Source organism: Ammospiza caudacuta, chromosome 3 (genome assembly GCF_027887145.1).
Source record: "Ammospiza caudacuta isolate bAmmCau1 chromosome 3, bAmmCau1.pri, whole genome shotgun sequence".
NCBI classification, from domain to species: Eukaryota; Metazoa; Chordata; class Aves; order Passeriformes; family Passerellidae; genus Ammospiza; species Ammospiza caudacuta.
In genome coordinates this window covers 44,055,174-44,343,531 of record NC_080595.1, presented here as the reverse complement: position 1 = coordinate 44,343,531, position 288,358 = coordinate 44,055,174, and the positions used below count along the sequence as shown (strand labels likewise).

The 288,358-nt window shown below is 38.4% G+C and overlaps 2 protein-coding genes and 1 pseudogene across 4 annotated transcripts; all 3 read right to left on the bottom strand.

Annotated features, from left to right (window-relative positions):
* Window positions 1-106,556: 106,556 nt before the first annotated feature.
* SMOC2 (SPARC related modular calcium binding 2) lies at window positions 106,557-243,733 on the bottom strand. Of its 3 annotated transcripts, none has more exons than XM_058801730.1 (13): window positions 243,504-243,733; window positions 198,380-198,551; window positions 186,135-186,241; window positions 184,928-185,027; window positions 177,267-177,314; window positions 173,235-173,285; window positions 172,397-172,471; window positions 148,144-148,330; window positions 141,499-141,581; window positions 114,361-114,463; window positions 113,196-113,470; window positions 110,723-110,766; window positions 106,557-108,023 (listed from the first exon to the last, which is right to left on the bottom strand). In XM_058801730.1, the coding sequence occupies exons 1-13, from the start codon at window positions 243,576-243,578 to the stop codon at window positions 108,000-108,002; spliced, it is 1,344 nt and encodes a 447-aa protein (XP_058657713.1). In that variant the 5' UTR covers window positions 243,579-243,733; the 3' UTR covers window positions 106,557-107,999. The 3 variants fall into 3 exon arrangements, with proteins under 3 accessions (XP_058657713.1, XP_058657714.1, XP_058657715.1); XM_058801731.1 differs by having other exon boundaries at window positions 110,723-110,763; XM_058801732.1 differs by having other exon boundaries at window positions 113,223-113,470.
* Window positions 243,734-279,604: 35,871 nt separating this feature from the next.
* Window positions 279,605-284,663, bottom strand: LOC131555433 (sulfotransferase 6B1-like). The gene is made up of 7 exons (XM_058801468.1): window positions 284,603-284,663; window positions 283,909-284,048; window positions 283,371-283,460; window positions 281,695-281,821; window positions 281,195-281,289; window positions 280,612-280,768; window positions 279,605-279,735 (listed from the first exon to the last, which is right to left on the bottom strand). The coding sequence occupies exons 1-7, from the start codon at window positions 284,661-284,663 to the stop codon at window positions 279,605-279,607; spliced, it is 801 nt and encodes a 266-aa protein (XP_058657451.1).
* A 1,149-nt stretch (window positions 284,664-285,812) lies between these two features.
* LOC131555923 (sulfotransferase 6B1-like) overlaps window positions 285,813-288,358 on the bottom strand; it is an 8,144-nt pseudogene continuing 5,598 nt past the window's right edge.

Sequence of the window (288,358 nt, the reverse complement as noted above, 5' to 3'; positions counted from 1 at the left end):
CAAGCATCTCAACGTCCCTCCTAAAGTGAGGGGCCCAGAACTGGACGCAATACTCCAGGTGAGGCCTCACCAGTGCTGAGTACAGGGGAAGAATGACCTCCCTGCTCCTGCTGGCCACACCGTTCCTGATACTGGCCAGGATGCCATTGGCCTTCTTGGCCACCTGGGCACACTGCTGGCTCATGTTCAGCCGACTGTCAACCAGCACCCCCAGGTCCCTTTCCACCTGAGCACTGTCCAGCCACACCGTCCCCAGCTTATATCGGTGCAGGGGGTTATTGTGGTCGAAGTGCAGTACTCGGCACTTGGACTTATTGAACTTCATCCCATTAGATTCTGCCCATCCAACCGTTCCAAGTCCCTCTGCAAAGCCCTCTGTCCCTCTAACAGATCAACACACGTTCCCAGCTTAGTGTCATCTGCAAATTTGCTAATAAAGGTCTCTAAACCCTCATCCATGTCATCAATAAAAATATTAAACAGAACTGGCCCCAGCACAGACCCCTGAGGGACACCACTGGTGACTGGTCACCAGCTGGATGCAGCACCATTCACCACCACTCTCTGGGCCCGGCCATGCAGCCAGTTCTGAACCCAGCAAAGAGTGCTCCTGTCCAAGCCACGGCCTACCAGCTTGTCTAGGAGTATGCTGTGGGAGACAGTGTCAAAGGCCTTGCTGAAATCCAAGTAAACAACACCTACAGCCTTCCCTGCATCCACTAGCCGGGTTACCTGATCATAAAAGGTGACCAGGTTGGTCAAACATGACCTACCCCTCCTAAATCCATGCTGGCTGGGTCTGATACCCTGGCCATCTTGTAAATTTTGCGTGATGGCGCTTAATATAAACTGTTCCATTATTTTGCTAGGTACTGAGGTCAGGCTGACTGGTCTATAATTACCAGGATCTTGTCTTTCCTCCAAACCCATTCCCCATGTCATTTCTTTCATCACTGTTGACAAGTCTTCCATCTTTCCAGATACTCAGATTTACAACCATGAAACTACTTTTCACTCCACACTTCCTAATATTTGAGTCCCCAGTCAATTTTGTCTTCTTTGCTTCTATAATCTTCTAAACCTACCTATTTTTCTTCTGTGTCACTCATCATTTTGCTCTCATGGCTATCTCAACCTCTTTTTGTGAACATTTCCTAGCACCCAGCTTCCCCTATGCAGCCTACCTAATACTCATCAGCTAAAAATAATTTCTTTTTCCCCAGCTGAATAATTGTTCCTTTTCTGTTCTAAGTCCTCTTTTCTCTCTCACTCCTTCAACATTCAGTTCAAAAGCCATGACAGAAGTTTTGTACTGCTGTACCCTCATTTCTTGAATCATGTTGTGTTTTTTTGCCCTTCCCATCCCTCTTGTTTCATTGCTGTATCCTCCCTTCCCATCCTTGCATGTGGAATTTGGGTCATGCTTCTTCCAGTGTGCAAATTCCCCATTTCTTTCACTTTAATCTCTGCTGACATAGCACCTTTGCTGTTGTTTTACCCTAGCATTTCCTTTAATATCCTGCTTATAGTTTTCCACCGGAATTGTTCATGCTCCTCCATATCAGAAATCACTCTTCATGTAATTAGACAACTTTAACATTTAAGCTTAGAGCTTGATACCATTCAATTCTGTTAATCTCTGTATTGTACTTCTTCTGTTCATCTCTATCTTGTACTTCTTCTGTTTAAATTGCATCCCCCTTTCTTTGAAGTGGGTGTTCTGGTACAGGAATTCTGTTTTATCACTTAGCAGCTATTTGGAATTGACAGGGCTAATCTGCAGTCAGAATCATTACAAACGCCCACAAAATCATTGGTGAGATGACAAGAATAACAAATGTTTCTCTTCATCCTTCTGGGGGACCACAGCATCCAGAGTGACCCTCCTTTGTTCCATGCATGTTCCAACCTTCTGCCTTGCAAACACTCCACTGGCTTTTAAGTGCATCCTTTGTTGAAGATAATGGACAGAAATCTGGCAAGCACCTTTCCGCAAGGATTGTGAAGAAGATTTCTGAAAAATTCACTGCTGTGGAAGTTGCATGTACAAGTTTTTTTGAGGTGGAGTGTTTTGGAGAGAAAATACAGTGAATGCTTAGTACTCCCCTCTTTTACCTTTTGCCTTTAGTAGCAATATCCCAAGAACAAATACTGATGCTTTACCTTTCAAAAACACACAACCTCAGAGGTGTACATTTTATATTTACAGAATTTGGGGAAAATAACCTCTATGAAGTATAGTGGTGAAATTGTAAAATTATTTGAGAACCTTACCACTATCTTAGATTCACTTAACAACAAAAGCCTGTCTGCATAAGAAAATAAATTATCTTATACACTCAGCAGTATAGGTTGCTCCCACACACTTGTAGCAAATGTAATTGTTAATGGCAGCAGCCACAAACTTTGTAGCTGAAATGAATTTGACGGGTGTGATCTGTTTGTTTTAATTATAAAAGCTGTTACTAGTGATAGGAGTATTACTTTGGAACAGGCTTGTCAAACATAACTTCTCTCTCTGTAGATATTTTCAGTAAGAGATCTACTTTTCAAGCCAATAAAATTCCCACCAGTCTAAAGATGAAACATTATATTCTGTGGAGAAGTTCTACTTCGCCTTCTGAGCATCTAGCTACATGATGTGATATATACATACATACATATTTATTTAAACATCATTCTCTTCTACAAATCAGTTCATTTTGGCTGCAATCCAGAAATACTTTGAGGCAACTTAATACATGACTTCAACAATAAGTGGTTTCTCCTTGGGTTTCAGTCTGTTTCTTTCATGGGTAATGCACAAGGATAAGGGTCAAAGTACTTAAGTCTTTAGCCAATACTAATTAGAGCTGAGAAGATGAAGCCTTATTCAAACCACTATCTACTTCAAACTTGAACAGAAAGTTAATATTTTTCAGAAGAGATTTCTGAATATTCATCTTGTGACTGTTAGCTGAGACTGCTGAACATCGCACACACTAACTTCACTTGGAAGTGGATGCACCTCCACTTCCCTGTGTTCAGAAACAACATGAATAGATCAGGAACCCCTCCATTTCAAAAATTTCCAGGAGCAGAAAAATTAAGCCTGCTTTATTACTGACAAGGTTCCTTGGGAAAAACTAGCATATGATACAGACTAAAATGTGATATTTTCCCAATATATATTAATCTACAATACTTCATACACTGTCCCACCTAGATAAAAGTTTAACATTCCAGCTTACATTTCCATACCCATTCTCAAATCATATATAAAATAACATGCATATGCATATGTTAGAGAGCAAAACAATTATTCACAACCATGTGGGATGAGAGAAGCTGTGAAACAGTAGCTGTAATAAAAAAAAAAAATAATGCAGATATGTATTATTTTCTCATCAGATTATTGTAGATTAAATGTTATGGTTCCACAAAGAAAATACAAAATAATATAAAAATAGGACAACTTTTATTTGTCTTGTAAAAATATTTGTTGAAGGAATAAACTCCTTGAAACCTTAAAGTTTACATCGCCACAGTTTAAACAAAAACATCTTTAAGGCACTTGGCTTCAAAGATTACTTCTGTGTGTGGGAATAGGAGTTCTAGCAATGGGACCAGTTTCCTGGGCAGGTTTGATTTATATGTGATTTGTAAGGCAGACTTGCCAAGTTTATGCTCCCTGTGCAATGTTGAGGGCCAAGGCCTATTCTGGTGCCAGCCAGCACAGCCCCACTGTTTACAGACTTACCTAATAAAAATGAGCCAAGCATGTGTCTTTCAGAGTTCCTGGAATAGTCACTTCTATACTTAACTATGAGAGTAAAGTATTCCAATGAGATGTTTGCCAGACTGGTACAACTAAGCCCTGGTTCTAACTCAGATGAAGCTTACTGCAACGTATATGTTATATATCAGTTTTGACATGGGTGTGCTCAATTAGAAGCATAGGTTTATTTAAAGCATTTTGGTCTGGAGGGATCTAGTACATATTTGCAGGAAAGATCATAACATTCACTGGCATATGCATGCAGACATATGCCAAAATAAAAAAAAAAAAATACAAATATCAAGTAACTGCACAAGGTAATATTACTGGCACCAGCAATTGAAGTCCAAAGCTTAGGTAAATCCCCATCCATAGCCTTTCCACCACATGTACTGCTGTCTTGGTGACCTCAGTCCATAAAATTTTCAGTTAATTTGGAGAACCAGTTCCACAAAGGACATCCCCCTATTACCCTGGTTTGAAGGACAAATGGGATTCAGATATCTGCCAGAGACAGGACCGAGTCATTTCCACCAAGTGTGTGTTGTATTAGGACTACTTTCACATTTCTTCAGGATGAAAGACATGATAGTTTTACGTGTGTATAATATTAAGGACATGGTCTGGTGAAGCAGGCATGCATCAAGCATCAAGGTGCCAATCAATATGTTCTCAAGGGGTTTTCCACATACAAGCTAGTCAGGGCTTCTTTTTTATTAAACACCTCTTCCCTTGAAAACACTGATTTCTTGAAACTGTAACTCTTCAGGAAAAAATATAGTTTTTTCAAAAGCTTTTTGTGAGGAGTCTCAGATTTAGGATGACATTTCTCACAAGGGAAGAAGATAGCTATGTCCCATGCTACATGGTGGTTTGGAGTTCTCAGGCGAGTGGTGGTGAGGCTCCAGAAGCTGAGTGTAGCAGCTTTTCATTATGAGGCTTCTGCGTTTTACCAAATTTCAGAGGAAAAAAAAAGAGGTTTTAGATTCTTCCTAACACAAAATGAAAACAGAAGCTGAAACTTGGTGTGCCTGTGCATGTGCATATGTATGCTGTGTAAGCACATGTATTGTGCTTGTTCTTGTTTCCCAGCCACTGCTATCACACAGTTGATGTATGGTTCTGGCTTAATATTAATTTTTTTCAAGGTTAATATTTTCTATGAATCCATCAACACAAGTCCATCTAGCTGCTGGATGCTCTGGGACTTAGAGACTCTGTGAGGCAGCTGTAATCTGCTTTCTGTACAGACTGTTTTGTGCCAGACATAGATAATTTTCACAAATTCCTAGACAGAAGTGTCTTGTGAAGACACAAAATGTCCAGATGTGAACTGAGGTCTATATTGTCAGCTGGGGAAAATGGTGTAGCACTGACTTCAGCTTTGCTATGCTGAAGAACATGCAAAGCCACAGCTTGCATTTGAGCCACCTCTTAGGACAGCACCACAGTGCATGATTGCAGATCCTTTGAACCATTCTGGGTGTGTGGCAAACTGGGAAATTTCTATTTGGCATGAGGCCATCCTATGAAAGCCACATTTCTGTTTTCCGATGCAGAAAATTTTGCTAGTGAATGTTCTGGGTGAATTACAGAACTTAGGCATTTGATAAAAATGCCTTCAATTCCTTGCAAAAAGGCTCCATGCAGATGCTAACCTGTAACTTTCCAATATGTAAGTATGAAATATCATGCCAGGGACATATCTTTCAAATTACTGTTTAGGGAACAGTGTCATAATCAAGGGAGGAGAAGAAAGAAGCTTTCTACATAACAGAAAAGTTGTCCCATACTCTTGCCAGAATTTAAATCTGATTGTGCAGGTCTCCCAAATGTTTGATGATGTGGTTCACTGAACTTCATACCTGAATAAGTTGTGTTGGTTTTTTTTAAATTCATAATAAATATTTTTTCTTTTAAAAAGACTTAATAATGATCAGCTGAATTTCAATGTGAAGCATGTCATGTGATGTCATTAAGGAACTAATTTTAAGAACAGATGCTGTAGAAATGCTTTTGATGCAGTTGTAGTTGTGTTAAAAAGACACAATCATCACCTCCTAAAGACAGAAGGAGTTTAGAAATTTCATTCTGTTGCTATCAATGCAAATAGTTTATGCATTCTCTCTTTCCAGATAGCTAGAGCCTTTTCCTTTGGGCTAGCAGTAGAACAAGTAGGAATTCCTCGACCCTCTAAGACTCCTGATTGTCAAGATTCTCATAATTAGAGAAAAAATGTTGTTTCCAGGATAAAGCTGGAGATCCACCACCTGAACTTCTTACACCTCTTCCTACATTGCTACTGATCTTTTGGTGTGACCTTAGGGAAGCTGTGTTATTTATGCGATGCTTTAATTATACTGCTTGGAAATAGAACATTATTACATTTTCTTTTCTTTGTTCAGCCTCTAAACATTTTTCAATTAAGAATACTATATGGCTGCAATCTAGGGAGTGTTGACCTCAGCTGCAAGCTTTCTGCTAAATTCAGCTTGTTTTATCAGACCATCTAAAAGTAAAGGATTATTAAATGCTGCTGATGTATTTTTAAAAAGCTTTTCACTTTGAAGTGCATCAGGTTCCAAATGCTGTTTACTCCACTGAGGCTAAGAGATCTTAGGATGACTTTTTGTTTGTAGTTTCCTAGTGCCTAAAATTCTTTGAAAATTCTTGTTGTTATATTTTCAATTAGCCAGAAGCTCCAAGATGACCCTGGAGCAAACTCTTGGAAATCTTTGAAACTCAGGAAAGGCCTCTGAGGCCCAAATTCTATTCAGCAGACAAGCCTTGTGTGTGGCTTTTTGTGTTTTATAGCAGAGTTTCCCACAGTTCCACTTCTAATATCTTTTAAAAATTATTTTAAAATAAGCCAAAGAAAGAGAAATTGCCTAACGACATAACAAAAAGTCTGAAAGAAGTGAAATAGTCTGTGATTCAAAACATGGTACTGCAGCTTTAAATACCTTATCAAATTGTTGAATCCAAGCCAAACTTCAATCATATTTGCAGATTTGGGTTTAAATAAACAGTACTGCAGTTGAAAATGGAACACTCTCACTTCACTGTTTACACTTCGGAAAAGCCAGCTCTGGAGGCCAGCTCTGTTGTGAGTAATAGTTTCAGACTCATTTTGTTTTTTACTCCCTTTACACTCGGGCATAGAGGTAAACAACTACATATAGTTAGGCCAAATATATGACCAGAAGTTCAGTATGTACTGCTTGTGTTTCTACATGACACAATTAGACCATCTTTCTGAAGAGAAATTGCTTCTTTAATGTGGTGATATGTGCATGAAAATACAGAAGGTTATATAAAAATATATATAAGGCATACTTAAGTTTGTCTCTCATTTTTTCACTTCTCCTTAGACCTGTGTGCAGAAGATGTCTTCCTCTGCATTAGTCAATAAAAGCCTGGCTTTCTATTGGAACACTGAATGGCTTAGGAGGGTTCACCTAGGTGTGTGCCACAGCACTAAAACCATGTTTCCACCTGTGTGTGAAAAACTGTTTAAAATGTTGCAGTTCAGGCAGACAGTGCTGAGCTAAATGGTTCTGACAGAAGCTCGGTGGAAGATCTTAGCAAAACAAGTACCTGCTCACCATTCCCTGCACAAGGGCATGCGGCTCTGCTAGCTTCTTGCCAGAATTCTCTCTTTTTCCAGAGTTGGTAAGATGGATTTCTGCACTCTCTCAATGAGCAACCAAGCACTAATAATTAGCATCTTATCTGGGAGGTTACTGGCCTTTTCCAGACCCAGGCTTAGCTCTCTAGACGTGCATATCCTCAATGGTGTGCTAGAACGCTTGCTCATCATGCCTATTTTTCTAGCAAACATTTCAGTAGCAGCAGCACAGATTCATAAAATGCCTTTCTTTATGTAAGTGTAAATAAATAGGTTTTGGAATTTTTCCTTTCTTCATGGTTATTGACACTTTAACATGTTTTGCCAGGATTTCATCTGTTACAGCCTGAGGACCACGGTAGTAACTGTGCTTTATTATGAAGGTGAATAGATCCTGCTGTCACAACAAGCAAAAAACTCATCATTTAGATTGCAGGTACCTTAGACTTCATGGTCACTTAATTATATTCAGTTTTGTACTATATTTGAGGTGTTTATTCCCACTCATGATTGCTTTTGTATAATGGCAGAGTCATAAATGAGTGAGATCTGAAATGCTCTGTGTATGACTACATGAACATGCACAATCCATTGCTCTTCTTACCAGGCATTTCCTGACATCCGACATTTTCAAGGAATCTTATCTTTCAACAAGATTTGTAACAGGCAGTTCAAGTCATACAGACACTCATATCTTAAGCATCCTTTCCCCTGACCTTAACAAATGCACTCTTGTCTGGTCAGAGTCTTCAAGAATGCTCTTTTAATGATCATTTTCCCAGCCTGTTTCTTTGATCTTGATACCCTTCTCTTAGTGCACAATTGGCTCCTCACCTCCCCCTCAAACAAAAGTGATATCTCTTCAAACATCATTCAGGGCTTTCTTCTTATTTATTATCACAACATCAACTTCCACCTCTGATTGACTTGTAGTGTTAACCTTGTTAATTGTTGCTTGCTGCAACAATTTTCAAACAAGACCATTTTAGCGCTTGCTTTTAATTGGCCCCTCACAGTTGGACGAGATGTTTTGGCTATGACAGTCACTTATTAGTTCTCTTTTGAATCTAAGCAGTTTTGTTGGGCTTTTTTTCCCCAAAAAAATGGTGAAAAATGCTTTAATGCTGATGGTGTGCTAATACTCTTCATGTGTGCCCACAATGCCTACATCCTTCTCTTCTGTCCTGCATTGTTTGTGTTTTGAACAGGTCCTGTCCTAGGAGGTTTTCCAGTAGGGTCTTAAACGTGGCCAAGATATTTGTGTGGTCCAGTAACACAAATCAAAGTAACAAAGATCTCTTCCCCTCCTAATTAGGTTAAAAAGCAGCCATTTCATAACCCCTTCAGGTGGGCCATACCCATCCCACGTTACCCTGACATGACCACATTTACATTAAAGGAAAAACTCGTGTGCATCCTCTTCCAGCTTATGATCCAATGCCAGCAAAGTTCTTGACATGAACATTTTTGTGTTGCCAAAAGGGAATTTCAGTTGGGTTTGGTTATGACTTTTAAGTAGTTGAAGTACACCTACAAAACACTTTTTCAGTCAGAAAACACTTCCTGCCCATTGTGGTTGCACTAAGGGCTTTTAGCAGCGCAACTGTGATTACAGATAGAATTCTGTGGTGCACACAAGGGCTGAAAACCTACCAAAGAGCCCCTGAAAAATCTGAGAAGTGACAGCCTGGCTCCATTGGCATTCACAGGAATTTTGGCATTATCGTGAGTGAAGATAGGATTTCACAAAAGTTGTTTATGAAGCCTCATACATGGAGGCCATAAACTGGGAGCATATCATAACATCCAACCCTATAAATGTCGTGAATCTACATCCACATTCTTTTAATGATGTTTCTGATGTAGGCCAAAGTCAGAGCTGATATGAGTACCAAAAGAAGAAAAAAAAAATATATATATATTTCATTTCAGTGATCTGTTTTAGATTTCTAACACTGAGGAAAGCTCAACCCCTCAGAAAGGGCAGTAAAGAGATAAGAAGATAATTGTAACACATTCCCTTGAAATTCAACTGAGAAACTGTGGAATTTCAAGGGAAACATGAGGCTATTTGAACACTGCCACCTACCTAAACCAAAAGAAGTTTTCAGGCCCTAAACTTCTTTAATTTTGTGGGTTTTGTTCAGACAGCTAAAGTGGCAATCAATAAGACTATTTAACTCCTCAATCTGTTTTTTGTGATAAAAGGTCAGAGTTGAGAATGGGCAGAACATAGGCTGTTCTAAAAGGTGAGCTGGGTATATGTTGGATGAAGTTAGAAATGAGTTTTTTGATGAATCCAGGATGTCTACTTAAAACATAAATGTAAGCAAACATAATTCAAAATTTTGTTCAAAATGGTAGAGAGATAATACAAGTTTAATCTTATATAGGTGGCAGGTACATTAAACATTTTAAATTCTTTTAGTCAAGTTTTGCCTGGGGACTTCTGAGTTCAGAAGAAAAATGAAGGTGATTTTAGAAAATATGGAAGGAAAGTTAAGTGATCCTTGTTAAAGCAATGATCCTTTCAAAGATTCCTCTCTTAGCTGAACGATTTTGATGTGTGCTTCATTTACTTCAGTTTTGCACATAAAGAAGTAAGAAATCTGAGTCAAGATAGCATGGGGGAAATCACTGGGGTGAAAATAAAAATAGAATCTTTTGTAACTTTCATGCTGACTTTTATTTTAGCAGCGTGCCAAAAACAGGGACTTCTGAAGACATTCCAAAAGAATGGCTTTTTAATTATCCTACTGTTATATTGCTCAGTCATGAATCTTTTTGACAGTCTAAGTGCAAAAAGCTAAGAAAATGTATTTATAATCTTCGCTCTTTTCCTTCTCTCATGCATGGTTTTTTTTCCCATATTGGAGTAATAAATACTGGCATCATAATAGGAAGACACATTGAATGGTTCACTAATGAGTTGAAAGAGCTGAAGGCAGAGACTTGATTCAGAAGAAAGGGGTGTCTGTGATGGATGAGACAACAACAGTGACTTGAAAGCAGGAGCAGGACTAAACACACTCAGGGTTTTTGGGCTTTTGTTAGTGCTCGCTCTTTCTTGCCTGGGGGACAGTGATTTCAGTCGGATTCAAACCACTTGTCCAGATCTTTGGAAAGACCTGGCTGTGGCATGGCCTCCAGCAGAGCTTCTCGACCCTCCCCAGCCCCAGCAGATGGGCTGTCTGCAGCCAGGGACTGCTGTGTGTGCGCACTGGGCTCCGCACAAATGGAAGGTGCTGCTCCTGCCACACCTCCCCAGCAGCACCACCTTGCTGATCATGGGACAAGGCTGGAGCAGAACTGGAAGGACAAAGGAGATGGGGATGCCCCAGTGCTGCCTCTGCACTGCCACACAGCAGGAGTGCCTCTCCTGCTGCACACAGCTGGGCTGAGCAGGGTCAGAGCTGGCTTTGGGCTGCATTGCTCTGGCTGCATGGACTGCTGCGTGTCCTGTGGCTTCCCAGAAAAAGAATAATATGCACAGATACATTGCAGATTAATATGCACACATACTTCCTATTTACTTGTGATGAAAGGGACAAAATACCCTCAACCATCTTCTGCTAAGATTTTTCATAACCTTCATGTTCATATTTGATTTCTACAGTTAAATAGACATCATGTCTGATAACAAGTCCACAGACCACAGCACTACCTAATAAAATAATTTGAAAATCCTTTTTGAATTTCCTCTGCATGATGTATATGGGTAATTGAACAACTCGCCATTTAGTTTTAAGCATTGCAATTGCTTTTGACAATATCCTTACCTCAATCTAAGTTGCACCAGAGAGTTCTAGGGTTATTTCAGAGAGAATGGAAAGACTGCAGAAGGAAAAACTCTCATCTCTGATAAGAGGTATCCACATTAATGAATTGTCACTCTTTTTCTGGGAGATAACATTGTATTTCCTGCCAGTGTTTGAAGTATAAATCAAGGGTATTCAAGTAATTACTACAAAAATGTAGAAAGCACTTACACCAAATGTAAGGGTTTTGTCATCTTACAAGAGGCTCCTGTGCATTTAATTATGAACAGCAGATTAAATATTAATGCTTTTCATTCTGAGATTTTTTTAACTTTCTGCTGCAATTGGGGCCATGGATTGAAGCTCAGTTATGTGTCCACATTGAATGAAAATTTGCACAAATCAATATAAAATGCTTAATTGCTAAAGAATGCATTTATATCCATATATCCATATTATATATATATATATTTATATATATATGTCATTCACATTATTGTAGATTTCTCAAAAAAACTATTTGTGACTTCAGTTTTTGCTTTATCAATTAGACTTAGAAAAAAAATTAGAGCTTATTACTTAACATTTCCTTAGTAATAATAATGAAATGTCTGTAGCACCTGTTCTAACTGTTCTAAGGATGGAGAACCAGCACATTATTCCTTGAATATCTTTAATTCAGTATATTCCCCTGAACTTCAAAATGTCTAATGACCTTGTAAATATTTAAACATAAGTGTGATTTTGACAGTAGTTGTTTGTATCCTGTCTCATGTGTCAGTACAGTACGTGGAGAGTAAAAAAAGGCACCTTTCTCCCAGAATCTGTTCTTTTGAAAAGCTGACCTTGTTTATTCTCCAACATCAAAGATTTTTTTTCCTGTTCTGTTTTATGGTTAGAAAACATTGCTTTCCTCTCTGCTTTCATATGAATGGTTGGAATCAGTTCATCTGTGCAGTCTGAGATAGGCCCTGCATTTTAGGTATTTATCAACCTAGGACATACTTTTTCCAATCTGTTTGCCAGCAAGTTACAGTCAAATTTAACAGTGAAACAGAGCTACAAGGCAATAACTTCAGAGATCCTGACCAGGTTCTGTCCTTGGCTTGTGTTCTGTCCTTGTCTCACAGATGGGATCTAGGAAAGTTTAAGCATTTTTGGCAGGAGCTGAAATACCTTCGCTACAAAGAAGTTGAGAAGATTTGGGCAATTTGGTGTGTGGGGTTTTTTCTCTCCTATTTTCTTTTTAGAGTACACTGAATGCCTGCTGGGACTTGGGTCATGGCCTGTTTCGTCTTGCAGTTCACACTGGCTTTAGCTGGGATTTTTTTCCTACTTGTATTAGATAGGAGTTTTGCCTAGGAGCTGGGCATTCAATTTTTTGTAAGCCTTCAGGTCCATCCTTTCTCAGGAGTCTCAGAAATGCTAGCCTTTAGTTTCTGTTTTTGCCCTTCTAAAAAGGTTATCAAAGTGTGAAGTTCTGGTTAAAGGTTTATATGTAAGACTTGTTTTCTACAACATTTGCTTTGCTTAAATAAGTCTGTGCTAAAACTTCTGTAAACATCTTCATATAGTTTCCCAAGATGTGAGGCTTGATATTTTATCTTTTTTAGTACAGATTTTATCGGCAAAATATATGCCTGATAAAATTTAACAGAAGTTTTCTGGTTTTGGTTTAAAAGAGTGTTCAAAGCACTGATAAACTTGACAAGTGACTTTGAAATTTTCTGTAGGTGCTTAATGCCTGAAAGTAAAGATACAATGTCTCTCTGAGGATCTTTTTTGCAAGAAAAAAATGTTAAACCTTGTGCTTGTTCTGTTTCATGCACTTCTTCAGTTCATCTTTAATGGGCACTATTCACCATTTTCAATATTTTTAATTTTTTTAAGGCTCAGAAATCTACACAAAGCATTTAAAAATTGCATTTCTCAAATTTTAATAAAATACATATTCCTCATGTACAGAGCTGGTTTTACATTAATGTTGAGATGCTGAAAATAAAGAAGTGGCAGAAATTTCAAAAGTACTTGTGCTATTTTATTTTCAGAAATATCAAAATCTGAAAGAGCATCCACAGTTTAGCAAAACCAAATATCTGTCTTTTTTTGCGTCAATTTCTTTTTGGCTCCATTTCAGAAAATTCTTGCTCTTATAAAGAAAGTTGCCCAGCAGATAATAGTGCCCTTTAGCCTTTAGGTGTTGTAACACAGTAAGGGTAGGGTATTGATGGTATTATCTCATCTTTGGATTTTGGTGTCTTGGGGGGATGTAACAGCAGGATCCCAGTGCCCACAAAGAAGCCATCAACGAGACATAGCAACCAGTGCATGGTGGAAGGATGAGAAATAACAGACATAAGCTGAAAGAAGAGATTCAGATTGGATTTAAGGGAAAAAAAAACCTCTTATACCATGGCAACTTTTCTCAAGAAGTAGAGGAGCCTACTCAGAGAGATCGCTCTGTCTCCATCCTTGGATATTTTCAAGGGCTGACTGGCAGTTGTCAAGCTCTGAAACGACCATGTCTAACTTGAGAGCAGACCATGCTTTTAGAAGGAGTTTGCACTGGAGAACAACTGAGTTCTTTTCCAACACAAATCCCGCCTATGATCATGCAAGGACTGGCCTCAAGAGGAGCTAAGGGTCACCTGGCCAGTCCATCCTATGAACTGGTGGGTAAAAGAAAAGTTGTAAATATAAAAATAGGTTCTTTTCTTATGACCCAGAAATGTAGTGCACATGGCAAACAGTGGCAACCAGGTACAATATAAATCTGTTACAACACAGAATACAGTGAAGTTAAAACCAGAGAAAATAGTGCCTTCTGGCACTTTCCTATTAGACTCTCCATGTGTCCAGATGCTTCCCTCTTCTTTCAGCTCCTCTCACCCTGCCACCATCTCTTTCCCTTCAGCTACAGTCCTTTCCATCACCCCCTGACCAAAGCAGATTCCTTTCAAGGAAAGAATTCCACTTTTGAATTCTGTTACTTTCCTCTTATTTCAAGTAATTGTAGTATTGTCTTTTCTTCCATCAGTGTTCTCCCTTAGGGGAATTCTTCAAGCCTTAATTCTCATACCACCCTTTTTCAAATAGCTTAAGATTTAATGCAAAAAACCTGTTTGTCAGCTTATGTTTCCAGCTACAGTTATTTCTAGCCAGGGTGTTTAGGAAGTCTTATGCTTCCCTTCGCAGGTTGTAAAGTTGTGGGTTTGGCCTCCATGAAATATCCTTAGTGTAATTTCTGCTTTGCCTAGAGCTACCCTCAATCAATCCCCCTGCATTTATCCTGGAAAACACAGAGCTGCCTCACACCTCTGAACATCTATAGTTCTCTGAAGCCATAAGTCTGAGAATCATCATCCTGAACTATTTAATAAGTTTGGGTTTGGGGCTTCCATTTATCAATCCTTTTTTTATTAGACTCTTCTTTTTTCCTGGCTATTTCTCCAGCCTAACTTTGTAGGAGTTGCCTGTATGGCATATGTTTTCACGGTGTGCAAGAAAGGGGAACTTCTGCCTAATCTTTACACTGTAATAAAAACAAGTCAAAATACTGGATGAAAATGGTTTTGGTATGTATTCCTTGCAATTCCAGAAGTCTTGCACCATCTATATCCAGTTTCCAAGTTCCCCACTTTAAAATTTCTGTCAAACATCCATGCAGTTTTGTCTGCTTTCTGCTGCTGTTAACTGGACATCAAACTAGTGTTCAAATATGCCCATGAAATTTTGAGTTAGTTTTCATGGGCCATGCTTGTCAGTGAACATGATGAAATGAGAGAAGCAGTTCCCATCAGGTACCAAATCATACTTTGAACCTCAACACAAGCATAGAGCTTGAGATGGCACAAATGAAATTACTACTAAGACAATTTTGTCTCAGCTTCTGAATTCTGACTGTATTCAGACAATACTGAAGTAATGAGTTCTAAAATAATCTCTCATAAACCATCAGTAAGCCTGAGATTTTCTTGAATTCCATTTTCACATACACTGAAAGTCTGAAGGACTTATAATATTTTAGAGCTTTTTTTTTTCACTTTATGCTGAAATTTTCCTTCATGTCTCACATTTCATGGCTGTTAGAGCTGTGGTAAGATTGCATTTTTTCAGGATTTCCCACTTGCAGAGGGAGCAAACCACTACATGTGCTTCTACGCAGCCACGGACTGCTGCCCAGCTTGTGTGTGTGCTTGCAGAGCCAAGGTGACTGCTGATGCTGCCAGCCAGCACCACTGTGCAGAGATGTCCTCTCTGAAGCCAGCATCGATTGCCAGCACCACCTCCTAGTCCCCTGATGTCAAGCAGACCTAGTGCAGACTCCAGGTCTGTCCACATCATCTCTGTCCTTCCACTCCTGCTGATCAGCACACCTGCCCCAAACAGACTCCATCATCTACCTCTGGATAGAACTGCAGCCTTGCCTGCTATGCCTTGCCTTTACAGTCACACTGGTAAACAATTTTTTTCTAAGTAAGGAAGGGTCTGAATAGTCATATTTCTTGTTTTCTGATACAACAGAGACAATGCCACTTCTTGGAATGGTTCCTAAATTCAAAATATCTTTATGATTCCTCATATTTATGAGTTTAGAGATGCTGATGCATTAGAGGGAAATACCTGCTCAATTATATTTTTCAGCAGACAAATAATGCCTTTCACCTTCTTTTGACCCCCAAAACTTTCCATTAATATATTTTTGCTTGCAAACACCCCAAAATGTCTGAGCTAATGAGGAGGCAGAATAGAAACACTATTTGGCACCTGTAACATGATCAGTCTGTAGCACAGGTATGTGTATCACTGTGAAGGTACTTCTGAGCTGGAGTACAGTACAACCTTGAGCATACTGTAGAAATGGAAAAGAAGAAAAATCAATTTTGTGTATTTCCTGTAGAAGGAATCCCCTGTTATTTGATATAGTAAAATGGATATCTTTCGCCTGAACACAACACACTCAGATAAACACATAAAAGAACTCTCACCTAAATTTACTCTGATTGTTGCAGGAAAAAGCAGCTGGACAAAATGTGAGAAACTGGACAAAGCAGGAGATCAGATGCCTGTTGAAAAAATGATCAAACTGTACCTGATTCAACAACATTTCCTGGAATCAAGGTATCCTGGGCTGCATCCACAAGTGTGCTATCAGAGAGTTGAGTATTCTCTGAGTAGGTGAGACCACATGTGTAGTTTTGGGTTTTTCAGTACAAAACAGACATGGACATACTGGAGAAAGTCCATCAAAGGACCACCAAACTGGTGAAGTGGCTGCAGCACCTGTGCTGGGATATCTGGGAGTTTAGAGAAGATAGCTCAATGACAACTCATCAATGAATTAAATATTTCACTGGAGGTTAAAGATGGAGCCAGGTTCTTTCAGAAAAGAACAGTGACAATGGATACAAACTGAAACATAGAAGGATTCTTTTCTACCTCAGAAAACACTTTTGTACTGCGACGGTGACAGCATTGGAACAGGTTACCCAAAGAGGTTGTGGAGTTTTCATCCTTGAAGATATTTAAAAACCACCTGGTCCTGATCCTGGGCAACCAGCTCTAGATGACCCTGCTTAAGCAGAAAAGCTAGGTCAGATAACCTCTACAGATCCCTTCCAACTTCAACCATTCTGTGATTCTGTAATTGCTGCCTACAATTAGAGCAAGTTACAGTAAATTAATATAATACTCAGAAAGAGGTTTGGCTAAGACATAACTTTAAGGTTGGTTGCTTCATCAACATGAAATATTTTTGATTTACCTACTGTATACAGGGTGATCAAAACAAAAATTTTCCCTCTCAAGGGATAGATCAGCCTTTTACTTTTTTTGTTCAGTGTTCATTTTATTCTGTACATTTTATTCTGCCATCAAAACCAGGTAGGTGCATTTTACATCTCTTGGTGGAAGTTGACTTGAACAAAAATGAAAATCCAATAGATTTATCAAAGGAAAAGAGCATAGTTATTTCTCTGAAATCTGCTCAAAACTTTCCTTCTGTCCATAAGTAACCATAAATCTACCTGGTGTATTGACAGCCAAATGTTTTCTGACCTGTGCCAAACATAGTCAAATAAATTTTAACTCCTTTGATGCACTACTTTACCAAAACTGAAGCCAGATGTTCAACAGGTGACCTGACAGAATACCATTACTTCCCAATTACCATAAATAAAAGGAAAGCTGTCACAAAGAGTGTGTGAAGATATATCATTCTAACATTCCTGAAGATTTAACCCTTCCTGACCATTCACAAATTGAACATCTGAAAGATATTCCTGGACTTAGTAATTAGACACAAGGATCTTGACATTATCACTTCTCACTTTTCTCCATACTTAGATACTTTGAAATTAGGTGTTTGTGGGGATTTCAGTCATTTCAGAAGCTACAGCTGTCATATGCAGACAGGCAAACAGACCTGCAGCAGCACTTCAGAGCCATGCAGAAAGTACAATTCGGCCTCTTATTAGGCTCAGTAAGAAGATAAATAGGTAGACTAGTATGCCCCTTGATACATTAACAATAATCCTGTAGTCTTCTCTAGTACAGCTATTTTCCAATGAGTTAGTTTCCAGTGAGTTAGTGAATATAACTAAAGCTCTAGGGGTTTGCATTTTGTGTTCCTCTCTGCAACACAAGGGAGGATCTAGAAGTATTTTTCAAAATGCTACTTTTAGCTTCATGCATGGGTACATTTATGGAATTGCACTGTGCTTGTGACATACAGAATGCTGGTAATATAGGTGATCTTAGCAGTGGTGGGATAATGCATAAAAATTAGCATAACATCATTAGAAATGCTTATGTATATTGTGGAAAACAACTCTTACTCTAGGATGATGACCAAAAGAAATATTTTTCAGAGTCCACTAACTTCTTGGATTCATTCTGTCTTGGGCTTTTAACTAGATCCCATGAATTCAAAATATTGATGGAACATCAGATCTTAAAAGTGGTTTAGAGTGGTTACACTGTAACAAAGAGATGCAAATACAGACTCTTTGAAGATGAGTTTATATAAGTATTCACAGAGTGAAGACATGGGTAATGAAATTATGCCGTTTTTATCACTCTGGCAATTCAGTTTAAGCAGTAAAGAAGCAGGTTAAGAAAATTACCAACTAGTATGTGTGGTTAGTGCTTGAGATCCAGATGGTGTAGAACCAGCTGGTGGAAAGTCACCTGTTAATTCAGCTGATGTCAGCTGGAATAACATCGGAATGGATTTTTCATTTTAGATTCCCATGGGAAACAGGTGCGTAATAGCCACTTCAGGTACATGAACCCAACATACAGCTCCACCAAGGAAAAGAAAACATTTCTTCCTTACTCTGAAGTACCTAAATTCACAAGGCCAAGGAAGTGCCCTCCACATCTATGCTTATCTCAGGCAAGGCCTCTGATTAGCTGGTGGTACTGGGGAGAAAGGAGAGATGTCATCATTACCTCTTGTGACCAGGAATGATTTGTCCAGCCTTTCATTTTTTTATATTAGTAATAAGAGCACTGTAGGGAAGGGAATGGAATGGAGATATTCAGAATCACATTGTCCTCAGTTTTTCTTATAATTTTCAGCAAATACCCATTTACTGTGCTTTCTTTTGGTGTTTCTTTTTCTGAAGCACTTTCTGTCTCTGCAATTTTTTGAATAGACGTGTGACTAAAAGAAATGCATTAGTCAATAGTGTCCAAACACCTAGAGGTTAGGCACAGCTTCAGTGACTTCAGCCCTGTATTTCACTCTGGCTATCCCCTATTGATGCTTACCTTGACCTCTGGACAGATCTGTACTTTCATGAGCATACTAATTTCCTACACTTTTTAGTTAGCTTTTAATCAGCAGCTAGGAATAAATGGGGTTTCAGCAAGATGATACAATAAAGCTACACTGTGGAAAAAGTCTGACCCTCACCATTGTCCTTCTGAATTGTAATGTGAGCAGGCACAAATTGATGTTCCACTCTACACCTCACAAGCGCACAGGTGTGAGCATGAACACAGACACATCTGTCTATGAGAAAAAGTACCTCTATGACTCTGAAATCCCAATATCCACTCCCCTCATAATCCATGAAAAAGCCATTTGAAGCCTATAATTTAGCCACGTGGAAAGGATTCTGCCTGTCTCCACCTCCATTAAGACTCATTATGGACAAAAGACAACTCACAGCCAGAAATGCTCTGTGACTAGATTTAATTCATGAAATAGTATATTCCTGTATGGCTTGTTAGCAGTGAAGCAGCAAGAATAGTCCAGGATTACTTGCACCTGTCTGGATTTAAAACAAAACAAATAGAACAGCAACAACAACCACCTTCCTTTTCAACCTAAATGTTTCACAGAGCTCTGTAGCTTCGTAGTCACCAGAGGGGGACAAAAACTCATAATGCTGAGAACTTGATTATGCTTTAATTTGCCTCAGTCCACAAATTCTTCAATTCCCTGTCTTCTCAGATGCTGGCTCGCATTTGTACTCAAGGCAGTCTATTCTTCTTTTCTTTTATGGTTTAGTATAGCCTTCTTTTAACTGCTGTAACTTATAAAGGTGTGTACTAGATTTCAGAATTGCTAAACACAACAAAATTAAACATTCATGAAAGGATCAGATATTGAGGTTTCCTCATGTTCCTCCTACTAACACCACACAACATTCCTTTTGATTTTGTTTTTCTGAATGGAAATATTGCTATCCAAGTGGTCTTTCAACTCACACATGGCTTCCTGCTATAGCCACTGACATTTCATGAAAAACTCAGATGTTGCCAGAGAAAGATTTCCCTAAGCTTTACTGAACTTTCCTGGTACTGTTTTTCTTTGCCTGATCTTTGTTTTACGGTACTGAATTATTAAGTTGGCCTTTTTTCCTTATTCAGCATTTCTGTGCAGAAGATATTATGTCTGAAACACATTGAGCAATTGAGGCCATCAGGCTGTACACCATGGTTGTGAAGAAAAGAGTGTATGATAATCCATTAGTATCTTCTTGTGGAGTTACAAGAAGGAAAAATTATTATTGGAAAACTCTATTGATCCCACAAGTCAAAACAAAACCATTCCTCTGACTGTGCAGAAAGATATGCAGTGTCTATATTAATTTATATATATATAATTAATTTTACAGACCCTGTGAATATAGACTTGATGGAAACAGAGCTACACCCTTCAGGAGTGTGCTGTTTCTACTGCTTATTTTTACTTTTTGTTTTATTTCCCCCCTCCTATCTCGCTCTTCAATGCATTTGGTTCAGCATTCCTCTGATCATAATGCCCTCTTCTTTGAAGTAATGAAATTTATAGATAGATGCATATATGATCTTCTAGAAGATACCAGAGGTGGCCATGCCCAACCAAGTTTTACTTTCTTTCATAAGTAGAAAAGGATGAAAGCAACAACTAGTAATTTCTCCTTGGAAAGGTTTTATCTGATAAAATAAAAACCTTGCTCACACACTTCTTTCTCTGGATGAAAGTTTGTGATTATCTTTTTTTTTTTGGAAACATTCTCTCACATGAGGGTAAATCGGCCATGTGTACTTTTTCTCTCAGTGTGCACTTACCCAGAAGGAAGAACAGTATCATAATCATGCCACATGCTATCTTCAGACATGCATCTCCCCTGCTGCATAGTCTGGTATTTAGTATAGAGCATCATGAATCATTTGCTATCTCTTTTATTTGCATGTCATTACCTAAGATACATGCATTAAATTCTCAGTGCTTTTTGGACTCTCAAAGACACAATTTCATGCCTGACAATTCCATAAAATATATTAGATATTTTCATTTCTTTTAAATTTAAACCAGAAACCTGGCTTCAGTGGATGTTTCAATTGGTTTTTTAAATCTCTCCAAGCTTGCGACATTTGTAACTGCTCAGATGTTAACCCAAACCATTCACCCGTTCACCTTGGTAACAGCATACTTTTGGTTTTTATGTACTGGGCTGGACATCAAAGACATGTTTTTATTGCAGAGATTTTATTAGCCAAGTCTGGATTTGTAACAGACCCTATTCAGCAACAGCTGATTGTATAGACAGCTCTTCATTGGGATAAAAACAGGTGAACTGTGATCAGCCAAGTCCCAGATTGAAATCTTCTCTCCATCCTTGCTCACCTTCAGCTCTGTACTCAGATTTTGGCTGGGATGGTACATTTTATGGAAATAAATGCTATATTTGCTGTGCTTCTTACCATGGGAAGCTTCAGTCTTCCTACAGGAAGACCAACACACACACACAACCTCTCCAATGGAGACTCTCATCATCTATACTGTCTTATCCAAAAAGAACCTAGTTAATGATGGATGTATGGAACAGTTTATTCTTTTTTATGAGGGAAACAGATGTCTTTAACAATCTGCATACATTGCCTTCCCTACTCTGTTTCGACTGAGCTTCTGGAGGTTCATATATGTAGCACTGGCTTGCCCTGCACTTACTCAAATCATTACCTCCTCCTTCATTCCCTACAGAAAGAAACATCTGGCAAAATAATGGCTTCTCCCTAAGTTCAGTCAAACCCTCTTTCCCCTCAAGCCCACACTCCCAAGGTCTCTACACACACATTGAAACATCCATGGGACTGCATGAGTAGGGCTGAATATATTGCCTAAGCTGTGTAGCCACTACCACAACCATGTGGTTTAATACAATCAGAAGCTCTCGATGAGCAGGAAGACGTGAAGCAGGTACTCAGAAAATCTGTTGACAAAAGATGCTTGAACTATAGATTCAGAAACTTAAGCAGTGTCTACCGTCATTTTAATTTGTTGAGCTTCATATAAGAACCCACTTCTGTCAAACAAGTCAGGATACCAGCTGTTTCAGTAGATGTTATCAACCAGATTTTATGGTGAATGTTATTTCCCTATTACTTCCAAGAGAAGTAAATGGAAGAGAGTGCTGAATGACAGTTTAATAGCAATGATATCTTATATTTATATAGTGCCTACCATCCCAGAGCAATTTACAAATAATATCCATAAAGCAGTTACTCTGCCCATCCTTGAAATGCCTCTATCTCTCTGCTGGAAGTTGAGATCCAAGCATAAAGTTGACAAAGAGCAGATCAGCAGGGGAAAAGGAATTTTGGCTGAAAATTCACAGACTTGGGAAACACCATCTCTTATGGAAAAAAAAATAGCCCACAAGAAACCAACTCTGTGGAAAGATTGAACTCCCCATAGAACAGAAGATTCTGGTCTTGTAAAAAATAGTTTGATCACATAGAAAGCTTCTTGCAAGTTAATTTTCTGCTGCTGAAAGATAAAATACCAAATTCTGCTAGGTTGTGAAAATGTGTTGCAATGGAATGTCCATTAGGCAAACACAAGCCATGCCTTCCAGCTTAAAGTCCAAATGAACATGTACTTCCAAAGGCTGGTCATTGCTGTTCATGAGTCCGGGTTTACTCACAGGTACTGTCAGTGCAGCACACAGAGTTCTGTACCACACTCCCTTCCACTGTGACAGCAGCCAATTACCAGGTATGCCAGCAGGCTGCAGGACCTGATCCGAAGTCTGTGATGGAAGCTCTCAAAGAAATACCCCCTCCAGCATTTGTGTCTATGGTTTGAAAGGAAAAACAAGAGCCATGCTCCACCGCTATGAGAGCTGTACTTCATAATTATTTTTCTGTCTCAAGTTGGCTCTGGGTTGTTTGCAGCACAGTAGTGATTTGCCAAAGCGCTGGGGGAATGCTTTTTTGTCACCTTCTTGTTTCCTACTGGCAAACTGAATGCAAACAAGTACATGCTTGGTCCATTCAAAGTTATGGGAAGTACAGTTGTATAGTTTGGACATCCTATTCCTTGGGATTCAGGCAAATCATTTGGAAGTTGTGCTCTATATCTCCCTTCTGTTATGTCCCATTCTTAAGAGAAGGGGAGCACTCAAGATTCGTAGATACTTGTGGTCAAAAGAAACAACAGAAGTCAGAGCATCCACAATAGCTGCAAAAAGGCCAGAGGCATTAAACACTCGGCATGGAAATTGGTATGTTAGTTCCTGACCTTCTAGTACAAGCATGCACAGTTGGGTTTAGATAAAAGAGTAGAGTGAAAGGAAGAGACAAAAAGAGAAATGAATTAAAATGGGGGGGAGAGAGAGAAGGAAAATGAGAAAGAGAGAAAGAGAGATCACTAGCTCTGAATCCAGTGTCATTCCAGTTGGGGGTGCCTGCACGCCTGGGCTTCATGGGCCTGCCTTTCTATAGACATTGTTTTCTATAGATACGTTTTCCCCACCCTGGAATTAAGTTTCTTGCTTCCGATCCAAATTAGCTTTGTGCAGTCCGTTCTTCTGGACCTTTCTGGAAATGATTCAGCGGTCTTTGGTGGTCTTGATTTCTGTTCCTACTGTCCATGTCTGCTTCTCAATCTTATTCCTGTACTGTACAACAGTGAACTGTGTCATGCTCCAGGACATTTTTCCCAGAGACATCCTGCCCTACCCTCATATTGCCTCCTTCTCCAGCCCTTCTCCATCCTGCTCTTTCTCACAGTGTGTTATTACCAACAAACTTTGGCTGCTATTCCCAACAATCCTTGGTTGGCTCCACAGCTATCTGGCTATCGGCATTTCAGACATACACATTAGCCCCTTATCATCTGGGTCTCTACACCTTCTCAGTTTCTCACTCCTCAAATGAGTAGTTTAACCACTGTTTTATGTGATGCTATCTGAAAGGTTAAAACATTCATCTGAAGATGAAGCAGAGTACACAACCATCTGAAGTGCATTGTAGTTTAATGAAAAATTGCAACAGTAAGTGTAACATAAGTAACAAGTGTCCAAATCCAAAATATTAAACTGCAAAAGAACTTTATTTTTTTTAAAATCTGACTCTTCTTCCTCCTTCATCCATTGGTAGTTTCCCCAATGTAAAATATTTCCCACTAGCCATCAGTCTCTGGGAAAGCATTTAAGAAAGAGAGGTGATAAGGGAAGAATGAATTGAGAATAAAATGTTTGCAGCTGAGAGTGAAAATTAGCTGGTTTAGTGCTTCAGTATGTAAACTAGGTTGGGCTTTGAAGCAAATTCATTAGAACAGGTTGACACAGTCCAAATGACAAGTGGGGGAACTCGTCATGGTGACATTTCTCATGGCTAGAACAGAGGAGCAGGTTAACTTGTTACTGAAGGATTAAGTGTTCATCAGTTACGTGTTGACATGTCTGAAAAATATTTGGCCCCTTTGTCTATGATTCGCTTTAATTCTGCCAGCCCTTTTTAACCCTAAAATGCCTTAAACTTCTGTCCTCTCCCAGCTTTGAGAAATACTATGACACCAAATTTTATTACAGAATTTACTGTAGGGCTTTAGAACACCAGCCTACAAAGTAAACTTTCAGTCTGTAAAGTAATTAATTTTCATCTCTTATTTTCAAATATATTGGAGAGATTGTTTCTGAAAAAGACATGCCTGTCATCATGAACTAATGCAGTCTGTGGGGAATTCAGCCATTTGTATGTTGAGTTCTTATACTAAAATAAAAAATGAAGAATAAATAATTCTTTTTCATCCAAACTGATATTAAAATTTGGTGGCTAGAGATCCCATTCTGTCTCAACCATGATATGAATACAAAGGCAGATAGGAAGAGGGTACTGTGTAGAGTTTTTTGGCCAACTCTAAGTATTTACTAATAGAGATCCTTTTTCTTTTCTTCTCTTCTCTAGTTTAATTTATTGGCCTACCTGCCTTTTATATCCCAGGGTTTTATTTCTTATTGTGGGTTTTTGTGTTTTTTTTTTTTGTTTTTGTTTTTGTTTTTGTTTTTGTTTTTGTTTTTAATGGGGTTTGTTGTAGACTTCTTTTTAGTGGTGAAATATAAGATAAGACATAAAAAATATTAATCAAATTATGAACTTTGTAAAAAGTTAACTCCAAAAAACATTATAAGACAGACAGGACTTGTGAAAACCATTAGCTGTTACTTATGAGGAGCTGCAACCTTCACAAATCTGTATGCTGAAATAGAGCATGGAAGACATCAGATCAGAATTCACACTCTTTAAGGAATTTCTCCATTACACAAGCTTTGTGATCAGGCATCTACAGTCCCTTTCCCCTACACCTTGAAATTTTTTCTTGCATCTTGCAGTTTTTAGAAACCTCTGTTATGTGGCCAGTGTTGAGATAGACTGCAAATCTGACCAGCAGGTTGCCAGTCACCCTGCTCACTTTTTATCTAGTTTTGATTGACACTCTTGCAGGTCGTCACTCTGCATATCATTGTCAGAAAAATTGAAGTAGCAGAGCAAGACAGATAGCTGAGACACATCTTGCTGCTGCTTTTGGACTGTGAACAAAGTTTCCTGGCAATTTCTCTGTTGCTGGGTATTGGGTGCTGCAAACAGGGTGTAAATTCTGTTACTTTGGGGATGTTGTTTCTCTGGAAACAGATTTTCTGATTTCATGTTGTAGAGAAAAGGCCAGAGGGATTATGTGTTGAAGAAGATCTTTTCTGAGTTATGCAAACACACAGGGCTGCTGCTATCTAACAGGGTGGTCACTTCAGTAGAGATAACAAACTTTATCTGAACTCAAGCACACTTCCTGATAAAGTGGGCTGTACAGCTGCTAGGTGATATTTACAATAGATGGATTTAATAAGGAAAAGGAAAGACTGTTTTTTTTTGTTATTACTACTTGAGTTGGAAAGCAAAGAATGACTTCAAGCCAAAAGACTCCCAGCTTCTCAGTATATTTAACTCAAACCATGAATGTCCACTAATACTTCCCTCTGATATTATCTCCAGATTCCCAGTATAATAGTTCATCAATTCAATTAAAATACAGGCACATTCTGTTTTCAATCTTTAACTTGCTAGAACACTGACCAGCTTTTTGGTTTTTTTAAGGACAAAAATCAAATTATTTTTCACATTTTTTATGCTCATTACACTCTGTAAGCCTCTTTTCTAAGGATTCTGAGATATATTTGTCTCAAAATATTCTCTCCCAGTATTCCAGCATCAAGAACACCTGCTCTCGATATACCTACCCTTAGTGAAGGCTCCCTTCCTTTTTTTTGATAGGAAGAGGTATCATAAAATATGCCTCTATGAATTTAATTTTAAGACTCATATTTAGAGCTGTGTGCATTTCCAAACCTACTTTTTCAATCCGTATAACAGAAATTACAACTTCCACATGATGAAATGTAAGCAAAATCAGTAAGTTATCTAATGCTTCTGGGCAATATCCATCTATTAAACAACATTGAATTGATCAACGAAAGGTAAGAGTCCTTCATTGCTTGCGACAGATTTCCAGTAAATGTCTGGATAAGAAATAAAATACTTATATTTGTTTTAAATCTTCATCAGTGGTAAGATGACCTCTAATAGGCTTGAGTAGTGTAGACATGAAAAAACTACTGGAAAACTACTTCAGAAACAATTGAGGATATGGAGCTATGATTGTAGGAAAACAATACCAAAACACTCCTGAGGCTGTGGAGATGTTTATTTTCCCTCACTAAATATATGATCAGACTTTCCATATATTTGCATCTGGTACCTGAAAGTGAATAAGATCAAACATTTAAGTTAAATGGGTAAAGAGGACTCCTCAGTGTTAGTAAGAATTCATCAGGCTGAGAGGTACTTCCAATGACATTAAAACCTGGTTTTTATGTTTATTGTTCTTCAGTGCCCAGTGTTTTTGTTTATCTATTTGCATTAAGTTAAATTCCTCATTAATTGTGTTATGGTACCTCTACCTACTGTGCCTTTTTGGTACTTCTCCTTTAGGCAGCTGGGACTTGCTGCTATCAGAAACCATTCTAGTTTTGCTATGAATTTGAAGGCACTGGTAAAACTTGGGCTTCCTCTCTTCCTCCCTGCCATCTTCAAGGAATAAAAGGCTCACATTCTTTTCTAGTCTTTTCTTTCTACTCCCTGATGTCTACTCTCAGGTTGACCTCCAAGTGAGTAAAAAGGCAAAGGGAGTTGTTTACACATTGGTGCTATATCTATTATTCCTCCTCCCAGAAAGAGTTCTCCACTTAGCAGTGTATGGTTCTGCTAAGGAGCTTTTATTCATCAAGAAATTGTAGCCTCTGGCATTTTAAGCAAATTTCACTGCATTCTTGCAGTACTGATTCCAGTTACGGAAGGAATTTGTAAACTTACAAGGTGAGTGCTAAAGGAGACTTTTTTAGGTGGCACCAAACTACCTTTTTACACACAAAACATTTAGCTCTTTAAATGTAGTTTATTTTTACATTTTCTTGCCTTTTTGCCTTTTTTTTTTTTTTTAATTTTTATTTCTCCTACATACTCTATGCCTTTGCAAAACCTAATGCCACAACCTTTTCTCTCCAGGTCCCAAATTATTCCAGGTCTTCTCCATTTCTTGACAGCGTATTACACTTGCTCTTACCCCTCAAAACTCTACACTATACTACTCTAGCCATGTGAATTTCTTAGAGAATTATCTAGTCTTTTCTTACTCCCCACCCCTTGGACATGTCTAAATATTTTAGGTTTTTCTCATGACTGATCCTGAACATGACTGCATACCAGAGGGATCATTTTCACTTTTGATTTCTGGGACTATTCAAAAAGTACTTCAAAACTCAGTTTGCACCTCAACTCTAGAATTAAACATCTCTCTCTGTATTGTATTTCCTATAAATCAGCTATATGTACTTAGGCCAAAGTTTATGCTAAGCCTTTCATTTCTGTAATATGTTGGTAGGAAGAAAATAAACATAGAGAAACTATCTTAAAGTGATCTGCAGCCATTCATCAAAGCAGAGTTTTCTTGAAGACTTAGTAATGAAAATCACAAACAGCTTCCGTGCACTAAACAACACCAAATGCTTGCCCTTAAGCTCTAAGGAATCATGGAAACAGTTCCTCAGTGCATTTCCCAGTATTGATCCATAAGAACTTTCATGCTGTCAATTTTGCATAATTCTCAGGTTGAAATGAACTCAGAACATGCAACATGAAACTCAGCCAAGAATTCTGCTTCCCATAATCCCAGCTCAAACCCATATATCATACCCATATAGCCTAACTTCTCTCAAAGCAGTTTTCACAGAAGGCATGCAAGCATTGACTAACACCATGCTGGATTCCAAATTTGTAATATGGTTTTGGTTTCACTGTGAACATTTTGCATAACTTCAGCTTTTTATATTAAAATGGTTTATGTGGTCTTCAGAGGGGTCTAAAGGAAGAAAAAACAAAAAGTTCATAACTTCCTTCATAATGTTGGACCCTGAAGTCACACTGACTTCACAGCTCAAATATTAATAATTTTTGAGAAATCTGCAGCTGAATTTCTGGGTCTTGCAGCAGATATTGCACATCTCTTACAGAACAAATGATTTTTCCACACCATTCAAGTGATTAACCAGCTCACGAGCAGCTCTACATGGAGCTATCACTGAAGCATGGAGCCTTTAGCTGTCTGAGTACTCATATAGAAAACATCCAGAGGAAGGGCACCTTCCTAGTGGGTTAAGGACCTCTTGCAAGAAATCCTGATGCACAGACCATATGGATGTAGAAAGAGCAGCATCACTGAGTTCAGAGATTTATAACTGAAAGGTCATTAGAGAGGCTATGCCTTTCCTACACTTTAGCTAAGCTGCTTAACAGCTTGCAGCTGTACCTACAAGTGTCCTACAGAGCTGGGAGCTCCCTAGACTACCTTGGCTGTATCTGCTCTTTGCAACACTTAAAGATCCAAACAACACATTAAACCCAACAATTTTGTTGGATGCATAGCAGGAGTGTTCAAACAAACAGTTAAGTGGCTGTTCTCAGCTATACTCAACAGCAGTTATACATTTCTGAGCGCAAGCCGAAGAGTCTTGCTTGATCTTCTCTGCATATAAACTGACTTATTTTAGTTTGAAGTGAAAAGAATGAAGAATAAGGTCTCAGATGAAATTTCTACTAGGCCTGAAAGTCTATTTAAGAAACTATTATACATCAGCAATTAGATATAGCCTTCCATGAAATGATACAGTTCTACTATAATATATTTGCAGGTTCCTCAAGATGAGGTTGACATCAGGACTTAAATACATGTATTTGTGTGGTTATCTTTGCTACTTTCTTTTCTGGAAAAGGTAAGTGTAAGTACAGATCAGTATGAAACCCATAAACAATTGCAGCTTATGAATTTTGTGTTGCTATATCTTAGGCTCTAGCTACAGCTTTGAGAAAAATAGAACTAATATTTGAAGAGGGAAGAAGTTAGAGCATGTTGATATAGGAGAACCATGGGGAACTTGTGATTCCACAGGTGACATATCTAAAGACAGTCCTCACCTGGTCACTGGGTACTTGTGAAGCCTTGAAGGCATTCAGAAGGCACTGGTGTCAAGAAGGATAATTTCAGCAATCCTCAAGCTGGGGGTTGGCTCACAGTAGCTAGGTGGACAATATCTAATTCTCTAACCTATGCTCTCTTGCTGTGTGTGTCACATTTTTCAGCTGGGCTTTGCTGCAATTCTTCCTTCTACAGAACATACATTAAGCTCTTCAGTGGAAAAAGAATATTGTGAAGCTGACAAATTTGTTGCAATGTTTTGCTATTGATAAATCACATCAGAAGAGTGTGAAGCAATGCTAGAGATAGCTCTTCAGAGCTAGAGAGGTGTTTGGGGCCTACATGTTCACTCTTCAGTATTTATTCAGGACAGAGTTATTGATTTAAAAATTTAAAACAAACTTTGTATGAGGAAGTTGGACTAAGGCAAATAAACAAATGCACTTAAAATTCCCAAAATGAAGGTATTAAGGAGAAAACAACTGCTGAGAAGGAAGTGTTTACTCCCAGCTATGTTTTCTCACCTCAGGTGTGTTCACACTCTGGTTTGACTAAATGATCGTAAAACATCTTCAGCATAAACAGTATATTTAACAAAGATAGAAGTGGCCTCATTTAGATGTGCAGTAGTTTCTCACACCTCATCTGCTTTCAGAGAATGACTGGTAACTTTTCTTAGTGGATGTGCTGCACACACATTCCAACTCTCTGATGTCAGTAGCAGCTGCACCAAGGGCTTTGCTGGTGTGTGGCATGGCTAATTTGCCAGAGCTTGTCAGATAAGAAAACAAACTCATTTCAGCAACTGTGAGTTATTCCATCTAAAGAATATCCTCTTGGGCTCTTGTGTTGGGATTCTGTGAAAAATCTTGTTTCACAATTCTCTTTCCAAAATTTAGACTGACTTTGTTTCAGATTTTTTCAGGCACTCACACCATGCCTATATAACTGAGGAGAATTTAGCATACAAGACTTAGCTTGTTTTATCAAATTTTCTCAAAGAAATTACAATTTTGGTGGCTTGTACAGGAATTGCAGACCAAGCTACATTCTGTTCTCAGACCAGCTTTATGCACACATAGATACTAAGCATTTTTAGACTTTTCACTGTCCAGTTATGTAGCCACAGTACTTTCCCATGTAAAAGTACAGTAAATTTTAAAGCTTCCTATGAGACTCCCTAAGATCTTCAAAGTCTTTTTGATGAAGACCTTCCTTCCTGCTGGTTGCTCTGAGCTTCTTCCAGACACTATGTTCTCTTTCACTGAAATCACAATGAGTCTTCTTGAGACGTTCATAAAATCATAGAACAGTTTCAGCTGGAAGACACCTTAAAAATCTTCTACCAAGGAGTTCCAAACTCCCTGTCATGGGCAGGTAACCTTCCACTTCACCAGTTTACTCAGAGCCCATCCAGCCTGGTCTTCAATGCCTCCAGGGATAGGGCATCCACAACAACTTGTCTGGGAAAACTGTGCCCATTCTTCATCACTCTCACAATAAATAATTTCTTCCTAATGTCTTACCTAAATTACTCTCCTTCAGTTTAAGCCCATTGCCCCTTGTCCTACCGCTACATACTCTTGCCAGAAGTCCATCTTCAGCCTTCTTGTACCTCTCTTTAGGACTGGCACACTGCTCTATGGTCTTGCCAGGGCCTTCTCTTCTCCAGGCTGAGCTCCTGCTCTCTCAGTTTTCTAGAAGAGGCTTTCTAGCCCTGTGATCAACTTAGTAGCCCTCCTCTGGATTCATTCCAACATGCAATGTCTTTCTTGTGCCTTGCAGATCCCCAGAGATCTATGTGGAATCTCACAAAAGCAAAATAGAGCCGGACTTTCCTTCAGCTATTACCTAATTAAGAATCAGTCAGCTTGGCCAGATGTTTGACTCCCTACCATCCATTTCCCTCTTTCTGCAGGATTTGGGAATATTCATCTATCCTCTGCCTTTGTCCACTGCTCCCAGAAAGACTTCTATGTTAGCTCCTACTCAAAACTGCTTAGTCTTGAGTGATCAGATGCAGCACAGTCCAAAAACTTTCCTTCAGAAATGTGACAACAAACCTGTCTTCCAAACATGCTGAGTTACTGGAGGCTTCATATCTAAATTCTGTGGCAGTTAATGCTGGAAAGGTTCCCTGAGCTACATAAATGCTAACAATGGATTTTTAATACAAAAGAGGGGTGTTTTGCTCTCTTGCATCAGAAAATATCAGATGACAAATATAGCAAAGGCCATCTATTTTATGTAAAAATAAGGGATGTAGAATTCTGTTTAAAGGAGACTTAATAGTAATTCTGGGACATGACATACTGTGGCATACATGCTTACATATACAGAGAGATGTGCCCACTGCCAGTGGCCAGGAAGGCCACTGTCAAGGAGGCAGGTAATATACATAAAACAGAAAGTGTAGAGAGCAATGGCAGGGAAATGTTAAATACACAGGAGCCTGCAGGAAACAGTGTCTTCTTAAAACCTCAGTTGTGAAGCCCCAAGAATTTAGCCAGAAACACTGGTATTCCCTCACTTCCTTCATGATGAAATCAAAATAATCACAGCTTGTAACTAGTCTTTTGCAGAAAATAAAAAATTAATGAAGGGAAGGGAAGGGAAGGGAAGGGAAGGGAAGGGAAGGGAAGGGAAGGGAAGGGAAGGGAAGGGAAGGGAAGGGAAGGGAAGGGAAGGGAAGGGAAGGGACGGGAAGGGAAGGGAAGGGAAGGGATCTGTGTGGCAAGTGGTACCCAAAGGTGAAATATTTCCTCCTTGTGGAGGCTGTGTTAAATAGAATTAACTTTAAAATATATTTAGCTCTTCTACATTTTTAATTTTTTTCCCGTTACATGCAATGAGTACATTTTGTTTAACTTTTTTTCTTTTTTTTATCTCCATCATTTCTGGTCTTTAAAATTTACAGTGTATTAAAATATGTAGTTCTCATCTTCTCTTTCAGTATGCTTTTATTGTCCATGAAGAGGAGAAAGAGAAGGAACAGAAGAACACAATTTAAAACAATAGTAACTCAATTGTTCCTGTTATACTTTGTATTTAACAAGCTAAGTTAAAAGATGAGAGAACAAAAAAACCTTTTATAACCTGAGATAAAATGTAATTACAACAGGAACTTTTGATATTTCAGTCAATTCTAATCCCATTATAATAGATCCAAGATAGAAACAACTTGAACTCAGAGTTCAACATGCAGATCCTACATGCCTAATCCACATTTTTATTGAGTGTTCCAGTTATTCAGCAGGTATAATCCAGCAGGCTAAATGCTTAGCTGATCCATTGCTAGCCTTCAATAAACACGTTATCTAAGCAAAAAGATCCAAGAGTATATGGAAATCTGAGTTGACTCAGACTATAGCGTATCTCACTTTACTTTTAAAAAATAATACAGAGGGGAGAAGCAATGAGTCTGCTGGGACTGGTTCTAGCCCATTTGAACTCAAATTAGCAGAAAAGCCTCAGTGTGATGAATGTTTCCTTTGCTGTGATTGCTTCCCTATGCCTGGTCAGGTCTGCAGAGTTGGAATTGTCAGAAAGAGAAGGAGAGAGGTCCTTCTGTTGGGGAGGTATTTGAGGAGTGGCTGCCCTCCCTGGGCAGTGACTGACCTGAACTTGTAAGATGCTGAGTCCCAGACCTTTTGAGTATGAAAATTAATTTCTTGTACCTAGAACACAGCAGGAGCTGACCTGCTTCTTTCTTTTACTACTGGATTTCTCTTTGGAAAAAGGTCTCAACAGCAAACGTCTCACGGGAGGCACCATAGAGAGTGGTTTGGATGTCATAATGCCCAAATCCAATGAACATTAAAGATCTCCAAATTTAACCTGCTGTAAGGCTCACCTAGGACACTCCCTTATTATCTGAGACTCGAACAGCAGCCCAGCTTTGCAAAACAAGATCCTTAAGACACAAGGATCAGTGACAAGTTCAAGCTGACATTTTATTTCAGCTGTTACTTCTTTTCTGCTTTCTGTCACTCCAGTAGTCCCTGCTGGCCAGACTTAAAATAAACTTTTTTGTCTCTGGAAAAATTAATGACATTCCTGTGGAAAGCAGGTTGGTTGAAAAAGTGCTATCAAGTCCAAAAAATAAACAGGAAAGTATTATTAAGAGAAAAATAATCTTTGAGAGAAACTGATTTAATGATTAGCAGTTCTACTTTACTTTACAGACAGAATTCCTCCAATGATATATGGAAACCCTCTGGGACTCTCAATTTTTTCTAGATAATCCCTCCTGAATGGTAAAATACTGCTATATCCCCTGCACATCACCTTTTGAACTATACAGGCATTTTACTAATTGACCTCAAGAATAACTCTGGCCAAGATTATCTGAGGTGCATGGCTGCCTGGCTTCCAAGAATAAAATAAAATTTTTGCTGTTTTGTGGGGGCTTTTCAAATTTTTTGTTCTAAGTTTGTCCTGGAGGCCTTACTAAACAAAACAAAACAAGCAAACAATAAAAAAACCAAACCAAACCAACAACTTCCCCCCCCCACCAAGAAAGCCTCAACAACAGAGAGGAAAAACCCCTGAGAATCAATGTTTGCAAACCATACATATTCTGTTACTCCTCTGATGTTGCCCATTGTATTGTGCATTCCTTTAATCACATAATTACCATTTTTCCACAGTGCATTCAGTGCACAAGAATCAAAGGGAAACCCAGACATTTTAAATCACATTATTTTTTTAATTGGCTATAGAAGATCCTTTATATTCAAGGAAAGGATGTATTTTCTTCTAAACCTATCTTTTAGAGGTGAGACTCATACAATGGGGCAACTAAAACTGCAGCCATGGAAGAGCTTTACTGCTTGGTATTTCTCGGCATAGCTCTCTAAGTTTTCCTCCACAGAGGTGAAAAGCAATAAAGATTCACTTTTATGTGACTTTAATCAGCATCAATTTAGGCACAGGATAAAGGCTGTGAAATGGTTGTCAATACTTATAAAAGCAGCTATACTGTTAAAAGAGGTACATCAAGTTCCTGGAACCTGTCAGGGAGCAAAAATATATTCTATTTGGTCCTCTTCTAGAAGGGTGGAAATAAAATACTGACAATATATTTAATTAGTTGAAGTCAGAGAGTAAAACCAGTGCAGATAGTCTCTCCTGTGCATAGCTGCAGTCAGCATTTGGACAGTTGTAGGTATTTACACTACTAGCTCAAACATGGGGCCAGCCTGGGCTAACCACTGTAGGTGGTTAAGAGGAGAGAGCCCCTGCCTTAATGACATTGAGGAAAAAAGACAGTAAGACATAGAATGAAAAACAATCCCAATATTCCTTATTTTTTCCATTCATAATTCAGGTATACAAGAACTCAGCACTACTAATCAAAACTTCTGAGTTTTCAGAAATCTCAATCATTACAGAAACCAAACTTCCTTACTTCAATTCTTCACTTCTTTGCTACTTTATTTCTTCACTTCTTTACTTCTTTTTCACTCTTCAAAATACATTTTTCTGGAGCTATACAAATACATCATAACTACATGATACCATGGTGTAGTGGTGTATCTGTACAACCCATTGTGCTATGGCTTTGGCACAGGACTGGCCAGGCAGTGGCAAGGATTTTGAAGTTACACAGCATACATTTTTCTGTAACCTGCTGTTTCCATCTGGTTTTAATCTTGCAGATGCTAAACAATACATAACATGAAAAATTTAGGCTGGATGGTGCTACTACTAAATCTTTGTCACATTTAGATTTCTGGAGTTCACATCTTCATGTGTAGATCACCTTCTCAATTCCCAGCAAACCACTTCTTGTGACCCTTGAAATCCTGCTTCCTGTTAGGTTTTTCTTTCTCCTGAACTCCTTGGAGGAATAGATTGCTGCTATGAAAAAACAAAGTAAGCAGAAGAATACCAAAGTTGTCTTGTATGCAGTGAACAAGGGCATATAGTCAGAATGTGACTGGAAGAAATTTCAAAACTTATACATTTTCCCAATGGTTGGAGATGGATAAGGCGCACTGATACCTGAGTGGTGGCTGAAATGAAAAATAAAGGTTGTTCATAATAGCCAAGTCAGCAAAATCAGCAGCTCTCTGCAAAAGTCGAGATCAAATCTGCTGAAGATCAAATTCTGCCAAAGAACTCAAGGAATGAATCTGTGACTGATTTGGTCTGATCTTTACTCTTCAAGACTGACCTAAAACAGAGGCATTTAGCCTGCAAGTCTGACACTAGAGAGGAGTAAAAGACGCTGTTTAGTTTGTCTGCAATCCCACACAGCAAAGGACAGAGATACAGAGGAGCTCGCTGCTTGTTTAGAAGAGTTCTTGCCTGCAATGCATGTTTACAGGGACAAGAAAAGCCTGTCAGATGCAATGACAGCTAATTTTATCCTGTCTGTGAAAGGATTTGAGAGTTTCAGTAGAGGCAGGGAGGCCACAAAGGGAAGGCCTTCCTCAGTTTAATGGTGGGTCAAGTATCCTTCACCACAGTGCCTGCATAGCACCAAGCCAGTGATGGCAGAGGACATTGATCCTCAGGAGGGACACAACCATTCCACAGACCACAATTTAAAATGTTTCTATTAGGACAGTAACAGCTCCTGATCCCTGGCTGCTGTTTTGTGGCTTGCAGATTCATGTGAATGTGCATGCCTGCATGCCTGCCTATCCACCCATCCATGCTTCTACTGAGCTACTAACCTGTCAGAGAGAATGTTATCTGATGGCTAAGCCTCCAATTTCCTGCCAGTTCTGCCACATAGCTGTTGCCTGTTTTGAGGTGCTAATTCTTTCTCAGAAGTGATGCAGGTTGTGGTCAGTGCTGTCTTCTTCATAACACAGCAGCCTTCACATTTTCTTTGGGTTTTTTGGTCCACTAAGAGTAGCACTGATCAAAACAAGGACAACGTCTTAGAAAAAAATTCAGGATGCAGTTTCGCATTTCAACAAGATACAGAAAATCCTGTCTGTTATTGACAGACATGGGTGAGCAAATTCTTCTTGTCTGTAGGGAGTCTCAGTAGAAACTCATGGGACAAATTGAAGCTAACTATCAAGGGATGAAATATGATGTATACCAGTGATATCTGAAGTATTTTTTTAATGTAAAGACCTACTAGGCATACACTGTGCCAAACATGTGAGACACTATTCAATATTTTTTGAAAAGAAAAAATGTGCTGTGAAAAAGCTGCTTCTTTCAAACAGAAAATTGAACTACTAAATCAAAACAAGTTGCTTTCTCAGAGACACAGGGCAAAATTACTTCACCACCCAAGTCATGTAATTCTGATCCAGATTTGAATCTTCAGCTGGCTAGAGCATTCAGATCAGTAGTATTTTGTTATGGAGATATCAGCATATACAAGGACTCAGTAAACTTGTATCTTAAAATATTGATATTACATTTGTGACAAGGACTTGAAGTATTACTTTTGACAGACTCTGAATATTTCATTCAATTTGGCATATCAGATTCCAGAAAACTCAGGCAGGAAGTTGCTTATATGACCTCTTTTCCAATCATCATAAACTTACATTTACTCTGAGCCATTTCCCTTTTTTCAAGTTAGGACTAGTGACTGGGCATACTGTGATTAAAAAAGTCAAAGCATTATTCCACATTACTGAATCCATTGAATTCTTTAATGTAAGCTAAGCAACAGCATCACAAAGAGAAGACTTTCAGTTAAAAGTTCAAAGTATATAGAGGGATTTAAAATGTCTATACACCCTGTCAAATGCTAAATCAAATGGAATAACCTTATGTATACATACTTTACAACTCTCAACAGCTTTCTGATCTCTTTCAGGATAAAGACATAAAGCAAACAAAAGTTTCTTTCTTGTCAGAGACACCATCTAGTTTGAAGAGTTTCAACTCTGAATTCTTTCAAATACCTGTCTCCTTCCCCCTATGGTTATTTATATCTGGAAGGTAAAAATCTGGTCACTGAGAAGTTCTGAGTTAAACAAAATATTGGAGAACAACAAAATACATTAAAACCTTACAGGAGTAGGGAATTGGATAAAAAGTATGTTTGTGTTTCTTTCTGTATTCTTTAATGTATGTATACATAACAGTTAATTTATATTTATATTTATAATCTATTTATTTATTTTCTATATACAGCACAGTTGCCCAAATTTGCCTTCTGGCTAATGAAGAGTTATAATTAGAACTTACTCCATAAAGTCAACTCATCTCTCAGTTATCTCAACCTCATATTTATTTATATTGCAAATTTATTTCCTGTACCATGTTATAAACTAAACCCTTGGGGACTGGTTTTCTGTTTGGTTTGTGTTTAGCTCAGGTACAGAATGGTTTTCAACCCACATGAGGATGAAGTCACTAGAAGCAGTCAGTACCAGGGGCCATGATGTTGTTAACCACCATGGAAGGAGGAGCTCCCACAGATGAGGCCATGCATGGGCTAAGGGCAGCCACCAAAAAGCTTTCTTGGCTGATGAGATGCTTGGATTACTGCACACTACACTCTTGGGCATCCTTCCCTCAGGCACTGTTGCTTTCTTGCCCTGCTATTGCAGAGGGGCAATGCAGGGAACTCTCAGTCAAGTGAGAATTCACCCACTTATCCCTGCTTTGGTGGCCCTGCTATCTCCCTATGTGCATTTGTCATTGTATGGAATTCTGGGAACACTACAGTGTGTGCCAAAATCTGCTTTTATAAGACATTGGTGCCCACACTGGCATGATTTGCATTGTTTCAAGTCTGCAAGAGAGTACAAAACATTCCTAGACCACCTCTCCTTACCTCAGCCACAGGATGATCTTAATGCTGTAAAAGTTATTAGCTTATTACCTGTATTAGCTGAAGATGTCTGTATTTATTTAAGGGATGTTTATAATATGTATTTTCCTGTCCCCAGTGTTTTCCTATTTTAATGAGTTTTAAGACTTTGTGTCTAAAGAATATATAAATATGACACTCAGCCTCGACTACACAATTATGACCAGTAATTTTATAATATCCTACATCAAATTTTAAATTAATTTGGAGTTAACATGGCGTGTCACACCAACATTTGGCTGTACAGTTAATTAAAGCTGGAATCTTTCCCACTCTGTGGGAAGTTTTGCTCTATTGAAGACCTTTTCCACTCATATATCACCTGTGTTAAAATGCAAATGGCTTAAATATAATCAAAGCACAGAATGTGCTGTGATAGAAAAAAAAAAAGCTGGTTCCATCAGCATGAAGCAGCAGTTCTGTAGAATTGAAATGAAAGATTTCAACAGCTATGTTTTCTTACCGCTTGTCGGCATCATGTAATACTACCTCTGCTGACATGTCATTTTAAACAGTGAAGAAATCATATCGACTGGAAAAACCCACCAGATTCCAAATTAATGGCAAAATAAAATAAAAAATAATTTAAAAAAAGAAACAACCTCTCTGATTTTGAGAGTGGTCCTTCAGGATTTTCAATGATGGTAATTGAACTTCATGACAAAGGAGTTCCAATAAAATTAATTTTTTCTCAGGGCAAAAATATCTTAGTATTATTTTATTGTTGAATGTGTACTTTACTCCAAGAGGAGAATTAAACAATGTACAATTGAAAATGCCATACACAATGCAGTCCTAATTTGTTACTCTAAGCTTTGTTTATCTTGCAATTATAAAATATTTTTAATCAGCGCAGCCTTTACACTGCCCATGTATATTAATTGATGAACTTTGGTAATGCAAGAAATCATTTTAATTTTGTAAAATTAAATTTACAGAAGAATCAAACACTGCTTTTGCTGAAATACAAAAATGTAATTGTTTTTTCCCAAAATGTTCAAAAGGACTTCTTTTAATCAGTTTTTTCTCTGTCTTTTCTTTTTTACGTCAGTGAACACTGCTCAACTAGTTTATGAAATTTTTCATATAAAATTATCCATAGATGTATTTGATTTACCAGGAAAAAAGTTAATTTTTTCATACTATGTATATATGAATATATCATGAGCTATTTAACCATCTTTTGGGCATGTAATATATGTTTAAAAGGCAACATTGTTATGAAAAATGAGAATTTTAAGGAATGACTCTAATGTTCTGTATCTTTGGAAAGGGCCCTCTTAGCCTTTTCCAACTCTGGAAAAAAAAAGAAAGAACAAAAGAAAAAAGAGCCCATGGTGTATATTCCTAACATTTCATACAAAGTTTACCTGTGATATTTTTCACCAGGTGGGAATGAAAATTTGTTTCCATATGGAATACCTCTGTAATTACAGAAAAGTAAACATACATGAGAAAAGGAGACAGAATAATGAAAGATGACACAATTTATAAATCTCTCTGTATAAACTTTGCAGAGAAATACATGGAATTATATATAATGTGTTAAATGTGAAGATAAATTAGATTTGCAAATGTAAGAGGGCAGTGTTAAAACACATTTTGCTTTAACTTCAATTAACATGTTGTCATTTAAAGGCAGTGCAGCCAGTAGTAGAAGGATAAGGGGCAGTTCTTGGCTTCTAAGGAGGAATGTTTTCATTCTCTAAATAAATTGGAAAGCCTCAACTGATTTGCATTACCCATATGACTTTCATACAATGCACACCTATGAAATTGCGTGCCTGGCCTTGCAATGATGCATGGGCACACAAGCAAGCATTGTCAAATTCATGGTCCACTGCCTGATCCCTAAGAAGAGAGCAGTGGAATGGGACTGTTGCTGCTGAAAGTGACCTGGATGTTGCTCCAGTAATGAGAGCCAAAGGGACACAAGGCAAATTTTGTGGGAGAAGTAGGGAGGGGGGTCCTATTACTGCTGCTATTAAGATGAGTTTGATTTTGGGGATAAGAAAGCAAAATCTCTGACCTGAACACCTGAAAATCTGAAAACTTCTGGCCTGTTGCAGAAGCAGCAAATTCCAATCTACAAACTAAGCAACACACTAAATCAAAACTGAGCTGTTATAAGCTGTTAGATGCATTTTAGTCAGTGGGGTGACTTTAAGTAGGTGTCTCAGCATAGGGGAGAAAGGTGCCCCAGCCTCTTACACTTTTGGGCTGATAGGATGAGATTAATTAGCTGAATTTGAAATATTTAGCGTAAGCTAGTCAACTACGTTCTCTTTTTGACAGAGGAGACACAAAGAGGCATTTTGTCAGGACCCACCCTCTAAATATAAGAAAGCCTAAAAGCCACCTTTGGTAGACATCCACCTCTCTCTTTCATCTTAGGAGTGCAATAAAGTGGCTTTGACTAGAAGCCTGTGTGGTCAGTGTAAGTTGGAAGAGTTGAATTCCATCATCACTCATTTTTGTCCTGTATGCCCTATAAAGTGTCATAAAGAAGAGTGAGATCACTGTGCCTGTCTAAAAAGATGATGAGTATTACCTGAAGGATGCCAAACAGTTAATGTGTTTTCAAAACAAAAAGAGATGTTGCTAATCTGTGTTAAATGCTTATTTATTTTCTGAAAATATGGAGAGTATTACTCCCAAGATTTACTGCATACTGTTCAGTTCTGCAGAACAGTTCTTTAAATCACATAAAATGACTTTTTTAATGACACAGAAATTTTTGGGGTCTTTTTTTATTTAAGGGGTTCTTTACATAGTGAGTGTCTTAGGAAAATTAAGATCCCAAATCTTACATTTGAATGATGCAGGCAAAATTCAGATTGAATTCAGCCAGGGTGGAGGACAAACTGAAATATCTGGATGCAAGTAATGATCATTTAAGCATCTGTTACTGATGAAAGTATTTGCCCACACCTCCCCAGCGGCTTGATCTATTTGGTTTTGTATACTGCAAATTGTAACCACGCAACAAGCAAGTTGCTAAGCAAAGAAAAGCTGTGGGATTTGAGCCACCTCACAGGAAGGTGCACACAGTCTCACACAGAAGTGTTTGCGAGCCGTCCGAGTTGTGCTCATCTCAATGCAAGAAACAGTGCTTCAGAAAGATGACTGTAATTTTTCCTTGATGACTCTTTTTGCCCCCATACAGATAGAGTGGTCATCTGCTTTCCCTTGGCATTCCATTATTACAAATTTTTATGTGTTTCCGTTCTCAGGGATAAGAAAATTGAAGAAAGCAGCCGTAAACTGTAAGTGTATTGATGTACAAATGGACTGATTCAAGCTGAAGTGCACTGCCCTGTTTACACACTGAAAGGAACTTGCCATCTTTCAAACCATGACTAGAGGATGGAAATTTTCATTAAACTGAATTCAGAGCTGAAGATGTACAAAAGACTGAAAAAATACTGAAAAAATCTGAGAAACTCTTCAACTACTCCAAGATACTAAGTCATCCATGAGGTTTAAATTTTCATCTGCACTCTCCTGTAAAAGGGAATGCAGATATCAAAGTGACTACAGTATCACTCCACGTGGCAATTCAGGGACGGAATGTTAGGTCTTAGGGCTGAAAAATACTCCGTTAAATATATCAAACAGATTATAACAGAAATTAAGTTGAGAAGTTTCTAGGTAATACAGCTTTTTAATCTATCCAAGTACAACATTTTTTATGTCTTTATTTATGTGCCATTAGTGACATTATTTAGATTCTATATAGATCTGACAAAAAAAAATATACACTATCATCTTCTTTTAAAAATTGTGTTCGAATATTTGAAGTTTGTGAATAAAGAATTAAAGCTAGGAAGTCATCGCATCTTTTCCAAAAGCATTGTGACAGTTCAACACTTTTAAAAATAATGTTATTCTACCCACATCAAATTTTCTCATGCTGCAATAACATTCTTTTTTCATATACTGAAGCTCTGAGAACTTTGGCAGTTTCACATCCCCAGGGTTCAATATTTTTTTTTCCTTTTTTTCCTTTTCTTTTTTTTTTTTTTTGTTTCAGTTACTGACGGTTCACACACATGCTGAGTTTAACTTCGGGTTTCTGAGCTCATACAAACCCTAAAACTCAAAGCAATCCTCAGTCATAACCATGGCTTGGAACAAAAACAGCAAACTTTCGGTGGAACTCAGAGATAGGATTAACTTGATGTGCAATCTATACTTTAGAAGTTCAGCCTGAGCTCATTTCAAGGGTCAGTAAAACTTGGAAAATCTTCTTGACAAATTTGGGACAAATTGAGGATTATGAAGACAACTCAAAACACACCCATCTCGAAAGAGGCAAATAAACCCTCCTGTATGTCTTCTGCCCTCCAAACCAGTTGCTACAGAAAGAAGGGAATTTCACATGGCTGTGAACTTCATAAAAAATATACACAAATCATTCAAATGAAAAAAGCTTAATTATTCTTATGCTTTTTACAGTTCAGCTATTCGATTTGACCCACATTCAGCTGAGGTACTTCTAACTTATGCTTACATTAAAGAAATTCAGGCCTATAATTCAATGTCAATCAAATTGTATGAAATCTCTCTCAAACAAATGAGTCTTTATTTTTTTCATGTTTGAAGGCACCTAACTACATATGATCATATTCAAGTTATGTTTAAGTCCAGATCTTAAAAATAAACCTAAAAAGAAAACCAACTAAAAAAGAAGTGTCCAGTCTTTCATTATTTACATACTTAATGTTGTTTGATTCAGAAACCACAATATAAATGTTTTCTTTTAAAAAATCTGTAAGCATCAAGATATATATAAATATTCTACAAAATGATCAGTGTGTTCCCACCAAAAACAGATGCCTTGCAAATATTTGGCTTGTTTTTAAAAAAAACATTTAAATCATTTTTTGAGGTCTGGCCATCTATACATCCAAAGTGCAAGTGCTTTTAGAAGAAATACTTCTAAAATATATATTTATTCATTTTTCATATGTCTATATGAAATAGAAAGTCTTTACTTAGTGTTGAGAAAATCCACTGTGTTGCAGGTGTACAGGACTTTCCAAAAATTACTTGGGAACAAGATGAATTTATCCAAATGGCCCCTTTTACAGGAAAGTTTATTCTGCTCTTCACAGCGTCCCAGCAGCACAGTGAATACCTTCAATTTTCCCAGCTCCTTCCAAGGGGACCATTCCAAATTGTCTCCAGGCACGCAGTTCTGGATGCTCCCGCAGCCCCAGCGAGCTCAGAGAGCGCCAGCAGCGCAGCTGTTCGGCATGGGGCGCAAAGCTCGGGCTGCTGGCAATCACAGCTGCTCCATCCAAATCTGGGGCAGGAGCTGCCCTGGCTGCAGTGCTTGGCCAATACAGCAGGTGCCATAAAGGAAAAAATATGTGTACAAGTAAGCCTTCTGTTTGGTAATTGTTTATCTGGGTCACCTGCTCGCTGAGAAGGACTGACTTGCTCTTGGCACCTGTCCTCGGAGCAGTGTGAGTCTGTCCCATGCGGCTTTGCTTCTTACAGGGATAAAACACAGCTTCAGTACGCCAATAAATTAAGCATAGGAGTTTCAACTTTCATTACTTTCCTAAGTTTTCTTTTCCATGCTTTTGCAGCAGTCACTGATCCATGCTGGAGCACAGTCTTCTTATTATTTACTCTATTTTTGAGGTAGCCATTTCAGGTCTCTAGTTGCTAAGCTATAGCACATCTAATAGGGCCTTATCCAGAAACACTCGAGGGTGTTAGAAAATTAGGGCAAAAAATCTTAACTAATTGTAAACTGATGAGGCAGAATCCATCCCTCCTTATTCTGAAGGCCTAAAATTTGGGTGTCTAGTTTAAACTAATCAATCTTACATCATCTCAACAAAGGAGATACTTTGCCTTTTTTAAAAAACAGTTTGTTTATAAGTTGGGAAGATAAAGTACCCTTACAAGGTGCATATGTATTTTCCCTTAACTTTTATGGGAATCCTACACAACAAACTGAAACAAGAAGCCCCTTTTGGGTGAAGTGGAGCCCACCATTGGTATCTGCATCCAGTGTGAATCTACCATGCTGAAAAGTTATTTCACTGAAGAGCTTCTTAATAGCTCAGCAAGGAATAAATAGTCTGAGCTGGCTAACAGCAAGCAGCCTCCACTACACAGAGATTTTCAGCATAGTCTCCTCAGCTGTTGTGAAATATATGCCTTTGCTATTATAAAGTGGCTTTCATGAACAAATACAAATGTGTAAAAAAGATGTGTTAAAAGCAAAGACAAATGAACACATGATGAAGTAATTAGAAGCAGATGACAATATACTGCTGTTTGAAAGGAATGTTTTTCACTTGGTTCTATTAATGTACAGAGGCCTGCAAAGCTCTTAAACATCGAAGAAGGTTTCTAACATGCAGTAAGTTGCAGAAAAGAAGCAAATAATTAAAAAATTTTTCCACTGCTCTTTCAACAATGTACAAGCATTATTACAAGGACAATATTCTTTTTCTGTACTTCTCCTAACTTAAATCACATTGCAAAGCATAAACAGTACATTACACATGAAAACCTAATGTGTATGCAGAATCATTTTTATTGAGAAGGTAATCTGCCCATGCTTTTCATGTAAGTTTTAAATGGTTTCTCTTCTACTTTCGTTGGCACAAGTGGTATTAAGCACACACCAGGATTTAACCACTTTAAGTCATAATATTCTTTGGCCAAACTGCACTGACTCAATGGAGATTGTAATTTGGGCTCCTTTATTTTCAAGGTCCTTTCATATTTCAGAGGATAGCTTACTGTTCAGATCTTCTCTTCCAGAAAATCAAAATCACATTTTGCTATTTCCCTCTCCAACATGATGACCAGTCCTGGATTCCCTTTTGTTAACACCCAAGGACATGTGAGGGAGGACCTCCTGCAAGCAGCTTTGTGTATAGCTGATTTTTTCCCACTAGTGTCTAAGACATAAATTTCTAAATATTACACAATAATGCACATTTAATTCCAGCTTTTGGGTAGAAGTCAAACATGAGAGTTTCGTGACCAGAAGGTCAGAAAACAGGCAGGACCGTTTCCTGGCAACTTAATGGTATTTGGCTTTATAGCTTAATTTCATAATATGCAAAGACTCTTCAGCAATCCTAATTACATTCTTAGCAAGGAAAGAAAACAATCTCAGATACTGGATTAAATCCTGGAAATGGACAGTTCTAGCAATATGGTATATAATCTTCTAAAAGTGGGTGAACTGTCAAACAGAATTCCTTCCTAAGTAGGGAATATTATATTTTTGGCCATAGGCCTTCACCAGAACTTGTAATGTGTTAGATGAAAAGCTCAAAGCACATGGCACAGACAGTTATTTGTAGAAAACTTTCCACTTCTTCGTGCTCTGAGACTAATGTTAGGATCAATTCTCATGGATTTCAGGAGGAAGAGACAGCTGACCACAGATTTGGCTCAGAAATCCACTCTTTTACATCAGGGGCCATTCTTTTCTAGAGGGCAAGTAAATATTTTTACAGACATGAATGGAACTGGACACTAGATGATCTGGGACATCAATCAAAGTTAAATTGCTTCTTAAATGAGATGTGGAAAGAAGATAAGACTATTTTATTCATTGCTAATATTATGATATGTTTGTGTAGAGCAGAAAGGATCGCACAGCACTGCAAAAAGATTATGCTGCAGAGAACTTACAATCTAAATGATAAAAAAGACTAAATGCAGAAAAACTACATTTGCTCCCTAGCGTCATCTGCAACAGGACAAGGAATGTTGGCTTGTCAAGAGTAAACTCTTTTATAAAAATATCTTCTTTCTTCTTGGCCCCAATGTTTTCCACCCATCCTGAAAAAGAGAGCCTACTATAACTGGAAGTAAAATTGCGAGACCATGAGGGTTTATTGATCTTTATGAGGTTTGTGAATATCAATATATTTTAAAACAACATTTAAAAAAAAAAAAATCATACAAATAGGTTTCTATATTGAAATCTAAGATGAATAAAATTGTAAACAATTAGTTGAGTTGGTTTTAAGCTGTTAACTCAATAATTGCTTAATATTTGTATCAGTATTTTGAAATTTGTAAATATGCTTACTTTAGACATTCCTTCCTCTTTGGACAAGCCTGGTAACTGGCAATCTTCTATGTAAAATACTTAGTAGTTCTGATATTCCAATAGCTTGACACTTACATTTCGTGACTCAGATATGGTCAAAAGGTGTCCTTCACTGCATCATATTAAATTTTGACCACTCATTTAGCAAATTACAGAAAGGCAGCTATCAATCATGGACTTTGCATTTATTTTATTAGAGAAGGTCCAAATACTGCAAACTTTATGTAGAAAATTTTGCATGTAAATTAATTTTAGCCTTGCATTTCCAATGAGAAGAAATGAGAACACATCTAAGGTTTTTAAACATAGAGAATAGCTTCACAGCTTATAAATCTGCTGATTTCAGCCAGTTTTGTCAGGATGACGACTGTCCAGAAACAAATACAATCATACGGAGTCTATGGAAATGGGTGTTTTCATAAATGTTTAAGGGATCATTCACATGGCCAAAAAAGAGACAGAAGATAGAAAATAAAATGTTCTGATAGTGGTACCCAAGATAGTACATAGGTGTTGAAGGGCTCGAATATCCTAAAAATTGTTAAGGTTCCTTTTTAAGTTGAAAGCCAAGGTGTGGCTTTAAATAGTCACTTCTCTGACTCCAGAACCTTGACTTTACTGATGCCTGTCCTTCAGCATCATACCTTGCGTCTATCACTTCTTATTTGAGCAGTGTAAGGCTGTTTAAACAGGCATTCTTGTTCTCAGCAGAATGGAGAGAAGTAATTCCAGACCTAATGTCTCTCTAGGCTGCTTGGTTTTGTCACTGTAAGTTTGCTCAGCATAAGGAATGCCTAACCTGTACTTTCCTTGAAGATATTCCATCTGGTGTGAGCACAGAAGGAGGCAGCATAAATCTGCAGTGTCGCCAGGAAAATTCTCAGTTACTGAGGTAACATTTGGAAGATTTACAGCTTCTAGAAACTATCAGGCTGAAGTCCTTAAAACCCTGGGGAAAATGTCCTCTTCTTATACTTCAAAGTTTACACAATTTCCCTCCCGCCTTGTTTGTGTGATTCAGACTCGGTTGCTGCTCTTACCAGCTGCCTTTATGGGTGGCATATCCATGCATTGTGTGGGAAACGACCCCACGCAAGTACAGGGTGGACAAGAGGATCTAGTACTTTAAGGCCCTTTTCTTCAAGCTGTGCTAGCTGTCATCATTGTGGTACGACTCTTTGAATTCCAGACTCCATATATGAGAGATAAATGAGTGCACAAAACACAAACCTAGCAGCAACTCAAGCCTGCCTCCTTAAGCTGCCTTAGTAGTCCATGGAGATAGTGGAAAGCTCCTCAGGGGGTTGTTTGAAGTAGACAGTTGCCCTCTGGAACTGCTACTGCCTTTAGGGAGTGAAATGCATGAGAAAATCTTCCCAGGAATACCATCATAGATTCAGAATATCCCATGTTGGAAGTGACCCACAAGGATCATAGAGTTCAACTTTGATGGCTGATATTAGGCTTCGTGACTACTTGCCCCTAATTGTTGTGGTCAATTCTTTTTGATTCACAAGAATATTTCAGTCCAAAGAAAACCACAGGTGCCTGCCCTTCAAAAAACTGCTGGTTGAGGACTCTAGATGGCTGAAGCTTGTGTGACCAGAGGTTAGAGAGCGGCTGTCTGGCAAAAAAATGCTATAAATCCAATTTACTTCCCAGAGCAGTGTGCAGGAAACTAATTCATCATAAAAATCTGCAAAAGATATTTTATTTTACTCAGTGATTAAAATGTTAATTATGTTCATTCTTTAAAAGAAATAAAACCAAAAACATGCTAATGCAGAGACTGACTTGCTAAATACAGCTTCTGGAGGAGCAAGGGTGAAGTGCCATAATTCAGAAATTTTGAGGCCCGTTGTGACAATTCAACACAGTTGTTGGTTATCAGGAGTTTCTACCAAATGTTGTGAGATAGAGAACTACAATCATCCCCAGCCTCATAGGTTTCAGATCAGGAGCATCATATATTTGGTTGGCCAAACTGGAGCCAGAGAGCATCATCAGCCATAACTTTCTCTTAAAGCTAATTGAGTTCACCCATTTTTTCCTTCATTAGATGCATGCAGGGAATTTGCAACACAACATTCAAGTCTCATCATCATAAAATGATACTCTGGGCAATTCTGAATTACACTCTTCATCTCTACTTCATTCTTTCCCAACCCTCTGTAAGGTGGGTGTGCCAGTATCTCAGGAAGTTTGAAACCACAGACACATGAGGCATGTATCTCAGGGCTTCTCTCATGCACACACACGCAGACTGATCAATACAATATTACTGCCAATGGAGTAAACCTTAAATGAAATTTCTCACTCCTGTAATAGGAGGAGAATCCAGCCTTGTTATAAATGCTCCAATTTCAATGAAATCCTATTCATGGAGCTGCATCTGCAATGTAATTACCTGTAATTTATTATGTGCAACTTTGTGCTATCTGGGTGGAAAGCTCAGGACAATAAACCATGTTAAACAATAGCTACTTTATCTTCTTTCATTTTACCAAGAAGTATTGGTGGAATACAATTACTCTTAGAAACTTAGCAAGTCTGAGCTCTATGAGGCTGAAAATAAAAATAAAAATCCTTAACACAATTAAAAAACAATTATTTTGTAAGAAAAGTTAGTTTTGTTGGGTAGTGTCAGATGAAAATGGACTTCCTTTTTTCTACTCCTATCTAAATCCATCTCTAGCAAAAATCAGTGCAAAAGGAGGCATTAAAATGTATTTTATTTTTCTGTACATCTTTTGTTTTATATTTGAATGTATTTCTCTGTACTCTAGCTTGCTTGAACAAATACTTTTAGTTGTAAACACTTTCAATTGTTTAGACAAACTAAATGTCAGCCAATGCTAAATGCATTTGCAACAAGAAATCACCAAATCAAAATAATGGCACATATATCTCAGGCAGCATTAAAGGACTTTAAACAGCAGTGTATCCAAAACAAAATTTTTACATCAAACATAGAAACACATGGGTAATCTGTTACATCTGTTTAGTTAAGTGATGGCCTTAATTACTTTTAGTCACCCATGACTCTCACGAACTGTCTCCACTTTAAATTTAGATTCAGACATTTTTCCACTTCTCTAATTAGGATTTACTCATGTGTAAACAAGCTCGACATTGGTTTACCCACATGCATTTATGTTTTTTACTGTGTGGCCTTGTAGAGCAATTCCTGCATGTTTTCTGCCTATTCATATAACTAGCCTCCTTGTACCACATGTAAACCACAGCAATAACTTGTTGACCAGTGATTTAAATTTTTTTCCCCTCATAAATAGGTTTTAAAAGGAATATCTATAACTTAAACCTTGTTTTTCATAACCATCTTTCTGATAATCAAAAAGCTGTGCCTTCTCATTCACCCCTCCATCCAAATATCCAGAACGGGTATGTATCTGGGTTATTTTTTCTCTTCTCTTTTCCACATTGTACTTGGAGTGGATGGAGCATGGAGAGATTTCAGCAGGCAATTGAAGCTTCCTAATAAAACTTCTGCTGATCAGCATGAATTTCGTAAAGGGTTACACCCTTGTGGATATGGTCTTTTATTCAAGTCATCTCTGAAATGATTTCTCTCAAGCACAGAATAAAACAGACTGAACACATATTTTCAGGTTGAACTCTTAAATGAACGAGATTAGGCACAGAACATTGATTTGGTGGAGCTAATGCTTCTGAGAATCCTGCAAAATAACATATTCTGGGACGTGAAAATGAGACTTTAGCATCTTGTCAGGATTTCTCTCCTTGTAGTATTACCTCAGTGCCCCATGTAAACAGGCTGACCATCCCATGAACATCTATGATTTTGAGTGTTCCCAAACTGTGATTTACCATGTGTTCACGACCAGCATTACTCATTTGCAGAGGAAAGAGTTAAAGTATTGAAGTAGCTGCTCTAGAAGATGTCAGCTGTGCCAAGGGCTCCACAGCATTACATCACAGCAGTGAGAGAAGACAGAAGCCAATACATTCATGTGACACCTCATATGACACTTCCCACCAAGCAGATACTGTAAGCAACAAGGTCAGAGTGCTTTATACTATTTTTCTCATTTAGTTTTATACACCTCAATTTCTGACCTCTTTCCATTTGCTGCAACATTAACTACACCTAAGTGCTCATTTTACAGCAGTGAAATGTAAGTTATATCTATTGTATAAATTATACAATTATATGCTGGTTTACGTAAACTAAAAAATTGTAATTAGAACAATTTTCCTATTTAAAAAGCTTAAAATTTGTAATTTAAAAAATAATTTAAAAAAAATAATTTTCCCTTATTTGGGAAAAAAATTTTGTTTGTGATAAATTGTGTCTCCTCCCTTCTCTCAAGTGTAATCTTCTTTATGGACTACCTGTAATTGTAGTTTATATAATATGTAGTTTACCAATGCTAGCTGGTATCTGGTTGCTACAGCCAACACAATTTGAACAAAATAAAAAAAAAAAAAAAGGAAAAAAATTAGAAATTAGGAAAAACAAATTCCATTGACAATAACTGCATTATATGCAGGTCAAACTGACACAATCAGGTTAAGACAATTTTTTATATAAAGTACATTTATTGATACCTGGAGCTTCTCACTGGACTCACACAGCATTTAGAAATTCAAAATCTGTAATTTAGATTGATCCATGATGCTATTTTTGAACTATTGCTAGCAAATAATTCTTTCCATGCCATTACCACTTGATGTAGCTCTCAAATTTGACCTAGTCCTTCAATCTGTACTAAGAATTTTAAATCCAGACACACGTAACCAGTTTGAGCAGATGAGGAATATTGTTACTCTGAAACTCCACTCACAGAAGACAGCCTTAATTTATGAGATCAGAAAGAACCCAGGTTATGAGAAGTTACACATCCATATAACATATGGGGGTATTTTAACTGAGTACCATCTCTTTGAAGTTTGCCTAAAGAATGGAAATGAATGACAATTTATATCATACTTGCTCTGTTCAAAGTATTACCAAAAGGCTTTGGTAAGAGAAAGGGAGGGAGAAGAAACGATAATGTTTGTGGCTGTGTATATCTTAGTGTAGGGAGCAGGCGGTGAGGGCAGCTCTTAGCATGGTTAAGTTTTGTAAAATGAAAATAGCAGTTGAGGAAGGCTTCTAAAAACAAAAAATTCAAAAGGTATTGAAAAGATATAAAATGAGAGAAGAGAAAGCACTTAATAGACTGAGAATCAGTAGAACAAATGTGAGGTGGTTCCTACTCAAACACTTTATTTTTTTTGCAAGGAAGCAGCAAAAGCCTTTAGGCCAATTTTAAAGTCACTTGTGAACTAGCTTAGCCCATATCAGAGTAGTATGGCTTGCAAATTGGCATCTTTGTATTTGTCCTTCTCTGGAGTCTTTCTTAACCCCTGTGGAAAAGACCACACACAAACAGCATGGGCTCAGAATGGGCAGTGGAAGGAACAGAAAGAAAATGATCAGGTTTTGACCATGGGAGAAAGTAAGTTCAAATATTCTCAGAAAAATCACTTAAAAATATGTAAATAAATAAATTTATTAAAAATCCATTTAGATTTTTGTTTGTTCTTTGTTTCCTAGACACAGCCAATACTGGTCTCTTATTTCAAAACAAAAGAAGTACCACTTTTTTCACCCAACGTCTATGACCAAATTCATCTCTATTTAATTTCAAGGATGCCCAGGTTTTTGCTAGCAGCTTCTATGCATCCATCCTATTCTTCTTTTTGCAAAACTCCACTTTTGAGTGAAGAAGTTCACAACTATAGTTTTTGGGGAATGATTAACAGGCTGGTTTATTCTGCGATTTCTTCTGCAGATTTTCTGGTGTTTACCCCAGACAGTTTTGCCTACTAGCTCTCAGATGGCTGGTGCCTTTTTTGTGTCCTAATAGAGGTAGGTGACAATACTTTCAAATCAATTGTGATTTTTCTGTTCACGTAACTCATAACTTTTTTTCCCCAGGTTCCCTCTTTCTCTGATGTGACATTTATACTATGTCATTTGTTGGTTTGTTTTAGGACCCAAGCGTGGTTCCTCCAGAAGTGGCTCTGAGCATCTGGACTCACTTTTCTACCATTTTTCTCCTGATCAAATCATCTTGTGTATAAAACCCAGTGTATTCTATACAACCAAAAATGTGTTTCATTTTCTAGTGAATCACTATGGCTGCCAAATACAACCCAAATGGCAGTCTGAAAAACAGAGTCTCTTAACGGGAATAGAGAATGCAAAAATGTTCCTCTAAGGCACCTGCCAGAAACCTGTTGATACATCATCTTTTGGAAAATATATGGCAACAGTAATTTCATGGATAGTGAGAAATGTTGCCTTTACAGAGAGTTCCTTTATTTCTTTGGTCTGTTCATAAAAGCATCTCAGTCTTTCTACCCTCACCAGTTAGTTCACCTACTTGGCTAATTCTTCCAATCATTTTAATGACTTGGAAAATGTTTGCTTATTTATTTTGCTTGAATTTAAAAACAAAATAATCTTATTCAAGGCAGGAGTCATGGGCTCCTAGTAAAAATTGGCCTAGCAAAACTTTGCTGAAAGATTCCTTTGTAACTCAAAGACACCCTGGAATTTTTAGGGGCTTTTTCCCCTCCCCTTTCAGTGTGTGTACCTTTAGATAAAATCATTAGATGAACATTAATGATTATCTCACCAATGGATACCTTTCTGCAAATAACTATCTTTATGGAACTAAAACACAACATGGAGCAGAATGTTTTTTTCAGGGGAGGATGATCTATCGTGATTAGGAATGACTTGCTAACAAATGTGCAGGTTGCATAGGAGACCATCTCAGCATTCATGGAAGTGCCTGCTCACCAGACTGGTTAAGCCTGCTCATAGCATCTGTCAGGCTATGTTACCTAATACAACTTCCAGACAGGATCTAAAAGCTGAATTGGGCCAACATCTCCTCACCCACTTATCTGATCTCAACCCCTCAGCCTTGATGGAATGGGATAAGGGTGGCTCACAACAGAATCACAGAGTCATTTAGGCTGGAAAAAGACCTCTAAGTTCATCAAGTCCAACCTTTGACCAATCACCACCTTGCAGACTAGACCCTGGCATTAAGTGCCATGTCCGTTTATTTCTTGAATACCTCCAGGGATGATGACTCTACCATCTTCCTAGTCTGCCCATTCCAATGCTTAATGAACCTTTCCACTAAGAAATTTTTCCAGACGTCCAACCTGAGCTTTCCCTGTGGCAGCCTGAAGCTATGTCCTCTCTCCCTGCCACTGGTTGCCTGGGAGAAAAGACTGATGTCCACTTGGACACACCCTTCTTTCAGGGAATTGTCAAGCATGGTAAGGTGTTTCCTCCCCCAGCCTCCTTTTCTCCAAACTAAACAACCTCAGCTCCCTCATCTGCTCTTCATAGGACTTAATCACTAGAAGTTTCAGCAGCTTCATTGCCCTTCTCTGGACGCACTTCAGCAACTCAATGGCCTTCCTGAAGTGAAGGGCCCAGAACTGGATGCAGGTTTCAAGGTGCAGCCTCACAGGGCTGAGTAGAGAGGGACAATCACTGTCTTGGTCCTGCTGGTCGCATTCTTCCTGATACAGGCCAGGATGCCACTGGCCTTCCTGGTCACCTGGGCACACGCCGTTTGTCTGCTGTGGACCAGCACTCCCAGGTCCTTTTTTGCAAGGCAGCTTTCCAGACAGACTTTCCCCAGCTTGTAGTGCTGCCTGGGGTTGCCTGGTGGCCAAAGTGTGGGACTTGACACCTCACCTTGTTGAACCTCATGCAACTGGCCTCAGTCCATCTATCCAGCCAGTCCAATCCCTCTATAGATCCCTCCTACACTCCGGCAGCCAAATGATTGCATAACTCACCTCAGGTAATATTTCCCTGCAGATAAATTTTTCTTCACTTCAACACAGAATCTACTTCTTTGGTGCATGGCAGGATATGTCTGGGATGTGTTTCTAAAATGATGTGACATCTTCTGCCATTTAAGGCCACAAATTAGTAGAAGGAAGAGCATTGAGGAAGATTCAGAGCAGAATTATCCATTGATCTGAATAATAATGGCATGTGCAATTACTCATGCTGGGACAGAAGTCACAAGAACCATTAATCTTCATGCTTCAGGACATAATTGAGCAACAGCTGGAGTCAGGAATAATTTCCTCTATGGCAGACCATTGCACAATTCTGTGTATTAGGGATATTTATGTCTACATTTGAGAAGGCTGGCATCAGCTCACTTGAAGACAGAAGGTCAAATTAGATGGTCCTCTGGTTTCTTCTGTAGCAATTATTATGTTTTTACACTGATACAAACATTGTAAAAATCCCAAGCTGTCTCAGGCGTCATGTAGGAAATAATGGCTGCTTCTTCATTCTCATTTTTTCCATCTGCTTTGGATAACCTGGAAATTAATACCAGTTGAGTCTGTGGTAACTTCTTGAACCAACAAGTAGCAAAATGAGGAAGTGGAACTGCAAAAGACCATGCAGCAAATAAACATCTTCCATATCAGTGTGTCTACTTTTACCAGAAGTCGATTTTAGCGAATATACCCTATTAGGAAGACCCATCTCAAAACATGTTTCAACATCTTTAGCATCACCTTGGTCTCACTTTAACTAATCTCACTTTGACTAGTTGTATCTATGTGATTTCTTCTGGCAGGATTTCCGTGAACCACCAAGTGGAAATGATGGGAATGGAAATTCAGATAAGAATAAGTAAGTAAATTAAATATAAAAATTATGGAGGTTCTGTGCTGCACTCTTCTTTAAAGAAAACCCTGATGATGTTGATAGTTTTGCTAATTCAGTATGCAATGTTTTATGAGTTAGTAATGCAAATTCAGTGCTAGCTGATTAGATTGATGCTGATAATCCAAAATAATAATGAAAAAGGAATTCGGTCTCCCCCAAATATTTCCACTTTGCAAACTATGCAAAGTTTTGGGACTTATATTGCCACTCTCATTAAGACAAGGAAACCACAACTTGTTTTGAACACTAGCAGAGTAGGTAAATTTTCAAATTCTGTTCCACTTCACAGTCATAATTTAACATTTCTTTTAGCTCATATCTTCTTTGACTCATCTGTATGGTAGCAACCAGACTCAGCCACTGTCCAGTGTAAACACAAAAATCCTGAATGAAGTCAGAGGAAAGCTCTGTAATCATCTAGTATAATTTGAAATTGATAGTTTTAGTTCCTTCTCTGCCTTAGTCAAGTGTTGCTTGATTTTGATTCTGCCTCTTAAGGATAAAATTCACGACTGTACAGATCATAAAACTATTTAATAAAAAGAATACCTCTGAAGCTATTTATTATTTGGCAACAACAACAACAATAATAATAATAATAATCATCATCATCATCATCATCATCTCTATTAACACTGGGGATGGCTTTTCTCCTGAAGAGGGGAATTTTAGTCTCCAGAAAATGCCTATAGTTATTCTGAATGTCCATCCTCTTTTCACAGTAACAAACATGAAGAAAAATTTATACTATGGGAAATTATTTATTGAGGAGATTCTGAGTAGCTGCAAGTAATCATCCTGTGATAGAAGGCCCAGGCAAACTGAAGCAACAGGAATTCAAAGGCATTCAAGAAATTTCCTTGTATTTGAAGTTGAAATAAATAAAAGATATTGCAAATAACATATGTGGTTAAATCAAGTCACTTTACATTTATGTAAGGCGCTATATTCGGGGTATTTCCAGGAAAGCTGTTCTGAAAGTCAACAACTTTAGACTTAATTTATATTCTATCTTCCCATTTCCAGGTTTATGTGTTTCAGAATTAAATAGTTGATTACTGGAGGAAATACATTGAAATTTTAGTTTTAGTAAAAAAACCTTTGAAATATTCTATAGAGAACATGTAATATGGATTATAAAAATATGTGCACTGTAAATTACAATTTCCAAATAAGCAATCTACAGAAAAACATTGATCAAACAAATTAATGTTTAAGCTAAAATATTGTCCCCATTTCTTTTTGTGTATCAGATGAAAGGAAAATTAAAGTGGAGAAAAGAAAATTAGGGGAAGGCAACTTAATAACAATTTTTCTTTCTGTCTCCCATCACACTTTTTATTTCACCATTGTTGATATTGTTCTGTTCTGTCATCTGTTCTACATTAGATTGATATCTCTTAATGTGTTCTCTAAGCAGTTCTTGTGAGAGATAAAGGGAGACTGAAAGCAACTGAGAAACATAAAGGCATTGTGATGGGAAAGATGGGCACATAATAAATCAGAAATGATTAGAGGTTTTTGAAGATGTGAAAGAGCAAATTTAGCATGTTGGAAAATAATTCTAGATAAAGTTTTGCAGTTTAATATCTGCACTAATTTCCACGAAAATTAGTAAAAGAAGTAAAGTCAAGTTTATTAAATTTCAAAGAAGAAAAGTGAGGATTCTACCCCATTAAGTTATTTTTGCTGATGCTTTATTATTTACCTATACTGACTCTGCAGTACCATATATCATAAGCCTTCATAATCTTAAAAGTTCTTGATTTGCTCCAAGAATATTTTATTGCCTCCATATATTTTCTAATTACAAGCTTTTAGTTTTAAGGCTAAGGGGCATCTCCTTAAACTGAGTTCTGATTAACAACTCTCTGCATAAAGAAACATCAGCTGTTTCAATTTAATTTATCCATGACAGATTTTAGGGTTGAATAGGCCCTTAAGCAGCTCATGTTCTTATACAAAAAGACTGGAGTTTTCAAGAAGGACAATTTAGAGATTTAGTGTTGACACAGGTTCTCTGGCTTTCTAAAATACCTCAAAAAAAACAAAAAAAAAAAAACAAAAAAAAAAAAAAAACAAAAAAAAAAAAAACAAAAAAAAAAAAACCAATTCAATTTCTGGAAATATTTTGGAACCTAAGTCAGACAGAGAGATATACCAATTCTTGAGTTCCAGTTTCTCAAGCTGACCAAGACCAACTTCTAACACCAACTTCTAACACCCATACTTAATAACTTTAATCACTTGCATGACATTATTTAAGTTAACTGGAAGATTTCGTATCTCAAGTGAGCACATACCTTTATAAAATCAGAGACACACTACATGTGCAAATAAATATTCTGATTTAACTTTTAAGTATTTTTTTAAAAGTAAATTAAGAGTAACAGAAAAGAAATTATTGTTTAGGGTTTTTTTTTTAATCAGTTCTAATTATTTCAAACATTTCTAAATGCAATGGATACGCAGGTAAAATAATTATGCCATTTGTACTGAAAATGTAACTTTATTGCGTCCAACCCTGAAACAGCAGGGAAACCTTCCACAATGTCAGATTGTTCAAAGCCCCATCCAATCTGGCCTTGTAGAAAATATCTTAAGGAATTTAGTGAATAAATTTAAAATATAAGTTCCAATGTAAGCAAGGCTGTACGCATCTACTTCCCTTCTTTTCCTAGATCAGTATTTCTTCCCTTGCCTCTCCCTGCTCTGTAGTTTGTCTTCTCCTTAGCCCTGTGATCTGTATTTTGTATGTGAGAAATAGTATCTCATTGCTAAAATCAGACAGCTCATCTCTCTTGTGCCTTCAAGCCTACTTGGACTGGTTTGAGCAGATAACTGATGATTGAGATCTAGGGTATCTATCAGTTCAGATGCTATTCTTCTGCTTCCTGCATGTGAAACCCTTCTTGAATTAATTTTAACGATACAAAAAAAATTCCTTAACTGAACAAAAATGTCATACAAACATATGGAGCAGATGATATTGCTAACTCAGGCCAGATTCAGAACTAATCCGATACACATAAACATGATGTCTTTTAGAAGATGGTAAATAAATAGAAAACCACTATATGGAAATTATTTAGTCACATAACATTGAACAACAGCCTTGTTTAGAGTGGCTAATAGACATGAGAGTTATGCTAGGCCTCATTTAGACTATAGAAAGTCATGTAGGAAATCAATCAGTTAGGAAAATGTAAAGTCTTCACAACAGAGATAATTTGGCTTCCTGTGTCAGGAAGTCAGAGATATTCTTCAGAGCCCTATGCTTGCCCTTGCTTGAATTAAAACATGTAAACCACACTAAGGAAGGAGCCTAGAATTAATTTAATTCTGACTCTCCTGTATATACTTCTTTACAAAAGATATAATGTAAGTCTGAAAAAAGTAGGTAAAGACAGTTTAATGAACTCTAGTCTTTCTTTCACAGCTTGCTGTATCTCTGTAGTCATGTCCATGCTGAGCACTTTCTATAACCATTCTGTTATTGAAACAGCACTTCTAAAGATGCCATGCTGGTAGACAGCAGCAGAGACATTGGTACATAAAAAGCAGCTAGACTTTTGTCATCTCTTCCTTCTTGGAGCAAAGCTGGGTAGCATGGTGGGAAGGAGGAACAAAGGTCACAGTTTTCAGTCCTTGACAGTATTCCCACCACTGCTTCTGCAGTGTTTCTAAATTGGGTAGACAACTAAAATCAGACAAGGATGTCAGGTAAGGGCCCTATATCACTTGTTGAGCTGGCTGAATGTAAACCTTTCCAAACTAGAGACATATATCCACATTATGGTGGCACTGTTACCATGAGCTATCCTTCAACCAGGCACTTGCACAGCACTGGGGCTGCAGGCTGCCTGTAACCCCATATTTCTAGTTTTAGCACACAGATCCAAATTTTGTGACAGAGTAATCTGCTTTGGTCTTAACCAAATTCTTCTTTCCATGTATTTTTGAAGGAAACTGAAACTTGGACTCATATCTTAGTTTTTCTGCGAGTCCTGTTTCTCATCTTTGCAAACAAGGCAGAATAGAGTAGGATTTTGTGAAGAAAAGTATGTTCTTTTTTTTTGGTCTCAGCTCTTAGGAATAGCATGTCTTAGAAGAAGGATGAAAATTATGCACACATTGATTCTAAGTTGCAGCACATGAGGAAAAAATTCAAAACTGTACTGTCTTTTATAACCAATGGCAGAAATTTCACAGTTTCCAAAAGCAATTTAAGTTACTGATGCATAAACATATTGAGATTAGTCTGTGCTCTGTTTATTTCTGGTGGAATGATGAAAACCATTGAGTGAAGGCCAAGTATCAATCTTAGTCAGCCACACTGTGGTGAAATAATTGCAGCTTCATTTATCCAACTCAATCCGCCAGTCACGTGTACTGTCCTGGTAATTAAGTATTTAACATCCTTTGTTCTTCTGCCACAAAAAGCTGTGGCAAAGCAAAATTTGGATCAGGATGCCTTAAAACAGAACAGAAAGCTGTTTTTATGATTATTTGCAAAAATTAATTCCTTATTTTGCAAAACTCAGGGAAGCAATTATGTCTTTCTGCACCACTGTCAAAAATGCAGCACTTAATTTTCCTCTATTCAGTGACTGGCTTTTTATTTAGGCATTTGCAAGTGAGAATATCTCCATAAGGGGTCTTTGTGTTTTTTCAGTCTTTTTGTTTTTTTAAGTGTAGAATATGTGGTGTGGGGGTAAGATGATTACTGTAACAAGGACATCTATTGGACATCACTCAGAGAATGATGGAATTCCCGGCATTTATGATTGTAAAACTAAAATATACTTATGGCAAAAAATATTCAAATGGGAGCAATTCTTCTTTCCAGGTATATGGGATAGATTTAATTTTTTTTATCCATTGCTTAATTTTAAGGAAAAATTACATAAATTGTATTTGAAAATATTGTCATTGAAAAGTGCTTCTTAACATCAGCAGAAAATAATTTGTTGAATTTTTTCCTTTTTTTCCATTAGAGAAAACCAAGAAACAAAAATCAAACTAAATTGTGACAACCTACTTCAATTGCACTCCTATCTTCTGAAGCCAGGAGTGCAAGATTTGCTGCCATGTGTGTGTCCCATGTCAGTTCAAACCATTTTTTGCTCTGTGATTCAGGTCAATGCCTTCAACCAAATAGCTGTAAAAGAGTTTGTACATAATGTGTTATCCTTAAAACTGGTGGTTTGGAAACATGAAGGTGATTTGATTTTTCAAATAATCTCCTGTTTTTATAGGAGATAATAATAATCTCTTTCAAATAATCTCTGATTTTTATAAAATAAGCAATGTGTGTGTCCCACAAACCCAGCAATGTGTGGGGTTTTATTATCTTTATTATTGTTGTTGTTATTAATATTACTATTAATAATAATAAAGAGATATGTTTAGAGGTTATATTTGTTTGTTCTTTTCAAAAACTATGAACTATGCATTCAAAATACCATTCTGTAACAAAAGCCTTTCCTCTGTGAAGGTAAAAGACCTGCATGGCCAAGCCAATTTAGGTAGACTGGAAAGCTGATAAGAATTGGCAAGAAGCTATGGATTAGATTTGATGAAACAAAGAAATCAGGAAAAGGCTACAAAATCTGAGACAGCCCTAGAAACACCAGGAAAATTGGAAATTGGTTCCTTACTGAAAATATTTACAGCGATGAGACAAACACATTCTGCATTTTAACTCTTGCATGCAGTAAAGGAGGTGTGCTGGTATAAACACTCAGATTCTGGTTTTGTGAGGATGCTCTTCCCAAAGGTGCTGTGAGCTAGGCACTGTCTCTGGATGCCAAACCTGGGGAGGGGAGAGCAAGCCTGATCTGGAGGAGCATGAAACCCAGGCACAGGCAGCAGATCTCAGCAGTGACACAACCTCAGGAGGCCTTTGCAGCTCAGCCAGCCTAGGTGGGAGGTCAGGAGCCAGAGACCACAGGGAAGATTTATTTTTTAACTCCACTGACTTGACCTGCAAGCTCCTTGCAGAGCAGTACAGAAAGACATAAGGGGATTTGATGAAGCATGGGATGGGGTTTTTGCAGGATTATTTTAGGCAAACATACTTGTCAAATCCTGTTGATTCAATAGGTTCTTCTCTGAAATGAGATAACAAAACAGTTTATTAGTCAGATGCAATTTTTCTCTTCTGGATATTTTTAGTCTTAATATTTTTTTGCTAGTGGCAAACCTGTGCTAGTGGTTTGAACATCAATGAGTGTCCTTATACTTTATTTGCTTTGAAAATACCTAGAGGGATATTGTGCTGTTCTATCAGCCCAGAGGAATACTGTATCAGTCCTAAATTCACTGATGCTCTAGATATTTCCCATGATCGGACTCCCTTAACAATCAGAAAGAACCTACAGTACTACAAACCTCTTCCAGAATCCAAGAGATAAACACATGTAAGCAACCAGAGTACCTAGTGAGCAGGTTTCATATTTTTAGCAGAGGGTGGATAACTCCTTCAGATCTGATGCTCAAATCCAATGAAATTTGCATTTATTTCCATTTCCTTTTCATGCAAAGAGAGTTAATTGCTTCATTCCTTTCTCTGATCATCTCCAGGGTTATTTTTATGGATTGCTGAGTTACAATATTCTCTTGTGTCTAAAAGAAAGACTAAGGGCAGTGGTTAAAGCACAAAGATGCTCCATTCTGTGAAAATGCATACATTTTTGAAAAAAATGATTAATTAGGCCATTTTAAACTTGGTTTATCTAACATAAGAGATGTGTCAGTATGTTAGTTCTCAGTTGCTCTCTATAAAACACTAAATAAATGTTTATAAATTTTTTTCTGCTTTCCCACATCATCATAATCTGTCTGTATTTTATTGATATGAATGAATGTGTGAATGTATTTATGTATTCCCTTGCTTTCAGCAGCTGACCAGTACATTATCAAATAACTACTTATTTGGGGGAGTTTAATTTATGACAATTTCCATATAGCTAATTTTCAGAAAAGGCTGACTATCTAGTGTTCCAGGCTGTAAGGCTGTAATAAATTCAGCATTTAGAATTGTCAGTCACCCCTACAGATCTTAGCCATACATTACCAAAAGAAAGGCTTTTTTGTTCATGGTTTGATTTAGTTTGTTTTCTGACTGAGTGCGAATAAATCATGTCAGCTGCAAAAACCCATTGCAGGGTGATTCCAAGGAGGAAATGGACACATTCTCTTGTGTTTTAAAAACATAAGGATATGAAACTTGATATTTATGAGGGATTTCTTGTAATGACTGAAATCTAGAAAACTATTGGAGTGTCTCTTACATAGTAGGAAAGAAGCTGGTGTCCTTTTTTCAAAATTAGCAGATGAAGAAAGAAAAGGACTGACAAAATGATTCACATATCCTGTGGCATACCAGTCACTGTTTTTTCCAGATGTCTTTTCCTGATGGAAGAATGAAGGGTTTAAGCTGGTACTTATACTTATGCGCAGACAAGACCTGCACACTATCTCTTTCTGTCTCATCTTTGGACTTCAAATTGGTCTTAAACTTCTTGTGGCCCCTTTGTTGCAAAGTATTTTGGTAAAGTTGTGCATCTTGCTGGGAAGATATAATCCAGAGTTCAAACCCACCTCTTGTGTTTATCTTTCTCCATCCCACTACAGATTCAATCAGACCTATACATTCGTGAGGCCACTCAGGCTTTAGTGACATTCTGGTTTATAGCTTTTTTTCTCTTTCTGGGAGAATTTTAAACAAATTAATCCCTTCCCTTTTCTTCCCTTGCCTCGTTTTGGTTCTTTGAAATATAATATATTTAAGAAACTCCTGGGATCTGAATCATACCACCAGGCATGTGAGTTCCCTCAGGTTTATAACTCAGCCCCCCAGCCCTTCTGGCATTGAGGGCTCAGACTGAGTCATACCCCTTGTGTTAAGTCCTGAGGTTTAAGTCAAACACTGCATAGCTACAGATCTGGCCAAAATGTGCAAAAAAAACCCAATTAGCACCTATGGGGATGTTTTTAGCCTTTGAACAACAAAATTAAAAACCAGTCTTTTCTGGTGATACCAATGCTTTAAGGACAAGTATGTAGTATGTAGGAAAAATGGATTATAACTTTAATGGGAGCTTAATTAAAAGAATTTGGAAGATCTTTGTTTGAGCCACATGAAATTGCTCATACAGATATCAATAAGTGTTCTTGCAAAGCTCTACCAGCACCTATAACAATCCTCAGACCAAAATTCTGGGAAAAAAGATAGGAATAAATTATTCTCACAGTACTCTGAAAAGTTGTGCTAATCCAACCCCATAATATCTCATAGACACAAAGAGAATAATATCCAAATTAGTGCCACATGAGATTGTAACATTACCAATTTCAAAAATCTCTAACCAATTTTGAACAAGATAAGTTTATAGAAATAAACTTAGATAAAAATTATTAACAATAGTGGGGAATTACTTAAGGATATTGTCAGCCATTAGTCAAGAAGCTGTAACCCCATAATCCAAAGGGGGGCTGATTAGAAAAGCATGTTTAAGAGGGAAAAATAAAACAGCTCTTTAAAACATATCTAACTATAGTAAAATGAGGTAAACTGGAAGAAATTATTGTAAACCAGAAAACAGGACTTAAAATCAATTGGATAAACTAAAGACTGTGATGAACAAATAGAATTCTTGCAGAATGAATCATATTCTATTTTTCAGTGGTAGAACTGTCAATTGTATTATAAAGAAAATGAAACAGTTTAGGACATGTTATCAGAAAATGCTTGAACAGAACAGGAAAATGAAAAAGTCAAGATTTTTCTTTGTTTAGTACACAGGGGGAAACAGAGGATATGTTTATATTGTACAGATATCATAGAAAAAATAATAGAAAAACAATTTGATTTTTAATTAATTTTCAGAAGTTATCTAGTATATTTCATAACCTTCAAAATACTTATATCTTTCATGGCATAATTTTTTCTACTGTGTTTTTACAGACATCCAGCACTGAAAATTTTACAGTCCCATTTGGCTTCCTATTGTAGTGTTCTGTTGTACTTGCCTATACCAAGTTGTTTCCTATCTAACTGTTCCAAATATCTTTTAGTTCCTGCTCCAGATTAGGCCAACTGCTTTTTGACCAATCCACCATGGTCACTTAGAACAATTAATGCTTTCATCCCTGCAAAATTGTTTACACAATTCAGCATTGTTATTATGCCTACTTCATTCTACTTTTTGTTAGATGAGACAAATTCTCACATTTTCTATACTGCTGGGTGTTTTTGTCAATCATGTTTGGATTCCCTTCTATATTTTCATGTCTTTCTTGAAATGTGCTGTTCAAAATGGAATTCCAGCCACTGTTAAGAGCAGGATTATTTCCTATGTCTGGTCTAGTTTATACATCCCACTTAATGTTTGTCTTTCCACAACAGCCAAACATTTCTGATTTGTGTTCAACAATGATACAATCAAATTCTTAGATGAACTTCTAAAACATGGCTGCACTCCTGGGTTTTTTTTCCATCCTGTATCTGTGTGGCTAATTGTTTCTTAAACTTGCAACTACTGAATTACATGCAGTCTTTTTTTAGATAATTTCTTCAGTTGGCTGTAATAATTTTGATTTATCTTCCTATTCTTTTAGCCTCCAATAAACTGCAAAATTTCATGAGCATGATCTCTCTTCTCTCCTCAAGTCACAAAAATATTGAGCATGCCTAGATTCAGGGCGGTGTGACACTGGGTAAGTCCTATCACTGACTATTGCTAACAGCTATCTGGAACTGCTATCCATTTGATTTTTGCATGCACTTTAAAGTCCACACAAGATTTCCTTAGGATCCTCAGAAGATGATCAAAAACCTCATTAAAAGGAGAATATACAATGCCATTACTGTATTAGCTGCTCAGTTACTGTGTGAGCGAAATAAATTAGGCCGAATTTGTTCTTGGCAAGTTTCTATTAGCTCTTAGTCTGATGAAATAGTTTCCACTTTGACAGAAGATACTAAACAAAAACTACTAAAACTTGACATTTCAACCAGTGAATAAAGGTTAACTTGCATCCAAGATTTTAAAAAGAGCTTGTTGAGTGTCTGTTTAAATTGCAAATATAATTTTCCAGTAAGTTTGGAAAGAGAAGGGAAGTTCCAGTAGAATAGAAGAATCCTAGTGTCACGCCAATATTCATAAAAGCTAAATAGAATGAACCAGTTATAATCCTTGCCTTCCTAAGCATTAGTCTGGCTATCTAAACAACTGGTGAAGAAGTTCACTAATAAAGATTAGGAGAAAGTGGTGTAATAGAAACCAATTAAGATGGCCTGAAATTTTGCTTTCACAAAAGACTTTGCATTTTAACAGTAATAATATTTTGATTAATTAAAATGCAAGAATTCATATAATATTGCAAAACTTTTGTGAAATGTTTGCCATGCTAGTGGGTTCCACTTTATAAAAACAAACAAAAAACACAACCAAGAAATATACAACAACATAGAAAAGCATAAGAGAAAACTAGTTAATTGAGCAGCAACTGAAATGTGATTGTTTGCAGGAAGTCATCTCTGAGTGGGTAGGTTTCAGAGGGAAATCCAAGGATGACGATCTAATGTTAAATTGTTTTCCATTTGTATTGCTTTTCTGGGGAACCATATGAAGTCGTTTCTGACAAACTTTCAAGGGACAAAATTTTAATGGAAATATTGATAAGACAGAGAAATTTCCTATAAGCCACATAAAAAGAAACCATAAAATATTTTAAAGATATCACCTATAAAATCATATATTTATATTATATGAGAGCAAAAATAACTATCTCAGAATTTTATGCATAAGTCAAAAGTCTCATAAAGCCCTGACTTTGACCAGTTGCAAGCTATGGTGATGAATGGATCACATTGCAAGACTATGGGCAAAGGATGTCATGTTCTATAACTGCATGAATAAGAATATATTGAGCTGAAATAAGGAGCTTATTATTTCTGTTCAATGAATTCCTGTACTTGGCACAGTTCTAAAAATAACATGTCTGATTCTGATCATTACAAGGCTGGTTAAAACACAGGTAAACATGTCTTGTTCTTGAAATCACAATATTTACTTTTACAAAAACATAGCTAAGAAGTCACTTGACTGAAGCAAAATGTTAAAAGTCTTTATCTCCATACAGTGAGCATTTAAAAGATATTATTATTCTTTGGACAGTTTTGTCCTATTTCAATGGTTGTGAATAGCAGAAGGAAAACCAAAATTGTGTAAGCATCTAAAATGTAAATATGTAAACAGTGTGTCTGCGTACTAAGGGGAAGCTGGCCAACCTATTCACTTAGAAAACTGAAATAAATGGAGGAAAAATATATATCTATTCCTTAAACTTTCATATTTTTTAATACAATGTAATAAGAAATGCCTGTATTTCAGTCTCTGTAAAATGGAAATAACTTTTCATTTCCACTGTTTTTTCTCCATATGGAGTCTCCTTTCTTAAATTACTTTTGTTACAGATTCTTACCTGCTTTTTGTTTTTCTCTTTTACTTTTCACATAAATTAATTAAGATGGATTTTTTTCCCTACAGTTTCTCAGATGGGCCTGCAGAGAAGGGAATAAAAGCAGCCAAGACATAAATCATTGAGCATATAACTGGTACATGACTAGCACATCTTGCACAATCTCAGAGTGAGCAATAGATCTGAATTTGACTTCTGAGGTCCTTCAGAAACTAACTCCATATCTACCTGTGAAAAAATAACAGGTGGGATGAATAGTGATGGTCTTTGTGCTCAACCTGTTAGATCTTCCAGACAAGAATGAACAATAACATAATCTCCCATGAAACCACAAATAGTGCAACTCATTTGTTTAAATACACCACAAAAAGTCGTGTAGAGGAGTACGTTCTTTGGAAACAAAAGTGAGCTTGCAGTTTTGTAGGTTTTTTATAACCTTTTGCAGACATAAACATTAGTCACTTTCTGAGTTTTTCCTGTAATCGGTCCTAATTATATTTGTACAGTATGTTTTCATCATTAAAATGAACTGAACTTGCAAGAGGAATTTTTAAACTGCCAGTATTGAAACAAAACCACATTGATGCAGAGTCCAATGTTCTGCTTAATGAAAGGTGTACTTTTATGAACACTTACAACTTGCATAGGATTTTTGTGATTTTTGACAATTTAGAAGTCAATTTTTATGGCTTCCATTTCACAAATGTTTTTATAAGACATTACACACCCAAAAATATATTCCTCTCAGTTACAGAGAACTTTAAAACCAGTAGAATAAAGCATTGGTTCTCTAAGAACTTCCAAAGACTGCTGCCTTGGTTATAGCCTTGGAAACAGGAGATGTCATAGTCATCATTTACTGATTAATCCAAAAGAACAATAATGCATTTTTTTTACAACAGAGATAGTCCATTTTTAAGAATTGTGGACAGCTGCAAAGGAGATGAAAGGAAAATGCAGGGTTGGACTGACTGACAAGAGGACAGTATTTCCTATGCGGCTTGAGCAGCATCTCATACCTATAATGTTAATCTTGAGACATGCCTCTGGCAATATATTCGTAGCATAAATGAAAATACAGTGCCAAATACTTACCTTGTGTTAGGTGGAGCCTGCTGAAACTAGTACTTTATGGAGTCCATCCTTAAAAATTGATCATCCATTTAAAAACTGAAATCCATCAGCGCAGAAACGTCAGAACACACCAGAGGATTTGACAGGAAATCTCTTTAATTTTTACTACATCCAGGAACTAAAATTCAACACTTAAATATTTGATTAAAAATCTGGTCTGGGCTTTGATAGATCTGAGTTGTTCCAAATATTTTGAATTAAAGTGAAAGGACATGCACCCAGATCATTTAAACTTATACTTACATTCATATTTAGGTATACCATGTTTGGTTACTCCAAAAAGACTGTTTTAGCAGATGACAGGTGCTATGCTGGTTGCTTGGGGAAATAGTACATAAACCATCCTATGCTGTGACATTTGATATAAAATGTACTAGATTAAAAAAAAAATTATATTGCTAATAGCTTATGACTTAGGTTGAAAAGTTGAAAAGGAAAGCAGGAGAAAAGTAGCTTTACATATATCTGTGGGATTTAATTGCCTTCACTTGCATGTGAGGCACATAAATGTGTTGCCATGTAATTATAATTGATTGCATGCCCACAGTAACGCTGCTAACTTGCCCATGCTGCTTTTGGTGTCCCCAGAATGGGAGAGAGCTCCACATTCTGCCTTTAGCTGTATGTCACCCTTTTTATTTCTGAAACATTTTTTCTAAACCAGAGGAAACAATTAACAGATTTTACAAAAAGTCATTTCATGCCTACCAACAGCACTAGACAGCTAGAGCAAATTTGTCCGTGTGGTATTGTAAAGTGCATTCCTGGAAGCTGCTAAGCCCCTACTAATACCATTTAAAAGTACCAGACTGCAAGGCTGAAAGACTTTAATTAGATAGTTTAAAGTTAGAAGGCTTTTAATTGCTACAATCTAAAGTCCAGCTGAAGAGGAAAAGAATCATCCAGCTGCACATCCCAGCCTTGCATTTGCCATGTTCCGAATGCCCATCTGTGGCTCTTAGCCATTACAATTTCACATCTGTTAAAAATTATTTCTGAAAATATCTCTTCTGAATGATTTTCTACTGTAGGAAGACATTGAAAGGTATTTTTGATTTGGGTTAATCATACATATGCAAATTTTCTGGAATGAACTCAAATATTAGCTATCAAAATATTTCTGTTAAATTTTTGTTTTCCAGAATGTTTTTTTAATGCAAGACAGGTTTTATTTCACAAAAATAATTATAGTTTTCAATATATTCTGTCTTCAAAAGCATAAAAGTTTAGATCTACTCGATCAAATTTAATTTGCAAATAAAAGTTGGTACTTTGTCAAATAAAAAGGAGATGGGAGAGGGGTAGTTTCAGTATAAAAAGCTGAAGCAGGGGTAGAAGGGAAGAGAGAATGTAAGTTTGAGATCACCCATGATTATTTCCTTTACTCACATTTGAGCATTTTGAGATTTTGGCTGAGAAAGAAGTGCTGAAATGCTGTGACCAAAACTGAAATTGTGGTATTTTTGGACAGAGTGGAAACAGGAAGGATTAATAACCTCACAAAACAGCCTTTTTCTCTTGAGAATTCTAGCTTAATGTTGTAGTTTAATGTTGCAATATTCTTTTCAACTTGAAGCTATAAAACAAGACTACTGAAAGATTACTTCATATTGCAAGGTAAGGCAATATATTTTAGTGCAAGAATAATGCAAATGTGTAAGTTCATTTGTGTCAAGGGAAATGTGCCTGTTACATGGCAAAGTTCTGAAGTGTTACATCTCAGAACTTTAATTTGAGAGCAGATGCCTGCAGAAAATATTCAGGACTTCAAAAAAAATGACCAAGTTTCACAGGGCCCTCAGTCAATTGCCACAGAAAGATGACCTCTGCAAAAATTTTGCATCCTCCAAACTAGAAGAGGTTTGGGATTTCTTCCTCTGGAACAATACTAATTTGACACAATTTTTCCTTTAGTCCCTAGGTCATACCTCTACCATGCAGCACTCAATTGCTGAAAACCATCAAGAACTTTGTCGAAAAGAATGAATTTCAAGGACACATGCATGAAAGTTTTCCTGAGTATATGCCTTCCTAAGATGAGTTGAAATCCACAACTGAAGTTTAAATTTTAATACATTTTTTTTTAATCTACTGATTTCAATTTCTTGATTAGCTTTGTTCTTACAAAATTTGGGGCCATAACTCAGCCTTTTAGTTCAAAGCCTTGCCTGGTTTGACACAGCCTGAGATTTGAGGACCCTCCTCTTCTCAGGACTGACAAAATCTTTGTGGTTACACGTGTATCGAAATTTTAAAAATATCTAGGTGCCATTCTTCAGTCCTGAAAGCGAGTAGGTTAGATTAGCCACTCCTATACTTTCCAAAACAGGCTGGCCAAATCCAGCCTGATTACTGCTAATGATTGCAGGCCTGTGTGTGCTCCTGATTGTACCTAGTTACATCCCAGGAACTGTTTGAACAATTTCTCAGCACAGAAAATCAAGGTTCATAGCTTGTGCCCATCCTTGTCTATGCCTGTTTGATCAACCTTGTGCATTCCTCCTGAAGAGCAGAAAGCACATTTGATGGAAATCAAAAAGTCACCAACCCCAAATGATGGCTTCTGCTACCTGGATATAGTTACATGTTCTACAGAACTTTGGTGCAGCCAAACAAAAAATTAAACAAATGTGGGGATAATGTTTTTCTTTGTTTCTTTGGGGCATTTTAGCTGTCTGGCAGGATCAGAAATAAAATATTATCCCCATATGTTGTTTATTTCCTCTGGATCTAAAATGTTTTGCTTCTGGGCACACTTAGCGAAAGCCAAAGATACAAGCTGCAGGAAAACTGAGGAACAGGATAGCTGTGCTCTCTCTTCCTTCTTTATATAGCTGCACTTAAGGAGCCTCAGGTTCATCTTTCTGTGTTCTGTGATCGAGAGCAGAGATATTTTTTCTGCTAATGTTTGTGATTTGCAAGTAGAGAGCCTTTATCCCAGGCTCCTGACACTCTTCCACTTAGATAAAATACTGAGGTGTTTAGACAGGGGTGACTATGAGAAACAGTGTTCTGGTTGTTTGTATAGAGTGATGTTAGGAAGGTCTAGTTTGTAGTCCATGTTCCAGATGGATATGCAAAAATCTAAATAGTTATTTTTACAGCTGCAAGACCTTTAAAAATTGATTACTGGTAATGTGATGCAAATAAGGTCGCATTTGCATGAAATTAATTTTCTAGATTTAATACATTTTTTCTTATCCCAATTTTTTTCTGAAGACAGTGAAAGCCCTCCTTCATGCTGTCATAGACAACATTTCTCCTCACTTTCCTGGTCACAAAACATCACTGAAGCCAATTGTTCCTGTGAGAACCAATTTGCCTTTACACTGTGTATAAGCATGAACAGATCCAGGTCCTGGTGTCAAGTTACCAACTTTGTGCAATTTGACAGGTGGCCCCAGCTTGTTTCATGTACCAGGGTTTCTGTCTGCTACTCTACATCACCAAATTGAAGGGATTTGTATCTGTCTTTAGGGCAGTGCACCAGTGGTAAACTTGGGAGTTCATCAAAGTGAGGCAACATCTCCCTGCAGCCACTCCCAGGGCATGCACTGTAGTTTGGGAACCACGGAACTGGGCAATGGTTACAAAGGGCTCTGAGAGGTAATTGCTATGTCAGTGCTAAATATTATTATTATTTTTCTAGCTATCAAAAGCCAAAAGATAATTATATGATACACAATACATCATACTAGAGCGGAAGACATACTTGTCCGTGGTTTTGGTTACAGTTTTGTGGAATCAAAATGGAGGGGAGCCATATCTTTCACCGCCCATAAAATGAGAACAGCAAAAGGAGGGTTGATATCTAATATACTACTGGTAAAGAAAAACACATGAAAATGTCAGGGAAAGGAATTTTTGTGAGCTGCATCTGGCCAAGATTTGGATCTGACTGACCCTTGTGGCTTGTCCTCCAACCAACACAAGACCTGAGGCATCTCCCACTTCCTCACATGCAGAAGCACTTGCAGAAAAAAGCCATGCTTGGGGAAATATGGAAACTTTGTCTCCTCACAACAGTGCTCCTCATCCTGGAGATGCTGACCCTCACATTTAGCAGCATATGCTGACAGAGACCTTCACATTTACAAGTCTATACTCATGAACACATTTTTGCCAATTAATAAATTTTGGATTTCTACTCATTGCAACTAATTTCTATTCCTCATGCAGAGGACTCCTGCATAACTAGGCTTCATACCTCAACCCTTCCCAAACTATATGAAACATATGAGTGATGAGTGATCTGCAATCCTCACTCTGCAGAAAAGGAATTGCACAACAGAAACAAAGCCCAGATTTTACACCTGGATTAGATATCTCATTCTTTGCTGGATTCCAGTGGGTATTGGGTGCTTCCTTATCTCTGAAACTTTAGGGAAGGGCCAGAAATCACACAAGCTACATGGGACCGCTTGGAATATTTCCAAGCTTTTCTAGGTCCAGATGGAACAATCTAGGCAGCGGGATAGGATCCTGATCTTTTAAACTCATATTAATAAGATCTTATTTGCAATTAATAAAGCAAATGAACTCACTGGTTTGAAGGCTGACAGCAATAAGTTTACTGCAAATACAGAGTTGCATGCTTCGATGCTATAACAAACACAAAAAACCCTGTGCCTGTAATGAAATTATTACTGTTGGCCCTGTGGGATCTACAGAGCAATATCAGAAATGCTGGTTAAATGTTGTTTGTACACTGCACCCCTCCCTTAAACACCAACCTCTAATAATATATCACAAAACAGCAAGTCAGCATACAGATGGCTAATAATCGGTTATTTTGTGGGTAGTCTGGCCTAGCTGAAAGTGGGTCCAATCCTACACAGGCAATACTAATCCTTGCAAATACAGTCAGAACCTATTTGCAGATAAGGGCAGGAGCAGTCAGGACCAGTTCAGGATTTTATGGTATTTAAATGCCCAGTAAATAATCTGTAATCCCAGTCCTGCAATTGCCACCACATGACTGGAACTCAGAAATAATGCCTCATTCTTAAAGGATGCTTTTGAGCAATGCATCCTGAGTGGCTCCAAAGACAGAGACATATCTTCACCCTTTTTTACAATGTGGGAAACCAGTGCACACCAAGATGCAATAGTACAAAATGAAAAGTCAGTAGTCTAGACAGGAATAAATCCCAAGCAACCTGAGCCTGATATGCTCTTCTCCAGTGCACTGGGGGAGCTTTGAAGAGATAGTTGTGGAGTCATAACTTCTACTTTCATATCTACTATAAAATCCATTGCACTCATAATAATATCATTCTGTACATGCTATAGACTCATTTATGTCTCCAGAATTGCTTTCATTCAGTAGACATGAATGTATTTTGGGTTTTGTTTGTTTGGTTTTTTTTCATAATTTACCTGTGAAAGAAAACAACAAGTAGAGAGACATTAAAAGTGGAGGGACGTGAATTATGTCTTCCCTTACTCTTAGGCCCTGATTCTTCCCATTTATGAATTAGCTAATACATGAGAAGTAATAAAGATTTTATTAGGATGTTAATGCTTCAAGCTAAGTCAGTGAATAAATGAGGAATATTATTCTTATAACTCTGCTTAAAACAGAATTCAAGCATTTCTGAAGTGACTCAGAGAGGTAAAAGATCTACAGGAATTTGAAAGCTGTCCTCATAAACACTTTTCTGCCTTTTGAGTGTAGAAAAGCCACCCATGATTGAGTGCAAGGTAGATGAGGATGAATCATCAATTAAATTTATGTTGTTTTAGCTGAGCAGTGTAGATATGGGGTTTTTTTTCAAAGAGGCACTAAATAGTGATTTCTAAAGTAAAATCACATTCCTCTCCACTGCCCCACCCCAATGTTATTAGGATTTCTTCCAACTGTCATTGCAGTGTCTGAGTGCTCAGTACAGCAAAAAAAATCCATTTAGTCTTGGCTTGGGTTTTCAATGGGAGCCTGGTGGCTCAGACTCCAGGGAAAATGGAAGCTCTTATTAAAGTACTTAAATTGTAATCTTTTCTAGGACTTGAAAACATTAACGCTGACCCATTTCCCATGAAACAGGATGAAGAGTCAGCGTAGTCTCACACTTTTGCAGAGGCCTCTACTCATCCCATGTCTCTTCTCTGCCCAGTACTACAGATAGGATAATTTGGTGACGGGAGTCCTTCAACATCTGACTACATCTGTATAACTACATGGGTCAATTTATCCCACTCACAGGTGTCAGTTCACTCCACTCACTCCAATTCTCCTTCAGCACTTCCCATATTCCCACATATTCCCAGCTGGAGGTTACTGTTACATCTTGCTCTTCTCCTGAGCTGTTTCAACAAGGAGTGACCTTTTCAGGGAAAATGAACTGTTCTGGTTTAGGAGATGTACACAGCTGTTCTTTGCTAGTCCCTGGCCGAAACAAGATACAGGGTATTTACAGCCATGCTGTCAACACAACTGTGGAATAACGGACCAGAGGCAGTAATTTTTATAGCCTGTACAAATTAAGCTGCAGGTCACCTTTCCCTTGATACTTCCCTAGCCTGGTCATCTGTGGTTTTCACATACCTATATGTATATATATATATGTTACATGTATATGCTTTGCATATGTATGTGTATATGTATCTCATAGATATGATATACATACATACTTTTTTTTTTTTTTTTAATATAACAGTCTGGAAACAGAATCCACAACGGAATGATCTTTGCTTGAAGAAACAAAAAAAAAAAATTTGAAAGAGATCGGAATAACCAGGCAGAATGGAAAATCCTTTCAAAAGACAACAATAGTATAAGCCCTCAAATAAAAGGTTGTGTTGCCAGGAAAAATTACCTTTGAGCCAATGTAACAATAACAAAAACATGAAGAAACTTTTAAGAAGAAAAATACAGAGAGAGTAAAAGAAATGCTCTAAAGACTCAGAAAGAATAAGGACACAAATCGAACTGACAGGCTAACTGCTGTTTTGTAAATCTCTGCACTAATAATTCAAATGTAAAACCACTAAAAATTGGGAATGTTTTAGCATGGGTTCCCTCTTTCCACACATTGTCACAAAAGATACATAACTGAACCCAACTCCCTTAATTGCATTAATATTACCAGCCACAGAGAAAATCTGAAGAAGATTCAAAGAGGAACGATCTTCTCTGCTGGTTGGAGGTGGCTAGAGGGACTTCACAACAGCAGTGACCCCTTGAAAGAAGGGCAGACAATGTTCAAAGCTCCTGCCTGAAGGTATCCATTGCATAATGGGGTAAGTTCCTACAAGTCCACTGAACTCATACCCAGCTGGACACAGAAACATTTGTCCACAGGCATTTGAATTCAATCCCTGGGGGCTCTGAGGAACTGGTCTGGTAGTAAGGCAAAAAGTGGTAATATTAGCAAAGAAATTAAGAGTTCCTTTTATCATGGTGCTCTTCCTTCTTCTTGCAGACAGGCTGCAGAGAGTTTGCCAAGCACCCCTACTGGCACAGTAACCTGATTAGCATGCTCAGGCCTGCAGGACCCTGTGTGCGCTGGAGGGTGTGTTTAAACCTCTCCCTGCACAGACTATGAGTCTGGCCAAAGCGATGCCGACCCATCCCTGGCATATTATTTGTGTGTGTGTGTGTGTGTGCGTGCATGTGCACTGCTAAGGCTCCCCTGAGAGGCCACACAGAGGCTCAAAAGGGGTGCAGAAACACTGAGAGTATCTCCTAGAGGGACAGAGACTCAAGGGGAAAATGTGTTCCTCAGGCACCAGCTGTTGAAGCCCAGCAGCTGGAATCTATCTTCATGGATCTCTGAGATCCAGCAAAAACTCCAGAATTTCTAACTTCGTCCATGCTAGAGCAAATACCAGATCCCAGACAAAAATGAGAAAAGATGGCTGTCAAAACTCCCCCATAGGTGAGACTACAAGGTTGGGTATTCATCTAAAGAATTGTATGCTTGTGTGAAACTCTTCTGAAGAGTCTAACCCTTTTGTTTCTGTGTCACTGGTCTGAAAAGCTCATAATTTTGTTTTCGTTAAAATTTTGGAGATTCTTGCTTCTCACAGGTCTGCTTGTAACATGATGTTCTCTCACAAAATAGTACCCCTTGCATGTGTCAAATGCCTATCAACGTCAATAGCTACTATTATTTTAGGGAAAAATTCTTAGGGATAAGGTCTGAAAAACCTACAGCTTTCAACCTGAATTATCTGCACACTGAACCCAAACTTCCCAGTGCCTGCAGCCATTCAGCCATGTGGTAAGTGCAATTTGCCCATAGCAGCACCCAGTTCACCCAGATTAATGATACTTTCTGTTTGCTTTTTTTCCAGGCTGTTTTAGATTCTCCCCTTCTCTTAACCATACAAATGGACACTTCATTTTTTGGTTGGCAAGTGGTGTGGAAATCTTACACACCCACTGCTTCTGAGCAAGCCTCCAGGATAGGTTGCTGTTGCCACTGGTATTTAACTCTCAGTGGCCAGTACTATGGAGATACCTGAGGGACAGTAATTCTTAACTTGACATAGACTTTCCTCCAGTATGGTGCTTGACAGTCTGGACCTTATTAAATACAGGTAGATGAAGACCCAGCAGAAGTTTTTATTGTCCTTAGAGTCAGATTTAGGAGCGACATCTGGATCATGGGCTGATCCAGCCTTGTTGTCCAAAGTTAACTTAATTTCATTTGGAATGTTGTATTCAAAATATCACTTAAAGAAAAAGAAACTGAGAATACTTAAATACTTAAGGTAAAAAAAGCAAAATAATATGAAAAACTGCTACTAGCCTAATTTTTACTGTCCATTATATTTCATGTTGGATTATTTAATTAATGAACTTGTCTGCTGCTAGTTTCATACAGTAAACGTCATGCATTTCATTATTCATTTGTTCATTGGTGTGGTTTCTTTGTTTTGATTTTTTGTTTTGTTTAATTTTCCTCTGTATCCCCAGTCCACAGAAGGCAAAGCATGATGTTCAAAAGGCTGTTTATATTAAAAAACAACAAAGCATTAGACCAAAACCACAGTCCTGTGCTCATCTATAGCTAACAGTTAATAACAGATAAACAAGGTCTAACAAAATAAATGCCTGCATGACCATTTGCCCAAAGCACAAAGTCAGATTTGGAGGTCTGGAAAAGCTGAGTTGTTTATTCTCCTAAGCACACCTCTGGAGCTAACATAGTCACTAAGGAAGAGAAATCACTGATCATGTTTTGTAAAGAAGGTTAGCCCACAAGATCCCTAAATCACCCAGGCAAAAGCAGAATTGATTACCAAGCATGAAAAAGAGTAGCTAAATTTCTGCTAAATGCATTTGTATTTATTCTTAAATTAAAACACATTTTCAGAACTGGCTAATTGATGTCTTAATTACAAATATGCAATCTGTTAGAATAAATTAAAGGTGGAAAATACAAAGACTAAAATCTCCATCTAATCTAAATTAAAATGAGTCCATTTTATTTTTTTTTTTCAGAGAACATTACATTTTAAGAATAGAAGTCTGGGAGTTGGCCTGCATAAAATCTGAATACTGATTTAACTAAATCAGTCTAGAGTTTGTATGACAAAGTGAATCAAGTAGATACTGTGCAATAACCTCTTCTGGAATAATTTCCATTAGAAATGTTGTTCTGAAATGAAAGCCTCTTTATTCCACAATCATTTGGTTGCTGCTGAAGTGGAGCATTCTGGTCACATTCCTCAGTGACAAAAAGAACTTAAAGACTTATTTTGTAATGTGCAAGAGATGTGAATAGAAAGAAGTGTTTTATTGATAAAAATCCAAGACAGATTGTAAATGTCATTCTTTATTTGCTTTTTAACAGCCAATTGTCTATGAAAGAATCAAAATAATTTAAAATATGCTATATTTATTAGAATAGCTATTGAGCTGTGACTACATGGAATTGATATTGAGATACAAAGGTACCACTGCACAGTTTCTAATAGTAAACCTAAGATTGTGACAGGAGTCAGAGGGATTCATATCCATAACAGAGAACAGCCTAAACCAACACCACCAAAGTAATTAAACCAGTTCTGAAGCTGTGCACAAGAACAGTTCCTGCTGTGTTAGGAAATATGTGGTCTATTCGCACTGTTCCTGTCTTGCTCTTGCTACTTCAGCTGATTTCTTCTTCAGCCTTGGACTTCATATCTCAATCTTCCTATTTCATAAAAGTGTGCTTAAACAGTTCATTTTCTACAGGGAAAATATTTCAAAAGGACATGGTAGTCCATTTTGTAAAGTCTTCTCTTAGTAACAGCCTAGTCAAATATTTTGAGAGTATTGCAATTATTTCTATTATGACACAGGGATGTTGGGAGGGAGCAAGGTGTTTCTGAGCCCTGCTTATCTCATCATTTCTGTTTCAACGCTACCTTGAAGCAAAACAAAAGTGGCTGTGAGCCAGGAATAAACAAAGCCACGCAGAGACCAGGCAGTGTAGGGTCAAGTCATGTCAAAGACCAGATAATAATAAATGCATAAGAGGAGGAAAAAGATTTAAGCTGGTCTAAAAAACCCTATACTATAACACTGGGCATGTATATGTTTATTTCTGCAATGTGAACCCCTGGGACCCATATTCACATCACCTCTACCCACAGTTTCCTGTAATTGATGTGCTTACAGAGATGGTTTCTGAATAATCCCAGAGAAATTAGAGAGGAAAGAAGGAAAAGAACATGCCCTGTCCTTACCCATCAGATGATCTTTCCACTGTCATTTTATGTAGGTACTGATTTTCTGTTAATTCACTCACTTTTTGTGTACAAATGTCAAGGAAGAGATTTTACAGACAAGTACATGCTGGATTAATCAAATAAGTGATGTCGTGTAATGCAGTGCCTGTATTTAAAACTGGAAGCTCTAGGCTGTACATGAAGAACAGTATCTTGCATGTAGGTTTTGGAACAAAAGTGCATTTTCTCCACCCTTGGACCCCAAGACTTAATTTGTCTTTGAAATCACAAAAAATAACAGTCAAAAAGCCCCCTGACATCTTTTGCAGTGGGCCCATAACTATTTAGGGGAATGCAACAAAATAATGTAATCGTAGTAAAAGATTGGAATATATTATGCTGAAAAACTATCATGTGAAGTCAGAAAGGAAAAATCTGAAGGGAAGAGAGAGCGGGATCTATCTTATGCCCTTTTCAGTGTATCATGATAAAAAGAACTTTCAGAGAGCAACATAGTTAATCTAATATTATCCACCCCTAAGAAGAGATACCACTTAAAAAATAAGAGGGAAGTGAACATGTTTTGGATAAACACTAATTTTGACTATATTGAAATCAACAGCAAAACACTTACTGTCTTCCATGGGCTTGCATTTCTTCCAAAGCTCTCTTCTAAGTCTGCTAATGTGCAAATCACTTAGGCATGCATGGAATGCTGAATTATCAGCCTGTCTTTTAGCACTACAAAAAAGAGGAAATAGAAGGTGGGTAAGATGAGAGGAAATGGGTAGTAAATTTTGAGGAGGCACAAGTTAGAGGAAAGTAAGGAGAAGAAAAGCAAGGAGGAAGAAGAATATTTAGTTACAATTTATGACAATACCAGGAGTAGATAAACAGCTCATGATGATGGGAAAAAAGTGGGTTGGCAGACCCAAAGTCATCACCAGGAGGAGAAATTTTAAGTGTTTGTTCAAGTGAGTTATTAAATAAAGTGTTAGGAGTCAGCAGTTATGGTATCTGGTGGTCTAGTTTAAAGCTAATTTATCTGCGGCACTTCTTTCATTATACCAGAGCAGAAAAATGCCAAAATGCCACTTTTCAGATGACCACAGCAGTGGCAACCTTTGTCAAATAAAGAGTCATCCAGGCTTCAGATTGGAAGGTGAGGAGAAGGGTGGAAGTTCTTATGAACCGCATAAAAAATGGTGGCAAAGCCCACCAGTTTTAAAAATTAGGTAGGTTTATGTCATCTGCAGGCATCAAAACTTTCCTGAGTCCTTTATCTTCATATATTTCTTTAACAATTCATAAATACCAATATGTACATGTAGATACTCCCAGGAGGGCAGGCTTGGGGATGATGATGAGGAGTGAAGTGACCACACCTGATTTGTTCACAGGTAATCTTTGGGTAGGAGGGCTGGCTGTTTCCAAACCAAGGAGAATTCTCCCTCCTGCTGCCTCACAATCAAAGTCAAGCTGGCTAAAAGTGACAGACCTATTTTGTTTGAAGTCACAGTTTCTTTAATCTTGGATGGAATTTTCCCAGGAAAATTCACTGGTTGGACAAGTTCCCAAAAAACAAATTAAACTACCCTCTGTAAAGTTAAGATTGGGTGAAGAAGGGAAAATAAAGAGAAGATATTCCCAATTTTATCCTGAATGTATTCAAGGGTGGCTTTTTGGGGTAGAAGGGGAGTGGGATGTTTTTTGTTTGTTTTGTTTAGCGTTTAGTATTTTGTTGGGGTTTTTGGGGAGGGGGCTAGGGAAGGCTTGTGGTTTAGGGATTTTTTGGTTGGTTAGTTTAGTTTAGGGTTTGGTTTGGTTTTTTGGGGTGAGGCAGGGACACACAATGCAATATTTTGTCTGACCAGTTAAGTAAAGTACAATGCAAGTAAAATGACCCTAATTATAAAATCTGTTGGGAAGAACTAGAACTCAGTTTTCCCTGAAATTTTCCCATCATAGAATGGTTTGTGTTGTAAGGGGACCTTAAAGATCATCTGGCTTCAACCCCTCTGCCACGGACAAGGACAATTTTCACTAGGTCTGGTTGCTCAAAGTCCCATCCAACACAGCCTTGAACACTCTCAGGAATGGGGTACCCACATCTTCTCTGGACAGCCTCTGCCAATGTCTCCACACCCTCCCAGGTAAAGAGTTTCTTCCTAACAGCTAATCTATATCTACCCTCCTTCAGGTTAAGGCCATTCCCTTTGTCCTCCCACTATACTCTTGTAAAAAAATCATTACACTGATGGTTCAGGTCTTCTGGTAGAAGCTCTGAAATAGATATAATGCCAAGTTACACTATAGGCAATATTATCTAGATACACTCAGAAGAAAAAAGAATATAAGAGATGCTAAATTACCAGCTCCAGTTGGTGCTCTATTTACCCTAGCACTATAATGGGAAAGAGAAAAAATGATTGGCATAAGAAGCCCTTTGTTTATACAAACTCTTGGAGAGTTCTTCAATGATGACATTTAAGTGTTGTTTGGGAGACAAAGTCAACAATGGTATTCTGGTCATTCAGGCCATATAGCAATAGGTTACAAGTTCCAGGACCTGGCAGTGGAGTTAGACATGCTTGTTTGAGGGACAGGGTGAGGAAATAAAAATATAAGCAGTACCCAAAAGCTAAACTTCAACTGAAAGTTTGAAGAAAAAGGGTTCATAAAATGGTAGAAAAAGCTGCTAAAAAGGATCATGACATGATGTTTGCTCCATCCCATTGCCCAGTTGAGAATCAGGCATGTCTGATTCTTGTCTTCAATGCGTTCAGTCTGCTCATTAACACCTTATACATAAGCTTCTTCTACAGTCTGTGGCACTTCACTGTGTCTCTAAGTGGAGGGAATTTTGCGGTGTCAAACCTGAATCTTCACTTCTACAGATCTAATTCATCATTTCTGTTCCTTTCCTGGAAAAAAGACAAAAACACTTTTTTGTTTTAAGTGAGAATATCATTATGTGATCTCCCTTTTTTTCCAGTCTCACAGACACTAAATACACACAATTCTATCAAACTTGCAGACAATCTGCAGTCTAATCACTTTCATTTAATGAGATATAAGTAATTTTAGGTACTGTATTGACATTCTATGCCAGTTGTTTTTTGGGGTTTTTTTCTGCTTGTTTTATATTTACATTTTGTCTATTAAAAAATAATACAAGAATAACAAACCTCCAATCATGTCATTTGAAAGACCCACACAAACAAAAGAGGGAACTAACTAACAGGTTATTTTCCAAAAATAAAAAATCGAACCAAAAAAAAAAAAAAAAAAAGAAAGAAAAAAAAACCAAAAAAGTTTAGCTGACTCATTATATACTGATGAGATGTTAAAATTAGGAAAACTCTTTAAAAGCCATCATTACATTGCCTCAAGTGGGCTTCCAATAGTGACCTCCCAGGTCTCATGCACGAGCCTGGCCAGCTGTAGCCCGGCAGCCTTCAAGCCTGCCTGTGTTGCAATGGGCTGCCTGGTTGCTGCCAGGCACAGCAGATGAAGGTGTCCTTCCATGCCACTTTGACAGTGAAAGATAGAAATGCCTGGGGCAGCACATGAACTTTTCACTTGCAGCTAAGCAGAGTTTTTGGACCAAGGGGAAAACATGCTGCCATTGTGGTATTTAAATTGCCTATTCTTGCACTATATGGATTACAAAAATCTCAATTTCAGGACTTTAGGAATATATTTTTCAATTTCAATATTTCAATTTTTCGATATTTTTCAAAACCTGCTTTCTCCCTCAAGGCCCATATGTACCAGAACAGCAAGCAAGAGCAAGTAAGTCTGTGGCTTTTTAAGCTATTTTGTGTATCTGTTTCAAGCATCATCAATCCCAGGTATTTGCAGGCTTCTGCCAAAAATTTTCTGCTTTCCTTTAGAAGCAAACATTGAACAACCCAGGCAGGAAGGAAGCTCAAAAGATTATCTGGTTCAGCCTCTAAACAACATTTCTTATTCATCCTATTACCATTTACTGGTATCTATCTACCATTTTTCAAGTTGTCAAATGATTATGCAATTCCTAACAACTCCCTAAACATATTCTGAAGTCTTTGTGGCATTTTAAAAGAAGTATTAAAAGGTAGTAGTTTTTTAGTAATACAAGTTTACCATGATGCAAAAGGCAGTGGCAATTCCAACTTTACTGATAGCTGCAAAAAGACTGGCCGAAAAGCCTTCGAGACTTCCAGCTCCTGGTCCCATTAACCCAGCAGGCAGTCTGCTAGCACAGCAGTCAATTGAAGAGCAGCTTCTGGCAAGTGCCAGTGCCTTTGCTATAGTACAGTAATTGTGCTTACCAGCTCTCAAACATACTTGGCTTCATAAACAACAGTTTCATTATAATTTCTCTATCTCAGTTTGGGCAGAAATGCACACAAACTGTGTCCTCTCACATGACAGGTTAGACCCCTACACAATATAAAAGAGGGTTTTGTTTGGAAAAATCTTTTCTGCTGTACCATGCCCTGGTCTTGCAATGAAGTGGTCAAGAGGAAGCTCCTCTGTTTATCTACCTGCTCCCATTCCCCCTGAGACATCTCCTGTAAGATGATAAGGGCTGTTGCTTGATTCCCTCCATTAGAATGTGTTCAAATGAATCACACAAAGGTGACAATGTCTTTACTTGGCCCCTGAGGAAAAATCATGTTAGGAGATATGTGTTAATTTAGCATTTTCTGATCTGGGACTATATCTGAACATATTCTAAATTCAGCTTAAAGTTCAAACATAAGACAATAGATGAACAAAAATTTACTTGGATTTAAATTAACTTAGGTAACTGTCCACACAGACTTGATACCAAGAGAAGATATTTTTCATTTTTTTTCTGTTGCAGGGAAGGCCTGATTTAGGCTGAATGGGCACCATGTTTAAACTGAAACTAGATAGCAGATCCACAGACTATGAGATCCTACAACACCAACAGGCCAAATTATCTGACTTGGCTTACATGTTTTCACCAGAAAATCCTATCTTCTGGAAAAATAGCAAAGGATTCAATTGAATAGAAAAATAGAAATTATTCTACTTCCTTGGGTTGATCATTCTCATTATTAAGTCCATGTCCCATGATATGCCATGTCCCTGCCCATATTGTGGGGCTCCCCCCATGCTGGCCACAGGCCAGGACGCTGTGCCAGGCCCCAGGGCCACCAGCCCTGTCTCAGTGACTCCGCAGCAGGCCTGGTCCCAGCCCCTCTCAGTCCTGCCAAGCCAGGTCCAAATCTGGTCCAGACCTTGGCCTGTCTCCATCGTCAGGAAGGTGCCTGATGCCCAAAGATGGGACTGCCCCAGTGCCCCCAGCTGCCTGCACCTTGCTGGGGTGGCAGGACAGGTCCTGACTGTCATGCCTTGTCTCAACAGACCCCCATGGGCAGCCCCCTCATCCTGCAGGGCCTGGCCTGATTCAGGAGAGTCATACTGGGCACTTCTTCTCTAGGGAGACATCTCACACCAGTTAAAATGTTTCTGTGTGTTCTGTTTGGTTATCTAAGCATATTGTACTGTTTATTTTTCTCCTTGCATAGCAATACATCTCAAACTGCTTTCTGCACCTCTTCTGGTTCTGGAAAAACTTTTCAAAGCTGTGAATAATTGTGCACAGCCCTGCTTTTTTACAAACTGTCTATATTGGAAGCAGCAATAGTATTCTCTGTTCATCTTCACAGGTAAGAAGCCAAAGGTCCTTTTGGATATGACTTTAACCAGAGGCTTACACTTGCTTGTTAGGTAAATGCACTAAAAAGCCCACCCTGTGACACTCATGTTTGCTTGAGTAATGTGGCTCGAAAGCAATATTTTTTGCTTTTAAAATGTGCATTTTGCTGTGGAGACAAGGTCCAGAACTCAATTTTCAAGTTCTTTTCTTTCTGAGGATGCCTTTACTATTTTAATGGTGATGGCCTGAGGCTTCTAGACCTGGCAACCATGAACAGCTTTTCATCTTTGTAAAAATAAACTGAGATCGTTCACGGAGTTTTCCATTGTTTATCAGCCCTAGTAAATATTTGTGGGTGTCCTTATTCATTAGCTATTTCAGATTTGCAAAGGACTCTTTCCAAAATAAAAGAGAGGGAAAAGAATCAGGGGAAATATTTAGAATGCCAGCAGTAGCAGCAAGCAGTGTAGTGAATGCCAAGGCAGCTTTAACCTTCACTGTGGTGGGTCTCTTGTGTCTTCCTGTTCCATTCACATTGTCTTTTCTGCATCCTGGACAACACTGCCAATTAAAACAAAGCCTTTACCTTGCAGCTCTACTTGCAAACAGGATTGATTGAGGTTTGCTGCTGGAACAGTTTAAAGTAGCCAGGAAACAGGCATCCAATCCCAGCTGCAGTAGGTATTGTTTAAGGAAAGAATCAGAGCCATTTTTTCCTGGTCATGGCCTTCTCATCAAATAAAGAAAAGTTGCGGTGTTTCAAGAACATGCTCTCACTCTGTATGGAGTTTTTTGAGTATCCCATCCATAGTCCTCCAGTCTTTGGTAGAAATTTGAAAGCACTGTACTGCTTTTACTGAAAAAGTATCCAAGGAGTTCCTCAAGTCTGTGCTCATCTCTAGGGCCTTTTAAGTACAGGCGTTATGTTGTAGGTGGAAAGAGATAGAAAAAGTATTACTCAAAACTTTGATCTTCATTTTGGGCAAAAACTCATAATGAACCTGAATATTGGTTTTTGGGAAGTGCCATCTTGATGCATTATTTTTGGTATTTCATTTGCTTTCACCTTTACTGGCTAATTAGGTCTCTGAAGTTATTTACTTCATACAGAGCCCATCCCTCACTCTGCAGTCCATGAGTTGGCCAGAAAAGACCAAGGTCACCGAACCACAACATCTATGTGGCAACAACTCCAAATATAATCTTGCAGGATATTTTTTTTAATAGAAAGTTCATTTTTCCATTAAAAACAGATTCTTTTCATTCCTCTACCCCAGGTCACCTTTTTTGTTTATTCCCAAATAATTTAAACAGGACATTTTCAGATTGCCCTCCCCATATTGCAAAAACCATTTTACTTAATCTTATTCTTTTCTGGCAAACACAACTAAACATTGGGTAATTTTTTTCCCATTTCCTTTATTCTGTAAAAATTTTTGTTTCTCTTAATTCCTTTTTTTTTTTTTTTTTTTTTTTTTAGTTCTTCATTCCTACTTATAAAATGGTACCAGTGGAGGATTTCACAGGAATTCATTAAGCTGATTTCATTATTCCAGTTATCTTACATCTTGGGTAGTTGAATTATTATTACTAAAATTTCTTTTAATTCATTTTGATAATAATTAATCCCACTTATGAAAAGAAAACTGCTAAACCAAACCAAAAACAGAGTGAGTTAGAAAGGCATTTCAAGAGGCAAGAGTAGAAAATATTATTATTACCTTTTCCCTTTTATTATTCTGTCACTTAATGAAATCCACAAGTTGTGCTGTCCAGCACTTGTCCACGCCATAAGTATTACCACACCACTCTTATCAACTCCTTGGTTGTTCAAGTGGTTCAGGTTTATGCTGCAGATTGAAAGGTCTTATATTCTTCCTTCTAACATTTTTCAAGTTAGATATGGCAAATTTTGGCAGGTGGATGTGCTCTTATCAGATTTTCAAATAAATAAAAAGAAAAAGCAGGACATTCATTTATGGAGGAAAAAAACTACTCAAAGAATATTGTGTCAACCCCAATGCACTTAGAATTAATTACTACCATGTCTTGACTGTGAGACCAAAACGTGTCCTTCTGTGCATGCAAGCATAATTACACGAGAACATACATGTTGCTCCTTGGAAATCCAGTATTATCCACTGCACTAACATAGGGAAGAGGAGACCTTATTAAAAATACATACATAATTTTCATTTTTAATATAATGTGTAAATATTTACTTTTTAAAGTATGGCTGTGATACTCAAGGGAACTGGCTTGTCTTTTGGGCACTCCCAGAAAAGTCCTGCTCAGCAAGGCTGTAACAATACCATCATTTGAGAATGTCAGAATAACAGGTCACATACCAACCTCAACCACAGTATTTCTGGTTTTTGTGATCTGCATGTAATACCACTGCTTAGCATTTTTGCATGATTTTGGGAAAGGTGGAAAGGAGGGAGGAATTTTGGCAGAGGAATTTTGGCAATAGGTGTGCAAATTCAAATTCAGAAAGGTAAAAATGAGAAAGCCTTAGTCCCACTGCTGGTAAGAATGGAAATAAAGCACATACGTCTTAGTCATCCTGTCCCTTTTCTATATATGAAACAAATCTAAGTTTTACCTCCAGCTGCAAACTCTGTCTACTTGGGAATATAAATTATTGTCACAGCTTATGTAAGCTTGATATATTTTGGTTGCTTATAATGAAAAGAGTAATTTTATAGAAGGCTAGGTAATATTACTTTTGTTCATTATGTACTTCTCCAACCTGTTTCCCAAGATGATAATATTTATAATAGAACAGTTGTCATTCTGAGTTTTTCATTACTTCCCTTGAGATAGCTGTCGATGCAAACAGCCAAAATCATGTATCAGAAACTGCATTGCTGTTCTCCGAGAGATCCCAAGCTACCAGCATGTGGTTCTCATTTGGAAAGAGTGAGAAGGGGCAGTGTTCTCATAATAGCTCCAAACAAAAAACATTTACTTGAAACAGAAGGGTACAGTGAGAGGTGATGTCCTCAGGAATAAATTTTGCATTTTTAAGCCAATAGTGGTACAAGAAGGTGCATTCATTTGCCACTCTCACTACCTGCCAAGGTATAGAGAAAGGTCACCTATATGACCCTAAATAACTGATGAAGCACAGCTGAAAGAAGGAGCACGTGCATTAGTGTATCATGGTACCAGGTTCCAAGCATATCCTAATTGAAACTAAAGTTTATTTAAAGATCGATGAAACATTATATAAGTTGTTTTCCAGTCTACTGCCACATGCAGCAACATTAAAACTACACTCATCTAATTGCCCTACCTACAGCCATGAAACCATTTATTGTTGTCTAAACATGATGAAAAAATTGTAATAAATTTTTCCATTCTAACACAATTGATGTTTTTTGACTATACTAGATATACATAAAAAGCAGTCATAATTCTGACGCCTACTCAGCCCTACTGTTTAGTATAAATGTAAATCCTGTCCACTATCACCCTCCTACCAAGGATCACAAAAATTATATGTACTTAATCATTGGCTAGAAAAAAAAAATACCTGGTCTGAGTTAAGCAGAATTTATTAGCTAGCTTCAGCATCTGAAAAGATTCCAGTCATAGACCTAACTTATTTTAGGATTATCTATAGCTTAGGATTATCTATACCTAAGCAGAAATGGTATGACAAAGCAAGGAAGCAGAGAAGTTTATAAGATAGGTAGCTTACACTTAATAGGAAAAAAAAAAAGAAATCAATGGCTACAAAGTCTCTTAAGGAAATTTGGCTAAATAAGAGGAAATGTAGATCAGGGCAGAAATCATGGGAATTACATTTAGGACATACTACTGGCTTAAGCTTAAGGCATGCTCTTGCTAGACATGCTACTATGAATTTCTGATAGACAAAGACAGAATTAGAGAAGTAAAAGGAAAAATTTATAATATCTGGCAAACAGTTGAATGCATTACAAAAAAAGGTTGTCCTCAGGTAAGTAGAAGTAAGCCACATTATTTTTCAAAAGAGACAATTTCTCTGCTTTGAAAAAAAAAAAGGAATTGCAAATAAGTCTAACTTTTGTTAGAAATATTTGTGTTCCTGAGTAGATGTCTCCTTCTGCACTGAAATTAAGTTCAGCTTTAAGGAATTATTTAGTAAAAACAAAATCTTCCTTGAAGGGGAATATGCTTTTCCTTTTTCACTTCTCAGTGAAAATTCCCCTGGCTGGCCCAAGTAAGGATGAGAGTGTTTGAACAACTTCATTTTTTTTCCTACAAATGAAAATTGTTTTCTGTGCCACTTTTTATTTGGATACTTTTTAATTCTTTGAATGTTCTGAAAAAGGAACGTTTTCAGCTTGCATGGAGATCAGAGTTTAAAGTGACCATGTTGTTATTTTTGTTATCAATATTTTTGATTCCCTAACGGATTAATCCCTTTTGGCACTAGTATAGACTACGTCCCAGGACCATGGCTTGGGATGGAGAGTCAGAGAAAATCATATATACTGTATGAAGTCTTGCAGGTAATTTATTTGTCTTCTGGGAGGTTCCTAAAAGAACCCCCTTAAAAGAGGGGACAAAAATAGTTCCCAAAAGCTTTCCTGAACATGCTGAGGGAGGGTGCATATTCAAAGATATCCCATGAAACTTAGATGGTCTAGTTAACCCCCCAGAGCCAAACTTTCAAACATGAGAGGCTTTGAGAAGTTTATGGGGAGTTAGGTACAGGCAAGGGAAATAAGGCAGGTGGTGCAAATTAAAGCAGATCTGTAGCTACTCTGTCTATGCTGTGTTTGAATTAGCAAAAACAAACCTCTAAATACCAGAGAACAAAAAAAAAAAAAATTATTTTAAATATGAGAAAGTCCAGAATTTCACTCTTTAGATGGATTCAATGGAGCACTTCTTGTTCATCCACTGCATTTTGCTGTCTGGCAATGTTATACATTACAAAATCCATGCTAGTTAAGACGCTTTTGTTACTGATTTTTCTCTCAGGGTCTCAATGAGACGTACAGTCATGGCTTTATTGTGTTTCCGACACCCCATGAGACAGACCCTTATAAATGCAGATGGTATACAAGGATGGGCACAGAAGGGGACTTCAGACAAGTAAGCAAGTATTCAAAGGAGAAATCTGGGCAGAATGAGAAGGCTGCAGGACTGATCACAATAATGATAAAAAAGCAACCCTCCATGTAGATTCCAGGGGGAGGTAAAATAGGATGGGGTGGGAGTGACAGCAGGGATTTCTGCCAGATGTAGAAAGGAGAGAGAGGACAATGCTGGCTCATGGCAGGATGCCTGTTTTCCTCCTACCAGTTTTGAATGACTTCCAGGGAAAAAGTACACTGAAGAATATTTCTCCCTCGAGTGTCTGTGTTGCTGCAGTATGAAATATAAGCAAGGGGGTTTGGCTATATCTTCAAAACGTGAAGGAGAATGAGTCAAAAAGCTTGTGTTATCTTTCTGCTAGTGAAGGGAATTTTATCCAACAGCATAATGAGAAATTGCCTAGTTATATTTTTTTAAGTTTGCAGCAGAAAGACAAAATACCAAATTAAGTCACAAGGACTCCAAAAGTGAAAGTTGTTTTGGTTTGATGGGGTTGGTTTGCTTTTTTTTTTTGTTTAAATTTACTTGCCCAGTAAAATGCTTTAGGGTTGTTCCCCATCTTTTAATTTATTTGTTCCATGAGCATGATTCTTTCTTTCTTGTGTTCCAATAGTTAAAACAGCAAGAGGGAAAATAATTTTTTCCAGTCAGAAATAATTTTTACATTACCTTCACTTCCAAAGAAATTCAGAATGGAAAATAATGCTCTATAGAATAGAAAATAATGCTCCATTTTATTATATGTAACATTTCAAGCTGAGAAAAACAACTCCCTAAGAAAGCAATGCTGTGACTAGAACAAGAGGAGACAGTTTGTCTGCTTCTTCCTAACATGAAGAAAGTTCCTATAGGCTACTGGTGCTATTGTGCCATTGCTTTGCAAGAGGGACCAAGAAAGAAACTGCAGCCTTCTCCCCCTCTCACACTCCTGCCACCCATGGTGCAGATTTAAGCTAGGCATCTTCAAACAGAAAAGGTTCAGACAGAGGGACCATAAATCCAACTGAAGTTTTTCTCATGGCAGTATGTTGTTAACTTACTGGCACGCCACTGGGTTTGGCTTTGTTTAACAGGCTGGCATTCTACAAAAAAATAAATCAGGCCTTTAATTTAGATGTTAACTTCATTCCTTCACGTTTCAATATTTTCATTCAAGGCATTTAAAATGTACCCATTATTTTTGCAGATCACATCATCAGATAGTATTAATAACAATAATACCTAATTGGCTTTTATTTTGGCTACAGCTTATTTCTCTAGTCCTAATTATTATAATAAAAAATAATGTGTGTTGATTGTTACACAAGAAAAGAATTAAAGAACTTTATTTCTACACTGGAGTTTTGTTCCTGCTTAGGTATGAAATTATTTATTCTGACACAAGTTTGTGAAGCTGGAGTCCAGTGTTGGCCCAATTAAACTAAACCCACTGTAAATTCAGCAGAGCAGTGTTTGCACGTGACAGGCTTTTCTCCTCTGAGAGCAAACATGGAGCAATATTTCTCTCATACCCAAAGTCTGTATTTGGCTCCATACAGATTTGGGTTCTATGTATCAAACCTGAGTCTGACTGGAGTGAAAACTGTCAGGTTTTGTGCTAGATCTGAACCATAGCTCTCAGATTAGACTGGATTTCTGTTTCTCATAGAAGTACATTATATCCCTGCAACAATATAACAATTTTTGGCAAGTTAGTGAAATAAAACCCCAACACAATGTGCATGAACACATCTCTAAAAATGTCCTGGGAGACAATCTGGTAGTTGAGAGCAACAACACGATGGGAAAAGATTACCATCAGTATACCAACACAGCTGGCATAATTTCTTTGAGAAAATATCATGCTCTTCATGGCACAAATGCAAACAGGCTCCCAAAGTTAATTCCTTGTATTTTTATAATTTGACTTAGAAGATTCCAAAGAGAACGGCAACAGAAAAATTAGGGCAACAGTTCTACACAATGTATGGAAAGAAAGTATGAAGATCTCAGAAAGAATCCTTTTCTTCAACAACAGTCTGTCCCATCAGAAGAAGGCTAGCCTGGAACTTCTTGAAGCTTGTTTAGTCTGGGAAAGAATAATTGTACTCCATAGTCTGATTATGGTTTCAAATTAATTTTCATGTGTTTACTGCTCCCTAAACAAATCTATTCACAGGAATTAAGAAAACCACATACAAAATCTATAAATTAGAATTTTTCCAAGAGTAAAGGGGGTGTTTTCTAGCTCCACTTAATTATTGAAATGTAATAAACATAGGCAGGTGGGGAGGAAGTCAAAGTGGATAAAATAAAGCCAGGTTTCCATGTCATGGTGTTGGGCAAATTCCAAGACTAATTATTCATCGCTTCTGTGCAGAATGTAGCTGTGATTTTCATTAAATTCTGCTGAGGTGCTGCAGAACTTAATTTGTTTCAAAATGCATTCAGACTTGCTCATGGGACTGCGGAATGGCACACCATAAACTTGGTTTGCAAGCACACTTAAATGTATCTCTCAGCTCACGTTTTCTCAACTGCCTTGAGACTGAACAAAAATTGGAAGTGAGGTAGACCCACCTCTTGGTAGACCCCAGTTAAATTGTGCTAGTTATTGTCATCATATCTGAATGTGATCAGATATGCAGACACCTCTGGCACATTTGGCTAATTATATTCCAGAATCACAGAATCACAGAACATGCTGTGTTGGAAGGGACCCACAAGGATAACTGAGTCCAATTCCTGGCCCTGAACAGCACCATCTCCAAGAGTCACATCATGCACCTGAGAGTGTTGTCCAAATATTTCTTGAACTCTGTCAGGTTTGCTGTTGTGACCACTTCCCTGGGGAGCTTGTTCCAGCACCCAATCTTCTGGATGAAGAAACCTTTCTTAATATCCAGCCTAAACCTCCCCTGACACAGCTTCAGGCCATTCCCTCCAGTCCTGTGATTGGCCACCAAAGAGAGGAGATCAGTGTCTGCCCCTCTTCCTCCCCTCACAAGGAAGGTGTAGCTGCAATGAGGGCTCCCCTCAATCTCTTCTCCAGGCTAAACAGACCAGCTGACCTCATATGACCCTCATATGGTTTCCCTTCAAGACCCTTCATCATCCTCCTGACCCTCCTTGGGATACTCTCTAACAGTTTATTATTTTTCTTATATTGTTTTGACCAACACTGCCTCCAGCACTCGAGGTGAGGCTGCCCCAGTGCAGAGCAGAGCAGAGTGGGACAATCCCTGCCTTTCCTGGCTGGTGATGCTGTGCTTGATGCCCCCAGGACAGGGTTGGCCCTTCTGGCTGCCAGGGCACTGCTGGCTCACCTTCAACTTGCCAATGACCAGGACCCCCAGGTCCCTTTCCATGGCACTGCTCTCCAGCATCCCATTTCCCAATCTGTCCATGTATCCAGGGTTGCCCCATTCCAGATGCAGAGTCTGAGACTTTCCCTTCTTGAACATCACTGGTGATCACCCAGCCCTCTGATTTGTCAAAGTCACTCTGCAGGGCACTCATTCCTTTGAGAGAATCAACAATGCCAAAACAATAACAGCCCCTTGCCTGTAATGCACAACTGGATGGTGTACATTAGCATCCCCTGATTTCCATATTAGGAGATGCTGAGCCATGCCATCAAATTTTTTGTGATGACCTACCTAACACAGATAAAAAGGTCTTGCTATAAACTAAAACCTCATTCTCCTTTTCCTCTGGGTCAAGCTTGTTGTCCTTCTCTTGCCCTTAAACCTGGCAGCTTTGTGAGATAAGATTTTCTTAGCATTCAGTGAGGGAATGAAGGTTGGAAAAGAAAAGGAGAGCAAAATCCATTATTTATTTGTAGCAAGAAAACCATAATTTTACAACTCAAAGCACTAAAGAGGGTTTTTCCAAAGTCATATAAGATACTCAGCTTTGGAGCCCAAATTGACATTTCTCTGTCCAGGTGATAAATCTCATGCCATGAATTGACTTGAAATTCCTAATTCTGTCTGGCCTCCTTTCCTTCTCAAGCAACTATTTCCTCAGGTAATCCTTCCTGAAGGGACAAGTATAAAGTGCAGATATTGTCATTTAAAGGAAATTATTATTTGCTATGGAGGGGCTTCTCTTCACTGGAACAAACATGTTGCTAGAATGGATGCCAGGCATAGGATCTAGCCTTAGCAGTCATAGAGGGTTGACATTTGTTTTTCACAAATTGAGTTAGACAGTGATCAGACATTCCAGTTAGACCTAAGGTAAGACTTAACTGAATAGCTGAGTTCTGCTCTCTTCCAGAGAGTAGAAGAAAATGGATCATTTCAGGTGAAAATTTTCTCATGCCACTGGCTCAGCACCTTTAATCAAAACTCTAGCGGCATTGGCTGAATATTTCTTAGAACATAGCTGAGCAGATTCCCTTCTCTCTGGTTTGACATACTCCTTGTAAGCTACTAGGAAAGGTAACCATGGCAGCAAGCTTCTGGAAATGGATTTATGGTCTAAATATTCATTGATTTTTCAGGTCTGTGGAAAACAGTCATTTCCACGAGCTTAACAAGATGTGAGAAGAGATTGTTATCTGGAAATGTTTACAGATTAGTGTAAAACCAGATGTAAACATGGAAGCTGCTTATGAGGTGCTGCAGCTGAAACACCAAAATGCTACATCCAGCCAACTCCCTGATTAGTTCATTTCATAATTAACACAAGCAGGATTAGAAACTAGATCTTGCTCCCCCTGAAACCAGTGATCATTTTCTCTACGATGAATAGCACAAGATCACAGCACTTAGAACACAAGCTGAAACTCAGTTCTCTACAGGACAGGTGGAAGCTCCATTTAAGTCCTCATAAAACCCTTATGGATTCTCATGAGATCAAAGTCATTCATTTACCACCTGTCTGTCTTGAAATCATTAAGCCTCAGACAGTCATTCTGACTCTCCTGAGTATAACACAGCACAAATTTGTAGATGTGAACAAGGCTTGGCTTCATGAAATTTAGGGAAGTTAAGCATTCTTGTTCCTGATGTAACTATCCACAGTTCACAATAAACAGCCTCACAACAAAGTTTTGTACCATGGCTCCACTGCTGCCATGGGAAGGGAATGGGATGTTCCGTCAAATGGCTGGGTATAAGGCTGTTGCCTCAGGTATGGTTAGGTGCATCTTGGACGCACTCAGATTTGGAATTTTAACCCTAAAGAAACTCTTCTAGTGACAATTTCTGTATTTTAAGGGAAAAGAGCAAAACATGAATGCTCCAAAATAACTGTGTAATGAATTTGCATAGTGCATTGGACAAAACTAAGAATGTACATTTTACTAAGCTAAACACATCATTGTATGTTAGATAATGGGGAATGAAAAGAGAAAAGCAGATAAAAAACTTTTTGATTTTTCTTTTCATTTTTTAAGTTGCAAATTATATTTCAACTGAATTGTGTAATTGTATGTTAATGTTGGTTAGGAAAAATACGTACACTTTATCAGTATATGATTGCTCCTAGCCCAAGACCAGTAATAAAGTTTTTCTTTAGAACAACATATTCTTCCAGCAGAGTTTCTAAGTAATCGTTACAAACATGTTTTAAAATAATAAGATCCTAGGCAGTTTAAACACAGACTCAATTTTGAAAAAACTGCTTTGTTACTGTCCCCTTACAGCACTAACTAAACTTGGATATAATGCTCAAGCCAGTTCTCATTTATTATCCCTGTTTGAGAAATTGCACTTAATATTAATATATGAAACAATAATCTAAACCACAACAGACTTCTGGTTTCATTTTACTCAATAAAAATAATTTTTAAGCTAGTGATAGTATATTTTATAGACACTGGCACAGCAGCAGGGGGACAGATGCTCCATCTGGAGGAAAGCTTTGAAAGATGCTATTATAAGCATTCTCTGGCTAGCTCAGTTTCAATATTTTGCTATATAATCAATCAGTGAATGTGAGTTATACTTTGGGACAAAGATTTAATATTTATGATGCTAGGCACCACAAGAGGAGATCTGTTTTTTTAGAGTACTCTGTAGAAATGCTTAGAGCATCACAACATTCTTTTGGATAGTTGTTTTAAAGCATCTAAGTCTGAAAGTTTTTCTTCTTTCCTATAAATTGTTTTTCAGGACTCCCGAGCAAGTGTGATACGTTTATGTGTTTTCCTAAAAAAATTTGAATTCCTCAGACTATTTCAGAACAAGGAGTCAGGATCTTCAAGATATTGTTTCCACATGTCTCTTGTATCTTATTAGAGACCAGTAAATTCAATCACACATGCCAAACCATCAGAAACCAATCCCTATGCACTACATACAGAAATATTAATTTTTTTCATAAGACCCTTTCCAGAACTTGGTTCTATGTCCATGTATATAATTAGATTAATGAAATTTGTCTAAACATCTCCATTGACTGTCAAGACCTCTTTGCATTCCTGGGAAATGCCTAAACAAGTTAATGTAAGATGTGAGGCAAGATTCCCAGCTAGACACAATGGGTGAGTCCAGATGTAAGCTCTCAAATGAATCTGCAAGCCCTTCCCAGGAGTGTCTCACTTGGAAAGCACTTCAATGAATTTCTGTTGGTTTGCTGAGTTGCAGTCATGGGTGGCTCTCAGCAGGGTGAAGAGAATGTTTGCCTGCTTATGGAGAGGGAGCAGGGCAACAAGCAAAGTTTCTTTGGCCAACTCAATCTCTGGCAAATGTCAGGTCCTGAGTCAGTCTCTCAAAAATTTCATCCCAACACAGTTACATCTCATTGCACAAAGGCAGATAAGAAGAAAACAAGATTTATAGTGTCAGTCAAAACAAGGATGGGTAGTATGTTTTTTCCCCCATTTTTAGCTTTCAACTAAAAGAAGAAAAAGTTGCCATTGGGCTTTGGTAACAGCTGAATGGCACAATATTTGCAATCTTTTAATTTTTTTTAATTTAGTTTAAAGAGAGGATAGAACAAGCTTGAAATCTCAAGTAGCATGCCTGAAACTAAATATAGGAGTCTGTATTTCCTCCTATAAAACAAACAAAAAAAGTAAGTTTTACAGATCCAAATCCTACAAGCTAATCTCACCTCTAATTAAACCTTAAACTGAACATTTCTTTTAAATTAGTGGCTTTAAGGGTATTTTAACTTTCTTCCTTTGTATTGCACATCTATTTTGAAATTCACAAGCTGTAGAAGCTAAGAACCACATAACCCACAGTCTGACTTCCTGACATAGGGATCAATCCAGATAGATCCTTGCACAGTCACTACTTCTCCAAGCTCAGAATTCTGTCTGAGTCGGGAATATTTTCAGGGATATACCAACCATGATTTAAAAAATTAAATTCTGTTACCACAGAAGCACATGGAAAGTCTTCCCCACATCCTGCCTGTATAATTACCACCTAAACATTTGGCTATGATAAACCTTCGGCAAACATGAAGAAGGAATTCTTCATTTCATTACATGTCACCAGATAGAGACTCAAAAGGGCAAACAAACACACCATAACTGAGGAAATCAGCAACGCTGCTACAGATACCAAAACACAAACCTGTAGTATCAGTTAATTTGCAAATTGGGAGAAATCAGATTTTCCAACAGACCTCATGGCAGAATGGATTTTTTTTTTCTGTTCCAATTAAAATGAGTGGTAGTGGATTAATGTATAGTATTATCAATACTATCAGTATTCTTTCTACAGTGGTAATCTCAAGCTGTGAACTGTATTTCTTGATGGTCCATCACTCCATTTCTAAGAAATCCACAAAATTGTGAAGAAGTATCTACTGATAGTACCTTGTATTGACTGGACAAGAGAAAGCAACTCATTTGAAAAAAAAATTAGATTTGCAAACTGAAAAAGGTTAGAAATTGCTATTACAGGAGTTTGCTATACTGTTCATTGCTTTAGTAAATTGACTGGACAGTTGACCCCTGACATAAGCTGAGAAAAATAGAAGAGAAATTGACATTGATCTAACAATAACATTTCAAAAAGACTCACATAAAAGGACTATGAAAAAATAGCATTTGTCCTAAGAATGTTACAACAAAATTCGACTTCATTCATCATCTTTTTTATGAAGAAGGGTACTGCCTGAATCCTTATTTGACTACCAGTTTGGTGAACATATGGAATTGCTAAAAGGTCACAAGTGTGTAATGTGCTTTGCCACCTGCTGACACCAGGATGTTAGACTCCAATCTAGTGAATGCCTTATGTAGTGTTGAAAGTGTTAACTATATTTTATCCTATGTTTGGTGACCCTCGTGGTCATGGCAGATGGGAGCTTCTACATGTTTTTGAAATACAGATTATGGCATTATATTAGGAGGACAATAGATTAACCCTGAGGGTTTCAGTACATTTCCCAAAGAAATAGAATTGGCAGGTGTATCTTCTAAACCTGCAAAGAAAATGGATTTTCATTGCAATTTTCTTTTCATCTCAGGTTTCATACCAGTTCATCACCTGGAGAGTTACCAAAAACTTCCTGCTATACATCTTGTATTTCAGTTGTCAACAGACCACAACAGGAAAATATAATATGAATCTTCCGTGCGACGTATGTGCTTGTCAGGCAGGCAAACAAAATGTGCTTCAAGTCAGCTGAGACGTTAGTTAATGATCCATTTTTCTTTTCTGCTGGTATTTTTTTTCTGTCTTCTGGCAGCCAATAATCTTCATTAAACCTCACCAGAACTTTTGCACAGAACTATCCACCCCAAACTTCACCATCACTCTATGCAATTAAAAAAGCCTTACAGTAAGTAAAGACTCTCTACTTTTGCTGAGATTTTATATAGGTTTCTGTTTTCAGAGTAACCAACTAAATTAAATCTGAAATAACCCATATTAACATATTTCCTCTTCAGAATCAACGCCCAAGGCTTTCTAGAACATGTGCAATGCAGTTTGTAATGCAAACTGCAGATTTGCCATGCTCCAGGAAACAGATGTGTGTATAGCCTGCACTGCCAACCTTGTTCGGTTACTGGAAACAGGTTCTCAGAAGACTTGTGCAAGGATGGTGAAACTCAACTGGGATATAAACACTGCATATAACTTCAGTGACTCCATTCAGCAGGAGAGATTTTACTCACTATTAGAAGCAGTGCACATAAACCTAACTTCTTGACTGACTGCTAAATTTGAGATTATGCACTTGCTCCTAACTCAACTTTCTTTATATCCCTCACTGTAATTTGCTGACTTTTCAGAAAATATGGTTCAACATTTTTTTTGTCCTGATGATGGCCTAAACCATTACATCAGTACAGATGTCTGTATTACACATTAGCTACTTTTATCCTAGCTTTACTCAAGAGAAAAAAATAAAATTCAACTTTAAAAATGTATCTGGTCTATAAAAGCAGCATTGCCATGTTCTTGAAATCACTATCTTGGATTCACATACACCTCTTCACTCAGAAAGTCAGCCAATAAGCACAGATATGTTCTTTTGCAACTGGGGCTAACTATCCCCTTGTCTGAGGTCTTAGTGTGAATTAAATTGAAACTAATTGTTGCCCTAACTTACTGCTGGCAAATGATCATTTCTCCTCCCTGCTCATGGAAGACAGTCCTTGAGCTCCTCTGCAATCCAGAGTGGGTTCCATCTGTTTCATCTGTTTATTCATGCCTGTGCTCATTAAGCCTGATGGAAAGGCTGCTGTGAGCCAGGGACTGTTTGTAGGGATGGCTCATGCTGGGGCTTGTCTCGAGTCTCACCCTGTGCCCGATCCCACAAAGCCATGATCTAAAGCTAGTGCTGGGGCCCTGCTTTGAAATGGACCCAAGCACTGCACTTAAACCTGGCAACCAAGCAGATGTGCATTCAGCCCTTCTAGCAGCACCCTCCAGACAGGTTTTTAAGGCAAAGAGCATAAGAAACTCCAGAGTGAACCGATTATCACAGTGTAATGCCCTCACCACACTTCAGCCTGAGGTGGAAGGGGAAGGGGCAGCAGCACTTTGCAAGCAGGTAAGCTCACAGCCTGCATCCACTTACTGCAGCCCCTGGTTCCAGGGAACCGGGCACACTTTTACTGCAGAGCACCTCCACCCCTACCTGTGAGACCACTGCATGTTGACTCTCACAGGAACAAGATGCAACAAAGTGACGCTTCCACTCCCCTCTCAGATCTGGCTGACTCTTTAAATGCACACTGGTCTCATTAGAGTCCCAGGCTCTGGTCTTAAACACTGCTTTAATGTTCCCAGGGAACTGGAGCACAGCTGGTCTGCACAGTGTTTTAGGGAAAGGTACGGAACTTTATATGGGAACAGAAATCTGCCTGCATGTTAGATTGTCTGAATAATCATAGGTTCTGCTGTTAACCACAACACTGAGAGTGTTTATTGAAGGCAATTCACAAAGACAGGGGGCATTTTATTTATATGCAGAAACATCTGTAGCAAATATATCCTACTTCACTATCTATTAAATGCTTTCTTCAAAAACTGAATTGAAAATTCACTAAAAGGCAAGCTTACAAGCAGTTGAAAAAGGTGTTTTACAATTTTCCACATGTCATTTTGCCTTGGCACTTGCACCTCAATAATATGTATTCCATTCCCCACTATCTTTGAAACAAAGGCTGTTAGCCACACAAAATTTTCTCATGGTTTTGCAATAGACTACAAACATAGGGGGTTTAGGACAAAAATAATGAACTCCCTTATATTTATGACAGGAACCCTAACAATGGAAAACTGCTCTGTGAAGTCCTGTAGCCTGATGAAACCATGAAGTACATCAGCTTGAGCTGAATTATGCTTATAGAAATGTTTGTAAAAGGGGATAAATATTAATAAAATTTAAATACAATTATTCCCTGACAGAATTTTTGTTCTCTTGAAATAATTATTTTCTTTGTTTTCCTTGTTTGTTACAGAAAATACTGATTAATGGAATTTTGATGAAAGATAAGGATAATCTAAATTCATGAGGAGCAAAATATGAAAATACCATCAGCAATGCATTGTCACTAATATACAAATGCTGCATGATTGTCCTGTTACTTCCCTCTCAAATGTGTTTCCTATTGTACAGAAGAAGATTGGCAACACTATTTAACAGACAGAAATCGGTAGAAGTGTGGTCAGTGTTTCAAGCCCCTAAGAAAAGAAAAAACCATGATAAAATAATAAAATGAAAGATACACTAACAGTTGCAATTGACCAAAGATGCTAATGTACCCATTACTGACTTCTCCCCCCCAACAAGGCACCAACAATACAAACTAAAGCAAAACTTACAAGGGGAAATTTATCTGAAACTTTCTATTTTTTTTTATGGCCCAGGCTATAATAAATGATTTCTTAAGCAAAATCCATCAGATTGGTGCTGAAAATTATAAGGAAAAAGGGGGAACGAGTATATGATGATTGAGTCTCAATATTTATTTATACATTTAGCTTCTAGTTTAAAGAAATGCTCAGTGTTTCTTATTAAACAGCCATGATGTTGGGGCCATCTCTTTTCAGAGATGTCTGTCTCATCATGGTGCCTGGATCCCCCTTTCTCACTGTGAAGAGGACATTCAGCCCTGGGAAGTTACATCTCATAGATTTCAGAAGAGAATGAAACTTCCTATTTTAAAAAGTTAAAATTGAGCAGCGGCTCCAGAGTTTAAAACAATCTTTCTGTCACTGTTCATTCCCACTCCTTCCCCACTCTCCTCACCTTCAACCATCACAAGCAAACAGGAAATCTGTGCCAATTGCCATTTTCTTCCATTTTTCAGTTGTACCGCCTGGTTTAAGGTGAAAACCTTTCAGGCAAAATCTGATATGGACTGGCTACACTGCCTACTGCCAGGACACAGATTCTGAACAGTTCAAAGTTTCTGGGCTTCAAATGGTGCAGCAAGTGCTGCCTGTAAAACAGGGTATCTGGCCACTATCATTGCAGCCTCCTCATCGTCTTTCACCTGGTCCCTCTCTCCCATTCCCCTCCAAGCTATTCATGGGCATGCAGATGGCTCTCTCTCACTTCAAGCTGCACCCAGGTGAAGCCCCTTCCCAGCCTCTCCTACAGCCACCCCAGCCTATGTCAATTTGCTGTTTGCATCAGGACAGCATGTGATAAACTTGTTCCTGTATCTTCTCCATTGCAGTGCTGAAAATCTAAAGTGCTAGATGTTACTTGCTGTTAGCAATTTTCTAAGTAATTTTCTAAATGAATTTTCTAAGTAAATTTCCAAAGGTAATGAAGTCAAACTCCTTGTCATCAGGTCATGGAAACATTTAGTACCTTGAAAATAGTTCTAAGCTGAACATGTGATATTTTCTAAGGGCTCCAAAGTTTTCTTGAGCATCTTTCTTGCAATCTGTTTCTGTGCCTTTTTCTCTCTCGCAGAGAGAAACCTTTAAAGATTAAAGACTTTGAGAAGCATTTAAATCATTAGTTTTTAGCCACCCCAAGAGTGAACATAAAGGAAACCACAAAAGAAAAAAAACAGACAATGAGAATTAAGAACTTTTGTACTCCTTTGTCATCTATGTGTTGATTAAAGAAAATGTTAAACTGTAGGGTATCACCAAAGCCTGCAGAGGATTTGTTGGTGAAATGAATGAAAGAAAAAACTAAAAAAACACAGCTAATTAAATTTTGCTTGCATCTTTACTGAATAAGAAATACAAAAGGAAATTTATCTTTGTTGTGGTTCCGATTTCCTCATCCTGCTCAAGTCTGCTCTTAGTTTAGAAATACCCTGGTTTCTTCTTTCACATTTTCATTAAATGTTGCTCAGACTTCCTGGATGTAAAGGAAGCCTTTGGATTTGCCATGAAAACAATGTCTTTTGGAACAAAGCACTGGAGTGACTGGGATACCAAGGAACAAATTCAGACCTTATACATGGATAAGGAAACATCTAACGGCAGGATAAACCTCTTGTACCAATCAGAAAGTGATGCTGCATGAGAGATGCTGTGCCCAGAAAATTGAAATTTGCAGTCTCATTTTCACCTGTGTCCCTTCTCTTCTTATTCTCCCCTCAGTCTCTCGGACTTTTCCTCCTCATGGGAGCCTAATTACCTTTCTATTTCTTTCTATCTTTAGCATTTCTATCCTTGCTTTGTTTCCATTCATACCCTTTTAAGCCCTCTTCCCATTTCAACCTGCTCTCTCTCTGTTATGTGTTCTCTTTGTCTGCTCTTCCTTCATTTTCACATCTGGCTTTAGCACAGTTCTGGCCACCTTCCTCAGTGCCTCAGGGTATCTCTGTATCTCCATGATCCTATTTAGATTTTTCTCTTTTCTCTCTTCTTAAGTTTTTTCTTATCTTTTTTTTTATTACCCTGTTTTAACTGCATGTTCTTTTTTTTCCCCTACCACTTCAGCCAGCACCTCTTCCTTTGCATATTTGATGAAGCAAAATATTTCTTGAGACCTCTGCAAGGCAGCAGTGATACAATTCAGGTTCCTGGGACAACAAGCTACAGAAAAAACCTTCCTTCCTCGATGCTGAGCATTCAATAAAAAGAACTGTGCTCCAGGCTGAGAAGCACAGCTCCTTTCTGCAGAGCACTAAAGAACTGATGTGTGCAGACACTGCTCCATCATATGGTGCTGAGTGAAAGGAGGAATTAACTGGTGGGGGTTAGCTGAGCACATGCATCTATTGAGGAGTCATAGCATTTCTCAGATGCCCTGTAGCTGTGACTCACACTGCCTCCCACTCAGTTGAAGCATGATGTTCTCCCACTCTGAGCACGGATTTGATGCATTAAGAAGCAGGAAGTCAGGGTTCCTCATTGATGATACAGGGCAGGAGTTTTCAGTTGATCACAGCCCACCGGGGTAAAAAATCTGAGCTATGGAGTAATATCCTGTACTTTGCAGTATCTGTCACCATGTTTAATCTTGTGTTCTTTGTTCTGGGTCTTTGTCCCTCTGGGGGACAAAGCAGCCTGGGGGGGTCTCAGAAGAATGTACCCAAGCTGCGAATTCAGGAGGACTGATTGGGAAGATACAAACCAAGAGAGCTAGAGGTACTCCTTGGGTAGTGGTCAAAGTGGATTTTGGTCCCCACCAGCCTTTGAGTGAAATGACTGTTAAAAGTAGAGATACTCTAGAATATTTTAGGGTTTGAGTATGTTTGCAATCAGCCTTATGACAGGCTTGTTTTGCAAGATGGAATAGTGCCCCTTATACTTCTGCATATAATTCACACTGCTTCAAGTGTTTTGCATAGATACAAACTAATATAAATACCCTTACCCACATTGCAGTTTTCTTCACCTTTCACATGCATTCAGTGCTAAATCCAACCATTCATCAAGCCCCAGTCTCGTTTTATTTTGCTTCACACAGGGATAGCAAGGCACTCAAAAACTCAGATGAAGCATGAAAAACCGTTTGGAAACTTGACTGCTTTTAAACAAATATGATTTTTAAAAAAAAGTTGGTGGAAAAGCAAGAATACTGCTACCTTTCGCAATATCCAATTTTGTGACAAAACAGGTGTCCAAATGTCAGTTTACCATGTTGATATTTCATGCTTGTTAGTTAAAGGAAAATAAGTTCCAAGATAAAAATAACCACTAAACCAAAAAAATACTTTTAAAAGTGATATTTCATAGTACACCTCAATCACATTAAATCAGTCAATCACGGTTTAGTGAAACAATATTTCTCATGGAAGCTTCATTTACCACTATTTTCTTTCATTTTTTTTCTGACTGACTACTTAGAACAAATAGAGGCAACTTCATGGATTCACTTCACATACTGAGTGGGCTTGATAAATCTATTAACTGTTACTAGTGGCTTAATAAAAAAAAATGCACCTATCCACTTACAATCCCACAGACTGTGCTGATCTTCTGTGAGTGGTTTTCTTCATAAAGTACCCATTCAGCCAAGAATGGATCCCATGACTGCTCAAAGGATTCTGTATTTGATATGAAGCAAGAAATCCCATGCATTGAATTGATGTTAAGTCAAGAGAATATCTAGGGAAAGGATGACTCAGATGACTCTTTTTTACGTAAAAGATTGTTCATATACACAGAATGGAATCTCAATTCATTATCTTACCTTCCAAAAAAGCTCTGTGTACCACCAGTGACATGAGTCAGAGGGCAAAATGTATGATGAAAAAGGGAAGGTGGATGTAGTAGAGGCAAAATACTGCATGTATTTCTATCATTAACTTAGATAAAAATAGACCTCTCTCCCTTTATCCCCCTCACTGGATGTTCTAGGGGAATGAGTTATTCTCAATGCTTTCCACATGAGCTTTTATTTAAAGAAAAAAAAAATGTATTATTGATGCTTTTTAAACAAAGGGCATGTTTTCACTTATAAAAACTGAACTGAAACAATTTAATTGGACAAAAGAGTACAGTTTGTATCAATAATTTACTACAATCATTCTAATGTTTCAGACATCAATAAACTTAAAAGTTGGTTCCTATTTAATGTCAAAGTAATTACTCCAAAATTGAACCAATTTGTCATCCTAAAAGAAATCAAAGCAATAAACCTCTCACTTTCAGCACTAAAGACTCTTACTTAGAAACATTAGTTTCTATAACTTAGCTATATAATACACCAGTGTAAATATTTATAAGGGACAACTATATTATCTTTGACAGCAAAGATTTCTTAAACTCCATTAATCCATTTTCTATTACTACTATAAAAAGAAAATATTATTTACATCTATCAAATCGTGGAAACACTTAAATATCTTTAATGAATCAACCTGTATTTTTATTTTCCTTCCAGCTTTCTAGGAATGTCTGCTTTCTCCACTGGCTTATGGTACTTATGAAGGGCAAAAGTGTGGTCTAAATAAAAAATACAATGTATTCCTTTAGTTATATGCAATGATTATTGTTAAAGTTTCTCTGTTTCAGTCTTTCAATATCTAAAATGTCATTTGGAGCACTCATCAGGGTCCCAATTCTACAAAATGAGCACCTGAAAGATAGGTATTTTGTTAGACTGAGAAAAGACTGACAATTAAGTGGGTTTGGTAAAAATTAAACTATGAAATTGCCCTAAATGTAGGGATAGGAAGAAAATTAGTAAGTTTCCCAAAGTGTTGACAAAATATGGAGCATTTCTCACTGTGTGGCCTGTTAACTAATGGACATTGCTACAGGCTGGACTAGTCACTGAATACATACACATTTTTCAAACTTTATAGTCTTCTATTTATAACCTTATAAAAGTTCTAAACAAATATGTTCAGCAATAGCTGGAACTAGAACAAATACAGGTCAATGAGAAGCAGAATGTAAGTTTTATTTTCAGCAACAGGATTAAATTTGAAATTAAATTGTTGCACATGGAGTAGGATAAAAACTAGTACTAATTAATTACTGTGCAAATAAACACTGTAGTGTGAGCCTAAGGGCCTATTCACATGGATTCCTTTTTGGTATCAAGGCTGTTTCTAGTTACAAATAGAACATTTGTCTCAGTTTAAATATTCCTCTGGACATATGGGAGATACAGGAAGCCAAGGTGAATTTAGCAAGTTTGCAAATATGATTCCATTAGGGATCTGGACTCTACCTGGCAGTATAAGAAGTCAGTACTACTTATATTCAAGTGGTGTAATCACTGTTAATTGACATAAATCATGGAAGTGATGACACAGAAATGCATACAAAGAGAAAACACCAAATGTTTCAGTCGTTGTAGAGTTATTAAATGACTCTATGTTGTTGAAGTCTTTGGCTACCTAAAAATGCCTTTAGCACTTACCTGCACTTCCACCACTGTTTAAGGCTACTCGTTATATAAACACGTTGCTAGTCCAAATCTGCCTCCCCACAAAACCTCTCCATTTAAATGGGGTGCATTTTGAAACCATTGACATGGCAAAATATTTAGCAGCCTACATTTATATTGCGTCTAAAGGCCAAAGTGATGGAATTAAATGCTTCTTGCAAAATGCTGCTATTAACCATACTCTGACCACCTAACCAGGCATTGTGAATTCTGAGGATTTGCATCTCTCTCCTCATTGCTTCCAGCCAGGCTGAAAGCTGCCCTGCAGCTCACACTCACATGGAGGGGAAAAGATGCCATCTCTATCTATGCCACATTGCACTTTGCTGAGAAGAAGCAAGAGACCAGGTTGAAGCTATAAGGAGAATTCGAGGAAGCAATGGTATGAATAAGGCATGAATGATCTTAAAAGAGAATTCAGTAAAGGCAAGGGAAGTGGACAGACACCAATGCCAGGTCATGAGGTTTCTTGTAAACTCAAAGCTGTTGTGAAGTCATCACTGTATGTATCTACTTGCAAACAAGTCTCTCTGTTTTTGCAAAAGAAAAGTCACCAGCATAGTTTGATAACATACTAATCTTTAATCTATAAAGAAGATTAATTTCAAAGTTTAACATTATAGAAGAATAACAAATACTTTTTAAAACAAAAATACAAGATAACACAAGTTGCCTTGGTTTCTCCTGTTGCCAGAGCTTAAAGTACACAATTTCTGGGATACAATTCCATTGCATACCATGTTTCCTATTACTTCAGAATATGCTGGAATTGAAACGACACCTTTTGGTACACAAAAAACTTTTCCAGGTACAAACTCAAGCAGGGTGCTATTATAAATAGCTGGTCACAGGTCAGATCCTCCACATTATTCAAACAAACTGTAATGAAATCACTGCTTGCTGCTACATTCCTGCCTTCTCATGTCAGCTTCTAGATGCCAGTAGTCCTTCTACCACTTCATCGATCAACCCAGATGCTTGTAACTCACAGTTGCTCAAGAGCAGAACTTCTTTTCATTTGGGTCCCCTTCTTTAGATTCACATCCAGAAGTTCTTATTGCCCTCAGACACACATATGAAGAAAAAGCATTGGGGGAAAAATGATGGAGAAAGTATGAAAACTTTTGAGAAGTTTCTTTAGTCACCAAAACAAAAGCTTCAGGGAGGCAGTGTGAAAAGCCCCTCCTCTAGTGGGCCCCCAGGCAAAGCCAAAGGATTGATAAGGATAGCCAGGTGTAGAGGAAAAAGGCTTATCCTTCCCTGTCACAACGGAAAGATTTACAATTCTGACCCATACAAACTCTGCTCCTGCTTTGCACTAACCATGGAAGCATGCTTTTAAGGCCCAGGCTGAACCAGACTGGAGTGACACTACAATCCACCTTACTCCTTTTTGGTTTCCTGTGTTAACAATGCAAGTGAAAGCAAACAGGAGAAAAATCCTACCAAAACTTATCAATAAGGCACTTCAAAAATTGATAAAAGGATACATTGTTCTATAAGCATCCCAAGTAGAATAACTGGTTTTTTAATCCATTAGTGGTTGTATTCTCATTGAATGATCTTTGGAAAGCCTAGTAATTACAGTAAAAACAAAATGAAATAAAATATTGCCACCAATGAAATATCTGTTCAGTAAAAAACTGCAAAACCAAGTAAACAGCAATTTACACAATTCTCTCAGTCCTGCAAACCTGAAACATTCAACACTGCTTGGACAAAATTGAGAATACAGTAGATTTTTCAGCATACCTCTACTTAAATGACAGTATTAAGAAAAATAAGGCATACTATTGAAACCAAAAATACATAGGATCAGGTTTCTGTGCTACTGCTTGCCAAAAAGTTATTTTTTTAAAAAATTGTTTAAATGCAAACTTTTACATCTCCAACATGTTTAACATATTTCAGACAACAAAAGAATACACATACATTGTATGTGATAATTTTTCAAAACTAGCCATTACTTTTTCACAGATAAAAAAAAAAAGTCTGTTTAAATATTTCATTTCTACAAAGTGAATTTACATTTTTAAGTACAAAGTGCAAATACTACAGTTGTTTTTATTGCCTTTTGGTGAGGAAATCTCCCACATGTCAAAGAGATCTGCCTTGGATTAGTAAGGTGTTCATCCTTGCTTCTTCGAAACTTGCTGAAAGGAAGTTGGGAAAATCTGCATTATTCATGATGTTTTCAATTAGTCCAGCATAAAATTCTATCTCTGTTTTTCAGCACTACCCATATTCCACTATCAGAAGACAGTTATGCATAAATATATACAGGGAATAAAAAAAATTCCTGCCATGTAGTCCTTCATGGGATCTACAAGCAAGGGTGTGAGCAGTATCTTGACTACTTACCTATGGCCCTTTAAATCCACACCTGTCAAACACAGTTTTAGCAACTGCCTGGGCAAGTCCCTGGTTCAATATACCTCCTATAGCACGTGATGTATAAGGAACAGCCTGCTGGCTGAAGTCTCACAAACAATCTGTGGTTTCCTTACAAACATTTTCCTAGGCTGCAAAAAGCAGCACTGACAGCGTGTGGGCATGTATGTGTCTGTTTGCTGGACAGGGTGGAGCTGAGCAAGGGAAATGTACCTGGCCACTACCCCAGTCCAGTCAGACCCATCCCCTGTTTGGCCTCTTGTAGAGCAACCGCAGCTGTGCCACAGTTAGCGTATTAGTGTTTCTCTGTCTGCTTTCTTTCATTAAGCTGTTTTCTCTACAAATGTGAAAAAACATGTGCCGAAGCACACATAAGCATATATTTAACTAAACTTCTGCTAAATAATAAATAAGTAGAGAGTAAGGATTTGAGTGTGTGTCTCCTGAGTGGTGCCAATCTGATCAGGCCTTCTCAGGTGGGTGGTTTCCTTTGAGCAGCTCCTATGCTTTTCAGTAGCTCCCTTTCAAGTGCGAACTTCTGTGATGAAAACCACCTTGTGCATTTGCAGCCATGTATTGTTCAAGTATGAAACTGCCAACAGATGGTTTTCTTAGCCAGCCTTAATGTAAGGCTATCATTTGTCAGCAACAGCTCTTAAAATAATTGATGCTGAGTCAGCAAAATTATTGGACAAAATTGAAAAACGTAGATGTTCTAAGGACACTTTTATTTCCAATTCCACAAGTCAGTATCAGATTACAAGAAAGGGGAGAGGGCTTGTCATGCTTCAACTGCAATGCACGTGTGCCAGTAATTGCCATTATATAATTAAAATAACCCCTCTGAAATGCTCTGGGAGTTCTGAAAGGATAATTGTTTTCAGGCTGTCTTGTTTAAGGTGTAAGTGGTTGTGGGGAAAACCTGAAAAATTAAGACCACAAACACTTGTTTAAACAAACAAACTTATCACATTATTGTAGCTGTGAGAATATTTTATATTCCATCAAAGGTATGTAGGAGGTTTCTGGTAAAAACCACAACCAATGTTGAGCTTGCCCTAGGAAGTGCAAACCTAACATCAAACAAAGCAGAGATTAAAAAAAGGGAGCAAATCAATAAGCAACTTTGAGAGGAAGATTTCTCTTGGCTTGTGGGTAGATTCACCTGGGGTTCAGCTTCTAACAAATTAATCTAGCTTTATGACAGACAGGAAGACATTTACCACAACTTGGGTTTTGGGGTATTTTTAGCCAAATTCCTAATTTCATAGGTGCAGCATTACCTGAGCTGTTCTTATAATATAGTTACATGAATAAATTTTAAACCATTTTATCATTAACTGATGCTTTTGTAGGCATTAATAATTTAGGTCCTCTAATACAATGAGGTATAAGAATAGTGTGAAGATGACTTTTTGCTAGACCACTCAAACTACTGGACTCACCAGTCCTCCTTTAAGACCATGCAAAAGTACTAGGAAGGTATAACAATATTGCCCAGAAAAAAAATTTTTAGCATAAATGGTTATAAAAATAGACACATACAAATTAAACCCCACTTTTTTTAACCTATTTTCCTGGCCTTTCACTGAAGTCCCTCCTTCTCAAAGTGCACCTTTCTTTAAAGGGTTAAAAATTCTGTTTTTGTGCCTTTTGCATCTCCAAACAGCCTGAGTAGTCAAACCTCCTTGGATGACATACACTGGTGCTATTTGAAAAACAAGATCAAGTCTTTGCAGAAAACTGATTTTAAAAAAAATCTGGATTATGTTGTCAGGGCACTTGGCATTTTATTTTTTCCAATCATTCTGCAATTTTAGTTTAAACGCAATTAGACTGATGCAAATCCTAGTTCTTCAGCGTATTTTGCACAGCCAGCAAAGGCATCTGAAAGTGACAGCTCTTTCCACTGCACTAAGACTTTAAAAGCTGTTTTAAGCCATCATGTAATAATGCAGTGGGGTTTCTGAAATGTATAGATTTTCACAGGACATGGGAAATGCATGGCTTTGTTCATTTCAATAAATGTCAGTTTGTGTTTATAGTGTGACACAAAGGAAAATTGGCAGAATTCAGCTAAAGTAAAAGTTAAATGAAGATGAAGCAGTTCACATTTAAAAGTGCATGGGAATGCTGTCATGCAGGAACGCAAAAGACTCAAGAGGGCTCAATTACACTCATCAAATTATCACATATGTCCTATATGTCAACTTACACTTTCCTAGGAACTTCCACATGCAAGCCTAATCCACTTTGCAAATTATGCACATTTACTCTGCACCTGTAATTGACTGATTTAGCTTTCCAGACATAGAACTTAATTGGGATGTTGCTCTACATTTTTCCGGTAGCTCTGCAGAAAAGCAGATTAAAGCAGTTTGAAGCAGTAATGATGATTAAAACCCCAAGAAATTCTTCCAGGAGAGGCAGAAATGGAGATCTTGCTCTCCTTAGTACCCACCTGCCTGCTGGATGAAGTGCTCTCAGTGTTGGTTCTAGGGACTGCTAAAGGAAGGAAAAGAAAACATTATAAATATGGTTTGTTAGTTATCCTCAAGAACTGAAGCCCTCATTCTGAAAAGCTAATTTTTAGAGCAGGGTAAGTGCACAGCTTTCAATAAATGAGAAAAAATATTTCAGACCTTTCATTGACACAGCTACTTTTTTCTTTCCTCAATACAGGTATTGCTTATTTCAAGGAGTTATATGAAAGTTGAACAAGAGCATGTCTTGCCAGTAAACATGTCAAATTTGCTTAGGAGATTGCTTAAGGTCAAGGTTGAGCATTTCAAACTTACTAAGTCTTTAGTGGTAAATATAGTCTATTATCCCTGGCAGTAAAGGAGCACGGACAAGCAGAGTGTATGGAAAGCATTCACTTTGATTAAAGATATCAGAAACAGTTCTACAAAGCAAAAGATAAAAGATAAAAAATAGATAAAAGATTAAAGGTATCACAGAAACAGTTCTAAAAACCAAAAACATTGTTTACATTGCATCTGTAAAAGGACAGGATTATCACTGTTTTTTAAAATTTCTTAGATTCAAAGTCAGTCCCCCAAATAGGGAAAAATAAACCCCCAAAAAGCTAATGAATTTGCTAGCCCACGAATCTTCCCAAGCTAACTTGTGAGACTAGGGAGGAACTTGCTGTCTTGGTTTTCCATGTCAGTCTGTGAGTCAGACAAGCTGTACTGGAACTTAGAGAAAAAAAACTGGACCTTGAAAAATGCTACAGCAGCTAGCAACCCCATCAGAAAACCTGCTTTACAACTCTCTGGCTTTTATATTGCTTCAAATTATTCTCACACAAGAAACTTGAGACTCACACGAAATGATACAGAGCCACTTCCTTAGTGTAATTCTGACACCTCAGGTGACAAGAATCTCATATTTTCCTAGAGATGTAACTCTAACTGCAGCGAAGTGGTAATTGCTTTCATTTGTGCAAGTGAAAGAAGTATCAGAAAGGAATTTTTAATTATCAAGTAAAAGAAACAAAACAGAATAATGGTATTCCAACAAAAGTAATTTTTGTTGTCCTGTCCTTAAAACTATGTACTTCTAGTAAAGCAATCCGATGATTTGGTTAAGAACTTTTTTCCAACTGGATGCCATTAGTTTTCCAATGACAAACTTCTGGGATTTTTTTTCCTTCCAAAGTTGAATGTTCTCATTATTGAATAGATTTTTGCAGAAGATCTGTTACAGAACTTCGGCTGTGGTAGTCACAATTTTTACTTCAGCCAAATCTGTGTGTGATCTTCACATGATTTCATGCCTCTTACAATTTTCATTTCCAAAAGAAACAGTTTATCCTAATATTTTGGGGGTTTTCTACTGGAATATGAAGACAAAAAAAACTTGGGGTTTGCTTTCAGTCTTGCTATGGCTTTCCTTTACTGCCTGTGTAGTGATTTCGGACCAAAATTTCATCCACAACAAGTCCTAAGAAAGAATGCCTGCTGCAGCAGGACAGAATTGTTTCACTTTCCACATTCATAGATAAAAAATCTATCTGACCAAAAGTCAGATAGATAAAGATAAATATAAAAATACTAAAATTCATCCACTTTCATATTCTTTTTTTTAACCTTCATCATCTAAATGAAAATTGGAAGGTATCATTATGAGGTCCACAAAAGAAAGCCCTAGGAAAAAAATTCTGGATTTGCTCAATACTTGTTTTGAGAGATCTGTTACTGCGAGCCATAGACAATTTACTTCATTAGTAAAATGCAGACCTCTTCTGCCTTTCCTCTTCTAGACTTGAACACAACCAATGAGACCTTTGTTCCACTGTCCTCGCTTCATTTTAAGGTACCAGAGAAAACCAGTACCTATATTCATTCTTCCACCACTTCTTAAAGCATGGGGATCTACTGCTGCTGGTTAGAACTAGTTTTTTTTAAATTTTTTCTCATTTTCAGGAATTGTGTGATTGAGCTCTGCAAGTTAGTTGTTCCCCTTCCTACTAGTTTGGCAGCAAGGTAAGGTGGCTGTTTATTAGCTGTTATTCCACCTGTCTGGCAGATGACCACATTCCTCTCTGCATCTCTAAACTATATTTGAGAAATGAGATTTCATTAGAAAGCTCAACCATGTGCTTCCTTCCAGGAATCCAAAAAGCACGAGTGTGATACTTCCACTCACTCAGAACACAGTTCTATACTAACACTAAACTGGCTTTTTGAAGATTGTTATTATATCTTCTTAGGTTTCCTACCATAATACATTTAATGGTTAGAATCAACGGGAAGTTTTTGATTCTGTTGGAGCAAAGTGATCCAGAAGCAACTTTCTTGCCATCTTCCCTAAGCAACAGCTGCATTAGCTGCAGACAGGTGCATTTTGTATAACTGAGGCACATATAAATATCAAGCTTCATATGTTTGAAGAATTTAGTGAAAAAGACAGAGAGAAAAGGTTCTTACTATGGCGTTTCTTTGTTTCTGCTTTACCTTCTTCTTTTGTTACTCCCAAGCAGCCCATTAATTCTTGAACTGACAAGGACTTATCGTTGTTCACATCACAGTATTCCACAAACTTCTTCACGCATTTTTTGGGCTTTGATTTCTTTCTTAGGAATCTCTTAAATGGCTTGATTTCCTTCTTGCCGATATCACCACTGGAATTTTTATCGAGCTGTTTAAAATACCAATGAACGACTCTCTCTTCCAGAGTATGATTTGGATCAGGCTCAGAAACACTGGAACAAGAAAAAAAGATAATTTAGTCTTAATTCTGATAATGAATGCCTTTATTTCAGAATAGTTACATCACTTTCAGATGGCCATCACCATTGTTATCTAATATTCCCTGGTTTTGGACACTAACTTGTAGTGAATCTCTCTTTTTTTCACTTTGACCAACAATATGTTCAATTTTACACTAAGGGCTAGAATCTGCTTTTAGTGTACTCTCTGAAACCCTGTTGAGTACAGCATCATACTCTGCAAACAGTGCTTTCTCCTTAAATTTCCCAAATCAGAAAAAAGGGGAGAGAGAAATAAAAGAGAAAAAGACTGTTTCATAGTCAGCAGATGCATAAAATGTGTGAAGTAACCGAGGTTGATCAACAATCAGCACTGCCAAATACCAAAGCTCCAATTACAACCCATGATGGATTCTCTTAGAGCTACAACACCTAAATGTATTGAATTACAGGATAAGCTATAAAAATAAATGCTATCTCCTCAGATAAGTACCTGACCCACAGATGCCCTAAGTTTGACAGCACTTACACATTTTTAACTTTACCTGTGACTGTTGACAGCATTGGTCTGTTTTGCAAGCAACTAGGAAGAATATGAATTAGAAAGGTAGCACACATTCAAGAAATAAAGCCTTGAGAGGAGAACAAAGACTGACACACAGTTGCACCAGCAGCTACAGATAAACCCTGAGCTGCCCTGCTGGGAATTCATCTGTCAAGTGTATCTCTGTTTAGTGAACAGTCCACAGTGGTAATTTTGAAGTAAACTCTCCTAGATAGGTTCTTGGAAATCCACCCTTTATGCAGGCTCCTCAAAGCCCTGAACAATCTGTTCACCACTGTAGGAATCCTTTTAAAGACACACAAAAAGATCTGAAACCCACCGGCTGGAAGACAATGATGGATCAGAGACTGCGTGCACCATATCTGTGGACAATGCATCCAAAACACTTGTTAGGAACTCATTCTTCTTGGCCCCAGGACAACCTAGAAAATGAGATTTTTTTTTTTTATTCCAACAATAGTTTAGACTTTGAGATAGATATTACTCCCTGTACACAAATTTCCATAAATTGTGGACATGTTCATAACATAATTCAAAGAAAAGAACTTAAATTCAGGTTCATATCCGTAACAGAGCAGGATTAAAAAAAACAACCCTTTGAACTGAAGCAAGTGTGAATTTGTTTTGCATACTTTGAGTCCTTTTATTTAATTTTTGGCCATTATTTTTTTCTTCTTTCAGATGTCTTTAACATGTGTGTCACAGTTTGAAAAAAACAGCTTTGAAGCCATAAAAGTTTGTACATTATAGAAGACAGAAACATGGATTAGAAGTTGACAACACAATACCTATTTCAGATTTCCACTTTCGCTCCTCTTATTTTCCACTGGCTTTCTTGACACACATATTTTCAATACATTGGTTTTCCTCTCTGTGAAATAACTCCTTGTGTCCTTCTTGGACAGGGGTTAACTAGCCCTACATGGCACCTAGCCCAATCAGCTGCTGTTAGCTGGTACTTTGGTTCATACTGTGAGAGCCTGTGGTGATGTTAGATCATCCTCCTCATAATCACATTCCCCATGCTACAAAGTTCTTCTCTGAAACAAACTGACAGCATGTTTCAGACACATAATATGTCAGATAAATAGATACTGAAAGATCCCCTCTTCAAGCAGCACAGCTGGAGCAGATAAATTACTCTGACAAGCACATGGATGTTGACACATGGAGGTTTGTTTATACAATACACCTGCTTCCTCTCCTCTTCCCTAGAGCCCTGAGCCAAACACCAGGTCTTCCTCTAACCCTCCAAATAGCTGAGTTAAAGTATAGGATGATCCATGATCAGTGACATGGAGATTACAAGCTTGAAGCTAGAGCCCACGGCAGGACTTTCAAAGACAATTCTGTGCTGGAAGCCACTTACTGCAGCTCTGTTTCAATATGAAAAAGGGAAATACTTTGAAGTGTTGTGGAAAAGTAAGATTAGTTAGTCAGTAGGGATTTTGTGTTTTACTACATTTCTCAGCAACCTCTGGAGCAGGCAGTAGGACTACATGAGCCCGAAAAGCTTCATCTTGCCCAGCAAATTATTTTTTAATACATCCCATGTTGATCCAAGGAAATAAACCTGTGTTACATTAGCCCTTGTGTTGCAGTCAGAATAGCTCAGCTATTATGTACAGCAGGAGTACCCACTAGATATTATTGCCTAACACATTCATGTAGTTATGAGTTCCTTGCCTTTGGCACCAAGGATATTTTGTTTCAGTAACTGTAAAAGGTATATAAAAGGAATTCACTGAGGAAAGTTTCACTGCACTAAAAGTACACATATGAAAGCAGTTGTCGCTCTGTTAGATATGTCCCCTTCTCCTTAGTATTTTATCAGTTGTGGGGTTTTTCTGTCACAACTGGAAAAAAGAGAAAAAAGAAATGAAAAAAAAAAACCCAAAAACCAAAACCAAACAATCCAGCAGCTATAAGTCTGAGTTCAGGGAAGCAAGCACTTCAATTTTCCCTGAAAGGGACGAAAGCTAGAAGGGTGACAAGATATTAATAAGGGAAGGACAGAAAACTGCACCAACAGGTTCCATTCAGTGCATGTTCTCTAATGCAAAGATTTTGCTGCCAAATTAGGTTCAGGCATTCCAGCCATGAAAGCAAACTGTGTATTGTCATTTAAATGAGGTCACACAACTCTGCGAGCCACAAAAGCACATCTGTCCAGAGACGAGCAGGCAGAGGCAGGCAGTCCCTGTGCAGCAGGCACATCCAGCTGTGCCAGCATGCCACCCTGCAGGAACCAGCACTGAGTAACCCACTGAGCTCAGCGCTCCCTCCTGCTAGCAAGGACAGCACTGTGGGCCAGAGCTGGTTCCCTTCAGAGGACAGCTGAAAAGTCTCTCTGAGGATCTCCACGTAGGCCTGTCTTGAATGTTATGAGCTTCATTCATTTTGTGTTGGAGCTGTTATTACCAACATCAGCCAGAAGCCTAAATTCTGCTCCAGACTTAAGTTGTGAATTGATATAGGACTTGTGGAAAATGCAGAAAAAAAGACCTCAGCATGTAACAATGCAGCGCAACATGGAGCAAAGGCAATTTGACTTTTTTCTTTCTCTGTCCTTTTTTTGGATAGTTAATAATGTCCAATTTGATTTAGGAGCTCCACCATTTATGAGTATAATTCTGAAACATCTGGAAGAAACAAAAATCTGCTTTAGGTAGTTTCCACTGCTGTCCGGGGAGCTGCTGAGTGTACATATGCTACAGATATAGAGATCAAAATCCTCACTTAGCTTGCCATTTATGAGATACAGCTAAGCAGGGGAAGGTATCAACTTCTAAATTCACAAGAAATTGCAGGAAGAAAATTCCACAGTTTAAAGCCTGTCTCTGACAATTTTCCCTAAGAATAAGAAAGGTTTCTAAATGTGTATTTCATGAAGTTGCAATAACAGCTGACAGCAATAGAAATCTCATAGAATACAAAAATTGTTGTTAAAACAAACACAATCAGTTGCTGTGAAACATTCTAAATTACAACTCTACTACTTAACGTAAAATGACACCCCACAAAATCCTCATCGGTCAAATACAGAGAAAATATTCAGGTTCTCCCAATTATAAGTTTTGCTGACGTGTGGGCAATCACACAGCAATTTACCCCACAGTGAAATCTCTGTTCTTTGCAGGTGTTACTAACTCAGAATAATTCTCTGGAGGCTTCACGCTGAGCTTTAATTTTTCAACAAATTTGTGGATGGCAAGACTGGAGGAGCTTTAGCTTGATTGTAATGAATAATTCACTCTTATTGGGCTAAATACAGAAAGGGAAAGACTAGTCTCTTGTGGGAGCCTTATGCTTCTTGCTCTGGTCTATAGGCTTCAGTTTCTTCTTCTCCAGCTGCCTGTCCTATGTGGATTTGACAGCTTACATACATAGTAATTTGTTGTTAAAGGGTGGAAGCTGAAACCACATGGAGTTAACATACAGGTTCAGAATGCAGACTGAAGTGTTTGCTTTAAAGATAGTGTTACCCAGAGTAAACCTTAGAGCAACAAATACATACAACAAATGACAGGAATACACAAACACCTCATTTCAGCTATAATATAAAGGAAATCGGAGAATCAGCATTGTGCATTATATCTCTCATATACACACATCTCTCTATACATATAACTACTTTTAGCACTGGGAATGGATTTTTGAAGTTAAATATGTGGGAAGTTTTTCCACAAACATTCTAAAATATGCACCCTAGTGCCTTGGAGCTCCCTGCTTGGCTGATAATAATCTACTACTGTCTTGAAAGATTATCTTTTACAATATATCTGAAGTTATAGCTAGAAGAGCATTTTGTTCATTTTTGTAAAAATGGGAATCCAAGAGATAAGATTTACCATCTTAAAAGGGATTGTACATTAATCTAACTGCAAGAGAGGAAATTGTCTTGGGTCAGTCACTCAAGTTATTAAAGGCATGACAACTTCCAATTAGCAAATCTAAAGTTTCTTTTTTATTCCCTGTTTGCTAATATGAACATAAAGCTTAGTAGTGCACTCAAATACAATGACCACTGAAATTCCTCTAAAGACTCCAAGTAAGTTTTTGATCTGCCTAAAAGCAGAATGACCAGAACTATTATGCTTCATTTGTACCTTTGATTTCACTGAAAAACAGTGTTATACAGAAGAAATAAATTTAACAAAATTTTTCAGTTGTGCTGGTTATCCTGGCACAGTAGACAATAGAATAAAACTTTTTTTTCTTGGACATTTATTCTATACACACATAAATGTATAGTCATGACTTAATTTCTGTTGATCCATGTGAACCACAAGTTTGTGTTTGTGTTTGTCCAGACATGCTGAGGGACCTCCTCATTTTTTGGAGGACTTCCTGAGCTCTTCCTGACTCCCTTTCCAAAAAAAAAAAAAGAAAAAATATCCTTCAAAATATGAGCCTGGGAAGTTGTTATGCTGCTGAATACTAAAAATGATGCTCTCAAACCATGTCTCACAGTGACAAAGTCACTGCCTTTATAATTTTATTTAACAGATGGACTTGATGATCTTAGAGGTCCTTTCCAGGTCTTAAGAACTCTCTGATTCCATGACTCTATGCCTCATTTCAGTCTTTCCTCACTGCAGCTGCTGGTAACTTCTCACGGACAAAGACTATCTACTTCTTATTTTGTATCCTTGAAGGCTTGAGGACATTATTACCTCTCCTTGCTAACATCCCTCAGGTACTACAATTTTTAAAATAATTTTATTTTTTCTCTTAAATATTCATAATATTTAAAAGAATTAAATTAAGCTCAGAGACAAATCTTCTTTCATATGTCCTTACCCAAAATTCAAAAATAAGTAAATAGAATACAATGGATGTTAGCTGTAGGGGGCTACTGATCCATTGCTTTGTAGCCCCAGATCTCCATGTCTTACAAGAAAGAAGCACTATTTCTCAACAAATGCAGAAGTAGATTTCAATTCTTAACATGTATTTAATTTGTTGTTACTATTTTTAAATTATCTTTCTGTTCTAATTTCAAGGGACACACACACACTAAAGAGTTAACGAAGAATGCTCTCCCAAAGCTCTACCCTTCAACCTTAGACATTCATATCATACCAAAGTTCTTTGAGAGGGATTTGTTGAACTTGCTGAAATGAGATGTCTCACCCACAATAGTTATTTAAGTTCAGTATAAAGGAACCCATTCAGAAGGCATTCATCCCAACTACCTGAGAGATTTTTTTTCCTTAGAATAGAGCAGAATCTCCCTTAAAATGTTTCACTTCTTCCCTATTAACTGAGGAAGCCCAGACAGATAACTTATATTCCCTGGTAGTGTTAAACAGGTTGTGATTAATTCTGTATGTGTCTGTGCTACAAACAGATTTAGGCTCTAACTACTCTCCTATTCTTTGGGTAAATGTGGAAGAAAGAAGGGATAATATTCATAGCAGAAACACAAGATCCTATAAGCAGCTTTTGCAGGCAACTGAGTGACAAAGACTAGGGCATTTGTTGATAGGAAAAACAGTCCATTACATTTATTTCAGTTCCTGTACTATTATTATTAAACAAGAATAAGAAAATAGTTTCAGATCATCAAAGCATAAGACAGGCAATGTGAAATGGCTAACTTCTGATGACTACTTTTTAGTTTGGTTTTCCCTCTATTAAAGACTTTTGAGAAATTAATTCCTTCTGGCTAACAGCTCTGAGATGTCACTATGACAACACAGAGAGATGAATCAGTTGAAACATGGTAATCCTTTCAGAGGCCATCCAGCCAAAAATCAATGCTAAAGTTGAGAAAGTCTTTGGATCTTATTTGCCAGTCTTAAACATTCTCTTGTAGACCTTTATTATTCTAGGTTTGACTGCAAATAGGAAAAAAGGTCTACAAACTCAGATCATAAGGAGCTGTGCCTCTGCTGTTTGACTGGATACAAGGAAACTGATATCTCTATTTGGCAGTCAATGCCTACAATATCTACTTCACTTTTAGAGGCCAAAGACGTCTCAGTATGCTGAGAAGGATCTCACCTTCTCAGCATTTAGATTCACAGTCTCTGTGCCAGTGCCAGCTTGCAGCCTTTAGAGGCTCATCCCCTAAGGCTGAGCACAACCTGCAATGCAGCCATGTGGGTCAAGCTCCAGTGGAAGAAACACAAAGCATTTAACTGAAGTGCTGGCACAGTGACAGAACTCAATCATCCCACTGATTAGGACACAGAGAGAAGTGTTCAAAATTTAGAAAGGTACCCAAAAATGTGTAGAAGAGAAAAGCAACTAGATCTGATTTTCAAAACATTATACTTCTGCTTTATATACCATATTTGATGACTGCCTGGACTTGAGATAAACAGCTGGTACCTCTGACTGCAGCAACACTTTTAAGAATAGCTTATTAAACTGAAATATTTTGGAATCCCATTTTATATAGCATGACTGAATCTCCTCATTATCACTCTGAGAGTCTTAACAATTAGCAATCAATACTGCTTAGAGAGTAAAAATGCAGTTATTTTCAGTAGACATTTATTACTTCCCATTTACTTGTATTTTCATCATGTTGTTATGTTTCCTCTCAGGAGAAGGGCATGAAAGAAAACATATTTAATTACCTCCATTTAAATAACCATTAAAAAGGAAAAGCCATTACAAAGAATGTATGTTGATGTAATTATGGAAGTGACCTCAGAAATCAGGTGCATAATTTTGGTCTCTTGATGGAAAAATTGAACTATGGGGACTTGACTTAGTGGGGATGTTTTTCACATTACTTAATTAATCTAAGCAGCCTGCTCCTTGGAAACCTTCATGAAAAACAGCCTTTTCTACCAACTGATGTTGATTTTAACTTCTCTGGCTGTCTCTTATTGAGACTTTTACCACTGGAAGCATAAGCTGAAAATCCTCAAAGCACCCACTATCATCTAAAGCTGCAAAAAAGGTCATTATTCAGACAGTAACAACCACTGGCCATTAAATCAGAAGAAGGAAATTCAGAGCTGTTGGGTCAGCAGCACACATTCCTATTAGAGTAGTTCTTTAAGAGTCCCTGTGCACAGAGTGGTACCTTCATGCCCACATGTGATTCTCATGTGTATACATAATACAGGATGGATGGAGATGGAAGATTAGCACTCCATACAGATACCTTTTTGTGCATGATGGATCTTTTCAAACAGACCTTTGAAACACTGTACATTGCTTGTTTTGGCAGTTGTTTTTTTGTTTTGTTTTGTTTTTTAAAAAGAACAAATAGAGATGGTACAGAGCAATGCCAACCTGTGGCACACAAATGGAGTATTTCACAGAAGTAGTGACTTGGTGTCTCTTGAATCTGGAAATAAAAGCAGTGGCAGAACCACCAAAAGCAAAACTAAGTCAGTACTAACAGGGCCCAAAGCATACTGTTGGATGGCAGGGGATGAGATGGAAAAAAAAAAAGACGGGGAAGGGAGGAGCAGAAAGGAGGAAGAAGATCTAGCAATATTGCAAGCAGTCATGTAAAACATCAGTCTTTGCCCTTGCCTTATTTTGCTCATACCTGTGAGTACTGAACTCACATTAAGACACAAATTTTCACCAGTTTTACCTGATTACTTTTTTCTCCCTCCCTTCCATAACTGGCAAGTAACAGATTTAGAAATTGGATATGCAATACGGAGGGAGGCTAGAATTAATGGCAGGCAGGCAGGCATGGCTATTTTTTGGAACATTATATAGTGAATTGATTTAATCAGAATGGATTTTTACAGCAGTGATTAAAAGAGATTTATAAAATGGAAATCCTGGAAGTAGCTGAAGTGAAACAAGAGTCAGTAAGTACCACTAAAGCATTACTTGAACACTGTGGAATGAAACAGTCCTTGGAAACCTGGCATCACAAAAGTCTCCCTTTCTCTTTATGCAGTTTTTAATTTGGGATCTGCAATCGTGTTACCTTTCTGGACACCTTCCATTAAACATGATCGATTTCCTCTGCAAATATAATTTCAAATCTCACTGGCTCATCCTTTGCTAGACAAAAAGCTGTAAGATGACTAATACAAAAAACATAAATACAACTTACAAATCCTCAATATGGAACTCTTACAAGGTATAAAATTACATAAGAATGAAATGCCCTTCTTCTTACATAAGAATGAAATGTTGAAAGAGGTGGGAATATGACAGACTGACAAGGTCCAGGCTCTAATAATTAGACACTATTTATTTAAGTTAAAGATGATGGCCCACTCCTAATTCAACATTACCCAGGGTTGATAGAGGTCTCTGTAGCTACAGCAGGTTCTCAAACCAACTTCCTTTGCAAATAGACCTCTGTTTGGAACAGATCCTCCAAGTCAAATGTAGTACTGTGTACTTCATTAAACAATAATAAACTAAATGCTCAAGTAATGATGAACTGGATTTAATCCCACAAAAAGCAGGCAACTGAGAACTAACCATGCTTAATTTGAAATTTACAGTAAGCACTGAGGAAATGAACACATCTTACTTGGTAGCAGAGATCCTACAATGACAGAAGCACAATGGAGCAAATTAAGGATGGAGATTAATGTAATTATGGTTCTAAAGTGTCTGCCAGGAAGGATGCAATGCAGCTGACTTCATCTAAAACAGTTTACAGTGTGTGGTTTGATTACAAAGTGCCTTGGGTTGCTTTACAGCAGAAAGATCCAATTCCATGACAACACTCCATTAGGGATTAGGAGGACACTTTCCTCACTGAACCACTACACTGTAGGTGAGTTTTCGTTGGGTACAGTGTGGCCTGTTTCCTCTGTGCATGTCCAGCATTCAGTCAGGTACTCAACTAAGGATATCCTGCAGCCATGCCAAGGACTGGATTTCCTTGTGTTTGTGCAGAAGCCCACCCTGTCAGCTTCAGCAGCTGTCATGAAGTGTAATGCCAACCAGGATCCCCAGAATCAGCTGACCAGTTGGTACTAACAGGTAATATCTGAAAGGGCTGAGGAGACATTTCACATTATTGAAATGTGAAAACCAGTCAGGCTTACTGACTGTGGGACTCTACAGGAAACAAACAGAGAGGAAGAAATACCCTATCATGCCCTCCAGACATCAGGCATGGTCTACAAACAAACATGACCCCATTTTTTACACAGGCTGACATGGCATGGCATGCTGCAAGACTGAGCCAGTGTAGGCAGTTAGGGCAGTGTGTGTGTACAGTTTCTGGAGCAGGCCATGGAATCTCATTTGTTGATAACACAGCAATAGAAACACACCAGCTATGTTCTCTGGTGTCTTACTCTGTGCTGCTGAGTGAATGGAGAGAGAGGGAAACAAGACATTGCTTTATAACTTGTGCCCTGGGTATTGAAGGTGATAGGGGAAAATTCAATCTGAGTGTACAACAGCAGCATCCCAAATGCTCAGACCCAGCACAACTCAGTCCTTCTTGAATACTAACCTGACTTGTAGCCACACATTTTGCAACAGTGCTTGCCTGTTGGTGAAGGCAACTGAAATAATGACTCTGTAATTCACACACCCCACATTTCCATTCTAACTCTACTGGGAATAATTCTCTGGTATAAATACACATATTCTAATGCTGATTTAGTATGCAGAGGTCATTTTCCATTACAAATGAATGAATGTAAAAAACTTTTATTCAAAGCTAAGAAGCCATGCTCCATACCTACAGACAACAAATACTGTGAATTCCAACGCATACAGACTTTCAGTCTGTGAACTTCACATGACTAAGGTAAACAAGCCCTATGCAGATGACTTTAAAAGGGTTCACATGCTAGATTGTCAAAAATCACTTGGTGTTCTACTGCTGGCTAAAACCAGGAGGCAAAAAAGAGAATGTAATGAGCAGAAAAAAAAAACCCTAAACAATTAAACCTTTAAAAATGCCTAGGATTAGATCAAGAAATTCAACATGTATGTGTGGATTACAAGAAAAAGGCAAACAGTTACAACCCATCCATTTCTATCAACTGATATAAGTACATTTGCAGAGGATTTAACAAGTTTCAATTATGTGTGTCATTGCAGAGACTAGAGCTTAAGCCAGAACAATTTTTGTGGAAACAACATGAATATATGATAAGGGCAATGAAAGTAGGAGAAAAGCATGGAAATTGGAGAGAACCAGGTAGAAAATCAAGGGAGAGAAGAGAGACATGGAAACCAGTGGAGAGAAAAACTGCTTGAAGTTCCAAGCAAACTTGCAGCCTGTGCACTGACACAGACACCTCCAACAGCACTGACAGAATATTAATCTTCCTCCCCCATTCTCCACCAAACAAAGCTGTGATTCACTGAGATAGCTCTGGCGTTCATTGAACTGGCTTCTGGTGATTTTGTTTTCTCTGCTTCTGCCAAAGCCATGTGGATAACATGGCTGAATCTCTGCATCTTTAGCTGCATTTGCAGGGACAGAAGGGTTTTATATCTTCCTATTGCTTCTGGCACTCTTGGTATGTGGCCACGAAGTAGCTCTCTCTCAGCCTGGCCAGGAAACAACAATTCCATCATGTGGAAATAGTCAGGATTGGGTAGTTTATGTTTTACTCTGGTGCAAAATCAGCTTTTTTATGCCTTTTTTTTTTTTTTTTTTAAGAGCAAAACAACCTATCCCATCTTGGCCAAATAGCTTGGTGATGAGGGCACGCAGCTGAGATGGAGGAGACTGAGGTTCAACTCCCTGATCCAAACCAGACAGAGCAGGGAGTTGAAACCTGGCTTGCTGTTATCCCAGTGGAATACCCTAATCTCTAACACTAGAGGGTTAGGTTCAGTTCCCTGCTCTGTCTGGTTTGGATCAAGCATTTGAACCTATGTTCTTTCCTCTTCAGCTGAGTACTCTAATCATCAAGCTATTGTGTGTCCACAGAAGGGTTCCTTTTGCTGTGAGCAAACACTCAGAACAAAGAAAATGTCAGAAGCCATTCCTATTGCTACATTAAAACATTTTCTTCAGCAGGATAACAATAGCATCAGAACTGGACAGCGTGTTCTTTAAGTCAGGGCTTCATCCTGCATGGCATGAAGAAATGCAAGTAGCATCTTCCAAAAAGCCTGGCAAGTGTGTCAACAGTGTTTTCTCACTAGATCAAATGAATTCATGAGCTTAAAGAAAAGCATGGACTTCAGTGCTTTGCTGGACAAAGGCACTGTACTTCATAGTCTGAAGAGTCAAATTTTCAGTAAATTTTTTTTTGCCTTGCATGTTTTGGTCTTGAGTCTTGTTGCCTCACCAAAAAACAGAGTTGTGTGAATGGATGCTTAAGCAGCACTTTATCATTCCTGTATACAATAAGCCACTGCTTATAACCTTTTTTAGCAAATAAAAAAGAGAAGCCTGTTGTTCCGATATAAAAACACATTAAGTCTGCTCAGTTTTATTTTCTAACTTTCAATCCATTCTATTTAAAACTGAGCATTTAAGCTTCACTATTATTCAATTTAAATATTTCATTTAGAGGACATCAAAAGAGTAGACAATACAACGTCCAGTGGTATAAAGTTGAATTCAGAGCACACTGGAAAAAACAGGCCACTGGAGGTAATCAAATACTCAGATGCCATGGAAAAGAGTGGGGGGAAAAAAAAGATTATTTATAGGGGCAACTATTTATTTATAGGGTACTTCAGTGGTTCTACCTCAACCTGACAATTTCCATTCACAACAGAGAGCACAAACTTAATTCGTCACTTTTGTTTTTCATTTTCATAAAAAAGGTTTTACTCAATTGTCTAAATTTTTAATAGAAAAGGAATTTGGGGTTATCACACAAAGCCCTCAAAAACATCAACAAACTTAATGAGTTGACTTAGTAAAGCACCTAGGTTTGTCTATAATATCGAGTGTATCTTGAGTTGTTCAGATGGAGCAGAAACAATCTGATCTATGGATTTCGTGAATGTTTGAAGATAAAAACATCTATCAAGGCAAGGGGAAAGGATGGGAGTTCCAAATTCAAATTTTACAATCATTTTTTTAGTGAACTTTAATCTGTTTTCTGGTTTTTCTGCATGAAAAGGATCAGTTTTCATCTCTCAAGTATTTGAGAGATTCCATTAATCATGCTGATACGTTTGGAAATGGTTACCAGGAAACAATGAAGAAGAATATAAATGCCTAGCTATCAAAGCCCATTTTAACAATAAATTGCTCTTCTTTTATGACAGGCATTTATCTGTTGACTCTACTAAAAATATAATGAGTATAGAATGTTCTCACTTTATCTGCCCCATATTACAATGTTCTGCTTTATCTGTAAACAGAGATAAATCACTATGAAGAAAACTTGGGGAATTAGTCTTTTGCTGTTGAAGTACAAATTTTGGTTGGCAACAAGAAAATTAATCCAATTCCTACCTGTCTCCAAATTACAAACGTTACTAAGCAAAAGTTCTGAAGTTAAACATCTGAGAGAGAAAGAAAAATCTGTGTGAGGGAGCTTGACTTGAGCCCATGCACGTGGTATGTATCCTAACTTTAATAAAAAAATTTAAAAATTATTTGTAAAGAAATACTTTTTCTAAAAAAATTTATTCCTTTCCTATTAGCCAACCTATGAGTTCCATCTAAGACATAAGGCATAGAAGGTACCCTTCTCTTTCTGTCCAGTGGAACATCTTTGGAAATTCATTGTAGAAAAAGGAAAAACTTCAGCATCAAGACATTCACTGTACCCCACAATGAGCTCACCTTTTGTATTTCACCTATATAATGACAATTAGAGTAAGATCCAGTGGGTCTGGTTTTTTTTCACTCCCCCTCCAGAAAACCTCGTTTGATTTCAAATGAAGAGTTCAGGTTTAATAGATTCATTCAGGTAATAGTTTTATGATAAGAAATTCATGCCTCTCCTTTCATATTAAACCAGAGTTTTCTGACCTGCTTCCCAGGCAGCTTTCCTTGGGTGGATTGTAAAGAATCAGAGCAGTTTATATCTATTCACATTCCTCCTTCCCTCGCTGCCTTCCACACAAAGTGACTATCAAGTGAAGCCTGTCTGCAAGATGCCCCACAGCCAGATATGAAGGAGAGCTAGCAACAACAAAGTATTCACCCAAACGCTCAGCTAAGCCTCCAAGCTTAAATCTCAAGCAGCGAAGGAATTTGAAAAAACAAGGTTTCACTGTAGAATAAACCATACAGTTTCACTCTCCCAGAAGAACCCTGCTTTCCCAAACAACCCTACTTTAACCAAGTCACTACTTTAACCAACTTGCCCATGTCAAGGAAATTAATGAACTTAAAAAGTAAAAACAACTCACAACGAAGAGCAAGCCCTGTTTTTCTAAACATCAGAAATGCCAGCACCACAGCAGTGTGCCTTCTTTTTTACCAAGCCATACAGGGAATTCTAAATTAAAGCCCAATTCCTGTACCTTATATGCCCAGCCACCACACTGCACATTAATCTCTCCCCTCGATTTAGTTGACAAGTTTGCAATAACACTGTGTGATGCATGCCTAGAACCATGAGCTTGGCTCCAAGAAAACTGTGTACCCTGTTAATGCAGGGATCAAAATACCTGTTTAAAGAAATTAATTTTTTATAGGAAGTTCAAGTAAGTGATTTTTTTTTTTTTTTGCAATCCCTATTGGATTAAACTTTTCCTATTGACAATTACACCTAGTTAACAAAATGCTACACATAAATCCCGAACAGCTCATAGAACTAATGAAATGGACTTGTAAACATGTGAGACACAGATGTTGTGGCTGGCTCTGCTTGCCTTCATTCTTTTAATCAAGAAGGAGGAACAAGGGAAAAAGAAATACAGCAGACAAAGGTTGAAATCAGCATTGTGTCCAAGCAAGTGGACAGTTGAAACAGAACACATGATTTTAAACAGCTCATAACAGATTGGCATTTCAGTGTTTGCAAAAAAAAAAAAAGATTAAATTTAGCCCAGTTTGCAAGGGAAGTTTCATGAAAAAGTTAGTAAAACTTCAGGAATTCAGAGGACAAAGTATTTTTATATAAAGGAGACTAGCTCCTTTGATTCAGTAGGAACTAAACTAAGTTCAGAGAATAATTATTCCTTTCAAATTTTGACATTAGGATTGTATATCTAATATTAATTATTTTTTTCCATTACTTTGGTTCAAATTGATATTGGATATGTCAGTAACACCTAGAGCATGAACTCCCTGTTGGTGCTGTTTATGAAGTTTAGATGACCCCAACTTCTACAGTCCAGCTGGTGTCCTAATTATGATGAACTATGCTTTGCACAAAGCTGATAGGAAAACTTGGATCCAGCTGAACTACTAAGGAGGAAGGGAGATATTTACCAAGAGCTCCTAATTAACTAAGTGTCCTGGCTTGCCAGCTGTAAAAAAAACCTTTCTGTGTAAAGAAAGTAGTCCTTTGATATATATATATAGCATACAATGCATCAATCACATTTTTTTCAGAAGCAATCTTCCTGCTTTTCTAAGACAAAACTTGCTGAGACAGTTTTAAGGGCTGTAAAATAAAATGTTCTCTCATGCTTAAGTATGCTCCAATTTTTTTACTGGGTCTGCAAGAAAAATCTGAAAGATAAGTGTGAAGAGCAAAGTGCAGAAAAATGGAACCATTTCTAGTGCTGTACATGGTAACCTATCGGTCAGTAGCTTTCAGACACACAGAAATCACTGAGAAGTGGAGAGTGTGGGTATGCTCAAGGAGTCACATTGTACATGCAGTGAACCCAACATCACCTGAGGCTGTTGAGCTCACTGACACAGCGGAGAGTAACTCTTCTCCCTTGGAGGAATGTGTCACAGAACCAGCTCTAGGCAAAAAATGTAGGCACATACATGTGCCTGGGGGAAAAACGGGCTGGTCAGGGCAGCTCATCCCACTTCTGGTAGGGGAATAGTTCAAAACCTCTGCTAAGTCTCACTGACAGGAAAGTACAAAAAGAGCTCATTTTTCACACCTCACCCCCAGCCCAGACTGATGCCTGTGCAAGCTGGCCGCTGCCATGTGCGCAAGGAGCATGGGAGTCTCATCTCAGCCCCGTGGTGCACACAGATGGTGTCAGCCCAGCCTTGTGTCCTGCAGCCCCTCCAGAGTCTGGAGTTTGAGCTGTCTTGCTCCAGAGTAGGAGAGAGCTGTGGCAGAAGGATGAACGTCCACTCAAACATTTGGAGAGAAGAGGATGTGAAATCTTCCCTCCAGGTCCCCAGCATCCCTCCCCAGGACGTCAGCGTTCTCAAGAGATACTTGGATTGAAATACTGACACTCCTTGAAACCTTCTAATGGCACTTGCTACTGAATCCCACTTATTTCCTTCTGTGAAATAAAAAGCAAGCGAAATACTAGTATCAGAGGATACCTTTGTAGGTATCCTCTCCTAGTTATTGGTTTACTTTATACCATTTTACACCCTAAGAGAACTTGCTACTGTGACACTATTTTCAATTCAAAGTAATGAATTAGAAGCAGAATTTGAACAACAGTTTTAGAGATTAAATAAAATAAAATTCATCTTTAGAGCAAGTAACTGCCAAGCATACAACTACAAACCTACTTTCAAGAAATTATCTATGTAATCATTTTGATGATATCAACTATTGAAAATATTGGCAAAATATGTATTTACTTTTTCTGCTCTTAATACAATTATCCAATGAATTTCAAATTTCTCATAACAAAATCACTGCTCTACTTATATATAGTAGAGTCAACTTGAGTGAGGCTAAGTAAAACTGTGATTTCTTTCTCTAAGGTGCATCACAGTAATTCATTAAAAAAGCACAGAGATAGGATACAGCTCGCAGAATGGCTTTGATTCATTTCAAAACATGAGAAAACTACTGAGAATATATATGGAATATATTTGTAAGTAGAACCTGTTTATGAGCCTTTCCTAGGAGTGTGAGTTGAGAGGCATAAGAGCATCTCTGTCTGTAAATGTGAATTTTAATATAAATACAGATTTAAATTTAGGGCTATGTTAGTTATTATATAAACACTTCTAATCTAGGTAAATCAGAAACATATTATTCCTGTGTGATGAAATTACTAGCACACATAATCCAAAAAGCACAAGAAGAAATTACTATACACCAATGCACCTTCCTAAACCCTGTACAAGTACATGTTATTTTGGGAAAAAAGAATTCCAAACTCTCTTGTGTAAATATTTCAGAGTGTTTAAGATTTTATTAGGAATACTTTTGTATCCTTCCAGCTCTTTCTTTAATAGTGTGAATTCAGCTATACAGATCTCAGAGAGAGACAAAAATTCTAACTAATAAAATCCTTCTCTAAATAGCTCCCAATTAACTTTCAGCATTCAAAGCCTAAAGGACAAGCATCAGATACACTGAAAAATTTCCAAGGATAGAAATATGTGCTAAATATCCTAATACAAAAACAGCAATCTTTTAATTTCAGTAGTTCAGAGATATTGTTTTGTGACCATTTAAATATTACTTCTCTGAACTGAAATTATGATATGGATATTTCCAGCATACATGAAAGAGTAAGTCTGTTCATTATTGATTATATTTAGATGCACATATAAGTGCACAACTAATGGAGTTCTTTATGATGCCTTCCTGCTTGATGAAAATGAGAGAGAAACAGCAATAATAGCAATTGAGATTGTAGAGCCAAACTCCAAATGTAATTTATGAGTTAAATTCATATTTATTTTTAGCTGTCTAGTCTTTTCACCACCAGATGTATAGTATACAAAGTACTATGGCTAATTACTACTTCTACTAGCTGAATATGTTAGTCAAGAGCTATTCCTACATTCTGCTTTCCTCTTCAGTGAGCCAGGTGAATTTTTCAAACTCTGGGTTTATTTTCTGCAGACAAATTTGCTGCTCAGCTCTAGTAGACATTTTCCATTATAACTTCCATTTGTCTGGCTATAAAGCCTAGGAATTCACTTATCAGTACTTTTCCCCATTATAAAGTTCACAGCACAGAAGGGTCTATAGTGATTAAGAAGCCATAAAAAAAGTTGATGAATATTCACTCTGCTTCTTAAATTAATTTGATTCAATGACCTTTGCTTTGCATTGAACTGTGTTCCAAAGCTAATTTCAAATTGGATCACTACCAGCAAATCTGGATTATGTACTCAAAGAACCCAAACCTCAGACTCGTAAGACTTGCATTCTATAACTCTCCAGTTAGAGAACAGGAACAATACCCAGGGACTCAAAACCCCTGACTTTGCACTGGTTCTGGCTGGCTGTGTCTCATTTAACAATCAGAGACTACATAGCCCATAGAATATCAAGGGTTATTGAACAACCTAAACTCTCATCCTACAGACACTTATGCCTGGGCTTAACTTTACAACTGCATGTAAAAGTTTCTTTGATTTTAACTGAACTAATCACAAGAAGAATGCAAGTAAGTGTTTGCAGGATCAGGGTTCAGCAGGTCATGGATTGTACTTTAGGAGTATTTACAATGAGTTGCTTGTGGATGACTTACAGAGAAAAAAAGCTTTACAAGAAAACATTTCTAGATAGCAAGCAAATCCAAGAACTCCACAAATGTAAAGGGCAAAATTTGTGACTAATTTATTTCCCAAAATTATTCACGGATTTTTGCCACATGCTAACATCAGGAATCAATGAACAGTAGCACTCCTGCTGAGCTAGAGAGAAGCAAATTTCTGAACCTCGAGAAGCATTCTGAATCCTTTGAAAGATTTCCCAGATGTTTGTTTGATTTCATTTCTTTTTTGAGGGTTCTCAGTTGTGGAGGCCTATAAACTGTACTTAACCAAGGAATAACACCATCTATTTGAAAAACACTGAGATAGTATCATATAAAATGTCATCCCTGTGAAAAAGAGTATTTATTCTACATCTCTTCACTGAGCCCAGAAAAATGCCTTCTCTGCAGGCTAAATACCTGATGCAAAGAAGAACCCGGAGGGAAGCCAGCTGGCTTAAGCTCAGCCAGTGTGAAATGAAGGTGACACATGCTGGCAGACTGAAGCACTTTGAGGAATTGGCAGGAACTTTCACTGGCTCTCCAGTTGATGGCATCTGTCCACCCATTGTCCGAGTGGCTTTGCAATCAGCTCGACTGCAAATTTTCCAGGCATCGTCTTGTTATTCTGTATTTGTGCAGTGCCCAGAACACTGGTAGCCCAGACTATACAACTATAAACTGCTGTGAGACAAACAATTAACAACAATAAGGACAGTCTTTCCAAGCTCATCTCTGGCTGCAGGTTCTCCATAATAACAACAGGTATGACATCCTCTATCTGTGGCTGCACCAAGGTTGCAGCACTTCCTTACCAAGACAAAGCATGTGAAATTGATCATGTCTTTGGTCTGCCATGATGAGGAGGACAAAACCTGGCATTACTTTTGAGCCTCAGTAAGAAACTATGTTCAATAATGATATTTTACTTTGTAAAATAAAGTCAACCTCAGTGAGATGTGCAACGCTCTTCTACTGATCAGTTCCTCTGGTCTCAGATAAGCTATGCTGGTATTTAGAAACCATGAGTATTGAATGGACTGATTATCAGAGACAGCTTTTTTCTCAAAAGAAGTAAACAAAGTAATTATTTTTTGCAGCAGGCTAAATATACTACATGGTAGTGCATATGAGACTATTTTAGTGTTTTTAAATATGCAATGTTATTCCTTGTTTGAGTACAATCTCTAGGCCTCCACAACTAAAAGCCCTTGAGGAGGAAATTTTTTGCCCTTTTGCAGGAGGTTACACAAAAAAGCCTTTTGGAGGCTAAAGCAAAAATATTTTCTTCAGAAAAATATACTTAATGACTACATCTTGTTCATTTTCCTTGACAAGTTAATTAGGCTTATTGCTTGACACTTTCAGTCATAATTCAGCTGAGTAATGACTGATGTTATTACTGTATTACGCATTAAGTTTTTCAAAATGTTAGTAAGTGGGAAGGCTTGCACTGGCTTAAGTTTTCACAAGCCCTAGTCTTCTAAGTCTGCATTTCAAAAAGTCACTGTTTGATGAAAATCACAAAATTTCTAGGGTGATTTATTGTAAGTACAGGATATTTTCATAATTGCTGGGAATTGAAAATCCCCACTGAACTCACAGTTATTGAAGTGCTCATTTTATTTGAAAACTGGAACACTTCTCCAAGTGACTAAACACAAAGAATAAATGCCTTACCATTGCTGTTCCCTCTTGAAAATATAGCTCCAGATATACATTCAATCTGAAATGAAAATATTTATTTTTCCCTGTCCACAGATTAAACATGAGAGCTGTTTCTGCCACATAATCAAGGAGAATTTGTATCCAAGTATGAAAACAAAACAAAACAAGAGATCCATTTTGAAAGGAACAGTGTTACAAATCCATGGCATGCTTTTATTCCATTTACTCTATCAGATTATAAAGGAGAAGCCCTATACCATGTGCCTTTGAGGAAAAAGTGTCTTGTTATGTGACTCCCACTCACTGTCATGATAAGATTCAGGTGTCATTTTTCATTATGATTACAGCCCTGGCACACTAAAAGGTTTTCACCTTTTCCATTCAGTTAATATGAGCTTTTCTTGACAGCTTTTAGATTGCAAGATGATAATGATTGCAGGCATTCTGGCAGAAAACACTGAGGTTATTCTATATCAATCTTCCCTGCTGGTGTTGGTTTTTTCCTACTGCTTACACAAGAGCTACAAGCCAGTTGCCCCACATTATTATGAGATACCTCTCTTTTGTCTTCACTACAACAGATGTTATTTCAAGATTTTTTAAAAGTATTTCTTGAACTTGTAGTTTTAAGCATCAAAGTTTGTTGAATGAGGCAAATTCTTTAATTCCTTTTAGGTTCCAGTATGATCAAAGTTTCACTCTGCTTATTGTAGGATTTTATACTGGGCATAGACACTACCTCAGTATCCTACAGTAATGTAATTGGAGCTGTTTTAAACGGGTCTGTGGTATTTTCACTGTAAACTTTAGACTGTCTTTAAAAGAGGGAAGGTATCTTAATTATCTTAATACTCACATGTATTTTCTGCAGAGACCTTGTTGAAAGAAACAAAAATGTTTAAAACGTACTGCTTTGCAGTTTCTTTTAGATTTCTTGATTAGACTAATCTCTGCATTGAAGTATTTCATAAATTCATTTCCTTCTTTGTCTCCTTACTATGAGGAAAAAATATAGAAGGAGAGTAAATATAATATTATGGATTAAATGTAATTGTACAACTGGTGTGAGACAACCTCCTGGGAATCCATCCAGATACAGGAGAATGTTCTCCCTTCTGGGCATGTTCTCACACTGATAGCAGGCAAAACTGCTGTCCTTAAACATGTGTTTGTTTGGAAAAGAAGGACAGCAACAAGTGAGGTGAGAAACAGAGCATATATTCTTTGGCACAGCCAAATGCTGTGAAGCAAATGAAGTCAGTGTTTATTAGTTCTACTATATCCTTTTAAAATAGACATAATATTATAGGTTAATATTAAGTAGATCAATGAATGAAATGCTATTGCTGAGACAGTAGCACCACCTTTAATTAGCAAGATTTTCTCTTTTGTTAGCTGTGAAAGAGTTGTGTCTTTCACTGGTATTTTCCTAGTAACACAAATGCTCTCACTGTAATTTTTATAGGCAAATTTGCACATAAAGTAGCTCTTGGGTTATGTGCTTGAGATTATTTTTTTCAGATATTAATATTTCTACTGTAAGTTTGTGTGATTATTCATTTTGATAAAAAATTATTACAAACTGAGGCAAAATTAAAGCAGTATGAAGAACCATGGCCAGATTATTATTAATCAAATCAGGATGAGGAGATGAATAGAAGAGGGTATGCAGGAAATCAGCGTGATCTGCAGAGCCTTGAAAAATAACTTGCAAGATTTCCTCCCTCTGGAGCTAAAATTCCCACTGGGAGACTAAACACAATGAGGTTGTCCTCCACCCACTGATCCAGCCTGTCAAGATCTCTCTGTGGAGCCTCCAACCGAAAAACACTTCCATCTAATTTAATTTGGTGTTATCTGTGAACTTACTGAGGATGCACTAAATCACCTTATCGAAACCATTGATAAAAGATATGAAACAAGACCAACCTCAATACTGAGTCCTGGGGAATACCACCAGTGACTGGCCATCAACTGGATTTAGTTCCATTCTCTACCATTTTTTTGGCCCAGCCATCCAGCCAGTGTTTAATCCAGTAAAAATGTATCTGTTCAAGCCAAAAAAGACTCATTTTCTCCAGGACACTGTTGTGGAAGATGGTGTAGCAGTCTTTACTGAAGTCTAGTTATTCAACAACCACAGCTTTTCCCTCATCTTCTAAGCAAGTAATCTTGCCATAGAAGATTAGGGTGCTCATGCAGGACCTGCCTTTCATAGAGCCCCATTGGCTGGGCCTGATCCCCTGGTTGTCCTGCACATGCTGTGTGATGGCACTCACGATGATCTGCTCCATGACTTTCCCTGGTACCAAGGTCAGGATGACAGGCCTTCCCAGATCATCCTTTCAACCCCTCTCACGGATGGGTGTTACATTTGCTAATTACCTTCTGGTAATTCTGGGACTTCCCCAGTTAACCAGGACTGCTGGTAAATGACTGGAAGTGACTTGGGAAGCTCTTCTGGCCAGCTCCCTCATTACTCTCACTGCACCCTCCCTGAGCCCACAGACTTGAGGGTGTCTAATTGGCATAGAATGTCACTAGCTGTTTCCTTTTGGATTATGGGGGCTTCGCTCTGCTCCCATCACGAACCTCCAGCTCTGGGAGTTGTACCTCACTGTTGAGCCTCACGTCCTCCCTGCAGACCCCACCATGCTCCAGGCAGCTCCCCTCCATCAACTCACCACACAGCTGTTCAGTTCTGCCACCACTTCACTGTCATAAAGCTTCACACCAGATTTGAACCAACATTTCCTCGTCATAGCCATTATTTAGGTAGTTCTGCTCTGTACAGAGCCTTTTTGCCAAGTACCTCTTGGTAAATAGAACAGCACAGAGCTCAGAGCAATGGTTACAAGCTCATTCAAAACAGCCAGCAACTTCAAGTGGTTGGTTGACTACTCAGAGCTTTAAGATTCAATAGCAGAAAGGAGTATTTTGAGTATTAGCTCATGCAGCCAGAAAGCTGGTTACATCATAAAAATATAATCCTTTTAAATCACAGCTCAGTGGAGAACATTACATGCCAATTGACCTAACAATTTGAAGCTCATGGGAAGGCAGGCATGTGTTAAAAATTTGCATTATGCCTTATCTGATGCCTTTAAAAAAAAGAAAGTTTTAGTCATTCAAATGTTTAAGAATGTGAAATAAGGCAAGATTAGTTTCTACTTGGTGTTGGTACCAGACTACACTGAAGAAACAAAGGACTATGTAGAAACAGGCTAAGCTAGATGAGGTAGGGCAGTGGTGGTACCTCAGCATTTTAGCTGAGAAATTCTCTGGCACCTTATAAAACCTGATGCAGTCATAGTCAAAAGTGGAACCACTGCATGATAGAATGAACCTCAAAAGGAGAGGCAGCTAAGCCTCTATCACTTTCCATTTCTTTTAAGATGCCTTTGAAGTGAGACACTTCATATGATGGCTGTTTGGCTGTGGGTGTTGCATCATTGTGGTTTGAGTGCTTCCGACTATTTCCCTTTAACTTTGGAAAAAGATACACTGCCAACAACCAAAAGTAAACGGTACTTATCCACATATAATTCCCCCATACCTTAAATCATGAGTTTGCCTCCACAAAACATAAACTGTTCAGGGTCAGTGCAGGATTATCCCATCAGAAACACAGTAAATAAAGCCATTACAATAGGAAGAGAATTGGGCAGTTAGAATATTTTTGTTTCTCTTAAGTAACACTAAAATTAAATAAACAGATGAGTTAAACTGCTCTCATGCATGATTTGCAGGAGAAAATATTAACTACTTGAATGCCAAGGTTAAACTAAGCTCAAGAACACCCATAGCTCAAAACAAGAGCTGAGTCAGTAGTAGGCTACGAAATTAGAAAATAACTTGTACTTTATATTTAAGGAAGAGTTTTAAGGGATTTTTTTTTGTTTTGTTATTAAGTTGATTAACTATACAAGGGACCTCTGTCAAGACATTTCAATTGAGTCGTAAAGTTCTAAGTTTGACTTAAACTGTAGACCATCAGAGTACCATGATTAATAGAGCTTAGGCCCTGGATGGAAAGTGCTGAGTTTTGGATTTGGGTTGTGAAGAAAAGGTTGTGGGGAAAAGGAGGCACAAAGAAATCAAAATCTGTCTCACAGAGGCAGTGCAAAACTATTTTGGATCCTTCTTGTGCCACCGAATAAACCCTGGACAATAAAAACCTTTCAGATGCTTCTTAACTCAGTGCTATCAAAACCCTGAAATACTCACCTTTTTAGGAGAAATGGTCCAGAAACAAATTGTAATGATAATCAACTGAAGTGAAGGATTGCCAGTAAGGACAGAAATAGGAGTGAAATGCTGATCTTACATTACAAGTAAAAACCTACAGGAACATGAATGCAATGAAAGCATACTACTTCCAGCAAGGCAAACTGAAATCAGTATCTCAGGAAAACAAAATATTCAACAGTGAAGAACTGTGCTATTTAGAGAAAATTAAAAAGGGAGACTTTCAAGACTTTTAGTAGACTGATTTACTACATCTGCACATTGACCCAAGTCAGTATACTGTATTACTGTTCGAGACACTGTCATTTCCAAACTATACTTTCCCCTCTCAAATTATCCTTTTGCATGAAATGAAGTATCACAACTGTAGGAACGTCAAAAAAACCCCACATCATGTTAAAGAAATGGAGAAACTTAAGCAAACCAAAATAAAATGTAAACAAAATTAGTGGTCTGACTTAAATTGACAAAACCATAGCAACTCAGTAAAGTCTGAAAATCTAGCTTCACATTGTGTCCCTTGCTGAAACTTGTGTGTCATTTACTCATTTGTGAGTTTTGTGGGGGTTTTTTTCTGCACAAAAGATAAGGGTACTGCTAATTAAAAAATATTATGTGATCAAAACGACATTGTCCAGAATACTTTAAAAATGTTTCTATTTACTTTTCATATTTCTTGTCTGGGTAATGAAAATCATATGGCAGGAAAATAAGATAAATTCCCAAATCAGGTGAGAATACAAAAATCTTAAATCTTATAAAGTACTATCCAAAGATTATGCAGCCCTCACACACAGCAGAGCCTAAACCACAGACTTCTTGCTTTCTATGCATACTTTTTAAATAAGAAAAGGATTTGCCCAGGAGACAAATTATCTGCGTAGTCTGGCAGTGTCTCAGTATGCTACCAAGTCTTGCTTTCTTACACACCAAGGTCCTTTTCTTCCAGGTTGCTTGGAGCAGAGGCAAGACTAGCCTTATGAACAGGAAGCTTACAGGGGTAACTACACCTCATTTCATCATACTATATGTTTTGCTTAACTAGCCTTCAGGCTAAATCCTTTTAAATGCTCTTGATCAGCTTATGTAGAAAAATGAATTCCTCTTTAACACGCCGGTAATCCAAAGTATGGAAAAAACTATTCAAGACCTTACATCACAGAGATTCCATTTTACTGTATAACACAGAAGAAAATAAAAGGTCAAAATACAAATGTTTGAAAACTCTGACTGTGAGAAAAATAAAAAACCCTTTTGTTTCCATAGTATGTGACATTCTCTATAATCCTTCCTGAGTTCAATTTCATTATCTCAGAATAACCAGTTTCTGAGAAAGATCATAACCGCAAGTAACCTCAGAAAAATGCTTTGGCTTTAAAAAAGGACTAGAAATCTAATGGGAATTATTATTATTATTATTATTATTATTATTATTATTATTATTATTATTATTATTATTATTATTATTATTATTATTATTATTATTATATAACTTCCAGTCCAAACTAAGAGATACAGGTGGCTTGGATCGTCCATACAAACATTAGGCTAGCCTTCAGCTTCAGATGCTTTATATTAGGTTACATTAGGATGTGAAGGTTTAAATTAGTGGGAATTTTGCTGCTGATTCCAAGGGAGACTTATCTGCCACAATTTTGCCTTAACAAGGTATCAATGCTTGCCAAAAACTGTTTCTTGGTTTACTTTCGGCTTACATATAATGGGTTCAAATTTTCAGGTGGTATAAATCAGTGAAGCTGCAGAACCATGCTAATTTAATCCACTTGAGGATCTACCTGTAGGGTTTATCCCATTTAAGATCATTCATACCAGTAAAGTAATTATTTTAAAATCTTCCTGGTTTTACATGGCAGGTAGTCAGAGTGGTTTCACCAAGGGCTGCTGCATTTTTTTGGCTCTAATCAGGAAATCAAGCAAACCCATCCTTTCAGAAATGTATTATTCCTTAAAAGTAAGACTCCAATTAACCTAGTTTTTTTCTTTATTCAGTCCTGGCACCACTCAGAAATTATATCCTATATTTAAATTTAGACAACACAGATGCAAACATGCCTTTGCAAGGCTGCTTACAATAGAAAAACCCGAATAACAGTGATTCATTGCTATTAAAATTTGATTCATATTAGCTATTCACACAACTTTGTGTGAATACTTGTACAAGCTCATCTTTCAACCTCCTTTTTTTAAAAAAACTGTCTAAAGTAAATCCAATTTATTTCCCTCAATGTAGTGCTTTCATGATAAGAAATAAATTTGCCATTTATTGGAAAATGTACTTGTGCATTTAGCCTTGCAGGGAGAGAAAGAAAAAAATAATCATCTTAACACAACTGCAACTGGGAAGTAGCTTCTTCCCCATTACTTCTACAGACATGTACTTATTCCATGCTGCTGCAGAATGGGAGATTCTTCTAGTTAACCTATATGTATTTAAGAAATTTTGGTATTTGCCTTATTTTAAAATAACACAAGGCATTTGGAAGTCAAAGATTAGGCAACCTAACATGAGAGAGAGCAAATCAATGTCATACATATCAATTATAACACTTATAGGCTTGCATTGCTGTAGTGGTTTTTTGACTAAAGCACACATAATGCAAAATACCATAATGTAAAAAAAAAGGAAAATCAATATACCATTGCATAACTTAATGAAAATTAATTTATCAAGTAGGAGCTTGTAGCATCGAAAATTCTTGTTAACTATTTCACTTGTATCTTGATTTTGGATAAATCTTTATTACTGTACTGTATGAAAGCACTAGCAGTTTAGATAAGAAAATAGATATATGAAATCTTAAAAACCTTCACCTGCCCATTTTTCCTCTAAGAGTCCATCAAGCAAATGTTTTTCAAAATATTTAGCAAAAGGTAGGAAAGATATCACCAGTAAGTGATATCTTTAACTGCAAAACTTGTTTCTTCAATTTCTGTTCTGCTATAATGTCCTCTAAGTCAAGTTCTTTCCATTCAGAAAAAAACCCATAAAATCAAGTAACCATCCAAGTCTGTAACTATGCAAGTGTTGTGTGAAATAATTTGTTGAAGATGGCTAACTTTCCACTGGTTTCCATAGAGTTGTAAATAGCACAGAATAATTTGTGTTAGAAGGGACCCTTGAAGGTTATCTTCTCCAGCCCCCCTACAATAAGCAGGACATCTTCAACCAGGTCTTTTGATTAGCTTCTATATAGAACGCAACTTAGAGTTATAGCTAGTTGTTTTTTTTTTTAATTACACCCTGTAATTAAATTTATTTCATGACAGAGAGCATTGATGTGTGTTCACTCAATATGCATTTCAACACTGATGGGCATAGTCTGAGAATTGTCTGAATGTTTCTTTGGCTGACCAAACTAGATTATTTTTCATTACATGAAAGATCTGCACATATTATTTACTTCTTTTTGGTTCTTTACAATGGCTGACAGTGACTTGTAATTCTCTCATAATGTGCAATATCACAAAACCTGCTACTCCTCAAGTTATTCAAGCATACTAAAAGGCCATTTCAAAAATTAAGGAAGTCTACTGACTTCTGTGAAGCTCAACTATCCACAAATAAGATCTCTCACATGATTAGAAAAAGTGTAAAAAAATGAAAATTCTAATAAACACCATTTTTTCCTTTCACAAAGAATCATTTCAAGAAGTATTATTGTGAGGTAAACTGACAAAGATACTCTTGGAGAAAAGTAAGATGGATACATTAATTAGACTGATTTGAAGATGGAGGCAAATTTTCCATGGATTTTGCAAGAACAAGGATTATGAAGCACAGGTTAAGTTATCCTGGATATATTTGCTGATCTCCCCCATATGAGAGCAGCAAATAATAATTCCAGTAAGTAAATGTGATGGCCAATAAACTACTGATTAAAATTAGCCTTACTTTCTCTGACAAGATCCTAAGACCCACATTGACTTACACTGCTCCAAAGTCAAAGACTTCAGTCAGTGGCAAATCAATACAGCAGCATCTAAAAGGTACTCTGTTTTGATACAGGGTAAGGAATTGCTTTCTAATTTACTGTAGAGAATGAACAAAAGCACTGGAATGCATAAACTTAAATTTACCCTTTTCACTGACCTTGAAGCTGGCGGCCTTTGTACAAATCCTTTGTTTTTGTTGGGTGAGCTCTGGCACCATTATCACATTTAGGTTGTTCATATCTAAAGAACAAACAGGGAGAGAATAAAACCAGCCAAGGTTAATTGGATCAAGAATTAATTAATTTCAAAGTTTGCAATCCTCATACCTTCTTGTATTTAGGGAATAAGCCCACATTTTCATTCAGAGGGCAATGCAAACTTATCTATCTTTCACTTACCTCAAAGAAACCATCTTTATTCTCCTGGAGTTGATAACAAACTAAAAAAAAATATTCTCTCTTGTAAAACCCATTCTACTGGGAGGAAAACTAAAGAACTGCCATAAATTAATACAAAATAAAAATTATTTTGAAAAATATACAAAAGAAGCTCCACAGAAGTAAAAAAAAAAAAAAAAAAAGACACTGTCTCCCCCCTAAAAAAAAAAAAAAGTCATAAACAATACCACAGACAGTATTCATGTTGGGAAACACCAGAGAAACAAAGAAACAATACCAAAATCACAGCAAGGCAGGTACTGTAGTTAGGAACTACTGCAGCTCTAAAAAGTTAAAGTAAGAAGGGTTATGTTTTGAATAAGAGTGCAAAGTGATAGGATTTCCAGAAGGAAGATAATTGAGCTGGGACTGCTTGAAGTGAATTGTGAAGGAGACTGAATCTCCACCTGCTACTGGAATATTCTGGTTCTTCTATGCTTGTTGAGTTTACTTAAAGTCACTTTGTTAGTCTAACTGTTAATAAGAAATTCTGCTATTTGTACTTCCAACAAACAGTGACTTATGCAACACCACTAGCAATATATTTTATGCAGACTAGGAGGCATGGGAGGAACATCTGTTGCTGAATCTCACCTCCTTTTCCATGTCCCACTATCAAAGCATGGTGGTTTTTCACTCACCTCAACAGAGTCTCTTCCTGAGAAATTTTTACTTTATTGTCCTAAAGCAGACTGAAGTTGCAGGACTTAGCATGTAGCACTTCAGAGAATGTTTCAATTCTCAGTTAAATGAACATGCATCATGTCAATACACATGTGTGCACATATTGTTCACTGAATAGATTCTAGACTCTCTCATAGTTTATATAACTGAAGTTCTCCTACTCCAACTTCACCAAAAGCACATTTACTGCATGGCACACTTAGATTTCTCATTAAATTATACTAATCCAATTTTTTTGGAACAAAATATTTCTAAAAACATTGAATGGTGGCAATGTCCTGGATTCAGGTCAGACTGCTTCTAAAAACAATGCCTAAATATTTTTCTCTTAATTATTAGGCAGCAGAAAGAACAGCAATAATATTTTTTTCCTTTGAGCACTTAATTTGTTTCTATACCACCCAATGAAACTGACTACTAGCCCACCAAGTTTTGGCTGCTGCAAGAAGGTACAGTATCGTTTTTATGGACATGGGAGAGCTACAGACTCTTTTTTACCCTAAATAATGGCAGAAATAGAAGGTGCTTTGATAACATGGGTTGGATTCAGATACTTGATGGATGACCACTTCAATCAGCCAAGAAAACAGTGAAAGGGAAGTCTCTGAGCAATACCCACTAATGCAGTATCTGGCAAACAGCCTGGCCCCGGATTAATCTGATACCTGACTCTGCATTCCCCTCCTTCTCTTCCATTACTATGGCTGCTCTGTGCCTACATTTCATTTTTTGGCCTCTACTCTTCTACCCTTTTGGCTGATATTTTTGTTAAATACACACATAGTCCATCATATACAAACTAAACCTATAAAAGCCCAATAGGTGTTAAAATGCTGCAATGTGAAAAGTCTATGTTTAACTCTTTAAAGAAACTGAAGAAAGAAAACAAGTCATTTAAAGTTTACCATACAGGAACACCCATGCTAAAAACTGATAAGAAAAACAGACTTGCCTCAGTTTTCGTGAAGAAAGAGTGGGAACGGGATAGTATGTCAGAATGGAACACAGGTTAAAAATAGTGTAGTTAAAAGACATCCCAAGTTACTCTTTTGAATTTAAAAGGGGAAAGAATTCCCAGCAGTGAATGTATATCTAGAATTAGCAAGGGCTTAGGAAGACTGCTTTATACCTCTGATCAGTCTGCTGGGAAGCATTGAGATTTACTGAGGTGTACAAAGCAGAAGAGGATGGAGGCTTCCACAGGGATTCTAAAATGAGGGCAGCTTCATGAAACAGATGATCTATGTTCCTTTTTAAGTTTAGAGAATCTTGTGCAAGTTTGGGGTTTACTCTGCACGAGATCCTAGTTGCTAAAAAAGTCACATGTCAGAACTCAGCCTCATGGTCCCCACTGAGCCGAAAGGCTGAGGTTCATGCTGTGATTTCCAAGAGGCATTGGGAGCCAGCTCGTGAGGAACACACCAACACTTTTGTGGGAATGGTTGTTTTTAGCCTTTAAATGCATTACCTCCTTTTAATCCAGATTTATTCCACAACTTCACCTATTTCTTTTGTTTTATTGTCTTAAATGTCCTAGAAGGGTTCTTCATTGGCATACCTTCATTTTAACTCTAGAATGAGTTTCTTTTTTTCTGAAATACCTTCACTGACAAATGATTTGTCTTTTTTTCAGATGACAGTGTATTAGAAGGTGAGTGTTAATAACTTCCCTTCATTTTGAGAGTCTTAATTAACATGATTGCCATTTATTGAGGTGTTCAGAACCTTATAATATGACAAATATAATTCTCATGAGTACATTCAAAACAAATAACAAGCAGAATGTTGAGCTGCTCTGGCAATAGCTTTCTGGATCTGTCTATCCTTTCAGTGTTGTCCCTTACCAATTTGACCCTTATCTGCAGTACAGGGATATCAGTATGCTACGCACCCATCTTGCTACCAGGAGTACTAATGACATCAGTTCCCACAGTAGAGTTTTAAGATCCTTCAATTTGTACTTTGAAGTGGAAAACTGAAAGACAGTACACTAAATTTTTCACAAGCCCCTGACTGTTTAAACTAGGAAGGACTCACATATTCCTTCTTTCCATTCTATAAGAATTATAAAAAGACAAGTGTATATTCCTCATTTTATTCTGGTTCCCATTTAGTTCCCTCTCCCTGAAAAAAAAAAAAAAAGTTTCATTTTATAAATATAGAAAATAAAATTAAAACCAAGAAATAATTAATGGGATTTCAGCCCATCTAAATATTTCTCAGAAATGAGGTCTAGACATTCCTCCTAAACTCCAGGCAGTAATCTCACCTGCTTGTTTACCAAGACTGTAGATTCCTAAATACACCAGTCATTCTTTATTTAGTATGAAATTCCTAAAACTGAGTACTCTCCTTACCCATCTGTGCTCAGAAATGTCCTCTTTGGGGATATCACTAAATTTTACTTCCGCAGAGCTTCACTGAGGACTGACCTTATGTAAATGGTCAAGAACATAGCAGCTGATCTTTTTAGTATCAGTCATCAGGCAGAGCACTTTTGTGTCTAAACCATATGCATGGAAAGATTGTATCCAATTTTCCAGCCTTTCAACCTTGAGACATGCATCACAGTGAAAGGTCTTCCTGCTGCCTCTTCTCCCACAGCTGAGCGACTGTGTAGTTGCCAAAAACAAGAGCCCAGCAGACCAAACAGGGGAAAAAAAAGAGACAGAGACTAATTCTAGGTCCATAGGTGATTCATCAAGGGGTTGAGAAGGCCTAGAATTCCAGTCTGTATGACAGCAGGAGCCAAAATGGCACATACTGTGTGCACACTATACATATTAATAGGAAAGCAAGGTGGTTGATTTTGAAGGATCATCACCTTCAGTTTCATAAATGGTTCATCCTGATGTGCAGGATGTGGCAGGAAGCCCACAGAGATGAAGAAAGTGCACCTAACAAAATTCACATTTAAAAAGAAGCGTGCAATTGGTCAGAGGATACAGGAGGAACAGACACTGTTCAAGCACGCAGGGATGGGGTTGGGAATCTGGTAGGGAGCATGAAGGCAACAAGAACTTCCTACATGTGTATCAGCAGCAAAAAGAAGACAAGGGAAGTGTGAGCCTGCTGCTGGGTGGGATAAGAGACCTTGTGACAAAGAACAGAGAGAAGGCACAAGTACTCAATGGCACCTCCTCCCTGTCTCCAAGGAAACCCAGGTTCTTGAGAGCAGTAGTAAAGTCTAGAGCAAGGAAGACTTATCCTGGGTCATGAAGGATCAATTCAGGGATTGTTTGAACAAATTGGACATACATAATTCCATGGGACCTGATGGGATGCACCCACAAGTGCTGAGGAAGCTGGCTGATTTTTGGGCCGCTCTACTATATCTGAAAGATCTTACAGACTGGGAAAGGTTCCTGGGGACTGGAAGAAAGAAAATGCCACTTCTGTGTTCAAGAAGGGCAAGGAAGAGCCAAATAAGCCAGAGATACTCACCTCGGTTTCTGAAAAGGTGATGAAGTAAATCCTCCTATAAGCTACTTCAAAACATATGAAGAAGAAGGTGATTGAGAGTTGTCAGGATGGAATTATGAAGAGGAAATCATACATAGCCAAGACTGCAGTTTCCTGTGATTCTGCAACTTGCTCAGTGGATAAGGTGAGATGGGGAGATATTATTTATCTTAATTTTAGCTAGGCTTTTGACACTGTCTCTGAGCACATTCTCATAGACAAACTGACGAAGTATGTACGAGATAAATGAACAGTGAGGTGTGTTGAAAACTGGCTGAACAACCAGTTTCAAATAGTTGGGATGAGCAGAAATATTTCAGCTGGAAGTCAGTTACCAGTGGAGGGCCCCAAAGCTTGTCTATTGTTAAACAATTTTGTTTAACCTCTTCCTTAATGACCAGGACACTGGGACATGGAACAACATTAATAAGTTGCCATCTCGTTCACAGTGGGAGAATGAGACTTATCTGCAATGTTGTGTCCAGCGCTGAGCTCCCCTAAGAACAGAGACATGGGCACACTGGGTCTAGCAAAGGACCACAAATATGATTAAGGGACTGGCGCATTTGGTATAGTAAGAAAAGAATGCTGACAGTGTTCACCCTGGAGAAGAAAAGGCCCATGGGGGATCTTAATGATGTCTCTAAGTATCCAAAGAGAGGAAGATAATGAAAGGGAAGTAGAAAATAAACTGGACATAGTCCTGAGCAATCTACTATAGATGATCTTGCTTTGAGTAAGGGGATTGAGTCAGAAAACCTACAGAGATCTCTACCAATCTCAATTATTCTGTGACCATATAATAAAATTATATCAATAAGAACTAAAACACACACAAAAAAGCAAAAACCAAAAAAGGAGAAAAAAGAAAAAGAAACAATACCACAAACTCTCCCCCAAAAAACCCCAAACCAAAAACCCACAAGAAGAAAACCCAAACAAAAACAAAAACAAAAAAAGATAAGACCCCCACCAAAACCCAAAAAAACCAAAACCACAGCAGAAGCTGCATTGCTTGACGAGCACAAAAAGATGATTTGGACTCAAATTAGGGAACAGGAAATAAAATTATTTAAGATAATAAGGATTAGCACTAAAAAGAAGAAAGAGTGAAAAAGCCTAGGGGTGGAGAACAGAGAAAGTGCATAAAAGGGAGTATCTGGAATCTCTAGAAGTTACCTTTAGATCCTCATACGATATGCATAGTGATCCTACAGTTTCAGCATCAAATTTAGACTATTATGTTTTGACCATTTATGGACCTCAACTTGTCAAAAACAGTTGATCAACAGTGACTTTAAGTGATAAAATCAAAGAATCCCGAAGGTTGGAAAAGACCTCTAAGATCATCAAGTCCACTTCAGATGGCACTGTAATTGGCATAGTCTAGACTATAGTATAAACAGGTAGCAATAACTCAACACTTGAAGAATACGCGAAAAAATCCTCCCCAGAAAATACTATTTTACAGCAAGCGGCTTATAATGTAGGTTTCTTTCACAAACCTTATGTAAATGATAAAAAAGTTTTTGCTTAAGTTATAAAAGAGTTATGATTGTATCAAGATACTTCTACTGCTTGCCAATTCCATATGAGCTTCTATAGCATTCCTACAAGGGCCAAACCTCAATAACCAACCTAAATAACATCCTTTGGAACCTGATATGTGCTTTGCCTACATCTGCACTATGTGGCTTACAATAATTTACCATGTATCCAGTTCAGCTGAGATGACTGAACTCCAACCTTCTATTAATAACACACTAAAATGATATTTCCTAGCTATGGGTTCCCGAGGAGTTATTCCATCAAAGGCCATCATATGAAATAGTTGAGGAGGTTGCTGGAAAAATAACAAAATAACTAAGCATTTCTGAGGTTGGATGTGGTTTGTGTCATAGACCATCTCACTTGCCTCTTTTATATTCAGGATAAGGAGTGTGAGATTTCCTCTGGGATCATCATTATATGCTTCAAGTCTTGGATTCCTAGCACAAAAATGGAGTAAAGAATAGGACTAGGATGGCAAACTGCCTGTGTCATTGCAGTGAAAAAGTCTATGGCCATCTGGCCTTAATTTTTGATGTCTCAAAATATTTCACTTTATAAAAAACCTGTATGACATAATTCCACCAGCAATAGAAGTCTACATGATAGTTCATGGACACTAGGGCATGTTCTCACCACAGCTTTTGAGAACTGAGCATGTACTCCCATACCTGGTTGAGGTACCGGGGATGGGACGTCCCGTATCCACCAGCACACACCAGCAGTAGCCCGTGGAAGGATGGCACTGCACTGGTTTGTAGAGGCCGCCCTGAGCACACTCTGGAATGAACACATTGTCCTTCTGGGGCTGCTTTGCTTCCTCCAGGGCTGACTGAAGTTCTTGGTCACATGACGATGCTTTTGGATGGAAAAGAAAAAGTACTGAAGAAGATAGATGGAAAGAGCTTACTCAACTTACCAAACGGATTTTATACCTTTCTTTGATTGCATGTAAGGATTTTCTTTGTTAAAGCTTGCTACAGCTCAAATACCAGCTACATAGGTTTAGGCTATATATTTTTAAAAGCTTTAGTTTCCTTTTCATGCAGCTGCTTCATTTTATAGTCCTAATAGTATTCTGAATGCCCCCTTTCCTATACTTGATGTAATCTATGGATAAGCATATACTTTGTGACCTTAAAAAAATCCTCATGCACTCCCCTAAGGAGTCCCTAAAGTCCCTAAAGAACAGATCCTTTTCAGAGGCAACAGTAAAAATCCAACTGCCTAGGAATCCTTAAATGAATTATTCATCTAGATATTCATTTGGATGTTTATACCCTGCTCGTTCTCTCCAGTTCTGAAACAACCTCTTAACACAGTGAGAATTCTTCCAGGTTCTTTTCTGGTGATTCTGGTGTTGGCAATGTATCATTTGCTCTGGAAAGCGAAGACCCACGAAAAGAATACATTTTTATGTCATGGAATCAGTATGTCTGAAATCTTCCAGAATGTGTGAAAAACTTACATATCTATACATTCTCAGCCTTTACATGAAACTATGAGGCAAGGGGGAAAGAGAAGAAACCACAGGGCCTGAAAAGGCCTGTCAGTTTACACCAATCAGTAAAATAACCACCTCTGCTGAGGATTTTTGGTCACTAATAAACTGGTACATGTGAAAGTTCAGAGACACTAAATAAGAAAGACTATATATTCAAGCCATTTTTTTTCCAGGGAATTTAAAATCACCTATCATGTGAAATTTAGATTGTTAAAAATACATTTCTAAATAACTCCCACACTATCCATTAGGAAAAAAATATTAAATATTTGAAAAGCAAGAAGCACTCTACAGATGTTCAAATTACTAACAGGAAAATTTCAAGCCAGTAAAATTTCAATCAGTAACAGATTCTCTTCAGTTAAAGAACAGTCATTTTAATGTTACAATAAAAAAAAAAAAAGTGGGTAATATTTGCTCTTCTTTCAAACCAGTTAAAGGATTTACTTTTTGACTTTTAATAGTTCAGTGCACAAAGAACAAGTTAAATCCTGACTGAATATTCTAGTGCATTTTAACAAATTTTAGGTCTAGGGTAATCATGTTTTCTTCTACCCACAGAATTCAGAAAATGCTTTGCAAACTGCAGAATAGAAACACCAATAGAAATTCACAGAATAATACTGCTCCTTGACAGTTTTTTGCATATGTAAATGTCCAAAATCAGTAAGACTTCTGTGGCAGGGGAAAAGGTGCTATGAAGCTAAACACCTTCATACTTTAAATGGCACACAATTCCATCTATACAATGGCCTCCTAGTTTATAAAACAGTGTGCTTTTTTTCCAATCCATGTAAAAGGCTTTACAAAAGAAAATATCACTTTCTAGCTTGATTACACAAGGCACAGATGGAGGTCTTTAGCTGATTTTTTTTTTTCTCTTTTGTTTCATATAATGTTTGAACAGGGTATCTGGGTAAGTTGATGATTTTGCATGCTTTTGTCTTGGTCTACCCACTGACATAAACAGAGATTGAGTACCTCTCAAATTTCCAGTGTTTAGATAATAAAGTGTACTTAGAGAATCACCGTAGTATGGACAGAAACACTCTTTTAAAAAGGTATGTAGGAATTATTTGCATATTGAAACCTTCACAGAAATAACTATAGCTTGACAAAGTAGAAATCTGTCACCAACATCCTCCTAGAGTAGCCAAAGTAAATGTTTCCATCAGTGAATCTGGATTATGATGAATATCAGTAACAAGCTGTAACAACTCTAGAAAACACCTCACTTAGCTTTGTTGTTCACTTTTTATGTTTCATATACAATCAGGCAAAAAAGAGCACATGGGGTGAAGCAGCTGCCATGAGAGAGAGGAAATAATTACTTTTTAAACTCCACTAAATTAATGTTTCTTTCATACTGATAAACCTTGGGACCATGCCATTAGTTACTGTGACCTTCTCTTGGTTTATGTCCTTGTAACTAGCAACATAATATGGCAGATGTGCAGGTATTCTTATCTCCCCAAAACCCAGCCTTGTATGAAAAATACATTTGCATGCTCCCAGCGTTGTTTAGAAAATACACTGGTGTATGAAGACCACATAATCAGGTCATCCAGATAAACAAAATGTATCTGAATAGAGTGGGTGTGATGGAAAATTCCCAGTGCAGAAGCAGATATGAACTTTTTCAGCTGTGGACACAAGCTGTGCTCTCTAATTTCTGTGAATCTCTAGTTTCTACTGATTGAAAGAACCTGTGAAGGACTGCACTGCTGACTCATGGGCCAGTGCAGTCACCTCTGTTAAGGTGATTTAGGTGTCAGTGTTAGACTTAGATAACTGGTCTTTACTGGTTGAATTGCTGAGGCAAGTTTTTCTACAAGCTGTTGCTCAAGCCAGAAATTTTTATCTTTTGCACTAGGTCATGTTTCTCCTGGTCAGGAAATGTCACTAGGTCATGTTTCTCCTGGTCAGGAAATGTCAAGTTTTAAATGTCAGAGGCACAGAAAAGCAGAATTTTGGGGAAGATGTCACAAGAGGGCTGAAAACATGGCTTATAGCTTTAGGAGGGACAGTCAGAGGACTGCGTGAACTTAACATCGGAAGTGAGACTGGAAACTGAGCAGACTGAGCAGTAATCAAAGGAAGGTTTAAAGATAAAGGACTTTCCCCTTCTTGCAACTTTTAATTTCTTATCTTTCCCTTACAGATAGGAATTTTTAACAAGCAGGGGAACACTTATTGCTGGGCTTAAATTAGTTTTCAGATAAAATCTAGATTATTTCCAACAAATTAGGGGAAAAAAAAGAATATGATAAACACTAAATCAGTTCTCTATAAGCCAAATGACTGAGTCTTATTACAAATCTGCTGAACAGAGTTCATTAAATTAATTTAATAAAAGTGCAAAATAACTCATCATTTTTCTGGCTCATGAGCTTCAGGTCAGCTATCAGGCCATCTGCCCAAGGAAGTAATTTCTGAAGTCTAATGTTTTGCTCATTTCTGATGCAACTATTAGTGTTACCATTACTACTTCCCTGTTTATTTTCCCCACTAGAACATTGATCCTACCTAAAGGAAAACTGGTCTAAAGTGCTTATCTATAATCCTGCCTGCCAGAACCAGAACATTAATCCTTTGTGTGATTTCCTGTCTGAGGGAGCCATTCATCCACTTTCAGACTTTTCTTTCAATTATTTACAACAGGAGTAGTGGAAAGATGCAACTGTAGCCCTGTGATGCTAAGAGCTCTTATCACAAGAACTACCATACTGCTGAAAATAATTGCCTTTGTAATGTCAGAAGAGTCATGGTCAACAAATGTTCATTTCCCAGGAGAACCAGTGATAAATGTCATTAGCTTAGAAAATCTCTGACAGTTTGTCCAAACAATCTGACAACAACTATGAACTGGAACCAAAACAGATGGATGCCAGAAGTTCATAAAATGAACAGTATAGAAAAGGATCTATGTCACAATAAAAGTAGGATAAATACCTTACTCGTTAAAATGCATCAAACTTTCTCTGGAATGTGTTACTACAATAATATTCCTTCTCGGAACAGAAAAGCACTGACACTCCTGTTTCTTCCTTTTAAAGAATGCGCTTACACTGTTGTTATTTTACATAATTCCTTCAATTTTACCTTGCTAGAAAAAAAGAGATCATTTCCAAGCATCTTAGTAAAAAAACATAAACCAGGCTAAAAATACATAAACATGGCTTAAAAAATCTTTTCTGCATAGTCTATCATGTTGGCCAGTGCTGTAGGCTTAGCTGGGATAATTTATTTCAGGTTAATAAACCTTTCTGCATTTCCTACCCAAACTACATTTTAATTTAGGCTTATAAGCATTACTGGTTCAAAGCAGACATTTCAATCGTATAAGGAAATACACTTTTCTGTCCGGTTTTGCATCAAGAGTCTTTGTGCCATCTACCCAATGGCCATTTCTGAAGGACAAAGTAAAATTCTTGCTCATGACAAAGGGAAGTTAAAAAAATGCTTTAGATCTAACACATGTTCCACTTCCTATGTCACAGTGCTATTCCATTTCTTCTCTTTTCATTTTAAAGATTAGTTGCTAAATACATTTTTCATGTTCTGGTTTAAGATGCCTTTACAGTCCATTACAAACAACGAGCTGAAATGCTGCATCTTCTGGCAATAGGAAACACACTTCAGCTAATGACAAACTTGGAGAAGTTTCAGGTTTTGTATAAAATCTTTGGTTAATTTTTTTGCCAGTCCTCTCTAAGAAAACACTCTGGATTTCAATAAATCAAGCTAATTTACAAGATTTTTTTAAAGAAAACTTCATTTAATTAAGAAAATTTAAATTAATTCAGTTCATTTTTAAAAAAATACCTCAACAGCAATAGGATGTAACACTGTAATTCCTTATTTATTGAAGACTCCATTTACTCATCTGTGATAGGCTACCTAAAATGTTAATTAATGTTTACTAGGGAATGTCCTAGAGGAGAATAGCAGTGATTTTTTCTGGAAAAGTCATCTTGAATAATCTATTTAACTGTGCATTTTTGTGTTGCACATCTAAAACACTGAGTGCTGTATTATGTATGTTAGGATAATCATCTTGTTAGCCTTGTAACAGGCTCCTTATTTCAGAAATTCAAGCAGTTTTTCTGCTGTATCTTATCACAACTTCTCCCAGTGTGTGGAATTTCATGATTACAAATAATTTGAGTTGGTTTTTTTTGCATAAATGTAAATACCTGTATTTATGTCTAAATTTCAGTGTGGTCCGCAGGAATAAGTTGTCAAGTCTGCAGAAAATTGCAGAGGCGTCTGTATGGTACTTTAACATTTCCTGCCACTATACAAACATTTCCTTCCAACTTCCTTAACTCCACAATGTGTATATAACAAACAGAATCCACTCCAAGAAATTCTGTTTTCAGTTGGTTCCTTCTGCCTCCTTTTCTCATTATAATGGGCCATGAAAGGGCAATTTAGACAGCCTAGTTTTCAGGGTAAATGGATCTTTTATTAGGGCTTGAAGCTCAGTGTCCCACACAGAAAGCAGGTAACAAGAAACCTGTGAACAAAAATACTTCCAAAAGTGATAAGCAAGTTCTAGAGGAGTACAGTGTAACATTACAGGCAGTTAATATTGCAGTTCCACCCTGTTTCTGGGAGGATATACAGACAGGATATAATCATGTAATCATGCCCAAATTGTATGACAATTTCTGCTAATCAGAGTGTTATTCAAATCAACCGTCTGTCCCAGTAAATTAAGTCTAATTTAAGTGCACTTCAAGTACTGATTTACAGAAGTTTTGTGCTAGTTTATTTCAATACACCATGATTAGGATGCATAAATACTCATCTTATTGATACCCATGAAACCCTCCAAGAAATTTCACATCTCATGAGAATAAGAATTTGTTCCATTTGCTTAGGATGAACCCTCTTTGAACCAGTGAAGCTGATACACCCCAAGGAAACTGATCACAATATGTTTTTATATTTTTAACTAGTTTTCACAGTATTCAAGTTTCATTGAATGGAATTGCACTTACATTACACCAAATTATATTTCCACATATGACCAAAATGTTCACATTAGAAAGGAAAGTGGGAATTATATTTCCACATATGACCAAAATGTTCACATTAGAAAGGAAAGTGGGAAGTGGGATAATTTCTATTCAAGCTATGCATTTCCTGCAGAGGAGTTGACTGAATGGCAAAATGGTCTACTATAGCAGTGGCTCCATCAATCCAACTCCAGCAAACACAGCCCTTCAAGGTAAACTAAAAGGTTCTTTACCCGTAGCTGACCAATTATATCACCCAGAATCCATCAATTCTGTTCCTGCTATAAGCACAGCCAATACAAATGACAAAAACTCCCCAAATTATTTCATTCTAGTAATGGAGAGATCTGGCTTTCTATTCCATGGCTTTCTATTTTTTCAGGGTTTCCAGCTTTTGTCCAGACATTCTCTAGCATGACAGATTCCTTCTCTGAAGAGATAGATGAAGTGGTATTATGCACTTTGAATGCCACCTTTTTACCCTTTGTGTAAAGTAAGCTGTTTCCTTGTCCCTCATGGCCAGAGCATGGGCATCTCACACCAATCTTTTTTAAGATAGCTTTTTTCCAAACCAGGACACCTGTTCTTACAAGAATTTATTTGCTTGCCTCCTCTTGACACTTTCAAATAAACTTGATTGTAACTGAAATCAAGTGCAGCTAAATGCTACAATGCAAGAATTAATTTGCTCATGCTGCTAGTTTCTTATAAAGGCTGTTCATTAACCTGGATCAAACAAAGAGTACTTATGTGGGCCAGACTTCCCCCAGTAAGAATCCATGGAAAAATACCTACTAAACTCAATGGACAGTACATGAGGTCTCAGCTGAATATATTCATATGCAAGTATGTTTCCAGTTAGGCCTGACATTTGTCCATGGACCAAGTACTGATTGTAAGGAATAGGTAACATTAATAAACACTCAACCTTAGACCCAACATCTAGATGGCAACCAAAACCTAGGACTAAATTACAGCATTCATAGTCATCTGGCGCCACATGTTTTGATTTACCTTAGGTTCAGATGCGCATCAGCATGAGGGTTCTCCAAGCCTGGAGGAAGCTGGCAACCTTCCTGCCCATATTCTATCTCATTTGTGAAAAAAACTTGTGGGAATTAAATATTGCAGGCCCCTTGTGTGCATTTTCAGAGAGTGCTCAGTGTACAGCTGATCACTGTTTTGCACTTTTGGAGCTTGGGCCAATGATTGTGGCTCAAAAAGCAAAAAGCTCATTGCTTCAACACAGCCCTAATGATTAATTTATGTACTTTAGTCCATTGAACAAAGAAGGATAAATCACAGACAGATGCTCTCATTTATCTATGTGGTTTCATATGCAAAGACACTGCAATACACAAGGAAAATCCTCTGAAAATGCACTGAGCCCATTGAAAAAATATTCAAAATACAGAAACCACTAGCCCCCATTTTGCTTTACCTGAAAATAGTACAATCATAATCAATATCATCTACTGGGATACACCAACTCAACTTTTACCCTGGATCCAAGTCCAGTAGGCCTATATCAAATCAAGCTTTCTGAAATACACAAGTTCTGTTCTACCAACTGACAAATGTTTGGGGAGCCATAAGACAGAGGTCTGAAACATAATGCGATGAATTGCTCTTTAATCAAAATCCAAACCCACTTTTCTGCTGGGATTTTTTCTTTAAAAAAAAAATTCTCTTTTTTTTAAGGGATTTTTCTTTTTCGTTTAGGGAAGGTTTGGCACATATCTCTGCAATTCTTTATTTTCTTAAGATTTGAAATCCTGTAACCACAGTTACTGAGAAAGACTATAACCACAGTCACTGCAAAAGAAAAATAACTGTTTTGCCTCAAAAAACCTGCTATTTTAGTGTTCTATTTGATTGTTCCTTTGCTTTCTTGTTTATTTATTTTAGCCCAACTTCTTGGTTAAACAGATGAGAAACATTATTCAAGTATTCAAATTTATCCTCTCACAGAATTATAACCAATTTAAATTAATCAGCTATTCATTTGTGATCCTTTTTCTCTTCACTGCCATTGAACAGATTAAGGGATCAAATAATCTACTTCTTTGACACCAAATGTAATTCTCTATTTTGGCACTCCTACACAGATTGAATAAAACAGTAGCGTGAGATCTGTCCTGACTTGAAAACTCACACAGAAATTAATCTTCATTTATAAACATGATGCAATCTAAACATTTAAATATTAGCATTTACTTCTACAGTAGACAAATAAGGGAGAAACATGAAGTGAGTATACATTAGATTACAGATAGGAGTTACTTCAAAGATGTTTTTTGCATTAGAGGCAAATTTTTGTACTGAATTTCCCAGGTTAAAATATTTTATTTTACCATCCATGAAATGTCAGAGTGCAGTAAACCAAAAGCTGCATATTTTTGTTAAATCTTTAACAGCAGTGTGTGAAAGGGATAGCAAGCCTTTGCAAAGTGCCAGGTATAATCCAAGGACTATTTACACCCTACCTTCCTCAATGGATCTTTAAAAAGTACCTTTACACACATCAAAAATCATTTAAAGCCAAATAGTCAATGTTATGGGATCAGGCTGCACAATGAGAGTGGAAAATCTGGTCTTCTGAAGAGATGAGATCTCTCATCCTGCTTTTGCTCAATTAATGGGAAGAGCATGGATTATCATCTCCATGTTGTTCTTGCTAGAACAAGAACTCCAAGGTGTTCTTGCTAGGCTTTATTGACTTCCCTAACATGAGAGAGGATAATGTGCAAATGACTGCCCCATTCTGCAAGGATACATCTGAAAGCAGTTATTTGCCAAATGGAATGAAATCTGGTTTTCCTACATAAGAAGAAATACTGGTACCTATTATTCTTTCACATGGCTGCCTCATCCTGCCATAGCAGAGCAGCCACACTGTGTTCAAACTCCAAAACCAACCAAACAAGAAAAGCCACCACCCAAAATTACAGTAAATGAAAATCACTAACTTATCCCAAACAGAGTGGCTGGCTGGCCAGCTTGCTATAGCAATCTGAAGGGTCATTCATTAAACAAAATTGCGCAAAGGTATCATTCTTGCTTTATGAGTATATTGACCAGCTAATGTGAGTCTCCTGCCAGTGGAAAAATCTCTCATTTTTCAAGAGAGATTTGAAGTGAAAATAAAGCTGGTTCACTTTTTCCATAGAGCTGTGAAAATTAAACTCTTTGCCAGGTAAGCTGAGGATACATATTTGTTTGAATAGCTGTACTAAAAATTAAAAAACAAAACAGGCGAGCAGGGGTGCCTAAATTCATACTTTGGCACTTAAATAACCCAACCATCTTACACGAATGTTTATCCATCTAGCACTTCCCCTCCATGAAACAGAAGTTGTTTCTCTTCCCCATTTGGAAAACTGAGTGCGTGGATATGACTTTGGATACTTGACCTTAGGCACTCAAGTAATTTTCCTTTCAGAGGTGTACAGTGGCATCTCTGGCTGCAGCCTGTGTCATGTTGCTGCCACTGGTTCACAGTGCTAATGCTGTTGGCACCATGCAATGTTTTTCAGCCTTATTGCTTAACTCCTGCCTCCTGCCTGGAGGTGACTGCACTCCACCAACATTTAATTTTCTAAGTATCAACTAATTTCCACCTTACAGACAGAGCCCTCACTACTGCTGCAGAAGCCAGCAGGAGCCAGGAGGATTTCTGTCTGTTTATGGGAACGTGACCTGAGATGCATAGTTTAAAAATGTGCAGATATGTTAAAAAAAATAAGAGAATGTTATTTTGAATTTTGGTAGCTCTCCTTTACATGTGTCAAAGTATCTTAAAATGGTCAGTACTGTCTGCACCTTTATATAATTCATAGCAGACTGGATAGGCATTACAGAATGGTAAGAATTTGGCCCTCAGGCACTGAGCAGGAATACAGACATTAAACGGGCTGCTGAAACAGAAATGCTCCATTTTTTTCTTCAGTATTTCAGGCAGTTACTCCAACAGCTATAATACAAAAGTTTATGCTACCATTGCCATTATCTCTCAGATAAATACCCTTAAAGTCTACTTGGTTTAAACAATCTCAAAATTTAAAAAATGTAGTAATATTGAGAACATAATTACACCCTTAAAAGCTAACCTATGACAGATGAATTAAAAACTTTTCTACTGTTTTTTCTTCTTCATCTCATCAAAGAAAAGGTAAGAAGCAGGTGGAAAATGAGCATTCATATTATTGCTTGTCTCTAATGACAAGGACTGTGTTGTGCAATGAAAAATCTTTTAACAGAGAAACAAAAAACTTCTCTAAGGTGGTATCATCTGTTGATGATACTGCTCCCAGAACTCTTGCCCTCAGTATGAGATTCAACAACATGAACATGAAGCCTGGTCACAAGGTAACTGCACTGCTTTAACCCTGGGTAAAGCCAAAAGCTCATCTCAGATTGAAGGCTGTACAGGTCTCTGCCGCGCAGCACACTATATCCAAAGCACATTATTTATATAGCACGCAGGACATCAGTATTCATAACAGGAGAACTCCAGGATTCAGAAAGAAGACTGTTTACTGATTTTGGCAAAGTTTTGTGTGCAATAAAGAGGATGAGCCAAAGAAGAGTGAAAGCCAGTAAGAATATTCTAATACTAATTCTTTCGACTCAAATAACTTTTAATATAGTTTTATATTGCTCTTTCTTTTCTTTTTTCTTTTGTCATATGGCTATGTTTAAACAGCTCAGCCTGTGCTTTGGTTTCAAGAGCAAAGACAAATCTTTGGCTTGGCTTTACATTCAAACTTTGGAAAAAAACAAGGGCAATCTGAATTTAAAATAAAAATTCCAATTCCACCCCACTTTCATCTCTGTTTTCAAAAAGAAATAGTTTTCTGAAGAGTAAATAATGCTACATATGATGTGAGAATGAAACATCACTATGTTTTTGAAGAATGGGAGACCTACAATCATATTGAAAAATTCCAGGCCAAAATTTCTGCTCCTATGAACTGGAGCCATTCCATTGCATACAGTAGGGATCAGCAGCAGAAAATTTAGTCCCAAGAATATTCAGAACAATTTTAAAGGCTTCTTAGATAATGCATAGTAGCAAAGACCTTTGAACTAGTAAAATGAGAGTTTTTAAGTGCCTAAGGATCCTTAATCATTTACAATCCATGATTACTTTATGTCCTCAGAAGATCATTATTTTAAGTGTTTAACATGCCACACAAATGACCTGGATAAATAGTAGAGGCCTTGCAAAAATACTTTCCAGCAATCTACTGTGTGTGAGAGTAAAGAGCAGGTTTCCCAAAGTGTTAATTTTCAAGGTGTTTGCTTGGCTTTCCAGCCTTTTCAGACCTGTGCCCATCTCGTTTCCCCACACAAACATGTACAACTACCTCAAGCCATATTTATTTTGAAGCTCTCTACAACTAAGGAAGAAATCTGAAGGACTGGTTTTGGCAGTACTGTTCGAATAAAACAGATTATAAATATTTAACTTTTACAATGAGCATCACAGGAAAGCGCAATGTTGGCATTCTGTCACCTAATAAGGAAACGTTTTTATTATCGCTTACGTGTAGACAGTTCTGTTATTGTTTCTACATATGATGCATTGTATGCTTTGTGTTCTTTTTAATTTGGGAAAATTAAACATTGTTTAATGTCTTGACAATAATGCAAGGAAGCTCACTGCATGAGGCTCCCAGGAGGTTGTGAAGCTATTGCAATCAGAGCTGTTGCTAATTAAATCTGCCTATTGTTACAAAGCATTTGGGGCCAAACCAATCAACCACTGGCATAATTAATGTAGTTCACAAGGGCCTTTAGCAGTACTTGTTTTCATTAATCATGAGGAACAAACACAGGCTAAAGAAGAGTGGAAAAGCCTGTGTATTTACAAACCTGCTTGCCTTGGGTCTCATTTGTAAACAACTACAGTACAGTCCCATGGCAAGCACCCTTGAACACTAGTAATTTTGTCTCATACATGTATGCACATTTTCATGAAGGTAACATGCAGGAGAAGACACAGGCTCTCCCTTGCATCAAATGGGCAAGCCTATCCTCTTTTGCTTGTGTTCTACATACATATTTTACAATGACATAATGACAGATATAGTTTGCAGAATGAAGGGGAAGAATCTTTAAAGTTATCAATCAGTTGCAAGGAAAAAGATGTAAATCCAATGTCATGATTTACATGAGTGGGACACTGCGATCAACAAACAAAACAAAAGGCATGCAAAACTGAAAAAAAAAGGTGCCTTTTCATTTAGAGAAATACCACTATTTCAATTGGTCAATACATATTTTCCTTCACTTCCACCTGATATACCGCATAAGTCTGTAAAGCTCTGTATTGTATTCCATAGTCCTGTACTAGATGCTGTCTCAGCCATCTCTCTGATGAAACCTTTCTTCTGCTTGCATTGATCTGTCCAGACTGTGACAGCCCTGCCCAAAGCTGAGCCAGGATTAGAGCCCTGGAGTTCCTGGCTAGCTGCCCTGAATGTAAGCAATGAAACCACACTGTCTCCTTCCACTAGCTGACGTCAGATGCTTTCCCATACAATACTTTGTAGGCTGCTTAAGTCTCCACAATGATATCCTGAGGAAGTGATATTGGCACAAAATACAGTCCAAGACTCTGAGCACTAGTCAGTCAGACCAACAGCATTGACATTATGACACTTGTATTGAGTTTTATTTGAAAAACTGAGATGAGGTACAAAACAACTCACAGCTTTGGCTAAGGTGATGCATTCTTACTTAGGAAGCATTCTAACTTAGGATGAATTCTTATTTAGGAAGCATTGTTACTTAGAAGGGTATTAAATTAATGCTGAAAATATATTTCACTAGCTTTAGTATCAAACATGTAGTTGCTCCTACCTTTTGGTATCCTTCAGTATCCTACAGTATGGATAACACAGCTGGACAAGGTAGCTCTGAAACAGTCTCTGACATCCTACACAGATAGGTAATGACACCTTTCCAAGTTTACTCAATCTAGGAATCAGAACACATTCATTAAAGTCAAGAGAAATTCCACCTATGTAACAGCAGCAGGATTGGGGTGGACTGTCCTATTGTCACTAATTCATCAGACTGATATACTACATACCAGCTACATTAGGAAATGAGCGTGCACTGTGTTTCCAAGAGAAGCCATAACACCAGAATCAGTCCTGTAACATTAGCATCCCCATAAAGAGAAAAACTTTTAAAAAATTTAAATAAACCCTCCAGGCCTGATTCACCTCTCTCCATTTAAGTCTTCCAGTGGTATTAGCCTCATAACTGCAGCAGAGTCACTCCTATTTACCCTGCTCCGAGTAAAATGAGCCTTCACGCCTGCTGAAACTAAATCATTGCCTCCTACAGTCATTTTCTATTATTATATTGGACTGTTTAGCTAAAGGGATGAACTACAGGATGTGTGACTACATTACAAGTCACTGTTCTGTGCTGAAGATGTTGGTAGGGAAATGGGAAGAAGTGACCTTTCAAAGCGCTGACATTTATACTGATATTTTTGACTTTGCTGCTCCTCTGTTGCATCAATTCACAGGAACTTAAAATCATATCCTAAAAATGATCTTAGATTGCTTTTAAAATCTGACTAGAAACTTCAAGAACAATGAAACTGTAAGTCCCTTAAACTAAGAGACAACCAAACAGGAGAGCAATGAGATTAGCAATTTTCTCATTACTTTCTGGCAGTCTGAGAGTATGACTTTAGCTACATAATGGGAGTTTTAGGAAAATCAGAGAGGAAACAAGATCTGAAGTTACATAAATTTCTCCTCTCCAAACCAGTTAGGCAAGTAAACAAAGAGAAAGCACCCCTACTCCCTTGCCAGCCAGAATACCTGGGCACAGGGATGTTCTGAAAGAGTAAACTGCACCAGAACAGTGTGGTCACCAGCCTCTGCCACTAATCCCACCTCTGACTCTGTTAAAAGTCTCCACTGATTCAGATTATGTGGATGAACTAGGTAAGCAACAGGTAAGCATAACCATCAGCCTTTGTCAGTTCTTTCATCTTTTGGAATTTGGTTTAATACAGATGTGAAAATTTGGCCTAATGTCTGAGGGAGACACTAAACCCTTCCTATGATTTGCACTCGAACAGATCTTGCAATTCTGAACTATTTTCCTTCTTGCAAAAACTTTACCTCAGATTTTGGAGGCACTTGAAGAGTTAATTTGATTTTATAGTCCTCTGCTTCCAGACCAAATATCAATGAGTTTGTTGCCCTAATCTAACTGGGTGTACTGGAACATAATTAAAGGCGTTAAAAGTCACCCATGTTTGAGGAATTTATGTATTTATAATGCATTCTAGTCCCACAAAAACTGCATCTAATCATTCCTTCCAATAGAGACCAATAAAAGTTCTTTCATTTTGATAAGTTGTTTTTACTCACTGAAGAACAAGTCTAGAAAGTTTAAATATCACTTAGATCTCACTGGAAAGCAATGGTACAAGGTAACTCACTGTTTAAATGGCAAGAACATAAATTTTTTCATAGCTTGTTATGACTGTAATACAGTTGGTTGAAAAATTTTTTTTGACTGTCTGCTGGAATACCAAGTATTTCAATAAAACTGTGTTTTTCATTTAAAGTGTTTCTCTTTGATAAAAAAGGGAACAAAACAAAACCCCTCAACAAGGTGTTTGTGTTGAACTTCACAGAGAACCACACAATACAAGATTCTTCAAGGGTCTGAGTTTATAAAATGGGGAGATGATTACATTCTACATATACTAAGGACCCAGCCCTCAAAAAAGGAAGAACTAATGAAGTTTTAAAATTACAGCTCCAACAAGGCATTATAATGTACCATCAATATTTTGAGTTTTGAGCCAAAAACATTCAGTTATTTGAAGATATTTTTAACTGAATTTTTGTCTTGAAGATGCACTTCTTTAGATGAAAATAAATATGTTTAAAAAACAAGTTCTCTATTTAGTCATGTGTTTTCCACAGAAGACTGCATTTTCAACCAGTTTGGCATATTAAGCTTTGCCCTCTCTTTTCTCTTGTTTTGACCAAGAGAATTTGAGATCTACAATTGAATTTACAGCCTTAATTGCATTTAAACATAGTTTTATTTGTGGATGAGTGCAGATACTTAGCCTGCTGTTTTTAAACTAAAACAGGTATTAAAAATTGCTTAATGAAAAGCAGCGGTCTGTCTCTTCAACCACTGCTTCTTCTCCAGTAACACAGAAATCTAGTGCATTGTGGAAACAATACTTAATGTTATTCCTAGGCAGTTATTCCTACACATTGCAGAATGCAGGGAAAGCAGTGCCTAACATTTATCTGGAGCAGTCTGATTTGAGAGGTGACAGAGCACAATGTACAGAGTGCAGCAAGATGTAAAGCAAGCCAGTTGGAAGACAATAGTTGGGGTATTATAGTTGAGATGAGAAGATCTCAAAGTGTGTTTATGTACCTTAGTAACATTATTTGCCTACAAGAACCTCCCTTGCTCTGATGACCCTTGGAGTGGCTTTGCCTGGAAAGGAGGCTCTACATTGGAAACTGTAACCAACAAAAGAATCCAGTACACTGCATTCAGGACAGGGTAGGGTAAAGGGTCCATGGATGACAGCATTAACCTTGGACCTTAACAGTCCATAAAAGCAGACACTGATGTAAAGAGTCAGACTAATGCAACAGCTTCATTGCAGACATGTGGCCAGTGCACAGATTTGGGGGTGAATTCCACCCATCACATAGAAGTCACCATACAAGATGAATTTCTCTTGCTTTTGTACCAAATGGAGAACACTAAAATTACTGATGAAGCCTCCAAAAGTTCCTGCATCACATGGCAATTTGTTACAGAATTAAGGAAAAAGCCAAGAATTTTTTTGAAAAAAATTAAGCAATGCATGAACTGTAACACAAGCTGTCAGTCCCTTCAACAGTTTTGTTCAGAGATACATGGCTTGGCAAATAAGAAATGTAGAATTCATATGTGATAAATCATCCAATTAAAAATCCCTCCAAATTTAAGCTGCCATGACTAGCCATAATCTGATCTACCAGGGAACATTACATGTGGACTGCGGTCCTCCCACAGTCTGTATTTCCATTAACAAGTCAGAACTTTTTTTGTGCAGATCAAGCAGTAGAATTCCACAGTCCATATAACTGGTTTTAGCTTCTTTTTAAAAAAAAAGCTTATTCTGTTATTGGAAGGGCAGATAGCTGGTTATTTGACTTATCCTGATAGAAGAAAAAACTGCATCTCTGCATTGAACATTTTCTCCTAACTATCAGGTCACTGGATGATGATGGAACGCCTGGCAGCTCTTACTGTTTACCCTGTTGGAAGACCTATCTTCCACATACCACCCAGCAACCATAGTGCATCCATAGCCAGAACCAGACTGTCTTGACTGAAGGTTTTATCTATTTCCCAGAAAGATTATGTCATTAGATATGATCCAGTCTAATATATTTTGGTGCATTAACATGATTTACATGATTTGTTTTCATCTGTCACTAAAATACAGATCATTAACCTGACATTCCTCTTAGGATTTATGGACCTTATTGATGTTTTTATGATTATGCAATCTGATGTCTGGCCAACCATAGAAAGCTGTGGGTAGGTGGAGGAGTGCATGTCTGAAAACTAAAGGAGAACTTCAAGCAGGACGGTTTTGTCATTTACTTGCTGTAGCAAGTAATGTGATATAATTAAAAATGGTCAGGAAAGATTACTATCTTTTGGCATCAAATTTTAACACATGCAGTAAAATAGAAATTATCAGCCTTGCATAAAACAGATTTTTTTTTCCCTCCCCACAGTGGGGGTCCAGTAAAGCCCTGGAACATCCTGAGGATAAAGAACATCAACTGGATGTAAAACAGAGCTCTTTTTCTAATGGTTTAGGATGGGAGGGTCTTCCCCTGTAGTGGGAGGAAAAAGCTGGAAATGGCAGTGCTTGATCTTTTTTAAGGTTTTGAACTAATATGTAAAATTAAAATTAAGATAAATTAAAATCCTTGTGAAAAGGATTATAAAAGATAGGACAGTTCTATAACAAGCATGATCCAGCAGCCTATGAATTAAGAATGAATCATAATATACAAGCAGTGTGGGGAGGTCTGGAAAGTTTAATCTTCTTGGACGACTCTGAAAGAACTGAAAGAAAACAGCAATTTTCCTTTACCAATTTAGGTCAGGCAAGGCAAAGCAGAGCAACGAAAAGAAAGAGGAACAGAGTATGAAGAGTGATTTTGTTCACTGGTGAAGAACGTGAAGAGGTTGAAGAGTACTGTTCCCTCTTTTGTAACAGGTAAACCAAGACTAGAGTATCATTAAAAATTGCTGCTGAAAGTAATAAAAAGTTCTCTATTAGGAACTAAGTCAACCACTTACTGATTGGCTGGAGTGATGTGAGCATTCAGTAGTTTTTAAGCTGTTTTTCAGCTGCCAGAGAGTATCTTGCAAGCAATATTTGGAAAGAATTCTACTCTAAAACTATTGTGGTTCTTGAAAGAAAAACAACAGCAAATGAAGGAGAAGTAAAGAGAGATGCCTCCTTCACTTTAAAATATAACAGTAGTGCATATAACAAGTTGTGACAGTGCCTCATGGATCTCCCTCCCCAGCAGGTTCTTAACAATGCTAGGTTTAGAGTAAAATACAAATCAGAAATTATAGTTCACAGAGAATAATTAAGTTCCTTCTTGAACTCTAAAGGGAACATTTAGTGAATCAGCTACAAGAGTCAACTCAAAGAGTCTGAGAAGGCCATTAGATTGTGTTTTGGAAGCTTCCAGTCTTCATCTGAGTATTTTTACTAAAATTCCATACAATGCTTTTCTCTTTAACTGCCGTGCAGCACTTTGCTGAGAGAACAGGCCAAACAAATATTGTTCTACCAGCTCATGTCTTTCAGCACCCACAGACTTTACAAGGCCCAAAAGGCAGATCTATGGCTGACATAAAATATTTGGACTTGCTGTAGATGTCATGAAATAAAGCTAGTGCCTTTCCTTGTGTAGGGAACTGACACACAGATAAGCCCAAGGTAGAAAGTTCACAGTAAAAATGTCTGGACTTGAATTTGTCTAAAATTTAGTAGAGACAGACTGCCATTTGTTATGGACTGAGTTCCCATTGACAGAATGCCTGTGTTGATTTGATAGCCCTTTGGGATGTTTGAAGACATTTAAAATCAATACTCACACCTTCTATTCTACTTTCCTTTCAGGGTTTGAATTGAGAGTTTTAGGGCTTAAGCCAATTCCATTTCAGATACTCTGGATTATCAAACCTCTGTGCCAGAAGATTAAGATCTCCAACAGGCTGTTGTAACTTTTAGCCCATGACAATGTCAGATACTCTAGGCAGGACATGGATATACTTCAACAATCTATTACTAGGCTTTTGACTTCAGCTACAGCTAATGACTGCATTTACAACACAAGTATTTACAACACAAGTAATTACTGTGGTTGAGCGTGGCTCATACTTCACCAATTGTTGGAAAGAAACACTGTCTTTAGGGCTGAAATGAGCTAGTAACAGACAAAAGGCTCCAGTTTTTCTGTTTAATTCAGTGGTTTTCAATTAATGGACCACTTCCACTCAGGCTCTTTCCCTATGCAAGTCTACTTTATGTATTTGAAGTCCATTTCTGAATGTCCAGTATAGGCATAATATATTAAGAGCAAGCAGGCATCATCCTCACCTGCTCCTCCTTTAATGCCAAATACAAACAAATTTGAGAATGGAAGATTAGCCAGGGTTCTGCAAGTCTAACAAAAGACTTCCTAGGAACCCCTGCTGAAAAAGACAGGCAACAAGCTTTTAAAGTACTTTCTTCCCCCTCTTGCCTATGTCCTTTCCTCACTTTTTTATGATATCCATTTTGATTTCCTTCTGTTATAACTGGTTTCATATCTCAAATCTCCACATTGTGAAATAAGCCTAATTCAAAATATTTTTAGAAAGCTTCTAACTATTTTGTAATAAATATGTAAGTGGAAACATTCAACTGGATCTAAATTTTTCCTTGCTAGCTCACACAGCTTCAACTGCAGGTAATTTATCTTCAGTGAACACTAAAAGCAACATCTGGAAAATACAACAATTAATGAGAATAAGTAAAAAGTCACTGAGCTGTTACACAGTTTTCTGTCTCTAGGTTATTAATTTTCCTTTGCTTAGAAAGGAATGGCTCTTAGAATTGATATAATTGGGCAGACACATGAACTCTTACATTTATTTCCTTTGAAAGAAAATGGTTTCTTGGGGAGGCAGGGGGTGTTTATGCAAGTTTTTTTAACTTTAGGACTGACTTTTGTCAGGATAGGCAAAACAGTAAGAAGTTGGTCAGGTTGAGTTTGGAATGAACATGAGCATCGGAGTATGGACAACAAAATAAGTAAGCTGACAAGACAGACTGACAACCAAAATCGTTTCCATGTGAGAAAAACTCTAATGTAAAAATGCTTTGAAGCTGTCAGATGACATGGCAATAAAAACTACATTCACTTCTTAGAATGTTACTCTGTCATATTAATCAGTCTTACTGGCACACTTTGCCAACAGATTCAGACTATACAGACAGATAAATGCAAGCAGCTATTTTGTATAGATACAGACACATAATTATCACTTTAGATTTCATTATTTTAGTCTATTAAGAAGATATTCTCAGCAGACATCACAACACTTTCATTTGTATTAGCACCGAGTCTATAATACATTACTGTATGTGCACATCATTATCCCAGATAGTGTTTTGAGAATGAAACTCTTGTTGAATCAAACTCTCTGGGACTAACTGATTAAACCTTGCAACAGATTTTTTAAGTCCTGAAAATAGTCTGTAGCAAAAAGGCAGCAATCAAACACCACTCCATTGTGTCAGAAAATTAAATAAAAAGGGTCTCTGTCCCTTTCACATGTGCACAGGTGAAGTAAAAAATTGTGACAATGTTAATTCTACATTACCAGAATAACCATAATAAGAGGTTTGAAATCTGGGTACTCCTGAAATCACTAACACCAGAGTTTGAGGAGACAATTAATTGTGATTTAGGATTCTTCATTATGGAGGAAAGATGTCGTAATCACATAAACCTGACCCTGCCTCAGAAGCCTTAATGGCAGATCAGGATTTTCTCTGGGTCAACCCTATTTTATGATGGATTATGTATGGCTTGTCCACTAGCACCTGCTTAAAGCATATAAGCATAAAGATATCAGAAATCACAGAGATGGCACAAACACTGCATCACTTGTCTGTGTGGTTCAGATGAAATGTGAACTATTGGGTAAACAAAGAAAGGCAACAATTTCTTCCTCTCTTCTGTTTTGGTCATGCTGGTCATACTGGATTATCAATACAACAAAGACCAGTTTTACAACCCCTTTACAATGCTCATTAAATACACAATCAACAAATATAGGATCAATGAACAGATAAATCATTAGCGCTAGGATACTATTACATCACTACAGAAACAGATGAAAGTATAATAAGAGAATAGAACTGAATAGTAAACAGGTGAAACTGCACTATGTTTTAGCCACTAGAACAATATTCAAACATTTTTTTATCGTGAATTACATTATCATCAGAATTTCTAAGGTCTTTAAGTACCTATATATGTATACTACAGGTTACAGATGACTTTTTCTTTCCTATATTTGCAAAATTAATGAAATTTTACACTAAGTATGGTTTATTCTGTGGTGTACAGATTCTACTGAGAAATTCCTGAGTACTTTAAGAACCTTTTTGAACAATGAAAATGTTATCACTTAAACTAACCCTATTTATTTCTCAGGAAAGTGCTCCCACAACAGACTATTCGAAAATAAAGGCTCTCAAATTCAAGCTAACAAAATGAATTTGGAGTTTCACTGGGCATTGTGAAAAGAATTAAACTACACATTCTTTGTCTATCCTCAAACACAAAAAACGGAGCACAACCTCTGAAAAACATCACACTGTGTTGCCAAGAATCCCACAGGGATATAACCTGCTGGTAGAGCAGATTTAGCAAGGAGAACCTAAGAGATTTACAGTCCACCCTGAGCTGTCCTCAGGAAAGTGGATTTTCCCTGTTAGGAGATGAGAAACTATCTGCACTGTCTTCTCCACTCATAAAGTGCTTGGATTTCCAACTGATACTGGTGTGGGACTAAGTTCACCTAAAGCACAGACACCATAATAACAGCTACAGATGTAAACTAGTCACCTTGCCTAAATTCCTAGCAGGAATTTAAACCCTGAGTTCATAGACACACAGCAGTGTAGGCTGTGTCTCAATCAGAATCCATGTAGTCCCTTGTTCAATGTTTTCTGTTTATTTTCTATAGCTGTTGGTAAAATTCTTACTTCTGTCAATCCGATACGGCAAATCCACAATGTTTTCTGTGACATGGAGGAAGAAATTAGGTGCATGGGGGTAGTTATAAAATATTTACAAAGGCACTGTGACACATGTATAAAGTATCTCAGCAAAACCTATTTAGCAATGAGATGAATAGTCTAAGTATGGAAAGAAAAAGTATTTTGGAAATCATCTTAAATGTACCAAAACATCTTTTGAGATGTTTCTACTCAAAACAGCCACTCTAAACAGAGCTATTGTAACATAATCCAATGTTGATGGCATTTTCTCCAGGAGTAAAATTTTGTTTTCAAAAACTAATAGGTTAAATACCACTCCACAAATGCCTTAAGTGAAGGCAAAGGCCTATTTCTCTGAGCCAACAAAAAGAACACAGACTAGAAGGCATTATAGAACATGGATATATAATCCACTAGTTTCATGCCTTGCATCTGTGAGTCTTGCAAATGCCATTACTCTGTGCTAAATTAATTTAGGCTCATTCAGTCAAATGAATGCACTGGAGAACTAATATAAACTAGAATTTCCTGAGCCATTATTTTCTATCTTTCAAAACCTAAAATAAGTTATGCTGATTTTACCAACTAATTTTAACTGCCAGGTCATTTGCAGAATAGTAAAAGCAAACTACTTCATGGTTAAAACAAATTTAATGTAATCATTAAAACAAGTTTAATGTATTAATTTGTGACCTTAACTTACAAAACCATTTTCCTAAGGAGATTGATTTCTCAGCTCAAGACAAGTTTGTAGATCACATGTTGATAATGATACACTAGAACATATATTCAAGTACAAACTAGCAAGAAGAAAGCAGTATAGACTAAAATAGTAAGTCGGTAAATAGGATATAAGTATCTTGCCTGAAATTTTAATTTTGTCTTTTTTTAGTGATGTTCTATAGTCAAGGCTAGATGATAGTGTTATTTGCACCTAAAGAATTTCTCTGACAGCACTAGGATTACTATAGAAAAAAAAAGGAAAATTTAGCCCATTATGAATAAAATTGGCTTTGTGTTTTGTTTTATAAACACAGTTCCTATGCAGAGATAAATTTTCCTCATTTTCCTCAGACAAATACTTTTCAATAAGCTTTCTGATGTTTATATGATCAAGTCTGAATCAGAGTTTACTAAGCTAACTGAGTGAAGAAGACATCTATAGTTATCCTTTATATTGAAGCCTGAAGTGGGAAGATGGCATGTTTACAATCTACTGGATTCAGTGGCAAGTTCTTTCCTACTCAGTACACAAAACAGTCCAAAGTTGATTCTCTGTAGATGTTCCCAAAAGCCTTGGTGCCACTCTGAGAGGTAATAAGGGAAAAAATCTTACTCTCTTTTTTTTTTCAAGACCTTAAAAACCTGCCTACAACAATCAGTGAGGACACTGTTTTTAGCACCTGGATTCACCTTGATTGATTATGTCAATCTGGCACATCAGATACAGCTACAAATTACAGAAAGGTTTGCTTCACAGTATCACCTGAAGTAATTCTGCTAGCCTGGGTATGGCATCACCATTGTGAGCAAGTCCTGTTAGCAAATCTAACACAATCATGCTTTTAATAATGGGCTAGGAGTCTCAACAGAGGTAAACTATGCTTCTGATTCCTCTTCTCTAGGAAATGTGTTTTTAGATGCACTAGAAGTTACCAGTTCCCAGAAATAAACCCACCTTTTTTATTTTGTCTTTGTGTGTGCACTTGTGTGTGTATATGGGTTTGTGTGTGTGTTGAAGCTTTGGCAGCTACACTGCAAACTTAAGAAGTCTTGCTTTAGTCTCTAGCACTGTAAAAATTAAACAAACACTCCTAAGTGACAAATTTCTACAGACATATTTTATGCTACAGAAATCCCAAAGGAATTCTGTTCTTGCCTACACTGACTAAAGAAATGAAAAATTAAATCTCCAGCATGAAAAGTATTTGCTTCAAACTCTTGTCTACACTGTTTAAGGTCCTTCCCCTAAGTGCCTACTGGAAAATTAAGGAGTGAAAAATTATTAATAATTATTGCACTGATGTTAAAAATAGCTTATATAAAGGAGTCTTTCAACCTTTTAGCGTCTTGCGTTCTTTCTTATGATGATTGTTTGTCTTTTCTAAATGATTTTGGCCTCAATTCAGTAAAATACTTAAGCAGAGTACTTAATGTAAAGCATAACTTCAATTTCTACTGGATTTGAAATGTGGTTTGGAATGATTTACTGAATCATAGCCTACATCATTATTGTTTCCTTTCGAACTATACATTTTTGCACAGAAATAGAAACTATGAAGATTCTCTAAAGTTTATGCCACCGAAAGGAAGAAGCAATGAGAAAGGCACGAAAATTTATCATCTACCAAAGCACTGAATTTATCTGAATACTACAGAGAATTCAGTCTTAGGACATTCACCTGACATTCCTAGTCCAGGTTTAAAAAGCTCAATTCTAAACAGTGATGAAAATAAGTAAAGCAAGAATTCCACATTTATTTTTTAAAAAGCATCATAATTAATTCACATCAAACTAGTGATCAGTTTGTAAACAGCAGGTGACTGATGTAGTAAAAAGCAGGTAACACTGTCTTTCCAATTCCTGCTCACTGAAAACTGGCTTCTGATGAGACTTTGCTTCTTTTCAGGTTTGCTTTCTAAGATTCACCACCAAACAACAGTAATCCACACTGTCGTTTTACAAGCACCTTCTTGATGCATATCACCCAAAAATAAGCAGATAACAAAGAGGAAGATAATTAAAAAGAATGTAAAAATAAATGTCTGACCCTCTAAACAGATGCAAATAGATGTGAACCAGAGACTTTAGTGGACTAATATCATTTTAGCCAAATAAAGCCTGGCCAAAAGTACTCCTCTATAAAGGAATGTATGATGCATGAGCTTAGTAAATCATCACTAATGCAAATCATTAAGGCACTATCATACAATGAGAGTGGAAGCATGATGGTTATTAAAATGGTTCATGTACACCTTCACAGGCACTTTGCAAAGTAAGGATGACCTAAGTTTCTTACCTGAGCTTTTATTGGTTTTGTTCTGTCTACTCTTTACTTGCTCAGTCCATAAGGTAGGATAACGAGAAGCTATATCTAGAAGAAAAAAAAAAAAAGGCAACAGAAAACACTTTATAAATGTTAACATTTTTAAAAGTTATTAGCAACTGAATAGGGGCTAAGTTTAAAGGAACATGGACCTTTAAAAAAAGGGCCACATTGGTTTTATTAGGGCAGTAAAGATTATTATTCACACAAAGGCATGAATAGCCCTTTCCTTTCCTATTCATACAGAAGATTTTTCAATCTAAAAGTTCAATAAATACTTTTAGATGAAAATTATTTTTAATTAAAATGAAAATGTCCTACCCTGGACGCAAAACATATAATGGCTGCAGACCCAATTCTGCAAGATTAACGGTGAATGATAAGGCAGCCACAACATAGGACTATTATTGCTTCTTAAATGGCAATTAATTTCTCCAGAGGCAAATAAGCCTCACAAAACATCAGCCTCGACAGTGATATTACAAGTCATTATGCTGAGGATATAAGTTACCCTCTGACTTGTTTATTTGAACATAGAGTTTTAATCTGCACTTTGGCTCAAGTTTAAAACCTGTGTCTGCCCTCAGTCACAACAACTAAAATTCCTGATGTTGGTCTCCACAGGTAAAGTCTCATCTCCAGACTATCATACATTGTGTTTGTTGTCTTTCCTGTTCCTAAAAAAAGAACAGATGTTTGCACTTTCTTGCAACCTCCCCAGCAGTTGTAGACACTCCTAGGATGACATTTTATGTTGTGGAATACAGTCCATAACTGCACAGTTTAATACCACACTGTTAAAGTCGCTCACCTTCTTCATCACCTTGAGGCTGGGTCTCCAGCGCAGGAGCTGAGGCATCATCTGAATTCAGAATGGAAAAGATTTGCAAGGAGACTACAATTATGAGAGTAAGCTAAATAAGTGTACATACATGATTGAAAATAATGATTTGCACATAGCCCCGGCCAGTAAACAATAATTTAAACATTCTTTATAGGCAGTACACAGCATACATATATTAAATATAAAGACTATGTTTTATAAATGGAAAGGGGTTTGAGGTTATGGATGATGAATTTATTGCAAGTTCTTTGGTGATGCATGAAGTGATCAGGTTGCTCTCTGGAGTGTAATTCTTCACTTCTAATGCTGCACACTGATACCTAAAGATTATAACTGAAAAATGAGCATTTCTAAAGAAAATAATTAGATAAATGTATAGAAGAAGTGAGACCTGCAAAAGCAAAAACAGTCTGGAAGGAATGAGTGGCTGCAGACACCTTAAAATCAAAGGGAATTTTAAGTACAGCAGGATGTATTCAAGAATCAAGTTGATTTACAAGTAAGATTCACAGATTATATAACCAGAATATTGTTTGCACAACTGTTATCCTCTGGTTAGCATTCTCCATCCACCCACTAGCAACCATTACTGCAAGAAATGAGGGAGGGAAAATTACAGAAATGACAAGAAGATGTGAGTCATTTTAGGTTCAGTAAAACACTGTGGACGTAGTGCTGGAAAAGAAAAATTAAACACAAAAAACTATTTAAACAAGCTTTTGCTAAACAGAGTGGCACCAAAGACCCATCTTTATTATGTTTTTGTTATTTAAAACTATTGCAGATGTGGGGTAAATATGACTCAGGAGACCATGCTAGTACATATTTTCCAGTCATATTTTCCTGTGGCATGGAGCTAACTCCAAGACCAAGGTGTACTGCAGTAAACAGCATCTTCCGTGCAATGGTTTTATGACCATTTCTTGCAGTTTCACAAGTGGATGTCAGACCAAAATAGTTTCCAGATTGTTTTCTTGGCATTTTCATGGAAGACAGAATCAAAGGTAACTGAGAAGCTGCTTCTGGCGTGTAGCCTTACCTGGGTAAAAGGAAGCAGCAGCTTTTAGGCTAACACACTATCTCTTTCCTTTCCTTTCTGCTAGTGCAATTCCAAGAGTCTCCTGCTCTCTTTGCTATCACCGTCAGTGCTTGCAGTAGTTTTAATTCTGTGTTGCCTTTAAATCATGCAAAAGGCTTGGGGTCACTCTGACCTTTGCCTCTAAGGGTCACAGTCTAGGTGACAGCAAATACAGACACCAAGCAGATATTGATAGCAGGTAAAACCAAATTTCTAGCCATGGAATAGTGATCTTTATACAAAACCAAAGGAGCAGCAGCGGGAGGTTATTTTCAATGCAAAATGATCTAACCAAGGCATAAGGAGATTTATTTTAAGAGTGCTCGTTCTTCGTGTCCACACAATGGCAGGATTCTTTGCTCCAATATTATGAAAGACTGTCACTCCTCATTAGTTTTGCTGGCATTTCTGTGGTATCCTCTGGGTGGTGGAATAAGACCATTGATTAATTTCAGAGAGGCCATCAAGCATCCTACTGTACTGAAAATCAAGACACATATTTAGATCATCAATCAGTACGTGATTCAGGAAACCCACTATTTCAGAAAGCAACTTACAGTAGGCAGATATTACCCAGAGCCAAGCCAGAAACTGGGTCTGCATTTAAATGACACTTTTGTAATCATCTTTTGGTACACAATTTCAGTTTGTGACACATTTAATCTTATGCGATTACCTGAAATTCAGCATAATGCTGCAAATCAGTGATAATCGGCCCAATCAAAATCAGGCTCCTGAACTTTGTAAAAGAAGCATTTAAAACAGTTTTGGTGTTGCTGTTGTTGTAATACAACATATGTTCAATGACTGATATGAATTAGATATCTCACAGACTAATTGCACAATTCTTCCTGGCTGGCACATTCACACTAGTCTGTGTATTTAAACATAAACCTGTTTAAATTCTGTTTGCTGTCAGAGTTCAAGAACACAGTCCTGCAGTCAGTTAAGAATCAAAAAAAGGGATGTGATCCCAACTCTGACACCTGTGCTTTTCAGAGTATAAATATTTTCCTTGGATAGAGGAAAGAACTGTGGAGCCAGAGAACTTACTTAAGGGAATAAATTTTAAGCTTCATTTCTGTTCAGTTTAATGTTTAAATTTACAAACATGCTAACAGAGCCCCTGATCTCCAATATCTGCAGCTGGAAGTTTTCTTTCAGTATTGGAACACCCAGAGAAAGCAAGGTGCACAAGTACAACAGATATGGCTCACCAGCTCCATATCTATGAGATATCTTGGAAGGGGAGGCTGTCTCAAATCTATGCTGTCTCTTGAGGAGAATCCTCGAGACCACACCTTGAAGGTCTAAAGCACGTCCTCTGGAGCACTGAGAACCCTGTGAACCAGTCTAAGCTTTCTGGGCCACAATATGGGCAGACACCCTTTGTTACTCCACAGGAACATGTGGAGGAAAGAGGAGCAGAGTGTTACGGTTGTTGCAAAAAAATACTACTCTGCCCTTGCAAGCTGAGCTACAAAATATGTTTTACCACACTGGCTGTGAAGCTGAAGCACAGCTCCTTAACTCACATAGGTGTATGATCCTGGTCCCTACTCTGTGGGAGTCCCTAAAGAATTTGGGATGTCTCTGACAACACTACTCTATTTAAAGCATAAGGCAGTATTCATCTGGAAGAGGGGTGAGGAGAGGAAGACAGCAGCATTTGAGAAGAAGCAGGGACCACCTGGGAACCAGATCAGAAGTTTTTAATGTTGCAGACTTGTGCTGGAGAACAAAAACCAGGCATGAGTAAAATGCAATCATGTCACCTAAAACACAAATATACGTGGTAAGAAGGGAGATTTGATAAACTGTGTTCATTTCCTTGTTCTATGACTGTTTGTTCAGGGTTCAGTAGTTCAGCCATCACAGCCACTAACAAAAATAAAGGATACCAGTCAAGTTTTATACATGGGATAGATCATTCCATTCAAAGCTGAAAATGAAAGTCCAGACTGGAAGAAAATGGGCAACCTAAAGTTAGTAGAACCCACAATTTGTCTGGAAATGCATGAAGGACCAATTTTTCAGTACTTTGTAATTATTAGCCTTAAAGAAGTACTGATTTTTTTAGCCTAACACCATTATAGTTTATTTAAATGTTAGTTTTATTGCAATGCTGCAAAAGCACCTGTAAAACAAATTGAATTATATTTACTATGCATCAAACAGAGAGGTATTAACATTAGGACAAAAGTGAGTAACTTGTTTAAAATTAATTTATGCAGTGTAACTGATGGAAATATCCAGTATGTTGTTTTCAGCTGAATCTAGAATTCTTTCAAGTGTTTGGAGAGTGTAAACTTTGATTTTGTTTAGAGCATAGACATCTCATTCATTTTAGTCTACGAACTATGTCATATTCACATCAGATTTTGTTCTGCCAAAAAGATATACATCATGACCTATATCAAACAACAACAACCTTCTGGCCATAATTATAAGCCATCAGATGAATTAATCTCAATATAAAGTGCGGGTTCCAAGATGACTCAAGCACTGATTGCTATGGAAATAAAGTGAGAAATCCAGTTCCCAAGATTTTGGGACTGAAGAATGTTGTCTTTATCAAACAGACAGAATAATCTGTCCTCCAGAAAAAGCAAAAAGTATGGGAAAATATTTCAGAGTATGGAATTGGGAAGAAAAGTTGTTGAGACTAGAAAAACATAGTGTCTATGCATATATATATATATATTTGTACTTATAAGTTTACTAAATATCTGCAACGCAAATATAAAATTGATAACATGCATGCATTTATATTACATATGCAGCTATAATGCATCATAAATTTATATTGATAATTTAAATATATAGAAATAGTAGTATATTGATAATTTAAATATATAGTGCATAGTAGTGTCTCCCACAGCTATTTTAGCTTCTATTTAAAGGCCAACTAAGATATTTACCTGTTTTGCCTGCTCCTTCTCGTTGTGGCAGCTTCTCACTCACTGAACCTACAATTGGAAAAAGGAATTAACCAGAAAAATATTATTTTCACTTCTAATATGCCATCTAAGAAACACAGTTCTACTGTAATGATTCATTTTTGTATATTACAGCAATAAATATCAGCAAATTCTTCCTTTGCAATCCAAAGGTTTTAGCTTTGCCTGACCTCTGCATTTGTGCACAATCCATACACTGCCAGACTCCATTTCTTGGCCAACACAAGACTTGAGAAAGAGGCAGCATTAAACACTACATAGACACAAGTCCAAGAACATGCTCATGTGCTGCAGGATGACCCTTTCCCTTCCCCAGTGCCCCAGCAAGGACAGGTTCTGCAGGAAGGAGCATCACCCCAGAGCCACTCCCTTGCTGTCCCTCGTACAGGGCAGCTCTCTCCCTCTGCTCAGTTTTGCCCTCACACATCAGATGCTCTGAGGGGCTTTTTCAGCCTCTAGACCAGGCCTGGCTCAGATTAAAAACTGTCCTTTTCTGCTTTAAAGGCCTCACACAAAACCTTGTGGAAACCCTATGCTGGTGTGGCAAAGCGTTTGTGTCCTGGGGGGAACACAGAGCCCTATCCTGACTCTGAGCCTGAGCTCATCCCCAGAGATGTGGTCCATGGGAGAAGAGACGGTAGGGGTGAGAAGGGAGTCAAGAAGATTACAAGAGATGGGTTTTCACAGCTTGCTCTACCAGCCTGGACTCCAACCCAACACAGAACCCAGCCTTGCTTTCAAGCCATCGAGTAATGGAGAATCCACTAATTTTCTTCGTAGTTTTCAAGGGGGCACTTGTCCTTAGGGTTTAAAACAGAAATCCTTCCTTATTTCTTGCTTATGTGCCATTTCCAATTTTATTATTTTAATTACTAGACACTTTTTAACAATTTATCTATCTCTGCTGCATTGAAAATCACCTTTAAAAGTGATATTTTTCTCTCTGAAGAGCCACATGGAGTGATCAAATATTAAAAACATGAAATCTTTCCAGTCTCTTCTTATACAACACACCTGCTATAATTAAAAGAAAAAACACCAAAAAAACGCTCATCTGACACATCTGACAGATGCTTGTATGTGTGTGAAATAATTTATCTGCCTTAATTTTCTTAATTTATTAAGTTATTGGAATACCTACGATCACTGTGTTTAAAAAAAAAATAAAGGAAACCCAAACCTTGCAGCACAATACTTGTGTTCTAAAAGGACAATTTAAATAAGAGAACTCACTAAATCACAGGCCTTGCTTACCATGCTGAACTGATGGTTACTTCTGCAGGAAGTTTAGACAAGGAGTTTGCCAGAGGGGAGATGCCTAACATTACAAATCAGCCCTCCTGATTTTAAAGCCTCCATAAAAGAATACATAGCATTGTAGCCAAGACAGTAACCTTCTGATGGATTCAGCTCTTAATACAGCTTTATATATCCAAATTACAGCTTTGTATATTCACATTTAAATGTTCTTGTTTACACTTGTTTCCTTTTATGGCAATAGTGTATTTTAATGTATTTTCACTATATAATGTTTGAGTCACCAGAAATTGAATAAACTTAGTGATGCATCAGTATTAATTGAGGCGAGAAAAAGAAAGTCACATCACTGTAGGAATTGTATCTCCAAGGGTGTTTGGGAGAGCTTGTTCTAAATGGGCTCCAATACTAATCCATGCTGCTCACTCTGAAAAGGAGGCAGATTTTATATTTATGCTGAAGCCAGAAGATCTGAGTTTTTATTGCTTGGCTTGCATTTGATAAAAGGCTCAGCTCAAACTCAAATAAAATGTTCCAGTGTTCGGAAGTACTACACACAAAATTACAGGTTTTTCTAATTGCAGCAAATACTAGTGATCCAATCTTTCCTCAAATTTCATCCAGCTACCATTAACTCTGTCGTTTCTGAATTTCATTTTGGTTCACAGACTTATAATTATAATTTTCTTGCAAACCCAGATACTTTAGGCCCAACTCTCAGTCACACAAGCGTTTTAAACAGACTTTTCATTTGTGAGTAGAAATGATGTCTCAGCAGGGGCAATGTGTGTGATGAACTGCTACTGATACTCACTCTGCTCCAGTTTGGCACCAGTGCTGTCTCTCTATGTACATTAGAACTATTAGTACAAATTGAACTCAGTTTATACATAAGTAATTTAACACATTGGTGAAATTTATATAATATCACACATCTTAAACTAAAAGCAGAAAAATCTTTCCAGATGCATTCACATTACTTCATCTATATGAGAAACGGTGAGAATGACTAAAGTCTGAGAGAATTGAATTTTATTTTTTTTACCCTAAATTTTCATGAAAAAATTAGGAAAATGGATGGAGGAGGAGAATGGCATTAACTAGTACTAAAAACTAACATTATCATACCTAATCTAATTTCAGTAAGAAATTGGATGGATTCTATGAAAATTAGGTTTACTGGGCTAACATTAAGTTTTTTAATAATCTTAAGAAGTCTATTATAATATTCACAGAATTTCATATAAAAGAAAACCTGTGCCCTTAATATAGTTCCACCTGAAATTTTCAATTTAGGCAGCACAAACTTTTCTTGTTGTCTCCAAATTTGAGGTAAGGATTTATTGAGTTTGTATCTTTTTTCTACAATTTCCTGAATATATTTAAGGTAGAAGCACTTCTAGCTGAAGTGATGATAGGAAGTTGCATTTGCAAGTTTTTAGGAAATTGTGTCTTCAATATTAAGATGAATCCCCACATTTTCAGCTAGGCAGGAAACAAAACCAACTTATAACTTATCTAAAAGTCAGGCAATGCAACTGGCTTCCAAGTTTTAGTACACTGTAAGCAACCAAATCAGCACATAAATAAATATCCTTATGGAATGATGGAGGACAAGGAGGGATATTAGATTCAGCAGCATTACATCAAGAGGAAGAATTCAGCACCATTCAAGCTTGTACCCTTGCTTAGCCATCTATCTATTTATTATTCTGATCTTTTTTTTTTTAAGGCAGACATATTCATGCCTTAGTTTATTGCAAACCCCACAATTCTATCCAATTTCATCCTAACTGCATCTGAGGCACAATAAATCTTCCAGGGAATGCGATGTGAGTTTTGTGCTTTTTGATTTTAGCATATTCATCTCCTATCATTCTGATCATATGGGACTGGGCTATTAAAAAAAAGGTGAAAGCCTATTGTTAGCCAGTTTAGATAATTATTTCTGATCTCCTACAAGAGAATATTTGATATATAATCACTGAATGCAGATATCAGGAAAGGTAAACTTACCTATCTCACCTATGGTTGTGTCTGACTCTGTCTATACAGGCAAAGAACTATGTATGAGGACTAAATATCTAGATGGTTCAAGGATGGATATTTTTCTCCAGGTAATGAAAACAATTTAATGGAAACTTTAAAAGTTTGTTGCCTTCCTAAACATATTTTTCAATCATGTTATCTGATCACAATACTATACTGGAGGAGTTCTGAATTTCTAAAGCTAGTTACTTTTAGTTTGGCCATAAAAGATGATCATGCCATCTTAATCAAAAGGGAGCAAAACTACTTCACAGAAGAACAAAATATATCTCCATACCTTTGCAGTCTCACTGGCAGCAGCCCAGCATATTTAATGGGGCCTAAACCCCCTACAATAGGCAAAGACTGTATCTTTCAATAATACGACACCTGCTTCTCAACTTCTGCCCCATTTCTCAGGACTCCCTGCCTAAGGAATTTCTGTAGTTCCCTGCAGAGCTGATAACAGAGATGGAGAGTTGTAAAAATGTCCTTTTTTTATGTCTGGTGCCCTTTAGTGAAAGTACTGGGAGACATTAATCATTTTTAAGGAGCTTTCTTTTTAATGCCACCATGGGAATGTGTTTGATTTACTGTCCCTCTCGCTATTGCTCCTGCAATAGTGAAGACTATTTTCATGGAGTGGAACAGTATTTTGAGATTTATCATGTGTGTCTTAGCAGTACCAAATGTTGATGTGGGAAAAACTGAAAAGTATGGAAGAAGAGCTTCTTTCAGATAAAGATATAGTAATTAAAGCAAAGGTTTACATAAAACAGTTGGAAAGTCCCGCATTTTTTAATGCTGCTTATGACCTTCATCCTTCCCTATCTTATGTGTCTTGCACAAAAGGCGGCTTAAATAAGAGCAACAAGAACAAGTCAATGAGCAAAAAAATGGCACAGGCAACTGTTGTTGATACACAAAAAATAGATATGGGACACTTTTTGGACCTGAGATAACTTTAGGAAACACCGTGTTATTCAGCTAACCAACCTCGACAGTTAAGGAAATGTAGAGGTTGTTTTGCATATCCAGTGTCACACAGTAAATGGGAAACATGGATAGGGGTTGGAATTCCTAAACCAAACTACTAAGTGCCATCCTAAATTTTGCTCTGTATTTCCACTATTGAAATTCAAGTTCTTCCAGACTGCCATTTTCTTCTTTCTTATTTCTGGGCATTCATCAAAGGTAGTTCCACTGGGGGAAAATGAAAGGCAAGAAATTATCCAGTAACTGCAGAACAGCACAGTTGATTAGAAATGTATTTGAACCTTATCTGAAGTTGCTGAAGAACTAACCTAGAACTGAAAATTAACTGAATATTTTCATTAAAGCAAAAAATTTTCATACATTCTATAGTAGCACAATACCTGTAAGAAAATCATTAGAAAAGCATCTTAATTGTCTGTACAAATTTTCCTCTAAAGGAAAAAGATAGCAAAAGTGATCTTGGGAGAAAAAGGTATGGTACAAGCAAGCTTAGAAATTTGTATAAACGACTTTGAAACACCTACAGCACCCAGCCTGCAGAATACAAAGAAGCAGTGAGAATAAAGAAACATGCTAGTGTCAGGATGCCACCACTGCAGGAGACCTGCCCGCATATCAGAAATAGCAAGGCAATTCCTGCATCAAGGCTAGCAAGACAAAGTGTATTGGACTAACAAGGGACAACAGTATTGGCAAAAATGGCATCTCTGTAATACTAGTTGAAACAGGAATATATCTACACAGTTTCAGATGACCCACTGAAGTTTGCATTACAATTCCTGTGCATAGTCGTACTAAATAAAAAAGCACAAAAGGGAATCAAAAGCGATCTGGAAAACATCAACACTCTTGGCAAGGAAAAAAAAACCCAACTCTGTTATCCTAAACAGATGGCAATTTTGAATATATACTTGGAAATGGGAGAAAGATGCAGTTGTGCATCAGACTTTCATTTTGTAATAAACGAACTAAGTTTTGCTTTATTATACCCCATAACTTTCTGAGAAAATCTGTAGCTGCCTTCTCTGTTGAATGAGAAGGTTTCTCCAGATCTCTCAAAACTGAGTCCTTAGCCAATACCACTGTAAAATCCCCTAGCATTTCAAGTCTTCCTTCCAAACTCTGCTGTGGCTGGACTTCTTTCCTGAGGGACAAAGCAGAAGTGATGAACTGTAAAACATGAGCAGGGGACGAAATGTGCAGAGATAATCCCACAAGGTCTCATAACAAGTGAAAAGTTACCCAAAATCTTTCCATGGATCAAAATCAGACTCTGAATACTCACCTGTGCCCTGGAACAGTTTATTTATCTCTGAGCTACTAAATTCAATTTGAGTGCTATTATGACCTTCACCTTAGCATTTCTGTAAAAACAAATTCCCTTCCCATCCCTCCAAAATTGAGCTGAAGCCGTCTGGCAGTTTATCTGCTAGGCACATGAATATGCCTTTGAGATGAACTAAGGTTAGGTTCCTGTAGTGATATAGAATAATTCTCATATTAATTGATCAATTTTCTGGGAACTACACTGCAGTTGCTCCTCAGTAATATCAGTACAAATACAAAAAGTGAAAACATAACAAATAATTCAACATTTTGAGCCAAAATAGTGCCATGTGTTATAAGACACCTGACAAACAATTATTTATTGAACTTTCAGCATAACCCTTTTTTCACTGATGTCAGTGAAAGGACCAGCAGGGAGGGTATAAATGGAGGATATAAAAATGGACTTTGCAGAGACAGAAACAAAGGTGCACTCTCAGAGAAGCTCTGGCTATGGACATGTAAAAACATCTTTACTCAAAATTACACTGAAGCACTAAAGTGCTGTCCTAGCCATAGCATCATAGAATCACAGAATGATTTGCAAGAGAGTTTAAAGTTTATCTCATTCCAAACCCCTTGCCACAGGCAGGGACACTTTCCACTAGACCAGGCTGCTCAGACCCCCATGCAGCCCAGCCCCGAACATTTCCAAGGATGGCACATCCACAATTAAAGACACATCCATGTGTCCTCTGAAGATGCGATCAGTTATAATTGATAATAACACTAAAATGAAAATGAATGCACATTTTCCACTATTTAAGGTTTCTGAATATTTTAAATTATTTTTTACAATTGAGTCTTGTTTCGCAGTGACTTTTCAGACTGGATTAAAAGGAATATTCTGAAGAGTATTATTTCTGAATAAAGTTCACCTACAGGCAAGATGTGGGAAAATTCTGCAAGTCATTTTAACTAGAAAGACCTTAAAAATAAAAATAACTATCTATAAACTTTGCTGAAACTTCTGCAGTGGTCTCTTCCTTCCTCCATCGATTTATTAAAAACATCAAGCTTGTACTTGAATGATTGAAGTAGACCAGGACAGGTAAATTCCCTGATTCACTTTCTTTTTCAGCTTTGTTCACATTGCAGGATTGGCTTTTTAAAGCTATGTCTTCCACTTTCTAACAGAGAATGGTGCCGCAGCACAAATAGTTATACAATATACAGAGTGTGCAAATATTTGTAGAGCTATTTCTGTAAAATTCCCTCAACCTCAAGGGGCATGAACAGCGATTCTGACAACCATTCATACACTCGGGATTTGTATTTATCATAAGTGTTAATGAAATAGGGTCAGAAGCAAACCCCTGAAAAACAGAACCTGTTAATTGTCCTGATGAAAGACAAAAGACAGCCTGCAAGGCAGCGAGTTCGATTTACCAGTTAATTTCTGCAGGCAATTTTTAAATTTTGCTCTTAATGTTTTTATTTTATTATTTCTCCTCTGGATTTGGTCATTTGTGGAATGTGCTGTGGGAGTTCTTTCACTGGGCTATGTTTCAAATGGGCAGTCCCACTATGTTTTTTTCTGTACTCTAAATATTGAATTATCAAAAAATGCAAATCCCTCTGAAATGTTTTTGCAATGAGTTTTTGTGCAAGAGGGATTATAACATAAAGTGATATATCAGCAACTCGGTCACCTGGTTTCATATGTGGACACACAAATATGGTATAAATGACTGCTGCAGAAAATCTTCAAGAACTAGATTAATGTACAAATAAAGTAGATGGATCCCAGAATCACAGGAAGGTTTAAGGTGGCAGTGACCTCAGACTTCATGCATGGCTACATGAAAAGCTAGACCAACCTTCTCAGAGCCTCATCCAGCTGAATTTTACCAAACCCCAAGGATGGGGCATCCACAGGGCATCCACCACCACCTGTTTCTGGACTGAACCACTCTTCTAGTGAAAACTCCTTTTGCTTAAGTCTAATCAGATCCCACAGATAAACTGCTGTTCATGGCATACCACCATAACCTAGCCAGACAAACAAGACTTACCTGGGCAGCGTGGAGTTTTGTGGGCCACAGCAGTACCACTGATGGGACGGCCATTGGGAGTGACACACCAGCAGTATCCAGTGTAACTGTGGCACTGAACCTGTCAGAAACAACAAGAGCCATGTGCAGCTTGTCAGACACATGCCTGTTATCCCACAGCACTCATGGCACGTGAGTACAGAAACTTATCCAGCAAACTGTATGGATAAAACTTAGAACAATAAACCACCATGGGCCCATCTCAGTCCTACATATGATTTTTTAGCATAAAGCATATTTCAGGCTATGTGTGGTAGGTCCTTCAGAATCAAATGGAAGAGAAAACTATTGAACTATGTGGTTGTTTACACCCTGTCTTGGACGAGTGAGGTGCAGGTGTTATAAAAACCTCACAAGGAAGTTCCTCAAGGGACACATAAACTGTTCCTGAAACAAGCAATCCTGAGTTTTTTCCCACATAGAGAACATATTATTCCACCCACTGAAGGAGCAGGACAGAGTGCTTCTGCCAGCATTATTCATATCCCAAGCTGTCAGAAAGGAAACTCTTGGAATTCCTCTTAAAAATCAATTGCATTATATTTTCTAAGGGCGAATATCGCTTGCCTCATCATTCTTAAAAAAAGAAAAGTTGTCTCCTGCACAACTCCAGGATCAAAATGCAGTACAGAGGGGACAGAAGGCGATCATGATTGGAAAATATACCTCAGGATAAGCTTCTAACTGTGTTCCTTCTGAATTCCGTGATCTAAGTAAATCAGTTTCAGGCCACATGCTTGTGAAGAAATTAAGCAGAGAATATAGAAGGATTCTGTATGATTCATGATTTAGCACTTAAGATATGGATTCCAGTTGCAAGATTTCTGGTTCAAATCAGGAACAGATCACAAATTCCAAGCATTTTACCATCTGATGAGTATTCAGGGGGCTACAAGAATGATTCAGCTGCCTCATCCTAGAAGAACAGGGAGTGTATTACACGAACAGTGGTAATGTTTGGCTCTTTTGCTGGCCAACTGTGAAAAAGAGAACAAGGACTCAACACATAACACAGATTTTCCTACCTTTTTTTTTTTTTTTTTGACTTGTTGGTACAAATTACATTTAATTTTGAAATTACATTTCCCTCCATTACATTTGTCTCTTCCTTGGCCTTTTCAAACACACATACTCTGACCTTCCAGTCATGGAATAAAAAGTTTTCAACCTGACTATATGTGCCATCATCATTGCATTCTGGGATGAACACTTGCTGAAATTCTTTGCGTGCTTGTTCTTGGGTGTACTTCCTCTCAGCCACACACCTGGAAACATCTAGAGAAAGAGAAAACGTAATTCAGTTGGATTGGCAATATGAAAAAAAGATAGGTGATCATCCATATTATGAAAGACAACCCTGAGACTTGTGCAAAGAGAGTAAGAATTTTAATAAGTGAAAATGTACAAGCAACTTGCATTATTTTTAAAGAAAACAAACCAATGCAGGACAATAATTTCTGGACAATAAACCATAATGGGGAAATGAAATTGAGAGATGCCTGGACAGACAAACTTTCTGTTCCAAATGCCACCAAGGAGGAGAAGCCCAATCAGAGCTTTTCCTCTTAATTTAACACAGCAATAGCTGCCACACTGCACACACCACAATATTCTTTCAGAGATGGTGGCAACAACAGCTTTCTAGTGCTTCAGGAAAGGCAAAGGAGGCAGCAGGAGCACAGCTGCCTTGCACTTCCTACTTACTGCAGCTAGGCAGCAACTTCAGCTGTAACTACAGATGTCACCACCAGGCTGGTAAAATAAAAATATATATGTGCACACTGTACAGTGCAGGAACTTATTGGGAAGGTGATGAAATAATAATTTTGGACGTTAATGATTCATATTGTGCTAAAATTCAATGTGACATTTTATGATTTAATCATGGGACATCAAGCCTACCACATGGTCTGTTTTGTCCACTGTGAGGTCTCTTGCACCACCTCCTTTGTTACTTGGTGTTGGTCTCCATCCAAGAGACCAAACAGCAAACCAGCCAGCTTTAATTTGGTGGAGTTTCTATTGTCTAACAAACCATATTGTCTACTACATATACTTTATGTCAGTTATGCAGCCAAGAGCTTAAAAAAGACACATAACATAAGTTGTTGTACCTTTTACACTACAAATTTTAGCATGTTGCTGATGCAGAATCAGAACTGCAGAATCTGCTTGAGCTAACCAATTTCAGGAAAAATGAGAATACCAGGCAAGCTTAAGGTAGTATTAATGACTTCAAGATGTGACTGTAACATCTGAATTAGAATGATTTCAAACACGCGAGCAGAGAAATTTGCTGCCTCTGATCCCTGTTTGGTTCAAAGACTCTTTGACAGAAAGTGGTAAATCCCATTTTAAGGCTAAACTTGTTCACTGATTACCTGTGAGACAGTGGTGTTGTGGTGATTCATTAAAGCTTGTGCAGTTCTTCAAAATCATGGGAACAGCCTTTCTAATCCATGCAAGGTGCAAATTAAACAGAATCTGAACAGTGAATCAACTGCACTTGACAGAAATTTGCATTCCTAGGAGCACACAGGTGAGCCAGCTGAATTCCCAGTCCCGCAAGCACCCTCTCTGTGCCAGTGTGATCCAGACACACATTCTCAGAACCAGCCTGGAAACTCAGTGAAATGGCAGAAGTTTCTTTTTACAGGGTAGATCCTTCACTTGTCACTCCCACTGAGCTTTGGATAACTCACTTGGCAACATTAGCATTAAAAAATCCCTTCAAGTCCTAGGTAATCTGGTGTGGAAATGTAGTGTGGAAGTCTAGCATAATGAGGACAGAAACTTGTTCTCAGCATCTGCATTCTGAAAATAAAATTGGGGCCCCTTAGTTCTATTCTTCCTATTTCCCTCCTGATCTTGGATTCATGTGCACTAGTTCTGTGTGTTAGTTTACTCTTCTCAAAGGAGCACTATGAGAGTTCATGCTGCTCATATGCCCCAAATACAAATAGTTTCACTCTGAAAAACTATGTTTCAGTCTTAGCATAATTAATTGTATTCTGCTGTTTCAGGAGGGACACTTACAGAGATGAAATGATAACTGGAAGGGACAGAGAAGTTCAAGCATCCAGAAATGTGAGAAAGAAAAATAATAAGGAACTGAATTCATTTGTATTACAGGACTTTAATAGCTGTTTTTGTTTTGGTTTTTTTTTTTTTTTTTCTCCAAGGGAGAAGTATAATCAATGTACTGTACAGCTCAGGTAAAATCTGTTAATGTGTGCACTGCCAAAGATTTTTTTGGGGGAAAAAAAAAAAGAGTCATTTTAAGCAAGCTTTGGTGTCGTAAGCATTCTTCTGAGCATGGTTTGGTTATACAGTACTTAATAACATGTGGTTTTAATGTAGCTAGTATTTTAACTGAAAATAAATCACTCCTTTGTTGGACCTCTGTCCTCGTTTTTCTAGAATGACATGTGGTTTAAATGTCTAAAAGGAAAAGTGATATAAATTCCATCACATAAAGTCTCTGGTATAGAACCAGCAGAGTTGTAAATTATCTTCAATAGTTGAATTATCATAAAAATATGCCAAGAAGAGTTCTCCAAAGCTGTCCACCACTTGTTCCTAAACAGCCTGATGCTGTAAAGGCCTCATATTCATGGATGATCTAATATGCTTTAAAATCAGCAGTCACCAAATTTATTGGAATATAAAATTCACATTTGAAGTCTTATTTTGGATTATATAACCATGGAAATATTTTAAACCTGTTGGATATTACTGTGCTTCAGTATACACGAGGAAGGTATCTTATCAAGTTAAGGATCTGAAAGTGTAGAAAGTCAAAATATTATTTCCAGTTCTGTTGACCATTAAATTGTTAATTCAGAGGAGCTAAGTTCCTTCAAATAAAAAAGAGGCCATTGAAAAAATAAATTATAATATTTTCTATAAATTTGTAAGATTACACCATCTGATTGTCTGCCTCTGTGCCCTGGTTGCGATGCCCTAAAAATCTGTTGCATAACTTCCAGAAATTTTTCCAAGGAAAAAGAATTCAAGACATTTAAGGCCTATACATTTATGCAAAATAACAGCTGAAAAAGGATGAAAAAATTATTTCCTGACATGACTGAAGAAAGGCTGAAACGTGAGTTCACATCAAAATAGCAGACAAGAGATAGTTGCAGGGAAAACTTGCAGCTCCTTACATGCATAAATAAGTGATGGGTGACATCCTAATCCATAGGGAGATAAACCTTCAACATGACCATTGCTCAGGACCATTGAGGAAAGGCAAATCTGGGATTCTCTGTACAAAGTCTCCTTTGACTGCACCCAGACAATTCTTGTCTACAGACTCCTCTGTGCACCTTGTAGAAGTTCAGGTAATGCTGCACATGAAACTCAAATTAATAGGATGAGTCTAGATTTATGTGTTTTGCCAGAATTTAATTTACATAAATGAATCAGTCAATAAATAAATACATCTAAGGGGATGGGTAACAGTAAAGTCTCACACACAGATACAACTTTGCTATTTATCTAGGATCATTCAGATCAGGACAGACCCTGATTATTTTGAAATTAAGACCAAGAATGAAAGGTGATGGGACTGACCCAGTACCTCTGTGCTGATTAATCAGCCCACAGCTTCTGACTTATCAGCATTGCCCTTTACAAAAGCAGACTAGAGCCTTACAAGGTGAGCAGTGTCCCTCTGGTGTCAAATCTGAGAGCAGAGGGGACTCTGTGGCTGTAAAGTTGTGGAAGGATGACAAGCACTGTGTAATGCAGCAAAACTTTTTTTTTTTTTTAATCTGTTTTTGTTTCAATTTTTGGAGCTTTCTAGTGGAAAAATAAGGGGCTTGAAACTGTTATAAGTTTCTTATTAGAATTCCCACTATACTTTATTTTTCTTCCTAACTAAAGTATTAATAAGGAAGCCAGCAGGCTCAAACTGGATTCTGGAATATGACCTGGTGAAAAGGCCATTAGCTTCTAAGACCGGTTAAAATCTGGCTGAAATGCAGCCTAATTTGGCTATAGTCATACAATGAGAAGAACTAATTTTGCAAAGTTGCATGTCCAGCTGTAATTTGGAATTGTGTCAATGACTAACTCAGTGAGACTTTATCCTCTCAACTCCAGGTAAATGGGCTTTTACATCCCACAGCCTTGCGGGGAATCAGAAAAAAAAATATCTCCTGGCATAGAAATTGAGCATGAGTTTACCTTAAATCAGCTCACTGGGACTCTGTTAGCTGTCAAACTGGATTGGTACAAGGCTCATTGCATTTTAGCACTGCATGCTGGCCAATGTGTTGATTGTACCTCTGTGACTTAGCACCAGGACTGCAAAAGCAACCAGAGGTTTAATAAGATGAACACATCTTGAGGTGTACAACAGAAGATAAAAATGAGTATATGGGAGTGGACAGAAATGCACAGGACTTATGAGAATACAGAGCTGTAGCTGTTTGGGCAGGTCTTTCTGAATTGCCCTAGTGACAATTCTGACTTCCAGGAGGGACCGGTGACCAGAAAGCACAAACAAAATAAAAAGTCATCTTAATTCTGATCTAAGTTTCTCAGTGCAACAGGGAAAACTTTCACCTGTGAAGTGGTGCCACTACATTGCTGCATGACCTTCCTGAGATAGAACTGAAGTAAACAGGAAATTCTGGAAATAGAGTTAACCTCACAAACAGTACCAGCCTGACTTGGAACTAATCTCATTTTATGCTTTATTTCCAACAGTACAGCTCCGAAAACACTGAGCTTCAGGGAAAAAACATGCACCAACTTCAACTGTGCTGGCTAATCCTTGAATAATATATCAAACAGAGGGAAGTTTATTACTGCAAAGTAGAAGTTTATCATTATAACAATGACACAAACTCCTCAAGGGTGTAAACACCATCTCTAAAGTGACATTCAGTACAATTGATTTACAAGCATTTTGGGGCTCTATAGGGAGTTCTAACCCAGATTCTCTCATGGAAAAGTAAACAGCTTGCCAAAAGTATACATAAATCTCTTGCAAAGATTTCAATTTAGTTCATCCAGTATTTTTTTAGTTTGCTATGCATCAGAGTAGGAATAAAAATCTCTTTCTCAGTCCAAATACATGGAGCAAACTTTGCTTGCTTTGCAAGAGATTATTGTGTTTGACACAACCTTGTTATTTATTTATGAAAAAATACACTTCATCCTTTATTTACTTATTTTATTATAAATGGAATATTCTGTTGAACATATCAGAAACATTTATTACTTTGTAAAAACTATATATGAAGTGGTTAACTTAATCATTTGATGGTTTCCTTGAGAGCTTCCCACAGAGTCAGCTGTTCTTACACTAAAGAGAAATCCTTTCTAAAGTCACATAGATGTGAACAACCAGACCTAGTGTAGACACACATAATCCAAACACCTTTCACTGCTTCCCTTTGCACCTCTATTGTGCCAGAATACCTGTGTACACTTGTCCTTAAACTTAGAAACATGCAGTGCAACAAGCTCTTTCAAGTTAGCTGTTCACCTGAGCATTTACTGAATTGTCCTACCAACCAGAATTTATTTCTGCTTCTGTACTTCTTTCCCACTGCTGTACCTTTTTGGTAACCGGTAGTGATATGATAAAAGTCAAACAATCTTAATTTGCAGTTAATTTAGCACAAACATTTTATTCAGAGCACAGGACACCACTTGTTTATGGAATAAACCACTCATGAAAATTTCCCATTCTATTTGACCTAGGTCAATGTATATTGTAAAGAACTGATTGTGTCTAACAGCAAAGCAGATAAAAAGCTGTAGCCTCTAGTGATAGGAAACACGTAGCAAACTATACATGCTGAAAGAATCAGTTTTAAAGATGCAGGAATATTAGCCTCTTGGGTTGGAAAGGATGTCAGCACAGACATTTAGCCTGACACAACCATAAAATAATGACTTGCTGCTTCGTGACAAGAGCTGGCCAACTCTTTCACTATTTATTTTTATAGTTGCTTTCTGGATTCAAACAAAACAGCAGCGCAATCTTAGCCTAAACCCTCCTCTATTGGCATCTAACAGTCAGAGCCAGGCAGTGTGGGGTTTCTTTGTTGTTTTCTTTTTGCTTTTGCTTTTTCTTTTCTCCCCCTACATTTAGCAACCACACAGCCATTTAGATATCTAAGCTCTAAGATAAAATAAGGAATGCTGTGCTGGATTCCCTCTTGGCACACTATTTCACTTTGCTAACAGTCACATTTGGAGAGATACAGTCTGATTAGAACTGAATCAAATACTTCAAGAAAAACTAAAGCAACAGCTTTCCCATTTTTTAGATGCCAAAGGCTACATTGGCTTTCTGAGAAGAGCAGAGATTTGATAGTTTGGATAAGTCTATTTTGCTAATTCTTGCACTGAAATCTGAGAAGGTTTGCAAAGGTTTGTGGTTCTTAGTCTTTGGTGTAGTATTATTGCTTTAGCACTCTCCACTTCTTCTAGGACCTTCATTTTTATATGACGTCTGAAACTCAAACTGAAAATACAAGAGCAGAAATGAAAACTCCACGAAAAACCCAGAAAAAGATTACTTTCAAATCAAATTGTTGTATTGCATATTTGATTTTATGAAGACCCATTTTTTGTGCATAAAAATGCCCTTACATGCATTATGTCTATGCAGTCTGGTTCAGCAAATTCTGCTTGGAGAAATGTTATCAATAAAAACTGATAATTTTAAAAAGAGATAAACTCTATCTCCAGAAAACTGTGGATACTATCCCAGTGTTACTTGTCTTGTGTTCTAAATACCACTAGATACATTTAAAAGAACAAAGAGTATTCCACAAAAATATTCCAAACTTTATTCATTTCCATTAAATACTAGAAAGTGTAATCAGAAGCCAACTCCACCTGTTTTAAGAGATAACATAATTTGTAACTTCTATATGTAGATACTTCTACATGTGGATATTTTGTTTGTCACCACTTTTACTACAGTGGCTTGATGGGTAACATCTTGATACATAATATAAATGAAGACTCAAAACTAAAATGAGGTTGGGGCTGACAAGTATCTGTACCAGGATTGCTAGCATCACAGTCTAGAAACTTGCAGTCATCCTACAGATTAGACACAGTGTCTACAGTGAGAAAATATGTCTTAAAAAGGAGAACACAGCTCCTACCTGAAAGCATTTTAAGACAAAAATCTGCCATATAATCAATTTCCTCTTGTAAGGTTTATTTTCAATAATACCAAAGTTAGTACCACTTCTCAATATATTCTTTTTTAATATATTTTTCGAAACAATGCAAAAACATGCATTGTTCTTGGTTTTTTTTGTTTTTTTTTTTTTTTTTCCAACATTAAAGATGAGAAGAAAAAAGAAAAGGGAGAGGTGAAAAGGGAGAGGTGAGGACACGCAAAAATTGTCTTGTTTTCATGGTACAGACTGTCCAGGGCCTCACTCTGTTCAAGTTTATTTTTAAGACTGACACCTTGGTCCAGTCCCACTTTCACTCATTTCAGTTAGAAAAAGAACCATACCTACTCACTTCTTTTTTCTCTCTCCACACGAAACATCTTGGGAGCGTGTTCCCCCTCCCAGACACATCCCACAGGGCTGCCTTCCGGGCAGCAGGTGCAGGGCCGCGCCGAGGTCCCTGCCCACACTCCGAGCTCAGGGACGCGCTCAGGCCCTGCCAGCACACGTCAGGCTCACGCCCGCCTGGCTCACAGGCAAACCTGAGCTGGATGGCAGCCTCCATGGGAATCCTGGAAAAGGTGTGCACTCAGAAACCACGGCCAGCTTTTACTACCCAGTTCTCCAGCTAATAGGCAAGAGTAATGTCTCTCCAAATTATGCTTGTATTCATTAATTATGGGACCAAGATTAACTTGTGGTCTCAAAACAACTACTGCCCAGCAATGCCTTCATTCTCTGCACAAAGGGAAAAATCCTATTAGCATGTTTATTGAAAGGCAGAAATTTCAATTTATTTAAGCATGCTTTTAATCCATTCATTAACTCATTGTAATCACAGTTTAAATGAGTGAAACTTTTCACTATTCCTGAAAGCCCTAATTTAAAGAAAAAAATGCTGAGCATTTTCTTCTTTAAGGAAAGCAAACTGTAAAATACCTGTTTTATGAGAAATTTCACTCATATTTTGATGTGCTTTGATTCTTTATGTGACTTGTGAGAATGAAGGTATTACCTTTTGTTATATCTATAATAGCTCATAAAAACCAGCATTTTTAAACAGTAAGGCTCTTTAAGATACCATAAATGAATTAAGGTAAACATTTCCTACCTAGGGTTTTCAACCAAGAAACGGGATCTACAGAATACAATGACACTACTGCGTGTGATGGCTCTCCTTGCTGTACTCACAAAGCAGCAAGCCATTTTTGGGGCCACATCTACAAATACTGAGTATGTACTCAGTGTTAGATCAAATTCCAAACCCCTTGGAAATTAAATATCACTGTGTAAAGCTCCTACATTGCCCTTTTTAGAAAGGACCACTCGAGATTTGTGCAAGTCCAGTTTACCAGCTGCTTATACACCCAGGCTTCTGTTACATGATGATAGTGAAGTAAGGAAATGTGATGTGAGCTGGCAGTGGTGATTTTATAGTGATTGGCAATTTGTATCAAAACTCCAGACAGCCATTAGAGAAGTCATATTTTAGTGAAGTACTGGTAGAGAAGCCACAAATCCAAGTGCCGCAGCTGGGATATTTTAAGAACTCTGTCTCAGGGTAGAGGTATGCTGGCAAGATACATATTGTTTTTTCATTGATCACAATGCCAGAATACCAAATATTATTACTGAGCCACTTGCTTAATACATAAAGAATATTAATCTCCAGAGCCCCAGTTATGGGCCAGGTATATTCACGTAAAAATAAACTGAGAAATTAAATTAGTATTCTTAATGCTATTTAGGAAACAAAAAGTTCAACAGAAAAAGAAAGTAAAAAAAAGAAAAAGCTGAACAGCCTTAAACCTATAAAATAAAGCACCTCTGTGCATGCTGCCTGCTGGGAGCAGTCCTTGGCCCATCTTTTCCCTGAGCCACAGAGACACAGTCTTCAGGAGAGCACAGCTGGCCAGTGCCCAAAGCACAACAGGAAGAATTTATCATCTTACCTGCCTGGCACTCACACTGTCTCCTTGCATTGCTTAATTAATTTCTGCAGACATAGTATCTGTTTTTTTCTGAGGAGTTTAAAAGCAATTATATTGCTTTTCCACTTCTTGAATGTTTTGTTCCTTTGGCTACGCTGGGCCAGATTTACTGTGAAGCATTTGTGTGTGCATGAGGTTGATCCCCATCACAGGTGATATTTTAACAGTCCTTCCTAACTGTTAAACAACACAAGTAGTATTTCTCAGCTGTCAACATACATTTATTTATTAGATTCGTAATCTCATTGCACAGTAAATGTCTGTGTCGAGCAAGTGGCAAATCTCCAGAACTTTGGAATTAAGATTTTGTTTGGAAAAGTCTCCAAAAATGTGAATGTTCATCTACAGTGTACAGAGATTATTTGAGATCTTAGAAACTCCACAAATAGGCTGGAAACTTTTTAAGATTTTAACTTCTTATAGCATTTCCAAGCTTAGCAATGAATTCCAGCAAAGGCTGAATGGACTTAAAATAAAAAAATCATAAAATTAATGCCTTCAGAAAAAAAACAGAACAGTCTGTTTTGATGCTTGTTTTGATAAAGGTGGGTTGTCTTTCAGAAATGAGAGGAAGGTTGAGGGTTCATTTATTTTCAGCTTTGTATAAACTGTTTTGATCTCTGCTGCAACCATCAGGAACTAGAACAGAAGTACAAGGGAAAAAAATTGTTTAAATGATGCCACTTTACTGTGATCATTTAAGATCTAGAATCTAAAAATTATTTCCTTTGCAATGCCAAAGAATTACCTGGGCTGAGCACTCTTGCTGTGAATGGAACTTGAATTAGAAAGGGAACCAGCACACACAGAGCAAACTATCCCTTTGTGCTTTTTAGTATTTAAGTGTTCAAAACCAAACAGATGCAAAAAAAGTTGAGAACAGGTGAAAAAGAGAAAAAAGAGTCAATATAAGTTTGTCTTTTGAAGGAAAAAAGAAACAGAGAAAGCAGATATCAATCTGATAGTCATTCAAAATTCCTTATGGATGTAAAAAGAAATCACAGTTCTGAATATCTAAACCAGAAATGATGGACTCAAAATTATTCCAAAAGGCTGTCAACATAAACTAAGTCTTTAGATTGCTACTGAATAGACTGAACCAAACAAAGAGCTAGTCATCCTTAAATTAATTCAAATGGTACTTGGAAATATTTTGTTTTTAGAGAAGATTTTTGTGAGGTGAATAAGGACTTTTTTTGGAAGACAGGAGGAGACAGACTTAAGATTGCTTTTTTTGATCAATGGTGGATGATTATCACAGCACAGATTTAAAGTTGTGAAGTCTATACCCTTCAGAACATTCACATGAAAACATGCATGTTTCTTTCCCTTTTACCTGCAAGCTCAACACTTGTTTCAAAACCAATGCTTTAATGGGAAGTTAGGGTGGGTGTCTGTTTTTTCAGGGGGAGAGACAAACACTTCCAGAAGTATCTGTTTTCATTCCTACATGGAATGTAAGTAAATTCTGAAACCTTGAAAGTTGCTCTCTAATGAAACATCACTTTTTGGTTAGCCTGACTACAACAATCCTCTGCTTTTTGATCAAGCATCACCTGCAGCAACAAATTTTACCACTCAAGAGCAACTGGCTCAAAAGGTCTTAATCAGAGCATTTCCTTGGCTCTCTCTGAATGTTTGATATGACTATCAGAAATAGCCCTAACAATGCTAAAACTGAAACAGCAGCTAGGCAAATGAGTCATATTCTTCTTCTTTACAACTTGATTTTACAGATTGAAATATTTCTGATGATCACAGACATAAGTAGGAATAAAGACACTGGTCACTTCAAAATTTACTGCTTTACTGATTAAGAAATACCATGAAAATGTAAAATTAAAAGAGCACTCGTCTCTTGCTGACAGTGACTAAATGAATTATTGGCAAATATCTGTCTATTACCAATCAAAGAACACTTGATTGAAGAGAACATGATGTGTACCTGCTATCAGCAATATTTAAGGTGCCTAAAGTGTCTAATTCCAATTCTACAGTTCTACTGTATGCATTAATAAATAAACAACAAATGAGTTCTCCAAATTGCAGCTACTGACTGCAGAAAAATTTGACAGCATCAATGAGGAAACCTTCAGTAAAGCAATTCTCATCTTAATGAAGAAAATTTCTTGCAGATTACTTTTTCAATACAGTATAAAAAACAATAAAGAAAACCACTCAAAACTAATTTCCATAAAGGTCTAATGAATAAAATGAACAAATACCAAGTGCACAATAATTGTCTCTGTCGTTCATGAGTGTAACAAAAGCCTTGGCTCAGGTAGCTCCATTATGTTAACCTTGCTCACCACAGTAAATAGATCCACCACGTAGTACAATGGTTTACTATGAAAGGGCTGAAGAATGAGGGTACTGTTTCATCCAGGCAGAAGATGAGACAGAATGTCTCTTTGAAGCAGTCTTGATGCTTCAGAGGTTTGCAGAAGGTAATGGAGAGAGATGATGTAGAAAATTGCCTCCTACAGGCTGAATTGGTGTGGTCCCTGGGGTTTTCGTCCTCCCACCCCCTACCTGCACTCCCTGCCATTCTCTTTAGGACAGAGGAAAAAGTAAATCTTTATGACCATGGCTATTCTTACATTTTAGAAAGATCACTGTGTTGGGAATCACCCTACACTTCAGTAAGGAACTACATTGTCTAGCACCATGCTGCTCTAAAAGTTAAAAGATTTAACTACAAATATTTTTTTGGGCTGCATGTCACTGAAATTCTCTAAACAGAGATCAGAAGTAAAGGAGTGGATGATACAGGCAGGAATAGACAGTGAGGGCTCTATGCATATGCATTTTTTTGGTTTTTGCTTTTTCTCACCCACACTACCACACTACCACCATCCTTGCCACACTATGTGATTGCAGTTAGGAAATAAAAGACCTCAACTGACCATCTCAAACTCAAAATACCAAATTGTACTAGACAGGAAACCTTGCAAGATAACTATTGTAAGAGTTTCTCTGAACCTGCCAGTGATATGGTCCTCCTTAACAAGAATCTGGGCATGCAATTTCCTCAACAGTGACTTACTGAAAAATAAGAGGGTTTGGGAGTCACGATTTTGATGAATGCTCAAGATTAAATTATCTTTAGATAGAATATTGTTATAGAAATAACAGATTTCAACCCACTTGCTCTTAGAAAACTCCTTAAGTCCAGCACTCCTGGTTTTCAATTCACAGACATTTCAAACACTATTTTAGGGTCTATTATTTTTGATTATGGTCAAGAGAAACTTCGATTTTCTCACCTTTGCAGTTGCCTCGGTAGGCTATTTCCAGCTGAGGGTCCTTGCATTTTGCTCGTTGGAACTCACACCGGGACAGAAAAGTTCTTCCATCAGATGCACAGAGTGATTTCTGAGGGGAACCTGCACAGTCCAGGCTGCATTCTCTGTCTTTGTCTTGGTCCACTCTCAAAAACTAGGAAAAAAAAGAAATTAATGCTGTAGGAATGTTATCCCCATGTGAAAACTGCTCTGTGGTCCCCTTCCCTAGCAAAGACATACAAATGAAAAGAAAGTTTTGCCTTTTTGAGTATTCAGATCCTAGCTGATTCATTATATCTGGGGTTTTTCCACTGCTGCTGTGAAATGGCAGTGACTACATGATCTCCATAACATACACTAAATCCAGTATCTCAATTAAAGAGTCTCTGAATCTCTTTCAACCATCATGAACCTCAAAACAGTAACTTGGAGTTTTTGGAGTGAAAATGGTGATGGCAGAAGCATTCTTCACAAGAAAAATGACACAGCAATGGATGCTTGTCTATTTTATTAGATATGTATTAATTATTCCAGAATGACAAGCCAAAAAGTCTGTTCTGAGACCCAAGTAGAATTTTTAACATAAATATTCTCATTGTGGATTTCAATGCACTTCTTTCTAGTTTTAACACAAAGTACACTGAACCCGACCTAATTGTTCATCCCTCCAATGCCAAGACAGGAAGGCTGATGAGTTTGGCATCATCCTTGGCACTGTGAAAAGAAGGAGCTTCTCACCCTGAAACATGCTGCCAAAAAAAAACCCTAATCAGATCTGATGCTGCTACATGCCAGCCAAAAACAAAGACAGATAAAAACAAAGGTATTACTTTATCTTCTGAGCTCTTGAGAAACTGGGACTAGGGAGAAGGTGAACTCAGTAAATGCTCAGATGAATTTCTCTCTCTTTCTGCTTCTTCTGAACAAGCACAGAATCAAGCAAGGCATACAGCTACCAGGAGGTAATCACTGTCCTAAGCATCATGAGGTGCCCTAGAAAAGATCTGCATCCAGCTAAAGTCTTGTTTTCATTGGTTCTACTTCATCATTACAAACCTCACGTAGAGAAAATTTTGAACTTCAAACGAGAAAGTGAAATTATGAGGACAAAAATTTCAAGGGGGAAAAAAAAAAAAAGCACTAAGAGTAGTATCTAGGATTAAAAATTGAAAAAAAAAAATGCTACGTATAGTTCCCCTGCATTTTATTACACATAAGAAATATATAAAGAGAGTTATACATCTCCATAATCTTCCACTTAAAACTGTGGTCTATTTCCATTTCCTATCATTTAATGTGAGGAAATACAGATGTCTTTCTGGAGAGTCTGCATGAAAACGGAGAGATTATCTCAAAGGTATCACTTTAAAATATTAGTAATATGGTTGACTTTTACCAGAATTTTTATATTTTAGTCGCATACTAAGATAAAAAGGAAAGCTTCCTTTTCCCAACATTTTTGAGCAATTTTTCACTTTTAGGAATAATTAACTTCAGAAGCAAATTACTCACAAATTACACACAAACCCCAAATCTTTCTCCAAGGAATCTAGCCACAGAGTTCCAGAAGTGAAGGAAAGATGTTCCTTGCTCCCCATGTCAGTATTATTTTGCAGCTCCTCGCTGACAGAAATTAATAATTAGGTGAGCTGAGTGGGAAGGGAGAAAAACTGAAGTAATCTCCCTTTACCTGCACAATGAGTAACAGTGAAGACAGGCATCCATGGCTCTGAACAACCTCCAAACCATGTTGGTCTCCAGGGCTTGCCTGGGTGCCCTGATGAGATGAGCTGTGCTGTGGGAGCCAAGTGAGGCTGTCCTAGCTTCCCTTTCTCGCCTGGGAGACATCTGCAGGACTCTGAGATTTGGCCTACCCAGGACTGTGAAAAGGATTTCTCAATGAAAAATGGACCCCATGGGGGCCCTGGCAAACAAAAATGGATCCAGTCCTCTGCTTTGCCTCCAGCTTCCCCTGTGGATTTGGTGATGGCAAGCCAGGTGATCTCCCTCTTTCTATTTTGCAAAGTAAGGAATACAGCCTTTCACTGTGTAGAAGTCTACCCCTCTGTAATGGCTAGGCACTTTGCCACCCTTAACTTACCCTCAGCAACATCCCCATTGAGCAGAGAATTGGTTTCCAAAAGGACAGGAAGGCTTTGTGACTCACAGAAAATCATGCAGCAGATCAGGGGACTGAACCCAGGCACAAAAAGAAAATCACTCACAGCAGGAGTTGAGCCCCTGCACCATTTCTTCCCCAGAGTTTCCTCACTTGTTCTGTTTTGAACTGTTGCAGGAGTTAAGATGGGTATGCCTAACAGTAACACTGTGGACAGAAAATCCCCTTAAATTGTCTGAGGAACAAAATCCACTCCCTTGAGAACATGATTGTTCACAGATAAAGCTGTATTTTAAAGGGCATTTATCCAAAGAGTTTTATTTAAGTATTTTATTATCTCAAAGCCTTAGAGGAGATTAGGGCAAATTAAGGGCTCAAGGATATTCAAGCAACCTGGAAAAGCAGAGGATGAAGACAAAACCACTTAAATGGCTTATTGGTTAGCCAAACCTCACTGGAGAATTTGGGTTGTACATTTAAACAAATTCAACCAACCTAGTGTAACTGAGGGATTTAAGAGCAGGAAGGACAAAAAGGCAAGCAATTTTAAGGAAAGACAGCATGAAAAAGAGACTAGCAAATGTACTCAGGAAAAAAAAAACATACAGAAAGTATGTGATTGACATTTGGAAAATACTTCATTGTCATCTTTACTACAGCAGTGTGGTACAAGTCAAAATCAGTATTGCTTGCTCACATAGCCAAAAGAATTGATGAGCACATCAAAAACTAATGCTGAAAAAAGAAAGGACTATGGAATTTCTCGTAAGAAAAGAAAAACAAGCACAGTCGGTGACAGAAAAGCTGGGATCACACTGGTGCACATCTTAGAGCTCTACTTTCCTGTGAAAATAGTACTTTTGATTAAAATAGGACAGTTTAGAGAGAGAGAAAAATGGTTCAATACAGACCAGAATGTGACTCACTCTCAGTACTGATTCATCTATTTCTGCCTTTGAATTCATTTAACAAATGTGTTATTGTACAAACACGTGATTCACTGAAAGACAAGCTTAAAGCAGCATTTCTGTTGAATGCTGGTAACGACTGAAATTAGGCCAACAATAGTCGACCAACCTGAGATGGAATTATTTTGAACAACCAGCATAAAGTGGACAATTATGGTTAACCCCTATTAAAAAGCAAAACACTTTTAACTTAGAGGTGTTCTTGCCCTAATGTCACAGAAACCAGCCTAGTCATGTTTCAAAAAATTGGTTTCAACTAAAAATTATTCCACAGATTCCAGACTCAGCTGGAATTGCTGTAACTAATCTTCTCCTTTGCATTTCAGTATCATTCATTTCACCTTTCCAAAGCACTATATTTGACAAGACCCAGCTTCCAAAGGAAGTACTAGGCACTGCTTTAAATTCTCATGTAGTATTTCTGAGAAGAAAGAACGATAACAGGGCTATAGCAGAAAAATGTTTGATTTTAGGTTTACCTCATGAATAAAAGCTAATCACCAAAGTCACTAGATATACCCACTTGACAGGTATAAGCATTTCTGAAATATTATTTACTGTCATACATTTCTGGCATTATGGAATTCCAGTGTTTTCCTTCACTGTCTCACACTTCAAAGAATCTTAATTCTGGATGAAATGTATCACTGATGGTCCCAGTGATCTTTCATCTCTGTTACTGAAGTTCAGAGTATGAAGCAGTAGACACATGAAACCTTGCTTAAACTGGAGGAAAACATTTCTGCTCTGTTTTTTGCTGGTTTCCACTCTGATTTATCTTTCACCTTTGTTTTTGTCACTGGTGCCACATCTGGGCTATGGACAGTCAGGATGCTTATTTCTCCAACCACAAGCAATGTGCTGCACTCAACAAGAAAGTTTTTCCAGTACCTTAAGAGTAGGAAATTGATGGTTTCCTTACTGTGCTATTGAACTATTTATTAAAATAGTATGTGTATAACCCTGCTCACTGTTATGGTGTAACACATAATCTTTACCTTACCCTGCTCACTCTTGCGCAGGGATTCAGTGTCATTCTTCTGGTCTACATCATCGCAAGGGCAGAAAAGGTCTTCACATAAAACTGAGTCACATGCACACCTTCACCTTTCTGGTGCACAGATCTGTGACCCCACCCTCTAAAGTTCAGAGAAACTCTCCTTGCTTCTAAGCAGATGACAGAGTATAAGGTGAGAAAAACGGTGCTTGGCTAGAGAGCCAACAACTGGATACAGCTGCAAGCTGAACTGCCAGCCCAAGAAAGCAGAAGAGTCAAGAGCAGTGTTACAGTCTGGCCATGGGGAGCACCAGCAGCTCTCTGTATTGCAAAAAAAGCTGACAACAGACACACTTAGGCTGAGGTGTAAAGATTAATTATTGAATCTGGCTCAAAGCCTCTTAAACAATAATGGGAAATGCTTTACTCTACATTTCATAATATAGTGCACAACTGTAGATTTTGTCTTTTGTTTGATGCCACTGTTTGATTAATCTGAGCAAGGCAGGACTGTTTTCCCCCATTTTTTTCTTTTTTTTTCTTTTTTTTTTTTTTTTTTTCCTTAAATTTGTCTCTAATACTTGCAATCCTGTAGAAACATCCTCAACACACATAGGCTGCACATAAAGAATAACTCATAACCATGCTAAACCTAATTTTAATTTGCCCTAATATAAGTTTTCTCAATAAAGGTGAAGACCAGGAAACCACTTGGAGTCTGCGGACTATGAAAAAGAGAGACATTCAATTCCATGCATTTAGATAGTTCATCAGAGTTTTTTAACTAACCTTTCTGCAATCTACAGATTCCTTCAATTTCGACTGGACCTACATTCCCTCCACTGACATTAGGTATTTAAGCACATTCACAACAGTTTTTTATTTTATTATTTTTTGTGGACCCCTTATAACTGATATACAGACTTTCTCTTTGACCAAGTGAATGCTACTTTCAGAATCTAAAATACAGTTCAAGACTGTTTGATAAAACAGGAGACTAACACCTCATCTTGGAGGGCTGAAGGCCAGAAGGGCCTGAAAAAGAAGCAGAAGAGAGAAGATAGATGATAGACATCACTGATTTTCTTGGAAAAGCCTACTGCAGACTACAGCTTTGAAAGGCAATTTCTTTATTCTACATCTGGTTACTGTGAGATGCTGAATATAATGGTCTGACTTCTCTGCTGCTGGCATGGGAGGTCTGCTAACAACTATGGAGCAGTGCACTCTAAAGTGGCTCTGTGCTGAGAGCTTTGTGCTGGTGAAAAATGTGCTGATTTACAGTGATTTATGTAGTCATGCTGTCCCTGTCTGATAGCTGCCTGACAGGCAGATGTGGAAATCTCCAAGCTAGGAATATTTTTTTCCTTCTGGGCTTGTCTACAGTGGAAAAATGAGTTAGACAACAACAACACGTGTGTGTGTGTGTGCAGGTATGTCTGTGTGTCTGCATATATGTAGACATATGCAAGTTATATTCTGTAAAGTCACATTCCCATGTGTATTTCAAAAAAAGTCAATGATGTTTAAATATCCATGTTATACTCTGTCTTAGAGAGCATTCCAATCAGCTAGCCTGTCTCAATCTGCTTCACTGAAACACCACTAATCTTCTCAATGTTTATTTCTTTACTCTTCTCCCAAGGAATGAAGCAGAAGGTGATCTTCATGGGACCCTTCCAACTCATGTTCTATGATTCTAAAGTAAATTTACAGAACAAACTTTACTCATTCCAATTCCATGGGAAAGCATTCAGCCCTAGCACTGAAATGGATGGGAAAATTAAGTTCTCCTCATCCCTGTTATTAAGGGCAGTACCAGAAGATACCTTCAAAATACCTGCTCTGTATAACTGCTGTACTCAACCAATATTAAACAGATTTGTTCATCTTGTGCTGTCCCATTGAAGCAAAATGGTCCTTAATGTCTGTTCCATGACCAACCCAGAGCTGTGTACTTGAAATTGTGACCTCCTTTTGTTTACAAACATACAGAACATCACCATTAAGGTTAAGCTTGCATGAAGGCATTTACACAGAAGCCATCACACACTGGGCCTGTGTGAAAAAAACGACTGCAAGGAGACCTCACTGATGTGTATAAATACCTAAAGGTGGATGTCAAGTAATAGGACAAGAGGAAATGGGAAGAAAGTGATGCACAGAAAGATCCACCTGAACAAAAGGAAGAACTTCACTGTGTGGGGAACTCAGCACTGGAAAAGATTGTCCAGAGAGGTTGTGGAGTATCCCACATTGGAGATATTTGAGAAGCAGCTGGATGCAATTCTGTGCAGAGTGCTCTAGGAGAACTCTGTTAGAACATCAAGGCTGAACCAGATGCTCCACTGTGGTCCCTTCCAACCTGACCCATTCTGCAATTCTGAGACTAATCAGATATTATTCTAGAGCCACAACATGCCCATGCTTTTGATTACAGTGAGCAAGGCCATTTGCACTCACAACAAAGAATCTCATCAAAACATTTCTGCCTCTTCTCAAGGGTTCTTGGTGTGCATCAGAATGTTCCCATTATATTGCCCTACCAGACAAGTGAGCAGATTAATGATTTCAATAATGTTATCTCAAAATTGAGAAAAAATTAACATTTGTTCTTTGGAGCTCATTATCCCTGTCTGTGCAAAAAATTAGTGACCCAGCCACAAGAGTGCAGCACTCTCCAGGGCAGCAAGCCATGATCACGGTGTCATAGTGTGGAACTAATTGCGTAGACTACAAAAACCAGAAATTGGCAGCTTTAGGATATGCTTCACCTGCCTTGGAAAAGACAGATCATGTCCTAAAAACATCCCTTCTACCTTATGAGCTGGAGAGTCTGATAAACTAGCTCTCCTGTAATTGTTTCAAGTCCTATCAGAATAACCTATCCCATAGTGTCAAAAAAACCCAAAGGGGAACAAACTGTCCCAGTCCCAGGTTTCTGCAACAGAGGTGGGCTCTAGGTTTCAAAAATAACTAAATCAATGGTCTCCTGTAGGTTGTGCATTTGCAGGGGCACACAGGAGGCAGAACTGTCTCCAATACCTGCTGAGATACTGTTTTATTGAAAAGGGCTGTGTTAAACCTTTGCACACAGACACCCCCCACCACCACTACCTTTGCTTCATTATACTTCATGAAACTTTTCATATGTAACTGATATATAGCCTCTTTCCCTATAAAATTTTTCCATGATGGTTGAAATAAACAGCTGAAATATGCAATTTTACTGAGTGGGAAGTTGGAGACTGGGTTTGTTGGAGTTTGCTTTTTGTGTTGTGGTGGTGCTTGTTGTTTTATTTTTTTTTTTAATCACTCAGGATTAGTACTCAAAGTCAGCTCCAAGTTACCTACATATCAATTAGAACAGTGTTGTGCTTTACTCCCTCGGTGCCTGGAGTGCAGCAAAGATTTTGGAGCCTCTCTGCCAAAACTACAGTCTCCTCTTGTTACGATCAGCACAGAAAATTATTAAACAGTGTTGTGCTTTGATTGATATGTTTTGCTTTGGCATGTTATTTTTTAAATGTTTATTGCTTTAACAGGTGTTTTTTTTAAGTGACCTCTACTTTGCTGTATTGATGGAGGGATGGGGGGGGTGAATGTCAGCACATCCATAATTTCTTTTTACTGCTGCTTCACAAATTACTAAAAAAGGCAGAATATTTCAGCTGTGCAACTACATAAACTAGGAAGGATTAGGCTGAAACTGAAGCAAACCATGACATACATTCTTTCTTGCTTTCAAGAAAGCATGGACACATAAATGCTAGAAAATGCTACAAGTCCAAATCTACTCTTTTTTCCTCTCTCTGTCTTAAAAAGAAACTCAAAGGTAGTGAAACCATACCTCTTGAAGGGCTATTCTCTTCAGTAGCTTAATTTTAGGATCTGGTTCCATTCCTACTAATGTAAATATACAGACACAAAGAGAAGCAGGCTTGGGCTCCAACTGGGTAGCACTCAGCCATGGTGAATCACCCTTTCAGAAGGACCTTCCCCTGATTTATTTGAATGGTTCCATAGTACAGTCTTTTCAAGCACAAAGCACTCACTTCAAATGGGTCACGACAGAAGCTGCAAAATCTGAGCATCAGAAACAATGTATGAAAAATGCTTTGGCACTGACCCCATATAACTAAAAATAAAGTAATGGTCTTACTTTTCAAGACATGATAAATACTATAAGTGACCCTAAAACACACTTTATCTGACTACAGTCATTCATTTCCAAGACGCAGACTCCTTCATATTTCACGAAACCACTTATTTTTGCAAACTCATCCTAGTATATTCACTTTAGAAGAAAACAGCCAACACATTTAGTACTGTAGATATTTAGAAGCAATAAAAGTGCACCTCAGCAAGGGCAAATGATCTGCAAATGACCTTTTCTTTTCTTCCAAAAACCAGGTTACCTGACTTTTCAGGGGTAAGAGAAATCTTCCTGTGATTTTTATTAAAGTTATTTTTAACTTCAGTTTAACATAAACAGCTAGTTTTTTTTTCATTTTGCAACATCCAAAAAGTTAAGCAGAATTGAAACTTATCCATTTCAGATGATCCATTGCCTGAAAATTGAAGGTTAGATTGGGATAGGAAGCATGACAGACTTGTACAGTGCTCAAAGCAAGCTAACATCATCTCTACGTACATGTAACTGTAAGTTAGAGAGAGCTCAGCATTTTCATTTTATCAGTGTCCAGTGGCATCACTTCTCTTGGTTTCAGAGTATTACCAGCAAATTATACAGGCTCAACAGAGTCAAAAACCTACAGATATAAAGACCTTTGGTTACCATAGACAGGACAAACTAGCATAAATTTAAGCTGAAACGCAAACTGAAAGGCTTTCCAATCTGAAGGTATTCTGTTCTGCATCTACTACAATCCACTAGTTGCTGGCTGTGTCATGTGTCCACTGCTCTGCATTTGCCCCAAGTCAGTGGTAACTTCATGCCCTTCATTCTTGTGGTATTGTTATTCATAATCTTTTCTTTGGCAGGTTGCTACCATTTACAGCGTTTCTTCTCAGTTGCCAGAAGTCACACAGGGAGAAAATAAACAGAGAAACAGTAGGATGCATTGTCTATGTATTGAATTATCCTCTAGTTTACTTAAGCTTTTCATAAGTACTGACCCAGCTTTCAGAATACAAGTGGGCTAGCACAACCATCCTGTTAGCCAGTTTCTTGAGACACAGCTAATCTGTTTGGCTGGTATCTTTCACAACCTCAGCAACAACTTGGGAAAATAGACAAGTTTTATTTCTTAGTGTTGTTTAGAGGCCGCTTGTTTGAGAAATACTTTGGCTTCCAAAATATTGAAAGGCTACTTTAAAATGCAAATAAAATATAAGTCAGTATTTCTATATTTGAGAGATCTGTTTTAGGATTAGTGAATATCAGTGCACACTGTTTAAAGTGTCTGAGGGAGCTTAAACCAATAAAACTAAAGGCAATGACCTATAACTCAAAAAAGAAGTTTTAAGTTAAACCTCTGCAACAAACGCCAGAAATCTCCAGCATACAGGACATACAAAGCTCTGAAAATGAGCTTCTAGATGATCATTTCCAGTGTAAGGTATCGCTGTTCCTGGAATCATGAAAGGGGGACTTCCTTTCCAGCTCACCTTTGCTCTCCCCCCACCATGCTGAAGCAGCAGTCCAGCTGCAATTACACTGAGGGATGTCAAAAAAGAAAACTTCATAAGAAGCACTTACCTCTGTGAAAAGGAAATAGTTTATTAAAGGAATAGAGGGACCCCCTCAAAAGCTAAAGTGAAACAGTGCTGGATGTCGCACTGCAGACTCGTAGGGAACAATCTCTCTTTGTGGGGGACAGAAAGGCTCAGCTAAACAGGGCTTTCCTATATCTGAATTTCTATGCAACTCTATTTAGTGCCTATCACGATCGGCAGGCAACTGGCCACTCTCCATATGGCTGGTTGCCTTCTCTTCCTAGGGAACTAAAGAACACAGAGGCATCTCAAATGACGAAGACACAGTATGAGACAATATCACAACAGAGCATTTCTTTTTATAATTTAAATCAAGTAAGCAACTGATTCACGCAGGGAAGAAACTCGATAAGACATCAAAGGTTTAATCCCCAAGCCATAAAGCTAACTTGCTGACAACAACTGCAGAGCTCTCACTCTCTTACATTTATCATTGCCATCAGCTCCTTCAGAACAAAGTATTTGGGAAAGAAGGCAGGCAGCTGAGTCTGGGAGGCAGATTTTGCTCTTGCTAAACTGCTGATCTTAAAATAACATGTTGCTAGGTTTAAATACTGTAATCTTTAAAAAGAGGAATCATGCTAAAAGCAAAGGGTTTAATAGTACACATTTAGAATATACAAGGGTTTAACAAGCCAGTCTAATGAAAAAAAAACCACTTTCCACAGGGACACAAGAACCTGTAAGCAGTTTTCTCAAACCACTGGCAGTTCTATTTCCTCTCAAGTTTGGGGTTTTATGGAACTCTTGTATGTTTGTTTGTATGTTGGGCAAAAACATTTTTCCTTTAATTTAAACCATTGTTTTCCAAGGAAAAAAGTCATTCGGAAGCCATTTATTTCTAATTATTATGAGGACTTTTTCAAAAGAAAAACCCCTTAAATATGAAAGACAAAATTTTGTGTGGATCTAGCAGTGGATAAAAGGGGTCAACAAACCATGATCCAAACCAGACATAAAAGAATTTTTCCAAGTTCTGTTTCACATTTTAAGTGGCCTCTGTTTTCTTTGTCAGAACTTTTCCTTGCAGTTCTTTGCCTTCTATACACCAGTTGGGACAGTAGCTTTAAAATCTGTCATAAAAGATCACCCAGTAATCCTAGGGATGCTAAATTCTCACACTAGCCGTACAACCCATTACTCCCTGTCCACCACAGACCCAAATGTGTGAGATTTCTTGATAGCTTAAGGAATTCTTACAGATGACAAAGCAAATGGAAGAGAATTTGAAGAGCTTCCACTTGAGTTCAGTGAGCAAAGACCTCACAGCAGTTGGTGCAGTGCCAAAAAAAAATCCCCAAAAAGGCTGTAATGACAGTCACACATACTATATTGTAGATGAAGAATCAACAACAGAAGAGACTACTGCACTTCAGAAGTAAAAACAAAAATTCTGGTTTTAAACATAGTAGACCTGACACAGAATAAGACTGTAACAATTTACTGAGATCCTTTTTTTTTTAATAAAAATCACCCATGCCAAAGATTTTGTAAAGTTTGGGGGTTTTAATGTTATGCAATCAGAATTAATTTCTGCATGCTTGAGGAAGCCTAGGCACTGTATTTGTGATAAGAAAATGCTCGTAAGTACTTTGAAAATACAACACAAAATGAACCCCAGACCTCTAAAGAACAGGTAATTCATTTTAATCATCTTTTCTCTAACCCCATAAAGTGAAAGAATTAAGTTCCAGCAAGTTTCAGCTCTTACCAAGAGCTTATATAAACATCATATTTTTACAGCTCAAGAGTGAAGATTTCTGCAGTCTGAAATCTCTGATGCAATATTTTGTATTTGTGGTTTCTAGTTATACTTGAAAAATCAGAAATCAGAGAGTCTTTTCCTCTCAGATTATTATTGTTGGAAGCCTATGTTATAGATGTTTTTTATACGTAGTGTAATTGACCAAAAAAATACAGGCAGAGGTGGCACGTATGATATATTTGCCTATTTTACTCTGTGGAAAATGGCTCCCTGATACAGTTTTGCAGAGATTATAGCATTTGGAAGACTATTTAAGAGAGCCCATCCCCTTCTAACACATAGACCTATCACACCAATTCCTCATCCTCTTCCTCCCACTGTTGCTTGTTCCCTTCCTTGGAGCATGGAATCTGGCTTTCCCAAATCTTCTTTTGTCTTTTCTGTTTTAGTGCTTGTGAGGCCAAACAGAGCCACAGCTTTGTTTCTCTGTTGCACAGAGTGGCCTGGAAAGACAGCAGTCACTTGGCTAGTTTTGACCACATCTCACTGACATGGGAGGAAGAAAAGAAATAGTGATGCCATTTTTAAAATACTTAATCTTTTTTTCCCTATCATCTGCCTCACAGAGGAAAAAAGAGAGCATATTCCACAGGAGATGCTAAGGCATTCTCACCTCCCTTTATGTTGTTGCCTGAGGAAAAGGAACATCAGGTGACTGGACTAAGGACAGTTGCTCATTTGCCACCATTCTCTGTAGGGAGAGCTTGGCCAACTACCTCAGGAGAATTACAAGTTGCCCACCACAGGCTACTGATGCTCTCTGTGGACAACACTTAATCACATTTAAAGAATTCTGGATAAAAATGACAAATAACAGTGTAAATATATTCAGCCCATGAATATGGCTTGGACTAGATGAAGATGGGTATTTTTCAAGAACCTTGGCAAACATAAATCACTGTTTAACTGTTCAGAAAATGGGAGAGCAAATGTTTTATGAGAATTCAGCATGTCCATATTTACTACAAGAGGGACCTTTTTCTGTTTAAGATGTTTCACCTGGGGGCATAAAATTTGTCCCTTATCACCTAGAATAGATTGCCTTTGACAGCTAAGTTATCCTTCTGTCAGCTGCACAGTCTGTCACTTGACCTGTTGGATGCCACACACTCAGCCTGTATCCCTAGCCACCTCCTACAGCACCTGAGGGCCAGACCTTTCCTTTAATTAAAGTTCCCTGAAGTCTGTCACCTCTGCAATCTAATCCACAGCTTACTCAGAGCAGCATCATTAGCTGACTGACACATCTGCCATGGGACAGACTGACACATCTGTCATTATCACTGTCTTGGACCCAGGTTCACAGATAGAAAAGTACGTTCTGCTACAAAACTGTCAGATATGAATAGGTGCCAAAGCACCACAGATTGCTGATGCAAACAACTCCAAATACTTTGTGGTATTTTTCCATTATTGAAACAATTCATAGAAAATGGCTACACCTTTAAATAATTCTCTTGGATTCACATTTTAGAAAGCTAAAAGTCTAAATCCTTTGCAGCTCCTGTTGATATCTAAATATACATTCTCCCCAGAACTTGCCATTAAAGGAGAAAATTTCTGCTAGCATCAGTTTACAGACAGTTAATTTAGTCACAGAGATGTGGTGACTTGTTCAAAGTCAAAGAGGAAATCTGTGGCAATGCTGGGAATTAAATACAGGACTCCAGAAACTCCTTCCTGTTTTTTAACCACATATGTCATTCTTCCAAATGGTCTTTCCTACATAAGATTTAGTCATGGCTGAAATAAGCCTGGTTCATCAACAAACCAAGGACGTGGCAAGACAAACAGTATGAGTCCTTCAAAACTGGCACATGGATTTTTTGTTAAAAACATTTGAGGATATTTTGTAGACTATTTTATGACTTTTGTTTCAATTTACAAAAAAACCCAGCTCTTCACTAAATGCCATTTTTAACGTAATCCAGGATGATTTTTCCAGGAAAAAACAAAGGCTGATCTATTTGGACTCTGCATGCTATTAGTTCTCTCAAGTTTTGAACAGTGTGGTACTGATTGGTTTTTAGTTGTTTCAGGGGAAGTTCTGAATTCAAGGTCTCTCAGAGTTCTCCACTTCTGAGCCTAAAAGAGTAGAGGAGAACAATAATAATTTAGTTTAGTAAGAGATACACAACTGCAATCTTTCTTCTTGAATAACCATGTCTCCCTCAAAATAAAGGCAATATTTGTACTCTTTCTACCCACAATGAACTGACTAAACCACATACAAGACATTTTATCTTAGTGCTTCTTTAGGCCTCCCCTAACAAAAATCAGACCATCATTATTTGTCTTTATAAAGCATTTCATAAACCATAAATGAAAAATACAGTAAGAGCATAACATTAAATAAGAGCCAAAGCCACGAGATCAGGCTCTAAACATGGCCACAGACTTGACTTTTGCTTTAGTTCTCTGAGGCTTATTTATGGCTAAGCATTAATTACTTGTATTTTATACATCAGCTTAGCCCAGTGTTTTATTTAGTTATGTGGTTTTTAGCTTTTAGGAGCACCTCAGTTCCCAGATACTTCTTTATGTAGCTGTCAGACATAGAGAAACAATGACAGCATTGTTAATATATCCATCAAAACAGAACAGATATGATACATTAATGTTTCTATAGCAAACAGACACTGTTAAGGCAGAGGCATATTTTTCAAGGTTTTTCTAAACATTTTTCTTCACCACTACTTTGTTTAAAAGCTATACCTCAGTGCTTCTTCACAGCAATATTTCAACCAAATTGCGAACTGATCTGAGAAAAATAGGAAACACTTTGACCCAGAAGAGCATTTCCCTCATTGGCTTCCATACTCAAACACCTCAATCTTTTCTTCTCACAGTTGGAAAAGCAGAGAGGATTAGCATGACAAGAAGCTGATACCACAATTTATCCGCTGCACACCATGCTTTTATATCCCAACAGCTTTCAGGTGATTAAAATAAATGACAGTAGGAAGCCTTGAACACAGAGTACATAAGATGTATGCCTGTTAGCTGCCCTTGGAGGAATGAAACTGCATATTGGCTAAACTCTTTCCCTCCTTGCACTAGGAGTTTTATTAAGGAAACTGGAATCTGCTTGAAGCTGAAAATGTTTTGTTTCTGCAAAATATTGTTGAACCACAAGAGGATCCAAGCAAACTAAATATGGAGCAAGACATGTTTTTGTATACCAGCCCAAAATATTCTCTTACTGATTCATTGGTAACTTATGACTGGTTTGGATATAATCTCAACCAACCATCTTTGGTCTTGGGAGGTGAAGTGACATGAGTCAACTGTAATTAATATGATAAAGAACAGCTCACTCTTATTGCTTAAGTCAGTCCAGTCAAAGCTTTGCTTCGTGCAACAACATTCCAGCTGCAACCTTTAGAAAAGGCAAATATAGAGGGCCATAGCACACTTCACTTATCATACACCTGCTTTCTCCCTAGCTCAAAAGCACTCTATTCTTGTCCAGATGAAGGTGAAATATAGTATTATGATTTCATGTGCAAGAACATGTAAAAAAAACAACAGACAAATACATTATTTTTTAATGTGGTAGATGTGTTGCATATATAGTTTCATAAATTGTTGCAGCCCATTACTAAACATTCTTCTTTCTTTTTCCCATTTCTAAAAATCATGTCAATCAAAAGGTACTCCAATATCTTTCAGCACAGCTGACATAACCCCGCACAAGAATCCAGCTAAGACCTGTTCTTTGGCTACAGGAATGTCGCATCCAGAAAACACAAAACAAGCACTGAAGTGACATAAAACTATTTAAAAATAAAAAAAAATTGTATTAATAAATTCAACCAATGAATTTAAGACCATATTTAATAATTCCTGCAGAAATACTGCAGACAAATGTCAGGTTTTAAGCTGAATCTTGAACTCCAGGTAAAGGAGCAGGTGACCTGGTGCAGACAATATAAAGGAGATAAGTCCAAAAGTTATCTACAAAATTCCAGTAGGGAGAGAGCAAGTGTTAAATCTGGGGGCAACTTGTTTCTGAGCAATGAAGAGTCTAATTTAAACTTTTAAGCCTTAACTAAGTATTAGGTGTCAATGAGAGAGAATGTACACCATTACCTAACTATTAAGGCGTCTATGTTTAAAGTTTTGGGGATGTACAAGTTTCCCCAATCATCACATAGGCTGATGTTTATCTTTGAGTTTTCCTCAGTTCTGTTTTCATCTAATCTGCAAGCTGGACACTTATATCAAGTTGTGTTCTTGCACAGTATAAACAAGTTATCAGCTTGAATATCATAGAATTCTAGAATTTCCTGAATTGGAAGAGAATCACAGGAATCATTGAGCCCAAGCCCTGCACAGGACCATTTCAAGAGTCACACCATGTGCCTAAGAGTGTTGTTCAAATGTTTTCTGAATTCTGTCAGAGTTGATGCTGTGACCACTTCCCTGGGGAGCTGTTCCAGTGTCTGATCACCCTCTGGGTGAAAACCTTTCTAATATCCAACCTAAATCTCCCCTGACACAACTTGAAGCCATTCCCTTAGATCCTGTCACTGATCCATCAGACTGAAGAGACCAGTGCCTGTCCATCCTCTTTCCCTCACAAGGAAGTTGTAACTGCAATGAGGTTTCCCTTCAGTCTCCTCTTCTCCAGGCTGAATAGACCAAATGACCTCGGCTCCTCTCATATGTCTTCCCTCCAGACCCTTTAATATCTTTGTAGCCCTACTTCAGATGCTTTCTGACACCTTTGTATCTTTCTCATATTGTGGTGCCAATCCTCCTCTGCTGAATAATATGTAATGTATTCCAAAAAACGAAAAACTAGTGCTGAAACAAACTTGTTTTTTCTATGTTACCTGCTTAAGTTGCTCTTAAGATACTGAAAGAACAGCTGAGATCTTACAAAATTCACCTGTGCTCTCAAAACAGTTTACCTAGTGACATATTTTTGTATACAAAAAGAAAATCCCCACTGCTCCTTCCAGGATTCACACTGCTTGGAATCTTTGAAATACTGCTTTCCTTAAGGGGCAGCAGTCTATGATTGTTCATCCTTTCCTGCCTCAAAGTTACAAACTTGAATGGCAACTTAAAAGGAAGTATCAGGATTTTTATATTCTTTGGCCAAGATCTAGTATTTAATTTAAGAAGAGCTTGTAGATATAATCATCTCCTCTATTTTATTACTTGCCCACAGCCACCTGAAGTACTGGTTTCTTCTATCTGATAGAATATGCAACATGACATTCTGTTTGGCTCACTGTTTTCTCTCATGCTCCTTTAGAGGATTATATTTTCATGCTAAGCATTACTGAACTGGTAACTGCATGGATCTTACCCTTGACTGACCCTGGCTTATATTGTTCTTGGCTCAAAGAGGCAAGCATGAACAACCCCCAGTAAGAAGTCTGACCATCTTCCTCCAGGGGAATTGCAGCTGTGGAGAGACCACATATCATCTTTAGAAAATACAAATCTGTAAGGCAGTTTCTCATTGCTGGCATAATATGGTGCAAGTCAGATCACTTTCACTAGTACAGATAAGTCAAGTCCTCTCCTTTGATGAAACAGAAGAATAGCAATTGCATCTGAATAAAGCTACAGGTAAAGGAATGGTAATTTATTTTCATCCAGTAAGGATCTAAAAACAAAGATTAGATTGAGCAAGTCTGAAAAACTACACAGGAACACTCAACAAGAGGGTTTTGCAGCAATGCTTCCCAGAGCTCCTGTTTCTGGCCAGGACAAGAAATACCACAAGAACAGCCACAGTTTAATCCGAAACTGGATATGCATGCAAGAATAATGAAGATGGAGGGATGGGGAATGACAGACACAAAAACACAGGACTTTTACAAGCTCTGTCCAACCTAAAGAAAGGCTTGGGTTTCTTTAAAGCTCAAGTTCGGTTGAAACCTTTATGTAATTCAATAGGGAAAGCTGGAGTGGAAATCAACACTTGATCCAGGTCTTATATTCTCTTTACCTCAAATACTGTATAATGTTGGTTCCTAAGAGCTGATGAGTGATAGCCTTAAAGGTGAGAGGCAAACAGCACAATGGCAAATCCAGTGAACTGACAAGGTGCAACAGGACACGGCTACAAAACATGTGAAGAGAATTCACTGGTTGTAGCAGAGCCTGGAAGAAACCAGTGAGGTGGGAGAAAGACAGGAAGGAGGATGCAGCAATGGCACTGAGTGCTACCTTAAGAAAAGTGTCAAGTGGCCAATGTGCAGAGCAGCCATTCCAACTCATTTATATTTTGTGCATCCCATTCTTGTACACACAAAGACTTGCAGACAGTTTCTTCCTAAAGTGGATGCAATGAATACATGTAATTTCTGTATTATCAGCACAGAGAGACACCATAGGGACAGGAAAGATCTTTACTTACACCTCATCTACAGGCAACAGTAGCACTGACTTTGCTAAAGTTACTCCTGATTTAAAGTTACTCCTGATTTACATCTGTGTGAAAATAAGTCCAATGTGCTCAAGGAAATACTCAGCACAGCTGGGACAGTTTAGAAACATGAAATAGATGTTTGTAACACCATGTGATTAAAGAAAAACCCAAACCACAGAGTTTAGATCCAAATCCAAATCCTCCTCAAGCTCAGTGTGTTTTAGATTCAAGATTTTGATTCAGGCCCTTGTCTATATGAATTGTAGCAACTCAAAATTTGCTGTAATTTTAACTAATATATCACACCAAATACATCAGCACCTACTTTGGATTTTAAAGGCTTTGTGGTAACTGGTAAATTAAGTTGTGGAACATAAACAGCAAGTACTTTTTGGTCTAGAACAAAAAAGAGACATGGAAAATAAACATGTTAACAGGCAAGTGCCAACTTGATATTCCACTGCAATTATAAACTCCATTGTCCATAACTCATATATTATCACTAATTTACTATATCAACAAATACATGATCATTAGAAGAACACATTCAAGAGTTAAGCTGTAGGGACACCTGTGATAGAACTCAACAATTTCCAGCATGCAAAAATTGTCATGGCTCCAAACCCATTTTTTGCTTACAATTAGAACTCTGCTTCTATGAAGATTATCAATCAACCTCAGCTGTTTCCTTGCTCAAGTATTTGTGGAAGACATTGAACTCTTATTGTCATTAACAGCAGCAATGCCATTTCCTTCCATAGGACAAGTCATTGAACACTTACACATTAGAAAGCAGAACTTACCTACTATGAAAACATTTGAAATGCAAGCAAACTTGACAGAAAGTAATAAACAAGCAAAATACCATTCTTATTCAAGTGATCTGCCTTGAAACTGAAGTTACAAAAATTCAAAACACAAACTAATTTTATTTTTAAAAGCTGAATCTTATTAATCAGGTGATTTTACATAACCTTAGTATGAATGAGAAGCCCATGTAGGAGCTGCCCATTAGGAATATGTACATGCTTAATACTTCCCTAATAGCCTATTTTTTCTGAATTTTGAAGTGTTCACCTTTTTTAATGTATATACTGAAACTGGTTGTATAAAAAATAATTAACCCAGTAATAAAATTAAATCGTCTTCCCACTCTTGAGAATCAGTGTCCAAACCAAAATATGTTGACTATGCAGCTAGTTGTGGGAAAAAGGTTTCTCTCCTAGAGTCTAGGCCAGTAATTCCACATTTGAGAAAGTCCTTTCAAATTAAGTTAAAGGTCTACTGGCTCCAGCCACAGATGTTTTCTCTCAGGGGTGGTATATGCTGGAAACCAAGTTTACAATTCAGAAATATTGGGAATATGCAAAATAAGCCTTCATTTCCCCTTTCACTCTGAGCTATGACAACCCAGTAATTAAAGTACTGCAGTCAGACAGCTTCAAATCCTCTTCTTCAGCTGGCAGTACTGAAGAACAAAAATGCAAAACTGAAGCTCTGTGCTGAATGTTAGTACTTACTGTAACTAGTTGCCAGCCTTCTTCTCCATGCAACATTTTCCCAGCTAATCAGTATTTTATCTTTTCCCAATGGGTGAATATTCTGCCTACTTTCTCCCATTCAGTTGCTTTCACCATTTCTACAGATTTTGCTCAGGTAGAAAAAGGAACAAGTCTGTGGGGTACAACAGCAACCTTCAGGGCAGATCCCTAGCCTTATCCCAGGCAGAAAAATAGCAACACTTACAAGGATATGAACTGATTTTCTCAGGCCCACCTGAATGATCTGGCATAACAAAACTGTGCACAGTAGTTAAAAACAAGTAGTGCTTTCTATATCTCTTACTGTCATCTGAGCACAAAGAGGGTGAACAGAAATATGGTTTCTTGAGTCTCCACATCAATAGTGACACTATTCATCAAAATAAAATTACAAAAGCTGTAATTACTTCCAAACATCCATAAATTAACTCAGATGCCCCAGAGAGATCCACACTGCAACACCTGTCACAGCCAGATGTTTTTGTTTGCTCTGTAGGAGAAAACTCAATGCTTTCAACAAGAGGGAAAACTGTCGTGGTGGTTTTTGGTTAAATGGTGAACTTTGATACATCAGTCTGCTTATGTGTATATCTGCATTCTTATCTATCTATTCAGAACTAGCTTACATGTGAAATCATAAGTTTGTTGCTAGTTTTGTGGGTTTGGGCATATCTTCTTTTCTTTATACAGGCTATGTGACCTGCTACAGCCACTTTTTTGAGTGCCCAAAAAAATTCTGAGCCTGGAAAGATTTAGGGATAGAACTATTTCAGTTAAAGCATATCTGAGTCAAGGTCACATTGCCAAGGATGTGTATGAGAAATTTCCCTTACTACTACTCATACTGTGATCCTTACATTAAATACAAGAAAAACATACAAAGTCAGATTTTTAGAAACAAATTTTATTTATTGTTTTACTAACTTAATAAACTGTGGTTCAGTTTCAGTAAAGAACATACTGCTTACTATGAGAGCAAGGAGGGGAGCTACTGTTTCACCCAGAGAGTGCATTCAGTAAACTAAATTATTAGCATCTTTCTTCAATCAGGTAGCTAGAAAGTAGGAAACAACTTCTTCATTACACAAGAGCAGGAAAATTCACCTATATTTGACTCACAGCTGCAAGTAACATCTATAGCTTAATTAAAGTCTTCCAGTCAATACTGAGATAAGAGGAAAAATGTCAGTTGTTTCCAAGAAGGCCAGGTGACACTTTGTCAGCCCAGCGTGCCTTTGTCAGTCCAGCTGTACCTTAAGAGAACACACACAGATAAAAATACAGGTTTCTGGAAGTAGCTGAATCTTGAATTTTAGCTTGAATTTTCTGATCTCTGCCTGCTTGGAATTTTTTATCTATATTTGAGGGTGATAAGCACTCATTACAAAAACCCAAGCATGTCTGCAATGATTCTTCAGTATGGCTCAGACAGATGACTCAACTTCTTTTGTGTAAAAAGCTACAGTGATGAATTCACACACTAACAGTAACTGGCTGAATGAAAATTTCTATGGTCTTTTATTGTGGCTCAAACAACTAGGGAAAGGGAGTTCCAGCTATTTCTGTTTCTGATGGGTGCAAAGCAAATTTTCCAAAACTCTCAGTGCATCATCTGCAAACACACAACTGTGAAGTGGAATTGTGTTACCCTGAATGGAGAAGATTTTTAAGTACTGCAGCTGCCTGTTGTACTTTGAATACCCATCTCTATTTAAACATCTTTTTGCTTATTTGTCACTAGAAAAGATAGCTTATGGAAGTGAAAGATTCTAATAAACTCGGAAAATATTTTCCCAAGTAACTGATTAAATTTAGCTTGTCTTTTAATGCTGGTTTTTGGACTCTGTAAAAAGCCATTGTAAACTACATTGGTGTACCTAGCTATGTCTTTTTCTTGCAAGTTACACAATTCAGATTAGCAGTACCTAAAATACTGAGGTGCAGAGGGTTATTTTCCTCTAAGAAGCTGATAAACTTCCCCACCCTGCGCCATTGTCTCAGTGAAAATACACCTACCTACAGATCACAGATAGAGAGATTTACAGTTTATGTTTTAAACTCATTTGAATCCCTAAAGGGTAAGTCATTAACTAGATTGATCAGTAGATTGATGGGACATATAACTGGGACAAACAAAAGTTAAACAAACACCCCTTTTTCAGCACTGGTAACACAAGGATATTTCCTTATGAGACCAGGACCTGAAAGCTTCCAGGTGAGGTCAGCGTTCAAGGGTTTTTGACCCAATCAATGTAATAGTCACTTGTTACATTCCACAGAGAAAAGTACTAGCAACACACAGTGTACCTGCAGAAAACCAGACCTGAACACAATGTGTTATGCATCATTTTCCTATGAGATTTAAACCTTCCCTGGACTGTAAATTCTGCAGATAAAGGCATCCCCATCTATGTTTGGCTGAACTTCTAAAAGCTTGTCGTAAAAATCTTCTTTTCCTTTATTTTGTAATTTGCTACTTCTAAGATCCAGGCAGCACCTGGAATTTTTATTAACTGTAAACCTACAAAGGGAAAATGAAAATTTCTTTATCTATATTGCAGCATTTCAGTTAATATATTTTAGTGCAGGTAATAGGCTTTGTGGTGAAAATGCTCAGCTTCAGGAATTTTCCTAGCAGACTAAGAAACAATTTACTACTTTATCCTGTGCTTTATCTCTTTTAGATTCTGTTAATAGAAAAATTCCATGGTTACAATCTTTAGTTTCTCCGAACTAGTGAACTCAATCCAGTTTACAGGAGTCAGTAAAGTGTTGCTAACTATAGTGCTTTTCTTCTCAAATAGGTAAGATCTTCAACATTTCAGGAGCCAGCTGGATGTCAATCTCCTCTTTTATTAAGAGACAAGAAAACCAAAGAGGCTGATGAACTCTTGCAAGGACCCATTTGTAATACAACCTTTGGTAGGGTTTATTCTCCTGATCTTGAAGTGAGCACATACTGGGAAGTGTTATCTATCTTTTCCCTTCAAAGGTGCAAGTTTCTTCTGCTGACCCCTTAGAATACTATCATTTTTTCCTATGGTGAAATTCCCTATTCCATGCAGGATCTCCTAGTCTGTTTAACTATTTTAGTTTCATCCTTATAACTGAATAGTTTGACTACTACCTGAATAATATGGGCAAATCCAGAATCACTGAGAAATGCTGTTTATCATCACTAAACACAGCAGCATCTCACAGAAGACAAAACAAATAGCAGATGTCAGTAATCCATCACTGTGCTCCCATCTGCAAATACTACAGGTCAAAATCTTCCAAGCTGCAGCCGTGCAATGACTTCCATTTGAATAAGGATTCACTGCTATAACAAGAAAAAAAATTCCTTTTGTTATCTAATGCACATACCCAATAGCTTTTCTTACAAGAGCAAAATAAAAAGAGGGCTTGACCATGTGTCGGGGCTGGTATTCAGCAGAATTCCCCAGAGTTCCCTTTTGGAATATGAGCTGCAAATTCACTGATGCAGGATGCCACCATATGCAACAAAGACTTAAATACACAGTAGTAGCTTAATCGAAGAATATTGCCACTGTGTTGACAGCAATTTTGAGTGAACTCACAGTAACATACACATGGGATATAAAGGCTTGAGATGTAACTCTTTATTTTTTCATTGTTTCTTTTATGTGGTTTAGAGAACATATTTTCAACATTCTTCACATCCTCCCCTTCCCACCACCCTCAGAATTCGGGGTGACATTTAGTTCTCCCAACCATGAACTTGTGGAATGAATCACACACAGTGCTAGTGCAGGAAAATCCTGTTTCCTGAAAGCAACCACAGAGCTCTGAGCACCAAGGCTAAGTTATAACATGCAAGCTGGCATTAAATACACCCTAAAGTTCAGTTCATGTAAGAGTTCACCACCATATAAGACTTTATTGGTGATTCCTCAAATTGAGTAACACAACAACCTGGCTAACAAATCCTCTCTTCCAGGACATTGTTCTCTCTAAGGGAGGACTACATGGGCAGCAGAGCGTTATCCTCAGATTATTCAAACCAAAAATGCAAGGTTGAAGAATTTTGATTTCCTCTGCATAAATTCTCATTTTTTTCTGCCACAGAGCTCCAGTTTTCTGCTAGGCCAAAACAGCTTGACAGAAGCACTCAGTTCACTAAGTTTAGAAGTGCCTGGAAAGATGGGATGTTTCTCAATTCTTCTTTCCAATGAATTTATTTCTCCTCCACGCACCACAAGTAGGATTACAACAGTTCCCTCCAGCAGGTTAAAAAAGATCAACAAATACAGTTTAGCAGAATCCTTGAAACCACCACTGCCACAGAGAGGTACATAAACCACCCCAAAAAAGCACTTCTAAGAGTTTCATAGTTCACAACCTCACACTTGAGAGTCTTACCTCGCTCAGTCCCAGACATCTTTGCCCTGACTACATCAGATATGAACTGGGCAGGGCATGGAGGTGACTGCATGGGTTCTGCAAAGGATGCTTGCCCCTCTGAGATGTCATTGCCCAAAGATCTACTCAATATTTGTACAGAAACAACCACAAAAAAATGGGACTGAACTCATGAAAATGGACATTCTCCTGATGGAGATGGCTGCATAATAAAAGGACTGAAAGACATTGGCTGACATCATAAGAAGAGTTTATTTCCCAAATTATTAATCTATATTTTCAAAGCTCCCTGCAGTATAAAAACTTTTTTTTTTTTGATCCTTGGAATTCCCTCCCATAGGGTGGTACCTTTTGCTGAGTAATTAAACTGTTTCAAAAATTATAGAAAAGAAGGTATCAAAAGTACAGAAGGAACAGGAAAAACTACTCCAATTCAGATCTGCTACACACAGGCTGCGTTCAGCTCTGGTGGACAGAGGGAGGGCACAGCTCCTTTCCCACTAGAAAAACAAATATTTTAAAATCATCTAGAGTACAACTTTCACTAGGGATCGTCTCTCCACCAGATTTTGTTTCTAGAACAAACACTTAGTTCGAACCAGAACACACCAAATACTGCCTTGATTATCGAGGTAGCAAGCACCATGCCCTGTTGTTGGCACCACAAGAAGCTGTCTCCTCAGCAGAGCTGAGCTGCCAGTCACAGGGAAGCAATCCATTGAAAGCCCTCCTGAGAAATCCCAGTCTGTTCCGTCAGCCGAAGCAGCACTGTGAAAACCACCGAGAGCCAATAAATACCCCACAGAGCACTTAGGGAAACGAGCACTGACAGTCCTGCCCCTTCCCTACACCTCAGCTCCACCAACAGCTCACTCAGACCCTTACCAGATGAATATGTCACACTTCCCAACACCACCAGCTGCAGAAACGCCAGGGAAGGAGCTAGCTAAACGGAGAACTACAGCAGATCTCCCTGACACACAACTGATGCAAATGGAAAACAGGTTTTATTTCTCCTTTCCCTATTAAATACATATAATCCATTTGATGTGCTACCCATAAGTTCGTATCGGTGAAAAAGTCTATTTCTAACTACATTATGTTAAAAAAGCAAGGCTATTGCGATGATGTGACAAAATCCCCACTACTTAAAGAAAATCTCAGTGAGGAACTAGATGGATCATTCAAGGTTAATACATTTATTGTGAAGGCAGATAGGACTTAATCATAAAATTTTTACCCCACATAAACTCTTTGTTAGTAGTTCCTGTAGAACTTTAATAATTTCATGAGCTATCCTGAAAACATCCAAAGAGGTCAGACAAGCCTAATGTAGCAAAAACAATCAGTTAGCAATGAGAACTTCCAGGACAACTCTAAGATTCTAAAATTCTTCCTATTATTAAACTTATTCAGGTTGATAAAAATATTAACTACAAATGGAAAATCAGCTCCAAATCCCATAAATTAGCTTGGTTTTAGTGTTCAACCTTATGACCAGATATAACAGTAACATAAATTACTTTGCAAGTGCTTTCAGTATAAACATTTCTCCTGGGAAAAAATCCTGATATGGTAAAGTAAGAATGTGAAAGCAAAAATATTTCTCTTGCAGGAAGAAATGAGAAATGGATATTTTTCTCCTTTTTTTCTTTCTTCTGGGAGGAGAAAATGTCCGAGTTTTCTTGTTGTCTCAGGAAAGCTGATGCTGGCAAGTACCTTTCATTTCATAACTGCAAACACAAGGCATGAAATTTGATCTTTCATCAACATGCGATCAGTTCTTGTGGTCTAGAACTATTTCTGACCAGACCTTGCAATATAATAGAAACTGATTTCACTAGGGCACTTCTGGTGTGAATACCTGAAGGCAAGCCACATGTCTGTTAGTTACCTGCAACATGCTTACTCAGTTTAGTCTTTTGGAATTTGAAAACAGTGAGAGATGTATGTGACAATTACAACTATGGTAATCTCTGGCACCCCTGAAGTACCCCCAGTGCAGTTCCTCAGTTCCTGCTGAGGAACAGTACTGCCACATTCGTCTTGATGGAGGTAGGTATGTTTACTCCCTGTTGCACAACTCTGAAAGCCACAGCAGCATGGGCACTGTGCCATGGTAACACAGCCACACTGAGCTATGTGGTCTCCTACTACCAGGAGATCAATACTTGGCTGCAGTGGGAAAAGAGTCATAAAGCACCTGTCCTTCCTGTGCTTCCTTCACTTGGGCACACAGATGTGCACACAGACACGGACACGTCCCTCTGCTGCTTCTGCCTCTGGCAGCCTACCCGTGCTTCCACAAGGTTTACTTGCTCTTCTTGGTTTATATGGTGCAGAAAGCAGGGAAAGCAATGTGGAAAGTGTTATTCATTTCCTGTAATAGCTTGCTACTCACACCTGAGGAGATTGTGGATGGGGAAACTTTACCTACAGGCTGCTGTCCTGTCAGATACATGAACATGAGCTGTCAGGAGTCTGGTTATTGCTGTCTTGCAAAACAATAGTGAATATAATGTGGGAACCTACAAAACCTAATGTTCCTTAGGCACACTGGGTGATTAGATGTAAGACTGCAGCATACACATTATTTCCACAGCCTGTCTGAGTCAGCCCACTACACAGAGGGTTGTATCTTTCTACAGTTTTCTGCAGATTCTCTGTTCAGTATTTTGATGGCTTAGGGGATGATGAGACCCTTCTATTTTGTACTGTGCTAGCTTCTTTTAATTCTCCTTCTCCAAGGGAAAAGTCTTCACTCACAAAGCAAAGCAACTTCAGCACAGTATATGTGATCAAATCATAAGTTAATTGTCTCTGCTGCCTGTGTATTTCATAGCAATTAAAGCTATAAAATCTGTATTATAAAAAGTACAGTGTAACTCAACATCAATTAGAATGCAGAGGCAGTTTACTGGGGTGCTTATGCAGACATCAACCAATTCAGTTTTGTCTTGTAAAACTAGAAATAGCTTGGCCCATGCTTGCCTTAAGTTGGTTTGTGTCACCTTGCCCAGATCAAAAACCTGGCTGTTAGAATTTTTCATCAGAAGAATTATTTTACAGATTATTGAGATTGTTGCTGCCACGTATGAGTCCTGGGATGATGCCCTTCATAAAGGTTTGGCTGTCTGAGCTCAGGATTAATGGAGAGACAGCAGAGCCCACTGGCAGCCCCTCTTCCCTGGTGTCCCTGCAGAGGGGCTCCCATGCCGTGCTGGGGAGGTGACAACCCAGCTGAGACTTGTCCCCACCCAGGGGACTTGCTTTCCAGCTAAGACCTTCCTGCTTGGCCTCTGCCTGATCCACTGCTCCTGCCCCATTCCCCCTGCACCATGGGCTCTGCTCATCCATGCCTATATCCCAAACTGTAAGTGACCTCTCCCTTGCAGAGCAGCCCATACCTGGGGAGGCAGTGGATGCCAGGGGCTGGGGCTGCCCCAGGGCCCCATGGCTGCCTGCTCCTGGTGGGGCTGGGACAGGCTCTGCCTGCCACAGGGAGCCCCCACTGTTCCCACTCCCTGGTCCTCACAGCACCTGACACTCTAAATGCAGACTTCTTGCCTTTTACATTACATTTTTTACCATATTAAGAGGCAGTTGTAGTGGTTCAAGTAAAAAAGGAATTGGTCCCCTGAGACGATTGTGTAATGATTTTCTTTGGACTGAGGAAGGGAAATTCATTTTTAATTGAATAATATGAGAAAAAAGCCTTACATGTGCTAATTTGTTGGACTCAAGTGTGTTTAGACTGGGTTGATGGGATGTTTTGACACTGGGTAATTAGGGTAATTGGAGAAAACAGCTGGACTATTTGGACACTAAAGATTTTGATATGGGTAAGGTCACTCTGACACGAAGAACATGGAAGTGATATACATGTAAAGGAACTTGCACAATGAAATAAAGCAATTTTCTATATAACACCAAAGATACTTTTCAAAATACATTAATTAAACAGCTTGGGATTTTCAAAAACAGATCTTTGGAGACATCTTCCAAATCACACCTTTATTCTTCTACAGATGATCACATCTGCCATGCAAAGAAGAGTGTGAGTATGAAACAGAAAAACAAACTGTGATAATAAAATAAGCAGTTTAACTTTATAAGTGTTTGGCTTTGGTAATAGTTACATAAGGATTTTTTTTTCTTCTCTTTCTGCAGGGACAAATCTGCAGCTGTCTGTGAACATTTTGATATGTGCGGTCAGAAACAAATTTAGCAAAAGTAACAACCAACAGCTTGACCTGTCTTATTTCAGTCTCTTGTTAATAATGATTTAAAATACAAATGTCAATTTTTCCCATAATTCAGATGTACCTACAAGATTTTCCTGCATGGCATGACAATTAACCATTATTTACTATGCCTACAAGTGTTTCAAGAACAGAGCCTGATTTTGTAAGATATTTCAAGGCTGGATAATATTCTACAAAATCTGCAAAATCCTTGTACATTTCAGTTATTCTGTATTAAAGACATGGTTTTTCTGCATATAGGGCTCAATAAGCTGATTTTTAAATGAGCCACATCTATGGTATACATCAAATCTTTCATCAGAAATGGATATTCACATATTAAAAATGGTAGAAGAACTTCTCAAGAAATTTGCAAAAAAAAAGACAACAGTCTCTTTCTATATTATCTTCAATTATCTATCAATTTCAATTATCTCCAATTATCTTCAATTTCTATATTATATTCAATATTACCATAAGACAGTGTGATTGCTATCAAGAAGCTAAGTCAGAGAACCTGCAGAATTTGCTAATTTTGCAGAATACCTTTCAGATTAGGAAATATTCACAGAAGCAGAATCAGTTCATGAAACTTTTAAAACTGTAGTAATTCCTGTTCAGCAGATATCCTGTTACTGATAGAAAACTGTAATTACAGCAGCCTGTAGTTTCACCCATGTTACACTGTGCATCAAATACTGCAGCTACTTGAAGTTCCTTCCAATTAAAATTGTTCTACTTAAAAATTGCTAGATTTCCTGCATTTTTGTCTTCTGACAGCTCTCTTTGGAAACCAACCTCTTTTGCATTACTATGCATCTCTGGAATACCACAAGAGTACTCCTCCATCTCCTTAAAATATTAGCATTTTAAACACAGAATTTCAATAAAATCCACCAATTTTACAGAAATCTTTCAAACAGAAGAGCTGTTTGTTAAGAAGAGTTTTCTCTAAAAATGCAACATTGCATAGGCAAATTGCCTTTAAAAAAACTTACTTTAAAAAACCCAAATTTCTTGTTCTCTCTTTATGTTAACATAATTTTTAATCATTTGTATTTTTGATTACATAGTTCTTATCATGAGAGAAAACATTCAGCCATTCACCTAATCAGATTAGCTACGACAGATTTCACATGTTTTGTTATTGGTAATAGTTTTTTTTTTAACATTTCAGATAATGAAAAGCCATCTATCTACAAATTAAGGAAGTCAGTTAAAAGCAAACAAAAAGACCAAAAAAAGAAGTCAGTACATGCATGAACATGACTGGGGCAAGAGGAAAGCACTTACCCTAGGTTGCCTGGAGCTAGATGGCTATCCTGTATATGATATTGACACATTCTTCTTTTGTGCTTTTCTTTTTTGATCCTTCAAAAATATGTGTACCTATCTTTGGATAGGTGTGACTCGTCACTCTCTATTTTTCAGCCCATGCAACAGCTGATACGATTTTCAGCCTTTAACAAATGGTCTCTGAGTAGATGAGGAAGCCATCCTTTCCACCAACTCAGTTTCCACTGGCTCCTGAGAAACTATAGAGGTGATGGTAAATAAGTAGTAACAAGAGGGCAACTGAAACTGTGCCTCACATGTGAGGTTGTTCTTGTACTCAGCCATCAATCAGAAACACAGATGTGACCTGCCAGTCACCCAGGAATAAAGCAGAAATATTTGCCAAAAATTTTTTTAACCTGCTTGTCTCCTGTGTCTCTGAGGGGCATTATGCTGTCACCAATCTGGCTTTTGCCAGAATATCAAGATTACCTAGCAATCCCTAATACATATTTTTGAAGAGGAAAGGGTCCCCAAACAAATTCCTAAACAACCTACTACACAGAGTGGGTCTGCACTTCACTAGACAGATCAGCCACTCTCCACAGGATAAGGGAAGTGTCCATAATGAAGCTGAGTGTGGCTGATAAATTATCCCTAGGGTAACAGAGTACTGGGTATGCATTTTATTAGGTGATGAGCAGAAGAAAGGTAACATATGGATTCACAGTCCATCAGGCCAAATCTGCCAAGTGCTCAATTCAAGTTCAGTTTATTTGAACAACACCATAACAGTTAAATGGATTCCCATGGCACAGATCCGAATTCAATATGGAAAATGAAATAGCAATATCTCAATGGTGTGCACCTTTGACATGAAAAATGCACTGAAGAAAAAGGTCTATCTGAGAGACAGCAGATATTAGTCAACAGCTATTTAAGCCAGCAAAACAGCAAGCAGCAGAGATCTCTGGGCTAGAAAAAGCTTGAAATCTTGATCAACGTGCTACCACAACAATGCAAGCAACCTGAACACTGAAAGACCAGCCCTTCTTTTCATAGCATCATTCACAGCTTCAGGTTAATAGACATGAGGGAGTCCTGGCCATATTAACTGAAATAACAGCACTGACTTGTTTCACACAGTTGCTAAGACAGAGGCTGCCTGTTGAAAACACAAACTCCCTTATTCCATGATTTCATAGGCAATCTGCAGGAGTTTTAACACAATGTGCAAGCACTTCTGGACAACACAGGACGTTGTCAACGAAGGAAGCAGCAGGTAAGCGGCAGGAACCTCACCTGACACACTGCCATCAAGCTCAGGCAGGATTCCAGGCCATGGGGGACAGCAGGACTGATTGAGAGGCATGAGCTTTGAAAAAGAGTGCATTGTGAAACCAATGCACACTGAATGGGCTTGCCCACATAATGCAGTCAGAATGAGTAACAGGTATTTTAGCACTCCCAGCTTCATGAGCTTTTCTTAATGATTGTGTTGATGAAGCACACATGTACGCAACATCAGGTCAAACTGAACAGAGTTGTATGCACAGAAAGTCAATGTCACTGAGGTAATACGAATCATTTGGAGATAGTCTTACAGGTTGCTTTTTTTTTACAAAAATGTGTGCATGTTATTTATAGCCCATTTTATTTGTAACCCATTTGATTTTGAAACAAGCATACTGATTTTGAAGGGAAAAAAAGAAACATAAAAAATGCTGAGACTCGAGCTTTTTTCTTCACACATTTTTGGCATGAGCACAGCACCCCATTCTGTTGACTTTAACTGCTGTCCCTTCCAGGTTCTCTTCACTTTTATTTCAATTGAGCCAGTGCTTCCACCATGCTCAGGTATCTATCAGCCAATCTCTGTCTCCCAGAAGAGTCTTTGGAGCCTTCATTGAGCATGTTGTTTAAGAACGGCTGTGTCTTGGTGTGCCTTTGCCACAAAGACTAAAACTATCATATTAACAGGGGAAAAAAAATGGTAGTCTCACAGTTTTGGTGAATATGGGATTTATCAAATTCATAGCAAGAGAGTCAGCTATATTTTCCCTGAAAAGGGCATGATAGGATTTTAACAAGTTTTATTTCATTAATTAGTGGCTATTTCAGTGGACCTTTAGGTTCTATAGTCACATGCATTTGTCAACAACACGTAAGAAGGACAAATATGACAACAGGGTTGATTGAAGAAAGTAAACACCATGTGGTAGTAATAAAGAGCATGGAGAGGTATTTTATACTCTATATGCCCAGTGGTATCCTTGTGATCAAATTCTACCTGTATGTACAAAAAGCTGCCAATGTGTTTCTGTTATGAACAGTACCACCACGCAGATACACACAGGAAAAAAAGATTTTATCACACCTCTCAGGCTTCGTATCCAAACATACACACTGACAGTAACAGTTTCAGGCACTTCAGTTATCTCCAAGCTCCTCTGCACACTCCTGCCCTTATGGGGGAGACCCATAGTTTCCCTTGTTCCAGATTCAAGAGGGCAAACAGATGTCCAATTCTGTCTTGCTCAAACTCCCACTGGACTCAACAGGATGTTATGGAGAAGGCTGGACACACCCATTATAAATACTGTGGAATATCAGAATTGCTATTATGCAATCCCTCCTCTGGGACCCATGTACAGCTCAACCTGCAGCTCCTGCACCCACAACACACAGGCCACAACCAGAGATTCATTCAGCTGAGTGCCTGCTTCAGGCATTTCTGCTCTCCAAGTAACACTGGGATGTACAGAAGCTAACTGATATTCCAGAGAGCAGGACAGAAGATGCACTTGTGACACCTCTATTTAACAGGAAGGACTGAAGCATAGTGTGGCAGAATCATTTCTCATCTTTTAGAAGAGTGTACTGGCAGGGCAAACCATCTCACTTCCCCTCACGCATGCTACTTTGCCATCTGAACTGCCTTGCAGACACCTGGCACACATCACACAACTTCTGAATCAATACAGGACACGGAATGTGTGTATATTGACACACACAGCTATCAGGCTATTTCACAGTCACAACAAATGAAAGGAAATTAGGTAATCAGCTCCAATTATACCTTGACAACAGCTTCTAAATCTCACTCCACTGAAGAGTTTTCTAGCAAAAACAGAAACAGTAAAAAAATAATCACAAAGTTTTAAAAGATGTTGACCTTTATTCAAGTAAGAAGCACGAGGTATGAGAAAGTATATAGTTCAGGCACACGTGCACACCTGCTTTGCTCTTGCTGACAGCAGATAGCTGCAGGGCTCTTCCTGAGAGACATCCTGCATACCACAAAAGAGCTGGAGAGTATGAACTGTGACCCCCTTCAGCTTTGATAGACTTGTCATTTTTTTTTCAAACTTTCTCATCCATCACGCACACTCTTTCTAATGTTTGTCTCAATTTTATGAAGATCCCTGAAGGGAATTTCATTGCATCTCTGACACTGCTTTAATTGCTGTCAGCTGGAAATAGTGAGTTTTTACATGTGATTAGTCCTATTTGTAACCTCCTAATTTCATTGGAGACTTCTGGTTGCTTCTTACTTCTATTAAATGAGTGAGATTTCCTGACATGGCTGTAAAATGAATCTCACTTGGGAGTTTTCTCACCCCCAAGGTGTGTTGAGAAGACTCAGGATAGCAGTTTTAGAGAAATAATTTACTTTCATAACAAGGAAGGATACTGTGCGACCTTTTGATTTCTCCTGTCATAATAAGCAATGCAGACAGTAAATGCTCTATTCTGTCATTATTTAGAATGATAATAATGAGAACTGCTGAAATAAAATTTTAGCTGCTATTGCCTGAGGCAGTTCCTGAAGTGACCTGAGATTTGAAGGGAGATGGTATTCTTTTTGTTCTTTTCAGTCTTTAGATTACACAAATTCATCAACTAACAAACACAGCTGCCCTGTAGCACTTCCAACACAGTCAAAACCTAACAACTTAGAAATCTTGTCAAATGAAAACTAACACTAGACTCCTATGCATCATTCCCTTAGACCAAAACACACAAACAAAAAATATCAGATCAAAGCAGTCAGATCAAATTACATAAACTTAATGGGAAAAATATCTGACATTCCGGTTATTAACCTCAAGGGAACTTTAAGCTTTTATGGGGGTTTTCCAATCATTGCTGAAAAACAAAAGGAAGGTTTGCAGGGGAATGTATATAGTGTACCCCTGCATATACATATATGGCTGACATGGCTCATCTTAAGGTAGAAAATGGCAATCTAGGGAATTTATTGCAGCTGATGGATACAACATGCAGAAGCCACAAAAGGCCTACAGGAAGCAGTTCTTGATAATGCCTGATATCTCTCTGAGTTTGTCAAGAGAGCCTTTGGACCAGGTTCTCCACAGGATTCTTGGTGCTGCTGCTATGGAAAGAGAGAGTACACTCAGAGGCTGTAACACAGCAGCAAGAACAGCTCTCAGCTCTTTGGTCTGCACTCACAGGACAGAAGCATCTTTCATCCAAACCCATCTCCTTCTCTCCTTTGAAAGGTAGGGAAGGGCAGCGGGTAGAGAAGCTTCAAGCTCCATCTGACCTGCACGCAAAAATAGGAAGAGGCATCCAAAAATTCACATTATTCTTTGTAGGAAAGACCAGGCAGCATTGATGCAGTGCTCTTTTTCTTTTGGGGAGAAAGAGTTTTGCACCATGAAAGGAAACACATACCACAGGCTGAGAACCCCAGCTTTAGGGCAATGATAAGGTTGAAACACTAAGCTCTCACAAGCCAGGAAATACCAAGCAGATGACACTTGGCTCTCTGCACTGTGCAGAACACTTTGGCCAACAGCATGACAAGAGCAGAGAATAGACAATTTTGCTGATCACTTCCTGTAATGGTGAATTGCTTGCTCCAATTCCTGACAAAAGGCAGAGTAGGATCAAACATATATATTTGTGTGTCTGTGTGTGTGTGTGTACATGTGTGTATACACACGTGTAGTTATAAGAAAGTCTACACAAAATAACCAGCTCGGACAATTGGCAGAGGGTGTAAAGAACCAGATTTTGGCCAGAACTGCCAGAGGAACTCTACTATTTGTATATCCTTTGTTACTTGTGTTCAGTCTCACCTGCAAGAAGGTGTCATTCAAGATTTATTACTGAACTCGAAAACTGTGGCAGACAAAGAAAGCCAACCAGGCATGAGCCTCTTTTGCCCAAAACATTGTACAAACACAAATAGCTTACAGTCTATACACAGAAAAGGCACGTAAACACTGAAGATGAACTAAGGAAAGATCAACTGGACGGGGAAGGAGAATACTGGAGAAAAATCTACAGCAGCCAGAGAGAGCCCAGTCACAACTATGAGTCCCAAAAGATGCCAGTTTCCAGGTCCTTTGGGCTCACCCCTAGCAGCAGCATTGCAGTAGCTCTCTTCTTTGCTTCCACCTCAATACTACATAAATTGTGAACCTGTGGTTATCTCACCAGTCCCTCTACCAAACCAGCAGCGCTGTGTCTACTGAGATTTAGTGGGTCTGTCACCAGCCACAGAGAGGAAAAAATTAATCTCTATCAGCCATTTAGTCTTGGTGTCAGATCTGGCTTTGTCATATAGCAGGAAAAAACCTGACTATCTCATTGCTGTAGACATCTCCTGGTCTTGCAGCTAATGAACATAAACACTGACACTTCGTAAGAGAAGTACTTGATACTCATTTTGCAGTGGAGAAAATTGCTGCACTAGTTACAGACAAGTAAACACTTGAGCTTTTTGCCATTTTCCCTTCAGAGTGAAATCAATTATCCATGCATGAATATTGCCTTGTAATTTTTTGCAAATTAATGGAAGTCCATTGTCAAGCATTGACAGAATTTTTGCTCTGGGAGTCATTCAGCACCTGAAAAAGGGAAGCTTAAACAGAAGAGCAATTTACCAAATGAACACTTCTTTCAAAAAAACTTTCCCTTTCTTTCAGAAATGTAATTTATGGAACCTTTCAAGGAGAAAACATGATGGAAAGATAAAACCTCCTGTTTAAAGTTCAGATTTGCAACTAAATCCACTTAGGCTGAAATCTATCAAAAATTTGGCATGCTTGGAAACTGCTGCCCCAGGAGGAGATGGTCTGAAATACAATCCCGTTAAATACAGTCTAAAAAATAAGTTATCCACTTCGTTTGGTCTTGCTCACCAGAATTTATGTAATAAATGCTGCAAAAAGAAACAGCATGCAATGAAATTATTATGCCCTACACTTTCTGCAGACTGAACCCCTCCTCGTGTCTCATGGCCAAGAGCATCTCATATGTTAGGCCATATATTCCCTCTTGTTCTCATCAGCCTGCTCTGAGCTCTCACGAATGCTAATTCATGTTAATTAATTAATGTCAAGCCACACCATGTCATTAAAGACACTTTGTTTTTGCAGAACTCCTTTCTACCTTTTGATAGTTTGTGTCAAGACTTTTTTCCACTTGAGATCCCATGTAAGTTCCCATCTGATGTGCAACAGAGTGGCAAGTACTGAAAAATCAAGGCCCCCAGCTGCTCCCCTCCTCCCCCCTGGACAGCTGGGCAGGAATCCAGGGCTTGCCCTCCTTTCTTCCGGCCCTTGCCAGAAGAGAGGGACAGGGCAGCCCGCGCTGTTCTTGCTCTCCCTCCCGTGGTGGATGCCTGCAGTGCCATGGGAGAGGAGAGGTGACCTCCCCTCCCCTGAGGACGCTGCACAAGCGTTGCCTCTGCTCTGCATTTGCAACGGAATGGACAGGGGGAGAAATGGAGAAATACCTGTACGGACCCTCCTGTCTCTGCTTTTTATTCTGCGTCACTTAAATCTCTGATGGCCCTCTTCCAAAAATAAGCCATCCAACACACCAGAGACAATTCACTGAACAAATAAACCTATGGTACTCAAACGTGAAGCCTGATTTAGTTTCTATGTTGACAATCTTTTTCATTTCTGCACCCTCTTGTGGGGACAAAGGTACCTTTACAGTCTGTCCTACCCTCAAGTACATCATAGCATACTTATTTCAGGACCAGGTTTCACTCACTTGATTTCATGTCTTTGATAGAAACTTTTACTTTAAAAAGTGACATATGTTACAGTGATTTTTCACTCTAGAAGACCCATCAGCCCATGTGACAACTGCTCCCTTGACTCGAGCAGTGTTATACAGCACTATAGGTAAAAAAAGGTGATGCACAGTGACCATACCATTAACAAATATAACTTTACAGAGCCAGGGTCAGTTTCACTAACACCCCTTTGTCTGCACTAAGTGGCATGGATATGGAGGCTACAGTGAATGAGAACTGATTAAAACACTGTAATTAAATGCAATAAATAATTCTTCACCTGTACAGACAAGGACAACTAAGACAACTGAATCAGAGACCATTGGTAAGCTGTGTTCAACGTGTCCTCCTGCTTCTAATAGAGAATCTCCTTTTAATTTTAACACCATTAGGTTCACAGTCCCAAAGAGGAACACAGTATGCTTGGATGAGAAAATTAGGATAAAGACAAGTACACTGAAACCAGCATGGCATGCATGTATCAGCCTCACTGAGAAGACATTCTCACATTTTAGTATCCCCATCTTTCTGACATGCTGTCAATGCCATACTTCTACATTGTATTCTCAGAACAGCAGCCCCACACCCTAGATTCTATCATTTGCAGGAAAATGCCACTAAGAAGAGCAGCAACTAGCAAAATAATAATAAAAAAAAAAAAAATTGGGAAGCAATTCGCAATTCTCTAGATTACATGTTTTAGGTCCCCAGCTCACACATTTTGTATTCTGCAACACTTCCAGACACATGGTCTGATTTAACAGCATTTCTGTACAAGTAGACATGTTGCAGTTAAAATATGGTTGAAATCATTTGCATGTCTACTAAAATGTCACCCACTCCTCTCCCCATCCTCCAAAGTAGTAATGAGACTCAATGGCAGATTTTACTCAGACTAAACTCAACCATTCCTCCACTTTAGTCCAGATAAGAGCAAGAAAAAATAATGGAACTGAGGCATTGCCTTCCCACCCTGACATCCAGGGGTCATGTGCAATCTGCAGGTTTTCTCTGTATTGCAGCTTGCTACATGGATCATAGTGAGTCCATCCTGAATACCAATAAAATTATTCTTTATCTCTTGCTACTTGCATTTCAAAAAATGTACAAATCTCTCCTGAGCTTTTACACCATTGACTCACTGATAATACCCTGTTTTAATTCTGAAAAATGGCCAGAATATTAGTAATTGCATGATAAAGGTAGGCCAAGGAAAAAGACTGTGAGCACTTCATGGCAGCAATTTTTTCAAAAAATCTGCAAAATACAGCATGAAGCCATGACTTAACGAGCATTCCAAAGTAAAGACATTTTTCTTTTTTTGCATGTAAGTACTCCTTAGGTGCTCTAGGAAAGATTCAAAGATTTATAGCACATGTATGACAGCTAATTTGTATACAGTTCAAAAAGTGAACACCTAAAAGGCAAGAAAGTATATTATTACATCCTCAAAACAAATTTAAGGCAACACAAAAGAAAAAAATTATCTTTACTCAGTGACTCAAAAGATGACACAACAAGCAGCCTAAAGTAAATGAAGGGGAAAAAGCTAGGTTTTGGATAGGTATGACGTAAACATGCTCAAGCAAGTTTTCTAGCAAGCCACTGTGCAAGCCAGGGAGAGAGCTGGAAAGGATTCTCTTCAGGAAATGTTCTCTCTTTCTGTCCCGACCAGAATTCTAGGTTGCATTCTCTATTAGCCTGGATTTTCAACAGCTGATGAAACACTTAGTGGTCATTTTTAAAAGGTAATAAATTTGAGAGGGGAAAAAATTCACTGAAGGGCAGTTACTAACTCATCAAAATGATTTATTCTGCAAGGATCAGCTGAAGCTTCCATTTGGGAGACTGACTTGATGAGTTCTGTGGTAAGATGTGACACTACATTAGCTTTGCTGCTTGAGGACCACTGATAATTTGGTAAAGTCATATTAAGCAACCCTCTGATACTAAGTGTTATCACACCAATCTAAAAACTAGTCCATATTCTTCTAGGTAGCTTTCACTTCCCCATAACCAAAGTTTGTGTCCTTGTATCCCATGCACACCACTGCACTACAGCAATGGCTGTAATTCAGACCAATTCCCTATGTACATGGGAAGTTAGGCCAAGACTGAAAAACTGCAGGAAAAAAATGCAGTTATTTATGCTATACCTTCTCTTCTCTGCTTAGTTTATTTGCTTATGGGCAATATTGTGTTACATCTCACTAGCACTCCTTTTCTTTTGGCATAAATTATTACATGTGAGATTAGCATATTGCAAATTTTTTCTGAAGTATTTTCTCTTTCCAGGTTTGCCTCCAGTGTTGCACTGTTGCACTACCACTGTAGACAATATTAAGGAAGTAATTAGCAAATAATAACCAGAAGCGGATAAAGAAATGTCAAGAGAAGCATATCCTGTGAAAATACACAGGGCCATTGGGATCAAATGACTGGCATCACCAGAATTTTGCTGTAGAAGACAGTAGAGGGGCAGAGGATGCAGTATTGACCCAGTCAAAAACTACTTTGACTATATTAATTTGGAAGAAAGGACCACAAATTTTAATTGTGAAATGGCCTTCATCATTAATCTACAAAGTCAACTCTTTAAAAATCTACCTCAGATCACAATACTGAATCAAACAGAAAATTAGGATGCATTTAGGTTTTGATTCTAAAGAAAGCACAAAATTTTTGGAAATCCCTGAGAGCTTTGCAAGACGTAACTTCCTTTCACTCCACAAATTGCCCAAGAATGTTTGAATTTATTCAGATAAAAAACGTCACTCCTGAACCAAACTCGGACCTTCATTGCTGTTCAAAAATAGGTCTTTGATTCCAACTTTTTCTTACTCAGTTTTTAATTTTCAGGCGCCTCTGCACTTCCTAGTCTCAGGCCTGACAGGAAATGAAGCACCAAAATACCATGAAAATGGCTGCGCCTGTGGTGAGGCTGGTCTGGCTGAAGAAATGGAAATATGAGCAAAGTCCAGAGCAAGCCAAATCTTGAAAAGATCTGTAGCCTGGTTTCCAGACCAACAGGGTTCAGATAGGTTTTGGATAGCAGCTAAACCTTTGGAGGCTTTTCAGAATGAACTAAACCTTGAAGTTTGCCCACTGTCAAGAAATACAGCTGTTCCTCGAGATATTCAGGAGGCAACAGGGGGCCAATGACAGCACCAAAAGCGGACACAATTTGCATGATCTACTTCTTTTTGTTTGCTCGGTCCTGCTCTTCCCTCCCCACTCACATTAATTTCTAGTCTTCAATTCTAGTTTTAAAAATCCCACGGGCATGCAGTCAACCGACCATCTTCATTAATGTCTGACACATTATAAGGTGAAGTTTATGTTGGCTGTGTGCACAAAAATTACTTCTGACCCCTGACGAAAAGTTTGCTGACATTTTCAATATCAACTCCCACAGTTTTTGGTGTTGTTTCTTTAACAAGAAGTGTCTTGAGAGTTTATTGCAAGAAAGCGTTGTTGGAAGTGTTTTATTTTCAGAGCTGATGTACCCTTGGTTGTACCAATGCCCATTTGCAGTAACAATGTTGTTAGGATCTGGAGCCACTTACAATTTTATTTATGGTCTTGGTTTTTCAGTCACAATTAGAGTAACTTTTCCAAATGTTTTGGTTTGCAGGCGCCATCCAAATGGGTCCTTAACTTGGAAAGCTTTGATTGTGTTTAGCTTCCCTTTACTGAACTACCTTAGCGGTCCATCTTATATTGGTCAGTGTTGTGGAAGCTATCCAGCACACTAAATGCTATTGAATATTCACAAAGCATGTGCCAAGGGAGAAAAAGAAAACAATTGTTCCCCAAAATATTCAGCTGCTGATGAAAGAAACTATTACCAGGCAGAGGTGTTCATTTCAAGAAGTAATTTCAAGCAAACTTTCTTCCTTTGTAAGATCTATCAATTGTATTAAGAAAAGCACATGGTGCAGCAAGGCTTTGAAAGTATAAATAGTTTGTGGTATGTTGCAAGTCATCAAGATTTTAAAATAAGAAACACTTGTATCCTATTGTTTGTAGAAGTACATCCACACACACAACACTGCAACTGAGATAAAAGCGAAGTTGATGGTTTCAAAAATGCAGTATAAACAATGACAAAGTGCGTTAGTAAGTGCAGCGATCATAAACTTACTTATTTGAGGAACAAAATGAGCTTTCTTCAAAGCACGGTGTTTCAAAACAAAAGTACCTATATCCTCAAGATATGCCTAATTTCCCTAAAAGAAGAAGACAGCAAGGCTCAGATCTCCTCAGTTTCACACATCCAGAAAGAATGGGTACATCTCACAGAGCAGAACAAAAATGCAGCATTGCAAAATCATTCCAACAGTGTGTTACAAAAATTACCCCATGCTACCTGGTTTTCTATTAACAAGGTAAAAGGGCAAGGCTATTTAAGATATTTTGTGGAATGTAAGAATGTTTTACATTAGTATTTGACACAAGGGGAGAAAAGAACAAGAGCAGCCAAACTGGCTACAGTCCTTCCAGATCTCATGGGTTCTTATGAGACAGCTCTCAGCCTACCTTTCCTTAATGAAAGCCATTGTTCTGTTGCCAATATTTGTTCATTTGAAATAACAGTAAATACAACAATAAAGAACATTATCCTCCTGCATGCATCCCTGAGGCTCAGTTAGCAATTAATAATTGGAATATTGCATTTCACCTCACTTTATCTATTATTGCAATATGGTCCTACTCAGGAGACCAGAGTCCAGGAGAAACCTTAGCAAAGAGTAATCCTGGTGACAAGAAGCCAAGACTGGTACAAACTCAAAGTAACTTTGGACTATCTCTAACTCAGTGAGGACATAGAAATTCTGAAACTCTTAGACCCTGGTGTACATCATGGCTTCCCAATAAAGATTCAGGTATGCATCAGCCCATCTCTCATCAACCCTTCTCTATCCTGGCACATAGTTAGGCAGTCAAGTAAATTCTGTCTGGGTCCACAGTTTGGGCAGAGAGGGACAGATTACAACACTCACATTCACTTTGGATATAACCATGAGGTCCAAGGGACCAGACTCTAAACAAACTGGAACATTTCACCTACCTGCTGACTATTCTGCCTGCCAGAAATCATCCTAATAGCTGTTATGTAGTAGGAAGCCTATGCTCATCACTCCTTGCTAACCTGCAGTCACATAAGGCTCTTAAAACAATCAGAAATCTCTAGGAGATATTATTTGTGTGAAAACTCTGTGATTTATTGCTATTGGACTATTGCAAAGCTTCCAACATATGAAAATCACACATTCACCTGGACTACAGACATGGGTGGTTCTTGTGGGTATTGCTGCCCAAATGAAATGCAAAAATATTATTCCTAATTAAATGGGGAAACAGGTCTGTAAACTACTGAAAGTCTTTTCTGAACATAGTACTTGAGCCATTCCTTGAGCTAGTGAGGACATAAAGTTAAAACAGGCCAGAGATCTGTTTATATGGATGAAAATCTTAAAGACAGATGTTGATATCCTCCCTCCCTGCCATGCCATCACCCAGTTTGTTGCTTAAAGCTCAGGCAAGGAAAAAACCTCCTACCCATGTGTTACCTTTCAGAAAATGGTACAGTGGCTTTTGCTAGAGGGAACTATAATTTTATTGTCTTGTCTCTGCCAAGGTTCATCTTATGTCAGATTTACAACTGCAGTAGACTGTTCCTGATATTGTCACCACCTGGCAAGATGAGTATACCTCTGACAGTATTGTGATCAGGGATGGGCATTCCCTCTCCATGATCATCCCATCGTTTTGATAAAACTCAGATCAGCATTGAAACACGCCCTGTTCCCATGACCTCTGGTTGTTTATGAAAATTTCAGCCTTTATCTGTTACTCTTCAAGCCACAAATAAATATAAAATCCGCATATGATGTGTAGAAAAGAATGGCTTTTCTCAGTCGCCACACAGTGGCACAGCAGGTGAAAAAAATGCCATAGATTTTCTTGGTTTTTCTACACAGCTTTGGTTTGTTGTTCCTTGTAATTATGCAGATACTATCCTTGGATATTTGAGAAAGGTACATGTGGAAAGGGGTTATATAGTCTGTGAGCTACAAGCAAAATGACTGCAGGAGTTAAGAATGATTAAGCGGTGTGGTATTTGTTGCCGTAATAGCACTGGGTTTTTACTGTCATTTAAAGTACAGAAATAGTAGAAATAAACCTGCCTCACTCAAAGTTCAGCCTTGTGGGAAGATGTAGAAAGTATATGTGCATTAGTGCGTGCGTGTGTTATTTCGCTCCTATGGGTGTCTGCCTGTCCCTTACTTGCTTTAGGGAAGGATTTCCAATGTAGTCTAGTATTTGTATGGGTGAGCCCTTTCCATAAGAAGAGCACAGGCAGCGGAAAAACTAACATGAGCTCACTACCTGCAGTCCTTTACTAACAAGGCTAGCTACATCTACCAAAATGTTCAAGTTCATTTCAGTCTGAAATCTTGATGTCTTCAAAACCGCTACCTTTTTGGTAGCAGAGGCAGGGGTGGGCATTTCACCAGAATTGACTTTTCTGCTCATGGTTCATAAAGATGCAGACTACTCTAAGGTACAGAAATGAGTACCGCACACTTTGAATTGGTGAAGGAAGGAACAGAGGGATTTTTAACATCACTCAGATTACAGCGAAGTCTAATACATTTGCATGAGTCTCTGGCATTTAATTTGTTAAGAGTTTGCCAAAGTGCCCTTGGCCAGATTTTTCGTCCCTTTTGTGATGCAGACAACCCCTCACTGAATGAAAAGTATATTCTGCAGTGATTTATATCCATATTTTAAATCACTTTAACATCATTTGGGTTATGTATCATCTGAAGGTATTGCAACTGTCACAATCACTCTTACTTTACATTTGGATAAACTAAGGTTTGGTAGCATTTCCAGTTTACTTCTACACTAATATTTAGAACTCTCTTTATGTACAGAAAAAAAAATATTACATGTCCTATCTTGCAAATTATGTTTATACATTTGTTAAAATGAACTTGAAAGTAAATTGTAATGTTAATCTGTTTATTAGAATAGTATATACCACCTGACAGTGTAAAGGGTCTTCAAATGAGGGTCTTAAAAAGTAAAATATGAGAATCACTTGACTTTGTTGGTCCCACACTATAAAATACCATAGACAATAAAATTCATGGAGCAAACTCAGTCCTTTAGGGTTTTCAACTAGCAGCTTCTAATCTACAAATCATTTAAGAGGAAAAAAACCAAAAAACAAAAAACCCAAATATTTAGTCAACAAGGCAAAACTTTTCCTGAAGAATTTCAGGTATGAACAGCTCAGCCATCTCCCACAGCCATTTCACCTTGAGCTGTCCCTATAGCACCTTACTTAATAAAGGGTGAAAGAATAAAAAAAAAAAAAAAAAAATAACAAAGAAAACCAAACAAACAAAAAAAAAAACCCCTCATGGGATTTTACAGAAATTTTCTGAAGGACTTAAACAAAATAGGGTCTATTTCACTTTGCAGCTGCCTGTAACTTTACAATAATAAACTCTAAGCGCATAGCCTTCACCAAAACACTTAAAAACAGCTTGAAAGAGGTATTTGCTGCCCGTTATGTTTACTCAAGCACTTGTTTAAAAACACATTTAAGGAAAATGTTTTTATTTCTACAGATTGCATTAATTATAGCTTTGCAAACACTGCAAGCTCTACAAGAAGACTGAACTGAGCTATTAGCTGCAAACCTCAGGTCTTGGCTAGAATAGTGGTTATGGCTTATTTAGTAAGCCTAATGAATTGGCTCACCCATCTCTACGCGGAGTTCCATGTATAGCACCATGGAGCCTGGAACAGCCAGAAAGGCTTGTTTCATGTTGCTTTCTAATTAAAATGAAGTAAAATCGGTCAGCCCGAGTCGGTCCAAAAGCGGACCTCACCGCAGCATTATTCCTCTTCGGGCAAATAAAAGCATTAACACGGACATTAACGCCGGACCGAAGCTCTGCGGGGACCCGCAGTAAACCTGCGCTTCGCAGCCGCGGGCCGCGCTCTTCCCGGAGGCGCTCGGCGGGCGGCGGTGCCGGCTGCTCCCGGGGCGAGCCGCGGCGGAGCGCCCGCCGGCCGGGGCTCCCGCCTGTCCGGGGATCCTGCCTGTCCGGGGCTCGCTCCCGCCTGTCCGGGGCTCCCGCCTGGCCGGGGCTCCAGCCTGGCCGGGGCTCCAGCCTGGCCGGGGCGCCCGCCGGCCGGGGCTCCCGCCTGTCCGGGGATCCTGCCTGTCCGGGGCTCGCTCCCGCCTGTCCGGGGCTCCAGCCTGGCCGGGGCTCCCGCCTGGCCGGGGCTCCAGCCTGGCCGGGGCTCCCGCCTGTCCGGGGCTCCTGCCTGTCCGGGGCTCGCTCCCGCCTGTCCGGGGCTCCAGCCTGGCCGGGGCTCCCGCCTGTCCGGGGCTCCCGCCTGGCCGGGGCTCCAGCCTGGCCGGGGCTCCAGCCTGGCCGGGGCTCCAGCCTGGCCGGGGCTCGCTCCCGCCCGGCCGGGTCAGGGCGCAGCGCTCGGCCCAGGAGCCGCGGGCGCCTCTCGCCGCCCCGGAGCCGCATCGCCCGCTCAGGTGCTCCCGGGACCGGCCCCGAGGGCGCCCGGCGGCGGGGTGGCCTTACCGTGAGGGCGGAGAGCTTCTGTGCCGGCACGGCGGGGAGCAGCTCCGGCAGCAGCAGCAGCAGCGGCACCCACATCCTGAGGCGGCGGCGGCGGCGGGCACGCAGCGGCTGCGGGCGGCGCAGGACGGGGACTCTCCTTGGGATGTCGCTCCCCACCGACGCCTGCTTTGGCTCCTTTTCAACCGCTCCGGCTGGGAGGTCCCAGATCAGGTCCTCACTTTTCTTTTTCCCCACCCCAGCCCTTAAAATTTGGGGACGCCTGTAAAGCTGAGAGGCGGCACTTTCCCCCTCTCTCTGTGTCCCTCCCTCGCTCCTCGGGAGTCAGCCCGGCTGGGAGATGCTCCCCCAGCCTCTCCTCTCCCGGAGCCCTCCCACTGCCGGGGGAATCTGCCGGACGCCGCCGCCTCCCCCGGGGCGCCGCGCCTGCCTCCGCCTCGGGCGAGCTGCTGGCTAACCCTGGGGGTCCCTTTCTCTCCCTCCCAGCCCCGAGCCCTCTGTGGCAGGGAAAGCGGGAGGAAACGAGTGGGACGGGAAGGGAGGACCCACCACCAGCTCCGGGAGCACGCGGGCAGGCACTGCCGCGGAGGCTGGCGGTGTGCGACCTCTGCGAGCCGCTCTGCCCCTTTTCCTCTTATCCTTCCCCCTCCCCAGCCCGGCCTCCGCTTTCTCCTCCCAGACCCACAGATCCTCGCCGATGAACCCTCCCCGGTGCTCCCGGGGGGTCGCCGCTCGCTTGCCCCGCAGGGTTTATTCCTCCCCCTCGCCCCCGCCACATGCTGAAGCAACACGTACGGACACCGGCAGCCCCTGGCGGGCGGGGGAGGTGGTCCCGACCCCCGCCCCGGTGAGCCCCGACCTCCCACGGGAGCGCCCCTGCCCTGGCCCCGCCGCGCCTCCCGCGGGCACCGCACGGGCGGGAGCCAGGACCGCGGCGTGCAGGTCTGTGAGCCGGGACCAAAGCCAAGGTGGCAGCTCCCGTGGGGCGGGCGGGCGGCGCTGGGGGCTCCGGCGCTCCAGCAGGGCGGGGAGCGGGCACTGCTGGCCCCGGGCGCTGAGATGCGGAGGCTGCGGGGCGCAGTTAATGCCAGGTGAAACCTTGCACCCCAGAGCTGCGCTTTTCTTTCTCATCTCTTAGGAGCCAAATAGAGGTCTGTTTGTATTTCCTTACTGTGAAGGATCTCCTCGTCCCTGCTGCCTGAAAGAAACCCTTTCACTACAGTTTTGTCACTGGAGTTCCCCGCTCCTCCCGGGGACCCAACAGCTCACTGCCAGCTTGCAGAGATCCCCGCAGATAAGTGGTACTGCAAGAGACGCTGAAGCGGTCAGGGCATGCTTTATTCTCCGTGTGTGCGTGTTTGTGGGACGGGACACAAAAGGGCTTTAGGAAGGCAGCAAAGTGGTACACTCCCAGTACACAAATTACAATTTTTTCAAACATGAAATCTGACATCCTTGCAGGCTTTGTCACACGTGGCTCAGTGAGGGGTCAGGGCAGAGCATGCCCCCTAAAGCAGTAGCTACATGCATGGTGAACCAAGGTGGAGAGAAGTGGGTACTAATTACAGAGAGATTTGGGTGCCTTACTTGAGACACCTACTGCTGCCTTTTCCAGATCCTACAATGTTCAGTGGATGCAGCCAGCAAGGTAGTTGTAGCACTGCCAGGTCTCAATGAGCACCCAGAGTCACAAAAATTTAAAAAGCACCCTTTTCAAAAGGTTTTGTGTTATATGATGCAATTTTTAACAAAGTATTTGCACACATCTGTGTGTAAATGGCCTGTAGTATCTCCTGTGTTTTTTAAATGGGGAAAAACCCCCAAGATAACATATTCTATCACCCAGGTTGGATCATGTTTGAGGCCCTTCATTGCAGCAGACCTCTACTGCTCTCAAGCTAGCAGCATCTCTCATAGCGATAGCAAGTTGCCAGTTGCTGCATTAGGCACTGCAGTACAATTTTGCAGCCTGGGCTTCATAGCCCTTTCCTCTTAGCTGGGTGAAACTTGGCAATGTTGATGTGTCTGTCAGAGACAAAAGGAATTTTTTCTCTCCTTTCATATCACAAAATTATTCACCACATGTACAAAGTCCTGTTTTCCTCCATCTTTCCAGTTCTCCAGTCCAGCCCAGTTTGTTTCCCAATTTAGGTCCGTGTCCCCTTCATCACAAGCCCATGCTTGCTCCCCCTTCTCTTTCAACTGCTCTTGCTATATTGCAAACCCCACAGCTCCTTCGCCTTCAGTTCAGTGCTGTGTGCGCTGCTGGCATGCAGCTGGGCAAAGGCAATTCATGGCCAGCAGCCCCTTTGCTCTTGGCTTGTCTGTCAGGACATGCTGAATGACACAGCACACAGTTTGGATTGGACATTGCAGAAAAAAATACGTTCTCAGAATTGATGAGAAATACATCTAATAAAAACAAACTGCAGCTTTTTGAGGGCTATAACTTAGTTGAATGTGAGTGGATTTACACAATTTTGACATTAGCCAAAAGGCCAAAATTCTGCAGAAAGGCCAAAATTCTGCAAAAAGGCATGTTTAGAGTCCAGAAACTGTTAACATTATAATTTTAAAATAAAAATGATTTGCCAAAATATATTAAAATTACCGTTTAGGGAGGGGACAAAATATAGAGGTCAAGTCAAAACTGTGGAGGCACAGACCAGTGTGTGTGGCTGGCTGTCCTTGGGAAAACAGACAGCTTTGACAAGCATCATCCTTCAGTTAGACTTTTTAGTTTCAGCTTGTTGCATTTTTCATTATTAGAGCTTACTATGTGGAGATTTATCACATTTTAGTGATTAGTCAGTATGAGGAAGAGGACTTAAACCTCTTCAGGGCAAGAACAACGGCAAAAAAATCCCACTCTCATCTTGATGTGAAAGCAGTGCTAGTAGCATTCCCACCTGCTAGTGACAGAGTTCTTCCATGCTCTCCTCATCGCCCAATGCCAGCCCGCTCTTTGGACCTCTCAGAAGATTGCTTATTGCAGTGCAGAGAGAGGCATTGCTGTTGATTGACTCACCTTGCATTAAATCAGAGGTTTAGTGAGGAGCCACAGGTGCTCCTCTTTCACTCAAGTGTAGAGCCTGGGGTGGCATGGCTGGCAAGAGAACCAAATCCTGAAAAACCATCTGGAGGCTGAGTTAAAGGAGCACCAGTGTTGGCAAGAAGGATGTGAACACCAACAGAGGCAAGAAAGTAAAAGAGAGAAGAAAGACAGCCTTTGGAAGTGTTGCTGACAAACCTGGTGTCCTGCTTGACTGTCTGGAAACAACCATGGGATTCTGCATGATTCTTGGAGCCTTTGACATAAACTACTCTGTGGAGAATGTCAGCAGGAGGAGTTCTGTCTGGGGAGGATAAATGCATCCCTAATTCTTACATCTAAATTTGCACCAGCCATTAAAATCATACAGGAAAAGAACTATTGCACGAAGTGAAATAGTGGATGTGAAATGCTTTTCTGAGAGCCAGGGGAGTAGCTGACATGGGTAACACATAGGATGCAGCAGAAAATAGAACACAAAATAACACCAGAGGATCTAAGATATCAAAATTCTTGGGCACAGAAGTAGTGTGTGTTTATTTAGTATTAGTATTAGTATTAGTATTAGTATTAGTATTAGTATTAGTATTAGTATTCCCTTTCCTGGCTGGACTTGTTTGCTATCATTACCTGTTTACTGTACGGCTCATCATCTTTTGGAGGAAATACCTTTTATTTTCAAATAAAAGAAGGAACAAACAGTTTAAATGTGAAAATATAGGAAATCTTACTGGGAAAATCCTGACCAGATCTCAGAGATATACCACTTCAGCATCCATATGCACTGCTTCTTAGAGAATAGGAAGAGATTCCATTCTTCCAGTTCTAAGAGGTTAAATGGAAATGCTTTCACAGGAAAAGTGTGGTATTTTACCAGTGGAAATTTCATGCAGTCCTACATGTGGAATAAGAAACTAAGTTTCGTATATATTTTTTATTTCCAATCCCTAGAACTGACATTTGTATTGCTTACCAGCTTGCTATTTCAGATTTGTAAACCTATTGTAACGCAAACTCCTTTACACTGTCACTCCTCTTCCTCAGCCCTGTGTAAGGAGAGCCCTGCAGTCCCAAGCCAGCTGTCTGTGGGCACGAGGTGTTTGCACAGCCTTCACCACACCCAGCCATCCTGGCCCAAATGGCAAGGTGAAATGGGCCCAGTGCCAGAGGCACCTATCACCACTGGCAGAGATCAGTCTAGGACAGGATGGAAGCAAAGCTGCCTGAGCATGCAGGGCAGCCATCCTTGTCCCTTCCCACATTGTTCCTGCCTCCTACATAAACAGGGCTTTCCTCTTCAGGGCACCTTGCACAGAGATCAACGCCTTTTAAGACATTAGGAGGTAGAAAACAAACAGGCATAAGCCAGTCATTTCCTTAGCCCTTCTGCCCTTCACTCCTGTCCCCTCCTTATCATGGCACACAGCAAAGTGTATTTGCTCCTTTCTGCCCTGCATGACTGTCCAAGGAAAATCAGAACAAATCTTCTGTGCTAGATGAGAAAACATAATTCATGACTACAAACAACAGCCTCATCTGCAGGGGTGAAATACTGGAAATAAAGGCAAGAGCAGGGATAAAACCCTGAAACTGGGTGAGAGTAGGAATATCTACCCAGCAGGCCTTGCAGATCTGCAGTAGATTCCTGCAGCCAGTTTTTGAATGATCCTGAGGACAAATGCAGAGAGGCAGACACTTCTGGTGGGAAAGTGGGATTTTCAGCATGCAGTGGTCTGTGCAAAAATTGCTACATGTGACCTAGCAAAATTTTGCTTTGCAATAGGTAGCAATGGCTTTTAATCTACTGAGAGGTATATTTTCTTATCAAGTTTTCTTCAGAAAAAGTAAAAAATTGATAAATAATGCAAAATGCTTCTTTAAATCTTAAAGAAAAAAAAGAAAACAAAACCACCCCACCCCCCCCATTTGGGGGGAAATGCCCATTTTTCTTCATGTTTTAGATTTTCATTAACTGTTTTTGCCCGGCTGGCAAGTACAGGTACATTCTCATAGACACTGTGGTAACAGTAAAACAGCAGTTTAACATGGCAATGGACATGACTACCTCTCAGTTTTTAATCAGTTCTTTCCTTTACAATTTATTCAGTATTTCAGAAGCTGGGATTTCATGTACTTCCCATTCCCTACCAAAAAACCAGTGGTTGCGCCTTCTGCCACTAGTTTGTTTGTTTTTACTTATGCTGTTAAACTAATTAACAACCATACATTTTGGAGAATGTGTTATAAGTGCCAAGGTTTCTTCAAAACCATTAAAAATCCTCTAATGTCAAGAACTAATTTGGGCATGTGTTGCTTTACCACTTTAGAGAAAAGACAATATTATTTTTTTGTTTTAAACTGAGGCAAAAAGCAGCAAGTTTTATGGGTTTTGGCAGGCTGGTCTTTGTTGCTAGCATTTCTGCTTAAGCTGAGTTAGTGGTGAGCTGCTGGCTTACCATGTCTCTGGGGCACACTGAGGTACAGTGTAAAGAGTGTGGCAAAGAGACAAATTTATAGCAAGAATTAAGTGGAGAGACACAGTGAACAATTGAATAAGGAGCTGTCAGCTTAGACAAACAAACTATCAAGCTTTTTCAGTGTAGGGCTGATATTAGACCAAAAGTTCATTTCTCAGACCTGAAGAAAATCTTTCTTTCTCATTGTGGTTTTAAACCTCTGACAGGCTTCATAAACATTAATCCATAAGGTGTTTAAAATGTTGTGTGTCAGCAAAGATTTGTGCAGGTTCTGTGGCCTGTATTTATTTCTATGTAGTGACTATGGCATAAGGAAAAAGATTCTTGCTTATGAAATGTAAACATGGGCCCACTTGAGAGACAGTGATAGGAATTACACTAAGTATTTAGTGAATGATTGGTTTCCACTGGGAGAACAAAGCATATTGCATTGGAAGAGATAAAGCAGGGGGGGGAAACAAAATCCAGTAGTTTCATAACTATTTTTCTAAGAAAGAATGTGAAACAGTATCTGTAACTGGCACCTTATAACCCTTAGGTCATTTGGCCTTTCCTGAGCTCATGAGAGTCGATCACAAGTTCTTCAGGAAAACAAAATGTACGTGTGTTTGTGCAAGTACACACCAACTTTTAAAAAATTATGCATTTTACAGTGGGGGCACATCAACTGCAATAATATCCTTTTCAGGAAAGATTCCTTGGGCCCCCAGCAAGTGTTTCTGCTGACAAGCAGACAGAACTTTGCCCCTCAGCCAAAAAGCTGCTGTTTGAAATGTCTGGAGATAGAGGACACCCTTCTTTGAGCTCTTGTATTGCCTGAGTGACACCCAGCTCTCCCACATCCCATCCTCACCACTGGCTGGTCAAACTGTTCTGGAACGGTTCTGACAGATGAGCTCAGAAGGACAGAAGGATCTTTTGGTAGTCAGCTGGGCCAGGACTGGGGAGACTTTTTGCTAGGGGAGGGGTTAAGATTTGATACAGCTGATTTGAGCAGAGCTGGGATGTGCACCTTTGTTTCCTGTGTGCCAGATAAGCATCCCCAGCAGACAGCTAATGTGTAGTCCCTGCAGGGTTTCTCAGGAGAAGTTTTTACTTGTATTCTGTCTCTGAAAAAAAGAAGAAAAAAAAAAAAAAAGCCTTGCAGCTCTGCTGGCAAAATCCAGTTGGGTTGCCAGGATGTGTTATTTCATCCTTGGAACCGGTGCAGTGTCAGGAGTTGCACCACCCCTCTGGAGTTTATTGATATAAAAATTCCAGCACAGTTGTACTTGCAGGCTCCTTCTAGTGTACACTATGCCTGTGAAATAGAGTATTTGAGAACTTTTGGCATTAACAGATTATTTCTTTTTAACACATTTTTACAGAAATGTCGGATAAACAGTGAAAATAAGTTAGGCTAACAAATTCAGTGCCTAAGCAAATATTACTGGGTGCTTTGTTAGACTGGGGCTGACATTAGAGTTAGGGAAGAAAAACAAACAACAGTGTTACTTTTCTTTGAGTTTTTTTCTGTGGCCAGTCCTATTAGCTACAGCTAGAATCTACAAGTCATCTCAAAAAATACCCAAGCCATGTACTGTCATTTATTCCTGTAAATCATATTGACTTCAGTTGCATTCCTCTGGTGTAACTGAGAACAAAATTTGGCTAAGAAGAATTGGGCCTGCTCATTTGTCCACAGGTTTTGCATATGTCATGTGAAGAGATCTAAGTTAATATCAGATAGCTCAACTGCCACCTTGGCAGTCAGCATAAATCTTCTAGGGCAAACTTGTTAGAATTAATCTCAGTACAACAAATGGACAGAAAATGTCCAGGGATAATGTGAAGAAAGTAACAGAGGTCAGGTCTGGCTTTCCAGGTCTTGTCACAATAGGTCTTGACTATATGGATAACCCCTGGCAGCATGGTCAGTTTGTCTTCAGCCTGAGAAACCATGTTTGCCTAATCCACACCATTAGGATGGGTCCAGAGAACAAACTTGGGTCCAAGAATATCTGCTGTCTTTGACATATTGTTTATGTCCCAGCCATTTTTCTTTTTTCTTTTTTTTTTTCTGTTTCAGTCCCACACAGCTCTGAGCTATTGCTTTTTCTCAACTGTGCTTTCTTCTGGTTGGGAGGCAGGACTTGGCTTTTCTCTCTGTGATGCCTCAATACTACAGGTGCCATTACAAATATTTTATTTGCTCATTTTCAGAAACCTGGAAAGTGAAAGAATCTGAGGTAGAGCTGAATGCTACATTGCAAATACTCTGGAAGGTATGTCCAGCTTGGCACTGAGCTAAGTCATCCCAGTTGGCAGGAGAGCAGAAAGTCCTTTTCTCTCTCAAAGATGAAATCGGAATGTCTGCCAGCTCCCTGTAATTACGAGCCCCAAAGAGTGTCTACTCTGGTGTAACTAGAGATCTATGGGTTTTGGCATTTCATGTATCCATTACCACTTAGTGCTACATCGCCAGGCCAAGATGGGAATTTCCTTTGCGGCAAGACCTCTTTTATTAATAAAATACGAACCACATTTGTTCTCCAACATCAATCTCAGCTGGCTAATTTCTTTTCGTCCCCCAATACAGACCTTCATTTTGAATGCTCCTGGGGAGTATCCTTTCTCTCTTGTTTGTCTCTGCCTGTGTTTAATTCTGCGTCAGTATGCACAGTAATAATTCCCACTCCAATGCAATGAACACACTATCTGAACAGCCTGTTATGGTCACTGTGGGTTGAATCAAGGTTCAGGCTCCTCAGATTTGTCATGCCTGCCCATGAGTGGCAGCACCTCAAAGCCACATCCCACCATACAGTGTCACACCCATTGTATGTGGCAGTGAGGTTGTAGGGGAGTCCTGACTGCTGACCCGCTGGAGTCAGAAGTTAGGAGGAATATCACTGGCTGCAGGCTGAACCAGAATCTGTAAGAGTTTTCAAAGCTTGCTGAGAAGCTATTAAATACTCAGATGACTTCCCAGTGCTGAATGTGATCCTGTCTGCACCTGCTTCTGCACCATACATCAGGTGGCAACAAAAGCACCTTTATATTGGAGTGTTGGTGACATAGATATACAGATTGCATCTGAAAATTGATTCACTAAGAATTATAGGGTAAATTTGAGTTCCAAGGGTCCTTATGGAAGAGTCCTCAGATGCTTGTATAATGCAAGTTATTCCTGCCTTTTATGTATACACCTTTCTCCATTCCTGCCACTGTCAGGTATAGATCCAATGCTGGAAGACAGGTCTTTTCCTGCCTATGGCTGAAATGTTATCACAGCAGGTTAAGAGAGAGCTAGCTTTTGAAGAACATTTTGCCAAGAACCTTCTTGTCCCCAGGAGGAATCTTGGGGAGGGTTCTGCCTCGCCAGGGTCTTACATGATGCTATTGGAGCAGTGACTGTTGCAGACACAGGGAATATATTTTGTTAGTGGGAACACTGTGGAAAAAGGAATTCCCTTAAGGTGAAGGAGAAAGCAATATAGCAGCTGTTATGAAACCATCTGACTACCCACATCCTTGTGTACATAGCGACAATTGCTGAACTTCTTTCAGATGAAGCCAAAGGAGAGAAAAGTGGGGGGAAAAAAATAAACAAGCCAAAAAACCATAAAAGTAACAATGTAGAAGGGGAGTGAAGAATGACCAGAGGTTCCTTCCCCAAATAAGAGACCAAACCTGTTCAGTGCATAGCTGACTCTGCCTCTGGCCTCGATTCTGCTGAAACACCTCACATCTGGTAAACTGTGAGCTGCAGCTACTGCTTTCCCTGCTGCCAATACATCCACCACAGATCTCACCTCTTCAGTGTTCCTGGCAGCAGGTGATGCAGTTGTTCTCCTATCACAGCTCTTCTGTGCCTCTGAGCCTCTCTCCAGTACCTGAGTAGTGACATTCAAAGGGTATTTAAGACCACAATCACTCCAAGCCTCTAGTGCTGTGTTAACTTGAGCTGGAGTTATCCAGCAGGGATCAGGGAGATTAAAAGGGCTGAGAAATACAATGTTATATAAATCTTGTTTCCTTACGAAAAAATTGTATTTGAATAAGCCAAAAGCATGGAGAAACAGCCTTCATGTATTTGCCACTTGCCAGTTAGAAACCTCTGTGTACAGTGATTTATAGTTTATTGCCAACCACATTGTCATTGAAACTTGAAATTATTTTACACCAGAAGGTTTTTGCAGATTTTGAAAACATTTGGTTTTGGTCTGATGGGACTTCAGAATCTTTAGAGGGGATTTGCTTTTTGTTCTTTGCTTTAGAGTTGCAAGATCCATCCCTTCCATTGACCTCGCTCACCACTTGTTATCATCATTTATGCAAATATGAATATTATTTTCCATACTTATAAACAGTTTTTCTTTTTATGGACCGTAATCAGATGGGATTTCTCTGTCCTTCAAGGTGTCAGCCTAAGTGGATTTTGGATCTCTCTAGTGGAGCCTGAGGTCCCCAGCTAATTTGGAACAGTTGAAATTTAGAAGGAAAGTGCAGCTAAAATTTCAGTTGGTTTGGGCATTTAAACAATCACATATAGGCTCAAAAACTTAGTAAGGCAATTCCTTTACTTCTTTTCAAAGACAAACTTATAATTGCCTTGGTCACTCATAGCTTCAGTGTCTATCCATGAGATAGACTATGTGAGACCTATGTGGGTTTGACCCCAAAAAGAAAAGCTTCAGAAAACTTTCATTAATGTCCAGGAATATAGCAGGAAATGGAGTTGCAAGCATGTATATAATCTTATTTGGATTGTGCATTGTGAATCAAGTAATACATGCCTTGATGAAGTTTTGTATGAATGTATGTGAAAATGGTAACTTCTGGCATAATATAATTGTCTTTTGACTTTCAGGCTCCCAAAACCCCTGAACAAAAACAATTCCACATGACAATAATTTTGCTATGAAAACAATAATATTTTTAAAGTTTGAAGATAGACACCAAATACAATATGAAACAATCTTTCTTTCAAGAAAAGCTGATTACCACTAGTTTTGTCATTGGAATAAGTATTTTCTTGTTACTGCTGTAACACAGAAAAGTATTTTGCTTTTTACCTAATTTGTAGCTCAGTCACTCACTCATGTTAATCAATGACACTTCTGCAAATAAGACCAGGCAAAAATAAGAATTATTCTTAGAAGTATAGACATGCACTTTCTATAAAATATATCTCATTTTCAGTGATAAAACTTACGAACATGATTGTATTGAGATTACCCTTTTTTTTTTGGGGGGGGGGGGGGGGGGGAGAGGGTTGGGTTTGGTTTTTTTGTTTTCAAACACAGAATCCCCCAGGAACTTTCAGTGGAGTTGCAAAATTTGCAGTAAAATGTTTGATTTGGTCAAAAAGCCTCTTCAAGATTAGATTAAACTATTTCAAGCAGTTTTGCTGTAGACTCAAAATTGTGTCTTTAATCCAATATAAACTCTGTTTAATGAAAGCCATCTGCAAGTCGTATCATTGTTGCTCCTTATCCCATTCCTACTGCTGCTTGAAGCATCTCTGTGTTGACAGTTAAAACATCAGTCCAGCAGTTGGGACTTTCTGCTTCTTGCTGCCTCTCCTGTCAGCTCATGCTGCATGGCTGAGCCAGTCGTGATCGCTGTGCAGCTCCTTTTGCCCATCTGATAAGAGGATATTGTATCTGCCTGCCAGGTGTGTTGTAGGGACACAGAACTTAATGTTTGCAAAGAGGTGATCTGGTACTTGATCAGAAATCCTGCAGAAGGGCAAAATTTCACAATGGAGTTGGAGCACAGACTCAGATAACAACATTTAATGCTTCTCCAGTCTAAAAAGTTTTGCTCAGGCTACAGTGAAATGAAATGATGACTAAACTAATTTAAGTTCACCCAAAGTCTTTGTTTCCACCCCTGTGCTTTCTCACAACCCTTGTGAGTTCTTACCTGTGCTAAGATCTGTTGATGAGACCACGCTCTCCTTATCTATGCATTGACCTGAATGAGAAATTATGTTGGTGAGAGGAGACTTACTCTTAACTAGCTAAGTTCCCTGATCTGCTTTCAGCATCTTCCAGAAAAGTTCAGAGTTGAACAACTGACAGGGCAGTGAATTGCAGTACACAGACAGGGACCCGGAGATAAAATGGGCAGGAATCCTTAGATTTTCTTTACCATTAAATCCCACAGCTGAACAGCACCTCAGAGAGCCTTCCCATGCTTGTTGCTTTCACCATGCTTCATGCTCCACAGTATTCCCAGCACACTAATAAAATGCCATGCTGCAAAATATGCAAGAAAGAAGGAAGGAGTCATAGTGATTCCCTCTGTGGAGCTGGGAACTGGACACTGGAAGTAAGTGGCTTGCCACAAGTAGATTGGACAGCAGTAAGAGAGCAAATTTGAATGCAAGTGTCCTGCACATTGATTAGAAAGCCCATTCTTCTTCCATGCTGCAGTATGCATTTTAGATACCTATCCACTATTTCTGCATCTAAAACATACCTCTAACTCCATTTTAATTGAAATTTCCCATGGAGTGCTGTGGGTGCCCCAGAGAAAACTGTTTTACAAACACTGGGGAGTCATGTATGGTACAGGAGTATAAAACAAAAGCAGGGAAGTTTAATTGGAAAATAAATTCTTTTTGTGCGCACTTAAACTCCCACAAGTAATTTTTCAAATAATTGTCTCCATATATGTTGCCATTATTACAAAATACTTACATTAAAAAAACTACAGAAACATCTGAGAGTAGGTTTATGGTGAGCTTGTCATTACTGTGTCTTGTGAAGGGAGCCTCAGATGTGTCCCTGAGGGATTCTCTGGAAGAGTGAGGATCTGGGCTGCATGTCTTTCTAAAGATACTCCTCCAAACATTTAGAAAATCTTTTTCATGTTGCTGGAGATCTGAAGGAACAGATTTTGTCCTTCAATTTGTTGCATTTCAATTTTTATGAATGTAATTTTTGAACATTTATTTTTAAATTTTCTTTAAATTCAGTTAAGTCTCCACATGTCTGAAAAGGTGACTCTAGGGTCACTTTTGTGTGTTTTAGTGGTTATGCATGGCTGTCTATCTCTCAACAACATTTCTCAAGAGTTTTTTAAACACAGAAAGGTCCATATAGCAGCATCATCAGGCAATTCTCCTCTTTTTCCTTATCCCATCCCTCAAGAGAAAAGGAAAAAAAAACAACGATTAATTAACCAAAGAGACAAATGTTAAATTCTTCACATCACTACTGCATGCTGTTGGCAGGGAGGTGTACTGTTCTTAGGGAAGGGGAGTGCCTTCCCTGACAATAAAATGACAGCTCTAATTACCCCATACATTTGTGATTTGCTTTGGAAACTTATTTTGACACATGCAGAGCTAGAAATTGGAATAGCTTAAGGGAGAAAGGAAACCTGTCACAGATGTGAGTGGCAGAGCAAGAACAAAAGACTGCGAATTTCCTCTTTGCCACTACAAATCTCTGAGTTGCCATCTTTTCCTCACAGCAAGCTAGGGCAGAAGAAATTCCTGAAAGCAAAGCTTTGTCTTATCAAGCGTGATAACATCTGACAAACTGTAAAGATCTTCCCCACTCCCTTCCCCTCTCTTTTGCAAAGGTTGGGGCTGGCCTAAGGACAGAGTAGCAGGTCATTGACCTATTAGCCCCCGTGATCATTTTACCCCAGGCCCTGAATGATGTCTGCAGACAGGTCCATTGGGAAAGAGAGGCAATAAGGTCACCACTTCCCCATTTCCTTTTCACCGCTATCTCTGCACCAGCAGCTTCTCTGCGCTTGACTCCTCCATGAGTAATTGATGTGTTGAAAGTTAAGCATGTGCTTAAGTGCTTTGCTGGAGTGGGGCCAGCATGTGCTGCACCTGGAAAGGTCCAGTCCGGGGCAAAGGAGGGGCTGGCTCAGGGCAGCTGCCCCTCTCTCCCCACGAAGCTGCTGAGAAGGCAGGCTTAAAAACCACCTTTTCCCTTGGGCTGCCTGTCCAGCGCAAGGAGCTGTATGCTACCCATGCAAAACGTGCAGAAATACAAGCTCTTCTAGAATGTAACATGAGAGATTATTTTTTTTCTCTCATATCTTAGAGAAATGACACTTTTATCATGATCTGCATATGTCTGGTTGTGCCTGACCACTCCTCCTGCCCCATCTCCCAGTGAATTCACTGATTGATTTGATGTAGGAATAAAAATCTCTGAGAAAGTTAAGATCCTCCAAATCTCATTAAAGCAAGCAGCCAAAATAGCTGCTGAGGCAGAGAAAGAGCCAAGGTATCTTCCAGCTGCTGAAATACCAGAATCATCTTCAATGATATACACATAATTTGGAAGCCATTCACTCTCAGTGCTTCCAGAACAGCTTCTGGGACCTGTTTGCCCTTAATCAGAGTGTTTTATATATTGACCTCACTATTAGAGTTGGCACTCCTGGGAAAAAAATAAGGAAAAGATACCTCCTCAATTCCCCTGTGTCTCCAATAAAGCTGAAAAGTACCACCAGTATTAATAATCAAACCAAAACAAAAGGGGAAGAAGTGTATAAATTCTCCTTGTTAGACCAGTACTCAGCAATATTGTGCAAACCAGGGTAGTTCTTTCTATTAAGCTAATTTAATATTAATTCAGCTTTTCTGAATTTGAGTAAGAATTATGTACAAATTTTGTGTTAAGGAAACAAACCAACTAAAATATTCCTTTAAGAACTTACTTTAAAACTTTAACCCTAAGTGCTTCATTCAGGTGCTCTTCTAGTATGCTGAAAAACACCAAAAGTAATGACAGTAAAAATAAAGTTACTTCTGTAAAGGAGACTTGAAAATAGCTTCACTGACATTTTAGTTATGAAAAATGCTATGCAATATGAATTCCTTGATGCTGCTGGAAAAAAAAATATTTTAAACCTCTCTGAACAGATCAAATGCAAACTCAAAGTCTGCATTACTAGAAATTGATAGTCAAGTACTTATATTGTTTTCATATTGTCTCTTTTTAGAGAGAAGATACTCAGGATTGTTTTGCCAACCTCATAACTTGGGCTTCCATGGAAGTGCAGTAACCTTTAATAGCATTAACAATAAACAAAGAGCCTAAAGAAGCTTTGGCAGCTTCAAGAGCTGGAGTAGTGAGAGGTGATGCTTTTGCTGTCTCATGTGGAGCACAACATTACACCGACCCTCCCTGTTAAAACCACCACTGTGTTATGGTACATTTCTGTGCAAAGGCCAAGTGCAAGGCTTCAAAGGCCCTGGAAGCCTCCAGTGCTCCTCTACTTAGACCAAGTACAGTCCAAGGGCCAGTGCTGTGCTTCAGCAACATCTGTGTAACAGAAAGAGTGGTCAGATACTGGAATCATCTACCCAGTGAGGTGGTGGAGTCATCATCCCTCGAAGAGTTCAAAAAAAGACTGGATGTGGCACTTGCTGCCATGATCTAGTTGAATTGTTAGAACATGGGTTGGACTTGATGATCTTATAGGTCTCTTCCAGCCTTGAATTTCTGTGATTCTGTGATTCTGTGATCTGTACTGTAGCAAACAAATTCAACGCTTGTTCTGTGGTGCAAAAAAGTTGGAAGCAAAAAGCATCAGTTTTCTAAGGTTTGCTGAACATAAAGCATGCTTGAAATAAACTGTAACATATAGCTGGTTATATTAACTTTAATTGCAGAGGTGCTGAAATGAGCAGCTATTTTTCTTCCCCTCGAAAGGGAGGCAGAAGTGGAAGCAAACATAATAGTGTTTTCTTTTAATGTTACTTCTGTATTCCTCATATATATAGATAACCCAGGTTCAGCCTGTGATTTCATGTGTAGGAGTTAAGGAAACCAGAGTTCTAAGGTAGATATGGGCTTGATCCAAAATCCACTCAAGTCATTGGCAGCATTTCCACTGCCCATAGTGAATTTTAGATCAGGCTGCATAACTGTAAATAAGAAGATTCACTTGACGATGAAACATGAAAATTCGTGTGAAGTAAATAAGCACAAAAGAATAAAAGTGGAAGTAAATGGCATTATCATTACCTCATAAAGTATTTTTAGGAACTTATATTTTTTTTTAAGCACTGGAGGTTTTTTCTAGTTTCTCCATCTGTTGTGTTGCCTTGCAGAGCACACATGGCATGCTGCTGCAGTGATTATGTGTCTTAAACCTCTGGTACCACTCACTGACTGATAAAGAGGTCAGAGGGGGAGTCTGGGTGATGATAGTGGAGAGAAATGTTCCAGAAGAAGACTTACAAAGGGCTGTGAACTGTGGAAATTCACTGTCTCACTGTCACCAGCTATTAGCAGGGCCATTAATAATACAACTTCCAATGTATAGGTGCATTAGCTGTTGTCATGCTCTAATAATGAACCTTCCACAGGACAGAGTGATCAGTGCCTTTGTACTAAAAGATAGTAATATTGTACAGGGCCTGAATAAGCTCTCTCTTCCCTTCACTCTGACTTGCAGAGGGAAAAGAGATAGTTCACACACACTTTTCTGAAGCAATCATTCCTAAGACAATTTTTAACTCTTTTATGTCCTAAGACAATTTTTAACTCTTTTATGCATCAGACTTTCATATTGTTTGGGGCAAGTGCTGTACCCAGTGATTTTGATAGTTCTGCTTTCAGTGTTAACATACTATATAATCTCGACTTAGGAGTTGTAAATACTCACTCTTGGGTTACTTTTGTTTGAAACTGAGTTATCTGATACTATTTTTATTCTCAATTGCATGATTTCAGTCCCAGAAGAAATTGTATAATTTTCACTTACACAGACAGTGGACACTTCTCAATATGTTGGTGATAATTCAGCTTAAGGTTTGCAAATGGGTCAATTTCAAGCTTCACAGCAGGACGCCAACTTTTGAAACTTTAAAGCTTAAATTACGTGAGCTGGAAACGACAGCTTCAAGTGTCTCACATGCTGACCTGGGTAGAAAATTGCTGTCAAATTCAAATGAACCTTTAAAACATATTTTATTATTTATTTTTGTTTTTAATTCAGTGCACATCCTGTTCACAAAGTATAGTATATTCTCTAACCAAAGCAGGTATTATTTAATTGTCATTATAATAATTTTTAAAAATAGATTTTAAAAGGTTCTGATGAGAAGTATGCTTTCCTTACAAGAGAAAATTGTCATTTTACCCTTAGAAAGAAAGAGAAATAAGCAGCTTGGAATGAGGAAATGATAAAATGCAAATTTGTGGTTGAAATAGAGAGATGTTTGTCATATTTCTTTGTACATTTAGTGAACTCAGCAGAAAACCAGTTATTAAAAAAACCCATGACATTCCTATTTCTGCCCTACAGATCCTAGTGTTGATAACCTGAGCTGAAATACAAAGCTCCAACGAAATCTGTGAAAATATATTACAGTTCTGTGAGCAACGCAAATGATATTTAAGTCTTTGTGGGAATGTACCAATTTATGAATCTATTTCAAATTCCAGAAAATCAGAACTGAAAAAATAATCCAAGAATCTTCTATAACTGCAATGAAATATGCTTATGGCATTTTCTATTTCCCTTTGACATTTCAGTCTTTCCTTAAACATTGAAGTGACTATATTTCACTGGCATGAATGCCCAGAGAAAGGGAATTAATGAAGTTGATTGAATGGTCTTCCATGAGACTATTCAAAAAAATGCATGCACAACAGTTCTTGCAGGAAATGCTCTCCTGTTTATCCAACTCAGATAACAGCAATGACATCATATGATGCCAGAAGCTTGCCACAACCAGGCTCAAATTTTTGCAGATAGGCAATTTATGGTAAACAAGTTTTGAAGCAAGCATATTCAGGGGAAAGTATCAGTGTGAAAACTTCAATATCTCTGTGGGTTGTCTGAGAATCAGAAAAGATGACTAGAAAAATTAATATTTTATACCTTGAATTTTTAGCAAGGCTCTAAAAGCACAGTGACAATGGAAATTCTTCGCTGGAAGTTTTTCAGAGCCTTTCCATGATGCTTGTACAGGCATGCCTGGAGCACATGTGTGAACTTAGTGTCACCATGGTTTCCATCCATCGTAAACACTGGGAATGTCATGTTTGGCCACAGCAGAAGCATGGAGCTGGCACATCAAGACAAGTCAGTAGATGGAATTTCTGTGACTAAAAGCAGAGCAAGCCTTATGGCACAGTGCTTGCAACAAATAAAGCTTTTTTGTTTCTAATGGGGGACTAGGATTCGATGAGTAGGGGAAGATAAACACTTCCTCTCATATTTTCATTAGATGTTGACCAAACACTTGAGAAGAAACCTTCCATGTATTATTTTTAATGGATCTAAATAAGCCAGAAAAATATTTAGGTGTGGTGACCTGATGGTTAAAGGAAAAAAGAAACAGATGTCCCTGGAAGGAAGCATCTCCTGACAGAAAGTCAGGAAATGTGGTACATATATGTGCTTGTGCCTGCTCTCTTTGGGTTCTTTAGCCCCTCTCCAATATGGAAAGCCACAGAGAAGAATCTGCTGATACTGCAGTTTTATTTTCTCTTAGTTTTGGCTCAAGCACTTGATACCAATGACACTGTCTATTTTTCTTAGTTAGCAAGGCAGGGTCTGTTCAATCCTCCTTTCACAGAAGCAGCCATTAGAAGACAAAACCATTCCTGTTTCGCCCTGCTTGATCTAGATCTTCTCTTAACTGCTGTGCTGTATGTTATTGAAAAGGGATAGGTTAAATACTCTGCCGTATACAGTACATGATAGTGCTCTGTGACTGCTGGCCAAGGGCTAGAAAGAGACTACGTGTCTGGATTGCTACTTCATAGCCAAAAGCAAGCTCCATATTTTGATTCATCATTTGATCCCCCTGCTTAGTAAGAAATGAGAGAGCTCTGCTGTGTTCCAAGCTAGAGGAAAGAAGACAAATATTTTCCCTCTTATTCTGGAAGAAAAGTAGACTGTCTTTCCACATGCTCTCTTTAACCTTTGCTGTTCACCTTTTGGTCCCTAAGCTTATTATAACAGCTCAATTCCTCTTATGAAATCACTGTCCTATGTCTTCTGTTTGTCTGGGTCTGTGTAATGTCAGATGCTTCAGACTTTCAGGCTGGCCAGGATGAAATCAAATCACAGCTTTCTCAAGCTACTAGCTCAGACTCTCTGGCTTGCACAGCAGCCATTAAATAACTGCTCTTTGTGAGGCTGCTAGTCCCGTACCAGTGGCTGGGGAAAATCAAAACAAAATAACACTAAGTCTTGTGGTCATGGAATGACATCACATGTGTTTGGTGTCACACTGGGCACGTTGAGTTACAGTTTGTTTCCATTCAAGCGGCTTCTTTGGCAGTCATGACATGCTGATGTGCTGTTGGAAATGATTGTTCAAGAGAAGTCTGTGGGGATGATGCTAATGAGTGATTCAGCAAGACTCAGACATTTACAGAGTTGGCCCTGGTGAAGGAGAGCTTATGTTTAAGGAGAGAAGAAAAATGAGGAAAGAACATGTAGTTTATGGAAAAGACATGAACATGACCATATGAGGGAAAATAAACTGAGAAGAGAGGAAGTACAGGACAGAAGAAGAAAGGAGAATGATGGGATGGCACCAAACACACCAAGAGCACAAGGGCTGACACTGAAGCATTAGATCTTGCTATCACTGAGATTGTTGGAAGAAAGCCACATAATGTCAGAAGGAGAATTAAGCAAAATTCTCTGTTTTAAGTGGTCTATGAGACATTCATCTTGTTTAGGGACCTGGGCCCTGATTGTAGGTCTTGACGTAAAACAACACAATTTAATATGGAAAACATTGTTTTAAACTCATGTTAACTATATTAATTTATCTCTCACTAATTATAAATTAACTAGTAATTAAACCCTAAAAAATTCCAACTTCCCAAAACTTTCCAGTTTACTTCAGATCACCTTTAAATCTTTTTTTTCTTTTTTTTTTATACGACACCTTATGTTAGCTGTGTGTCATAGATCTCAATATTCTTATCTCATGAAAAATTGCATGTCATCTGCTGGCTTACCTCAGTTATGGTCTGGACACCTACAGAGTTGATAGATGGCCCTGTTGGCAGCTCATGTGGCCTGTAAGTGCCTCTCATCAAGCATGATTGAGGAGACCTGCATTTATCAGTCTGCAGCTCTTTAACCTGTTAACACCCATTCCTAACAGGATAATTTCACACTTGAAGTAACGGTGAAAAAATTTCCTAAACTAAACTACAGCAAATTTGGTAGGCCACCATGAGGTCACATTCTTTTCTTGGAGTGCTTTGATCCTTCTAAAACATATTTGAACTCTCTGGTTTTTCCTTCTCTGCAATTCTGGTGTAAACCAGAATTTCAGTTTTGCTATCACTTCTCTGTAAGACAATCTATGAACCTGGGAACTAGAAATGGAAAAACTTTCAGGTGGGAAGGGGAGCTCTAGATGTCTCTGGTTCAGCCACCCTTCTCAAAGCAGGGTTAAGAGCAGCTCACTTAGCACCATTGTTGCAGCTTGAATTGCTGCTAGTCATGAATCTAGATCTTTTCCTTGCATCTGCAAAATGAACAACCAATACTATGAGTCACCTCCTCCAGAAACCTTTTTGGATCCATAATTCCCCACCCATTTCATTGGAAAGTACTCGTACCAGTGGGTGAATGTAGAGCTCAGCATTGAGCCCACTGCTGGGGGAAGGCAAGACAGATACCAAATTACCTCCCAATCCTCCTCTCTTCCTTTGCAGAAGATCAGCAGGGATACTCTTTCACCTGTCATGCTTAGCAGGGACATTTCATCATGGAAATGCCTCCTACCTACTCACCAGTAAGAGATCTGTCTGCCTGTGAGTATCCTCCACTGGTCTGCCAGTATCCCAGCCTGTTGATTTTTTGGGCAGGATGCATGGTTCATCTATTTGGTCAGGTCTTTGCCTGAGGATGTGGTGGTGAATATGTCTAGTTTATCCTGGAGGGGACTCTGAGCTGAGCTGACACAGACAAAAAGCCATTTGTTTTATTTGCAAATTTCAAATGGTGGCCAGAGGCTGTCTGAACACATTTAATAAATAATAATAAAAAAAAAAAAAAAGTAAATGAAAAGCCACTCTATTTCATTTGAACTTAATTGGTATGAAAAGAACTCACAAGGGAGCTATGTTTTATGGGGGGGTATTTTACATTTGTCAAAAGACAGAAAAAACCCCAAACCCATTGCCAGAACTTTGTGTCTTATTCACACTGCTCTTCTACATTAAAAATCAGCAAATTATGAAATCCAAACATAAGGTAATAAAAGGATTAATTTGCTCTGAAAATAAATTTATATTTCTTACTTTTCACTCTAATTTTTCAAACTTACAATATTTGCAATTATTTCAGAACACATTTATGCTGAAAGAGGAGAGGAAATTAGGCTATCTAGGATGCAGGGGGAAAGGTTAAGTAGTTTAAGAAAGATAAGTGAACAATTTGAGGTGTTGGAGAGGTGTATATAGGTGGGTTTTCATAGGCTTGTTTCTGGTTTGGCATGCTCTGAACTTACATATTGTGTTTCTTATTCTCTTGTGTCTTAAGTTATATCAGTTATCTAAAGTTTGCAGCTAATTAAGGAAATAACACTGATCAGTTTCAGTACAGCAAACCTTTTTCAATATGGGAGTCTTCAGCTGAAACAAGATGAGAGTTCCATCACTGTGTGCTAAGGTGATCCAATCACAGAGAGCAATTTACTGTTTGCCTTCTGAATAAAAGATGCTATTCACATAAAATACATATATTTATACTTGTGTCGATATTTATAACATAGCTGTCTGAGCCTTGGAATGCTGCCTTTTCCTTGGGCTGCAGTGACACCTAGCGCTCACCCCCTCCTGTTTGGCTCGCTGGGTTTCGGATATTTCGATTGGGCAGTGCCGAGCAACAGTGCCAGCTCCGTCAGCGCAGTCACACCGGTGTATTTACAGCAGCTTGGGTCTGCGGGACGGGGCTGGGAGTAGCTGCAAGTAGGGAACTTGTGTGGGACAGTCTCTGTTGAGGGAGTGCTGCACGACCGAACGGGGTCAAGGCAACAGCAACCTTGTGTCACAGCCAGGATGTTCCAGCATCTCAACTCAACAAGAAAGTGACATTTGAGTTCCTGGCTTCAATAATTAAAAAAAAAAAAAAAAAAAAAAAAAATCTGAAGTATCTCTATAGTTTACAAAGTAGTAGCCCCAGTGGGATTCACTAAGTTCTTGGTCATGATTTTTCTGCTGCTCTATATGTCCAACACTGGCTAGCCAGAAGGATCCTCAGAAAAAGCAGAGCACCAATAACCAGGTGTTCTCTTCCCTCTAACATCCATATAATGCACAGGTGCTGCTGAGTTTGCAACCAGAGTCGTTAGTGCAGTAAAACCAATGTTTTCCCCTCTCCAGCCCAGGGGATACATTTCTATAATTTCCCTTCAGTCTGTCTTCACCATGCAGTGCTGTTCAAGTCACCAGGAATCTGCCCAGATCAGGCAAAAACCAACAGGGTCTCTACTCTTTCTCCAAAAAACATCACAAACAAAATCAGGACCCCTGCCTTGCCACCTTTGTTTCCTGCTATTAACAGCTGGCTGGTATCCTAAAGATGAGGAAGGCAGGAGAACTGTAGCCTGTATTAAAAAAAGTCATATAATCACAGATATCCCATAGAAAGCATCTTTCATCTGACAGAGCAGGAAACTCACACTGCAGAGCACTTTCAGTGGTACCCACGGGAATTTACCTAATCAAGCTCTGCTTCTTCTCTTCTGTAGAAACAAATCTCAGTGCAATATATCTTCCATGGTTAGGTACCATTTCTTCTGATTCTGTTGTTTTTTGGAATTACAATTACATTCTTCCTATGAAATTTCCTCAAAGCATTGTTTTTTCATTAGTATTTTTTGATAATATAGTAGTGTTTAGAAACTGGGTAGTATGCTTACAACACTGTGAACCTAGTATCTGCTCTTGCATCACCTGCCCAAACATCAGAGAAGCAACAATTCCTGCCAGTTTTTGTAAACTTCAGTTAAGCTCAGACCGTTTGCCCACACCCCTAAAACTCTGAGAAAGGCACTGACCCACATCCAAAATAGGGCTCAGCCTTTCAGGAGGGATTCTCTTGCCTCACACTCCTTGACTACAGGCTCCAGAAAGCTGTTGTGGCTTTGTGACCACCTTCTCCTCTCAGCTTTTGTGAGATGGTGCCATTTGCCTCTGGTGGGGCTGAGAAGGACCTGGGCAGCTCTTGGCCAAACATGGCAATTCTGGAACTTAGGAGGGCCCTGAAGTCCAGCCACCACATCCATGATCCTCCTAGTCCTGACTGTAGGACCTCTAACCCCCACTACCCATTTTCCCACCACACAAATGTGGAGATGTATCTTATTTCAGACAGAAATACTGACTGCACTGCCCCACCACTTGCAGCAAGCATAAAATTGAACATGGCTGTGTGAAGCACACACTCCACATCTTTCACCTTCAACTGATAAACCACCTCCATACTTCCATGGGAACACTCCTTCCCATGCAGAAAACCAACACATCTGTTCTCACACTGTTTCAGGTGTCAAAACCAATTTGAAAGCCCTTTTACTATTATGACACTTCTGCAAAATCTGTTTCTTTTTAACAGCCTCAAAGCTCAGCCTAGGATCTGGAGGCCAAAGCTGCATTCCTCTGGCTTGGGACTCCTGTTCTTAAATGTGCGGCAGGGTACTTGCTCCTTCTGTGTTAACCACTGCTGCTCAGTGCCTGATTGCCTCACTGCATCTCCAGGCTACAGCAAAGGCTGCACAGTTGTGATAAGCTACAACTTCTAACAAGGACCAGCACCAATTGCTTCACCAAAGTCTTGTAAACTACATCTAAATGGTGGTACTGCAAAACCTAGGATGTCCTGAATGGGCTCTCCAGGACCTGTCAGAGGGAATCTTTTCTTCTGGCCATCAGTGCCCCCTGAGCACTGCAGTGTCTGCCAGGACCAGGAGGAATACCATGTACATGGAATACCATATAAGTGGAGGATTTTTCCAGCTTGGCCAGTCAGCAAACCAGAACCCTGACACCTGCATCGAACATCCCAGCTGGAAATATTTACAGCTATCTGACCTGAAATCAGCAGAAAGATTCTGTTTACTTTCCATGTTGTCCATGAAGAGATAGGGACATTTTAAAACTTTGTTCTGCTAACCAAGGGAAGCAAAAGTTGCCTTTGCCAGAAAACCCTAGTTCCTTTCTGAAAGGGATTTCAGCTCTCATTCTCAACAATAGCAATGCTTTCAGTGGTTGTGGAGCAGAGCTAAAAATATTTTTAAAATGTAACATACAGGATCAAAATTGGAAGGCAAAATATACAATACCTTTTTAAAAAGAAGGACACAGTCTAAAACAATCTCCTTCTTTTTGAAAGCTGAATAATTAATTAAATGAATTTATCCTTTTCATTACTGGAATTGTGAATTGCTGTTAGATACCTATAAGAAAGAGATCTGAGAAGAAATGTGTTTCCCTTCTCTTTTTATTGCTGTAAAGCAAAACACCTACTTGTAACCTTGAACTGTTGTTTGCCATCTCCTCCAAATTAGAAACAGTAGTTCAACAAAATGGTGTTGTGGAAAATAAGATATGGGTGGGTTTACTCCTTGACTTGCTTGAGTTCTGCTTCCCTCTAGGGCATAAAATATTTTTGTTTCCCTAGGGCTAACTGTTTGTCTTTTCTGTGCCAATCTCCCTAGCCATAAATGATGTATAAAAATTCATCAATATTGTGAAGCTACAGACAAGTTCCAGCCTTAATGATTTTAGGATTCTATGATTAACAGAACTCCATAAAATCTTCCTTGAGCACCACATATGTTCAAATCTGTGTAAAATACACTGAACACTTTTCATTCAATTGATAGCATTTTTTAGATTGCCCTGCTTTGGCCTCAAAGGACTTCATGTGAGCTGTGGCAAGGACTTGTCACACAGAACATCTGGAGATGAAATAACATCCATGATTTACTTTTTCAGCTCTTGGCTGAACGAGCTGTACAAATGGCACGCTTCATCCATGGGGTGAGAGCTACCAGCTGCCAAGGATACAAGTGTGACTTGGAGAAAACTGGTTTCACCCCTAGAAAAAACCTCTGTTTAGGCATTTTAGACTTATAAAGTGCTGCATTTTCTGTTATCTAATGCTATATACAATAATCAGATATGGCCACAATATTTTCTGACATATGCCCTCCACTATAGGATTGAAAAATCAGATCCACCATGATTGAAATTTAACATTTTCCACTGCCAGCAGAATCAGTTTTTCTTGGTGACAATAATAGCACAGAAGAATATTCTTGGTCCTTTTGGCACAGAAACTCCTGCCCACATGTTGCACTGTGATGCCTAAGACAATGAGAGAATATATCCAACTTTTTTTTTTTTTTTTTTTTTTTTCTGCAGAGTACTGAAAAGTGTGAGTAGCTATGCTGTCTGCTCACAGCTGTCTTGGAAAAAAAATTTTAAAAGCCATCTAAATACTTAGTGAGGTTAGTAAAAATAGTACAATCTGTGATTGCTACCCTTGTCAAAGCTTCAAATAGAGACTGTACTGCTTATTTAATTTTTTTTTTTCTGGTACAGCTATTTAAAGCTGCTTGATTGTTTATCAAGATGTATCTAACAAGTCTTTTCATAGATGCATGACTCCTTTGCCACAGAACCACATTTATCATGCCACTTTTTGTATCTTGCATTTTTAACATTTTGTATGCATTACTTTTGCACTAAATGAAGAAAAATATGTTTGTTCACTTTGGGAGGTACCATCTGGTTTGAGTTTAGTCACAAGGAAGAGGAGAACGGGTCTCCAGTAGAGAAGCAACTCAGAGTGCCAGGCTGGAAGAGTTCTGTCCATACAAAACCACCCCACCATCCCCATCACATCACCCAAACACAGCTGGCGCATGGCAGAGGGGCACGGACGGCTCCGCGCTCCTGCTCCTGCCAGCTTGGCTCTGGAAAGCAGTCAAACACTTCTGCCACCTAGTGTGCTTTTATCAAGCATCGCAGTGAATGATTCAGGAGCACAGGATCTCTCCTAAAAGCACAGGCAGATGTGCAGGTTACATTGCTCCTGCCAGAGCTCAGAGAAAGCAAGCCCTTGCTGAAATCAAAATGCCACCAGGTTAACAAAGAAGCTGGAAAGTGACACTAAAGGTATTTGTCTTTCCCTTTTGAAAGTAATGCCAGTCCCTAAGACACAAATAAGTGCTGTCTGTGGTAGGGTAGAACAAGTGTCACACCCACTGGAATCACTATCACCTGACTGGAATCTTGGCCATTTCTGTGGGCTTGTTTCCCCATTGTGCTTGTATCTTCCTTACCATCAGTGCTGATGGGAGTTGTATATGCACAGCACAGCTCTTTTACTTTTTTTGTGTGTTTTCTCTAACTTAAGAATGTCCTATTTTTTTTTTTCCTCCAAGCATTTAATAGGAAATTCTGTTGTTGTTACAGAATTCAATAGAGCCAACTTTTTAAAAAGCAGTTGAAGACTCCATAGAGGATGTATTTTCTTCTGTTTTTTTCAGTAAATCCTATGATTCTCTGGTTCAGTTTATGGCATCCTTTCAGTTTCATCTCCATAAAATTCTAGGAACACCTTCTATATTCAGTGACTACAACCATCTTTTAAAACTGGGATAAAATGAAAACTACATTGCCTAAATATACTATCCACCCTTGCTAATAAAAAACTCATAGTGGATTTATTAATACCATGCAAACATTCATCTGGCAAGCTTACAAAACTTGCTGCAACAAAAACTTGCTGCAGTGTCAGGGGAGACTAGAAGTTGACTCAACCCATCTAAAATCAGACTCACCCTTTTATACTCAGGGGGACTTATTGATTTCCAGTAACTATAGAGAGGGCTTATAATGCTGCCCCAAGTGCATGTTACTCAGATAATCTTTAAATGGCATGAAACTGAAACTCCTGTGTGGAACTGCCCAGCTCTTCTTAGCATGCCAAACAAGGAGAATCTGAAAAATTGTGCTCAGACAAAATGCTGTGTAAAACATAGTCTGGCTTTCATAAGTGGCCTTCAAATTAAGTTTCTGTGGGAAGTCTATAAAATTCAGGGGAAAGAAACTGTTAGAAATGGGAATTTCTTTTTTTCAATCCTTGAATATTTTTTGCAGAGAAATAATTATGCTGTGCTATATTAACCAACACATATGCACTACTTCATATGTCTTTAGTTTTTAAATGTCTTCCCCAGAGTGCCCTAGTCTCCTGCCAATTTCGCTTCAGGCCACCAGAAGACCCTGCTTCCCAGGTTGGCACATTTCTCCTCAGCCCAGTGCCAAGAATTTCGACCTAGGTTGCAATTACCAGAAGAGCTGTGCTGAGCCTTTTAGCCTCCAAGTTATTCTGAGGTGAAGAAAGCATTTTAAAAGTGACAGGCTAAATAAGCATTTTTTGTAAAACCAAGATTGTTCTTCTGGGCCTGTGTAGGCAGATCAGAATTAGCAAGCATTTTATTGTAGTGAATGCTGTTCTGATGAATCAACACTACATGCTTTGCAAAAGGTTTGTAAAGATTATTAGCATATTCAGCTGTTTCCATCTGGAGAGGTCTAGATGGAGGCTCATATTCCAAAAGTGCTGAGTATGAGGGAAAGATGACTTCTAACTATGAAGTTCAAATGGGCTGTTCATGATTTCAAGAAGCCCCAGGGTTCTGAGGCTGTTAAGACAGAAGAGTTCTTGGTTGTGTCTTGAAGTAGAGTTTGGGTGTATAGAGACCTTTAAGATAAAAAATGAGTTTTTTCACCTCTGGAGTTAGGCAGCACCTGAGCTGTGGTTTATAGGATGAAAAATATTACACTTGTGTACTTTAATTCTTGCTTAAACACAATTCAAGATATTAAGTATTTCTTCTCATCCAGTAAGTCACATGCAGCTTCATCTAAAAGCAATCATAACATTCATGGAGTTAATGGAATTTCTCAACAGGATATGAAAATCCAGCTGATTACTCTTTTCTTCACAGAAATTTTGTGTTGTATGAACCACTACACAAAATTGTAAGAATCCAGCTCATTCCACCAAGGTCAAGTAGAGCAGTTCACTTTTGCATGGCCTTGGTAAGGAAAACCTAGAATTAGTATCATGAGGAGTGTGCAGTAACTGATTTGTATTGCACAGCTGGCAAGCTACGATTCACAACATTTTTTTTAAAATATGGCCCATTTTCCCATAACATAACTCTTTAATAGATTACTTCTGAATAAGTGGTAAATAAATTGTATTTTTGGATGAGATTTCCTCAGGGGACAAAGCAATCTTAGGGAAGAGTACCCCCACAAGATAATACACCAGGACTCACATCTAGCAATAAATGAACTTTCTTCTGCAAGCACTTACCTCTCTCCATCAGGAAGATACCAGGATACCAGATAATGGAGCCTAGATAAGCTCAATGATTCTTGGTACTGTTCTGTAAACGCATCCACATATTTTTCTATATAGCAAGAGCTATATATTTGTGAGAGTATTATTAGTACTAAGAACAGGATAAGAACTAACAATACTTAGTATTATTAGTACTAAGAACAGGAATACAATTTTTTACTGTTGCCTACAAAAAATTATCAGCTCATCCTTTCTGAAAAATTATTCCCAAATATTTTTGGGGTTCAGAGGGTTTCTCTTTCATAGCTTGGAAACTGGTCTTCTTGGGAGATGCTTCAATTTTCACTAGTCAAGGAGACCCAGGGGATTCAGCTACCCTTCTCATTCCCAGCATCTGATAGTGATTCAGAATTTATACAGAATTATATTTTGGCTGTACCTTTGGCAGTGTTCCAGCACTGTAACTGTAGGCTTCACAATTTTTCTTTAATGGGCTTGGTGTGAATAGGCTTTGGGTCCTGGCTCCCCTGAGAAAATCTAAGAGGCAGAGTAGGAAGGGATGCAGCATGCAGAAGTTTCTCCTCATGCAAGGCTATTTTGTCCGTACAAAATGATGCAAGTGGGAAACACTGTACTACCAATAACTTTCAGGAAACTCTGGTAGATTCATTGACATGGCTTATGATTATGTATTTGTAAGAGTAAGTGTTCCAGAAAGATGCAGGGCCATGAGCCAAAAATCTGTTTCCCGGGGAACAGATTCCAGTGGACAGGGAGGGACTGAACTAAAGAAGCAGGATGTCTGATGGTGGGGCAGCGTTCCCAACATACCCATGTACTTCAGACTTTTTGAAGAAGACACTTAGAAGACATTTTTAATCTGTAGTAAGGCCAATAAGAGAGAACACATGCAAGTAGTAGTTAAAAACTTTTACTAAATGCAAATTATTTCATGTTATGGCAATGCAGTTTTCAATTCCATCTATAGGACCCATATTTTATAGTTAACTCTTCATTTCAGTCCTGTAATTTAAATTCCATAGCAATGTGTTGATTATTTTTAAAAAACAATGCTGTATTGGGTAAAATTTCTTTCCAACACACCTTATATATCTTTACATAAGATACTGGTCTGATTTTAAGAGCTATTTCATGGTATCACCATCTACTGATACATATAAAATGGGTAAAAAATAAATGCTCTATAATTCTGAAAATTAGGTCACTGATGATTCATACATGGCCAACATGTTCCAGACAATTTAGGAAAGAAAGTGAACCTCTAAGACCTGTCCTGATTCCGTCAACAGACTGGGGATGTGTAGATGTGCATACTTTGTGCGCCAAGAATCGTTATGGAGAGCAGTGGACACATGGTTTGTAAAACAACCTGCTTTTTATTTTTAAAGCCCATCTTCTTTAGTACATTCTTTGTTTGAAGTTGGAAAAATTGCTCCTTTGCCAAAGAATTTAATTAGAATTATGTAATATCCAAACCCAATTTTGAGTGTTTCTAAAAGCATTTCAACATATATGTTAAGAGCTCCTGCCAAAATACTTTCCAAGAAAAAAGGCTAATAAAATTTTATGCAAATTTTCCCTTTTCTTTTCTTTTTTTCAAAAAATGTGTTTTAATATTTCAGGTTTCAATAAAAGCCAGTCACTATATTACATAAATATGTAGTATTTTAATGTCACTTGCAGGAATAGCGATTTCCCAACCATTTCTGTTTTGAAGTATCATTGAGCTGATCTTAATGGATCATTATGACCTGCAGTACATTATTTCAATAGTACTCTGACTAAAAGTTGAAATATGTTTTACTTTCATTAGCAGTAACCCCACCTCTTTTGATTCCTCATAGCTTAGATATTGACTTTAGATACTGATCACTGAAATGCCTGTTTCACTCAACTGCGCAGGTAAGTCAATTCCCAAGCCAGTGTTGAAGAGCAAAAAGTATTCAACAGCAGTGAAAGCAGAGATGTGTTAGGTAGAGGAGAAAGGTTTTCTTCTTCACCACTACCTTCCTTTCATAACTTTGGATTTATATTCAGCTGGGGGACTTGGACTATGAAGCAAGAGCTAAGAAACAGAAGAGCAATGAAGCATCATATCCAGAACTAGCTGGGACAAATAACTGATTGAATTCTGACTTGTTCCCAGTCCTGGGCTGCATTTCATTTTCTTTACAGTAAACTGTCTTTGGAAGACTAAGATGAAAGAAAGATTTTCTGTATTAGCAGGAGGATAATCAGAGGTGCTTTATTAGGTCTCAACCCTGGAAGAACTTTCTGACTGAGTTCTTCAACTATTTTAGCATGCATGTCTGTGGTATAATCATCTATATCTATAGAACATCATCTATGTCTCTTAATTTATGTCCTCTCAAACCTTTGATCTCTGTATTTTTGAACATGAGCTTTTTCATCATAACAGTACTTCTCTCACTGCCATGTTATACCCTTCTCCCTCCAAAAAAATTGCCACTCAAAAATTTTACTGCTTCATTTAATGCAGGTTGTAGTACTCGACATGACTTTTCTTTAAAATATTTGCAAACAGCAATAACAAAGCCTCAAAAATAAGTAACTGATCTTTTTTGCAAGCAAGGAGAATGAATGAAACTGTCCATACTGATGCATACAGTCTCAGTGAAAATTTTTCTTTTGATCCCAGGACTTTAATAAATTCTTATTGAATCATACACAACAAGCATATATTGTTTCTATTAATATAAGCAAATCTTCAGGCAATAACACCAATCTGATTGCTCTGATGTTGTGCTTTGCACAGTTTGTAAACAATTACATGCCTTCAAAAAAAAAATAAGGCCTAGAAAACACTGTCCAAGAGGAAGTCTGGGGACTATATCCAACCTGTCCTGATGTTTCGGTCCATCCTTCCCTTTTCCTTAGGATTGCAGACAGAGAAGTCCTCTCATAAATGAACGTTGCTCAGGCACCCCAGATTTGCTTCTTATCAGCCATCAGACAGTTGGAAGTGGGTAGGAAAGCACATGGGAATCACTGAAGAGAGTACAATGGCTTCCCTCCAAATTTCCCCTCATCACATTCCAGCTGCAGCAGCCAATGTGCATTTGCTGGAGAGAAGCCAAATGCACAAAACCAACCCCTGTCATTAACCACTGGTTCAGTCTCTTTCTAGGAAAGGTTCAATGCAGAACTACATTTGTGTCATTGGAACCTTAAAAATAATACATGAAAATTATTTCAAGAGTGGGGGAATTCAGGGCTAAGGTTTTTGAGTACTTTTCTGGTGGAAAGACCTAAATAACAGTGTCAGAAAATGCAGTTTCAGCCAAACACAAGTTCAAATTCTGATTTTTTGTTCATTGCCAAAAAGCTATGCTCACTTTGGCTACAACTATTTTTTACATGTACATGCTGATAATTAGAACATCTTTCTAGAGAATGGGAAGTACCTTTCCCATTCATAGAGATGTGAAGTACTTAACCTCGAGGACAAGTAAAAGTTAAAGTAAATGGCTTTATCTTTGATGTTCTGGATCTAATATGAAAAAACTCGTAAGTATGCAACTGAGTGGCTAAGAAAAAGATGTTAAATACTCAGAAAATATATATGTTTAACATTTTAAAAATTTTCAATATTGTTTTAAAAAATAATGAATGCACACCTTCCTTAGTAAGCTGTTTCTGGACAGAAAATATATAAATTCTGTATTCTTCAAATAAGAATGACTTTCTTGGTAAAACAACCAGAGGGAATACAATAAACCTGAAATGATCATCACTGAATTGAGGTCCAAAGTTCTCCTCTCAGAAAGAAGTCCAATTTCCACCCCAACCCCAGCCCAAAAGACTGTGACTTCCAGCATGTCTATACCCACTGCTGTCCCTGTCTGGGTGTGAGGGAGAGGGATGCTAAATACCAGTGCATGCAGAGAGTGCTGTGTCTACCCTGCTTCCTTTCAGTGGCCAGCCGGGGGGTTGCCTTTTGCCTTTCTGTGCCTGTCCTGGCTGAAGGGAAAAGTCTTCTGGAGCATGAGGGCATGACCCAGTGGGGAGGAAGCCTGCAGCAAGGGCAGATATTAGCAGATGCCTGAAAGAAGCAGAAAATGACAGAGCCAAGTCTTTGAAGCAAGAAATTCTTTCTTAGTCACCCAGAGACACCAAGGGTGAGGTTGTGCAAGACAGCTGGGTCAATCAGACAGCTTGCTGCCACCAAAAGTGAGTGTTTTGTGCTGTTTCAGAAAGCTGGGGGTGTCTAACAAACAGAAGAGCTTATGCAAAAAAAGGAGCAGACAACTGCAGTCAGAAGTGGAAAGTAAGCCTAGCCTTTGGGGCAGCCATGAGCTCAGATTTCGCAGGAATATTCAGCCTGTGTGGGGCCTGCTGCAACCCAAAATGCCACAAAATGTTGCTGGACTGAGACAAAGAATGCGAGGAGAAACGTCTGTTATATTTTTATGTTCTCACTTGGAAGAAACTGAGTTTCTGTATTTTAAACATTAATTGTCTGAGTTTAGCTAAATGTAAATGTAAAGCGTTTATAAATTTACAGTCCTCTCAGTGCTTATGGTCTGTCCACTGTAAAAAAAAGCTCTAGGTAGCATCACCTCTAAGCTTTGGACAACTGAAGATCCTTTCAGTTAGTTAAGGTATCCTAGTCTGGATTACTTGGGATAAAAGAGGCCAGGGAGCAGCTCTGCAAGGAAATTTGAGGGAACATTTGTCTTTGGCAGGGATGAGGGAAGGCAACTGTAGCCTATGGAGCCATGACTGAAAAAGAATGTGTATCCTGAGTCTTTGGAAATGGCACTTTATCACTTCACATTCAGAAATGTATAATCACCCCTTTAAAGCCTACGTTCAGTCTCAGAAAAGACATTTTACGCAAGAAATTAAAAACTAAGTTGTATGAAAATGCTATATTAGTTTCAGATCAAATCAAAAAGATTTAGCCTTACTTTGAAAAGGCACAACTGGAGCGAGACATGAGACTGAATTATCTTCCGAAAGATAATTTTTTCATTATCTTTAACAGGACCAGAAACAAATACAAAGTAAGCATTTTACTAGAAAAAGATAGTTTGATGAACTATAGATGAAACTAAATGAAACAAAGGAAAAATATTTAAAACTGCGTTCCTTAGGAAGGGACTTTCATTACAGACAAGGTTTCCAGCCTGTACACCCATAAGCATACATAGATTGAGAGGTCAGAAGAAGGAAATCCTTTAAATGGTGTAACATCAGATGAGAAACTATAAGATTTCACAAATCAGCAAAGACTGATGATGGTATTTCTAGAAGTAAATCCAAACCAACCTGGAATGAAAACTTGTGAAAGGGAAATAAAACTGATCAATTTCTGAAAATAATTTTTTTTTAAATTGGAGGAATCAGTGAAAAGTAACAGTCTTCATAGACTAAAATGATTTATGTCCATCCAAAGCTTTCATTAATTCTCAGAAGAGTTTCTGTACAACCATTACCTTGTCTACTAATAACCAAATCCAGTTTCAGCCTTTTAATCATCAAGAGTCTGAGCTCATCTCCTCAAGTCATAGTGCAATAATTTCTGTGAAAAATGTTGTTTGGAAGCTAAAAGTCCTTTCCCTCTGTAGACCTGAAAGTTTGGCTGCACCCCTCTCAGCTTACCCATAATTCACCACCACATCATCTAATTAAGTGAGATGAATCTAGAGCATATTATATTTAAAATAAGTCACATAAAGCATTTTCTAACACAGTTTTTTAAAGATTGGTTGACAATTTGAGATGCTACAACTCAGACATCAAATTATCACTAAATTACCTATGATATTTACATATGACAATTTTATAACTTTTCTGTCTGAGAAAAAATGAGAATTCAAGTGGAGCATTTAAGGAGATGTAATCTGGATAAAATATCAACTCCTTTTTTTTCCCCCTCAAATGGCCTGTTGTTTCTCTAAGTGATTTGGAGCAAATGTGAAGGCAACCAGGAAACCCAAATGCTGGGACTGAAAGGTATGGGGAGAGGAAAAGGGTCCAAGAGTCTGGATGGCAGGTGAGCATGTAGCTCCACCCAGCACCAAGAAATTACCTTCATCCTGCAATGAAGAAAGCCTATGGAATCACCCTCTGACTTCCTACAGGGAGCAACCCCTGCTCCTGTTCCTCCACAGAAATCTGAATTCATCATGGACATTGTTGCTGTGTTATGTGCCGCCACACAATTCTGTACTGCAGCAATGGACACTTCATCAAGCAAGAAAGACCCACCCATTTCAGGAAATCTGGTGAGAATCACATCATCACTTGTAGTTTACAAGAACTTCAGAGTTTCCAAAGTTTCTGGATTGCTAAGGGCCCTTAGGCTGCAAAAAATCTTTGCAGAAGAAAAAACCAAACCAACGGACCTTAAGATGTTACCTCTTTAGCTTAATAAATGCCTTTTGAATATTTCAGGGTTTTTTTTTTCCCATTTCTGATTAGGCTTGTTCCCTACTTTAACTCCTTGTTCAACTCCTTGCAGACGTTGAGATTACAGAGTGTTTTCTGTTGTCTAGATAGCTTTCCCTATCACCATATAGTAAAATGTGCTGTACTAAGTAACCGGTAAACATGTTGATAGTTGCAAAAATTATGGGTCATGGTCACTTGCCTCTTTTCATCCATGGAAGCCCAGAATAAGACAAAGTTCTACTCTTCTGGCAATGGAAACCTACAATCCCAGAATCATCAGGTTTAAACAAACATACCTGTCCATGCAGAGCTTTTTTACATGTGCAGCTCTTGCACACACATTTAGAAAATCTGCCTGGAAAGCAGGCTTTGAGTGACCCTTCAGAGCTGAATCTGCATCACTTCCCATTATCCCTGTCACACAAGGGATGCAGGGCATGGCAGCCAAAGCCCATCCCACTGTCCAGCCAGGTGCACAGCAGCCAGGAGCACTTGGGCAGCCCCAGCCCAGGCATCGGACACTCTCCTGGGGAAGGTGATGGGCTGAGGACTGGCCAGGATGTAGGTCTGTGCATGGGTCCAGCTTGGCGGGGCCAGTGGCCAGGGCAGCCTCTGGGGAGCTGAAGCCTGACCCTGCTGCACCATCACTGGAGCAGGGCCTGAGAGCCTGGAGCAGAGCTTGGCATGGAGCCCTGGGCCATGGGCAGGGTAGGGGTAGTCCCGAGGAGCTGTGCAGCACTTTGACAGGGACTTAAGAATTTCCCAGTTTTGTTAATTACATTTGTGGTTTCTGGTTGCTCAGTACTTAATCTTAGTTCAGTGTAAGAGTCCTGCTGGTAAATCTACCTAGGAATATGGCAGAGGAATACTTCTTCCAAGGAACCAAATTCCATTTGCCAGACAGACGCCTCCTTGGCTTTTGTGGTTTCCTATGATGCTGGTTGTGACAAGGGTGATGAGACAAGGTTGTGACATTGTAGATGTCACAGATGTAGCAAGGACATCAACATCAGCAAGGAGGGTGTGGAAAACATACCTATGTAGCATAAGTGCATTTATTGTCAAATAAATGCCACTCTAATAGTTTGCTAGTTTAGCTTAGGGTCATCAAGGGGCTTCTTTCCTTCAGTCCTCCCGTTTGAATGTTGTGGTTCTTCCTACTTGCCACTTACCTTCCTAGAGAGTCCAATAGGAGTAAAATGCTCCAAAAAACATATAGCGGCTTGTTACTTAAGAACTCATGGCCCTCTGATCTTTATAAATTCCACCCTTTGCCATACCAATGTGTGAAGTTTGCCAAAGTGTCAAAGGCCTTTCTGACCTGCCAACACCATGGCAGCTATGATGGATCTAAACACAGACTAATATATTCTACCTATTCTATAGACATTTGGTGGTTCAGACCCACACCATATATCCATGTCAAGTCCACTCTGGGCCAGAGGAGAAGCTCTGTGTTGATCCCTCTCTCTCACCAACAAGACCTGCAGGGGCCTCATTCATCAAGAAGCAGAGACAGGGATGCCACCAGACTGCTGCCATGATGGCTGTGCACCATCTCCCTCCTGAAAGGATGCCAGGCATTCACTTGAGATATACACACATTTTATTTGGCTACATCAGTCAAAGCACAAGGTCTAGACACCTAAGAATTATCTACCAAATTCTTGGAGGTACCAGGTAGTTGTCAGAGGAGTTTCTCTCTTCTCTCATGGGAACGAAAAATGGGCACTATCCACCTTAGGAGAATCACCTTTGGAACATGACTTGCTGTCATGCTATTCATCTGCTTATTTTCAGGCCTTGCAGTACACATCATATTTTATCTTTGCTGCGATCTTTGTTCCTCCTAGGGAATCTTGAAATTTCTGGTCCATTTCTTCATTCTGAGCCTTAGAGAAGACGTCCCTCCAGTTTCCAACAACCCCTGTGTATGAGTACCAAAAACTGAAGGGAGATGCTCCTGAGAGAAAATAATATCTAGCCAGCAGTGGAGCAGAGTCATTGACTACACAAGGCGGGAAGGACCACATAAAATGCCCTGAGAGGTCTGATTGCCTAGGAGAGGAAAGGTATCAAAGAACAGAAGCAAAGGCTGTAGCCAGATAACAGGGAGCATTTCTGGTTAGCTGCCTGCAAGTGCTCCCTCCCCAGAAGGGGATTTCCAAGGTGACCTCATGAAGATTTTACACAGAAAAAGGGGAATCTGGTTTTGTCACAGGAGAAAGCTCATTCATTAATTACTTCCTCTGTAGGGAGAAATTTTTTGTGGTAGATGGTATAGAGGAGATTGGCTTAATCCCTCTTCCTCCAAGGAGTGATGAAAGAAATGGATTTTAAAAAGCCCATGCTTGCAGTACTCAGAAACCAAAGACTCTAGAGGTTGTGGGGAGCAGGAAGGCTGCCAGAGCTCTAACACAGGCCTGAGAGAGACCATCTCTGGCACCACCTCTGACATGTCCATTGAGAGGAGACACATAAAGCTCTTGCTGAGTGGGTAACAGGAAGATGCCAGTGCCACCCCTCACCTTGGCACCTCACTTACCTAACTAAGCAGGGCCATTACAGAAAAAGACAGCAACACAAAAGCAGTGACTGAGGACATTAAGACTGGCACTCTGATAAAGTTTCTCACAAACAGCCCCCAAATCCTGTCAACAGCAGAAGCTTTCTGTACAGGTGGCACCACAGGAGAGAACTCACACAGACAGTCCAATGAGTTCATGGCTAAGTAAAGTAACATACTCAAAACTCCTTCTAGAGTTCTCCTTCAGAAGGCAGGTCTCCAATTGCAGAGACTTACCTTTCCGGAAGAGGACGTCCCCAAACTTTCCATGGGTTTCACTGGATTTCTCTTTCATAGCTTTGAAAGTGGTCTTCTTGGCAATTCTGGAAAAATCTTCCTCACACAGGGAAAATCCAAAGAAGGAAGCGATCTTTTTCATCCCCAGTATTGGGTCCTGTCCAAAGGAACATAGCACAGAGGTGAAACCAAGAGATTTGACACTCTGGCTGTGGCATGGAGCCAGTGCCCTGTGGGAAGCCCAGCAGGGGAAGCTGCCGCCCACAATGTCACCAAGGAATTCCAAGAGCTCTAACAGAAAACTTCTCAGACCAGGAAACCTACACATTTTGGCCTCAGTTTCAAGGCCTTTCCTTCTTTCCCAAAATCTGTGCCTCTGCTAGATAAAACTCCTTCCACAAATAGGCAAGGCTATCCTCCTCCTAGCATCCATGGGCTTGCCCCAATCATAAATGAGTAATTCAGAAAGGCACATCCTTCTAAAGACAGACTTGCCCCAAGAGTTTCTACTTTCCCACACCCATACATATCAGGAGGGATGCACTACACAGTCATCAAGGAAGAGCTGGGTGGAACGTCACACCTCTTTGAGTTCCTCATAGCTTATTGTCATGATCCTCTCGTTGTCAATGTATTTGTTCCATTCCACCATGTGGTCAAAGTAGGATCCCCAGGCCACTGCAAACAAAGAAGAGGCATAACTGTCTAGAGTACTCCTCAATTACAGGCCTTTAACAAAATCAGAGGAGTCAGCCAAGACAGCTTTCTAAGTGTGGCTTTAGAATGGTGAAGAGGTAACCAGCTCAACATGTCTGTTCTTTCTTCTGAGGTCAGTGCAGCATGGCCCAGGTCCGTCCACTTGATATGGCAAACCACAATTGTGGGAATGGTAAAGTCAGGCTAAAGCTTTCTCATGATCTCTCCATTCTGAGAGATTGGTACTCTTGTTTCTGCCACAACAGGGGCCTGTGTGTCTGCTCTGGAGTGCCTTGGTTAGGTATGTCACAGAAGGATTCCCATGCACAAGGCCCTGTGTATGCCACTCATGTTAGGAGAAATTCCAGAGGATGTAGGGCAAAGTACATTTTCCATTCATGAAGTCTGCAAAGTACTCATCCCAGGAGGCAAAGGACGGCGTCACTGACAGGTTGTTGCAGAAGTGGTAATAGGAGACAGCCGTGTCCTTGGGGTTCCGAACTAGCACAAGGATCTAGAGGAAGAAAATACATCTTTTACTGACCAAAGTGCTGTCTTCTTGACATATCACATAGAGTCATTGAACCACAGAATCATTTAGGTCATCAAGTCCAACCATTAACCAAACAGTACCTAGTCCATCACTAAACCATGTCCCTAAGTATCAGATCTACATTTTTTTAAAATATCTTCAGGAATAGTGACTCAAACACTTCCCTAGCAACCAGTGCTTGGCAACCCTTTCTATGAAGAAATTTTTTCTCATATCCAGATCCAAATCTCCCTCAGTGCAACTTCAGGCCATTTCCTTTTGGCCTGTCACTCATTACTCAGAGAAGAGACCAAGCTCCACCTTGCTACAACCTCCCTTCAGGTGGCAAGGGTACCCCTGAGCCTCCTTTTCTCCAGGCTAAACAACCCCAGCTCCCTCAGCTGCTTCTCCTAAAACTTATGCTCCAAACCCTTCACCAGCTCCAGTGCCTTTCTCTGGACACACTCCAGGACCTCAATGTCCTCCTTGTAGTGAGAGGCCCAAAACTGGACACAGTGCTCAAGGTGTGTCACTTACCAGTGCCAAGTACATGGGGACAATCACTGCCCTAGTCCAGCTGATCACATTATTTGATCATATATCCTACCCATCATATATTCTGATCCATGCCAGCATGCCACTGGCTTTCTTATCCACCCAGGCACAGTTCTGGCTCATGTTCAGCCACTGTCAACCAGCATCCCCAGGTCCTTTTCCACTGGGCAGCTTTCTAGCCACTCTGCCCCCAGTCTTTAGTGTTGCACAGATTTGTGTGACCCCCGTTTTGTAGGATAAATACATACCTTATTTAACCTCATTCAATTGGCCCATTGTCTGTTCAAATCCCTCTGTAGGGCCTCCTACCCTCCAGCAAATCAACACTCCCACCCAACTTGGTGTTGTCTGCAAGCTTACTTGTCCACTAAAATGCACCAGACCATCCAATTCTGGTCTAATTCCTTTTCTTGAGTAAGAAAGCAGAGCTTTGGCATATCACTTGTTGCTAATCTAAGCTTCAGGCTGAAAACAAGAAACTTTTCAGTGATTCCCTCAAGACAGTTCTGACCTAGTTCCAACCCAGACAAATGAGTTCATCATCTACTAAACAAAAGAGCCACAAACAGTCTCTAGATGTAGCCTAGCTTCTCTCTGCAGTAATTCCCATCTAAGATTATCTTAGCCACAGCCTGTGGTGGGCTTTCCACAGGTACCCTGGTTTTGAAGGCAAGTTAAACCAGACAGAATTACTCCTTGCCTTGCTCAGGTTTCTACCACCAACCTGGAAGCACCTTTCTGAAGGAGAGCTGAAATGACAGTGATATTCAGCAACAAACCCACCAATAGTCAGCAAAGCTGCAGCTGGTAGAGGATCTTTGTTCACAGCCTTGGCACACTGAGCTGTCACTTCAACCTTGGAAATGTGGCTGTGTGTTGACCAGCTCAGATGAAAATTTAGAAAAGACATCTCACACAGAGGAAAGCTAATGTAGGATAGAAAGATTTTGCAGTGTGATGCAAAGAGAATACTCACCTTAGCCTTGCTTTGGAAAATGGATGGAGGCAGGAGATCAGCTCTCAGATGGGTTACTATAATTCTTCTGGAAGGAAGCTGTTTCATCCTCTTTAAAGAAAGTGAGACGCAATGTGACAAGACAGAAGTAGCTTATTCAACTTATTTGAGTTGTGCCTGTTCAGTTATTGTAGGTTATAAGAAAAGGTGAGACCAGAGATGTATCTTATCACTTGGAAAACCCACAGGGATGCACTGGCGGTGTAGGCCTCTGCCAACCTCTGCCACCAAGCACCATTTCACATGACACAGGCCTAATAACATGACACCTAAGAAAAAGGTCTTACTAATTAAAGTTATTTGGTCTATGGCAGGAGGACCCTGTCTCCCATCAGAGGCCCTTGTTTTCGAACACCAGAAGCACTAGCACATGCTACTTCTGCAGACCACGGCTGTTGTTAAGGCTCTAGGTTCTCCATTACCTCTGAGATCAGCCATTGTTTTTTAGCTATTACTCCCTGTAGGAAGAGCAGGGACTGTAATTTCAGTTCCTGCTTACCTCATATATCCCAGGATCCCCAAATTCTAGACGCTGGAATGTCTCTAGCTTCTTTTCAGCATTTATTCTCTCTTTCATTTCCTCTTCTGTATATTTGGCATCTGCTAACTCCTTCACCATTTGTTCAAGCCAATTAGTTCCTGAAAGGATAAAGACACCAGTAGGACATCCATTACACTTCACTTTTTCATGTACACCTGGCTGATGTAAATACTGTCAAATTGGTTTCAAGTGAACCAGTTTGGTTCAATGTTGTACTTTAACCTTTCAACAAATGTGTGTGCGCTGGTTTTCACAGCAATGGAATTAATTTTCCCCATAGTGGCTGGTATGGAGCTATGTGTTGAATTTGTGCTGAAAACAATGTTGGTAACACAGAGATGTTTTAGTCATTGCTGGCAGTAATTGCACAGTGTCAGGGCCTCCTCTGATTCTCACACTGAGCTGCCAGAGAGTAGCTTGAAGGTGCACAAGAAATTAAAAGGGGACACAGATGGGACAGCTGACCCCAACTGATCCAAGGATTATTCTCTTCCATATGGAGTCATGCTCAGCAATAAAATGTGAGGGAAGAAGAAGGAAAGAGAGATGCTGAGAGCTCAGGCACTTGTCTTACCATGTCACTGTCATGGGTGATGGAGCCCGGGACACAGCTGAACATTTGACTGGTGGAAGGATAGAATGAATTCCTTACTTTGCTTTGCTTGCACACATAGCTCTTGCTTCAGGTATTTAATTGTCTTTATTTCAACCATGACTCCTCTCACTCTGTTTCCCTCCCCCATCCCATTGCAGGTGAAAGAGTGAGTGGCCCTGTGGGGCCACTGAGTTGAGCTGGGAGTTTCCAGCTGAGGGTAAATCACAGCCCTGGTGAATAATCAACCAGGGTGTGCCCAAGGTCAAAGGGGCAGAGCTGTTGAGCAGATACTGTGGAGTGCTACCTTGCTTGCTTCAGGGTCACATCTCATCCCTTGGCAGAAGCAGAAGCTGACCTCTATTGCTCTTTTCAACTCCTTTCAACTTCCCTACTTATTGGTTACCACACACTACTCCAGAAATGGATACACCTCCCAGGATAAAGGTTCCTTGCAGGCAATGGCTGTGTCCTGCATCCAGGCACTGTAAGGCAATGTCCAGACCTGAGGACAGGTATCACCCAAACCAAATTTCTCAGGATGAAATACTCAAATCTGAGAATTTTTTGTAATTAAATCTGACAGGAAGGACACTTGCATGTGAACTTTTATAGGAATAGTGTAAATCAAATTCTACTTCTTGCCTTTCATTTGTCTCTCCTCATGTCCATAATTTAGTCTTTCGGTGAAACTGTTCCTTCTGGGGCTGTAATTGTGTTCTGGGGGACACCTTTTTAGAAGGTGAGGTGTGCTGAGATGGTGAAATCGATATTTCCACTGGTCATCCCAACACAGACAGGAAATACAGCAAGGTGAATTACCCTGTGGAGGGGCCTTTCACTCTCTTTCATGCCCTTGAATACAGTATTGGTCACAGTAACTACACATATATCAGATATTTTCTGTGAAGATGTTGACTGATTTGAAACATTTTTGAACGAAAAAATAATATACATGCTAAATAATTAGAAATCGGCTACGGAGATAGAATTTGTCTATAAAGAAAAGGGGCATTTCCTTCCAGGTGACATCTGGAACAGGGCTGTTGCATATTTGTAAATATCATTAGTTTACATCGTCTTCGGGAAATGGGTGTAGCCAAAGATGTCACCATTAAACAAAAGGCTTGCCACTGTAAAGGCTGCTGCAATGATTCTTACAGTAATTCTAAGATACTTGGATCATTTGATCTAGGTTTCCAGTGTATAGCATTCCGATGATCTGAGTCTGCCTTGCAAAGTTCTTGTTCTAACCACATTTCATTTCTCTTCAGGCTTTGCAGTACAAGTCATACTTCAACTTCTTCCCAAGTTTTGTTCCTGCTATATGTTCTTCAAATGCTTTGTCCATTTTCTCATTCTGATCTTCAGTGAAAAGATTCTTCCAGTCACTTACACCACCTTCAAAGAAGCAAAAAACAATCTCTTGAAAATGAAGATATTTCATTTTTTTTTCTATACAGCTGTCATTTTTATTGCATTGCACACTAAATCACATTGATCCATTTTCCAGATGAACATTTTTGTACATCAATAAAATTTTGTGAAATCAGTGGACTTACATATATATGTGAATCATCTTTCATCATGGAAAAGAACAAACTCCACTTAAGGCGACGTTTCAAAAAGGCAGCCTAAAATTCTGTTTCCCTCCATCTCTCTCCTCTAGTCAGCAATGATTGGCAAAGTGGAAGGTCATGAAGAATTAAGAATCAACTTCCAGGAGGCAGAGCTGACATCTGCTCTTTTGGCAGCTTCTGCTTTTATCCAGTTACTTCTTTAACATTAATTGCAGAAATAGATTCTGACAACCAGGTTGCCCTCCTCACATCAACCTCCCCCATATTACACTGCAAAAGTAGTTCCCTTGTCTTCGCTCTCTTGTGTCCATCTGGATTCTTGGCTTAGTTATAGTGTGTAAGAGTGAACAAGAGTTTGGCAGTGGCCCTCTCAGAAGATTCCCATACTCTCCTACAAAGTGTGGTCCCTCCACTCAGGCTGAGTTTGGCCCAGTGCTGCCAGCTCCAAAGGCTGGGCACTTGGTGATCCAGGCACAGAGGTGGAGAGGAATTCAGACACATGACAGGTCCTCTTCCTGCCAGCCACCTGTGAGCAGCCAAGAGTGGCTCTGCTGTGAGACCCTTGCTGTGCATCTTCCTCACCAATTGTCCTTTTTGTCAAGCAAAGCAGTGATCACCTGCTTGACACTACCTTACAATTCTAAAGTGAGTGCAGGAAAAAGAACCAGACAATGGCCCAAGTCCCAGAGAGTGGCACATTTCTACCTCTGAGCCCCTTGGAGCTTCCTACCTTTGCGAAAGAAAATATTGCCAAATGACCCATGGGTCTTGTCTGAGTTTTTCTTCATGGACTGGAAGCTGCTCCTGTCTACCACCAGCTGGAGCTGTTCCTCAGTCAGAGGAATTCCAAAGAACGTGGCTATGTTTTTCACACTCAGGGCAGGATTCTGGAAAGAGCAATGTAACATATGGCATGACTTTCAAACAAATGACTCTGCTTTCCAAGGTGTTTACCCTTCCCTATATCTCTCTGCTGGCTGCATACATAGGGTATTCATAGAATTCTCTAGGACTACAGTGGCCTGGAGTGTTCCTCTTCTCCACAATTATTTTGGAGGATATTACGAGCTCTCTTCCTCTACGCTACAAAATATTATATGTGATTTAAAGGTGAGCAAAATCTACACTGCTGTAATAATTTAGGCTGCTTCCTAAAAATATTACTGGAAATTTATATTTACAAATATTTGGTCTTATATCATAGATAAAAAAATAACAAGAAATATTTTCACAAGCAAAATTTTACAAAGGTTTGTAAGTTTGAATTTCACCTTTTCTTCCCTTAAAACAAATCTCTGTCTCACACACCTTGGATACCTTGCATTCATATAAGGGTGTATTGCTTCAGTTAAAATCCCTTGAAGTATAAAGTATTTGTAACTGTTGATAACCTTACCTCTTTTACTTCTTCATAAGTAATTGTCATAATATTTTCTTTGTCAGCATATTTGTTCCATTCAGAAAGGTATTCAAAATAGCATCCCCAAGCCACTAAACAGAACAAAGGATCGCAAGATGAAGCATAAATTAAGATCATACAGGTTTTGCTCATGAAGCTATGTCAGCCAAGGGCTATATTAATCATGTCAGGCAGGGTTTACACATTTCTGTAGTCCGGTTTTGCTCCAAGCTCAAACATTGATATGATATGATATGATATGATATGATATGATATGATATGATAGTCAGAAAATTAAACTTGTAACCTTTTCAAGACAGCTCTGAGTTCACCAAAAAAGCCATCATCTTGCCAACCATCTTGTAAGACCGCCTTAATCTAGTCTAAGACCTTGTTGAACCTCTTTTCTGCTGGCCATGAGCTATGCCAAACTCATAATCTTAAACCAGTGCTATCACTTTTTCCCTTTTACAATGCATTAGAATTAGTCCCCATTTTAATGCACTAGACTTAGTCCAAATAATTCCTTTCATCCAATTCGCCTTTGAGGTGATTATATATCACCACAGTCACATGATGTTGGACATGGGAGAGCAGGGGTAAAGGGGACCCAAGGTAGAGTTAAGGAAGAACTGCTTTTTCCAGGAAAAAAAACAAGTTTGTAAAAATTCAAGAAGTCTCTGGAATCGCAGTTTTCTTAAATAGTAGCCTCAAGCAGGAAGACCAGTAAGATAAACTTCAGTTCAGATTTCTAATTCTCTGTCTTTAATCTCCCTGTCTTTTGTACTGCAAACCAAAAGATCCTAGTGAAGCTGATTTACCAAAGAACAAAGGTTC

Excerpts from the sequence above, each read along its gene's own strand:
- LOC131555433 (XM_058801468.1), bottom strand. The coding sequence starts at position 284,663 with ATGGTTGAAATAAAGACAATTAAATACCTGAAGCAAGAGCTATGTGTG. Across the intron at positions 283,461-283,908 it reads GGGATCCTGGGATATATGAG|AGGATGAAACAGCTTCCTTC; the intron begins GTAAGCAGGAAC and ends CTTTCTTTAAAG. Across the intron at positions 281,822-283,370 it reads TTTTCCAAAGCAAGGCTAAG|ATCCTTGTGCTAGTTCGGAA; the intron begins GTGAGTATTCTC and ends TTCTTCCTCTAG.
- SMOC2 (XM_058801730.1), bottom strand. The coding sequence starts at position 243,578 with ATGTGGGTGCCGCTGCTGCTGCTGCTGCCGGAGCTGCTCCCCGCCGTG. Across the intron at positions 113,471-114,360 it reads CCATCATTGTCTTCCAGCCG|TGTTTCTGAGCCTGATCCAA; the intron begins GTGGGTTTCAGA and ends TTCTTGTTCCAG. Across the intron at positions 110,767-113,195 it reads AGAAACAAAGAAACGCCATA|CAGTCCCTAGAACCAACACT; the intron begins GTAAGAACCTTT and ends TCCTTCCTTTAG.